Here is a 288,358-nt window from a genome sequence, read left to right on the forward strand (position 1 = left end):
GGCTGAACTGGAGAACTGAGTTATTTGAGAGCAGAGGTACCCTCGGGGTTTAAACTAGCATTCATGAAGCCCCAGCCCTGCAACTTCTTATGTCCTCAGGGCCTTCAGGGCTGATGCTCAGGGGTGCAGCACTGTGTCGCCTGTCCCCAGCATTTCTGCCAAGTGTGCCGGAGACTTCCTCGAAGACTGACAACTGTCCTGACCTGCCTTTCAGTGGCTCATTGGGAGTCTCGGCACTGTGAATATCAGTAAACAGGGACAGAAGCAAGCACGTATTTCTCAGTTTCCTCCTCAAGACTGATGGACGTTGCATATCTGAGTATTGTCTCTTCTTGTGGGATGTCCAAAATGGCATGACTGCACCCCTAGTTTGCAGCTCCAGTTACTGGCAGCATTTTGTGAGAGCTCACAGTGGGTCCTTCCTGCTTGAATGCAGCCATTTTATCATTCCAATTAGCTCAATTCCGTGTGCAAGAAATATGTGAAAATTCCTTTTTCCTAAAAGACCATAAATGTTTTCATATAATTTGACAATTCTAAGAAATTATTTCTTTTACTTTGCGGGATGAGGAAACAAAGTTTGGGAATATAACAGAGTCAACTTGGTTCAGTGAACCAAAGCTTCAGCGAGATGGTTTTTCAGGGTGACTAGTTTTACAGTCCTGGTGGAATTTCTCCTTTTAATTAAAACCAAGCAATTTTCAGAACATGTTACATGCATCTTGAATAAGAACTATTCTAGGAGCTTGCAAAACTAAATCTGAAATAGTTATCCTTAAGCCTAAATAGGTGATGCACTGCTACAGGAAGTCAAGAGAGGCGGTAAACCTTTCCATCGTGAATCTTAAGTGCCATATCCTTGTTCATCTTCTTTTAACTGATGGCAAAGACAGTTCTTGTGTTGTACACACCAGCACTTTCCAGCTGGTGCCATGCTGAATGACTACACCTTGAAGTGGAGAAAGGAATTCAGACCTAAAAAGGCTGCACTTCTTCCTGAGACACTGTCGTCACTCTGATATTATTATCATTTAGAATAAAAAAGCATGAGTAGAACAGTTGCTGTTTCCTTGCCGTTGTGATCCCCTATATATTCTCTGTTTTATACCTGTGCTAACACACCATCTTAGCATAGAAGGAGCTAGCAATTTGTACATTTATTAGTCACAGTCCTCAGCCTCATGGTTTTACTGGAGCCAAACCCATGAACTATTTCATGGTTAGCTTCATTCCCACATTTGAAGAACTGGATCCCATGGGAGTGTGACTCTAGAATCAATTATGAATGGTAACATTGCTGAATTTCCTAGTACTATTTGTTGCTTTAGTGATATGCTTTTTCTTCAGGATTGTCTAAATAAGGATAAAAGTGCATTTTTGAAAACATGTTCAATATGTTAGCTAAGAAGTTTTAGCATTTAGACCAGGCAGGGATAGCAGAACCTTGTGTCATTAGTTGGTTGACATAGAGTCTGATCTTAAAAATACATCTTCAAGTAAAGACCAGCCTCTAAGTATTGCAATGCCAATATATATTTAAAAGATCTTAAAAGAATTTTTTAGATTTTTAAAGAGACAGTATCTTCTTTTGTGATTCATAAAAGTAATATTTCTTGAAAGACACAGTAAAACCATCCATCCAGTCATTAAAAGAGACATGCTAGTTGCACTAGTTGCAAAACTGATAAGAAGTCATGGAGCTTGCAGTGAGTTATATATCCAACAGGAATAAACATATCAAGCTATGTCCTGTTACTGGACTCCAGGGTGAAAAAGGGAAAGAGAGGTGACATATTTTGGTTATATGCTACTCAAAGTTGACCTTTATTCCCATCACAGAAGGTAAGATCTATAGGACTCTCTTTCCAGTCTTGGATCGATAGATGATGTTACAAAAGTGTGCCATCTCACACTCATTTTGAACTTCATGGGATTTCCTGAAGGAAAACTTACCCTAATTTGTTCCAAGTTGCTCTGTTTTTTAAAAATGTTTTCTTCTGCATTTATTTTATGGCATTGCACTGAGCAAATATAATTCAACTCCTTCTCATTGTTTTGCTGATGAAAGATTGTTATTGAAATACAAACCATCTTTCTACAGTCAGTGGATGGTTAACAGTTTTAAAAAGGACTTATCCTGGAAATAGCTATAGTCAAAGACACAGGAATTGCTTTACTTAAGATGAAGTAGTTGCCTCATCCACCAGAAGCATGATATAATTAATAGACTGAATTTTTCATCTCTATCACATTGATAGTGAACTTGAAATGTAATCTTCCTGCATTTTGATTTTTTTCTATTTCGTTGTAGAAGTGATCACTCACTGCTAATAAGAGGCAAGCTCTTACCATGTATATTTCTAGTTATTGTGAGTTTATATTTCATTACCTGAGTATGAAAGCACTTTTAAAAGTTATTCTTATTTTTTAAGAATATCTGCCAGTAGTTTCTCACTCCTGTCCCAACTGTGGTAAGGATATGTACCTAAGTATGATTCTGGAGATACCTCCAGAGTTGGAAAGCCATGAGAACATCCAGGCATACCACATATGGCTGCGCTTGGACACCTGAGTGGGAGTGGAGGAAGAGAAAGGATAACACCCCCATGTTGTTTCATTACGTACGGATAGCCACAACTCACACTTACACATATGCTTTTGCCTTTAGCTTGGTAGTCTTCTTCCCCGTGCAGCTCCGTGTCACTCTGCATCACATACTATGAAAGCTGTTGAAAAGCATATAGGCTGTTACAACAGCAATGTTTCCCTACCTAAGTACCATCTGCTCATGAGCACTGGAAGTTGAATCCACCAGTTGAACTGCTTGGAGGTAGCAGAAACAAGATACAGAAACATGATCAGAGGGGACTGCTTGATGCTTCTGCTTCTTTCTCGTCCTTTGGTGAAACCATGCCATCCTCCTGGCCTAAGGAAAACAGGAGCCTGCCTGCTCTTGGTTGTTTTTTAAAAAAAAGTTTGGTCTTAGAAGTTGCTAGAATCAAAGCAAATGCCTGAGTATCTGTTGTTTCATTTTAAGAAAGAGTCTACCCTGCCTGTTTACTGGGGAGAGTTTGAAGACATAAAGTGGGTGTTTGATAGCGGCAGAGAGATCAATGAGACTTTGCCATACTTGTCAAATTCAAACAGAATGACCCTTAATGAGGTCTTTCCCTTCCCTTCCCTTCCCTTCCCTTCCCTTCCCTTCCCTTCCCTTCCTTCCCTTCCCTTGAAAGAAGGTTATCAGATCTTAGATGCTGATACCAATGCAGGTCCTTGTGCCTGCAGTTTCTTCTGAAGTTAGGTCAAGAAGAAAATGGAGAGTGTTTGCCACTCCTTTAGTATGTTCTGTGTGCATTGGCCCCATAGTTTAAGGGGAAAAAAAGCAGCTTGGATGTCAACAACAGAAGAACTTCACTTTGAAGAAGAGAAGAAAGCTGGCCCAGCCGGGCCATTCGCTTATGAAGGGAGGCTGCAGAAGAGAGGAGAGGAAGAAAATGAACTTGTTAGTGCAAAAGCCAGGCTTGACTCCGTGCCTTGCCAATACTTACCTCATTTCCCTTTATCCACTCCGCTTAGACAGGGTTAACATTTCTAACAGCAGTTGTTGCAGTGGGAGTAATTCACTGTAAGACCGCAGCTCATTATCTAACCTCTCCTTGTGGGAAGGATAAAATCCCTGTACTTCAGAAGGCCATAGTGCTGAGTGTAGTACACCGAGAGGCAATGCTGAGGTGCTCGTAGCTGTGAAGATCGTGGAAGCATCATGCCTGTGCTGCGTCTATGTGAGCTGGGCATGCTGGGAAGCTTTTCTTTTGGTACTTTCAAGGCTTGTTTTGCATTATTTATCATGGCTATCTGGGAGAATGCAACCCCTTGGGAGCAATGAAGGTGTCACATGCAGGACTCATGTCAAGCTACTATTAGGGACAATACTCAAGGGACAAGGTATTCTTAGTATGGTGAACTATGGACAAGGAGACTCGGTGTGAGTACAGATAACGCTCACAAATTTAAAAAAAGCTTTGAGCTTTCATTTCAACCAAGCAGTCTCCTGAGTGCTTATCAGCAGTAGAGTAGCTCTGAAATTTAGAGTAGAGAGCGAGCCTGTTACAATCCCAGCATATATACTTCTATTTCTAGTTTCTGGACTTCAAACATGCTGAAGCAGAACATAAAATAGAACATGACCAAGCTGTATTGAAAGTTGGATGTAATTGGGATTCTGCAGATAGCACAGCTGCCTCATGTAAATCCTTAGAGGTTGCTCCTTTCACAACATAGCCTGGAGAGGCTGACCAGGGGTTTCTCTTCAGGAGCTGCTAATTAAGACAGAGGAGTGGAGAAAGATTTAGTCCCTATTTCACACCATGTTTCAGAAGTGCAGCATTTTATCCTTCCACTTCACTTTCCTCATGATGTTGCTTTGGGTTTTCTTCTTGTCTGCGATCAGAGGAGGCTGTTTATTGCTTCTGTTTCAGTCTGGTCCTTAGGTGAAGTTGCTCCTGCTCTAAGAAGGAGTAAAGCCTGCCATTTCTTACTCTCTGGTCACCAGCTTACAGTGCTCAGTCTTTATAAAGCTGCTAGAATCAAAGGAAACACCAGAATATCTCTTGTTTCAGTGTAAGAAAGAGTCGACCCTGCCTAGCTGGTGGGAAAAGCTTGAAAACGTGAAGAAGGTGTGTATGGTAATGGCGCAAAGAGCAGAAAGACTCCCCAGGCTGTTTTTTGAACCTCACTTTTTTGGTGCTAACTTCAAGATTTTGACTGCTTGGCAGTAGTGCTATTGCCAGTATGCTAAATTTGAACACACACCCAAACACATGCATACATACACAGTTCTTTGGGGCTCAGTTACTCAGCCTCCTTCTTGGTGCACGGCTGTTCAGCAATCGTTCTGCTTGATTTAAACTCCAGCTTTTGCCTGGCAGACGCATGGTGATTGCTTCGCAGCAAGAGAAGTTAGTCCTGCCTGTGCAAAAACATGTATTGACTGGTGTTTTCTTAACTAACTGCTTCGTTCAGTTGTCTTTTCCTTGTGAGTCCCCATCAGATTTTCCCCTGTATCAGTGCATGAGCGCGAAAGGGCTTCCTGACACCCCCTGTGGCAGCTCCAGCTTTGTGGTCTAAAACAAGCAAGGCTGTGGCTCTGGCTGTCCCAGCTTTCCCTCTCAGTGCTGTGAGCTGGGTGTTTACTCCTCTGAGTAAACTGGTGATTCATATGAATGTGCTCAGCTATGTGGGAAGAGTCACAGAGGAGTAATACGAAAATGAAGGGTTTTTTCCCAAAGAATCGTTTGCAAGGTTTTACTTTGATTTCTTTGGAAATCTTTGATTTCCTTCTCCAAATCACAAACAGAAAGCCAGATGGGTTTGTTTATTTTTTTTTCCCCAGCTAAAAATTATGGTTTCGTGTGTAATTTCAGGTGAAAAGCCCCCTGCCAAGTTAAGAAAATAAAAAATGAGCTTTTAGACTGGCCCCTATTTTAGTATTTCTTTCCTTCACAGTCTCTCTGTTCCCCAGTGTCTCCAAGATCTTCCTCACCCCTCCATCTCTCTGCCTCTCCCAAAGTCCCTCACTTGCTTCCCATCTGCTTCTTCCCAGCTTTGAACATTTCACCCCACCTTGTGGTGTTTGCCTTGTTGCAGACCTTTCTTGATAGCTTCTCTGAGGATGTTTCTCAGCTTTCTTGAGACATCTCTGGATCTTTCTTTAGCTTGGGTTTTGATAACAGAGCAAGAAACTAGGTTGTCTTATGTGATCATATCTTCAAGTCACAAGGCTTGGGGGCTACAGTGGGCAGAGTCATTCAGACCTACCTTCCTCAGAAAACTCTTATTCAAAATTCGTGCTTTGCCTGTATCCTCCACAAGACCAGAGCCTCATGAGCAACACCCTACACAATGAACCCAACCAGCATGGGAAGGAGGTGGACAGCAGCACAGGGACAGAGCATCGTTCGGAATACATTACCTATATACATATCTGGACGAAGCATATGCGTGCTGGGAAAGGCTGTATTCCTCCTGGGCTGGCAGCGGCACGCTGCCCAAGTCCTCTGCCGGGGAGCCCATGGGGGATTGCCTGCTTCTTCCTCCTCGGCGTCAGGGAGCGTCTGCCACTCGCTTCAGCCCCTGGGGACTAGGGGATGCCACCCATCGTCGGCTGTGGGTGCTGTGGGTGCCGACTGTGAGCACGCTCAGGTGTGGGAGGGAGCCGCAGGGTGGCAATTGCCCATGTGGCACACGCACACAATCTGCCATTGCTTCCTCTTCTGCTCCCGTGATTTGTGGCCCAGCGAACGGCTCCAGCTTCACGCCCTGAGTTTTGTAAGGCATTATTTGATTTTGCAGGGGGAAGTATATAAATTACTTGCTGAGTTATGCACTTGGTAAGGCCTTCTCTTCTCTTTGAACAGCGTATTTATTTTGGACCACGTTTCCTTGGGCAGCAGGCACATGCAGAAGAGGGAAAGAAACATGATTCCTGGAAATATTTTAATGGGGTGATGTTAGCAGGGCTCTCAGGGAGGAGAGGCTGAGGCATGGGAGCTCTGGATCAGAAATCGCTGCTGGGGTTGTAATGGGGGAAGCTGAGCCTTGGGGTGGGAGGACAGGGAGTGCGGGGACCTCCAGAGAGGAAGGGCTGGACGATGGGGGCTCTGCAGTGGGAGCAAGACAGCTTGAGCTGAGGGCAAATTTGGGCTTAGCTGCTGGTACCACATGTGTTCCTGCAGTGAAGCAAGTTCAGGTGCACTGCATTTTCCTCTTCCTCTGGCTGAAGGTGAGTGCTTCTTGCACCACTGTATTTCTATGCCAGAAGGAGCAGTCCAGTTTGGTGAGCAGCCCAGTTTCCCTGCAGCAGGATGTGCTTAGGCTCAAGCCATAAGTGATTTTCTTTTTTAAAGTTATATAATGATCAGCATGAGCTGATACTCCTAAAATACAATAGCTCTTGTGTTATCAATAACATGGGAAAACTCAGTCAGAAGAGTTAAATGATACATACAAGGTGTATCTCTGGTGCCTAGTGCTGGGCTCGCACCCACACGCCTCTCTCCTTGGGCATTTTGAACATAAAACGGAAAACTGGGAGACAGAGCTCTTGCAAAATCACCTAACCACCGCCATACAGTCAGAGGGCTGCTGACCATAATGAAGGTCCTATACGGCGTCTGGATCCTGCATTTGTGCATTTTAACTTCATAATAATATATTGGAGAGGTGTATCGCTAATGCCTCAAAGAAGCCAAGAAAGTGCACAGCTTGCCACGTTGCAGGCCCAGTCCTCCTCCCGGGGACTTTCCCAGCAGATGTCACTGTTCACCCATCAAATAAAACCACTCCCAGGCAGTAAAGGGCCCTTGGAAAAAGCCACCGCAGGCTATTACTTAAAAATGAAATACACTGCCTCAGAAAAACATTTCCACTTGGGAATAAGAGTGAGAGCGGTTTATTTTTATAAAGGTGGCAGGGGACGGAAATTTGCTGTAAACCTGGACGAGAGCGTTACTGCAGGAGCTGTACCTGCAGCAGCCCCCCGGCCCCACACCGCCGTACCTGGCACACAGCTTTAGGGTGGGTGACAGGGGTGGATGGGCACCTCTGAGGGTGGAGGAGGCAAGCTTTAGCTGGTCTCACTAATGTTCCTGCACTGCAGGGTTTAGTAGGATTTAATCATGACTAATAATTTAGTGATTTAATCATGACATAATTTTGTGGGATTAAATCATGACTAGCCCTGCCCACGTTTTATTTATTCAATATATAGGTCCTTATGATGTTATATAGATACAAAATTCATATTAAATATCGGAGGAGCTGAACATTTTTTCCCTCAGTTCATAAATCAGCCATGAGCAATTTGAAACTAGGCAATTTCTACTAGAAGCAAGTTACATCCTTATTCCCTTGTAGAGAATTTCAGGGATACTCTTCAGTCTGGAGAAAGGCTATAGGAGGGCTTTGTTTTCCATGCGGTATGGCAAAGCTGTGCCTGGCATGCAACCGAAGTATCACTGCAGAGATATGCAGATACTACGATAAAGAAGCTCAGACACCAGAGTGACAGGCGAGCAGAAATGCTGCACTGCACGCAGGAGATGATGGGTAGCTGGGGATCTTGCTGGCCTTATGATGGGGATGTAAATGGGATAATGGGCGCGTTCAACGTGGGACATCAGAAATATCCACAACTGTATAGTTGCAAATTTCATCCTTGGTGATTTTGCATTTTAAAACAGGTGAGAAAGAGTGCATGAAGGGAAAAGTAATCATCTTACTGCTGGGATATCATTAGCCCATAACATGCTGACACAGGTAGGGGCACACAGCACAGACTGGGAAAGGGCAAAGCTGCACGCTACCCTGCTTATCTCAGCCCCTCGGCGTGCAGAGCACTCCTGACATTACAAAATGCCTTGAAGAAGGGCTTCTCCACCTCAAAACGTGTTCATTTTTTTCCATTCCAAAATCCTGGCTTTTCGTGCCAGCCTAACCTCACTTGTCTGCTCACCCCACTGACACACTTGTGCTTTCACAACCACAGCAGGCTCCAACCAAGAAGAAGTTTAGACTGTTTCCTCTGTTATCCTACGGGAAATCTGATGCTGAACCCCCCCTCTCGATCCGATCGAGTTTCCAGACTGAATTATTCATAGGCATTTAGCCTTGTGCCAGCATTGGCTTTTGGGGTGAGGCACTCCTCTGCCCTCTGGCAGGCATTTCCAGGAAAGCAATTGCATCCCCCTCTGCCTCTCCTCCCTGGGATAAAGAAGTCGTGCTCTCTGGGTCTCCACTTCTCGGGCTGGCTCCCCATCACTGGCCCTCCTGGCAGCCCTGAATGGGATCTGGGCGTTTCATGTTCCTCCTTGTGAAGGGGGGTGAGCAGAAGAGGGGTGCTGTGCTGGATGATGCTCACTGGCACCTTGTACATTACTTGGACCAGGCATTTTTTTATTCCTCTAAGGAGCTCATGATGGGAAAGTTTGAGCTGTTGCTGACGTCCGAAAGCAAGTGTCTGTGTTCAGACTGAAGGCCATTGCTAAGATACTCCCCGAGGTTGTCCCAAACCTGATTTCCGTGAGGAACCTCACTGGTGATTTCCTCTTAGCCTGAGAGCTCTCCTTATGGAGCCACTTCAGTTTCCCCTTGTCGTGGTTTAACCCCAGCTGGCAACTAAGCACCACACAGCTGCTCGCTCACTCCCCCTCAGTGGGATGGGGGAGAGAATTGGAAGAGTAAAAGTGAGAACACTCGTGGGCTGAGATAAAGACAGTTTAATAGGTAAAGCAAAAGCCATGCACACAAGCAAAGCAAATAAGGAATTAATTCACCACTTCCCATCGGCAGGCAGGTGTTCAGCCATCTCCAGGAAAGCAGGGCTCCATCACGCGTAATGGTTACTTGGGAAGACAAAACCATCACTCTGAAAGTCTTTTCCCTTCCTCCTTCTTCCCCCAGCTTTATATGCTGAGCATGATGTCATATGGTATGGAATATCCCTTTGGTCAGTTGGGGTCAGCTGTCCCGGCTGTGTCCCCTCCCAACTTCTTGTGCACCCCCAGCCTACTCGCTGGTGGGGTGGTGTGAGAGGCAGAAAAGGCCTTGACTCTGTGTAAGCACTGCTCAGCAATAACAAAAATATCTCTGCATTATCAACACTGTTTCCAGCGCAAATCCAAAACATAGCCCATACTAGCCACTATGAAGAAAATTAACTCTATCCCAGCCAAAACCAGCACATCCCTCCAAATTGTGCTTCATCTACTTGGCATGTCCTGACAGTAAACTTGAGTTCCGACATTATGAAACAGCAATGAGGGTGACTCTGTGTGGAAGACGGGATGTGCAAAACATACCATGGGTGGGTTGAACCCATTGCTGTTTTTTCTGTTTTCATGAAGCCTCAATATAAAAAAAAATTGGTTTAAGCAAAAGAGTCGCGGGTACCCAAACCCTGTAGAGCCTGTGTTCACCCACAGGGCTGGGTTCCTGCCACGGGCTCTGACCTTCCCTCTAACTAACTCATATGGGTTAGTGGGAAGAGTTTGTTAGAGGAAATATTTGAGGCAGATCATTTTGGGCCCGGGGAGGAGATGTCCATGAGACACTGCCGAAGGGGAAGGAGCTGAAGCGGGATGGGAGGCCAGGGCTGGGTCCATGCAAGGTGGTGAATGCTTGTCTGGCAGAGTTAGAGAACACATATTCTGTTCTTTGAATTTTGCTGTGACTGAAATACACTGCAGTGAATAGATCAGTTCCCGGAGAGCACCTTGTTTGGGAGAGAAATTTATCAGTGTTGGGGGTATAAATTAGGTGCGCTGCAGACCTGGAGTAAGAGGAGAGGGCAAGCTCAGCATCTGCACATCACGCTGGTGCAGTGTGTGCTCCTCAGCATCTGCACATCATGCTGGTGCAGTGTGTGCTCCTCCAGCAGTGCCGGGAAGAGTTTGGCTTCCCAAAGAGGCTGGACTGTGATTTGCTATTGGGTGCTGCGACCCTAACGTCACCCAAAATAGAGCATCACGGGCATTAGCAATGTTGTCAGATCGGGTTTAAATAGCATCGGACTAAAGTCATAGTATGGGCTTCAGCTCCAAAGTTTACTGATTTGTAGTTAGAAGTGTACATGTGGACACCTGGCCGTGAACCAGGTGTCCAAGCCCTCTTCTACTCAGCAGAGTTCAAGGGCTTCATTCAGGCCCCTCAGTAGAGGTATCTGAGATACCTTCACTGGCAGATATGGCACGGGACCAGTGGGAGACCCAGGTCCTTCTGGAGCGGCAGCTGAAGGCATCTCAAGTGGCCCTGGCTGGCATTGGCACTAACCCCACCCTAACTCACATTTAGGTACCTGGATGGAGGATTCTCACCCACAGTGTAATCAAAATACAGTGAAACAAGGCCATTGCTGCATCTTAAAAAAAACCTTTTCTGGATACCTACTCAATTAAAGCAAGTGGTGGTGGGTTGAACCATTCTGAAGTGCTGCAGGCTCTGTTAGTGGGTTAGACTGGAAGAAGTCTGTCAGCGCACGCCTGGGGCTCCTGTGCATCCTCATGCTTTTCCCTCAAAATGACCCAAGGGAAAGGTTTGGGGACTAGGAAATTGGTGTAAAAAAAATGTATTTAAGCTGTTATTGATGGAAAGCTTGTACTTTGCTAAATTATACTATTTCATGAAAAATGCCACCTCCTCACAGCAAAATGCAGATTTTTGTTGTCAAAAGGCAGGTTCTAAATAATGGTCACACACAGCCAGGGTGCAAGGACTTCTTCACGTGGGGCGCTGGGTTGTCTTGTGGGATCATCTTAGCTGGCTGCTCACACCATAGCAGAAGCAGAAACAAGAGGCTCTTGGATCAGCACTGTCGTGAAACGCAGCAATACTCACAGCAAAACTTTCAGAGAAAATCTCATGTTTTGTCTGTAAGTCGAACATTTCCATGGAAATACCCATAAAACCTTTTCGTTTCTTTACATTTTGATTGAGAAATGAGTTTGTTTTCTGGCCAGCCTTAGGGAGGACTATCCTGGGAGAGGCAAGGACTCCAGCTCAGGGGTGTTCAGCAAAGGGCAGAAGGCAGGAGCAATGGTGTGTTTCAGATGGCGGCGGTCATCGGCATCCAACCTGGAGTTACAGGGGGGGATTATGAACATCAGGCAGAGGGGGAAGCCCAGAGGTTGGCCTCGCAGGGGAGGCAAGACAGCATCTTTTAACAGGTGGCTCTAAGCAGAGCTAGAATGAACTAATGGGGGGAGAAATGGCCTTTGAGAGGCTTGGAAAAGTGAATGACAGGGTTCACAAAGAAACTTTCTGCGAGAATATGCACAATGTTTTTTTAAAGCTATAGATGTGAAGGAGACTGAGAAAATCAAGGGAAAGCTACCAAATGAAAGAAAAAATGGCTGAATTCTTCCTGCCATTCCTCTGTGGGATCATTAATAGGATTTCTCTCTTTTTCTTTACCACCTGTCTTGATGAAATATCTTTGAAGTACAGCTCAGACTACTACCGCCTCAGTCCAGTGGAAATTGCCCAATGTGTTCAGAAGTTGCTAAGAAAAAATGGACATACAGGCAGACCGTCTGATCGCATTAGGCTTGTTTCCTTCAGCGCACAGGCTCATAGCAAGCCTGTAATGTTCACGTGAATAGACGGCCCCTGCTGAGCCTTCCACTGGACTATGCCGTGCCTTGTGGATGCTAAGAAGTCAAACCAAGTCACAGTCTCTCGAAGTGATAGTTTAAAAGTCTTTTTTACAAAGGATGTGGAGAGACAGAGAAAGGTCATGCATTGTTCAGGGGCAGATTGAGGGAATTAATGTCCCTTGCTCTCCTGCAGTGACCGCTGCGTCACAGTACAAGAAGTATTTTGGTTGTGTGACACTCAGTTTTACAAACATGTGAACCTGTAAGTAGACCAAAATAATCAGAAATGGAAGCTTACCTAAAATACTTAAAAGTGCACAGTGTTGCTACTAAAAATTTGCTTTTAAAATTTTCATAGTAGTGACACACAAGTCTTGCCCAGCATTTAACACCTGCAGATAGTAACAGCTGCATAATCTCAGTAATTATGCAAACAACATTCTAATGAAGCAAACTCAATTTAACTTTCCCCCATCCTTTCCCCCAGCTAGAAACTCAGTGCTAATAAAAAAGCCTATCTGTGTTTATTTTAAAAAGGAGAAATGTTGGCAACACCGTTTAAACCAAATGAAGAAAATAGAACTGAAGATACAGCTCCATGGACTTAATGACCTTATACCCTTCCTTGGCGCTATTAAAGAACTGTGCAGTAAAAATCTGGGCTGACTTACTAAAAATGCGCGATTTATTAGTTTTTTCCATCCAGTGGAATCCACACTCGCACAGTTGTTCACCATTCCACGTGAAGAATTTGATTTCGAACCACAAAAGCTGGTTAATTCAATGCATGGCAGTAGAAAAAGTGGGAATTGGACCCTTTCAAAACTGCAATAACATGGAATTTGCCTGGAATCCACCTTCTTCCACAGACAAGGGCAAACTTTACTTTTCACTGTAGGCTCTGGAATGTAGTATATGTATCATGATACACATATGTCTCAGATATAAGAAGTTTCCTGGCAGAAAACCTAGGCTTAGTCTAATGCTTATGGGACTATTGAACCAAAAGGCTAAGCTGTTCTAGGTAACTCTTCTTCCAGAAAATGCTTTCTGATGTTCCTGCTAGTGAGGAACAACTTAACATAGGAAGTACCAGACCTGAGAAGAAACTTTAAGATAGAAAAGCTTAACATTTCACATTAGTTTCAAAACTTCTTAAATAGCCCATAGGGCAACATGTTCATGAAATTACTTCCGTAGCTTGGGTACACTCCAGCAGAACTCAGTGAACTTTAAGAAACTGGAAAGTCAGTTGTGCATGGTCCAAACCAGAGAAAGCTGCCTTGCATCTCTTTAAAGAGTAAAAATGACTTGCTTGACAGGTTTTGACTGCACACTGACTGTAACCACACGTGCCGTGGCCACGCGTGCAGACTGAGCGATGGTAGGAGGATGTTGTCCTGTGTCTTCCTCTCCCAACAGTTCCGTGCCCTGGAAGGAGCTGTATCAGAGAGGGGCTGCAGAGCCGTGTCGCTCCAGCATTTAACGCCGGTAACAGAAAAGAAAGGGAGGTTCGAGATGGTCACCTTTGGGCACCTTGACCCTGTGCTGTTACATCCCAATTTGCAACATGTGCAAAAAACACAGTGCTCGTTCTGAGGGTTACGCATGTTGAGTCAAATCTGCATTTTACTGGTAGGAGGGGAAATTCTAGATTAGATAATTCTTACCCTGCACATCCAAAAATAATATGGGAACTACTCGCCGATAGTGGCAAATTGCAGCTTCTTCTTATTTCTGCTTACAGCTTGAGCTTGGTGCTTTCCAGCCAGCATGTCCCAGGCTTTGTTTTCATTTATTTGCTTTGTTTTCTTTTGTTCACATAAGTGTAAGATTTCCCCTTTGCTTAGGACAGACTCTAAGCTCTCTGAATGGGTCCGTCTGATCCCATCCCTCCAAACCACTTTGTGCTTTGTCCTCCAGATTCTTTCACAATTGAGCAGAGTGGATGTTGATACACGCTGTGGGCCAGATTCTGTCATTTTTCTCAGTTGGAGGTAGTCACAATTCAAGTTTTGGTGACAGGGTGTTGCCTTAGAAATGCAGGGTTGCAATACGGACTTCCAGTATTTGTTGTTTCCCATTTAGAGCTCTTACCAGTAAAAAAAAATCACTCATAGGTCCTTGTTGTCAAACACCCTCTAAATCTATGTGATGATATTTTCATTTACTTTTTATTTACTAGTTAAAAATGCCACCTTCTGTGATTTATGTCTTGCAGTGTTCACCAGCAGCCTTTAAATATATCATAGCAAAGATTTACCAACATTTTCAAAAATTCCCTATTGGAAGCAAGGTTTTGTGTGAAAAATTAGGGATTACGCCAATCTCTGTCACATCAGGCAATAGCCTCTCACTAATAAATTTTGCACCCAGACATATTTACCACTTTTTTAGTTTGTAAATGATTATCATGCTTCTTAATGGGGCAGTGTTAATAATAATAAAAAAAGGAAAAATAGACATAAATAGCTTTCCAGAACATGACTAAATAGGACAGAATGCTTTGTTCCAGTATCCAGGGCTTTGTCAGCTATTACCAGGCAGTGAATGAACATTTATTCAGCTTTGAGAGGGCCACAAAAGATAAATGATTAAGACGACTTTTAATGATTACCTTCCAGTGTGCGAATGTCATAGCAGTGTAGCGTGCCCTCGGTGCAGTGCCCTCAATTTGAGCTGCTGCTTTTCCTCTGTCCATCCACATGTAATTTCTTTGCTCATTGCAGACCCCAGTATTAGCCAAGTTCAAAGGAGAGCAGCTATAATTTAAGACTCTTATGCTTTCATTTGTTAGTCATCAAGATGAAACGAAGCACGAGAAAAAAACTGCTCAGAGGACTGGCTCCAACTCGGCATGCCTTAAAATTAGGTGCCTGAGTGAGACAGACTCCATGGGCAGCGCCGCTGCCCTGCTAGACTGTTTCCGTCATCAATGGAGAGCGATAGGCAAACCCAAAAGGGAAATCAACCAACGTAAGGTCTGAATGGCTTTCAGAAGTGCCTCTCTGGTGGCTACAGTGGGACCTGGGCATGCTGTGTTTCCAGCAGGACTGTGCTAAGTGAGGTGAAACCATGCCTTGCTTGCTCTGGTTTTCAGGCTTGTTCCCTGTTCAGCCTTTTTTCCTCATTGTTGGTACTCCACCTGGCTTCAGCTAGGCTTTGCTGTTTAGAAAATTGTGCCAGTCTTTGCTAAATTTATACTAAGACCGAAGTCCTCAGTGCTTACTACATCTGAGAGGAGATTTTTTTTCCCCCGTTCCAGGGAAAGGTGCTGGGTTTTGTTCCATCTGCAGCTTCCCAGTGCAAAATCACATCTGAGCACATAGAGCAGAGGTAGTGCTCCTGAGGTCTTGTCTGGCAAGCTGGCTACAGCCAATGCACAGCATCCGATCACTTTTCCAGCTCATCCAGCTCTGCAGGTACTCATGCTTCCAGAGCGAAAAAGGAATCGGTGACAGTCTGTAGGGTTTAAGCCTTTCCATATAATTTCTCCAACTGGACATCCTTTCCAAAATGAAAGTATCATCAGCTCGTAATTGTTGTTGCATAAAGAAATGACAGGAAAAGAATTCACCTATATTTTTGAGTGTACTACATGAACCAAGAAGAACCATTATCCCACAGACTAATAAAAGATCTTTTTCAACTTCCATGTGTCCATGACAGAGGATGTGTAAATCTCAGCTATGGAGCTTGTGCTTCTTTATTGCCTAAATTGCAAGTGAATAAGTTGGTGCTGGAAGAGTAGCCACCTATGAAGTTGGATTAGTTGTAGGAGTATGGTTGTCTGTAGTAAGCTTGTTTCTAGAACAGGCAAGGTTTTTTTGGTTTGTATTTTTTTTTTTTTCTTTTCTTTTGTAATATAGCCAATTAGATTCTTTCAACTTTTACCTACTGGGTCTGGCTGGGATGAAGTTAGCTTTCTTCACACCAGCCTGTATGATGCTGGGATTTACATTTGTGGCTAAAACAGTACTGATAAGACACCAGGGTTTTGGCTACTGCTGAGCAGTGACTGCATAGCATCAAGGCTGCCTCTCCAACCCTCTCACCCAAAAAAGGCCAGTAGGCTGGGAGTGGGCAAGAGGCTGGGAGAGACAGCTGACCAAAGGTATATTGCATATCATATGACATTGTACTCAGCAATAAAAGCTGAGGCAAAGGGGGAGAATGAGGAGACACTGTGGCCATGACATTTGTCTTCTCAAGCAATTGCCACAGGTACAGGTACAGGCCCTGCTTCCTAAGGAGTGGCTGGACCCCTGCCTGCTAATGGGAAGTAGCAAATACATTCCTCTTTTTGTCTTGCTTCCGCGCACAGCTTTTGCTTTTCTTATTAAACTGTCTTTATCTCAACCCATGAGCTTTTCCATCTTATTTTCTCCCCCTGTCCTGCTGAGGAGGGGGAGTGAGAGAATGGCTGGGTGGGCATCTGGCAGCCAGCCAGGGTGAACCCACTACATCTTATCAGCACAGCATTCTGCCAACAACTTCAAAAGCTTCCAGCCTTTGTGTGACTTTCTGATTGGGTGTTTGAGATTTTAACCACTGTATTGCCAGTGATGAATTGAAAGGTTAAGTTTTACTGTAAACTATGCTGGCCCTCAGTAGGGGCCATGACAACAGTCTTGGGCCTTAAAAGGGATAGGGAAGAGAAAGCAAAACCAAAGGCAAATGCTGCTTGTGATTAAAAACAACAGGGAATCAATTCAGAAGAACTTTTTCTCCTTTAAACCAGTGTTAGTTACTCTGCTTCTCCATCTGTGCCAGACCCCCAGCTGAAGCTGCACAGCTCGAGGGCTGTTGGCTTGCTCATCTGCCCATGCCAGCATTTGGACAGCTGGTAGGTGCCACTGTGTCAGCACTATCCTCGACCAAAATACATACTCCTTACACAGGATCCAGAAAGCAGAGGAGAGCCTCCAGGAGAGGGCTGGGGGAATAGAGCCTCAAGCTGGGGTTTTTAATGACTCGGTCTATGAATAGCCTGAGAAACAAGATCATTAAACCTATTCTTGTAGGGATTTGCTGTTACATTTTTTTCCTTTCTTAGTTTTCACAGAACCTCAGTGACCCACCTGAAAATTTTCCTCCTCCAACAGCACTCATGTTTGACATCAGAAAGCTGGTCTTTTCCTTGTCCCTTTCCAGGACAAGGCCAGAGGTAGCTGGAATTGGGTGGGTGAACCTGTCCCGTCAGGTTTTCCTGTTGGGCATTTCAGATGTTAGGACAAGGAACACTCAGTAATGCTTAATGCGCTAAGAGACGCCATTCTTTTACATTACTCGTACAGACAGCAAGCTGTCCTTATTCATTGATCAGATTAATAAGGCTATTTAGGCATCTAAAGATACCACCAGGTGCCTTTGGGGATTTATCAAAATTCCTGAACAGGATGAGATCATGGGTGCCCTGCATCCAGACCGCTGCTGCAAGGAGCTGTACTACAGGAGCTGGTCCTGCAGGAGGGTCTTGCTCCGAGGGAACCGGAGGTGCCGGCAACCATTGCTGCTCGGCAGAGAGCAGCTCCCGGGCAGGAGGTGAGGTTGTTCAGCACTGCAGGCAAAAGCCACACGTCCAGGTGCTTGGCTCAGCTGAGGGCAGTGCTGTCTGCTGGCTGTGCCCTCACAGTGGGGACCTCTGCTTCACTATGTCCTTATTTGAGTGCCCTAAGTTTGGGGGTCCTGCCTGCCTCAAACACACACTGTAAACCTAGTCTGGCTCCGCAGCCTAGGGCGAGGGATTCAGTGTAAGGTGAGGGAATTCTGGTCCCTTTATTTTAATGAATTTTATGCATTTTAAGCTTTTAAGCAATGACTGTATAAAAAATACATATAGTTCTGGAGCAGGGATCTATCTATCCATCTATCTATCTATCTATCTATCCATCTATCTAGATAGTTCTGGAGCAGGCTTATGACTTTCATGTCCAAGATAAGCATCTAGCTGCTAGGACACAAAGTCAAACCCTCTTCTGTCATCTCTCTTCCTGAAGAATCTTTGCTAGGCAAAGCCGAGGCTGTGGAGAGGAAACCCTTCCTCGGCACCACTGCCCCAGAGGGACCATGCCAGGGGAATTAGGAGGTGAGAGGTGGGCTAGTTTTCCAAAGGAGGGAAAATAATAACCTGGGACCCCATCCCTTAGGGGGTTACTGATGTAATTACAATAAATTAGCAATATTTGTACACCTTTTGAAGCTATCTAAGTCTTGCATTCACTCGGTTAGCTACAAAAACTGCTTCAAGTGTAAAAACTGTGGACATAAAAAGAAGAAAGAAAATCAGAACAAATTCTCAGACTTATCAAGTACAATTTTAATTTTAACAAAATTCAACCAGTGAGAAAAAGTCATATAAAAGTATAAAGCTACGGAAGTTATAGGTCTAATTAGCTATTCATATACTCTCACCTTCATTAAGCTGACCTCAGATGGTACATTCTAGCTGCTATCTCAGAAGTACTACCTTTAGGGAAGTATTTTTTCTCCATGAAAGTACCAGTTTTCAGTGGGTTTTATATTTTTCTTCCACCGTTCTACTGACTGAAGTTTACGCTGTCAGCACTTTCCTTTATCTTCTGTTGTGTGCTTTTCTTCCTCATTATATGCTGAATATCCGTACTGTTTAATTTCTTATAATTGTACATAAATATATCGCCCTGGTAACTGTTCCGATACTTCAATGCTTCATTAATTTAACATGCATGAGGTTCTGTGATTTTTCAGGCTTTTAAAACTAGTGAAAATAAATATATGTGTTTTGTTCCTGGGGTTTATTTACCACATAGTCCTGTGATTTTTCCAGAAAACTTCCTATGCATCAGATGATACATGAAGTGTCACAAAAGTAGAAGGTGTGATTTACAGTAACTCAGTTACTCCCGTAGTCATAATGATGTACTGTCAGACTTACTGGTGAACTTGGCTTCTACAGCCTCTAAAGTCTAAATGCTCAGGTGCATATCTTGCTTGCTTAAGCTGAGAAAAAAGAGCTCCTATGTTAACTACAATTTCTTATTTTGACTGAGATTTTCATAATTTCCTTTGGACTCTGCAGTTTTACCCATCATGGTATCTGATAAATCTGATAAATCTGACTCTGCTAAACTGCAGAGGTTATAATCCTGTAAAACAGTGTGGCCTCAGCAAAAGCATGGTAGTGAAGGCTGGGAGAACTGGATGTTTCAGAAACAAAATGGAATTTTACTGTGTATGCTAAAAATAATGTAAGTGCATTGCCTGGGACAAGGACTCCCAGATAAGCTGAAGTAGCAAAGCAGAAATCTTCCTTTGGCGATCAGAGATGTGGAAGTGTTTGCAGGGAAAATTCTGGCGAGAGTAATTGCTGGTGATGATTTCTGTGGCCCCAGAGCTCCCTGATGCTTTCACGGTCTTTCACTGAGCTTCCCATAGGCAGAACATCCCACAAGATGGCCTTAAGCCTTCACGTATTATTCCTTACCTTATGTGGACCTGCTCTCTGTTTCTCAGCATCCCCTTCTCATCACACACTCTTTCATTTTGTCCCCTCGGATTTCCCCAGCTTTCAACTCAGAGACCTCAGGATCATTTTGCCAGCGGGGCAAAGCCAACATGTGCCAACCCAACTCAGTGGTGGTCCCCTCTGGTAAAGCAAGCTGCTTCCATTCACATTATATACTATTTGGCCCTGGGTTTTCCTTGAGCCGCATGGGGTACTCCTGTGGCTGTGCTTGTGTGGGTGTTGTGTCCTGTCCCGTCCCGTCCCCCCTTAAAGTGTCTGGGGAAGCAGAGGCCATGCTGAAGCCCAACAGAGTGATGCTTTTAGAGCATGAAACTGGTGCCTGTGTCGCAGGCTCTGGGGAACAGCACAAGAGTTTGCGGGCACAAAGGCAGCTGGGGTAGTGCAAGAGGGCTGCGTGGGCTGGAGAGAGCCAAACCTGGGTTGGCCTTGTCCTTTCTGTCTTTTTTCAGCAAAATCTGGGGTGCAGTATCCCTATGAGGTTACCATGGCTTTGTTTCAGGAGAAAATAATCAATTGACTCCAAAGGAAACCCCGGGAGCCAAATAATACTTGTGCATTTGCCTCCTTCTCTGACACTGGTAAAATGAACTTATTCATAATGATTTGATAGGCTGATATTCACTGAATTTCATGTAGCTGTACGTCAGGAAACTGAATCTCTAATTCCAATGAACTGTGAACTGGACCCCATATTACCAGTATGGAAACTGTAGTCATTGTAAATGCATGAGGGTGAGAGTTGCCATAAGAGGTTAGACCCAGTGCCCTTTGCATGCTCTTGCCAGTGGCCAGCAGCCGATGCCACGGACAGATATAGAGGATATATGTGGTATTACCTGGCGTACTTTTCCAGCTTCACTCTCTGTGGTTGAGCGATTTTCCTCAGTAAGTAGTTGCAGACAGACCATCATGTTTAATAGCCTTTGGTGGCATTTCATGAACTGATCTAATCCCCTTTTGAAATGATTGCTGTTTCTGCACTCCGCATTATCCTGTGTCACGGAGTTCAGCGATACAATTATGTGCTGGGTGAAAAAGTTCTTCCTATTCTTTGTTTAAACCTGGTACCAGACCATGTCACTCTTCCCAGATAAATAGCAAGTAGGGAACAGGCATCCCCTATTCGCTTTAGCAACAGCGCGTTGATTGTGGAGCCCTGTGTTATATACCCCTTCAATCACACCATTTCCAAAGTGAACTCCTAGTCTGTTTAGTCATTTCCTCATACGGAAGTCATATCATCCTGCTGTTCCACCGGCGCTGCTTCCAATTTTATTATATTCCTTTTGAGATGGCATGACCAGAGTGGTACTCAATATTCAATGAATATATGCTCTGGGGATTTATACAATAGCATAACAGTATTTTCTGCTGTTTTCTCTATTCTTGTGCTAGTAATTCCCAAAACACGTTTTTAACTACTGTTGAACACTGAGTAACTTCCAGAGAAATAACACATGGTTTCAAGATTTCTTTCCTGACTGATTATACCTTCTTTAGACTCCGTCAGATATAGTTTAAAGTTATGTTTTTTCCCCATGTGCATTACTTTGCAGTTACTGACACTGAAATTTGCCTGCCATTATCTCCATGTTGTGTAATCCCTCTGCAGCTGTGCACCATCAGCTTGACTTCAGCTTTTCCTCGCAGTTGGGTCTGGCTGCTCTGAATCACTCTGCACCCCCTGTGAACTTTGTCGCTTCAATTACCCCCCTTCCCCTTTCCAGGTCATACACAAATACGCTATTTAATACAGGTCTCTCAAATCCTTGCTGGATCCTGCTGGGAAATTCACTTCACTGTGAACTTGGACCATATCTGTGTCCTTTGTGTTGTATTTTCTCACTAGTTACTAATTCAGAAGAGTGTATTCCCACACATATCCTGACAACTCAGATGCTTAACAGTCTTTGTCAAGGAGCTTGTTCAAAGCCTTTTGAAAATCCAAACATGTACACCTCCAAGATACTATCCCTTTGCTTGCATACTAATGTCTCATTTCTTTGGTTTGAACTGAATATTTCTCATCTTATGCAAGCTCTAGAAGGATTCCTGCGTGCCTATGTAGGGTTTGAGGGCCGTTACTCATGTATAAATGCCAGAGAATATCATTGGCAAAGAGTAACTACAGCTATACGTCTATTTACTGAACAAGTTTAAGTTAACCCACATCAGTTGGCTTTGAATTTAGTTAATTACATCAACACAGGTTATTTGGCCAACGGGAGAGAGAGATATTCCACTTCACCTTCGCTGTCTGATAATGTGTGTTTTTATCAGAGAGGTAGCTTCTTGATGAAGAGCGCAAGGCAAAGGATATTTCCAAGCCCTCCTGTGTCATATTGCCACCGAACAATTCACTTAGTGACAAAGGCTGCACCCAAAGAAGTGGTACCTGGACCTTGAACTCTCTGTCAAAACAGAGAAATAAGCACCTCCAGCCCATGCCAAAGATGCCATTACGAGCAGACAAGACACAGTCCTTTCACTTAATAAAAGGGCAGATTGCAGGCTTTGGCAAACCTTGTAACAAAAGGCGATTATATTAATATTTCAGATTCATCTTTGTCATGCATGCATGAAGTAATTTAGAGTCCATATTAGGGACATTATGTGTCAGAATGATGTTTGCTTTGGAAACACCTTTGTGCCACACCTTTAAAACTCAAATGTCCCTCAGTCTGCCAGGAGCCAGACAGGAAGGCAATTGAAGATGACTGCTATTACAAAGACTTCTCACTTGTTCATTGCTTCACTGTTTTTCCTATTACACAAAAATATGATTTACTAAGAAGTAAATTCTATAATTTTATTTAAGGGCGATATGCACAAATCTTGGATGTGTGTTGAGGTAAATCCTAAATCAAAGCAATTATTAGGATGCATATTCATCTGAAGCAATAGAGCTTGCCCTTCTTTAAAAACAGAAGCCCTAACTTCATTTGAAACATGGCCACTCAGGATAGGGCTGGTTTTGGATCATATCTCCAGTTTTGTCTTTTATTGGTCACTTAACCAAACTGAATTGTTAGGTAGAGAGAGCAGGACAATCTTTAACTGCGTGGCTGTTTTGCTTAGTCATATAAGGCAGGTGATAGGCAGACCTGAGAAAAAGTCTGCGCCCGGTACAGTCAGCCTCAGCTCCAGGCTGCTCTCTGCATGAAAGCTGTGGGGTGGCAAGGAGAGAGGCAGAGGCACCGCCACAGCCTGCTCCAGTGAGGAGGTGACGTACCCTTGTTACTCTGTACCCCATTTTCCATTGCAATAGTGGACCAGGTGTTCAGGCTATCAGTTTGCTTTCCTAGTGTCACCCCCAAAAGGCTCTGTTAACTGAGACTGTGTCTTAGGGAGCTGCAGATGATAAAGCAATCATTCCCAGTTGTGGTCTCTGAAGTAACATGTTTAAACTTACATGATACTCATATAATAAAACTAGTTATGAATATAGGGAGAAGAACTGAACGTTAATACTTATCATAATATCATGAATAAGATTTATCAATGTTTCCTCAGGACATTGTAACAGACAAGCAACCTGAAGCCAGGAACATGACATTTAACTTCAGCTGTTGAAAAGTTTGTAGAACCACCTATGTAGAAGAAAAGGAAAGGAAAAAAGTGACTTTTTCGTCTCCTTACTAGACACAGAGCACCAAGTGGTGTCTAATGCCCAGGCACAGGCAACAAAGAGGGAGGTTTTGCAGGTGAGAAACAAGCAAGCTTTGAACATCCCAGCTGGGGCTGGCGTGGAGGAATGATCTGAGTGCTCCCCTCTGCCGCTCTGTTCACTGCCTCCCAGGGAGAGGGGAGGTGGGAGGATTGAGGAAAAGATGCAAGGGGAGGCAGAAACAATCTCAAAAGAAAAAAGAACTCAATTATTTGGGAGATACTATTGTTTAACCTAGAACAAAAAACGGTAGACGCTAGCTGCTATGGAGGAGGATCTTTATTGTTAAATATGCCCTTGTTAAGGCAATTTATTTTATCTTTTTATAACATTGTTCCATGATTGCATATTGCTGTTTTAAAGTAAACATTTTATTCTTAAATCCTGACTTGTGTGAAACCTTCCTCGGAGTGACTCAGCAGGCAGGAGGGCACTTCTCTGGAGGTCTGGCACAGGTAAACCCAGGGACTGGGAGCCCTGGCTAACCGTCCAGGTCCCTGCAGCATTGCTCCAAAACAAGGGTTGCTCCATACAAGTAGCATGGCTCTGGGTTAAAAGTTGGAGTCACAGTGGGCTGGAAAAGAAGAAATGTGTTTTACAAGGGAAAAATAGGAGGTTCTTTGGTAAGGAGGAAGATGCTTTAGCCCTGACGGTCTGCAGGGAGTTAGTACTGTACCAGCAGACTCTTGTGGACTTCAAAAACTGTCTCAAGATTGTGATCTGGTCAAAAACCCTTTGGAGGACTCTCTTCGCTGATTCCATGGGATATTTAGAAACAGAATCTCCTGTGCCAGACCTCTGAGTCTCAGGAATCAGAAAATGAAGCCTTCCATGTCTTCAGTAAGCATATCAGAAATAATGTAAACTGCCAGCAAAGCCTCTCCTTCTCTCAAGAATTTTAGAAATAGGTGACATGGAGAAACTCGCCCTTTGTATTAGTTCATTATTACATGTATTTTGGGCCACAGGAATTGCCTATATAAAGTCATTAATTGCCAGTTGAGTCATAAATATTAGTCTGGGACACATTCAGCTCACAGTGGAATTTTGAACTTATTGCCAGCTGCAAAATGCACCACTCCTGATGATACAGCCAACCTCCACCTGTACTTGCTCCTATGGTTCTTACTGCTCTTCATGTGTAAAGATTATTTTTATCACCAGGATATGTTTATGTTTCAAAGCATTTGAAGAGATTGGTTTCATGGAGATTAGCATTATTATTAGAATGGGGCTTATTTTACTAATCTCTATTATGCAACTGTTCATTCTTGATTATTAATAATCATTTCCTTTTGATAGAAACACTTCCACAGCAACCAATTATAGTGCTTTGTGCAAACACAGGATTATGAATTCCAGTGGGGAATAAACAACAAGAGCAGTGGAATTTTAAAAACAAAGAGCTTGTTTTCATGCAAATGCCTCAGTGCTAAAAAATGGGGAAAATTATATGCTGGAGAAGCAGAAGTTGCTTCCAATTAGAATGTTTTTCAACAATTTCCATAAAGTGCCTAAATTAAGAACTTAGCACTTGCTGGAGCAGTACATCTCATCTGGTGTTCTCCCTCCAGCAGCAGCCAATGTCAGAAACATGTAATCACAACCCGTACCCAGATCCAGTTTCCCCCAAAAGATTCACCGGATGTCAGGTCTGGTCCAGTCTGCCTGATTAGGCAGCACTCCATTCATTTCCATGCAGAGAGTTTTTTATTGAGCAGATATAGCTGAAAGAGGATGCCCTGACTTTGCGATTTGTTTCCTGGCTCTAACACTGCCTGTCTTCAGCAGTGCAGCGGGATCAAATGGTGGCTCTGTGCTGCAAATACTTACGTATGTGATTAATGCTGTACACTTGACTAGTGTTTTTGTGTCTAATGATAAGCAGAGGACAAGGAATTTGCAGAACCTGGTACATGGCTGCTCTTTGCTCTACAAAGGGTGGTCTATCTTTGAGAGGAGAACTTTGCAGTTTCTTTTAAACAGCTGATAAAACTTAGGCTTAAACTGGAATTCCACATATATTAGACATGTCAAAGTCTTCAGATTAGAATAAGACATATTTAAAAAATATTTTAAAACTGCTGATTTAATTTTTGTTTTATCAGTCAAGAAATTTCCTCTGCCTTGCGTTTAGCATTTGTAACTCCAATAGTGGGATTTTTTTCTGAACAAATACAGCCTTGTACCCCTCATCTACAATAATGATTGCTTCAAATAAAATTTACTTTCTATGTGTGAAAACAATTCCAAGGGTAAATAAAAGTCTGCTAGTGCATGCTGTAAATAAGCTTTATTTTGTTGATGTCGTATGTGATTATTTGGAAAAGACATTTTATTCCCTAAGAATCGGCTTGTGCTGTGAGGGACCCTGATCACCTGACAAAAGCAGACATGGAGTTACATCATGGTAGAAAAAAGAGAGTATAACTGTCTCATGGGCCCGTTTGAAAGACACAGACAGCAAAATCAGAGAACCTCCATCCTCCAAAGGTCAGCCGTGCTCCTGACGCCTGGAGAGCAAACAGACGCTCCTCTCCCGAGATTAATTTCCCTCAATTTCAAAAAACAATTTAGGGTGGTGAGGCAAAGCGAGGATGGCACAGCATATAGATGATTTCTTCTTTGGGCTGGATCTGTGCATTTCTTGTGTGGTCTAAAGCAAATGACTTAAAAAAAAAGACCAAAAACCCCACTCTGGCAGGAGTTGTGTGTTATGGGCTGTATGGGCTGCAAGTCCAAGGTCCCTGGAGGGATAAGCCGTGAGCCGCTTAGCCAGCCCCACGAGGGCTGTGTTACAGGAAAAGGTGGCTGTGAGGTGTGGCAGGCTGGCAAGGATGTGCCTGGGACCCGGTCAGCGCTGCTGGAGTGCCAGCCCTTTGCTGGGGTACGGCACAGCTCAGCGCACCTCTGGATGAGCCCGGAGAGACGAGCCCGAAGCAGTGCCTGGATGCTGCTGTGCCTCGAAGCACGGGTGCCGGGCCGAAAGCAGCGGCAGGAGCGTGCTCAGCTGGGGGGTGTACCAGGACTAAGACGCCCTGAGCTTTTAAACACTGTGCTGTTGTGCAGTTGTGAACTGAGCAAAAATCTCATGGGTCCCATTTATCCCAAGTGCAACATGGCTGAAGTCAGCATGCTTGACCTCATGGTTTGATGCCCCTCAAATAGCAATGTTACAGCTGCCTCTTAGCCGCCTGGATTTTATTAACCTTGTCAGTTTTGCTCAGCTATCCAGAGAGATTCAGGGAGCTTAAAAACCAGAACAACCACTCTGGCTATAAAATAACTGCGTCTTAACCTGCCAGCCCTGTCCCTACAGGGGCAGACTTGGAGTTTCACAGCTACCTCTGTCTCATCAAGGGACTCCAGTAGCAATAATGGAAATACATGGGTGCTTTCCCCCCAAAATCCCCCTGAAGGATTCCTTCACAATTGCTGTATTTTGTCCCATTTGATAGGCTCTGATTTTCTCTGCTAGGATGGCTCTGCCTTTCCCATGAGAGGGCATCTCATCCTGCTGTAGCTGAAGTCAAGGGCATTTTTGGCACTCGTTGCGATGGGAGCAGATGCAGACTCACACAGAGTTTTGTTTGGGGACCTTGTGGTTCAGCAGGGCTTGCCTTGGGTGCTGTGGCGCTTTCGCCTCCATGGAGTTGCTTTAGTGATGCAAATGGTCCCTTCCATTTCTTCTAGAGCAGCAGTGTCAGTAAGGTCAACTCTTGTTGTTCTGGGATGTCAGGGGAGAAAACGCTGACTTAGGAGCAGGACTGGTCCCCAGGCACAGATGCTTTAGTATGATTTGCAAGCCCAGCACACATCTGCAGGTTATGCCTTAGCAGCAAGCAGACAGTGTGGCAGAAGTATAAAGCCAAGGTTTTTTTTTTTTTAATTATTATTTTAAATTTTTTTTTCTTTCTTTTTTTTTTCTCTTCTTCCTATGAGTCTTTTAAAATAGGCTACTGCTTTTAAGCCGGAAATGGTTTGGATTCCTTCACTGGAATGCATTGCAGTGAATGTCTGTAGCTACTGAGCCGGCCAATGCTTTTTTCCACCTCTGCTTGCTGTTCTGCGGTGGCCCTGGCAGTCCTGTGTCAGGCTCTTCAAGAAACTCTTTTGCTTCCCCTCAAAGCAATTGCAGATTTTAACTTTTGTCTTTTATTCACTCATTGGAAAAACCCTTGACTGCCCTAAAGCTCTGCCACCTCTTGCTATTTCTGGAAGTTTCTAGCAGCTTGAATGTGGTGATGGCTTGAAGAGCATGCTCACAGGACTAAAAGCCACCACATCTTCTTCACAGAAAGCTTCTGTGGGAGCAGGGAAATATCTTATGTGCCAGGCATGAACCAGGCTCTCAGGAAACCCATAACTGCAGGGGAAGAGGATTCTATGAGTACAGTTTGACCATCCTGTCTTCACCTACACACACAGAGTCTAGTGGACACTGTTGTCTAGTGATGAGTAAATTGGTCACTGTCAGCCATAATGACACTAAATCTGTGTCTTTACTCAGGGATGTGGGGTTGGGGAATATTCTACCACAAAATATTTTTTATTTAGTAGCTGTTTGTGTTGTTTTTCAACACATTTTTGTTATAATAATTATGCTGCACTGTGGGCGATGATCATTTGAACTTGAAGTTTCAGCAGCAGGAAAGACATCACATACTGGAGCTGGTCAGGAAAGCTGAAACTACGAACAAAGAGTTTGATATTTTCCCACTACTGTAGCCTTTTTTTTTTCTGATTCTGCATTATTATTTAGTTCCTGCCCTTCCGACTCTTGCTGGGGATAAACCTACTGACCTCATCAGCGGGTGTATTTTTAGATGTATTGTTTCCAGCTAGAAAGTTGCATCGGAGAGGGCTGTTAGCATGTGTTACTTTGAATTTGTGCTTTTTGTGATTCAGAATAGAGTTAACTGCAGCCTTCAGCACCTTTGAAGGAGACGGCCTTGCTGCTTTTCTGTTGCTCTTTTATGGACTCCCTTGACAGGTCAAAGTTATTTCTGTCAACGAAATAATGTTGGGTTTGGCCACTTTTGATCTGTAACATATTCGATATCGTTAATAACACTGGTAAATAAACAAAATAGTTACCTTGGATTTGACTCCCTAAGAAACAGAAGGAAAGACTGTGTAGCATGGAAGTACACATTTAATAATTAGTATTTATTATGCAGCATCACAGAGCTATTCATCCTCAGAAGACAAACTGACACTGCTCACCTGTCTCATGGTTTACCTGTACACTTTCTTACTTGAGTGATAATGTTACAATACAAAAACGTGGATCAAAAGCTGTGATGCCAGCTCGTTCCTGGACCTCATTCTTCAAATCAAAATTAATTTTGAGATATGTATGTATAGGGAAAAAAAGGTGGAAAATGTTGAGAAACTATTACAGAGGGCTTGTTTGTTTAATACTCTTCTGCAACACGGTAGGACGGACGGCTGGCAGCTATCCGTACGCCATACTCTCCCCTTTTCTGCTGGCATTGCTGACCGTAGAAGTGTGCCCTTAATTTCCCACACAAATGCCACCAGGTGGCTGTATGTGTCAGCTGTGGGTTAGGAGATGTTTCGGGTGGAGGAGAGCTCTCGGCCACCAAGGCTGCCACTTTGAAAGGAATGAAGTCTGCACGCCAGGCTCCCCTCTGGTAATGTAATTGTGGCTGCAAAGTTAATGGGAACTAGGAGTAATTTGTTTTAAACCACCAGGAACAACGACAGGACAAAAATTGTGACAAAACCCAAAGAGAAGGACACAAAAATCAGTACCCATGATTTAGAAACTTAGGATGCTGTGGGATTCGGCCCTTTGTTGTAATTAACGTTTCTCTGATCTCTGTCCCAGGGTTATTTACTTCTGGTATTTTCAACAGTAAAATAGAGCATTTGTGTGGAATGGGGGCCACTTCAAAATAATGAGGGACAGCCCTCAAATAATTACATTGAATGACAAATTACAAAGTACCCTGGCTGATGGCTATGCGGACACATGTGGCCAAACACATCCCCCTCTTCCTCTTCAGGGCACAGTCCCCCTGAGCTGGGTGACCCCGTCGTCGAGGTTTCAGGTGTGTAATGTAATGAAAACACATGTGCTTTTGGCCTGTGCTGTCGGACACCCCTCTCCTCCAGCTTTCCCATGGTGTGCCAGGTTTAAAGGCAAGGCGATGGAGGATGTCTCAGCGGATGCGGTGCCACCTCCTGCTGGCCCAGCCCTGAGCTCTGGGAGCATCCCAACCCCATGCCTGCTGGAAAAAGCTGCTCCAGAGGCACAGCGGGGGGAAACTGGGTCTGTCTCAAACAGGGAGGCATGCCCTACATGTCTGGCCCAAGTACTAGCACCTGGCAGCCTTGAAAAGGAGGGAGTAAGTTCCCTGGGCCACCTCTGCCACCTCTGCCTTGTCAGAACTGACCTGCGCTCTGGCCAGGACACTCACAGGGCCACTGGGAAAAGCAGCATCATTTTCCGTGCAACTTCACCTCCTCATTGCCCCTGTCTGCTGCAGAAAGAAATTCCCTCGGCTGCTTTGTAAATGGTGTTATATATAGCCCAAATGCTTATTGCCTGTACCTATACGGATACCTATTGTGTAGCAAAAATAAACAGCGGAAGATAATTAATCCTGGAGCCCCAGTTCCCTCACGGAAAATCAATGAAGAGTTTTCCTTGCTATGTTTCCAGGTAAGAGAAGAGAGGACAATCTTCATTACAAGTGACAATCCCTTTCCCTGGAGCAGAAAGGTTTTCCTTTACATCTAGTGGAGAAAATATAGCGTTTTGCACCTGCCTGATGCTGTTGCTATGGCAATTGAACTTCGCATGTATATCAGCGGCAGCAAAGATGTACAGAGCAAACACAGCAGTGAGGGGGCTCTGCTGGGGGCTGCCAGGGGGCTCGAGACTTCGCCTCACTGTTTCCCCATCCGAAAGATGGGTCATTTAACTTCTTAAACAATTTTGGAGCGACCCTCAATTGAACAAATGATGCTGGTTGGGAATCTTCTTGCCAGCAGGTTGTGTTTGGGCTGCTTGCCCGTGCTTCTGGGTGCGCGGGTCTGCGGGAGCTGAGTGTGCCTTTGGGGCCCCGCCAGCCCAGGCTGCCCTGATGCCTTGTGCTGCAGCAGGGCTGCTCCTGTTTGCAGCCTGTCCCCTCTCGTGGCCAGAGGTATGGGTCACGGTTAGGCAGCTGTAGGCTTTTTAAAGCGCTCACCGTTTCCCTGAATTTGTTCGCTGGTGCCTAAACCTTCCCGAGGTACCCTTGTAGGTGGTCCGAATCCACCCCAAAGTGCCCAGGGGCCATGTGACCGTCAGTGCAGTAAGATGCAGGCAATCTACTCCCACCGCCTTGCTTCCAAATGTCCCAAGCAAATGCACATTTTGGCTGAGGACTTCCACGCCAGATTTAATTCCAGAATGACTTTTCATTGTTCAAACACAATTAACGAACTAGAGAGCGTGTGTGGTGTAATAAGCACCCAGACCTCCTTCTTGGCTCAGCTACTACTTTGTTATGAGAGCACCGCATACAGGGATATGACAGATTGACCTTAATCATTGATCGGTGCCCCATCTTGCCAGGCATTGCATACATCAAGAAAGAGACACTTGCCCTGGAGAGAAATCCCTGTTTATCAGTGTATCTCTGGCAACAGGAGAGGGCTATGATGCGGTGAGAGGTGCAGCTAACAACTACAGAGTGCTGTGCACCCACTGGAAGAAAGGAACTTTAGTTGTACAAAGTGTTATTCCTGTTAAAAGATAATTTTCTATGGAAAATAAACTGCCAGAGCTCAGAGAAATGTGGTAGGTGAGACATTTCATTAGGAGAGGATGACTGACTGAAATTAAATACCAATCAAGCAAGCTCTGAAGCAGCATGCCACAATCTTTAGCCTCTAGGACCTTGAAGAACTGGTTTTCTTACCATTTCTACTTCAGGAAATAAAAAAATAGATGATGGAAAAAGTCTTCTGCTTTAAACTTCTTACCCCCTAACTCTGCTAGCCTCTAATTACCTGGGGTGAGAGTCATCCCATTTAACGTCAGTGTCTACATCTCATTTAGCATATTCATTTCAGCTACTTTTTCCAGGTTCCCTTTGTAGTTGAGAGACACAGTCGTTCCTCTCATCTCGAGGCAGACATCTAACCTCTCTCTGACGAATGTGACAAGTGTCTGTTCCCCTCCCTCTTTCCCAAGTGGAGCTGGTGCCACGAGTGGGGGTGGGGACGGTCTGAACTGAGCATTTCTAAGCTTAGATGCGACAGGTCTCACCCTCCAGATCAGCAGAGAAGCAGCGTGGCAGACAGGCAGGCAAGGCTGAAACCCAGCCACGATCACTGTGGTTCCCTGAAGGGAGGTCAGGCTCGAATGCTTGGGGTAGCATAGCATGAGATAAACAAAAGGAATAAGTGGGGGCAGAGGGTGCTGAGCTCTGACTACCTGAGCAAGCTACCCCAGCTCCCCCATAACACAGGAGAAAATGTTCCTTTGGTTCTCCTCCTGCTGTGTTGGTCCTGTCTAGTAACACAGTCCTTTGTTGCACACTGTCTCTTTCTGTGGATCTCCACAAAAAAATTCTTGTAGTCTCTGATGGAGACTGTCACAGAGCAAATAATAAACTGGTCTGTCTGGGTAATTACAACAAAATGAGTCCTTCAAATGGCAGGAAGAAGGTAACATGCACAATGGCTGGAGGAAGAGTCTTCCCTGCTCACTTTTAGCTTTGTATTTCAATCAAGCAGGCCACACAGAAAATTTGAATTACCTCCCACAAAATGCTACGGGAGCCGGGTTGAACCAGAGGCTGGTATTAATAAAGGATCAGTCAAGAGTCTGGCTCCTAAGGGACCTCGGTGGGACTGCCACTTGTGAACCTTTGGTGCCCTGGCATCAGCGCACGCAGCAGGTGAGGATGGACAGGTGGACTTTATCACCAGTGCCTATTGAAGGGGGCAGACAGGCCAGTGAGATACGTGTAAAAGTGCATTGAGAGAGGGACGTGGATTTTTGACCCCCCACTCCTCCCCCTTTGGTAAGTGTAGCTTATGCTTCACCTTCCATCCATACATTGGTTTCCCTTCAAAATGAACATATTGTACTCTGCAGAGGCGGACAATTTCCTGAATTTCATTTCACTCCTTCAATCTGCTTAATGAATAACAATGAGTTTGAAGGTTTCACTGGATTCCAGCACTGAGCTGAAATTTGCATTAATAGGTTTTCAGACCTCGCTTGATTTTGGTTCTGCCTGGATCGCCTGCCTCTTGCCTCTCCTTGCATGGGTAACTTCTATGCTGCCAAACTCAACCAGCCCCTCCATTTTCCCCGAAAAGGCAGGAACAAATAGTTCAATACAAAGAGATTTATAATGCCGAAAGTTACTGCGTGGACAGATTTCACTCTTCTGGTAGTTAATATGACTCATTTCTGAATTGGATAATTGCTATAAGGTGGTGAATTCATCACTTCAAAACAAAAAGAGATGTGGGTGTGTTTATGTGTGTGTGCAGGGCATTAACGTGTACCAGCCATCAAAAAAGAGTATATCTTCAGTCTACTACTGACTTGACTCTTTTCCAAATTGAAGTGGAGACCCTCTGTTCTACAAATAGTTGAGGAGGCACTTAAAGCCCAGTCAAATGTTGGTGGTCTTTTGGAGCCTGTCCACCATTCGTCCTGGGCAGGTGAACTCTGTTAGCACTGGCCAGGAAAGGGTAAAGGTCCCTGCAGAAAGGACCCAAATACATGTGGCTAGATGCATGACTAGAGTGAAGACATGGTATTTGCAATGGAAAAGCCCACACTCTGGCAAGGCTAGTTGTGGTCATCCAGGCTGAATCTGCAGTGAAGATATATGATCAGGGTAAAGATGGAAATGGATTCTAAAATAATCCTTCTGCCCTCATAAGTGATTCTTACGATTTCTGGTTATCCTGACATTTAAATATGCTTAGACAATTTGATAAGTAAAAATACAGGTGTTCATAAACCTTTTTCTTTTATAGATTCTAGCAAATAGATGTTTAGAACTAAATTCTTATGCAAGTCAGGACCAGGCTGCTTCAGACCTTTCCAATAGCATGGACTGGCTACAGGACCAACTTAACCACTCATAAGGTGGCAATGGAAGGGAAGACTTCCATCCCGGGCATTTTCCATCAGGTGCAGGAAATGGGATTGTCTGAAGATTATGGGGGTGCTAGCCTGCCTTCACTGAAGACCCAAGCTTCTCCTAAGAGTTAATCTAAATCCTACAAATCACAAATGAATCCCACTGAACTGGAGTCCTTCAGAGAAAAAAATCCAATTTCTTGAGTCTTTCTCATATCCCAGAGAGACTGTAGAATTGGAAATTTTCAAAACTGGTCTGGACAAGACCTTGAACAATGTTTTGAAGTTAACCTTGTTTGGAGCAGCAGTTTGGACTAGATGACCTCTAGAAGTCCCCTTCAAGCTAAATTTCCCAGTTAATACATTTTTCTCTGCCGGAGATTCTGCCCAGACGGTTTCCATCTTTCCTGAAACACAGTGTACATACTCAGACATTGAACTACAGCTGGGCTTTGAACAAAAGTTATTTTGGATGCTTTATAATCCTGTTCATACACGTCAGTATTATCTTCACATAACAGTTCTGCCTCACATTCAGCCTATGATGGGTGCATTGCAACCCCTACATCTTTTCCTGCACAACTCCTACTGATTTTTTCCCCACCCAGTAGGTCTCTAGTTGATTATTTTCGTATACCTGAACTAACTTACATTTATCTCACTGAGTTTTGTGCTATTTTTTCAGCCTACATCTCCTGTTTGTCGAGATAATTTTGAATTCTAACCTTGTCTTTTGATGTACTTTCACATCAAAGTCCTCTCAAAGCTTGGTATTTACAGATTAAATAACCAGGAGGTTATTAAACACTTCCTGATCTCTCTCTCTGTTGCACCTACTTCTTACAAATAAGCCACAGAGGAAACATGAAAGACCAAAGGAAGATATTCTTTTGCTATTGGATACTACTTCTGAGCTACATTTTCACTGAGAAAAACAAAATCCTCACTTACGGCCACCCCCAAACAAAGGCACTGTCATGCTCCAGATCATGAGGCAGTTGAAATCCTACCAGGGTGAAGGGTCACATCCTGAACCAAGCCAGCTAACACACTTGAGACACGCATTCCCCTGCTGAAGGGCATGGTGCGGAAGGAGCGGCATGCCCACAGGGGTATAAGGCTGGCACTTGCGGCACAGTGCTGAGAAGTACGCATTAACATCTTCTGTCGAGCAGCTGCCTTCCTTCAGAGAGCCACGCTGTCTGCCTCCTCACGCTGCAGGGTGTCTCGGCTGTCTCTGTGTCTCAGGCCCATGGCTTATTGGCCTGAAGTTTTTATTTCACCTGCACAGAAGAGCATCTGCACAGCCATATCATATTAACCAATGTGTGGTTCACAGTCATAGGGGCTGTCTGTGCTAAGTCCCATTTTGATTGCTCTTCTGATGCTTCTAAGAGTAGCCTTGCTCTCCCTGTTTTTCAAATATTATGGAGCCCCCAAGACTATACGGCACATTTAGTAAGTGAACAGAATTTGTTCCACACTGATAGCACTCTCTGGGAATGTAGCTCTGAAGGTAAATGCTTTTGCCATGCGCAGATGTCAAGCCCATAAGGCTACCATGAGCCAGACGTGCAAATGTCACCAGTCTGTTAAACTGGGGGTGGGGGAAAGCTTACACGATTATCTCCAATTAGCTGGAAATGTAAGAAGTATTTCTTCATAAAGAACTTTCAGACTTTTAATCACCTCTCTTTGTTGGCTCCAGCTCTTCCCATCTGAATGGCTGGGCATAATGAGGTACAAAGTCCTGAAAGCAGATCTGTAACCTGAGCTTTGCAAGGACCCAAGGGCTGGACCACCTCTGCACAAAGCATTCCTTTCGAGAATACAAATAAATCTGCCATAGACTTGCATCGTGTCAGTGACTATAGACAGCTTTCTGTCCGTGCAGTCAACTCATTACCATGTGGAGTGAGGGGTCAGGAAGTAGCAGTTTACTTCCAGGATGATACTACTGGCCCTGAGCTAATTCCCTCAGTGCTGGTTGGGGGTTTCTGCACCAAAGTCCCAGTTTCAAGAAACTTCTTCATTGTTGCAGGCCCATGTAAGTTCATGGAGGTATCTTTGCACAGGTGCAGCATAAAAATGAGTATGTGTTGCTGGACATGGGATGGACTGTTGAGGAGAGCAGAATGGGTATTTCTGCCCCTTGGTGTTGCTTCTCCGTAAGCCAGATAAGCTACCTGTGGATAAGGCAAACCTAGCTGTACAAATAATGTTTTGTAATTAAACAATTAAATTAAATTGAAAATTTTGCTTACAGCACTTTGGTCCCACTGGCAGGGCGCCTATTCTCTTGCCATTTCTATCTTCTTCCAGAGCTGGATTGGAGGAAAGGCTAGGGAAGCAGTTTCTGCCAACACACCCTATCTGCAGAGGTCTGAAAGGGCAGCTCACATCAGAGGAGGTCCTGGTGTAGATTCAGAGCCAACTTTTCCTCTGGAGCAATGGACCTACTGCTTGCCCCCATGTCCTGTCTTGCCTCTGATCCTCTGCCAGGCTGTAGCTCTTCCAGCTACAGTCTTCCACTAGGCTCATTCCACTAGAGAATCACAGTTGAATCATTCCCGTTCTCACAGACTCTGTTGTATTAGTAGCAATAGGCCAAATTTCAAATATCTGTGTAATAGAAAGACATATAACTCCTACTTCTGCATTAGCTCAGTTCACTGTAGAAATCCAGTTTGTGTATCCAAGTATAGACTTAGATGTTCAAATAGCAGACTCCACAAAGCTTTTATGTGGAAACTGTGATCCATAAACCTACACGACTAATGTCAGGTGTATTTTTTACTCAGAAATCACATGTTTTCTCTCAGAGATAAGAGCTCTTTGAATAACTGATAGGGTAGACTTAAGACTCAGTGTTTAAATGAGGAGATGAAATGGACAAGTACAAATTCTGCTTTTCGTGGCTGAGCCAGCTGCAAGGCTTTTCCTGGATGGCTCTCAGGGTAAAGCCTCCAGAGGGTATCTCTGCACTGCTGAACTGGTGTGTACCAAACCCTGTGTCCATACCTGCATCCTTACTGAGAACTTTTGGGGGTAGATTTAGCTCTTCTAACATATTCATAATTGTAGGTGTCTTCATCTGAACTAATCACTCTGGGCTCCCTTTTATAATCAATGGAGTGAAATAGGCAATTTTAGGCTGTGACTCATCTGACATATCTTAACATCTACTTAAGGCTGAAGTGAATCATGCTCTAGAGCTGTTCATTTTCTTTTTTCTTTTTTTTCTCTCAAGGCAGCTAGGGATACTAAACTGGGCAGAGATATCTACACAGCTCCCTCCCCTTTTGCCCTAGCATACATCCAGATCACAAGAGCTCCTCTTAGCCTCTGAATACATAAGCTTTGCTTCAGCTTTTTCATACACCCAATTTGCGGTCTGGTCACTGCTTTGCCATGAATTACAGTATGTTCACTGGTGAAGTCCTTCAGGCGTGATCCCACAACGCTCTCTTCCTATCTGCCCATCATTCTGCAGAAGTTTCCTCCCTGTACTACCAGGGAGCTGAGCAGGACATCGTAATACCTCCTGTGCCTTGCGAATGTCTACAGCCTGCAAGAAGCATTTGTATTTGCCTAGGGCTGCCTTCTACTCCTACTTTGCTTCTACCTCCATGTTTTCATGGTGTCCGGCTGATACCTAGTTAGGTGGCAGTTAAGTACAGTCCCATCCTCAAGTTGAACAGGAGGAATACAGCAAACACTGTAGTTTCGAGAGAAGGAGCCATATTTCAAAGTCACATTCTGCATGAGACCGATCCCAAGTGAGCCCTGCAGAACGCAGGAGGAGCATTCTTGTGGAGAGCTCATTTATTGGCACCTGCAAGAGAGAACAAGAGAGGCCTGTGTGTGCCATCAGTGTTCCCAGCACAAGCTGAGAATCCCATTTTCTTGAACCTCACTAGAATTTCAAGTATATCTGCAATGCTGATTACCCATAGATATATTACTTCCATAATGCCATTGCCAAATTCCGCTAGCAGGGCCTCAACTGGTAGCTTGCATCACTACATCAGTTATCCAGGTACCAAAGGCTAACTGGGTTCCAGATAGCAGTAATCACTTGTTGTTGCATTGATATGGCATTGGGGTGATAGCTGCCTGGGGCAAGCTCATGATACAGACCCGCAGGAATTTGTTCCCTCCTGCAGAAATTCTGGAGCCAGACTAAGACCCCATTGTGGTGTGTGAATTTGCTTGCTCCAGAAGAGCTGCTTTGCAGGTGGGGTAAAGAGGCAATCACAGCATACATCATGCTGTGCAAATATGTGATACCCTCTGCTCTTGGAGATCCCTGAGGATCCCTGCAAGTCCTAAAGTGTTTCTTTCCCCATCAGCCTCTCTGCATGAGGGCTTCAGCTGCAACTAGGAAGCTGGGTTGTTTCACCCTGCTATGAGATGCCTAACTGAGCGGTGCAGAGGGCTGTCGAACCATCACTCTAATGTGAGGCAACAATTTCCATCTTTCAGAGCTGCAGAGAGCAGAAGGCAGTATCCATTGCTGCTGTGCCAACTGCTGAGCAAAGAGATCATCCCTCATGCCTAGAAAGGCTCTGCTTTTATATCCACTGTGCAAGGGTGCCTGCGGTAGCTCCCCGGACTGCACACCGATCCCACAAACTGGAATGTGGAGGGATCTGTCCTGAGCAATACATTGACTCAGTCTGGATGGAAAAGGGACAATCACACAGGCTGAGCCAGAGAAATGCTGTGCTGACAGACACCCTCTCTTCCCCAAATGGCAAAATTGGAAGATGCAGGAAAGCGTGGGGTGGGATGCCCCTTCCAAGAGATGTCCAAGGGACTTAGGATCACAAGGTTCATTTACCTGACTGGGATTTTTCACTCTAATATCATGTAGGAGCTTTTGACATCTGGCATCCTCTTCTAATCCTCCAGTCACTTCCCATATTTCTTGCTCCTTGTTTTGTTGTTGTTTTTTTTAAAAAGATGGAAGCAGCTATGGTCTAAAACACTTTTGGAGAAAAGGGAAGAAATAAAAGCAGGGGGACGGATTGCAATCTATTGCTAGTCTCAGAAAAAAAACAGCAGTTCTATTACTGAAAAGGAATCTGTAGTGCAATATTAAAAGATAAATTTCTTTGAGAAAGAAATTACTCTAAGAGGGATGAGTATTGTATTGCATATGTGAGATTGGTGTTCATCCAGGAGAAAAAAGGACCTTTTATAAGGTCATATGAAACATTTTCAGCAGTAGAAAATGTTACCCATTTACATTCCACAGTTTTTTCTTCTTTTAAATATTTTTTAGTGCAGAGAATAGTTTCAGGCTAAGAGAACTCATTCACTAGAATTACTTTTCTCTTTGGTTTGCATACTATGTATAGGCAAAGGTGTAGTTCTGCTATCTGCTAAATCTGAGCAGTATTTAATGACAAAAGCAGCCCAGCTGAAACAGTCTCCTTTGTGGAGGAAGAGATAATTCAGTGAAAAAGTGGCAGAGCTCTAACAAAAGGCTCAGTCCTGAGAGATGCTTAGCAGTCTGGCACTGATCCACCATGGCCCTCAGTTTGAAAACTGCGGACCTAAGTGTGTCTGTACTGTCAAGCACTTGCTTAGGCACAATGCAAGAGCAAGACACCCCAGATCCTGCAGGATACAGGCCCAAATGAGAAGAAATAACCTGAGCATGGCTTCTGGGCATGACAGAGGTTTATGAAATGCTAAGACAGCTGGTGAGGTAAAAAAGTTGACCTCAAGAAGTACCCAATTTATGTGCAATTGGTGTGTGAGCCAGACAGTTTTTTAATAGATAATAACTGGTGAGGTAGCTCTATTCCAACCAGCTGGTATCCTGTTCTTCATCTTTAGATATAGGCTGGAAGCAATTAAAGTTAATCCTATTATACATGCTACATGGAAGATTTGGGAGCCAAAAAGATTGCTTGGCACTTGCTGTAAATTCTCTTTCTCTTTTTCGGGGGAGGAGAGTGAGGATATTCCTTATCTTCTTTTAAACATTAACACCCTGAAGTTTTCATATTCTTGCAGATTCTGGAATTTTTCTTTCTGACTTCAGTGTATTAGACACTATGTCTTGAATTCCCTGCCAGATTTTAAAATGATGACAATAACGACAACAATGATATTTGAAATCCAATAGTTTATTTTTTCAAGGATACTTCTCACTGTCTATTTCTGGAACTTTTAAATTCTCTGATTTTTTAAATTAATTCCTATCTTGGTAAAACCACAATGATAACCACAAAGAATTCTAAGACTACCCGATATCCACAGAAGTCTATCTGAATTTTCCAATTTCATTGGCCATTTAAGTAAGCTGCTTTCAGTGACCATTGACTACTTATTGCTTTACGAACATTAAAAAATGACCATTTTGGGTCAGACCTTCATGGACAGCAATTATTCCTCAAGCATGGCTAATCCTGCATGCCTTGGGAGGAGGAACAGGACATATTGGACATTTTATCTGATCTGCAGCCACTCATAGCTGAGGGGCTTCCCACAGGGATGCTTCCTGGCATGGTTTCTTGGCAACCAGCCCTCTGAGGAGGACATGGCTCAGGACTGCCCTAAGCCTAGCAATCCTCCAAAAAACTTGTACCAGAAGTTTTCTGGAGGACTCTTCCATCTAATTTATCTTCGAAAGGTAGTATCCTTTCCAAAATGAAAGCCAGGCGTCATTGCATGATGTGGATCAGAACAGATGCGCGTTTCTTTGGGGCAGTCACGCTGGAGAAAAATGGACAGGATTAAATTGGGGTTTTGTTTCTTGCTACACATCTGCCTATCAGCCAATGAGTCATAAGCTGGTCAAAAGCTGAGGGGATGTGGTGGCTGGAGCTGCTTTTGAGACAGCCTTTTCTCATGCTCAGGATCGACAAAAGCAGCCAATGATTGTCTCTGTGCTGAGCCGTGAGCATGCACACCGGTGTCCTGCACCCCTCTTCCCCCAGGAGCTGGAGCAATAGCTCCTGGCCAGCTCCATGCCTGGCGCTGCACGCGCAGGAGGACGCGTTGGCTGCCGAAACGTCGTTTTCCTGATGTTGTCAGGCTCTTTGGGGGAAGGCAGGGGGCACATGGAAATATCCCGTGATCTGTGGGGCTGCCAGCTGGACCACTGTGAATAGAGGCTGATATTGTCCCATGAGCACAGACAGAAAGAGGCCGTCCTTCCTTCTGTGGGAAACAGCAAAACGATAATTCTCTTGTTTCCTAATAAGGAGATTTTACAGAGAATTTTAGTTTAGCCAATTTTTGTCGCACATTGCTATTTAATTGTTTTCATCTCTTAATTAAGTTCATCTGCCAGGATTTACCCAGAGAACTGTATCTAAGAGCTCTTTTGCTGACTGCAAACACTTGTCTTTGAGAACATTTTTTCCTAAATTTTTGGGTTTGCTCTGTTTGGATTTATTGATCAGCGTTGTCAAAGATTTAGGACAGGACTTCTGGTTCATTTAAGGAAGGCTTTGAAATATGTAACTGGCAAAGTTTAAGTTTGGATAATGATATTAGAAGTTCCCACATACTCCTCCCCCTCCAAAACCCGAAAAGCACAACAACAACAGATCAGAGGTGGATATAGATTTGCTGAGCTTCACAATAGCTACCTTAGTGAACCTGAACCCAAATTCCATAACTTGAGTTGATTCATCGTCTCGCAACAGAGTCATACAAAACTTGGCTTTGTGTGGTTGCAAGGGAAAATTCCACAGCTTTGACATCTCTCTGATTTTGTTGTGCTTACACAGTTAATTTTTAAAAGGCAAAACAGATGCTACTTTGAGAAAATCTATGTAAAGAAATTAAAGGAAAAAAAAATGATTGCTGACTGAACTAGAACAAAAGGAACGGTATACAGAAACAATTTTTTGGACTTTTTATATGCTTCAAGTATATAACAGCTTACATTGCATTCATGAGAAGAAATCTAGAAATAAGAATGATCCCTTACACCAGTAAATCTTTTTTTTTCTTTTCAGAAAAGTTTTGAGAAACCACGTTGGTAACTTTAATTTCAAGTGGTTGCTCTTTCTTAGATTTTGGAAAAGAGAGTCTTCTATGTAAAAAAAATGCCAAATTTGGCCACAAATTATATTTAGTGTTTAAATATATACTGTTGTGAGATACAGCACATGCGCTCCTGCCCTTGTATTTCAGCATTCATACTGATCACCTCATTTTCTTTTGCCTGGGTCATGAAGAATTATCTGCACCTGTCTGGCTTCAGGAGAACTGCTGTCATTATTTATAAAATCTCTGCATCTTCCTTATATTTATCTCTACAAATTATAGGTAATGGAAACTCAACATGATGGATAACAAGGCAATTGCTACAATGCAATTTCTCAGTGCATGTCTGTCAGGAGCAGCCTACTCCTGGAACACTGGGTCCAAATTTCCATTAAACGCTTCCAACAGATAGGTGAATGGTTCCACTCATTCGGGGTAGCAAAACGTCTCTAATCCTGAACAGCTGGGAGACAACTCCCCAGCAATCCTAACTAAATCTTCCCCAAATCACAAGAAACGGTCAATCTCTCACTGTGGTCAGATCTTGAAGCACCTAACCAGGAGACTGAAGCTCTCCAAGGTTCACCGTGTCTGTGGAGCAAGAGCACGGCCACGGAGACGGATCGCTGCGTGCATTTTCCAGCCATGTTGTGCTGGAGAAGCCTCTTCACCTCCCTGTGCATCTGCTTAGCCTTACAAATCCTGTGGGAATTGTGGACATAAGGACTGTCTATGTATTTGTACAGTGCTTGGTGAAATGGGTGGTCCTTTTTAATGTTAAATGTAGTGGACAACAGGGTTGGGAGAGAATAAAGAAAAGAAGATGCTAGTAGATGATGGCTAAGGAGGTGTTCAATTCCCATCTGGACATTACCAGCTAACCCATATAAAGTGAAATGGCTTTTTTAATATGTACATAAATTCGTAGGCAATCAGTCAAGCAAGTGGCCTCATAAAGACAAAGGGCCAAGTGCAGTCCTGCAGTAAGCAGGCATGTTGGCAGCAGGAAAAAAATAAGAAAAGAAAAAGGGAGATGTATCCATTTACACAGACTGTATTTGCTTTGAATAAACGAGGTTGCTAGTCTGTGGCAAATGACACTGTCCTTGTACCTAAAGCAACCACAGTCCCAATCAGTCTATGAAGACAACTCCAGAAAATGAAAAAAGCAAGTGTCAGACATAGTCTTTTAAGGAGATTATTTTTCCAATCGATCTTTTACGTAGAGGGAAACTGATTCTGTCCCATCTCAATCTTAGAGTTTGTTACAAGCTTTGCCATTTTTCTGGTCTTCACTGAACAGAATAATAGTTTGCTTTTTGCTTCACCTTGGAGCGAAACACTGAAACTTAGAATTATTGCCACCAAACAGATGGGGATATTTCTCATGAAGATGAAAAAGCGGAGACCTAATAAATGAAGAACATTTGAGAAGAGAAGGTTAAAGCAGGCTCTGCTGCACTGTGTTTGGCATTACTATTTTAGCAACGTAGGTGGTTTTACAAACTAATATTTTTTTATGTTTCAACTGCTGCAAAGCCTCTGAAGAGAAGGGTGGATGGTGTTCATTGTTCACCACAAAGGACCTACCTGACGTGGGTGCAGTCTGGTTACAAACCTGGCCATACTCCAGCATTTCAGGTCTCCCGCAGCTCTGTCTTGGCCAAAGGGGAGCAGTACTGCCAGGTTTTCTCTGTGGTTTCAGCATCCCTCTTCCTTGGGGGTCTGTCCCTGCTGGGACTAGCTGGTCCATCCCAGTAACTGTCCTGAGACTGGGAGGCAGCCAGCTCAGGGGTCTGGTCTCTGGCTTGGCTTTCCCCCTTCTCTCTGTACACTGAGATGCTGGTGGATAACGTCACCAGTGACCTTGCGTTTGTGGTCAAGGGCTGCAACTGGTGCAAGTGTGTGAAAATCAGGATGAGGGGTAGAGAGGTGGGGTCCCAGGACAGCCTGTGTAGTGTAGCTGCACCAGGGTACTCTGGATATACCCTGGGTGCCTGCTTAGCTGTTCCCACCTAACTTCCTCGCGTGATGTATCTTCTCTTATGGAAATGAATAATCTGACTCTCTGTGGTGACACAGTCTCTGCTACATGAATTAGCCATTTTTTGTTCAGTGTCTTTTTGGCTGAGCAAAGAGTCTCAACAGAGGAAACTGAATTATTGTTTTGTGTGTGTGGTGTTTTTTTTTTTTTAAAGCTGAAAGCATATTTTATCCCTTCAATTTCTAGTCAGCTGAAAGTTTTCTTTCAAAATTAATGTATGGACAATGTTGTTCCCTGAGACCAAACATGAAGAATTTGAGACCCAGCAGAGAGTTTATCATAAAGTCAGCAGCCTGTGAAAGCCAATGTTCCTAATAGAAATTTATAGATTTTAAATCCAGAAAGGACATTGTGAATGCGCAATATGACCTCTTGTATAACATAATCCATAGACTTTTACTTAAAAATTCTCACCCACCTTAGCTAAACCCAATCATTTTGAAACGATAGCTGGTCTCACTTCAACAATTCAAGATTTAAAGACATACTGTGGTATTTGTTTTTTTTTCCAATGAGTAATTACTTTCACTGTTACAATATTTTGCCCACTTCTATCATGAGTTTGTCATAACTGTAATACACATCTGTCTGCTCTGGAAAGAGTCTTCTCACATCCAAGCTCTTCTCGCAACTGATCAGCTCATACCCATAAACAAATAATTTCCTCCTCTTATCCTGCAGACTAACCAGAATGAGCTCCCTCATGTTTGATGGAAGAGCTAGATTTTACAGACCTTGAATCACGCTTGTTGCTGTGTAGTGGGGGTTTTTTATTGTTTAGCTGGTGTGTCAGCATCTTGTTCACTTGCAGAGAAAGTGTTCTTTCCTCTTTTGGTTCAAATGGTTGAAAAGCATGTAGAGCATGTTTTGTGGGCCCATCCATCCTTGAGAATACTGATGTTGGCTAGCAGATCTGCTTCTTTTCACCAAGGACTTTCTATTTTTGCCTGCACAGGAGTGAGTCCTTCAATCAGTGAAAATTTGGGGTGGGTAAATAATAAAGCAAAGACATGCAGGGCCACACGCAAGGGAGGGCCTTTCCTTTATGGTCACTAGAACTATCTGTAACCTAAAAGAGTTATTTGGGTTTGCATGGTGCCTTTTTTTTTTAGAGATCTTCATGTCCTGGTCTCACAAGCAGGTAAAAGTTGTCATTGGATTTGGAGGGAAGAATTCATTGATTGTTTCACTGTATTTTGGAGCTTGTATGCCAAATTTAAGTGGAAGAACTTGAAGGGACTCCACATTATCTGCCTCTGTAATCGAAAGCAACAGAAGACATAGACTGGCTTCTTTATGGATGTACATTACTTTTGGCAAATGACAGAGTTGTAGAGCTACTTGCCACAGAATGGATGGACTGAAATGAAAACACCATTCTCCAGCTAGGAAAAGTCATATCGACTAGCTTATCTGAGATTTGCTATATAAAACTGATTTGAACAAAAGAATAGATTTAAGCAGCTTCAGATTTTGTGGATATTTAGATCAAATTTGGAATTTGCAGTTGAGGCCTCTCACTAATGACAAAGAAGGTTGCAGAAATGTTTGATTCTCAGCACAGGCTTATGTGTTACAGTCATGAGAATAAACATGTTTCAGAGGATGCCTGTTGCAATGGTGCTGAGAGTGGATTTCTGTGTAAACAGTAACTAACCCTTTCTAAAAGGAAAGCAGCGGCAGCATTTGTTTGTGTCCATCTATTGAAACATATCCTGAAAAGAAAAATTCAGCAAGGTGCAAGCACTTGTCATTCTGTGTTATATCCTATCCCACGTTTCCAGGTGGTTACACTAGAAAAGCAAATTAGGGAAGACAGTCCAGTGCTGATGAGCTTGGAATGAAGAGGAGCAGAAAGCACAGTCCTGTCAGCGCTTTGTGGAAACCAGCAGAAACTTTGAGCAGTCGAGAGTTTTCCCTTTAGTGGTTGATCAAGAGGCATTCTTCCCATTATTTCTGTAGCTTTTCTACTCTCTTGCCCTTCCTCTGTCTCCTTGCTAGTCTTTGAAACTAGTTACTGGTGTGTGGGGAAAGGGTAGCCCCCAGTCATTGGCAGATTAATCTGCATTGTCTCTGAGCATACTTCACCCTTCTGAAGGAGCAGGCTTCCTCTCGCTTTTCTTTTTAGACTTTGGTGATACATTTTGTTATGACTGTATGTATCATTTTATACTGCTAATGAGTGACAACCAAATGTCACTTAGCTCTACAGCAGCTTTACAGAATGTCATGTTTTTATACTAGATTGTCATATCCTTATTGGGGATGAGCAGACTATTACTTCACTAGAAATCTCAGTGACTTCATTTGGACCACTGGTAGAGCGGCTCCACTGAGAGCTCAGCCTCCTCCTTGCTCCCAGTAAGGCAGTTTATAGAATGAATGCTTTGATCTCCAGCATCTCACCCTTGGTAAAACAGCAATGTCACCAACGCTAGCAGGATGAGGGTTTAAGCTTTTGTTGGAGTGTTAAGCAGGCCATTGTTTCACATTTCCTACTTGGTTCCTTTAAAAATTCCATTTGATCTAACTCCACTGCGAGTAGGCCAGAAATAAAGCAATTCCTTGGGGCATGAATGCTATTCAGACAAAATAATACGAATATTTGTCTGCTTTTCCTCCCTGGTATCCAGCATCTTTGCCAGCTTTTTTTTCCTCAAAGAGGAAATAACCCATTTCTGGAATTCAAATTTTCCTGACTTCTTGGAAACAGGGAGTATCAAGCGTTCTGAGTAATGTTTCCCTTTGAAACCTTCTTAAAATAGTCTTTAAAATATCTGCCACTTTTGAAAGGTTTAAGTTCCCTGAGGGTGTAATTCTGCTGACACTGGTGGCATCTGCCAGCAGAAACTCTGGTTCTGCAATTTCTTCTGTGAGCTGCATTGCCCTTTGCCTGATAAGGAAAGCTGCATGAAGTAGGTTCAAACCCAGCCATGAGTGTCTTTTGCTGTGCTTTTCTCAGGCTGTGCCCAGCATTCAGGCAGATCTGATGCTGGTCTGACAGGGGTTGAACTACTCTGGTTAGTGGGGTCATCACTCACAGAGGAGGGAGAGGGTATCCCTCAAAAATATTGGGTATGGAAAAAGACAATCCATTTGATCATTTTCATATGGAACCAGTCCTCCCAAGAAAACGACTATAAATCAAAAAGCAAAGCTCTCTCACGTTACCAGAAGAGAGGTAAAAGGCTCATAATTCTTACTGAACAAATCACATGCAAGTGAGTCATTCATAATTGCTTTATAAAAATAGTGAATAAATGCTGTCTTATTCTGTACTGGATTAAGCACGTGTATAACTTTAGTCAAAAGAACTTGTCTTGTGAGCATAAAGTTGCAGGAATAAGGCTCAGTAAGAACAGCACCTTGTGGAAAATATGAATCCCATAGCCAAAAATGTCTTTGGGAGGTGCAGTTCTCTTTTAAAGCATATATGCTGCAGGAATATTTGCTTCTGTGCAGAGAAAGAGCTCATACTTGCCTATCTTTCTGTAAATGAAACTGGCTCCCAACAAAGCATGGTAGAGGCAGGGATTTCATCTATCTAAAAATTGATTTCTTCATATATTTATTGTTTATCTACCTGGATACTAGATGGGAAAGATGGGTCAATTGTGTTTTCTCTTTGACTAGTTACATCTTTGCTCATAATACTTTTTTCTCCCTGCAGTGAAGATATCAGCTAAACCCTGAATACAAAATAAAACCGAGCCAAACACTTGGATACAGTACATTAGAAGGGGAAAACCTCTGCCATGCTGAAGTTTCACAATCATCTCATTTTTTTAAGGTAAGTAAGTGCTATCAATTTTCTGCCAGGGCAGTTTACCACCTCTAAAGCAAATTCAGTCCAAGGAACAATTTTCTTTTACACACACACATGTAAAAGTCAACATGAATGTACGATTTTGGCTTGAAAAATAGTTTCTTTGACAGGTATTGCCTGAGAGTGCCAAGCAGTCTTCAGTCCACCCACCTACAGCTCTCCTACTGACAGGTGAGCAAATTCAGCACTCCCCCAATCAATATTTCAAGAGACTGCATGCGAAAAGAAAGCCTCAGAAAGCTCTTGCAAAGTGGAGCATGGGCTGTTAACTTGGAGGCTTAACAAGTCCATAGGCGCAGTCCCGATGATGAGGGCTGCCTCTCAGCCCTGCCTCGGAAAGGCTGAATAGTGTTGTATCACCTATGTCTCATTCGGTTGATGGGTTCCCCCCTCTGGAGCCCTGCAGGTGGAGGTCTGCCTGATGCATTTATGCCCTCCAGCCCTGTTGGCTCTTGGGATCCCTGTCGGGATCCAAACTTGGACATGTACGTTTATGTGCCCACACGCAGGTGCCTCCTGCAAGGGTGGCAGCTCAGCGCCTCTTGTTGTCAACAGAGATCTCCTCATGGCAGTCTGAGGGCTGTCCAGCGCACCCTAAAAGAGATGTCTACATCTGGTCAGTGCAACTGCTCTTCAGACCTATATGAAAACACCTAAATTTAGGTGTGTTAATCTGCGAGGTACGTACTGGCTGTGGTGGCACTGGTAGAGGGCAGGCTGCTGCCATGGCTCCTGCTCCCAGTGCAGGGACACCAGGGCTGTCCCTTCCCGCAAAAGCTGGTGCAGGTCTGTGTCCCACCAGAGGGAAGGAGATATTTGAGCAGTCTGTGCTCCCGTGCTGCTGGTGTCTACCACCCCAAAATGCCTCTGAGTACTTTTCCAACATAATTTTGGACATCAAGAGGATACTCAAAGCTATTTCTTACAAGTAGGCAGGCAGAAGAGTGCAGACGCCTCGTCATTGCTCTTAGGATGAGAAGCAAATGATAAGTGAATGCAATATTCAAAATACTAGGGGTTCATACATTTAAGGGTATTAAATGTATGTTTCTGTCAATCATTTGCTCAAGAACGTTAGGCCCAGGGCTAGCTCACCTAGCTCTTGGGGATATCCAAAATGAGTGAACCTACTAGGCCAGATCTGGTAAAACAAATCGCTTTTCCAGGCCTGGTAAGTGTATTTAGGACCATGACAGCACTGGTACCAGGCAGAAATTCAAGTTCCTTGCCTGCCACCAGCACTGTCATAACATGGTCTCGCTGGTCTTCTGTGTGTCCCTCGGCTGCTACACCATGTCCTAAGAAGGTGTGGGCAATCCCCTTCTGCTCTGGGGCTCAAAGAAAACTCCAGCAGACTTGTGGGGACTAATTGGAGGAGCAATTAATCGTGTTTGTTGCCAAGGGAAATGTTGTGCACGGCAGCCCCCCGGAAGGGCTGTGCTGTGCTCCTGGAGCCCGTGCATCTGGCTGAGTGGGATGGTGCCCTTCTCCCAGTTTGCTCCTGCTGACAGGATCGAGCTGGGATCTGGGCCTTCTTCTGGCGTTGGGCACCATGGCAGCTCTGATTAATGCTGTTGTCACCTCCTGCATTGATTCTTTCAGCTCTTCTCGTCCCCTTTTCCTGCTTGGCCTACTTCAGGAGATGGCTGCTCAGCAAGAAAGCCGCCATCTCTCACACGAAAAACGTGACCTACCCAGCCATGCTCTGCTCCACAGAGTGACACATTTTACACCTGATCTGTGGTGGGGTAGACTTGCATGCAGCGTTTTGCCATGTTTCACCCTAGGACTCCGCAGGGCTGTTTTACCGCTCTGCTGGGCACCCACCCCATGTGGCTCATGGGTGGTTCACCCACCGCAGGCACCACGAGTAGTCAGTGCTCACCTCCAGAAATGCTGCTCACTACTTTCTAAAAACAGCTATTTCCTTAAATAACGTAGACTGAATAGTAAAGCCACCATGCCCTTTCAGCACAGGGTACAACAGGGATCCATGTTCCTGGTGCAGCGCTGTACAGCTCCAAGAAGTTGGACAGAAGGAGGTGAGGGGTGTGAATAGGCTGAGAGGAGGGGAGTCACCACTCATCCACCCCCCTTCAGCGCCCAAAGCGGCGAAGGTCCAGCTCTGCCTTTGGTTATGGACGTTACTAAATGGGGATGCAGTGGTAAATTATTCGGAAACTGTGATATGTGTTTGCATGTTGTTAAGTGTCTTTTTTATAAATGGTCCAAGACCACCTCCTGACATCATTGCCTGCTGCAGTAGGAAGACGACGAACGTGGTCGAGCAGCTAACAGCCTCAGGCAGAGCTGAGTCAGGCCCAGCATGCTGCCCCGTTCTCCCCTGCCTAGGGAGAAGACATTTCCACACGTGATCTCCTCTCTGTCCTGAGGCCTGCAGCACAGGCTGGTGGCAGGACGATGCCAGCCCACAACTCGTCCAAACATGCTGTCGTGGTTTAACCCCAGCCAGCAGCTAAGCACCACGCAGCTGCTCCCTCACTCCCCCTGCCCCGCTCGCAGTGGGATGGGGAGGAGGATCAGGAAAGAAGGTAAAACTCGTGGGTTGAGATAAGAATGGTTTAATAACTAAAGTAAAATATAATACTAACAATAATAATAATGAAATATTATAATAATAATAATAATAGTAAAGAAAAGGAATATAACAAAAAAAAAGAGAGAAATAAAACCCAAGAAAAGACAAGTGGTGCACAATGCAATTGCTCACCACCCACTGACCGATGCCCCAGCAGCTATCTGCTCCTCCGGCCAACTCCCCCCTGGTTTATATACTGGGCATGATGTTCCATGGTATGGAACACCCCTTTGGCTAGTTCAGGTCAGCTGTCCTGGCCGTGCTCCCTCCCAGCTTCTTGCACACCTGCTTGCTGGCAGAGCATGGGAAACTGAAAAATCCTTAACTTAGGATAAGTGCTACTTAGCAACAACTAAAACATCAGCATGTTATCAACAGTATTCTCACACTAAATCCAAAACATAGCACTGTACCAGCTACTAAGAAGAAAGTTAACTCTATCCCAGCCAAAACCAGAACACATGCACTGCTGGCACATGATAAATATGGCACACAAGTGTCCTAAGCTGTACTGGGTAACAAGACCAAATGCGCTAACGAGAGAACAAACCCAAGTATCAACAACAGGCACAGTCTGAGTACACGTTCCATCCCTACGAGTTTTACCAGTGTACGTGTACTCCCCTGTAAAATTGTCGTCTTTGTTGGTCCAGGAACAAAAGAAAGAGAAATTCTTACAGTCGCCCAAACATGCCCATTTGATTAAAGGTATAACATGGTTTTAGTATAAACTCTGGCCTTAAAGTAAAAGAGCGATTTTTCACCACTGGATGGCAGAATCTTCCTCTGGTCTAACAATCTAATAGCAGAACAATTTGCTAAAATTGAAGCAAAATTGGAACTGTCATAATCAATCCGGCGTCTGATCAAAGTGGAAGGATCTACTGGAAATGCAATTGCAGAGGCAAAAGTTATGTTTTTTAGAAACTCCTTTCTGACTATAACATCTGACCTTTTAATATCTGTCCTGTTCACATCAATTCCAGGGCACTTCTTCTGCAGATTTGTCAGCGTCCCCCAACATTGCCCACCTTGTCAATGTGATGCTTACCTCTATACTGAGTATTTTCTCTCTTGAATCCCATATTGTGTCACAACTAAATGTCTGAATTACAGAAATCACCACACACTTGGGAGATGTGTTTAGAAAGATGCTGTAGTTGGAAATATTATAACCTCTTAAAAATACAAACATAATAGTAGGTACAAGTGCTAAAGCTCAAGTAATATAGTGATTGGACCAGCAATGGCAATATTTTAAAAGAAAAAATATATATTGAATTTCTGTTGAGAAGATGTGGTATTTTTAAATCATTGTTGGAACTTTTCAGGAGTTACTTTTAAATAGGGAAAAATGAATGTCTAAATCCACCATTTCTTCTTTTACTTACAGTATACATTGAGCAGCTTCATTGGACTGTGCCTGAGCAAAAGGAGAATAAGGAAATGAGCTAAGACTTCACCATTGCCGAGTGGGAAGACAAACTTTGCCCTTAACCTTAGAGGGTTTAGTATTAGTTTCTATCACGCAGAGACTATTAGTTTCTATTAGCAGAGACCATTAATTAATTCTGAGTATTGTTAAGAATCTAAAACTGATTCTTTTCTAAGACCTGCTTCCATGGGATTGTATATTCATGTGAAGATTTTCACAGAGGTTTGAGTAACATTCAAAATGAAGCAAATCTTGTAACACTTGGCAATCATTATTTTAAAAGGACATTTTTTAAATGTTCAAATGAAAAACTTTCCCCAAATGGTTAGCCTTTATATAGAAAACAAAAAGTTTGTGGATAGATCAGAAAGGATAAAAATCAAAGTGTGACATAACCTAAGTTGTTTCAGTGCATGAAACTTCCACTTCTTCATATCTTTGACTTCTGCAGCATCCTGTGCCAATGAGTTCAATGACTTCATTACATACTTTTTACAGAGTATTTCTTTAGAAGTCTTTGTTCATGTTATTTTTACCCCCTTCTTTCCAGGTCATTTATGAATGTCTAAGCTACACCTTTTTGTTGAAGGGATTTTAGCTTAAAAGAGCCAAAATAGCATTTAGACTGATGATAGGAACTGAAATGTGCTTTTGAGTCGCTTTCTCAGCAACAAAATATATAGGCTATTCCAGAAAAAGTAAAAGAGACAGTAAGCAGGGGAGTATGAATGCGAACAAAACAAAAGCCACGTCAACGTCTCCAGAGGGGTGGGGGATGCCGCTTATGTTGCAATGAACTGGGGATCTTCCCACGTCTCGGCAGGTGCCATGCTGGAGCAGTGTTTCAGCAGGCAGCGGCAGCTGACATGGGCAAACACCAGAGAGGGGCTGGGAAGCTGCCTCTCCTCCCCCCTCTGGCAATTACCGCTTGGCTCAAGATTACAGCTCACCTTGATTAAAACAGCCCCTGTGGATCACCTAGGATCTGCCCCACTGCCCCTCGGTGCGGAGCAGCTCTCCTGGTGTGTTCTCCAAAGAGCATCTTAACCCTGAAAACTGCAGAGCTGCATTTCCTCTGCGCAGTGCTTGTCAAGGCGTGCCGGAGGGTAAGAGGGCCTTGAGAACATCTGGATTATAATCAAACAGGAATTTACAGTAACTAGACCCTAAGTGGCTTGAACAACAAATTTACTGCTGATAAAGCCAGATGAGTTTACCAAGATAATCCTCTGTGTTTTCTTTTGTACTGAATAAAATGTAGCATTGGAATTTACATTGGGGGAGCACTGGGAAAGCTTCTTTTTCACTTGAGGGCTAATTGCAGGTCCAATAAAAGACTTTATCCACACCATGACGTTACCTGGCAGCGTTTCCATTTGCCTGCGTGCTGGGCTCATTGGAGAGATGTAGGATTCTAGCTGCCAATTAAGAAATGCAAAACCAGATTCGGGGCAAATAAACCATCAGTCATGATGTTTTAAAATATCCTATTAAAGGTACAGTGAAAGTACACAGTTTGCAGCACGGCCAGAAGTTTATTTTTCTAAAGGCCTCCTCATTCAGCAGAGGCACATCAGGATAAATTCCCAAGTCACCTGGACTCAAGCCTTGCATGCCACTGATATTCCTAATCTGCTAACAGGGTAGGACATTGATGTTACAGCTGAGTTAAACACACCTGGGACTGCTCTCTTGCATCAGGCCAGCAGGTCTGGGGCCACCCTCACCATATTTTTCAGTCTCTCTTCCCTTTGGGGGCAGGACTGGGGCAGCCAGCCTGTGCACTCAGAGCGGCTGCTGGAAGCGGGTTTCCCTGACCATGACCTGACTGACATGGAAGAGTCTCTGCTGCTCTCCATGTGAGAACCTGCAAAGGGCAGGCCATGCCTCTTCTGTTCCCTATTCGCTCACAGAAACCACTGTCTGCTCACTCCTTGGCCTTTTATTTTTCTTTCTTTGGGTGCTCACCTCTCCCAGGGATGGTGCAGAGCATCATCTACATGGGTGGGAATTCCTTGAGGTCTCCTCTTAAGACTCACATCTACAGTAGTATTAATGCTGATGTCTTACACCTGCCACATCTCTGTTGTGTTGCAGTTAGATGTAATTTTTGATGAATGGCAGGTAATGTTTTTCCTCCTTTAATGCATGGGGCACTGCTAATGGGGGGGCTCCTAATGCACCTGCTAACAGAATATGAGACTTCGGGTGGCTCATTTTGAGGGCAGGCCTTGTGTTGATGCCACACAGCCCTCAGCTGCCATGTCCTCATCCACTGCACGGCGGATTCGCTTTGGAAGGAAACGATGGACTAATTTGGCATGTCAAAGCTAATGTTGCGAAATCCTTGGCTATATCAATGTTTCAAAGCACAGTCATAAATGTCAGCAACTTCAGTGATGGAATGAGTTACAGCAAAATTATGGCTTAACCTGTCATGAAGAGTAGCCTCCGAAAAATTAGTAATCCTGCCTGTGTTTTGCCATGTATGTCTTTGGCTGAGGTCACATTGAGAAGTCACCGCTGAGTGTTTAACAGAAAAAATGGTATACAACCTGGTTCTTACAAATTAATCCTTAATTTTTGCTTGTACTTGGAACATTCATTTATTTTTCCCATTTGCTGTCTTTCCTTCTGCAAGGTTATCCCTGCTATATGAATGTCCCTGTGACATGCTGCTGTCTTTCAGCATTAATGTCACAGATACAGGGCTTTGTCTTGCTGCGACTCTGTTCCTTTCTGTAAAACAGCCCAGCTAACCATGGAAGACCACGTGAAAAGCCCTTGGTCCTCCCTTTATCAGCATCACCCAATCCATTAATGACATGCTAATTGAAAAGTCTTCACTTATGGCCTAACCCTGCTCAGTAAGGTCAGGATTAAATTTAAGGGTATCCTTAACTGAGCTCCTCAGTGCTAATTCCTTTCTTCTGGCAAAAGGACTTGTGAGAGGGGATTCAAGCTTGATGTCTTGGATGTGGGGAAAAAGACCCAGTGCTTATGTCCAACAGGTTTTTCCTCTGACAGTTCAAGTCTTTCTCAAGTCCCTTCTGAAGGCTTAAGGGGCCCCTTTGTTCGTGTGCCGGCTCTCTGCGTGGATGCAAACCATCACCTCAGGACATTAAATTGTCTGGTTTGCCAAGGTGGAAATCTGCTTCTGTGTGGTGGGGTGACCCTGGCTGGATGCCAGGTGCCCACCAAAGCCACTCTATCACTCCCCTCCTCAACTGGACAGGAGAGAGAAAATAAAATGAAAGGCTCATAGGTCGAGATAAGGACAGGGAGATCACTCAGCAATTACCGTCAGGGGCAAAACAGACTCGACTTGGGGAAAAATTAGTTTAATTTATTACTAGTCAAATTAGAACAGGATAATGAGAAATAAAACCAAATCTTAAAAACACCTTCCCCCCACCCCTCCCTTCTTCCTGGGCTTAACTTTACTCCTGAACATTCTACCTCCCCCCTTCCCCGAGCAGCGCAGGGGGATGGGGAAGGGGTGTTTTGGTCAGTTCATCACATGCTGTCTCTGCCGCTCCTTCCTCCTCAGGGGGAGGACTCCTCACACTCTTCCCCTGCTCCAGCGTGGGGTCCCTCCCACGGGAGACAGTCCTTCACGAACTTCTCCGACATGAGTCCTTCCCACGGGCTGCAGTTCTTCACGAACTGCTCCAGTGTGGGTCCCTTCCATGGGGTGCAGTCCTTCAGGAACAGACTGCTCCAGCGTGGGTCCCCCACGGGGTCACAAGCCCTGCCAGCAAACCTGCTCCAGCGTGGGCTCCTCTCTCCACGGGGCCACAGGTCCTGCCAGGAGCCTGCTCCAGCATGGGCTTCCCACAGGGTCACAGCCTCCTTCGGGCCTCCACCTGCTCCGGCATGGGGTCCTCCATGGGCTGCAGGTGGATATCTGCTCCACCGTGGACCTCCATGGGCTGCAGGGGGACAGCCTGCCTCACCATGGTCTTCACCACAGGCTGCAGGGGAATCTCTGCTCTGATGCCTGGAGCACCTCCTCCCCCTCCTTCTTCACTGACCTTGGTGTCTGCGGAGTTGTTTCTCTCAGATATTCTCTCACATATCCTCTCTCTCGCTGCAACTGCTACTCCCCTATAACTTCTTTTCCCTTTCTTAAATATGTTATCCCAGCGGCGGTACCACTGTTGCTGATGGGCTCGGCCTTGGCCAGCGGCGGGTCCGTCCTGGAACCCGCTGGTGTTGACTTTATCGGACATAGGGGAAGCTTCTAGCAGCTTCTCACAGAAGCCACCCCTGTAGCCCCCCGCTACCAAAACCTTGCCATGCAAATCCAATACATTCTGCTTCAGAAAGTGGGGTATGATTTGTGGGGGAATTCAGGAATGAATGGGAGGTGCCATCTTTGTGACTCACTCTCTCAGGCAAGATACAAAGTAGGGTAAAGATTATATAGCAGCAACAGGGAATAAATAGGTATCTGTTTCGCATAGCTCTTATCCAGGGAGACAGGGCTAGAGCAAACATATTCAGTGATAAGCCTCCTTTTTTGCCTCATTGCTGGATGTAAAAATCACTGCTCTAAGCTTGAGCAGGCAGGATTTGACACACAGCAAGAAGTCTGCTGGTGAAGTTTGGCCACAATAAATGAGGAGACAGGTACATGGATCAAAGTGGGTTTGTGCTGAGAGGAGCACCTGCAGTTCTTGTGGAAGAAAACTACAGGGAGGTCTCCACAAATCCAACTTTTTTTTTTTATTGTAAGAAAATAGAAAACCCGCATGGTGGGGAAGTGAAACTCCCCAGGTCTCCCCAGAAATGGTGGCTCACACTCCTCCAGCGTTTCTTATTCCCTTGATGGTCTTTGGAGGGTAATGAGGTGATCTGTGGAGGACTCCTTCAGCTATTAGTCTTCCCGGGACTGAGTGGTACTGCAGAGAATTAAAGCTCCCAGAAGACAATGGCCATTCCCACGGCCTCAATACGTTTTATTTCTGTAAGTGGAAGAAAGGCTCCAGTAGAATTATTCACCCTCCCCCCGCCCCCCGTAACTTCCTTCATCACTGCTCTATAAATTAAAGCTTGCAAGGATTTTTCTCTTGAGCAGCCTCTCAGGGCAAGTGCAAAACTCATTAAATGAAAACAAATGTTCAATCCTTCCCTGTTATTTCCCTCCCCAGTTGGCCTGTTAAAAAAAAAAAAAATCATAAAACTGAAATAGAAAAAGGTAGGAGTTTCCTGTTTTGCTAACTAAAGACAAAGACCAAGCTGAGACCTGGTGCAAGTGGTGGGACCATCCATCCTTCAACTGGGACTGACCAAGAAAGGAGAAGCAGTCTCAGAAGTGGGTGCGGGGATGCTGAGCCCCAGGGATAGCTGGTGGACAACAGGGAACGAGGCATGTGTCTCCTTTTTGGAGCACAGCCCCAGGCCACCTCTGGGTGCAGGCCTGCGTGCAGGCAGTGTGTCCACCAACAGTTTGAGGAAAGGCTCGAGTTGGCCGTTTACTGAAGGTAGATGCACTCAGGTTGGCTCCATCCATGGTGCAATGAAGAGAAATGCCATGGAGATAAGTCGGCTTCCTGGAAACATGGGGTGAGTTTGCCTCCATGGCGATTAGATGGAGGTGTGAGCAGTGAAACTGCATAAGGGCTTTGGAGGGGGTAAAATGGCCATGTGATGGCAAACAGAGCTCTCCACTCGAGCTCTGGCATTCAAGTTGTGAAAACACAGTGCCATTGAACAAAATACACTGGAAAACGCAGTTTTCTAGAAACCTTAGGGGGACTATGCTGGGGCCCATGGGTGCCTGAAACAGCGGTGTTTCTGAACGGTAACTTGCCAGCAGTGTGCTGAATGGGTTTTGTAGGAACACCAGAGTCCACGTGGCAGTTTTCCTTTGCCCCCATGTGAACTAACATCTTCATAACTCTCTGTCAGTGAATTGTATTAGCTGCAGTTCAGAGTAATCAATCTCTCTTGGGAAGTTACCATTTGACTTTCGCACTTGCCCTTACTAAGTAATACTATAAATCTTTGAAACTTCTGGCTGCCTTTGATCTAGCTCTAGTCTGTTGAATACTTGGTGACTGGAGTGGAGGAAGGAGGGAGAAAAGTACCTCTTTGCTGTGCTAAAGTAATTCAGAGTGCTGAAAAAAGAGAGATGGATATGACTCATCTTCCTAATGAAATGAGCTCAGTTTGCATCGTTACAATTTGTGTTATCACACTTCAGAGCTGGGGAGGAATGATTTTTCTTAAGTGTATGTTGTTTGTGAAAGTGAAAAGATATGTTTAGTTGTATCTTAAAATGACTCTTTAGAATAAGATCCTGTAAATAGCAGAACTCACAGGTTGTTTGTAAATGGCACTTTGATGCACTATAAAACAAAATATTTGAACAAGACAGATTTGGGGGGGATATACTGTTTGCAGGTGGAGTACCCAGGGCAGAATGCAGGGAACCAGGTGCTAGAGAAGAGTGGGCTACACTTGCAGCACAAAACCCCCAAGTCATAAGCCTAAGCGGTGGCAACCCAGAAAAAGCTTTGGACTTCCCAAGGGTGGGATTTATCTCATTAAGTTCAGATCTTGCACAGTCATCTAGAGTGCCTTTAGCGGCTAACGAACAGACTCAGCTCATTGCACGTCTACCAAAATGTGAAGCTGACCTTTCTTTTCGTTCCTACTTACCTGAGTGCTGCTGTTTGCGTGGTTCCTTCACACAGGCCAAGGGGCACTTTCCCGTCCCCTCCACATTCGTTACCTACGTTCTTGTGACATTGTGAAGTGGGAGGACAGACCCAAATCCCACACCAGGCTTAGCATGGGCTGTAAGGAGCACTTATAACAGACATCATCTGGTGGGCAGTTCTCTTGTGGTGGATCAGGCATTACTAAGGGGTATTAGGTGCAGGACAGCAAGATGTGCTGTGGGAGGTGCTTTACTGAGGGCAGCTTAATCTGTTGAAGCTACATTGGCCTTATTACACCACGGCAATGTCACAGAGACCACTTTGCTCTGAAATGTGTTCAGAAAAATGAGAGTGATAGCCATGCCAAGCAATACATAACGAAAAAAAAGAGGGGACTGTAGTCAATATTTGCAAGGCTGTCAGACACCTCCCTCAGCAATCTTATCTATTAACATGATTACTATTGATAATGCACCCTTCAGTTCCGAGCTTCCTTAATTTGAGCATTCGTGGCAATCAGGTACCAGCTGAAAGGCTTCAGATTTTTTTTTTTTCTGAATATTAGTAGACAAAATTATTGTCAATGAGGAGAAATCTTTGAAAAATGCCTTCCTCCGGGAATTTAATTTTGGCATCCTTTTTTTTAATACTTGGTACTCTGTGAATGTCTGCAACAAGAGCAGAAATGGGAGAAAAATGTGTCCTTGAGTGCACGTTCGGTGCTCAAATTCAGCTGCAGCACCAGATTTGAATGAGACAGCAAAGTAGGACAATCACCTTTTACTCCTGAATGCTCTTGAGGTCAAAAGGGAGAAAATGCACCATTCAGCTATAGAGATTTCCAGTTTCTGAGGCAATCACTTATTTTTGCTGTTATCAGCTACTTGTACTACCGTATGTTATAAAAAATTACTCCCCCACCCTTTATATCCTTGTATTGTGCTTATTTATGCAATTCTGCTGAGGCACTTATGAAACAACTAGAGGAAGTTTGAAACTAAGCTTCCTATAATACTACACATGGCCGACGTGTGAGTGTATGTGTTTGTGTGAATACATATATATTTCTCTGGAGCTTGGTATAGTCAGGCATCCCTGGATACATTTATATATGCCCTAAGTTGAATAGTGTATCTTACTATAAAAAAAGGCAACCTTGTGGGTTTATATATCTCTCTCTCTCTCCACACACACAGAAAAATAGAAATAAGCTTGTGTGAAAGGGACAGAAAGACAATATTTAATCTTGGATTTGAAATTAAATCATGTATCAAGGGCTCTGCTTCACACATGCAATGCATTGGTGGGATCCTTACCTCAGGCACTCTTACATGGACTCAAGCCTTCTGCAACTTGAGATGCTCGGAGGGAGACTGCGTGCCCAGTCTACCCCCGTAGTCACAGACATGTCCATGAAGATGTGTTAGGCAGTGTAGCCTTCTGGCTACCTGCACCTAAAATGTACGTTGTACATAGGTCTGTAAGTACCCCAGAAGGAAGAAGGGATGTATGCCTTGTGACTAGTTTTCCAGTCTCCTTATGGGAAACATTATTTCCAGCTTAAAATACACTAGGGTTTAGTGGCCTTGAATTTCTTTTGGAAAGAGGAAGGCTTTTGATCTTCAGAAAGAAGGGTTGACTGGAAAACAAGTTTAGTTTGCATTTTTTTGGGGAAAAAAATTGACATTTTTATTATGTGCCAGGGCAACACTAACCCCTTCCCATTTTTTGCGAGCAGTAGGGAAAGCATATTTTGTGAAACACACTTTAACAGTGTTTAAGCTTTGATGTGTGTGAGACCCAGCACACTGAAAAAATGTGTTTGGTGAAAACAACGGGCAAGAAAGCCAGGTGCCAGACTACTGAGAGTAGAGCAATGAAGGCATTTTTCTCTCCTGTAACAAAATCAGAGGTGTAAGCTACAACACGTACTGCCTGCTTTCCTCCAATATGTGGGACTCACCTCTGGGGCTGCTCACCTGGGTGCAACACAGGACGTTTGGGGAGGGAAAGCGTTGCAACGATAGTTATGAAAAAGTGAAGGAAAGTCAAAGAGCAGGCGTTGCGGTGCACTTTCTATCTGCCTACTTTGGCTAGTTCACTCTGCCATTAGGAAGCGGTCCTCGCTTCCCGCATTTGCAGCAGAGCACTCCCCCAGTGTAAAACAAGCCAGGAGACGCAACCTCCAGCCCGGCTAGCAGGATCAGCTCACCAGCCAGTGCCGGTGTATGAAGATAAAATGCCAGGAGGAGGTTGCATGAGAAATACTAATTCCCACTAATGGTTGAGAGCAGAGGCACAAGCATCAGTTTGTTTTGATGCGTTTTCTTCAGTGGTGAAGCAGGTCATCTTGGATCTGCTCCAGACAGCTTATTCTTGGCTTGTAATAGAGTGAATAAATATCACTCCTTGCTTGTAAGGCCAGGTCCAAGTAGGTGACTTTCCCCTGGGGAAGCTCTGTCAACCCCTTTTCAGCTCTACCATGTCCCTATAATTAGACTGAGTGCGTTACATAGTAATAACCCTCTTCAGTACTTTGAAAATCTATATTAGAGCCAGCAAACAGGGGCTCGCATGGCAGGATGGATGGATGGACAGCCTGGGTCTGGTGACAGCAGCAACATCAACAGCGGCAGGGTATCATCTCTTGCCAAAGGCTGCGGCAGGCCGAAAACAAGAATGAGTTCAAGGAAGCTTAAAAAACACATCCCTGGAGGTGGTTGTTGCAGCTCGAGTCCTTACGTCTGTAGCCACGGGCCGTGTAACCGAGCTGTGGGAGCGATCACCCCCTGAGGGAGCTGCCGCTCACCTGCTCGCCCGGGGCGGCTGCTCCCTTACGCCTGCGCTGGGGCTGCCTCTGTCTCCAAACGTCTCTCCTGCGTAAATGATCACAGAGACCATATTGATACCTATGCATTTTGCTACAAAACTCCATATGGGTAAAGCAGGAGAGCTCCTCCTGTGGTGATGTAGCGGTGCCAGTAGAAAAAAGTACTCGTGCTGGAAGATGGGGTTTTTTGGCTAAAAAAACCCTAAGCTGCTGTTGGATGGAGGGATGTACAGCAGCAACACTACTATATTGCTGCTCTGGCTTACCTGTGTTGGCCACAGGAAAAGTACATCACACCTCCTCTGCAACCATTAGCTGCGCTGGTGAAGCTTTCATGTGCCAGGCACTGGGGAAAAACTGTGAAGGCCCCTAATTGCAGAGCTGTCAGACCCCCTGGGTGACCACTGTGTGCTTGCATTGCCTGGGCTGGGACCAAGCAAAGCCACGAGGAAAGAGCTGCTGCCACTGCTCATGGCTGCATGAACTCCGCTGCCTGCTACCTGTCGCCACAGCAAGGGCAGCTGCAGCCATCGCGGTCTCACCTTAATTAGAGCCTCTTGTGCACATATTCCTGGGAGAGTAGTTGCAAAGCTGATTATGTTTCGAAATTAGCCCCGTGGAGAAGGAGGGGGCACTTCAGTTCTCCTTTCATCATTTGTTCCCCTCTTTGTGTTAACCACAACCAAAAAGAAAAAGAAAAAAGCAAGGTAGAAACAATAAGCAAAATGAACAAACCTAAAATCCATCCTTTGCTCTCAAAACAGTTCTGCACCATGAATGCAAAAAAGCCACGAAAAAGCCCAAGGCTGCAGGTGAAGGTCCTCGCTCTGAGGGCGTTGCAGCCACGCGCACGCCCTGCGAGAGGGAGGAACTGCTCATGTCACTTGTGTGGTGACAGCGAGCGCGGCGCCGCAGCACATTTGCTGAAGGAGTAACGCTCTCGCTGTTGTATTTTTATGAGGCAATGAAGCACTTCCCAAGAGGGTAAGCTGTGGGGTCAAAGCCCACTTTGTGGCTTCTGGCTGGAGAGCTGTGTTCTTGCTGGTATTAACTACAACCAAGCGGGACCAGCGTAAGGTATGGCAGCCATTACACTGGGGCACATGCAGCTACCTCAAAACCAACAGGCATTTCTGACTGTCTTTTTTTCCAAGCCTGTCGCAGGCGTGTGATATACGCGAGAGTTCAGACGCTTCAGGATAGACACGCTGACCTCTGCAATTCCCGAGCGCAGCCAAATTGCTCTGGGCTGTTGGGCCTTGCATTATCAACTTTTCAAATGAATGGAAAAATCTTTAGAAAATACAGAGTTTTCCTCAAAGCCTCACTTTATCCCTCTACAAGATCGGTGGAGATTTCCTCTATAATGAAGGGAGAAGTGTCTGCCTCTTTCCAGTATCTATACCGCCTGACAACAGCCAAAGACTCCTCTGTTGGAAATAGTTGCGTGGAGCAATTCGCACATCCAAGCGTGGGCGGGAGCCAAACCGCTGCTGTGGTGGTCTCCTGGGCGCGCAGCATTTTCCTTGAGAGCCTTTCAAGGACTCTTGATAGCCCCCTGGTGCAGAGCCTGAAAGCACCTCACAGCCAGCCCAAGGGACGTCCTCCAGCCTCAGAGTGAAGCCTGTGACCATCTCATTTCCCAAATGAGGAAACCCTCTCCAGGAAAACCTCTGAGCTCACTGTGGGGAGTAATACTCGTCATGTAGACCTTGCTACAAAGGATGAAGAACTCTGTATGGAACTGGGAACGGTGCACTTGTAATAAGAAACCCTGGTCCTATTGAGTGAGTGCCTTGGGTCTGCTCTTAGTTGCTCAGCCAGGAGGTCCAGCCAGCAGAGTGCTGGAGGCTGGACATTTGCAGCCCCTCAGGAAACTCCCAGGGCTGAGAAGCAATGATGTGCTGACCATCCGCACTCGCCCCTCGACAGCAGGCTGCTTTCTCATGTCTCTTCTTGTCCGCCTTAAAGATTATGGCACAACGAAAGCTGCAGTGAATTAAAATCTATCTAACAGAGCTTGGTCTGCAAACAGGGCAGGCTGGGGAGGTCTGGCTGGTCCCCAGAGCATCACATGATATTCGGGTCCAGTTTTAATTATTTTCAATCTGCAAGAGCAAGTGTCTCTGGTTTAACCATGTAAAAAGCCTCTGAATTACGTGTGCAAACCGAATAGGTACCAAAAGGAATTCCTGCCGGGCTTTTACATGAAAGCTTTCTGCTGCTCATTGCTAAAGGCAATCATCTCTCCATCTTTGCAGAACTTGTAACCTCAAAGCTCAAAAAAAAAATCTCTTCGTCATATTTTTGTCCCTGAAAGAGTTTGTTAGTGAAATCCAGTATCCTGCTTCTTACATTTTACCAGCAAAAGTCTGTGATTTCAGACCACAGCTGGTAGCCCCTGTACTTCTCTGGGCTCAGCCCCTTTCTTCTCCTGTCTTTTGTGTATGTGTTTCTTCCAGTTTACCAGCTCCATCAAACAAATAGATGGCTGTTATGATTATGCTCCATGCTGAGTTAAATGCTACTAACGGTGTTAAAGGATTGCTATAGAACAAAATGCCCCCTGGGTGAAAATGCAGTAGTTAAATGCAGAAAACGTGGGTCTCTCCACGCAGTCAAAACATGATTTAAAGCAGCCGGGTTTCAAAAGTGCTTTAGTTGGGCAAACATAATGCATACTTTTGTTATCAAAATATATATCTAGATCAATACTGCTCTTTGAAATCACACAGGGTCTCTGCTGGAAGATGGCTGTAATGAAAATTACTCTGTCTAGGATTTCACATTGGGCTTTGTTTGCTCTCTAACTGAGGGAGAGGTTAGAGAAATGCTGATGCTGAGGGTACTGGGCTGCCTCTGAAAGTCGTTCAGCTTTTCTTTTGTGTTTGCTGGTCCAGGGATACAAGGCAATGGAAGTCAGGCATAGCATTTGCTTCAGGTCCTGCTAGGTCTCAAGACACAGGATTATAAAGTCAAGATGTTATTGAGCCCTAAAAGCAGGTTGTTTTTGAAAATAACATCTATTAATTATGATTTTCTTCTCTCCTTGGGATACTTGCACTTGGATTTGTGGTACCATGATACCAACTTTTCAGAACGAAAAAAAATGGAAGGAAGTGTTCAACAGTGCTTTAACACTGTAAACTTTTAAGATCTTATTTTTTGGGGGGGAAGGGTTCTTCTGACAGATGTGCATGGTTTGCAAAAATCTAGTAGGAACATGTGGATATTGGAAAAAACCCATGCCATTTCCAGCTGTTAATGTCCCATCTGCCTCCCTAAGGCTCCAAGCCCTCTGCAGTTTCTTATCTCCTCTCAGCCTTGATGTGGCTTTTTATATTATTGCCCCTGCAGGGATGAAAACAAGCCCCACTGATAAATAACTGTATGGTACCACAAAAATGCAGCTTCTGGACCAACCTCCCCATCTGTACCTTGGGCCAAGGGCCAGGTGCTGGGAGATGGGACAGTTCCCTGAAGGACTCCGATTTATTGGTTTTCTGTACACCTGCGTGCAAGCGGTTGCAGGATTTCTTTGCCACGGTGATGCAAGTGCTCACGTTGTCAAATAATTTGAAGGATGGATAATAACTTCCTAACTGCATTTTTAAGGGAAGTGCATATGTTTCGCAACGCCTGCTAACAAGCTGTAGAGGAGTAGCATGGAAATCAGCATCCCCCTGCCCCCGCTGAGCCTAGCAAATGCTATTCAGAGCAGTTTGTTTTAATTTTAGTGGAGAGAATTGCTTTAAAAGCTTATACTCTCTATAGTATTATGAAACATATGCCCTGAAAGGCATGTTATTTAATCTGTTTTTTTGTTTGTGCACAATTTAATGCCGAAGGAGAAAAAAAGGAAAAAAGGAAACGCAGAGGTTTTCTACTGTCCTCTCCTTAGCAGCTTTTTGAGGAGGGTTGAGATGCAAAAGCAAAGGACACGGTATTGCTGCTGCGGTAGAGATGGCAATGGGGGGATGCACTTTGGACGAGCAGGGATGGAATGTGAAGGTGAGGAGCCGAGCTCCGCCCGGCTCCGCGTGCAGAAGGGGAATTTGTGCTGCCAGTTAACACAAACAACAAAGAGGTCATGCTTTTTGGCGTTTCACAAGCACTCCAGCCTTTTCGGGGTATGGCAACAACCTTATAGGGAAACTGCTATCTGGTACCAGTGACAGGAGCAGTACGGGTAGAGCTGGGTCTCCTCACACCTGAGTGATGCGCTCAGTCCAAAACCTCAACCAGAAAGTTGTGAAACCTGGAAAAAATCTGCTTTTTTAGCCCAAACTAAAGCGCAGGATTGTTTCTATTCCTAACCTACCTGCAGAATAAATGACTCAATAAGCCCTTTCTGTACCACTTCATGAAAACAAATCCAGGACAATTTCTGCCAGAAAGAGAGGCTCATTTGGGGGGAGGTGAGGTGCTGGCCTACAGAAAGCACAGCTTCCTTTCTTGGCTCAGCTGCAGGCTTTCTGCCTGGCGTATGGCTTCGGGCCTCATCCTGACTTCTCCCACGGGCTGAACTGAAACAGTCACATTTGCACAGGGCGCTGGGGAGCACCCTCAGCCCTGCGTTCAGACATGCCTGCTGAAACATTGCCAGGGTGATGTTTCGGGGTTTAAAAAACCCTTGCTCTCAGGAAGGGCAGCTCCATTTTTCCCACCTTTTGCCAGAAAAAAGACAGCGATTCCCAGAATGGCTCTGATGGGACCCCGAGTGATTCCTGGCACCGAGGCAGCCCTGCCTGGGGGCCGTGGGGTCCCTGCTCTCGCTGGAGCAGGCAGCTGGGTGGATGCTGCAGCGAAGCCAAATCCCTTGGAAAGCTTCAGAAATACTGTAAGCAACAGACAGGGTTAATTTTCCTCTTTCTCCTCACTGTGCTTTCCACTAGACTTTTTCCAAAGGCAGAGCGTAAAATTTTGCACAGTCCGTATTGATACCAAGGATGTATCTGATCGCTGTCTCTAGATGCACCTAATCCCTCCAGTAATCTTTATAGCTAGATGAAGACGAATTAAGTCTGGACGCAAAAAGAAAATACATTAAAGAAAGGCTGAGAAAGTTGGAATTGTTTAGCCTGGAGAAGAGAAGGCTCCGGGGAGACCTTATTGCAGCCTTTCAGTACTTAAAGGGGGTTTATAAGAAAGATAGGGACAGACTTTTTAGTAGGGCCTGTAGCAATAGGACAAGGCGTAATGGTTTTAAATGAAAAGAGGATAGATTCAGGCCAAATATAAGGCAGAAATTTTTTACAGTGATGGTGGTGAGGCACTGGAACAGGTTGCCCAGAGAGGTGGTAGATGCCCCATCCCTGGAAACATTTAAGGTCAGGTTGGATGGGGCTCTGAGCAACCTGATCTAGTTGAAGATGTCCCTGCTCATTGCAGGGGGGTTGAACTACATGGCCTTTAAAGGTCCTTTCCAACCCAAACCATTCGCTGTGATTCTATGATTCTATGATTCAGGAAAGAAAATACATCAAAGCCCTGTTGGTGGAGGTATTTTCCCAGGTGAGAGTGGGAGGGTGTGGGCATGAAGGAAGGTGAAGAGAGAAAAGGCTGTATGCATTTTCTTGACAAGTATTGTACAGAAAAATTTCCCATGCCATCATTGGTCTCCTCAGCAGCCGGCTCTTTGCCAAGGCTCGACCCAAGCCTCCAGGGCAGGACTAACCTGGGTGCGTAACCCAGAGAGCCAGCAGGTTCCCCACCGCTGGCCTTAACTTCATCCAAGCCAAGTAGTCCTCCATCTTAAAAGAGCACAGAAAAATGAGACCCCAAACTTCTGCTGACCCCCAGGCCTTTGTGGCAAGTTTGTGGTGGTGCAAGCAGGCATAGGCCCAGGCCCTTGGACATTGCTGGTCACCGCAGGACTTTCCCTCGGGTGCAGAGCAGACACCCTCCCAGGTTTCCTAATGCAGGCTGTGCTTTTGCACTGGGACAACCTGGTGCATCCCCTGCCCTTCCAGGCTCTGCAAAGCCCTGACACATCTCAGGCTGCTCCTCGTGTGGAAAAAAAGCAATACAATGTGATACTCAGCTGGTGTAGATGTTTTTTTGAGGCACTTCAGGTTCAGGAGAAGGGGAGGAAAGAGACTTCTCAGTCTGGGCGTGGGACTCCCAGCACCCGTCACCCTGCAGCTGCCCGGGGCGGGTGCAGACCCTGCCCTTTCCCCAGGAAGGAGATATTTTTGGTGAGGTTTCTCAAAGGCTGTGCAGTTCCTCTGCTCTTATGGCCCACGGTGGCTTTGCAGGGGGCAAGGACAAGGGGCTTCGCCTCCCTCCCACAGCCCCGGAGCTACCTCCAGCTCCCCGTGGGACTGGAACACTTCTCAGCCCATCCCAGCACCTCACCCTCCCGGCAAGGGGAATTCCTGGCTGTATTGTGTCACCAGCATACTGTAAAAAAAAAAAAAAAAGGCAAAAAGCAGTGTTTCCTACCGATTTCCCCAGCTGCATGACGTAGTTGTGATCAAAATACCCCAGGCAGCATTTTCAGAGCTTCAAGTAAGCGCGTACGCTAATTAAAGGATTTTTCTTGGCACAAAGGACCCTGCTCTGGCGGTGGCTGAAGGAAATAGGACAAACCCAGACATCAGGAGTGGCAGCGCTTCAGCTCAAGCCTCCTAAATCCTTTATCGGTTGTCACTCGGATGATTCACCGGCCACAAGTGACCATACTCTGAAAAACCCTTCTTGTCAAAATTACTGATAGCAAAATACCTCTTTAATCTACTCAGCATCAGGTGATCCTGGCCTTTGTCATGCTGCCAGGGCATCCCCAAATAGTGATGCTGCCCAGGAGGATGAGAGGTGCATAAGAATAATGGCAGCTCTGGTAAGGGAATGCAAAAAAGATCCCAAATTTTAGTAAATATTTCCCCAGAGATGCAGAGTGCTATCCGGAGGGATGGGAATTTCCCTGTGGAGCAAGGCTCGGACTACAGCTTCCTACTGTGAGAGGACATAATAAAACAGGGCTCTAATTTTTTGAGAGCATGATGAAGGACCCATTCCTCAGGCAGAGGTTTTCCTTCAATAACTGAGCCTGAGAACAGACCCAAAACAAAACAAAAAAGGGAAAAAGAAGGGAGCAGCCAGACTTAAAAGCAATATTGGGGTAGGCTGTGTTGCAGTCACGCACAGCCATGTTCTGGGTTCTTGATCTACATCCCGAGTGTTTTATGGCCAGTAACTCCAGAAGTACCACAGCTAGAAAATAATAATAACAATAATAAAAAAGAGCACAGAAATCAGCTAGCACCTTCCTAAATCAATACAGATGACAGCGATCAAATTATGGGAAAGAGAAAGTATTTGATTTTGCCTTAATTGCTTTTTGATATTTTTTAGGGAAACAAATGCTTTAAAAACTTGATGGTCTTTTACTGAGTAGATGAATAAATAAAAAGAAACCTGGCTTGTTCCTAGATAAACAGGCTGCGTTCCAGAATTAATCAATGCACTTGAGGAGAGGCAAATTAAAGTGCTGGTAGTTTAATAACAAAAGTCATACAGCTTTTTATGAGTTGTGGAAGAAACTTGTGGAGTGCCCCCAAGTGAAGGCAGCCTGTGGAGTAACAGGAAAATGAGGGGTTGAGCTTTTCCCAGCTACCGCTAGCCTTAGCTGCATCGTTTAAGCAATGTCCATTCTCAGGCTGGTGGAAAGTGACAAATGGTTGTGCAAACAGGGTGAAAACAGGGGTATTAAAAAGAGGTGGGGGTGAGTGTCTGGAGCTGCCTGTCTCCGCAGATGCTGAGCGTAAAAACTTCAATTTTAGGGTAGTCTCAATCTGCATGTGTAGTCAGCCTTTCTTTTTTTTATTTGTGCCAAATCCCAAGGTGACTGTCAGTGGCGGGTCCAGGATCTGCTTTGATACCAACCTTGTCACCTTCTTGGAGCAAGCATGTGTGGAAGAAACACGAAGGGGCCGGTGGCGGGTGCTTCCCGGAGGGGAACTTCTGACTGCAGAGGTGGTTGGGGCTTTTTGGCGGTGGGGTGGGAGGCGGCACGACAGCCAGGAGAGCTGCTTTGTGCCCGCTGGGTTTCATTTCACAGTTTGAACAGGAGCTGTCAGTTGATTTTCCTCCCGGGCCAATGGCCGAAACAAGCAGGGAGCCTCCGTCCTGGTAGTCTGATAGATGATCAGTTCAGTCTGTAATTCTTACATGGCCCTTGAGGCAATTTGCTCTGGCCTGTGAATACAAGATACAGCCACAGTTGGTGCCAAAATGAGATGTCAAGTTGCTCTGCCCTTTTGAGTGAGGTGAGAAACACGCCTCGGACATTATCGCATTCATCTCAGAGGCCTGCCTGCAAATGCCCTGGGTTTTCCTACAAGGGAATAAACCTGACGGCTGTTTGTTGAGCAGACTCTCAAACACGGGCATGCCCAGCTCCTCTACACGTACGCAGGGCTTTGATCTGCGCACTGGGAATTTGCAGGAGGAAGCTGGCAGCTGCCTCCTTATGGGTGACCTCCCGTCCCAGCCAGCAGCCCAGCGAGCCCACAGCAGCGTCTGCGGCACAAGCACATCTCGTGCCCTGCTGGGTCCTGGTGCATCCTGCTGCATCCCGCTGCATCCTGCTGCATCCTGCCATGTCCCACTGCATCCCGCTGCCCTGTCACCGAAGGAGAGCTCATTTACTCTTTCCAGCTGTGCTGGTCCAGGGGAAACATACTGCCTTCGTGACCAGCCTTCCCTGGCTCATATAGAGATGGCACCTAAATGCAAGCGGTGTGGTTTATTCAGTTTATGCCCTTTGACTGAACATGTGCCACTGAGAAATTTAGGCCAGGGAGGTGGCTTGCTCCCCAGCCAGTCTATAAACACATCTCCATTTTGGTTGCAAAGGACCGGAGGGAGGGACGCTGAATGCCAACGTTTATGGAGCCACATGTGTTATCAAGGAGAGGAAAAGAAAGAAAACGCCTTACTAAAACTAAGCAGCATTGTGGCATCTTTTTATTTTTTAATGCTAGAAACAAAATTAGTTCCCCCCACTATTACTCTTTCTCTGCTGGCTTGTGTGTTGTTTCTTTATTGGGTCTAAAGCCCGGCTGCTGACCCTGCACTGCCTGGGAAAAGCTCTAGAAAAGACCAGCCCTGCATGGGAAACTGTTAATCACAGGAGGGAGGGAGGTGAGGGAGCAGACAAGTTTGCCTTTGTGCGATGGTTTGTTTTGGAGGTTTGTCACAGCCTGACACACACGAGCTCCCGCTGTGCGCAGGCACCACCCAGCCCCCATTGAACTCCGGCGCCCTGCAGGGACCCCGGGGACCCTCGGTGCCTTCGGGCTGGGGACAGCTTTCCCAGAAACCCACCCCCTTGAAAACTGGGGGGAAAAAGTAGTGATTAGGTACAGGGTTAGCTAGCAGTGTGCGTGCTTTTTTGGGAGGCATGAAAAACAATTTTCAATATAATAGGGGCATTTTTCCGGATTAACAGTGGTTTAAAAATATCCTGACCTTTTAAAATGTCTTCATAAACCTGTCTCAAACAGGTTTCTTAAGGATAAGCCTCACATGAATCTGAAGCAAATATAATTGAAAATAGTCCAGATTTTAGTTCACACTTTCTTTTTTAGTTTTGTAAGGAGCAAAATGTGGTTTTCCTACTTGGAGACCCTTGAAGCTGAGCTTTCATCTCAAGGCACCTTGTTACAGGTTTAAAATCTCCACATTGCTTTCAAATAAATGATACAGTTTTTGCTTTTAATTAACTTTTTTTTTCCTCCCTCTGTGCAGAAGCACTTTCTGTTTGTAGGTAACAAGTAGCTGAAAACAAAGGCCAGTGCCGACAATAGCGGGATACAAGGGCTTTTTTGGACTTCAAGCAGTTGATTAAAAAAAAAAAGAAGTCCACACTGTGGTAATACAGCCACTTATATTTCTCCTTGTTTTTTTTTTCCCTGCTCCCAGCAAACAACAGAAAATGTAAATTGCTTCTCTCTTCAGACAACACTAAATATACCTCTAAGAAGTGTTCAAGAGCCTATTATTTAAACCTGAAGAAGTCTGCATGCTTCCTTCTGCTTGCTTTGAAAAATAAAAGTTTCCTCCTCTTCAAAACCCAGCCAGTGGGCTCCGATGGCTCCCGAGAGCAGAGCTGCCCCTGGCCCGGCCCGGCCAGAGGCGGTGACCTCTGAGCTGCGCTGGAGGTGCCCACTGCAGACCCCGTCCTTGAGGATGGACGAGGATGATGATGAGCTGAATAGCTGTCCCCAGCACAGGGCTGCTGGGCAGGAGGAACCCCGCACTCAGAGAGCAGCGATGGAGGAGAGAAGGGGACAAGCTGAATTTTAATTTTTTTTTAAGCAGCATTTCCCTCCATCCCGTGGTGCCAGGGGATGGAAAATGCTGGTGGTGCACCTATGTGTAAAATTATTTATGTGGTGAAGCACCTCCTGGTGCACACAGCCTTAGGAGGACTCGTGTCCCAGAACTGTGCCTTGTCAGCTGCCCTCCCGCTTACAAAAACGTGATATTTTGTATTTTATTTTTATAATGGACCTCTGGGACAAAGAACGAACCCCGGCTGCAGTACGTGAGATGAAATTGCGGTAGTGCTACGCAGAGAGGTAAAATTGGCTGGAGCAAGATCCCAGTGAATGGTTATATCAGACTGAGAGGAGAACAGGGAGCTGGGAGGCGGAGAAGGGTCCATGGGTGCTGGTTTGGAAATGAGTACGGAAATGTGTTTCCTCTGCTTGCGCTGCCGCCCCTGGAGGGGGATGCGGAGGGGCTAGAGGTGCCCCATGCAATCGGGAAGGTGCAGATCTGCCAGAGGCTGGGAGAGGGCTGGGAGAGGGCTGGGACCCTCCCCCCCGCCACTGTCACCCCTTTTCTGTGGGGGCAGGTGGGGGCAGAGGTGTCCACTGAAACCTCTCAGTATTTGATGTGTCCCCAAAACCTCATGATAGGAGACATCGCTTGACTTCAGTCCCGGGTGAGCAGGAGCCATCTGGCAAGGGGGTGGTCGCTGGTGGGCTACAACAGCAGCCAACTGAATGCAATAAAACCCCATGGGGTATTGCTTTAGAAAAGCCGGCATCTCTCTCTCTCTCTCTAGCACTGAATAATCCAAAAACCTGGCTTTCTTGCGCTGTGGGCCTTGGGCTGCCACTTCAAGCAACACTCAATGGGCAGAAAATGCTGCCGCCTGGATTTGACAGTTGCACACATCATCAGTACGTTGGGATATAAATGAATTAATTCACTTTTAAGCTTCAAAATTCAGACAACTTCAGATGAACTGCAGCTCTCGGTACCTTCGTTGATCTTGATTATTTCCATAAGCAACCAGGGGAGAGGAGCCTTTGCCTGCAATGCCTCCCGTGGTATCATCATTTGCCCTTGGTTTCCAGATGACGCCAACTCAAACTTTCTATTTCCATCATCTTACGTGGAGCTGAAGATTGAATTTCTTTCAGCTATAATGGTTTTATTGAGTTCTTGGGGGTTTAGCAAAACAAATCAGCTACGAAGTTAATTGTGTCTGCAAAATGACAGGGATCTTACAAACTGTGAACACCCAGCCCACTCCAGATAAAATTGGTTCATGTAGCTCTAACAGTACACACAGCTGATTGAAAGAGTTTGTCAGAAAGTTGGGTTTTTAGTAAATATAACCCCCACATTTTCATCAGCAATTTGATTAAAAAAAAAAAGAGCTTTGCATTTTTGGGTTTTTACGGTGAAAAGCTCAATATCCCCCCTTCTCGCTCCCAAGTTTTGGAGCATTTGCACGTAAAGAATAGGACAAGAGCAGCGTCAGAGGTCGCTGAACCCCTTCAGCGGGCAGTTGTGCAGGATGCGAAGGACGTATCCGCCAAGACGCTACTTAAACCAGAGGCATCTCTGCTGTTTTCATTAACAAAAGGGCCCTGGAGGCCACACTCATCTTTTGTTTCCAGGCATGTAAGTGGTGAGCAATATCTCTGCCGTGGTTTGGGTTTCTGAAAGTCCCAGTGGCTCTTTGTGGCCTCCATGTTTTGGGGAGGAAAGCGGGGAAGGGCGGAAAGGCGGGAACTGCATCCATGCAAGCCTGTCCGCAGGGATGGTTCGGTGACTTCATGCACGTAAAACGGGCCATCTGGGAATAAACTGGAGACTTTAAAACCTACAGGTTTTGAAAAACGCGATGAACAAGCACAAGCAATATACCAATGGGAATTTCGGGCCAGGAACTACTAACCTTAGCTAACAACAGTGCAGTGCCTGGTTTTAGCACCTGAAGGGCTGTGGGGCCGGAGTGAGAGGCCCCTTGCTCCAGCTCCGAGTCAACACTGCCTCTGGAAACCCGCACCCTGCCCCAGCTTGGGGCAACTGCCCAGATAATAAAGAGGAGTTAAAGTCCCGGGACATCTCCCTGCAGAGGGAACCAGGCACTCCACCTGGTTTGAGCAGCTTTTATTTGCCTTGTACCAGCTCTTCGTTGACACCTTTTCCAGTCTCTCAAAAGGCTCTTTCAAGCGTTTTGTGTTCACTAAGAGACTATTTCCATGCATGTGCTATGCATGCTGCAGCAACACCAATGACCACGCTGAATGTTGGAGTCTTTAATCCACTTTTAACAAGGTTCTTGTTTAGTCATACCTCTCACGAGGCTACCTCGCAGGCGGGCGTTATGCAAGACAAGCTGACGAAACAGGACTTTGAGAGCTGACCCAGCTAAAGCCCTTCCAGCAGCAGAGCTGGCTGCAGGACCTGGCTGTCTTTGCCCGCCCTGGCTAGGATATGCTAAACCTCCTCTTGGAAGGATTTATGTAGTGCTGCACTTCATGTATCAAGGGAGACGTTATTGCACAGAGCAAACAGCCAGACTTAAAACCACATGGAAGCTGCTGCTCAAAATAAAGATAATTCCTCATGCAGCTATATAGAAAAACCTTCCTTAAAAGTTAGTCCTTTCTTTTAACTGCTCATTTTCCATGTAAATTAAACACTGTCCATGTGGCACAGTTACCATTTTCAATAGTGGCTTCTAAGTCTAGATTTGGGGATTTGGAGGTGACCAGCCCCCGGGAAACCCCAGGAAATTCTGAAGCACATAAAGCACCGGAGATCCCTCCGAATGTGTGGTGCACTACAGGGTTTCACAGCCAGGACAGCTGGAAAACACTCGTCTTGATCTGGGTGTCCAGAACTAGAGACATTTGTAAATCTTTCCCTATCATGAACCTCTTAAGTCAGGGCAAAAGCATTTTGCTGTTGTTTATTTTAACTGAAGATACATGGGCTGTTACCGTGCAGTGTCCCCTTCAGTGTGAAGGAGCCTCAGCGAGTGGCACACGTGGTGACTGATGGAGCTACTGCTAATGGCGAAGGTGCCCGTCACCCCCGGTGCAGCGGCCTTGGGTGCGGGTGCTTCAAGGGGTCGCTTCTGATGGCAACATCGGCCTCCCCATAGCGTCTTCAACTGCAGGAAGCGCAGCCATCCCAGGGGCTTTCCGATGGCCAGGATTCATACTGGAAAGCATGGGAGAAAAACATGGAGGCATTTATGCAATGGCGCAGGAGATTCCTGATGGAGAAGGAAGAGTTTCCCTGCCACGTTATCTGTTGCTTCTCTTAGAGGTTGCTAACAGCCCAAAGTTGTCCTGGACACTGCAAACAACTGTGCGGCCTCAGTCTAGTGAGCAGTGGAGCGCTGCTTGTGTCCTGTGTGCATGGGACGACACCGGGGTCTACCCTGTTCTGGCTCCCACTCTGATTTTTGACACAGGGAGGATCCTTGGGACTGGTAGTGGGACCTGCCCTGGTCACAGGTACCAGCTAAGGAGTGCTTCTGACCGGCGCATAGCCAGCACGGTCATGTTTGCAAAGCAAGCGCCAACCTACCTTCATGTGAGTCAGTACAGCTGCGTTGCTTGATGTCAGCCGGGCATCAGTCCCTGTTATCTGTGCTCAGCTGCAGACAACAAGCCACATTCAGTCATGGTGTAGCTCTAGTGAAGTTTAAGGTCGGTGCAAGTAAGCCCGCCAGCAGGCAGAGAGGGAGATGTGCAGAACCACTTTGCAAAACCGAAGTGGCTGGAAAGCTCTGAAGGTCCCCTCCTCTCTCTACCTACCTTGGGACTTCCAAATAGCATCTAGCAGCGCCTTTCCTTCCCCACTTTGCTACATCTGCATAACCCTGTCTCTAGCAGCTTCCACAGTGTCTTTGATGCATATCTGCTACTGCTCCCTCACAGCACATGGCCTATTGTATCATCAGCATCATTTTTCTGAACTGCCACGTGCACTCAGTTACAAAACACACTGCTGAATTTAATGCTGGACTGAATAATGCCCGAGGTGCTGAGCAGTCTGGATCAAGAACTAGCTGCTACAAAAACATCTGGCTATTTATTTTTTTTTAGTTCAGGTTTTGATGCAGATTTTATGATTAGGGCAGGAATTGTCACTCCCAGATGACTCAACCATATGCAGTTCTGACGGAGTTTATTTTAAGCTGAATATCTCCACATACTGCAACCAGTATTCATGCAAAACCCTTTTAGGTAACACCTGTGATGGACAAACCTCCTCAAATCCTCCGTATCTGCTGTATGTGGATCGGGTGATCTGCCTACAGCATTTAGGCTGTATAAGCCTTGAGTGGAGCCAAATGTGAGCATGACGCTTAGAAAGCTGGCCCAAGACATAATGAAGCGGCACTCGTTGATTAAGTGGGTAGGGCCTGCAGGAGATGTACTGGGAGCAAGCGCAGACTGTGGCCCGAGGCAGTATCGGGTGTGAATAAATGATGAGTCAAGGTTCAATGCAAGGTAGTTGAGAGAGTCACATAATGGAAGCAAGAGCAGTCTCTGGTTGAATAATTTGAAAGGGCCTGAGGAAATTTTACTAGTTAAACGATGGGCTCTCCCCATCAAGGAAGCACTTAAATCAATACAGGGTGCCACTGGATTTGGCCACAGTGAGAAGTCAGCACTGTCATCAGCTTTCCAGTTCATGAAAAGCACAGAAGATCATTTAATGGCCATCAGGGGGTAGGGCCGTGGTTCCACAGCCGACGCAGGAGGATGGCAAACAGGTGCACGACTGTCTGAGCACACAGAGCGGTGATGTGTAGCTGGAAAATCTTGGAAAAAATACTGGAGCGTTGTTTTGTTCCTGTTTTGACATTTATATGCCCGGTTCCAGTGCACTGGCATATATGGGAGATACAATGTCAGATTAGAGTGCTAACCTGATAGAAGAGTTCTGGCTGTTACTCAAAGACCTTTACACATCCAAGAGAAATTTATAAAATGGATAAATCACTAATTATCACATAAATAGGAGTAAGAAATATGGAATGCTGTGATGCTTAAGTCACAGCTCTCTTCTTCTCAGTCATTAATTTCAGCCAGACTGCTTCAGCCGGCAACCTCAAGCAGATGTAGCAGTGCTTGCAGAGTTCAGTGCAAGCATTTGAAAGAGTGTACAGGGAGCTGTTGTTGGTAATAGACTGAAACTGGGCATTGTTTTAATCGCCTTGTGGAATCTTTTAATAAACAGTTGCATGCTTTTTGAGCATTGGCCTCATGAATTTAAAGCTTTGTTTTGCCTGATATGACAACTGCTCACCTGCACCGACAAGAGTAACTTAAAAAGTTTATTTCTGTTTTACTGAAATCAATGTATACAGCTTCAAAAAGCTATTAGTATTTGTTTAGTTAAAATGCTTCAAATATTAATAGCAGCTTCAAAATGTTGACAAGCCCTAAAGCCCAGCAAGTAACATGCTTTGATGTGTTTGTCTTCTGGCAGCTGAAGAGAGAACTGATTTGAAATGAAAAGAATCAGCTTGCTTAATATTTTCTTTCCAAATGTGAAATCTGTTAGTTTTTTTTCTCCAAACTGTGGTTTAAATTACATTTTATTTATATTATTTTACAATTTATCTCCCAAAAGAAAATGGAGACATCTTGCTTACTGACATCCTACTGACCTGGTTCAGTGCCCCTAGGTATCTCGCTGTGTAGTTTTGGCACACAGAGGCCTCAGTGTGGCACATCTTCCTATCTATCTGCAAGCACGCAAGCAATCCTGCTGAGGTCACTGCTCCATTAAGGTCAGAGGGATTATTTGGTTTATTTAAGATTAAACTCATACATGTTTGCAGGACTGCCGCCATAATAAAGATATTTTATCTTTTAGTACGAAGGGAGCATTTACACTTCAGGCATTTCAAAATATATCTCTAAGGATTTTTTTTTTTTGAAACACTGAAAACACAAATCTTGTATCACAAAGGCACAGCTAGCGAGGAATTTAGGTTCTTTTTGATGAGAATATCATCAAATACAGCTCTGAGCCAAAGCCCAGTGATGTTCCAGCCCTTTCTGCTGCCAGCACCAGGCAAGTCCCGTGAAGGCCTGCGGGACACGAAATGTGCTGTGGAAAGATGCAGAGGGGTCAATAAGCTCGAGACAACCTCACCTGCCTGCTGGGGCTGCTGCAGTAACTGAGAGAGGGCACACACACGTGACATCCATGGCAAGCTCCTGCTACAACCCCACAACACTCTTAGACTGAATTTAACGTCTTGCAAACCTATGAACTCTGCCCACCTGGTATCCGATAATGTGTCCTTCTGTGAGATCCTGTTTTACAAGCAGAGGAAGGTTTCTAACCAGATGGCAACATTTACACATTTCAAAGTGTCATTCGATTTCCCCTCTGACATTAAAAGACACTGCAGCTCCACGCAGGCGAGTTATTTACAATGGTAATCTCTGCACAGTTTGTGTTAAATACAGCCAGCTACCCTTGCAAAAAATTACCTGCAAAGTCATCCCAACAGAGTTACTATCAAGATCGAAAAGGCTGGTAGCGCAAGTAAAGATGTCTAAACTCAGAGTTGTCTCACCCGACTAGAGACACTTGCAAAGGAGGTTTCTCCACCTGAGCCAAGTCCCACAGGTTCCCTTTCTGGAGAGCAGAAACAAGTGCTCCGAGGGCGTGGGACTCTGCCCTGCTTTAGAGGTGTGTGTCAGGACGCACACCCCAGCGGCTGCCGGCTTGCGTTGGCACCCACAGGGCAGATGCCCACCTACCTTCATGGAAACTGAGTGCCCACCCTTACTGCCCCATTTCTATCATAATTAGTATAAAGCAGAGAAATGTCAAGATATTTTCAGCCAGTAAGAAATGAGCCAATAGGTGTGCTTTCCTCCGCTAAAATCTACACACATAAACCCAAGTTCCCCTTTAACCAGAGGCTAAAAGGAAGTTGTGCTTCAGGTGCATTTTTTTTTTAATCAATCTCATGCTTAAAGCTGTTCACAGGAGACTGAAAGAGTCCCTGAGCGTCTTTGCCCTGTCCCTAGTCAATTCTAATCCCCAAATGCAGTTTAGCTACATGTAGGTGTGTCATGTTTCATGAGGGTAACATATTTACAGGCTGACAGCTCTTATTTAGCTTGCTTTCATCTCTTCCTTTCATTGGCATTTTACAGTTTCATATTATCAATTCTGTCTTTGGGAAGGAGGCCAGTGTACAAACCTTTGAAAAAAAAGATCCCGAGTGGATTAGCAAGTGACACATGGGAGGCACTGTGGCTTAACGGGTTGAGGCAATCCATGCAGGAGGCAGGTCGCCTGGCACAGACCGTGGCACGAACAAGTTCTGGCCTTACGCAACTGGCGGCAAGCAAGGCAAAGGCCGTCTGAAAATCTGTGATGAGGAAACGAAGAAGTGCAGCAGCTAGTGCATACATGGTCATGGTGACTAGATATGAAAGAACCAAGCAGCCTGCCAAGGCTAAACCCCCCCCGGGATCCGGCAGGCCGGCACAGCGCAGTCGCACACCCACGTACCAGTGGCAGTTTGTGATGTACAAACCACATAAGGTCGGCTCAGGCATAACCTCAGAAAGCAGTGCAGCTCCCTACTTTCGGGACTGGAGCTAGCCTGTCTTAGACCAGGCTCAAGTACCTCTGCATAGCACTGCACCCTCGCAGCTGGTCATGCCCCTTCCTGATCACCAAGGACTTGATTTAACCTGGCTGAAACAACAGTGAAGGTGCCTAACAAAACTCCACCCTGCCTGTCCTCCACCCCCCACTAGCAAGCAGGACTGACTTCTTCAGCAAAACCAGCCTCCTCGTGGTAGTGCCCCAGCACAGAAGATCACAGACCCTCTCAGCGCAAGCTCTACAGCAGACACAATGCACCAGCTCTTTGCCACCAAATCACTCCTCGCAAACAAGCAGCAGCTTTTCATCAGAAGTTGAACAGCCTGATGTAAGGCCATGCGGCCAAATGCTAGCTACTCCAAGCGAAGGGCTGAATTACTATTAATGCCAGACTGGGAAGTCACTTTGCAATATGGATGGTCATTTATTTATTGTTTTATCATGACACGTAAAATGCTATGGCTGCAATACCAAAATATGGTGTCACTTAAAAAATACCGGTATTATTAATGCGGTGGTAAGATACTGTTAACATTTACAGAGAGGTGTATTGTAATTTGATAGTCTTGCCTAATGGTTGCTCCAGTGACAAAACACCCTGGCAAGCAGATGATGGATGGAATACAGTGCCTATTTATTACCATGTTTTTTCTGCCTTGATTACTGAATGGTCTATAATGATATCAATAATTCTTACTGAATCTAATCCTTTTGAATATGGTAGATAGGTCCTTTGCTTTTACAGTATGTGTCAGAATAGAAGAGAAGCATCTGAAAAATAAAGAGACGGCATTTCCTTACAAAATGAGATGAAAAAATAAAACAATATAAATGGAACTTTCAAGTGTTTCTTTTTATATTTAAAGCTCTCATTTCAATATACTGTATTTAAACATTCTTAAATAATCATTCTGTACCTTTGATTTTCTGTTTCATCTTTGGAAACAAATAGAGTAATCTCACCATAAATGTGTGCAAATAGAAAATATATAAATATATTTAAGGCCCATGTCATAAAAAGGTGGTCTCGGAATTGTCACTTTTACAATGATCAGCTGGGGTCCCTTTCATTTTGTCCTGAAAGTTATTTGAGCTGTGTTCTTTTAAGCCTTTGAAGTCCACATGCAAAGAAGAGCCAAGCACACACATACTGTCCTGTGTTTCATTTTGTAAACTGCTTGATGACACCTGTAGAACAGTCCCAATGCGACTGAACAGCGGAGTTGATGTGATCCACTTCAACAAACTGAAGTCTGCTTGGTCAATTGCTGAGCTCCACGGGAACGCTGTTCCCACAGGCAACGACTCCATCTCCGAAGTGCTGTGTCCAACTTCATGAAATCCCATGGACCTTTCCAGACTACTTGCTGATGAGGGGACCTCGTTTTCCCCATACAACACAGCACCCTGGGGAGAGGCAGCCACAGTCTGATCTGTTGTATGTTCTGCCTTTGTGTGCTCTTGGAAAAGTGACTCACTTGTTTGAGGAGATGTTGGCAAAGGTGTGCTTTGGTTATAAGCCTTATAACAATCACTAGCATTTGAGCCAAGGCTTGGTGAGAAGCTGCCTGCAAAGGGTTGTGTCTGACGTATTGTTTCCTTTACATTCAACTTGGTCAGAAGCTGGGTCCGAATCTCTGGGGATAGTTTACTCAGCTGGCGTCCAAGCTGAAGCTGGGTGGGGAATAGTGTTCCCTGAAGGGTTCTGTACAGAAATCTGCAAGAGGAGAATGCACACATGAAAAGAACTGAAAGAAGGACGTACCCAAGATATTAGTAAGACAAAATATCCAAGACAGAAGTACAACACAGAAAAGTAAGAGAGTTTTATGTGCCTTTCTTATGTTTGACACAAGAAAGCTTGCAGATTAAAAGCTCTGAATGCTGTGCTAATATTTTGACTAATAACAAGCAGTGTCATAAATCTGCGCCTTTAGCCAGTGATCCACCTTGTGATTACACACGGTCTTTCATCTTTCCTGACGAGGAATCAAAGGCAATGGGATCAGTCTGCAGAGCAGGCCTCCTACATCCATAAGTAGGCAAGTAAGTCCACAACATACTATCAGAATTTCTGTACTGTGCATGTTATGGGAGGATGGGTTGAATCTGGAAGCATCACAGGAAACCTCACAGGGTAGCAAATCTCTGCATGGCCAGGAGGTTCAACCAACAGTCTACAGTTATCCCACTCCTGTGGTCTATGGCCAGGACCTGTGGTCTGTTCCTGTGGTCAGGAGCACAGAAGAGGTTAGACAACCTGACTTCATATAATCAGCCGCTGAAAAAAATTGACTTGGCTGGTAAGGCAAAAAGAAAGAGGGGGAGTGGAAAAAGAAACGTTTCTTGCCCTCCCAACCATATGCATAAAGTGCTTTCATATATGAGAAAAGATATGAGAGAAGATACAATACCTGGGCAGCAATGCAACGACTGGTGATATAATGCAAGTGAAATAGAACATAGGTTCTCCCATCAGCCTTTCCATAGTCCAGTAGGGATTGGATGGAGGATGGCATACTGGGCAGGAAGCATTGTAAACCAGAGCCACAAAGAAAAATAAAAGGATACTGAAGATGCAAGACGACCAGTGGAGGAAAGTCTAGAACAAAAAACCAACAAAAGAATAATGATTCTTTATATTCTCAGAAATTTGCTGTGATTCTGAATTAAAACTTCTTAATTTCTGGAGTCAAATCCATGCACAGCAAAGAGTTTAGAGCCTTGTATTTTCAAAAATTCTTATTATAGATACAATACTACAAAGCTGTTAGCAGATCACAGTTTAAAACCTTTTTCATGTTTGCTTAAAATGCTTGCTAAAAATAGAATGTGCTGAGGGAACGAAACGACCATCTTCTGTTTTTGAAGTATGGCACTAAGAAAAGAATTACATATATGCCAGCTAGTTGCTATGTAGGCTGTGGGTACCTTACCCAAGTTTTGGTTTCAATAGCCAAATGTAGTATGATGGTGAAAAGAGCTATTGTGGTGATGGGAGTTCCCCAGGAGAAGATATCCACCTCCGAATCATAGTAAGTCTGTAAAGAAGGAGACAGAATTTAGCCCAAGCTGTGTTGCCAGTTCTCCTCAAAATGCTTGAAATAGAACGACTTAAACCAAACACTTACGAAATAGGGGATGAAGAAGCAAACCAGGCTTTGATACATAGCATCAATCATGTTCATCCAAAACATGTGGGGTTGGTACTCCTGTGGCATAAAAAAAATTAAGAAAATCAGAGCCTAATGAAAATGCTATTTGCTGGGATAGGTGTTTTGAGGGGGATATTCCAATGGGCACTTTTAAGGGCTTGTGCAAATAGCTTCACAACTTTGGCCAATCAGTTAAATACCCTCAGGGATGAAGTATGAAGAGTCTACCTTCAAGTCACTCTGTTCTGGGAGGAGACTCTTCTTTTTTTTTTCCCTGGCAGAGGGTGTAATTTGAATCTGACACTCAGGCCAGCAAACATTTATGAAGGTGCCCAACTTTATGCACTACAGTTAGACCACTGATTTCAGGAGAAGTTCTCTGGGTGTAAGCACGTGAGTAAATGGGGTTTATATCACGTACATACAAGCACAGGGTATTTATTCACAAGAGAGAAAATAGAAAATGCACACATACTTAGACAAGAACATCCACAACAATGATTTTTAGCAGTAATTCATGCAGCAATGTATGCTATATTATAAATACATATGTAAAACATACGCTGTTATAAATACGTATATAAAACATATATATACATATATCTGTGTGCGCACACAAAATTGCTTGCTAAGAAACAATATTAAACTAACATTTTGGTTTAAAGAAATATACAGTTGCAGGGGTATGGATGGTCATGTAAAAGACCTAGACATAGGGAATAATAGTTTGTAAATGGCAAAATATTTATTTAATTTTGGGATATAGGCTACATCTCCAACCACTGCGTTCATCAGGGCTCCTTCCCTCTATGGAGAATATCACTGCAGCCTAAAAATGGGAACTGAAAGATGCTTAGAAAGAATTACGGTGTTCTTTGGCCTACTGAAATAACATGTGGTTAAGCACTGGAACAGTTTGCTCAGAGGGACTGTGGAATCTCCATTGCTGGAGACATTTAAAACCGGACTAGATAAAGACCCGAGCAACCTCATCTAGCTTTGAAGCTGTTTTGACCAGAGGTCTGGATCTGATGGCCTCCAGATAATTCTACAGGGTTTGAATTGGTGATATCTTTTTGAAAGAGATCCTACCTGAAGCAGGATTTTTGGCAAGTTTTTAAAATGCCTTTTTTTGCCTAGTGAGAATATGCTCATTAGATTTCAAACAAACTTAGAACGGTCCCTGGGCTTGCCTATGAGAAATAACCGTACTGTGAACCTGGGAGACTTCCCCTCAGTTTGCCAGCTGAAGACAGGCAGACACAACTCCCCAACAAGCTTAAGCCATTACAAGATTTCTATCACCTTAAAAATGTGCAAGAAAGGAAGGTATTAATGTTACAGATCTTTAAAGTGCAATGCACTGGAACAGAAGAAATGTAGAGAATGGAAAACAACAGCTGGGTGAAAAAGAGAGAATTTGGACTGAAGCACTAAAAATAAGTTACACTAAAATTCTCCTTTCATCTTTCCAGGACAGTGTCTAGCAATGTCACTAGATGTGTGGGGTACCAAATGCAGCTGTACAGTTAGAGGCAAAAAACACTCACTGTCTCCTCTCAGAGGGCACAATGTCAGATACTTTTAAGAAAGGCTTTTGCCTTGGAAGCAATGTCTCAATATGGATAGTTTTGCCAAGCAGAAAGATTTTCCCACTGTAGCTGTAATTACCAGAAATGGTTTGGCTCGAATCCCTCCTGCAATTCCTTCTGTTTTCGTTGTACAATTCAAGCAGATGGGGACAAGGTGTTTTCAACAGACATTTCAGCTGAATCTGTCATCTGCTGGTGACTACTCCCCTCAGAGTCTAAGTCTATCAACCTCCGTGCTTACTCCTAAAGCCATCTTTCTCTTCTGACTGTTTGTAAAGGGCTGGGGCCTGAAGTTTTGAGTAAGTACTGTGACGTTATTCTGTGAAAGTCCACACTAGTCTACAAGGTATAATCCGCTTTACTTTTGTGGTTATTTGTGAGCCTGGACCATGAGGGAGGTGTTCAGCTTAGGCTGACTGTCATGGTTTAACCCCAGCCAGCAGCTAAGCACCACGCAGCTGCTCCCTCACTCCCCCTGCCCGCTCCCAGTGGGACTGGGAGGAAGATCGGAAAAAAAAAAGTAAAACTCGTGGGTTGAGATAAGAACAGTTTAATAACTAAAGTAAAATATAATACTAACAATAATAATAACAAAATATAATAATAATAATATGTAATGAAAAGGAATATAACAAAAGAAAAGGAGAGGGGGGGAAAAAGAAAAAAAAAGACAAAAACAGTGATGCACAATGCAATTGCTCACCACCCACTGACCAATGCCAGAGCCCCGATCCGCCCCCCCGGCCAACTCCCCTCAGTTTATATACTGGGCATGACATTCCATCATATAGAATATCCCTTTGGCTAGTTCAGGTCAGCTGCCCCGGCTGTGCTCCCTCCCAGCTTCTTGCACACCTGCTTGCTGGCAGAGCATGGGAAACTGAAAAGTCCTTAACTTAAGATAAGCACTACTTAGCAACAACTAACATATCAGTGTGTTATCAACATCATCCTCACACTAAATCCAAAACATAGCACTGTACCAGCTACTAAGAAGAAAATTAACTCCATCCTAGCTGAAACCAGGACACTGACTTAAAGCATCCGGCTTCTCTCCTGTTACATATTTCAAAATATAGCTGTTTTGTTTGTTTGTTTGTTTGTTTTAAATGTACTTTTGGCATTTAGATACTTTGACTCAGATGAGAAATATAACGAAATAATAATAGTGACTTCTCAGACTGTTTTTATCAGTCATCCGCCCTTTGGGAGCAGGGTTCGTTTTCAGCTGAAACTAAAGATGTTTAGGAAAAAAATTACAAAAAGCAAGACGTTTTTACCTCCATATTTTGGCCACTTTTATAAAGCTGAGGTACAGCAATTAACACTTCAGCTGGCACGTCCTTATCCAGCACACCAGTAATCAGTTGTGGAAGAGAAGAGAAGAGTAAATTAAAGAAGATGAGATACCACTGATCAACCATCGATGAGCCAGAGAACCCGCAGTAGAACTGGTACCAGAAGAGAAGGGCCACAAACATCTGAAACAGAACGAGCAATGCTGTAAATATGAGAAGATAAGCAGAATCATCATCCCATTGTGTTCTGAAACCATTCTGATTGCAGTTCTGCAAGGACTTATCTATGAACACTAAACACGTGAGCAATCCTTCTAAGGATACCTAGTCTTTAACTCGCTGTTCCTGATGCCTGAACCACTTAGCTAAGCTGCAAACATTTGGCACGCCTGCAAGTCTTTGTGCTGCTGGAACCTCAGATCTCAGGTGTCAGGGATGACTTCACACAAAATTAACTTTCAGTTCAAGTGAAACTCTGAGGTGCAATTTAACTAACCGTAAAAAGCTCTCCCAGCCAACGCTGACCTCTAGGTATATCAGTACTGATCTGATAGCACTTACATTACTATCATAAGAATAAGCATTTCCACAATAATATCCTCTGCTGGCTTGACATGTTTTGGAAGGCTCTGCTGGTCTACAACAGGTAAATGCAGAGCTTTTTTGCAAGACCAACATGAGACTAGCAGCAGCAAGGGAGGTGAAACTGTAAGGTCTAGCAAAGTTGTCTTAACTATTCTATCTCCGTGCTTTGAAATTCAGCAAATCAGCAGTGCTGTAAAGATTCCTCAGTGTCTCCCTTACTCTTCAGCTGTATAAAGAAATCAGCTGCATACACAACTGCAGTGGGATTGTTCATGTAGTTGGGTTGGAATCACCCAAAAAGGGACAAACCACACAACTCATTTCTTCTACAATCTCTGCAGCATGGAGAATCCACAGGTTTTTAGGGCTCAGGAGAGGTGTTGATCTCACCTGGTGAGGGGGGATTTGAGGCCTAGAAAAAGACGGGCAGCTTCCTAGGAAGGAAATAAATCCCCACTCTTGGTCCCCCTAAAACTGCAATTTTTATTATTCTTTGTCAAGTGATTAACACTAAACGGAAGGCAACCAGAAAAACCTTGGCAACTGTCTCTCGAGGGTTTTCCCCATTTTAACCATGAAGAAGGGAAATGTCATGATCTCTCCTTTGACTTCCTCTTCTTTTTGTATTCTGTTCTCAAAAGCTTTCAGCCAGCTGGACTATATTAACCCTTCATCATTTTTAGATATACAGAGGAAAATATAGATCTGTTCTATCTGTACACCAAAATGTGGTTGAAATTTAAACATAGGAGAAAGAAAAAAGCTATGGTCTGCTTAGGCAGTGAAAACTGCTATAAGGAGAGTAAGCCTATCCTGTGAAGGGCAATTGCCACAGAATGAGGGTCAGTCTGCTGTATGTAAATGTATATATATATATAGTATATATATGTTCAGGCAATGTTTGCATACTATGTTGAAGTGGCTTGTATATCCGCACCAACATACGTCTCACTGTGAGCCCATACTATAAACTAACCTATTAAAAGTTAAATGGCAGTATTTTTTTAAGGATCACCTCTAGAAATGTTTCTGTAAATACATTTATGGAAAAATATCTTCCTCTGGCCAAAACAAGACCGAGTTACCAGAGCTTACCCTCTTCAGTACAGTTGGCTGGGAAATGGCAATTTAATTTCAAAATTGAACAGATTTTGAAATTTATTTCCTTTCCACACCCAAAACCCAAGAAAACTTCCTGAGTCTTTTCTCAAAACGGTAGTGCAATAAATATGTGAATTTAGATACTTTTCTCTCACTCATTTGAAATAAACAAAATCCAGCTAATCCTGGACCTAAGAAATTTTCCTCTCTAGAGCCTTGCTAAAATTAACCTGTCTTGGAAACAGTTTGGCTCTGACAAAAATGGGTAGTTTGATGAAAATACAGTCAGCTGAAAATTTTCCTACCACCTCTACTACAGGTCTCAGTAGTGCTGTCAAAGAAAGCTGTACAAATAGATGATATTTCAGTAACCAAGCTTAAATCAGATTCTTTTCCCCTGAAATTTTATTTTGGATTAAACAAGTGTTTAATTTAATTTCATATATAATGTTTCCTCCTGCTTCTGTGCATTACCCCCCTGAAAAAGTCAAAACAAATTTACATAAAAATTGAATTAGATTTTAAATAAAAAAGGTTTCCTTTTTTCCCCCCAGATGAGACTGTTTTACGAATGTGGCCCCAAACAATTTCTCGGTGAATGAAGTATATGTCAAAAAATGTCCAGTGTTGTGTTGCAGAGATAATGTATAAAGGGGAAGAAGCAGTGCATGCTTGTACAGTTAGAATTTTGTTTACATGAAATCCCTTTTCATCAAGCTCAGATATTTCCAGTCACGCTATGTTTTAGTTTGTATTTTACTTGCATTTTTATTATCTCCACCAAGCCAAACATCTTCTTGGATAAGTCATCTGAGTTTCCAAATGGCTTTTGCAGAAATTTGGAGTTTAAACTTTGAGTTAGATAGGTTCTAGCGGAGAATGGAAAATTTTGTAATATGAGCAAATGGGGAAAAAAACACTTGAGGAAACAGAAAACTTGCAGAACGTTTGCAGTGTAGCTATCTTGACTCTCTGTGGAGAATCATCCAGAATAGTCTCCTTGCAAAAGGATCAGGTGCTCACATCTTTCATTTTTGAATATTCTTTCCTTAAGGGCAGGCACTGTGTCAGACATATTCATGTCTATATGCTGGATACCCCACTACAGTTTTAGAGTCAGTAGCAACAAGTAATGCTCAGAAAGCTCTCAAGGCTGCCAAAGCAGAGCCAACACAAAGAGATTTCTTCAGTTATATTCTAGCCTTGAGGCAGCAGCTTCTGAAAATGTCTTACTAAAAATGGCATGATAAACAATACTCGTAATCAAGGGGAGTTGTATCAAAGGAAATGGAAGAATTTACAAGAGCTGAACAAAAATGTAGATGTATAAACAGCATCTCTGGCTGCTGATTGCTGGAATGTCTTATGTGTATTACTTCTTTTTTTCTTATTTTAATGTAAGATGGCTCTGCATACAGTTCTTGGAAGTTCAGATTCGACACTGTCAAGCCAAAGGGTATCCTGGAAACATACAGCACTGGGGGTGGGAGTACAGATGTTCAGCATCATTCAGGATCAAGCCTTAAAACTCAGGCATTTGAACACCAGCACATGTTTCACTGTTGTGCTTCCACACGTGGCTCTCCACTCAGTGCAGCATTATTTAAATCTGCTTGCTATTTCAGATTCAGGCAGCAGTTCAGACCATCCAAGTCCCTTCTTTCTTTTGTGTCTGGAAGGGTGCTTGCATGCAGTTTCTGATCAGACCACAGAAGGTACTTTAACACGCTTGTGTTAACACAAAGACGCTTTATTAATTCTTTAGCTCCCTTAGGTATCCCCATGATGATCAAAATTTTGAGCAAATGATGGTCTTCTCCTGAGAAAATACCTACCTTCAGACTGAGATCAGATGGGGATTAGTCAGGCCAAGAGAAATTTGCATTAAAAAGTTGCCACTGATTAAAAAAATTGAGGATTAGATTGAATTTGGAAAACAACTTTTACAAAATTGAGAGCTACTTTTTTTCTGATATTGAGGATAAAATCCAGTCTCCTGCTCACAGTTCACACATTGCCCTCTGGAGCAAAGAGAGGTCTGAGAGCTCTGGCTCTCCTCTTTTTCCTGCTTCTTCATATCCCTTGTTCCCAAGGTGATTTGTAGCTGTTGCAAGTGAGCAGATCTGTGTCCTGCCAGTGACTCCCACCCAGCTGATGGAATTCTTGGTTGTCTTGTTAGGCAGTTTTCAATCAATCATCTTTGTACTCCAGGATCAATGCAAAGGGCCTTTGTTAGGGCCAAGGAGTCGAGCTGCTACTGGCTCAGTGCCCAGTACTGGACTAACTCCCATTTCATACACCAGGGAGGAAACGCAGACCTGTAGTCTGTTCTTTACCACGGTGTGCTTCCTTTCTAATGAACTCCTTTGGTTAGTAGGGAGTAAGATAAATCAAGAAAAAAACCTTCCCAATCTCTGCATCTGAGACACAGAGAGGACTCAAATTATCTCAGTTCACTAGGGAATAAGTACAGTGATTCATAAGCAATGATGAGATAGGGTCAGGAGAAAACATGCTCAACTGCTACTTTGGACCAATGCTGGATGGCTTTGGCATTAAAGACTCCTGTGTCTAGCCAGCTAAATTCTGCAAAACTGCTCTATAAAGAAACTTTTCTTAAGCAGTGCTTGTTATTTCTGTTACCTAATTTGCACATCCAGCAGCACACTGTAGCTGTTATGGAGAGGGTCCTGTATTTCTGCAAATGGCAGCCAGCTGTCTTTCAACTCTGCAAATTTCTTTGCAGCTTATTTATAAACCATTTGAAGGCTGACCTAATGCTCACTTAGCACAAAATAAACCCTGGAAACATGTGGTGGCATAAAGCTGCCAAGTCAAACACTTACGGCATTTTTGTAGAAGAAATACAGCACCATGTTGGCGAGTCGGGAATAACACCAGTGGCCATGAACAAGCAAGAGCTTCTCCAAATGCCGGAACCTTGGGATTGCAAAGTCGCTTGCCATCACCGCCTTTAATGAAAGAAAAGTTGGAATCATTATTGTAAAGCGTCACTTTCAACACCAACAGTGAATCTAGTCATCTTCTCAACTCATACAGTCAATGGAAATTGTACTGATGAAGAACGAAATCCATTACAGTGCATCTGAAATGCAGCTATTGCTGCATTGATTTGGAATACCCGGCAGCAAACCCGGCAGCTTGGCAGAACATGCAAGGTGACCCGGTCCTCACCCAAAGGAGATTACAGGCTACGTCTCAGATGGTGCCAAGCAGCAGCAAAAAGCGAGAGGTGGGAGAATGGCTGGCAATGGCAGTTGCATGAGCATGAAGGCTCACAGCCCGCGTGTGAACATCTTGGTGGCTGTAACATCTTTCTCTGTAAAAACTACAGGGTACTTACAGGGCAAAATGAATTTCCAGAGAATAAAATAAGAAAAGCACAATTAAGTGGTTGCATCACAATTATTGGACTTTGAAAGACAAAACAATAAAAATATTAGTTTTAATTAAATTTGCAATCCTGGCTTATAAAGTTTACTCAGCTGTCCTGAGATATCAGTATTTTGAGGGACTTTTAAAATCACATGTTTTCTAGAACTGTCTATGAAAAAAATCACACTAGATGAGACTCCTCTGGGACTGTGCAGACTGCCAAATCACATTGACAAAATGAATCACCCCGTTTCTCTCTACTTCTGACTAAAATTCAGGGTACTGTACATCTAGATGAGACCTTCTTGTAAATGATGGTGTTATCACAGTTGTTTCACTATTTTCCTTATCCCCAGGATCACACTAAGATTTTATTTAATATTATTTTACATTTCATTTTCTATTTTGGTATCACCTTTCTTCTCACAGTTCAGTAAAAACATGAGGAAAGGTGAAAACCTCCAAAGGAACAATGTCTTCCTCACACTCTGCAGGGTATATTTTGGCTGTATTTTTAAATGAGAGACATCTTTCCTTTTAATTTTTCCTAATTCCCTTTCTTGGTAAATTATCAAAAGGGCTCAGTGTGCCGAAGTAAGTGCTTGTAGAAGCTATTAAAATAAACTCTAAAACAGTATGCAAGAGAAGGTGTAATAATGCATTGTAATTTAAGCTGTAGATGTATATAAGCACTGGGACATTTTTTAATATGTTGACACATCCTGGGATTTCTCAGGTACTGAGATACACTTGTTATAACCTCCCTGCACAGAACAGTCTGATTTGTCTTGCAGACATACAGCTGTCTTGCAGTTTGAGGACAATAGAGCTGTGCTATGTCTGCTTCCTTGTCCTCCACCCCATCTCAGCCTATTCCAATGTCAAAACAAAACCGCTAGCTTCTTTTCAGTTGTGCTTCTAACATAGTACTTCACCACACATTGTGATAAGTGTCGGGGTTTTTTTCTTTTTTATTCCATTTTGATTACAGTGAGGAACATAGTGAGGAAGACAGTGTTATCCAATTACATTTGCATGTTTATTTCGTCTCAAAATATCCCCTTGATTTTCACATTTTTATTTTTTCTTCCAGCTTTTTCACAGGAAAAAGTGATTCATGCTCCATGTGCTTCCATAGAATGTGGAAAGAAAATAAATCAGAGAGCACTGCTGTTTTAGACATCTAAATGCTCAACGCCTTCTGAGTACCTGCATGTGTAAGATTCTGACACTTGTTTATAGTAAAGAGGCCTGCATGGTTCCTTAGGACCTTGCAGTAAAGGAAGGGATCTGTAAACATTTTCCACTCTGCTGAACTTTCATTTAGAAAAAAACAGGTAGTTTAATGGGTTAATGAGCAAATAGCTTTCAGATTTGAATACACTGCAAAAGCCAGGAGCATTTGAGGACTGGTTATTGTAAGTGTATGAGCTCAACTGAAAGTGGCATAATTGGGAGAGGACTAAAAAAAAAGCTATGAGCGCTATATGTCTGCATTAGGGAAAAAAGTGATCTGAATTAATACATAGGTGATAGGAGCTGATAAGTTCATAAGAGATGATAAGACCCAAGGAGTTTGGGGCAGACTTTTTTGAATTGATACGCTTGGAGGGGACCCCACAAAAACAGTCTCCTCTGGGCTCTCTGGAGCCCGGACTGCCTGCAGAAGTTATGCAAAGCTCTCAGAGCCTGGTGAAGGCTGTGGAACAACAAATACATTTGGTATCAGCTTAATCCAAGACTTCCTTTTCTCCTGCCCTCTCCGGCCATCAAAGTCAGACTCATAGGCTCTATGGCTGGGATGCCATAGGCACAATGAATATCTGAATATTTTTGTGGTAGCTTCTTTCCAGCTTAATTTACAGCTGCTAACATGTTTGGAGAAGCATTTTTAATGGATTGCAGGCCTGCAGTCTGTCTGTTTGAAGAGCGCTGATGGACATCCATTTGCCCTGGAGACCACTTTGACTGAACCCACTGGATGACTACAAGAAGGAGAACAAGTGTAATAGCTCTGCTGGGTCAGGCTGAAGCCCGTCTTCCCTAGTATCCAGCTTCCAACAACAGCCAAGAGAGGATGCCTTTGGAAGAGTATATGAATAAATAAGAAAAACATCTACTGACTTTTTCCCAGAGTACTGTCCTAGCTTCTGGTGATCTGCATGTCAGAAAATGCACAAAGCTGACATCCAAGTTCATAGCTCAGTTAAATTTTTGTTTCATAAATTTGTGTGTTGACCCAAATAAATTACGGCATTCATGAAATCCCATGGAATAAAATTCTATAGCCAACTTGTGCACTGTGTGAAGGAGGCCCTTCCTCCCTTTTGAGCAAAACATCCAGCCACCGTTGCAAAGAATGCAATGTGGGTCAGAGAGCCACCCGCCAGTAACTAAGTTAAGGAGCATGCTCATCTCTGTGTCTGACTGCCATGTCTGGTGCTAACACTGCAACTGAACCGCCCTAGCAGCAGAGGAGGCAGAGGTAATAGGTAATACAGTAGGTAATACATCCTGTACATATACATCCTCTCTTCTGGGGATGGGAGAAGTGCCTCTTATACAGTGGTAAACACAGTAATCACAGGCTGAACACATCCAAAAGACTACAGGGCAAGTCCCCATATCTTGCTGTTCCCTGTGGCAGGAAAGGGGGAGAAAATGAAGACTTGGAATAGTGCGTAGGGAGCAGTGGTTCTGCAAAGGGCTGCAATCTTCTCTTTCTTCACTGTTCTGCTGTCTGAATAGGCTGAGTGAGCGAGATGTGTGGGTGGCTGGGCTAAGGGTCACCACCACACCATGCAAATAAACTGCATCAGCTGGATGGGCTTGTGCAGCTGCTCCACAGGAGAAGTATACCAAAGCAATACAGGAGAGAGGAGAATAGAAGCCAGAATAAGGTGAACCTTTATTTCCTAAATAATGCATAGCTGAGCTTTTTTTGTCCTTTAAATAAGTATTTAATAAATGATTTCTTAAAAGATATTGCTTAGAGGGACCTGATCAGTTGAATTTTCTGAGAAGGTAGCATGTTTAAACTCACCACAGATCTGAGAACAAACACAAGCTCAAACTCAAGCTGAAAGCATCCTTATGATGTGCAACTGGCACTCCTGAGAACAACTTGCTGCTTCTCCTTTATTTGTGCTGGCTATCCAAAGACAGCTTGGTCAAGCTGACATATGGGAAGTGCCTATTTCACCCTTTCATGGGAGTGCTTTTCAGTGAACGAGCAACATCATTACCTGCATGCCTTCTTGACCAGAGATCCCCACGCCAACATCTGCCACCTGGATCATGCTGACATCATTAGCACCATCACCTAAAGATGACAAGATACAGTTTTGTTGTCACTAGTAGACCAGGAACAGTTAGCAGCAGCAAAGCAAAGGAAAACCAGTTGTTACTGAGTGTTGGCTGAGTTTATTAAGGGAGATGTGTACTGAGTGTTGGCTGAGTATAGTAAGGGAGATGTGGGGTAGGAAAGGATCCATCTTTGGAATATAAAGTTCAACGCTTGGCAAAGCTGCCAAGACATTCTGATCTTTGTAGACTTTTTTTATCATGGAAAAGTGAAAATAAACCAAATCCCTCTCTTTTTAGTAAGACCTAAAATTCAAGTATCTGGCCTGAATGGCACAAATACTAAAACACTGGAAGGCTGAAAATGAGCTTCCCAATACTTCTGTTTCCTGATTAACTGTCTGCCTGCAATCAGGTATGACTAAGAATGAAATGTGCATGGAGGCCTAAAGCCAATGAGAATGTCTACACAGTAAAAAGTACAATAAAGTTAAAAAGTAGATGAATTCTTGACTTGGGTTGACCAGTGCGAGATCTTTAATACACCCATCACAGGTAGATTTAACTGCAATGGTTGCACAGTCACCATCTCCTGCTCTGCTTCCCGTCATGATACCACAAGTGATAGGTGCCATAGAAAGGATACCAGAATGGGACATGTATCTACTTCTTAACCTCTTAAATTTACAGCCAGTGTGCTAGTGGAAAATGAAACTGTATTAGCTGATGACAAGACACTTGGTTTTAAACTTCAGTGGCCGAGACATACATTCACATCTCACTCCAGTTTCCCTGCTGTTGGCACATATGAGAGTGGTATCTGCTCACCTGACAAAGCTGATGTTTTTTGACTGTGCAACGCAACCCCAAGTTAGCTCATGTTGGTTAAAAGGGAGGACGTATACAGCTAGGCTTTTAAGCCAGAGCAGGAGCTTGAGTTCAACTCACAGGCTCAAGATGCTCAGAACGAATGAAAACACAAGCTGCCCAGTCTCCACTAGTGTTTTTAAGCATTATGGATAATTCAAGTTAACCAGCCAGACATTTTTGACAACATATGCAAATGATCATGTCCACAGTCAGTCAGCCAAAGATATAAATTCAGTATGAGGAGGGCATATTTGAGCTAGATATAATATAGTGAGCGTGAGGATTATTATAATCAGCACACATTTGGTGTTGTGAATGTCACAGGAGTCTGGCAATTATTAGATGCACGTAGAGTTTCTCATGGGTAGGTCCAACTCACATGTGTTGCTGCTATGATTAACCAAGACAGGTAGATGAAAGCTAGTGTGTTTGTGACAATATATGCTGCAATCATATCTTCTAATGCAACACGAGCCTAAACTTGAGATAGGGAAAGAAGAGCTGGTTGACTTTTCTTATGTAAAAATCATGCAAACATGGAAGATGCTGCCAGATTTAAAATAGGGTGACCGACAAAATCTCCCCTTCACCAACTGAGTGATTAGCTGGGAATAAGTGTAAGTGCTGGCATGATGCCAGTCATAAATCCATTCTCTATACTGACAAGGCCAACTCATATCCTGTCCTGTATGGCCGACTTGTGATGAAAAACGCAGAACCTTGAGTTTAAACATGATTGGATGAAACAACACTGAGCACAATGTTGTTCTGTGTAATACAGTGATTGCAAAATGGTGTTCTGCACAGCATCAGCTAACCCAATTCTTCACAGCTGTGTTCAGACATGCCAAAACCTCATAGCATACCTGGGTCCCGATTACCTAACTTCTGCAGGAAGAAATCCCAAATACTACTCCAGAGTTCTAACTTGGTTTTGAGTAAGTATGTTAGAGTAAATACGTTAGAGTTGTCCGACACATTTTCAGAAAAAACTGGAAGGCTGTTTGAGTTGTGAGGCAGCTGGATGGGTCCTATTGCAAGTGAAAAAAAAAAATTCTCAAGGCACAGCATACATCAAAGCAGGCTAGTTTAAACTGAGATATTTACCTATTGCCAAGGTCATTGCTTTGAGTTTGTCTCTGACTAGTTTCACTACCATGCTCTTTTGGAGTGGGGTAGAGCGACAACACAGTACTGAACGGCATCGCTTGGCTAGCGCAAGAAATTTATCTTCTAGTGTAGGCTCCAGGGCATAAGCTAGAGTCCTTCCATCAATCACTAGGCCCAAGCTGGAAAGCACAGGGGAAGAGGGTGGATAGAGAGGGGTGAACCCAACAGTCATGTTTCCAGTAGCTTCGTCTATTGTGTTGTTTGAAAATTTAGACTCTACGCATTGTAGACACTGTTCCAGCAAGACAGCACATGTCTCCTGAAAAAAAATTCAAAATAAATACGCTTGAGAGAAAAGAACATGTATTCAAATGTTTGTGTTTGCTGTATATTTAGGCATAAGGAATAAGGGGAATGTGTTATATTTGCTGCACTGTTAAAGTTTTAATTTCTAATAATCTTCTTTTCTATTCGCTCTAAACACACTTAATTCTTGCAGAAGATATGACAGCAATGAGGACTCGAAAGGCTTAAAATCTAATTCCTCTTTAACATGCAGTATTGTATGCTAAACTAATTTCTTTTAGCTCCTTCTCAGAATAACAGTGCTGGGAAATGATATAATCAGTATCAGTACCAAGTTAAGTATGGTGATGAACACCATGTACACGCCTACAACTCAGATCAAATAGTTACGCATTGTTAAAGGCCAATTAAAGGTTATTTAAGCTGAATTCTCTCTCCTAGCCATACTCAACTAAAAGATGTTATTGAGAACATATGAACTTTTAAAATGAAATGCTATTGGTCTTACAGCAAAGTATGACAAAAAAGAAAGATCATGGAAAATCAATTTACCAGTTCAGCTGATACACTCAAGAACGGAAAATGCTGTTATCTTTTCTTCCTTTTCAAAAGAAATTGGAGCTGGATACTGCTGGCCTACCTCTCCTCTGCTGATCTGAAGTCCAATTTTATCACCCCATTAAAGGACTATAGCACTATCAGTCTGGTTCCTTGTATGTTAGACCGTATCAGTAAACTCTTTGTGACTGTCTGCTTGCAACAAGTTGAGCACAGGAAAGATCAGTAATTCAGAAGAATTAGAAAAGGTCTGTTAGGAAGCAAGGCATTACTGTAGATGTGGTTTTCTGACTCTCAGTGTTAGCATCGAAAATTAAGTATTGCTTCTATCTCCAGAGAAAAAGCCACCTGAGAAAACATGAATAACTGAGTTATCCAAATACTACATTTCAGTGGTGTAAAATAAAGCACAAATTCTCAATAGGTAACCAATTGTTTTCTTTCTCAACACATGTTTAATAACAGGTTGCTTTTGGAGACCCATTAGTGCCAATAAGCAAAACTAGAGAAGTTTTGAGAATGCATACCAAAGAAAGGCATTTATGCTGCTATGGCATATTTTCATTCATGGTGGAGCCCACTACACAGAGTTACATGTCTTCAGTAAGTTTATGATACATGACACTATGACTTAGAAGCATGATTCACTGAAAAATAATCACAGACATGTCCTACCTGAAAATTATGGAGGAAGCAGGAAAAGAAGAAAAAGAGGGAAAGGGGAAAAAAGCCATCAAACTTTTAATTGTACAAGTTGAAAATAAAGCAAAGCTAGTTCACAAGTAAACTTGTGTATTGGATCTGCTTACTGGTGATTCAGCATTCAAAGTGATAATTTCTTCATCGTGATCTAGTAGCTTGCAGGCATATGCAATATTAACAGCTGTTTCTTGCTTGTCTCCAGTAAGAACCCAAATCTGCAACCCAGCTTTGCGCAAGTTTGCAATCGTTTCTGGAACACCATCCTGTAAACGGTCTTCAATGCCAGTTGCACCTAAGCACACAGAGAAAGCAAAATATTGCACATTAAATAAACACTTAGGGTTCACCTCAAATTGTAAGTTTGGATTTTTCAAAAAAAACCAGCCATCACTTTTATTGGGAAATAGCTAAACTACCAATGGTTGCAAGATTCGGGCAGCTTTTTTTGGGCATCGAGAAAGAGGAGCAGAAAGTAGCTGGGGTAATCATCTGCATCAACAGTCAACAACAAATCCAGAATTCAAAACTTCAAAAGCAATCTGATGCCACTTCTAGTCTCAGAGGTTCACAAGGCTGATATATCTTTTCTTACTGTCTCTCTGCTCTGTATCTTCACCATTTCTTCTGAATGTTGCTAGAGAATATATTGTTGCTTCTAGGAGACGATTTCTGTTCTTAAGGGTCTTAACTGCCCTTCCTCAACCGGAAGAGCCTGGGTCACTAGAGATTTCTCCCTTTTGAAGGGGGAATGACAGCAGGAGTGCAGCTTGGCAACAGCACATTAGGCTGCAGACATAAACCTTTTCCTGCCTAGTTGCTGCTCTTTGCTCTTGCAGAAAGACACTGGTTGCCAAATGAGATATAGCAGAGAATAAATCATAAATCTGTTGACCATGATGTGAAAGTAAAATGTGGCTTTTTCATGCTTCCAATGTATCTTTCTACCTGTTTATAAGAGACTGATTTATCTTTCCTATGCTTTCATAAATCAATTGACAGAGACAAGATTTTCAAATGCTGTAGCAAAAGCCACTCAGGACCAAGTTCAGTGTCACCACTGATAGATCAGTGCTCCACTGAGTTTCAGAGAGGCTTCAATATGAGGAAATGTAAGTCCTTACTACTAGAGAATGAGGAGGTGACAGACATGCAAGTTACCTGGAATAACAGGAAAAGCAAAGTAAACCTTTTTTAGCTATTTTTTATTCCTATGGTTGTTCCTTGAAAAAAACATTTTAGCAACAGAAGTCCACCTGAAGTCTGAGCACCAGTCATGTAGGTGGAAACACATTCTTAGGGCAATGTTGGGAAAGCTATTATTATCCAAACAGTGTACAAAGGAAAAGACTCCTTTTCCAGACTCACTTTTTTATTCCTACAACCTAATCATAACTGATCATTGCAAGATACAAACCACAGTATGAGGTTCTTGGGGAATGACTGAATGGGTAGTTTACTTCTGGCTAGAGCTCACTTACTTGTCTGGCAGTTCAATTTCACCTTCCCCCCCCCCCGAGTGCAGCCAGAGCCAACAGGCACAACCATGGTGGGATCCTCCTGATTAATGTGGTCCGAATTAGTCACCTCACGTTCCCCTTTAAGTCAGAGGAGAGAAACAGACACTTCAAGGGCATGATTCATTGTCCTGGTTTCAGCTAGGATAGAGTTAATTTTCTTCGTAGTAGCTGGTATAGTGCTATGTTTTGGATTTAGTGTGAGAATAATGTTGATAACACACTGATGTTTTAGTTGTTGCTAAGTAGCGCTTATCTTAAGTCAAGGATTTTTCAGTTTCCCATGCTCTGCCAGCAAGCAGGTGTGCAAGAAGCTGGGAGGGAGCACGGCCAGGACAGCTGACCTGAACTAGCCAAAGGGGTATTCCATACCATGGAACGTCATGCCCAGTATATAAAGAGGGGGGAGTTGGCCGGGAGGGGCGGATCGCTGCTCAGGCATCGGTCAGTGGGTGGTGAGCAATTGCATTGTGCATCACTTGTCTTTTCTTGGGTGTTATTTCTTTGTTTTTGTTATATTCTTTTTCATTACAATTATTATTATTATTATTATTATTAGTAGTAGTAGTAGTGTATTATATTTTACTTTAGTTATTAAACTGTTCTTATCTCAACCCACGAGTTTTACTTTTTTTCCTCCTCCCCACCCCACTGGGAGGGGGGAGGGGGAAGCGGCTGCGTGGTGCTGAGTTGCTGGCTGGGGTTAAACCACGGCACTCATCTAATCCTAAAGTGGGTATGTATGTAAGACAGACCAAACGAATTGCACTTTCTTTTTTGTCTTTCCATTGGTTACATGGGGAGCCTCAGAGATCTGTAGTAGATACGTCAGAAGTTGGGTGAGGTGGATCTCGTCTCCCAGAGACAGGCATGTTGGCAATTAGTGAAGGCTGTTATCTCCAACAGCGTTATGGCTGTCCCAGTTTCTTTGCCAGAGAAAGCAGTTGGATGCTTGGAGTAATAGTGAATATATATATACATTTTAGAATCTCAGTGCTTTCAACATCTCAACTCAGCAGAGGAAGAGTATGACTTAGTTCTTGGAATACATTTTACATACACTGATTTTAACTGCATCATTATGAAGTACTGCAATCCCCTTCCAGAGAATACACGGGCCCTGAGTGCATGAGCTGAACCTGATGTATATGAGAGTTGATGCCTCTCACAAATGCAGTTTATGAGCTTTGCTTTATGAGCGTCTCTGGTGCCCCTGGAGTCATGGAAGTCTCTGACATGTTGAAGTGGCACTAAGCTAATGAAATTCTGTAGACAGTTTGGGCCAAGTCCTCCTCCTGTTTAGAGCAGCAGTTCCCATTTATGATATTGAGTGAAATTCATCCCTGGTATTACTCCACTGATTTCACTAGTGATAAAACGATGGCAGAAGCAAGGAAAACAGGGTATGTCTGTTATGTTAATTATATCCCATTCCTTTGTGGTGCTGCACATGACAGCCATGACAAAGTCCAAAAGAAGCCAATTTCTGTACTGTCAGAAACCATTTAAGGGAAAGAACGGATTTCATAGCCAAGCTTTCAGATTTTTTAACACATTTTGATTTCATGTCCAGCTCTCATTTCATTACCTAGCAGATGCAGATTCTTCTCTATCCGTAGTGCTGACTGAAACAGAAGTTCTTCACGATTTTCAATAGAGGATTCTGCTTCTAAATGACTTTTTAACCAACAGGCATACTCTTCCTTGCTGAGAACCTATTAAAAAGAGTATGTGAGGGCACAGTCAATGTGATGCAGAAGCATTCATACTTTACGGAATAAAATGAAAAAGAAGTTATGAATCAAGAACAATAAATTAATAAATGCCTTCAGTAATCTTTGTCAAGACTCTCCTTAAAAGCAAACTAAGAGTCTGCATTTACTTACCCTTTTTGCAATACAGAGGGTCCGCAGCCCGTCTACAGCATACAGATTAAGGTAATTCTGGGTTTTGCTTTGGATTTTTTTTTGATGTTTGCCCCGAGGGTCATCTAGATAAGAATAAAAAAAGAAATTAGTGATTGAAAAATAACGGCAGCTGAATGGCCTCAGAGAATAAAAACTTGTCTACAGTACTCACTGTACCGGCACTTTATAACTGATACTTTTAAAGAGCGGCTGACGTCTCCTGGGAAACTCAAGTAAAAGATTCCATTTAGAAAAAAAAAATCTTGTCTTTTTGTTCTACCTTTTCTGTCTTCTCTCTTCAAAAGTCATTGTGAATGTGTGTTAGAAAGACCTTCTTTTTCTTACTCCTTAAGTATTTGTTTGGCCTGAATACTTTAAGAAATCATGACAATCTTCACAGCCAACAATAATGTCAGAAAGAGAAGTATGATTTCAAATACACTACTAGCAACTGCTTCTCCACATCTCATCATGTGCAGAAAAATGACACAACTTAAAAACAGCACTTAGTTTTCCACCAAGGTTAGTATCTCAAAAGAACCAGAAACAGTGCTCTGTTTTGTATACCTACGTGTATGAAGGTACTGCTGTTACTGCTGTACTGATACTACCTATCGGACTGAGTCAATGCAAGAAGTTCTGGGCATGACTGTGATTTCATTTAGAAGAGAGTTTACACTTGTGTAGACCTCACAGCTAGCTTCTACCTTGAATGCAGCAGCACAACTTCCACTTAGCTTTACTCTTCACTTAAAGCCATGTGTAAGAACTTAAAATCAGGACTGAGCATCTGCTCCTTTTCTCTCTTTAGCTGGGATTGGTTCAATGTGCCCACACTGTGATCAAAAAAGGGTAATGAATATGATGGTAACACATTTTGTTCCATCTCATTACCTGAAATGATGTCTTCAAAAGTTAAAAACAGGTGATATGCATCTTTTTTATCATCTAGGATGAAGACAGGTTCATGTACAATGTACTGTAGTAGCAATCTTAGATAATATGAATTGCAGGGTTAGTACTAAAGTAAATGTACAAGCTGGTAAGTTTTTAGATTGGAACCATTGAGTGAGAATGACTGGTACCTTATGGCAGGTTTTCCTATTCCCTGATGTCATCTAATCTTTTCCTAAAGTCTGCATGTTTTTTGGGGGTGTAGAATCATTTCAGGATTATAATTTTGTAATTGGAGCTGTTCCTTAATGCAATATTTGTGTTACTGGTACTTATACAGTAACCAGTCACAGAGTCAGGTGAACGCCACTCATCACCAGAAGTCTCAGCACCTGAAGAGACCTAGTGCATATGACCTCAGTTCACCACTGGATGTGCTCACCTCCCTCAACTGACCATACTGAGAATCTACAGGCACTATACCCTTATATTAAGCACTTAATACAGGTATGTAAATTAGATGACACAAATATCTTACTGTTTACAGTTTTCAGTGCCCATTTTCCCAGTGTGCATTCATACGCAATTTGATCTTGCTATGTGTGACCATGTATATACATGTCTATCTGTCTGTCTATAAACTTACATAGCATTCAGTACTTTCATATTTATACAGCAGCACAGTGTCTCACCGGGTGTTCAGAGGCTCCAGCACAAACACATACAAGTACTGCTGTTGTAGGAAGGAAGGAGCTGGGAGCTTGGAATCCCAATATTCTGTTTTTTGTTCCCGTTATCTCAACCATGTATCAGCACATTTTACTCACTGTATAGCTATTTTCTCACCTTTAAAGACTGTCCTACCCTCTCTAGGTCTGTAAAGCTGGGAGTGTACATACCCAGCTGTCCCTAAAGGACTCCATGAAGATTGTGGTATTTCATGCACACCTTCACTTCAGTTCCATCTCTGATTAAGGTCGTGTGGTTAATACTGGTAGGAATATTCTGGTGGGCCTGTCCATTTATCTATTAATGCTACCTATGCTATCACTATTGATTTTCTCAAAGGGACAATACAGATATATTATTCCGGAAGAACATTCCTACAAATATTATTTGTAATTGGAAAGCCCTTTCTTACACTATAGCTTGTGGCTCTGACACACACACCACCAGGTTCCTTCAGAAGCTATTAAAACAGCTCACAACTAGATACAGCTGCAACATAAAATGGAAATATGCATATACTGAACTGGCAGCCTAACACAGTTTCATTTAGCTTCTTTTCTATTTGTGCATGATAATCTTTTTGGCATATGTGACTTGGCTGTGTAACATAAGAATTTTTTTTTCTGGGAGAAGTACTGCAGCAAACCTTCTTGGAGGCTTCTTGTATTAGTGAGTCAGCTTTTTTAACTTTAAAAGAATAAAGTAGGCAAGCATTCTTCCTAATTCATTGTGATACATTACTATTCTAGAAAGAAATGCCATGTTTTTTGCATATCCCTCATGATATTGTCTTATGGGAGTGGCTATTTCAATCACTCACTGATTTCAAATGGTGCAAACTTGAATAGGTGCTTAAACACATCAAAAGTTGTTTCTATCCCTTTAAGGTTAAGTGTTGTTAATCACTTCAGATCTGTCTGAATACCATGGGCGCTAATGCAGTGATCATAATGTCAAATGCTTATACCACCTTCAATGAACAAAGACAGTAATTCTCTACAAGTAGAGATGTGCACACCATTTTCTGTGCGAATTCTCAATTCCAGTGCGGAAGACTGCATCTCCCTCCTCCACCAGCATACTAACGACAGTTAAACCCCCTCCTGGCTCTTCATGTGCCTCATCAGTCCTACCCTGAGATTCATCTTGTGCTCAGAAGTTAGAAGGGGGAAGGAATCTCTTGCAGACGAAACCCAGTTGTGGAGATTCTTTTTAGCTGGGATGCAGTGTCTATGCTGAGCAGTGTGAAAACATGTCAATGAAAAGCAGCAAATAAGTCTTCACCAGAAGAATGATGGAGAGCTAGTGGCATGCTGCTTGCTTCATTTCCTCCCATAATCGCAAGCTGCAGAAAGCCAGCCCAGTCATTGTTTTCTCAATGACTTATGTTCACAGTTCCTGTGTGAGTTGGGTATTGACTCAAACAGTAACTTTCTTATTTATGAACATGGTGACTGTTGAGATAAAGTAAAAACAATACACTCTTGGGAATCATTTCAAGGCTTTTGGAAATATCTGTACGCTATCAGAAAACGTCAGGTTTCACAGTCTCAACTAGATATACAGGCAGAAAAAATGGAGTCAATTCAGAAACTTTTTAAGTTTCGAAGCTTATGGTGATTTCTGATTGTCTATAAGACACAAATGAAGCTACAACATAATACATTTGCTTCTGGCTGTTCCTCATGTCATATTTCAAAATGCTCTTCCTCCCAAACAAACAGGACCTTTGTGTCTGATAGGACGCAGTCATGCAATGTGATGTTAGAGTTGGGAGATGAGGGACACGGTGTTGCCTTGGTCTTTCAATCTAAGAGCACAAGTACCACAAAGTCTCAAGATGCACGCTTGACTGGTGTACAATTTACATCTCCCTGAGGCACCAAGATAGCAAAAAGCGAGCACTGGGATTAGCTGTCATGTCAATTCACTTATTGGTCAATTCCTTGAAACGATAAATGCCTGAATTCTCATAGCATTACATCTCCTCTCACACTCATGTTCCACCATCATCAGAGAACAGGATGAAACCACCGACAGATCCCACAATATAGATAATAGCCACAGCATAAATCTTCTGAGGCTCCCTCTACCTGGGGAATACCTCCCGGTAACAGGAAAAAGATGCTGTTCCCTCAGGAAATGACAACGTATCCACTGACATTAGGATACTGCAGGCAGAGACTGCAAATTCAGTTCCAAGAGTGAAGCTGCTCAAGAGAAATGTCAAACGTTTTTCAGACAGGTTTGCTGAAACATACAGAATTACTGAAGCCAGCAGTGGCTTAGAGGGCTAGAAAACAAGGGAAACTGCTTATGAGGTTCTAGTAGCTTCACTTTACATTGCTTGCAAAAGCAAAATATACTAAAACTCATAGTTCAATTTGGGCTAAAAAACTAAAAAAAAAAAAAGGCACAATTTCAAAGCCACATTCAATTTGCTTGCCTGTAAAGACGGTGGAATGGCTGTATTTGCCCAGCTACAGAATCTGCTCACTGCTAGCACCGATCCCCAGGAACTTCGCTCCCCCTTCTCTGATATACAACACCTTTGGTAATGCTGCCGTTTGGTTTCTAACTGGCCTTGTTGGTTTTACCCAGGTGGGTCCTAGATCTGCCTGAAATTTGCCTGAAAATTCCTTGATCCATTGAGTCTGCTGTGAACAGACACAGCAGCTGCCAACATAGTCTGTTATATGGTGACAAAATATTTGAGACTTGGCATAAAATAATCTTTTCTTTTCTTTTTAGTGCTCAGTTCTCATTCTGAGAACTCATTTCCAAACATTATTTTCTAGGTATGTTATTAGAAATTCTCAGTACTACAAACTCTCTGTTAGTACTTCGGAGGGAAACAAGTTTCCACAGATGCTCTATGTACCTTCTGTGATATCAGATCTTTACTACAAAATTATTCATGAATACTTTGTTGTTAGTTAAGGACAAGTTGTTCTTAATTTTTTTGGCTCAGCTTTGATTTATATGGCTGTAAACAGAAAACGAATGCCAACATTTTTCTGTATTTCATTAAACTAAAATTACATACTATAAGTCTTTCACAATTGTTTACTCCAACTAATGTCAAAGTAACCACAAAGTCAATGCATTAGTGAAACATGGGAACTACCTCTAGCACTTTCGGGCTCTGTCCATTCATACTGGGGTAACCTTTAAACACTGGATTAAATTCAGTGTTGAAAATACAGTAAATTAGATGCAAACTGATTCATGCAAACTGAATCCCATGTGTCTCCTCTAACTTCTGAAAGCTTACAGGGTTCTTCTTGAATCCAACTGATTACAATTAGCAGCTATTTAAAGTTGTCCCTGTTTCATGCGACATCTGGGTGCTGGAGAAGTTCTCCATGCTTTAGGGAAGTACTCCATGTTCACAGCTACATGTCTGTTCCCTGCTAGTCAACTACGTATCTGAAGCCAAGATTTCTTGTCTGAACAGCATCTCTCCTTCTTTTGCCACAACCTTTCTGTTTTGATGGCTGATTGATTCACAGTGCCCTTTAGCGTCATAGTCAAACCAACATAAATGCGTTGATTTATGCAAACATATTGCAGCAAAAGGACGTAAAGATTCACGAATGAAACAGAGAGGGGAACTGCAATAGGAAGTGCTTGGGTTTCATATAAAATACGCAAATAGCCAAGCACTGCCAGGCAGGTTTTCCTGAAGAAATGTAAATTGCTTTGGCAGAGTTTCAAGAAATTCCTTCAAAATAAAGTTTGCTAGTAGAAGATCTTGTACAGAAATTAATTTAACTCATTCTTGTAAGGTGAGGAACCAGTAATTCGTTACAGAAAATCTGCTATAATAACAAAGTATTATAAAAGAAGAGACAGCTGCCATTCTACCATTCCTTATATTCACAACAAAAGCAGGCAGGTCTACTTGCTAGAGAAGGCAATAATGTATGATGAGTTTTTCAGCAGTTAACCAGAACTGCCTGCCTCCCACCCCTACTCCCACAAAGCTAAGTAAGAGGTGTACCTGAAGAGCAGGGTAGAAGAAGATCCATAATAACTGAATCCGCTCCTTTAGTGTAAACATTTATTTCATCTGTGAGAGGATGTCTGACGACTACTGACATCCTCTTCCTGACGGAATCAAAGCCCAATGTATGTAATACTTCAAAGCTTAATGTTCCCAGGTGAGGTAGCTCCACTGATACCTGGTCAGACAGCCTTCCAACCAGAGAACAGTTATATGCCCTTGCTGCATAGACGAGAGCAGCTTCATCTGGAGACTCTGCTTCATAACGGAGTTCTCCTTCCTCAGGTCCACTCCCCACAGCTGTCCGGCCTTGCTGGGAGCTGTAGCCGTTGTTATTTATCTGCGCAGAGTATGCCAGCTTCTCTTCCAGTTTTAATAAAGTGCTATCCGTAGATGTAGATGAAAGCACACTTAAACCAAATCTGTGCATTGATTTGCTTGTAGCTAGACTAGATGAACTGCTGCTGTTAGATCCAGAGGTCAAGCGACTTGGAGTGAATCTTCGTATGAAGTCTTCTATGGTTTTTACTGGGGATTTTAATTCAAATCGATCTCTAACCTTGAGAAGTAAAAAACAAACCAATGAACAAAAACTGAAGAAAAGCCATACAAGAATTCTGACACTGATATTCAGTCTAAGCAGCTCCAACTAAAGAGGAGAATTTCTTTGAGAACAAAAAGTAATGGCATTTGTATTTTGAGAAAGTAAATGGACAAAACTGACTCAACAGCAAAAAACTTACTAGAACTTCAGAATTGTGCCTCTGTGTGAAAGCACGTATGTTTGTAGCAAAAACATTTTTTCTTCTTTCACCTCCTCAGATATGACTAATGGATAGACTATCAATGTTGCACCACCACCAGTAGTGCATACTAAAACCTATCATTAATAGGAAACATCGGCATTCTTTGTGCATATTTAGTGAAGGTAGTAAAAAAAAAGTTAATGAAAGAGTTTTCTATTGAGAATGTAGTATCAGAAGAGTTTTATGAGAATATGCCAGTCAACAACATTCTCAATAAGAACATGTTGAAATAAATAATTTCCGCTGTCTTCTCTTTCAGCATCAAAGCATTTTGCTTCAGTTTTATCACTCATCTCCGTTTACTTAAATCTTTTTTACAGATACAATGTTATTAATAGTAATAGCATATTCACAGTAATATATATTAAATTATTGTATAATGGTGTAGCATTCCTGAAACAGCAGAACTGAGCATTCTCCAAATGTTTCCCTGGCACAAAACTATGTCATTTTGCAGGCTAGTTCACTTTTTATTCCAATCTGGAACAGAAACAACTCTCAGAATTTTCTCCAGAATGGAAATTCCAGCTACTGGCTAGCTTTAATACTGCATTCCATTATATTTTTGTCTTGCAGATCATCTTGTGATTGCGTTTTTGAAATTCTCATGCATCAATGACACTGGTTTAGGCTGATTTAAGCAGTAATGACCATTATTTCTCATAATGAGCTTAAGATGCATCTTCTACATAATTTGAAAATTTTAAGTGATGCTTTTCAAGTATATTCTCTTTTTAAACTTTTAAAAAATGTTTCAGTCTTTTCTTAATTTAATCCATATGTACAAAATATTCACAAACAGCTTATATTCTTTTCTGGGAAGTCTTGCACATTTACAAATTAGTTTCCACACATACTTCCACACATATTTACATTTATTAAATGAATAAGTTACAGTACAAGAAATCGGGAAAGTTTCAGAAGTATCTTGAAATTGTTGATGAAAGCATATCTTACCTTGAAGGTAAGTGAAATAGCTGACATACTCCATTTAACTAATGCTTAACTAAACCCGTTCAATCACATAGCAGTTCTAAGAGTTGTCTCACAACTAGTTCTAGTTGTTTCTCACTAGAACAGGAGGTTTTCATTTCCTCAATTTACAAGATAAATTAGTATCAATGCAAAAGAGGCTTAAACTCTCTTTTGCTGTTTCTTTAACCCACCTTCTGTCGGGGCTGATTTGGTGCAGTAACCACCACTGTATTACATATAGTCAAAGCGATGAAGAAGTCAAAAATGTCACATAGTTCTGGACTCAGATGAGATAATGGCTGTTCGTGGCTCCTCATGACCTCCAGATGCTTTGCACATTCATTCACCTTTTCTAACAAGTTCGGGTCAGGTGTGATGTCCTTCTCCTAGTAATAAATAGCAGTGATTAGTATCTGTGATTCTGCAAATTTCCAAAGCAGCAACAAGCAATCAAAGCATCCAAAGCAGTGTCAATATCAAGAGTTTTACGGTGGCCTTACACCACAGAGTGGAGGTGGAGAGGACTGTAAGACACCCGTTCTAGACAATAAACAGTTAACAATGAGCCTACAGATAGAAATGGAAATGTGAGTAATTGTTATCAACTTTTTCACTACAGATAATTATAGTGGCAATATTCATCTTCTTCGGGGGTAGTGGATAGGAGAAGAGTTACATACTAATATTCCTCCCTCTCTCCTGTCTAATTCAAGATATTTACTATCTATTACGAAAGGGTGGTACACTACAGAGATCAAAAGAGTGGAAAAATTAGACAGCAATGACATTCAAAGCTCGGCCTTACATCAGCACAATAAAATGAAACCGTCTTGGATTGTTTGTTAGAGAACAACCACCATCCACACATTGCCACCATTTGCCACACCAACCACATGGTAATTCATGTGGTTTTTTACATTGAAACACAAAGCACTTTCCACTCTGTTTCATCAGTACTTTCCACTTACTTAACCTATTTCTTGTCAGAGCAAACTCTGGTATTTCTTAAGATAGGAGGATGCAAGGATACAAAAGATTAAAAGATAAACTGATCTAAGGCTCTTTCTTCAGTAGAATTTTATCTGCTGATGCTCAGCAGCTGATGAATCTGAGCAACCACAGAACCCCGTGTGTGAAAACTGCAGCTTGGAATTGCACCAAAAAAGCTTACTCTTGACCGAAATCAAGAAGTTCCACCAGCGCAAACAGCATCTTTCTGTGTCTATATTTGCAATTTGTTTTAAGGGTGAATTTGTGTCAACAGTGCAACAATGCAAAATCCCTAGATAGACAAGACTTGGCTTCTCTGCTCTCTTATTACCATTCAGCTCATGTAAAACTTCCATGGAATTACAATAGTATAAAATAAATTAAACAAAGCAAAGTTGTAAGGACATAAATTCACCAACATTTTGAAATGTAAAGGTTTTTATTTTTTTAAAATACTACACATGCAATCCCCTGACAACCCTGAATCAGACTAAAAATTATGCTATGGTGTATGTCAACAGTGTCTAAGAATTGGAATACACAGTGTCCAGCCCAGCACTTACTAGTTTTAAAATCCTCTGACAAAAGAGAAGAGGCATATGCAGAGTAATTAGAATCCTTGACCTCAAACCTTATGCTACTCTCAGCTTCTGTAGATAAAGGGAAGGCATACATTTTCTTTTCAAAATCAAGGTATAACTAAAACAAAGGTTTCAGATTGTCTTTACCTTTAGCTTGTTCCCACAGAGAAGGTATTTAGATAAGATCTATGCCAACACTTGATTGCTTTTGTACAAACAGCTGTGACTACAGAAGAAAAAATGCCAAAATGAAGTCTATAAGAGGTACACAATGTGCTACAGATTTCTTTACCTTTCCCTTTTCAGGACGTTGGTTCTAGTAAAAGATACAGGACAGTGTGCATTTAGTTCTCATGACTTACCATTGGGCTACTGAATGCAGTGTGCTTCGAGAGTATGCTTGCTCTTTTTGCTTCAGCTCTGCTACCTGTGCGCCGGTGGGTTTTGGTGCTCTGGCTTCTGTGGATTACTTTGATGCTCTGATGGCTGCAGATACTATCACGCTGGGATAGAGTTCCTCCTTTTGGGGCTGCCTCGTCCTCCTCAGAATCAGGTTCTTGGTACATCGCTAAGCGTTTGGCTATCAGCAAAAATACAGAAGGAGAAATGTTGCATATGTTAAACGTGGCTGAGAAAGAGGGAGAGGGACACGATGACTTTGTTCAAGTGATCTGGTTTTAATATTATACTGTGCTTTCATGGTAATAATGAATGATTCCATTATCAGGAGATAACAAAGTCTAGTCTTAATTGAATGGTAGTATCTAACGGAGGATGCAGATAACATAATTAGAAATGTAATGCAATACACTGCCTCCCTCATCATCGCACTCTCTCTGAAAGGCAGTTAGACTCTGCAGTAACTCACTGCATTCCTGAAGACTATTCCACAGCTCAGCCTGATGAAATCAACCAAATAATTTGGTCTTCACTTGCAGTCTGAGAACGAAATAAACAATCCAGAAAGCTTTCTTGTCCTTTCCAACAGAATACAGAAATTTCACAGAAAGCATTTTCCAGCAAAAATGTCACAACTACCCAGTACCAGTTAACTGACATCTGAAATGTCTTCAGAACAACACACCTACAGAGCACTACTGCCCTTATTTTATATAGAGAGATGAGGTACATATACAGTGTAAAAGCCTCGCTCAAGGTCAGGGCCATCTGCTGCAGAGTGGAGACATGAACCCAGATTCTTGACTCCTAGTCTAGTGCTAAAACCACCCTGGAGTCCGTCCCCTCCTCTCTGGACAGCATGATAGGCAGGACAATGCAGCATGCAGTATCAAAACCAGGGTTCCCTCACCTGCTGCAATACTTGTTTCTATCACTATTTGCTGCAGTGAGCAATACCTAGTTTACAGAATGAAAGAGTTTTTCCAAATTATATATTTTAGATGAATGCTTCCCCAGTCAAGAATCCAGCTACAACAATTAATGTTAGAAACCAGTCCTGGCAGTTTGATATACAGAAGTTAGAAAGGAAACAGAAAGAAGAGGTGTGAAACAGCCGTGGAATCCAGCCCCTCTAATGACAGGCTCTGTTTAGCTCTAACTGATGTATAACATATTTTTCCATTCCTAAAGACCATGGGCATTTAATAATCTGGGTTATTCATTAGGCAGGTACATGCCATGCTAACAGGAATCTATTTATTCCTTCATTAGGTATTCATTGAAAGGCTTTTCATTATACTCTCAAAATAATCCACACTATCCAGATATACAGTACAAGTTACATACTTGGTGGCTCGGCTTTGTTTCGGTTCTCTGGTGTAACAAATTAGATTTTCCTAATGTCAAATGATAAATCACTAGCATGTAAGTTAATTATTCAGGCATTTAACAACAACAAAAAAAAAAAAAAGAAAAAAGATTTTTCTTCCAAAATACTTCCTGAGAAAAATCTTGCGTTACATATAGTTAGTTTGGCATGGGATCACTTTTAACGTAGCTAGCTTTATGATCAAAGAAAAACCCATTCTCGCCATCCGCTGCAATTTTCAAACATGTTTTAGCTGTCAGAAAGCAGTCGGAGGAGTTGAAATCAGACCACACACAGTACATGGTGATAGGTCTATCAGTACAGTATCGTACATCAGAGGTTTTTTCAACTCCATTTGGAACATGTACAGGCTCTGTCTGAAATGTGGGAGCTGGGAGAGCTTCCCAGTCCTGGCTGTGAATGCACACCTGGTCGTTGCTCTAACTGCATGCCCAGGTATGCAACACCCTGTGCTGCACTCTGGCTCTTGCTGCAAGAAAATTCAGGCCATGGAGGTAGAAAGGGCCATAGTGCGTTTGGAGACATGGAGCAGAGACTGCAGGGCACACTGCAGATGCCTTCTGCCCCATAGCTCGAATACAGACCTGCAGCCCAGGCCCTGAGGCTGATGTAGACTAACTGCGGATGACTGAGGAGTTTCCTTCATTAGCATTATTTGGTGTGATTCATGCTCCTCTGTGTTATGTAGTCGGAAAGAGGTTGAGCAATGGCATGTTCAGCGCTGTGAGGGCAGCTGTTCCTTGAGCCACACAGCTGCGAACAGAACAGCACAGCACCGTTGCCTTCTCCTTTCAGTGTCTACCTTGTCCTTTGATTCATATGACAGAACCTAGAAGACAGCTCAAAAAATTAGGGAGGTCACTGGTCTCCTTCGCCCTTCTGTTGCATGGCAATGAGTTGCAAGGAAATAAAGTTCACTTCACCTGCACAGGTCTGCTTCCTGCAACTTGTTGCACATGCTTTGGGACAGCACAGTTCTAACCTGTCCCATCACTCTTGCCCACTAATTCCCACTTTCTTCTGCTCTCTAAGTCTCTATGCATTTTCCCAGTGGAAATGCAGATCCCTATACTGTGAATTTAATTCAGCTGATCATAGGTTTGTCTATATCAGAAGGAGTCTACACTGAGGGCCCAAAGTGATCTGCAGCGTGTTGTAAGCACTGATCCAGGCCCTCGATCAAGATGTGAATCAGGCTGCTCACTGTTCCCCCCCCCAGCATCCCCGTTTCCTTCCGAAGGAAACCCAGGCATGAGAGGAACGAAGGAGCCATGTGGACATCACAGTGTGTCACTTTAAGAGGATGTCTCAAGTACCAGAATGGAGCAGCACACTGAGGGACTTCTGTCCTTCTCTGCACTGGGGAGGTATGATGGAGTGCACATCCTGGGATGAGGCCTCTGGAGGGCAGGGCCCACCAGCCTTACAGTGCAAACTCTGCCTTAATTATCTTCTGCAGGCTCCTAGTTACACGCTGCAAACCCAAGGCTGAAAAACCATTGCTCAAGATGACACACCAGTAAGGTTTTCTGCACTTTACTGAAGTTTAAGACTTAAATCAATCATAAGAAGCATATTTTTGTGCCTCATCTTCACTAAGGCTCTTAGCAGCAAACCCAGTCTCAAGGAGAGTTGGCGCGACATGTGGACACAGCCTCTCTCAGGAAAAGCATAAGAAAAGCTTGGATTTGCCATAGGGATAATCTTCCTCACTGTGGATGCTGGGCATTTGAATCGTAGACTGACAGAACGCTGTACTTCTTCTCGTAACAAGTAATATTCCTTGACAGGGAAAGGACTGGCTACAATTATTCTTTTCAGCTTTGCAAAATGTGCTACTCAGTTGGTCCAACTCCCTTCTGAGCAGAGTTTTTTTAAAAAGGACACATTTTTTTTAATAATCATACCTAATTTAAGCTTCTGCTCTGAAAATACATCTTGAAATACAGGACTCCAAAGACCCTGAACTGATTATCATTTTATTCCATGTACAAAAACTCTATGGTTAAGCAGAGAATGCATTTCATGCACAATACACAGTTATGCTTGCATACCATATCTCTGTATTCTTCATTGCTCTTTCTTCTTTCTTACATTACATCTAAAAATATTTTCTTTATTCAACATAGCAAAAGCTGTTTCCTAATGCAGCACTCAGCTTATTCTTTAGTATTATACCAATAGCACAGTCCTTTCTAGACTATGTAATTTTAGCTATCTCTTGCTCTCTATACAAGTTTTCATTGTAGCACATTCATTTAATTGTTCCTGCCACTGAGAAAAAGGAGAAAAAGGCAAAGTAGATACAAGACTAGAATCTCATTTAACCAAGTCAAATGTAATTCTTTTTATACAAACGGTGTTATTTCAGTTTATACCAAGGTAAGCTTGATAATAAAAAACAGGCCTTAGCACCTTTCAACATTTTCACAAGTGCAGTCTTACATATTATGTAGCAAGAATTAAGAATTTTGAAGAAATAATGAAACCCAGTTCAATTGTCATGTTATGGCTAAGGTTCACATTGCTTCAGCTGTGCAAAGCGTGCTGCTTTGGGAACACGCTGTTCTCTCCACCCACTCAGCCCTCTCTGATTCAGACCCTTTTCCTGTGAACATTATAACCTGAAAGACATTGTTGTGGGATGCTTTCCAGTTTCAGCACTGAAAATTGATGGCCTTGATCTTTTGTCTGATAGAGAGTTTTTTATTAATGGCAAAGACACAAACAACTTCGAGAAACACAGCAATGCAATTCATGAAAGTCAAATTTCACTACCCTCTAGTTCATTTTATATTTACGGCACAAAGAAGAAACAATAATTAATACTTATTCCATGAAAGCTCTTCCATCTTTCAGAAGACAACAGTAAGCTATAAATAAAACTCCTGTAGTAGCTGCTTAGTATTTGAAGAGACATTCTTTTATTTTAAAAAACCTTTTATTTCATTATTTTTTGGTTTTGCTTGTTTTTGTTTTACCTTCCATGCTATTGATGTTCTACGATGAGGCATCCATTTTGCAGGTTGATGGAGACACTGTTGCCACACACCTGGATGTTCCACTAACTACAAAAGTAGGATCAGGAAACTAAAGAACTTCCCTTCAAGCAGAATAGAACTGCAGACCCCTTAAACTAGAATAATTCAGCTGTCAGTGTGTGAGCCCTGATTTCACCATGGGATAATTCCATTTTGCCCCAAACCATTGAATAAAGCTGTTACTGAACTATCACGAAGTAAAACTAGATGTGCAGTACTTACTTAGTCACACCGCCACACCACCTTATTTCCTTATTATTTTATGAGTGCAAGCTTATTTCACTTCGAAGTGCACTCTAGTGTCTACGTAAAGAGTCAGTCAAGCAGCTAGCATGCTATAAATTTGTACAAGTGTGCTAACATAATCTTAACTTAATTTACTTTGCAAGAACTTCCCCATAAGGACAAGTCTTGAGATTAGAAAACACCAAGATTTTCCTTCCTCTCCCCCCTTGGCATCCCCAGGGGCTTACAATGAATACCCTTAAGTCCTTCATTAAGAACTCTTTACTCCACTTAGAAATGGAGATCATTCCTACTTTTCTGGAGTTTTTCCAGAGCAATTGTGAGTGTAGGTATATGCTCAGAAAAAAGTATTACCTGTCTCTAAATATGAGTTATTCTGTCTTCTATAGGATTTAAAATGGGGCACTCCCAATGTACTAAGTTCTACATCTGCTGGCACTGGTTCTCTCCTCAGTCACTAATTAAAATTTTTCAAAAAGCAGTAACAAATGTAAAGAGAAGCTACACAAGCTACACAGAGTGCCTGAAGCACCCAGTTCTGCTAAAGGTTTTGATCTTTCCGGGGAAGGCCTAAAGGACTGTCCTGACTCCTGAAGATTGTCAAATTGTAAAGGTGGCAGATGAGAAGTCCCTTTGGAAGAAACAGCGGCATTTATGGAAAAGGTTTTATTGATTTTCATGCCTTTTTTTTTTTTAGTAAATCCAGTTCTCCAATGTAGCTGGAATGTGCAGTCTATGTTCTCTTGACTACATACAAAAAGAGTAAGAAAGTTCCACTGCAAAGCAGCCTCCCAAACTAAGAAAGAGATTTTTTTAATATAATGCACTTTCCTATGAAAAAGTAGTTGCTGGCCAATCTTCAGCAAGAAAAAACAGAAATTCCTTCTTTCTCAGATTTAGCGATTACGAAACTTTGCTAGGCAAGAGAAAATCACTGAGGTTTTCATCTGCCTTCACCCCCATAAACTTCTCTTATTCTTATGTTGTCTAGAATTTTTTTCACAGACATTGGAAGGAAAGGGGAGAAATGCAAAGAATGAAAAATTCAGATTTTTCAGATTTGTGGGGTTGCATTCATGGAGATTCAACTTGTGTTTTGTCAAAAGTTCCATACAATGGGTGGCTAAAACTAGAAAAACAGAGATCACACCCTATAGGCAAGAGTGCGATTAATTCAGCATTTGGAAAACAACTAGGACAAATGTCAGGCCAAGAGTATCTGGTTGTAGCTAAATCATATAACGACTTTCAGAAACACGGTCAGCTTTGGTCACCTACTACCTCTGGGTTTAGCACATAGCCTTGGGGCACGGCCAGTTCCAAGAATTGTTAGAAGCCGGCTACTAGCCTGAAGGGAAGAGCTATGGTATGGCAATGTAATTTTACATATAAGGAAACAATTCCTTTTTTTTTTGGTGCTAACATTCTTTTGGGCTAGGAAGAAGTACTGATTGGAAGAATAATTCTGGGATTTAACCAGAGTATAGTGCCAATGGGTATTTCATAAATGCCCAGGACATTTATGAATGGGACAATCATTCTTCCATTTGGAGTGGTCCATGACATACCCTGCTCCTGAATTAACACTCTGCGAATCAAGAACCTTTGAAGGAGACAACAGAACAGATTTAAGAACACAGGTCACAGATGTGAGGTGGGAATTCTCTTCACCTGTATTTAGAATGCTAAACCACAGAGAAATAGGCACACATTAGACAACAAATGTAGATGTCTAAAACAGGTCTGATGAATTACATCCCACAAATGCTTAACTTTCTCCAGTAACTGTAAAGCCACTAGATGACTATCTTCCATACAAATATCTAAAATTAGGTAACAAGAATCCCATCCTGATCAACATAGTCTCCACAGGGCCCAAACAGGCAGCGTGAATTCCCGTAGTTTGATCCCAATTAGTGCATAATCTATCACCAAAATATTATAGGTGACCTCAATAATGATGAATATTTGCTAGAGCTTGCATCATGGAACTGTTGCTGAGCACGCTCGCACTTTCCTTCACAGCCTTCACAAGCGTTCCTGGATTCCTCTTCGGTGCTAAGCTCTTGCATAGCAGTACCCATGAGTAATACTTTGTACTACCTCCAGTTGGCCAAGAGATTCTGTCCCACGCTGGTGCAATTTATTGGCCTCTATTATTCATGTTTTTGCCACCTCTTGTCTAGACTAAAACAATGCAATACTCCTGGGCGTAGTGCCATCAGCCTCATAAGAAACTTAGAGCTAATAGAGAATTCTGGAGGAAAATGTTTTCTCCAGCAAATTCAGGAAAACTGCCCCTTACTCCCTATACTACCTAAAAAAAAGTATTAAGTCTTGTTCAGGGTTTCAGTTTTTATTTTAGAAGCATTTAATTGCTTCAACCCTGCATAAGGTCCACATAAGCCTCTGTGATGAAAACCATGATTTACATGTCCACGTCTGATGCAAAACAGAACTCTCCCTCATAATCATAAAGCTCACCTTTCGCATGGGGAATTTACATGGCTTTGTGGAACAAATTTCCAAGGAAAATAAGGGCACTCGCACCACTCAAGAAAAAGACATGCCCCTGAAATATGCCAAACCTAACACAGCGTAGCGTATGCCTTTTAAGTAGCCCCCAAACCCAAACAAATTGTGCACTGCACGCTTAGGGAGAGGAAGAAGGGGAAAGACCAAGCTACACATGAGGAAAGTAACACATATTGCTTAATGCACTAGTGGAAGGAACTCCGATATGATGATGACAAATGCAGTATAACAACCCCTGTAGAACAGAAAAGAATGGGATAACTGCTCATAACTGTGAACACACTTTAGGGAGAAAAGCTTATAATGCAGCATAGAGAAAATTTATGAAGGCTATGCACAATCTGTTGATTGAGTAATTAACAGATATGCAGCAGTCCTAGATTATGCAGAAAAAATGCTTCAACAGAAAATTAAAGTTCCAAAGTGAGGAAATTTCAGACCTCAATCTGCCACTGTAGGCATAACCTTCCCCCTCTGTGTGTGTGCATGGCTGAGCCCCAGGATATAGGGCCTCTACATGACTTCAGAGGAAAATTTGCCAGAACTTCTTAGCATGGGAAAAAAGTGTGTTACATCTTAGCCTTGTTCTTGGATATGGCTGAATGGAGCTGTTCTGACTGAAATTTCTCCCCCAGAATTCATGCCTGAGGCAAACATCTGGCATGGAAAACTTGAACCAAATAGTTAAAGTTTTGTAAAACTATCCATAACTGAAAACAGAATCTTATCATGAGAAGGGTCAAGCAACTGGAATAACAGGCACTGCTACCCAGCCACAGTAGAATAACAAACTTAGGCCAAAGAGTTCAGAACAAGGATATTTCCATCCTGCGCTATCTGCTTTTACAGTAGAAAATGACCTGTTATCTTCAGCTTTTGAATCTTGACCCGTGTACAATTTTAAACTCATTTCTTCATCTAAAGTGCTGCTCAGAGTTTGATTCTGAGTAACAAACCACTATGCCTGAAAAACTACTCAGATAAGCGCAGAAAGACACAGATAATGTTTGAAATAGATAAGAAAAGGCAGATGCATTTTACTTGGTTTTCTTGCATACATGGCAGCCTCAGATCACTTGCCAAGTGAAAGATTTTAGAATTTTCTAATTCATGAAATCTTCAGCAAAACCTGAGGTGCAGAGCAGGACGGCATCAATTATAACATATACCCCAAAACCTCCGAGGGGAATTCAGATACTCTGGTATAAGACATAGAAAAGTGGCTGACAAATCATTTGCAAGTAAGCACACAGCAATGAAATGTTGTTGATGCACTCCCTAAAACCCGAAAGAGCTGTGACAGACATTTTACCACATCTAAACAAGAAGGTTTGAGCAGCAGAAAATATAAGAGATGGTTAGAAAATCAGATGGGAGAATAGAGCTAACAAAAGATTTGAATGAAGAATAGTTTTTATTGTGTTATTAATCCTGTTTATAGGAAACAAAATCAATAGAAATTATCACCATTTATATGGAATGACAGAGAAAGACCTATTTTCTGTAGGGGAGGAAAAAAAAGAATAAAATACTGTGTATAAAATATTGTGTATAAATTCTGTGTCAATTTAAAAATCATATTTGTCAGAAATTTTACACTGACTGGAGTTACAAGAAAGCCCAAACATAGCCATACGTGAGAATGACTGAAAAAAGAATCAGTTTATGTATTTATTTGACACCTGTTTGTAGTGAAATTCACTCTGCTTTCATTAACATTTATATTGTAATCTGAAATGAGAAGAGGAAAGCATGCACAAACTTAAGATTTCTGTTAAATACATTACATTTGAAGAAAAAAGATCTGAAACTCAATACTCAAATTCAGGAGCCTGAGTTCAGCCTACATATTAGCTGATGATACCAAGATCATAAAAATACCCTTTCTGCACTGTTTTAGTTGGCAGTACCATCATCATTCCTGCAAGGAACAGAGTACACTCTGAAATTAGTATAAACAAGCAAACGACCAATGGCAAGGAAGAAGAAAAAAAGAATGAATAATCAGAGTGTCACAAGCAGAATTAGTAGTCCAGAAACATACTCTTAATTCTAATTCTTCTCTCTTTCTTACCTATAGTACAGAGGTAGGAAGTCACAACCTCTCCCTGTTTAAGTTCTTCTTTCTGTAACACTGGATAATAACACTACCCAAACACCTAATTTCTTGAAAAAGAGTGCTTTAAATGTAAGGTCTCAGTACTACTTTAAAGTAGGAGAGAAAAGAACAGTCCTTGCATAATCGAAAACTTCAAAATACCTTTTTCCAATTCGGAATATTATGAACTCTCTAAAGCATGTTTTAGATTTTCCAGTCTGTTTTGATTATTTCTCTTATTCTTATAAGAGAATATATAATTATATATATAAAAAAATATATATAATTATCTTATTTGTAAGCTGAACTTTTGTAATAGTTTTTGAGAAAACTTTCTAATCAGTGATCTTTATATGTTATGTAGATTAAGAAACTTATTTTTTGCAAATAGGAATGCAATACTGCAGCTATCAATATTTTCCTGCATACAGACAGAGTACAATTTGAAGAGTTAAGATCTGTTACGTCAAAAATGATAACAACAAAATGTTAGAGGAAAATAACACAACTTACAAACAAATCACAAAACAGGAAATCACTTCATAATTTTAAAAGGGTGATGAGATGACACAGGGACGACAACCCTCACATTCCCTTGTGACAAAGAGTGACTTTTTAGTGTTTCAAGAACCTGATACTTGGGGACATTCTCTCAACTGCAGTGTTCGCACAGCAGTGAAGATACTTTACACAGACACCTGTCACACAGGAGCGCTGAAAAGAATCTGACAAAGGTAACACAAAATATGCTATTAGATCAGATTATGTTTCTTGTTAATATGAAAACTAGCATCTTTGTTTACATTTATTTCTCAGCACAAAAGGATAATCTCATTTCAGGTACTCAATCAGACACTAATCTGGCTGTATGCTTAAAACTGATATTTTACATAGTATACTTCAAATACACCAAACAATTGTGATACCAGTAGCACTATTCAATCTGCTTAAATTAGTCATGTGCTCAAGTGCTTTACCATATCGGGAGCTAAAGCCAGAAGCTTTAACTGTCTTGACAACATACTATAGATGTTACAGAACATTTTGGTAAGATTGTCATTGCTAGCTGAACACAGCCATCAAATTATACTAAAACAGCTATTACCGAGTTTGCTGAGTGGATACATGCAATTTCTTTTGTTTTTCTTTTTGATTTAAGATTACAGTAATTCTTATATCTACTTCAGATTGCCCAAAGTACAACTGTTAGATAGAAAACAAGACCATGAGCTCACCGTTATCATCATGGGAATACTCTATTCCAGAAACAGTGCATCTTCGGAACACCATCTTGTTTTCAGTAAGTGTCCCAGTCTTGTCTGAAAAGATAAACTGCACCTGACCTAAGTCTTCTGTGATATTTAAAGCTCGACACTGCAGCTGAGAGTCTGTTTCTTCATCATATAAATCTTTATCTTGATGAATAAAGTATACTTGGCAGATTTTAACTATTTCAATGGATACATACAAAGATATTGGAATCATAACCTAGAATACACAAAAAGAAAGAGAATTAGGAGAAAACAGAAGCAAGGATATAATGAATTAGTAAAATCTAGTTAACTTGGTACTAGACTAGAACATAAAGAGGTTAGGTACTTTAAGCATCTACTGTAAAGTTTGTTTACTGTGTTAGATGAGGAAAATGTATGGTGAATCGCAGAGGTGAAATGCATTATTATGTCTAGAAGGGTGATTATCAAAACTTGGACAGAAGCAAATCTTTTTTAGGCTAGTACGGTGAGCTTGAAACTAGCTGGGAAAAGAAAAGGAAAAAAACCAACTCAAAACAGACAGTACAGTCAGAATCCTGTAAATGTGAAAGAATGGGATAAATTTATTCTGCATAAATAATAGGCTGTTTACAAATTCACTTTGCAGGAATATGAGAAACAAAATGAGAACTGTTAACCTCTCCACAGGAACAATCTTTTTGGCCTTGGCTTTTGCAGTGCAGATTATGTGAATGAAGAACACATTTTATAATTGCTGAAGAAAGAGATGTGAGAAGAAGTTTCTCCAGAAAAGATTTTAAACTGTTTCTTGAGGATAGTCAAAACTCCATGAAATACCTAATTTGTACCTGAGTTTTTCTCTGCAGATGTTTTTCAGGACAGAAATTCCTGACTGCATACATTATTTAGCTTGATGAATTAGATATGAGGGATAAATTATAGCATGTATGTAAGTGGCAAATGCGGTTATTTAAACAAAAACTACAGTTAAAGGTTGGTGTTTAAAGAATTCTGTGGTGAATTTTTTTAACCAGTATTATAACCCAATACCTTACAGTAAAAAGTAATTTAACATCCTTTTTCATTCCTTTTTATAAAGGAGTTGCTGCCTCCAGTAATGCAACCTCCTCTAGTGTCCCACTGGGCATACTTCCACATGTCCCAGTGACATGAGTCTCTGTTACCTCTCTTAACTTACCGCCACCTTCACCATTCAATACATTTCTCTTCAAGACCAAAAAACTTCTAACAGAGTTTGTTATCTAGCTGAGAGATGGAGCTGTTAAGAGCAGTATCTTTGGAAAGCAGTTAAAAAAGTATACAACTTACGTTCCTACCAGGACACTGTACCCAAAGTGGCACCCACAGTCTTTGAGGTGTTGTTCCACAGTGGGTGAACATGAAGCATAAAGCTTGTTTTCTCCCAGCAGGGCCCACTGCAACCTATCTCTTCCTACTTGTTTAACATAAAATAAAATACCTGAGTCTTTTGGGGAAGGTTCTCAGATGATTATCTTCTCCAACACCAAGGGAGCTCTGACAGCTTACTGCGTGCATCAGTTGGTTTATTTTTCAGAGAAGTTATCATCTTTTTGCCACTGGGTAGACCACTTCTTTTATTTAATTTAGCTTTCTGGTTATATATTATCACATTCCCTATAGTTAAAATTTAATTTTAAAGTGACTAAATGTACTTCTTTTTAGTGCTTCATTAGCTTCTTACATGCCTTAGTGGTAGAAGGGGTACTACACATACTGCACATTTATAGCTTTATTACAGCAAGCTATGAACAGAGGTGACAGCACGTACAACTCGATTACCTGGAAAACTATGATCACTGTCAGAAATAAATATACTGAAGCTAAAACAGGAGACAAATATTTGCCATCAGGCCCTGGAACATCAAAAATTGGTTTCTTCTTCTCACCATATTGCCATACCCATAGGCCATGACCTGCAGAAGAGTTAAAAGAGAGAAAAATGCAAATTAACTCCAAGCAAAAGTGCTTATGGTATGAATTTGTTCTTAGAGCTGAGTTACGTGGGAAAGTGGTATTTGTTTTCAATTATTCTGCATGACTTTTGAAAAAGGCCCCAAACCCATGTTTTTTTCTGCCTTGGCATTTGGGGTGTGAGAAAGGGGTTTGTCTGGCCTTAAGGACAGCATGCAAGAGTTATTTCACATAACTTTATCCAAATTAAGAGAGCTGACTAGTCTAAACTAGTAGTTTAGGCTCTTTCTGTAATCAGCAGAGAAAACCAGACTTCTTCAGAAAGTGATTAATTTCAGTGATATTTGATGTGTTAAAATGAAAGAACTCCATTGACTGCACTAGGTATATCACTAGCCAGCTATCACTAAACTAGTTTCACCTGGATAAACTCAGAAGAGACTTTAATCTTACTGTGTAAATCGTACCCACCACATCTACAGAACTAATGAAATGACAGTATCAGCAGAGTCAACAGCACGGAAGCTGAGAAACTAAGAACAGAAGAAATTCTAAGCCTTGCTCAAAACGTTTTTTCTATTGATTGTGCTGATAACTAAATAAAGATAAGGTGGTTATTATTATTATGGGAAAATGACATTCTTGTTAAAGAGACAGAAAGTTGCCTTTTTAAGCACAGTGCTAGGATTTGCAGTCCTAAAAGACCTAAAATGGTATGCCTGATGTTTTTAAGGTTAAAAAAAAGGAAGAATTCCCCCACGATAAGAAGCATTCAGACTATCTTCACTATATGTCAGAAATTAGAAAAAAAGGACAAAGGTCTACTTTAAAAGTAGTCTTTTGTAAGCCACATCTAACAAGGTCCTTTACATCTTGATACATAAACCCAGCATTGAACTCTTGAAAAATAAAACCAATACTCATGCCAAGTGAGCAAATTATTTTGTCCCTGTACTACCAATATGAGCATATCACCATACTGATGTCTTTATTGATGTCTATATTTTGATTCTTGAGAGCAAAAATTGGAAGGCCCACACTGAGAATGACCTACATCAAGACTTGCTTCATAAATATCCTGACTCAGATTTTCGAAAGAATTAGTTAAGTGTTGTACCTCCAACTTATACTCTCTCGACAGAAGGTACAAAAACTGCCTGACTCTTACAGAACACGGCTTTGCACGCCTCGAAGTACCAGGCACCTCTGGTTTCCAAGGGCTCAAGCAAATTTCTTCCCAGCTGCTCCCGGTTGTTACCACCTCCAGCAGTTTGCTCGGGCCCTCTGCTGGTGGTTTCTAGCCTTGGAGGGAAGGCGATCCGTGTCACCTACTGTGTGCCACCTCCTCCCGTTCAGGTCGTGCACCGCAGGAGTTTCAGCCGAGCTGAAGCCGGTGCAGCGCGCACCCCGCTGCCGCGGCTCTGGGGGCAACACCTCGGATGCAGTGGCAGAGGGGACAGCCGCAGGCAGTGACTCCTTGCAATTAAGCCCGCCGCGGCACTTCGGCCCTGAGGACTGGGCTCCCCAACACTGAGACACTACCAGAGAGCATCATGAACTCAGTGGAAACAAATATGCTGGCTGATTCACAGCTGGAAATGCTCATCTTTAAGCAGCATTTAACAATACCTGGAAAACGGCACACAGAGACCTATTAAAATGGCATAAGATTGTTATTAAACTACACCATGGTTGTTAGGAAACATTCTGGTGTTTATGCCTTATGACTCACACACAAACATTACAGAACACACAAACATTAAGGATATGGAATTCATATGCCATATATAAATAATCATTTTGGGTGCCAAACGTAAAACTCAATTCTTTCTCACAAATGAATAGAAAAAAGGCCTGAAGAGCATCAACCTGAACCTCAGCACTTCCTTAAACAATCCATGAAGTCTAGAGAGTCTTCTACTTGGATTTATGCAGATTTAGACTTTTATTTATTTCTTCTATGTTAAAGCTGAAACCTTAGGGACAGTGTGTCAATGTTGTGCACTGTGCCCTTGATTTAAGAAATAGTACTGGGGAATAGCACTGTGCTAATTATGTTTATTCTCTTGCTCATAAATTACTTTGTTGACTGATTCATGGCATGTTACACTCTACTGTCTGTAATTTTGAGAGGACTACATATAAAGTGGCTTCTTTGGGACTTGACATTTTTGGATGCTATCAAGGGTAGTAGAATCTAAGCCATCAGATCTCTGGTACTAATAGCATATATTTGATTGACACTAAGAAGCTACTTAGATGAGCTTATCTAGCAAGACATCTTGATTTCAAAGAAGAAAACACAACAAAAATTAGACAGTATGGAGGCAGCTTTATGGATTTCATGTTTTGGCACATACATATGTTTTTGATAAAGCTAAGCGCCTGAACCCAAGAGAGTCTGATACTTAAGTTTCTACTTTTAAAGAGCACTTACCGATGGCAGAAAACAGACACATGATTAGAAGTATGAGGACACACCAAAGGACATCGGCGTTCATCTGTCTTTCAAGCTTACTGCGTTTGTAACGGGGTCCATTATTATTTAACAAAGCTTTGGTCTCATGCCCTGCAGAAGCAATTACATCAAATGATGTCATATGGATTTTTGTTATTATTTTAAGGAAACTATAAAAAGGCAGTATGCCTCATCAGACAGAAAAACAGCTCTTACCTGCATAGATTACTATTCCTGCAACCTCTTCTGTATTTCTAATGGTACATCCACGTAACAAAAGATTTTCTTTGAACAGTCCATCCTTTTTTCCACTTTTATGTACACTGCAGAAAATTTAAAAACAGAACAAAGCACAGCATGTCAAAACATTAAGCTTGTTAAATCATACTACTCTGTAACATAACAAGCCCAGGAAACATCTTCAAAGTTTAAGAAGTTTTGTCAACCTGATGGTGAAATATTTCCTTAGTTCTTCCTCCTGGGAAGATTCTCTGCCAGACTTTGAAAACTGAGAATACCTACCCAAGAATTCCAGACATGCAGCAGCCCAGCTGGAGCAGTACCAGTTGCTGTTGGATATACAAATGTACCGGACAAACGCTCACTAGAGATATGCAGGCCAAATCTACAGCATGCGTGCAGCCTATCTAATGCTTTGAAAATGCATTGGACTTTCTGTGCATGTGCAAATTGACTGTGCAATCACAGTTAATCCAGTCCACCTAAGAGAAGCTGTGTAGTGCATATGATTAACCCACTATTCACATGTTCTTATCAAAGAAATCCTGGAAGAAATATGGTGAACTTGGGAAAGGACTGTGCTTCAGAAGCAGTGATACTAAGGAAGATGTGCCAGGAAAAAGGAAGGAAAAAAATTCCATGTGTTCATCAGTGAGAACAAGAGAAATTCCTTTCAGAAGTGTCTCACTGTCTCTCTAAGAAAGACGAAATGGCCGGCGCCCTGATGATTCTTGTTGACTAGCACCAAAACACATGAAAAAAATGGAATAAAGTAACGTTTCCACTACAACTTATTGTCTGCTGTGTATGGACTGACTCAAATTTCAGCTGACAGAGAAATACAGAAAACAGTCTTATGAGAATTAATAGTTACCAGGGAAATGCTGAACAATAATAACAACAATTAAAAAATAGCATTAGACTGTTTTATTAGGTAAAAAAGACACACCAAATAATCATTTCAAACCTTTTCTAAATGAGTAAAACTTAATCAATTGCAGTATCCCAATGCCTTAGAGAAGATTAAAGCAAAGTCTGAAATGTTTAAATATTCTGCCTTCACTTTCAGAGCATCAAAACCATCACACTTCCAAAGTCTAAAAAACGGACTGCAATAAAAAACTAGTAAAAGCTGGGAGTTCAAGAGACATCCTGGGAAAGCACATGTGCTATACTAAAATTAACATTGTGCTGTTGCAATGTTGACTTTTATGGCTACCTGGATTTGAGCATTTAAAATCCTGCGTCCCCCGAAATCTGCAAACTGGCTTAAAATTGTGCCTTTATAAAAAGGTGGAGTTCTTTTTATTTGCTTCCTATTTTCTAAGCCTTCACACCTGGGTTATGTCTTCATGCTTTTCTCTGACTGTTAGAATCTTTTCTTTTTCTAAATGAGGACCAAAATTCTAATTTTAGCATAAGCTTTTAGGATCTCAGGCCTGAAGAACTATATCAAATATCCTGAGATCTGCAAGAAGAAAAGGTTCACATTAGTGAATCTTTTGTACTCTTCCCCAGTCTAGTAGGACTACTTGCAGATTATGCTGTTATGCTGGTTATGCTGTGTAGCCTCTAGTCAATGCTTAGTGAGTAGAACATACCCATAAATAATATATATATATATTCATATGTACATATATATACACAGACACATATACACAGTCCTTTTTAGTTCAGTATAATATATTATACCCACTCCCTGCTCAAAAATATAAATTAAAAGCATTGGTGTTTCAACAGGTATGCTTAGCTTTTCATTGTAGGGATGGAGAAAAAGTGGTGCGTTTGACAGCTGAGGTAGCTGCAGCAGTGATAACATCTGACTACAGACCAGAAATAAATGGAGAAGGAAAGAAGTAGACAACAACAAGTTTGCGATTCTGACACAAAAATGAAGTTGGTTTTTTCATCAGGAGAGAACTTCCCCTGCTCAGTCCATCCTCCCTGCCAGCCTCAGATACAAGAACAGAGGTTTTGCTTCTGTCCTCTGCAGCAAACCTCCTTAACCCACTGCCTCACCTTTTGCCAAAGGAGCTTCAAAAACTGGGGGCTGCCCAACAGCCCTCTTGCAGTATGCCAATAAGTGTAAGCACTGATTGCCAGCTGGAGAATTACCCAAATTTGGCTGGGCTTACACTATGGGAAATAATTTCTTAATGATTCCATACTGTAGAAATTACACTACTACCAGGATTCTGCCATTCCTCTGCTTTTTAAGGCTGAATTCTACATTAGCCTTTCTCATAAATCATGAGGATGTTAGTTTGAATTTCCAATAAAGTCTCCAAACGATAGTTATGATTTCTGTTAATAAATGGGACTTTTCAAAGATAAACCTACTTAAGTAAGTAATTGCTCTGGCTTATGATTTTATAGCCTTCATCAATTTTTAACACTTCACAGTAACAGTGGACTGTGACAGGTATATTGACATGGCAACCTTTATATACAATTACTTGTGTATTTGTTCTATACAATTACATATTTGTTCTTACTATCTTAGCTTATACAAGTGCTCCAAAGCTATGGTGCAACATCTGAAGTTAACCTATATGTGCCAAGACCCCAATCTACTGCCCTCACCCGCAGGCTGAGCCTTCTCACCACAACTCATCCTTACATGTGTTTGGTACTGCTTTTCACTTTTCCATATCCAAATGAAGTCAATCAACTCACCTGTTGCTCACCAGACCTTTAGAAAACATGGATGAAATAAGAATCTGGGAGAAAGAAGCTGGCAGGGGCTGGAGGAAACTCACTGTTTCCTTCTTGTCTGCACTCACTCCCAGTGCCTTACTAACAGAACATACATATAAGGCAACTGGGCACTGATGATAAAAAGAAGAAAAAATTACGGACATAAAGGTCTGGATTAAAAAATAATGAAAACTAGAGTTAGATAAAACTGCTCACTTTGATAACAAACCTGCCAAGGCTATAACTTTATGTTCGGGTGGAAAGATGGCTTAGATCCCATTTCTAGCCCTGCAGAGTTATAAACCTTAAGCTTGTTACAGAGGCTGAATAGTCTGTTTTTCCCCTTTCTGGATTCAGGCCAGTATAACTTTGGAGGTAAAGAAGGAAACTTTTCTCTGTCAGTATTTAAAACAGTGGCCGGCTGAAGCCAGTCAGACGCCTGGAACGCGAAGGCGAGCCCACGAGGAAATGCACTGGCAAGTGCAGGTGCAACGCCCTTTTTCTCTGCAATTTCTCACACAGATGACACCGCAAATATGCAGTATCTAAACATCTAAAATACATATGCACCACGAATTAGGAGAAATGGGCAGACCAGATGCAGTTAGCTACTACTCCACTACAGCACTCTGAAAGTGTTTGTGTAAAAATAAGCCTCCTGGTTTAATACAGCAACGCAAAAATAAGTCCGATGGTAGCTCACTTCAGCCTTCTATTATATTTTTCCTTGTTACATGTTTACCAGCATTAAATAACAAGGTGATGTATCAAAACTGTATTCAAAAGAGTATTTTCTTTAACTCTCTGGTTTCTCAAGTGTCTTACAAAACAAATGGTAGAGCTGGCATTGCTTTCCAAGGCTTGACACTCCCAAAGAAAATATTCAACAATCTTAAACATAGTCTCAGTGCACATCATCAGTCAGAATCTTCCCGACTCTCAATTCTGATGAAACTTAGTCTAGGCTTTTTTTTTCCAGGAGAGGTGGTGTCACTATAGCACATTAAAGAGACATCACTGTATAGATTTATACTTTTTTCCCCTTAAAAAAATTGTAACGTGATTTTTATATTAATTTGGTTTTGTTATCTTATGACAAGCTTTGAAATAGAAATACACTCATGTATTCATATTATAATTCCTTGCTGTACTTATTTTGGTATGATCAGATAAAGTTTTCTGTTCTTGTCTAATAATAAAATTTTTAGTTTCAGAGAAAAGCTGAAAAGCCAGAATGCCAACAACTACTACTCCTTTTCCCTTGCCCATATACACACAAAAAGCTAGAAGCAAGATTTTAAAGCCAATTTTGTTATTTTTGGAACTTGGCATGGGATTTTTGAATGTTTGCCATGCATACTGTACATAATCTGGTTAGACCCATACAGGCTGGGGGCATGTTAGGTTTTATTCTATTCTTCTTACACCGAAGACTTCTTATAGGGGAAATACAAATGAGGAAATACGCTTGGGTTATCTGAGGGTGCAGAAACTGCAAAACCGTATTAAAGCAAGCACCTGAGTAGAACCACTAGTCTGCCTGTCCGTCTGCACACCCAGAGTGTGTTCAATGCAGATTGTGCCAATATAACTGAAGAAGTCACATGTAGTAATGTGCACGCCACACTTCTGCAGATATAGGATAGGGCCAGGCCCGTCTCAATGTACTTTGCAATATTTTTGTCATTTTTTATTATTATGTCTCCTTTTACCCTGGGCTGTCTGTGCTACATTGGTTACCTATAGTGATCACATTTCAGAATAACTGTGGGGCACAGACTTTTTACACGTTTACAACACACACATGCACACAAATATTTCTATTGCTCAAAAGATTTGTCAGCACAGACATTAGAACCAAAGGAGCTCTTCATATTTCAAACAGAAAAAAATATTCTTAATCAAAACTGGAAACCTACTATGTGGTCAAAACTTCAAGCAAACTTTGATAGTAACGTCTCAGCACAGCTTTTACATATGGATCTCTTGAAAGTCTATTATTTCATAGCATCCCTATTTAAATATCTCAGTAACATTTCTTTTCAGTTGCACTATTATGAGCTGGGAGCTATCTGAACCTTTCTTTCAAGCAGTGACTACTGGTAAGATTTTGAACAGGAGTTAGGATCTGAGTTTGACATGGCAATGACATTTTTCAATTCAGATGTGCTAATTACTATTCATCTTGCTAATGTATGATTTTAAATAGATCCATGATTTCATGATACTAATGAAGGAAATCTAAAAAGAGGGGAAAAAAGCCTTCTCTCGTGATAAGTTAGGAGACTGAGAGTTTATTTGTTGAGGGGTTGGTCCCCACTCTTTACTTCAAACGCCCCATGGTCCTTTCGTTGTAAATATCTTGCAGCATAGCTGCTGAGACCTAGAAATCACCTGATGCTTTCTGCCAGATTCAAAACTGATGTCTTGGCTTTTTGCTGTGTCAAAATATATTCACATCATTTGTGAAACATTAAAATATAAAGAAGATTAAATAGAATCAATATTGAACAACAGTCTTCCAAAAGGTACTGCCATGTTTTCTGCTACATAATTCAAACGGTTCTGTAACTTACATGCTACAGACATTTTCCACATGGAGTACCTAAGTAAATATATAATGAAAGACAAATTTATGCATATCTTCTACAGTATTCAACCTCTGCTCAGTATTTTGGGGACTAAGATTCACACACATGAAGTGTGCTAGAAAAGCTGCCAAACTTCCCATTTCCATATCTGGAAATGTCATTTCTGCAGTAGAGTAGGCTCTCTGTTAATGTAGACAGTTACACACCCTCATAAAGTAATGTCTAATACTAAACTTTTATCTTTAAATGAACTGTAGGGCTTTGTGCTGCTAAATAAGGGAACACATTTTCCCACACTACAACTTGATGTAGTTTCAAAAAAACTGTCCTGATTTACACCAGTTGCCAGTACATCCTACACAATCTGTGACATCTGAGAGTAGTAACTGAGATGGTAAATAGCATCACTATAAAAAACTCCCCAAGCTCCAGCAATTTACCTTGTGCCATTTACGCAATTCAATACTGCTTATCACTCCTAATCAATATGGGTGATAAATCATTGTATTCTAAACAGAATTAGTATCTGTTTAGCTCTCTTCATTAAAATTTAGATAAAAATTAAATATCCTGGGCTCTCACCCTCCATGTGATTACAGACTGTAGGAAAATAAGTCATGCAAGAGTGCATCTCCTAAGTCACTACTATCGGCATGCCTACACACTACAGTCCTGTCTATGTTACAAGCAAAGTGCTTTACACATACTAAAACATTCGCTTCTGCGCAGGACTGATTGGCCAGAGATGAGCACCCTGTTAATGCAGGTGCATTAACACCTAAACAAACACCTAAGCATTCTAAACAAATGTTTGTTTAGAATTAAGTCAAGTGGCCATAGGTGATTCTGTGTGGTAATGTACAAGCACACCCATCGTGTGAGCCAATTGTTTTATTTTGTCTGAATGAGAGGAAAGGAATACTGCCATAGCTGTAGAAGTTTCGCCTTCTGATTTTCCTCAATGATACTTCTATTAAAAGAAACATCAAACAGACCCATCTTCATAAAAGCAGTGTACAACAGATTGTGTTTGTTTGTTGGCTCTCTTGGACTGGTTTTCTATTTCCTCCCATTTCCAGATGGGCTTTTTGGATCCATGGAGGGAAGGAAAGGGAGAAGAGTGTCTGTGACCACACTGCTTCATGCAGTCATTTCTGGAGTGTAAACTGATCAAGCTAACAACTAAATCCATCCTAAGGAATGGAAACGTGAGGCTCCCATCTCACCCTGAAGTGAGGATCCTCTAAAAGAGCCTTAAATATGCACCCCTATTTAGATGTAATGATGATGCAACCTACAGAACACAGCCCAAAACAAACCAGCATTATTCTATTCCATATTAGAGAAAAGGAGTGTATACTGAAGGATATTGTATGAAATACTCACATGTAACCTCGAAACCTACTTAAGTCATTGTTTGGCTTCTCGCATTCAATGACACTGGTGAACTTCAAGGGGTCAAATTCTGAGTCCTGGAATAATAAAAGTGTTAATTACTTAGGGCAAAGACTTGCATATTATAGCCAAAATAGCCTTCTTTTCTAGCTTTCATAATATGTTCAAGTCCAGTTTTTTTCAAAGGCAATCAATTGAATGACACTGACCACTGGCACTGAAAATGAAAGGGACCTGGGCACCAAAATTCCTTAGATACCTTCCAAAATCTCCCTTATAAGGATGACTTTTTTGTTCTGCAAGTGAAAGAATGTGAGTTTCTAAAAGCATTAGATAAAAGATGCCGAGCCCAGAAGTCAAATGAATTTGGTCTGGAGTGGAAAAATGAAATTTATCTAGGAAGGCTCAAAATATTCAATAGTATCACTATACTTCATGTTCAGTGAAGCTACTGAAAATCTAGGACAACATAAGTCAATATACTGCCAATTATGAAAAAGCTAATATGAGCTTTTGAAATATTAGCAAGACTTCTTAATTGCTTTATGCCAACACAGATAAATTAACCTACTACAGTAAATTACACACATATAGCAGGACAACTTTTCCCTAATCAACACTTAAAAACCTTCTTGATTCTCTAGCTCATTAGTCTGAAGCTGGTATTTTTGCTGACTATATATGTTTACCTGTAGTTAGCACCTTGTTGTGTCTGAGGAAAAACATCCTATCACAGCATTATTACTTGATTTTGTTAAATAAAAATCAAGGTTCTCCCTTCTTTGCCAGACCAAACAAACTATGCAGTGAAATCAGAGATACCTGGTCCTGGTGCTGCCGAGAAGGCTGTTTGTCTCCGTCAATGAGGACCACCTTTAGAAAACTGGTTTGCACACCATTTGAATGAAAGGACCAATTGTGAATTATCATATCATTAAGTTTTCAACAGTGATAACACTGCAAATGTTATGTTTTATAATGGTTTTGCTGAGTAGCTGTAGACCCCAACCACTACTTTTTAGAACACACTATGGGAATAGCTGACTGCGAATCAGTAATGAAAGGACACAATCTTACTGCCAGCTTCTCTGAAACACACAGGTGTCTCTTTTTTATATTGACTCTACTCAGAAGAGGTGAAAGAAACTAGATTTTAAATAAGAGATAAAAGAAACCAGAGGATATGTCAGCATCACCATCAACGCTCTCCTTCATTTTTCTACCAGTTACCCCTGGAAGAAAGACAGACTTACAGTATATAGGAGACAATTCAAACCACCCATGCCTGACACTTTTGGAAACCTTTCCTGTACTTTCAAGAAACAAAAGATAAAGAGAACTGTGAAGATGGGCTGTCACTTAGAGACAGCTACAGCCCACTGAAGGAAAGAATCACTTTTATATGCAGAATTCAGCTTGTAAACAAGGGGGGGAAAAGGAGTAAAACAAAGGACAGCTCTGAGCAAAGAAGAAGATTGCTATGCTGAGAATCAGACTCCCTAAATTATGTCAAAGTTGGCAGTCGAGTACCTGAGCCTTAGCAAGAAATCCGGATGATCTTCTCAGCACCAAATACTGTTGGTATTTAAGCTCATTAGATATTTCTCCTGGTCAGCCTTAAATTTCTCTAGGTGACTGAAGTTTGATGCTGGGAATGCTCTGAAGTGCCTAGTTCTACAGAGGCAGCTAAGACATCATTAGGCTGTAGAATGGGGCAGATATTGCAAAGCCACACGTTCATCCCCTTTTACCCTCGTTCCTCAGCTGCCCACTTCAGACAGGGACAGACACCAGCAGTCACAAGGAAGGAATCACTGGCTACAACAGCCATCATGAAGCTTTCAGGCCTTGACACCTGAAATCTGTTAGTACAGCTCCTAAATTATACACACTCTGCCTGTGTTCTTGCCTCCAGCACTCAAAGGTTCATGTTACAGAGACACTATACTAGCAGCCAGTGCTACCTGGCACCTGGCTTTACTTCAGCTTGTTGGAGAAGGTGAAGTTCTCCCAAGTCATACCAAAGCTTGTTGTGCTGGGAAAGCCCGTGTTGTCTATGTAACACCTGCTCTGCTGCCCCAGAACGTGATCTTTTGCTTCCTTGCCCCAGTATGTTCCTTGGCAGGAAAAAAATAAAAAAGATCAGGAAAAATAATCTACAAACATTGCTCAAGGTGTTTCAATAATACACTGTCTGTCTGTCTAAAGATTGTGTTAAAGAAGAGTCATCACTGTAGCTTAAATTGCATTTGTAAATTGGAGGGAAAAGACTGGAAAGTGAAACATTTTTTGTCTTTTTATTATAACATACTATATATAATACAGTTAATTTAGCACAAATTTTCATTCAGTGGTCTTAAAAAAAGAAAAGAAAGAAATCTCAACATCTTTGATGAATGCCCCTGAGGGAATCCTAGAGATATCTAATAATAAAACCCAACGTAATCAAATGCAGGTTTGCTATGGCTGCTGAACTCAGAAGAGAGTATGGTTTCAGTGCTGTACAGACACATTAACTTCCAGAGCAATTGAAGTTTGCAGACTGAATTCCCTTTCTGCTAAGAAAGCCTGCCAGCAAAGCCAGCGACTTTACAAATAAGAAGAAAAAATGTACTTAAAATCTAGAGCTAAAGTCTTCACAAAAAAGAAAGATCTTGTCAAGATCAGAGAGGACTAAACCTACCCGACTTCCCCATCGCTACCATGCAACACAGTCTTTCTCCCTCCTTTGTTTGTTGGATTCTTTTCATTTATGACTCAGTTTTGGAACTAAAAGTCCTTTATCATTAAATCTAACTGTCTGTGTATTTGTGTTCTGTTACAATTAACTTGAAATATGTGATTAATAGTCTTTAACCAGATAATATCTGGGAGGAGAGAAAATCCAATTAGAATAGTAGTTTATGTAAGGAAACAAAGCTGCTGAATTCTGATTTATGGCAAAAACTCTCTGGTTTATTAAAAATCAAATAGCTCCATCTCTTCCCCGTGAAATGGAAGGGTAGATATACACTGTATATTACAGCTGATGACACTGTTTAGATGTGAAAATGCCTTTTGGTAAATGAATGAACAAATACGTTAAACACTGCCTCCATGTGACTGCTTTCAGTGGTTATAAAGAAGCACAAAGTTAACATAAGATTTCACAATGATCAAAGTTTTGTTCCTTTTTATGCTGATACTCACACTTCAGCAGCAAATGAAACATAAACTGTGATGACGTTCTCATGTATTAACAGCTAAGAGAAGCTGCAGCTAGACAGAAGCTAAATCCAGAAGTGTTGCTTTTACAGTGTACAAATCATGATTTGTGCTGTTTTCTGGGTAAAAGTCCATGAAAAAATTAAATTCTCTACCACTACCTTTAATTTTTCTCTTACAGTGAATTTCTGCATCACTGTTAAGACACAGAAAACAAGATCAAAATATGGTCAAAAATAGCGCTTCCCCAGACCTTTGTGCAGCAGTTATCTGATGTGTCTGATTTTCAGTGTCTTACGTCCCACTTACAGAACTGCTGGGCATTAAAGTTGTCCCAGCCTCAAGAGGGACGAAAAGCTCCATGCCTAGACAGACCGCAATCTGAATTGAGGCTTTTCAGTGCCTAATTTCCCTGAAAACTTGACTTACTTGGTGTTCTCATGGTCACCCAGTGCACATCAACAAGGCCAGGTCACTCAGAAAAAGCAGCTGCAGGCATTTTTTTTCTTTTCTGAAGGTATGTATCATATTTATTATACGGTACCTCTGTACACAGTGTCCCAAACTTGCACCTTGTGCACCACTGATTTGAGCAACTGACTTTATGGTTGACAGAAACCTGGGAGGGATTCACTGATTGCAAATAAGCTCCCCAGAGTATTTCACAAAACTGTTGGATGGCAAAGGCCAGGGCTAAATTCTGTTCACATCAGTCATGTAATTCTGTTAAACAACCTGTTCTCCTTTTGCTACAATGTACATTTTACTTGCCATCACTAATTCTAAGGATAAGTCCCTGTAAAATAAAGTAAGGCAAAATATCTTGGTTACGCTTAAGGCAGATGTCTTACTACCAGGTAGTGCTTGATTTGGAGCACAGACTGGTCACTAAGACGTTACAGAGAAACTGTGCTTGAAAGGATACGTGAAGGTCACTTGGAGAAACAAGAAATCTAGAAGAAGGGCCAGAAATTATTATACTAGTTTCAGTGAGTGCCGACTTTGAAAAAAGTCAATCTGAGCACCACGTATGTCAAAGTCTAAGCAAAGTCAAGCACAGTCAATTATTTTAACAGAAAAAAAGAAACAGCAACCAGAACTCAAAAGTTTTTACTCCTGCATTAACACTCTAAGGCTGCACACAATCATATTCCCAGTTGTGCTTCTCTCCCTCCAGGCCAATCAATCTCGAATTCTCTTTGAAACAGTGAAAGAGCAACAGTATGAGAGATGGACGATATTTAGGAGTCAAGAAACGCAGATTTGGCTTCCATGAAGCTGAAAAGGGAACTGAATCCTTGTTTCCCTTTGTCTTGAGCAAATGGGACTAGTGTATAACCCTCTGCCCATGCTAGTCACACTATCTTAGCACTTGCAGGCTCTAAAAAATTAGTACTTCCATTCTTTTCATAGAATCATAGAATGGCTTGGGTTGGAAGGGACCTTAAAGATCATCTAGTTCCAAACCCCTGCCATGGGCAGGGACACCTTCTGCTAGATCAGGTTGCTCAAAGCCCCATCCAACCTGGCCTTTTCCAAATGTTAGGTATTGCCCCTGCTTTTTGACACAGTGAGCATGGCTATAAGCACCATCTATGCGGGCGCCAATTTGGTTCTCTGCTAGCCTTTCAGACGGATGCTGTTCTTCCTGTTTGGGTTTGAATTTCACATCACCATCATGATATCACAGCAATGTCACTCTACAACAGGGCTCCAAAGCTGTACTGTCTGCACAATGGCAACAGGATGCAAGTTACTTCAAAGAGTAAAAACACAAAATATGTCTGGTTGCCTTTGCTCTGGAGAATGTAGGGAATGGTTGGATGGTTGGTAAACACTGTCTGAAAAACTGAATGACCACAGGCCTGCACACAGGGGATGAGAAGGTAAAACTGGTGGCACGCCTTGTCCAGTGCTGTGTGGCCTAGCAAGACACCAGGAACCTGCTGCTGTGACCACCACGGCACAACACAATTCTTTTTCTGTGGGTAAGTCATAACAACATCTTGAAAGATGTGAAATGGAGGTTTCAGCCATTTCTTCCCATACAGTGTGAGAGTTTCAGAAACACAGAAATCAATAAATGCATCATTTTGTCAACCATGAATGCATAGAAACATTCAGGTATATCCCCACATTGGGGTTGTTCATATCCTGCATTCAGAAGCCTTCAGTGACTAAATGTTATCCACTTCACTCTAGTGGTAAGAATTCTTTCTTACCAATATAATTTTAAAAACAGGTCTTGAAGGTTTCTGCATGTATGAAATGATGCACAAGACACATCGGAGGAGTGAAGACCACTTCTTGCTTCACTCTTCTGCCATATTATGTCATATCAAAATGAAAAAAAAAACCCACCAAGAGGAAAAAAAAGAAAGGATTTAATTCAATAATAAGAAACCGATTTTCCTCAAATACCTGACTTCACATTTTGATTTTGCCAAAATAGCCTTAGTTCACTGCCTTCCTCTGAAAAAATTGCTGACTTATTAGGAACTCACAGGTATTTCTGAAAGCTTGAAACTTGTCAAAAGGACACACAGTGATACTTATATTAGGTATTTTATGTACTCAGGGATTCCACAGAATATATTTCATTTCTTCAGGAGTCTTCTTGCTAGGAAAATCTTTAACATCCTATCCATAAATCCTACTTCCAATTTCTTAAAACTTAGGGAAATTCATTCTTACTCTAAATGCAGCAATGGGAAGGCTTATTTTCCTTACGTAAGCAGACTTAGATTGCAAAAACCTGCTAAACATTGATTCCTTCAAAGCTGAATTTCAAATTAAAGTTTAATTGCAGATGTAAAGGGGTTTGTGACTAGGCTTTAACAATGCTCTACCTATTAAACCTGATAAAGAGCTGCATTTAAAACAATAATCGGGCTGTGTCTCTGGGGGGAAGCACAAACGTACACAGGAGAAGAAAATACAATGAAAGGTGTTTTCTTTGCAATTGTCCTTAAAATAAACCACTGTCCCTTATCTCTCAGGTGACTATTGATGTATCACCCTCTGAAAAACATTCTAAAAAGGCAAAGTGTTGAGGGGAAGTAAATGTTACAATGCCTCTACAGAGTGGGATACCAACAGGTAGAGAGATGAAGGAACTATAGAGATCTGTCACAAAAAAAGGAGACTGAATTTAGCTCTCTCCAACAAGACTTTGGAGCTTCACGTGTAAGATAATTCTGAATCTCTACAGTGAAATGCCAACCTTTCTGACTCTGCTGGCAACCTCACGAAACTGTCATAGCTCAAGAAGCAAAGCATGCCGCTCTGCCCGATGAGTTCGTTTGACAATTACACAGTGTTCAAACAACATATTCCCCTTCATTAAAAGCGTGTTGTAAGGGTGATTTAATGGCCTGCTGCTAGTGATATTAATAATGCATAGTTATTAAAATGTTTTCCTTTATTCATCTGCCCTACTTTACTGCTGCAGAAACCTGAGTTTGATGTTCAGTCCTTCCTTCCAATAGGACAGCATGAGTACCCCAGGATGCCCTTGGGTGACAGTGACAGTTACCCGCTTATCACATTGTGTTTACTGGCTATGCCAGGGATCTTATCCAGACTTCTCCCTGCAGTACAATTGCTGGATGAGGGCTCTGGGATTTGTTTTGGCGTGTGTGTCTGGAGGAAACAAAAAGGGAGAAATGGAGTCATGGGGACAACTCAAAGGAAATATTTAACAGACAAAAATCTGCCTCAGCCAGAAAAATAGCTTTCCAGTTTAAAAGCTTTTAAGTGCAATAAGAATGCATCCTCCTAATGCATCAGTCCATCCTATTATTGCTTTATATAGCAGTACCCTGCACTTACCATATAAAATTAATCTGACCTTTTATTAATGTGCAACTGGAATTACATATTGATTTTATGTATCCAAAGCATGCAGACTGTTTATATACTAAAGAAGTGAAATGTTTTAATGTCTAAACTGCATTAGTCTCTCTGGCAGAATTTATCTGTGCCACTAATTCACAAGAAAAGGAAGAAACAGTTTGATCTGTGCTATTTAGGAACTAAACAGATCCAGCTGTACATCAGAATTCAATAGCTTTGTTTTCCACACTGACAACTACTACTCTATTGGATTTTTTTCAGTACTGTTTGTTTAAATGGAACAGAGATGTTCAGTGCTCAGAAACACTGGAACAGCTGATCAAGCCAAATACATGTTAGGGTGCTGATCTTCCTTTGGTTGACCTAAGTAAAAGTTTTCCCCTTTGTAGAAAATAATATGAGGGAACAGCACAATATCCAGCCTGCAGGAAAAGAAATGTGTTGCTTGCAAGGCCTAGGAAGACCAATAATTCTGTGAGAGCCAGCTGAAGAAACTGCTGTTAGTCAATCATGGGACAAAAGTACCAAAAAAAATGTCAACCATGCTGAAAATACACACATGCACGTTCTAATGTCCCTTGGGATGATGGCCATCCTTAGCAACACACTGAAAATTACAATGGTGTGAATGAATTTGTTCATGGACCATAGTAGCACTGGAGAGTGGTAAGGGAACAGAGTATGTCAAGGCTCAAATATGGACCCAGACCTGGACAATTAAGAAAGTGGTACCTGCCTGTTCCAAAAGCTAGCCACTGAAATAAATGAATGGGTTCATAGTCTGTAATAACCAACCTCAGCATTAGCTCAGTGCTTCAACTAAACCACAAACCAAGCCTCTCAAGGGCTCGCAAAACTCTGCGTACAATCCACACTGCTCCTCCAGAGGCTTTTTGCTTCATGTTCACAGACACCCAGTAAGATGTAACCCTTCCCACTCTCCAGTGCTTTCCCTTTCTGGAGAGATTTCTAGCAGTCTTCCTGCTGCATTTCGTAACTGCTGGAAGAAAACTTCACTTGATTAGTGGCAGAAGCATTGCACAGTCATTTTAATTTAGTAGCACAACAGCTCAGGTCAGCTTCCGAATATACCTTGGCCTACTCCTGCTCTAGTCTGGGCTGCTGGCCAGTCTGACTTCTTGTGGGATGAAGTTCTGCCAGAAGAAATGGGAATGGGAAGGACTAAGACCCTTCAACCAGACGAGGGAAATGCCAAGCACCTCTCTTACATCATTCCACAAATAAAAACCAGAACATCACAGTCCTGACAGGAGAGCGAGTGGCTGGTAATGAAGGGTTTTCCTTATGAATGGTAAAACCTAACAGTAGCAGCTGTAGTGTCAGGATGCAGTTAAACACACCAAAGCTTGATGAGCCCATCTCAACCTGAAGACAGGGAATCTGGATAAAAGCAGCTTTACCTTGCAAGGCATTATGTTTAAGAAATGTTTCTAGGATGTGAGGGAAACCTGTAACATACAGCAACCGCCCAAGGAACTGAGAGACTCCAGCCCCTGCCAGCTGCAGGAGAGCACAGAGGGAAAGAAGCAGTCCTAATGAAAAGACACCTTTTATTCCAAATATCACAAGGCAGCATTCATATCAGCACTATCACAGGTTTGTCAGCCTTTCCACGAGCATCTCCAGTGTGAGAAGGCTATATAACCAAGTAAAAACTCCCTAAACTGGATGCTGGCACATCATCTTTGCTTGGAATTTTATCTTGTATCAACATACGCCATCACATGCCTGCCCGACTAATGTTTCTAAGGCAAACACGGCATTCAGAGTGCAGCTTCTCTGCTTAACCCCAGCTGTTCTTCCCTCATAGCCCTGTGTAGAGGGTGGAGAGGGTGGAGGGGCAGCTGTGAACATTAGCAGTCAATCTGAGGGCAGCAGGGCTGTGGCTGGCATGTACAGTACACGTGGGAAGTTGGGATGGCTGCAGAACACTTTGGCTAATAGCTTCGCTCTCTGGTCTGTCTATTCTCATCTACTATCTATTTTACTGAACAAGTTCCTTTTCAATCAACACGCTAAAGACTCCAGTAGCAAAGTGAAAAACACCTTTTCAAAAACTCAAGGAATTCGAGGGTGACCTTTTTCAGACACCAGCTGATTGCACAGATTTTATGAAAAGAAATTCACGATGGCCTTGCCAGTTCCGAAACCGGAGAGCAGAGCTGAGAAATGAGCTGAGGGGGACGAACATGTATCGCTGGGGCAGGGACTGAGGTTCGCTTCCCTGTTCAGCACTCTAGCTAGCCTCATGCTTCAGGCATGCACAATGGTTACAAAGTTCCTGCATAGTCTTGTCTTCAGTAATCTGTGTGCTTCGTTCAGTTAAGTGTGGAATTAAACATACATGAATATGACCTGTTGAATCAGAGCACAGCAGAACAGCAGAGTCTATTACCCTTGTGCAGGCTTCCCTCATCAGCTATCTTATCCTCTGGGCAGATGTCATCTACTTGGACTTCTGCAAGGCCTTTGATATGCTCCTCCACAACATTCTTGATGCTAAATCGGAGAGATGTGGGTTTGATGGATGGACTGTTAGATGGATAAGGAATTGGCTGGATGGCCGTGTCCGAAGAGTTACAGTCAATGGTTCGATGTCAAAGTGGAAACCAGTCATGAGTGGTGTCCCTCAAGGGTCTGTACTGGGACCAGTAGACAGTGGGACTGAGTGCACGCTCAGCAAGTTTGCAGATGACACCAAGCTGAGTGGTGCAGTTGATAACGCTTGAGGGAAGGGATGCCATCCAGAGGGACCTTGGCAGGCTTGAGGAATGAACCCATGTGAACTTCATGAAGTTCAACAAGGCCAAGTGCAAGATCCTGCACTTGGGTCGGGGCAATCCCCAATATCAATACAGACTGGGATGAATGGATTGAGAGCAGCCCTGTAGACTAGGACTTGGGGATTCCCATGGATGAAAAATTGGATATGTGCCAGCAATATGCACTTGCAGCCCAGAAAGCCAACCATATCCTGGGCTGCATAAAAAGCAGCATGGCCAGCAGCAGGTCGAGGGAGTTGATTCTGCCCCTCTATTCCACTCTGGTGAGATCCCACCTGGAGTACTGCATCCAGCTCTGGGGTCCCTGGTACAAGAAAGACATGGACCTGGTTAAAGCGGGTCCAGAGGAGGGCCACAAAAATGATCTGAGGGCTGGAACACCTCTTCTATGAAGAAAGGTTGAGAGAGTTGGGGTTCAGCCTGGAGAAGAGAAGGCTCCAGGGATACCTTATTGAGGCCTTTCAATATATAAAGGGGGCTTATAAGAAAGACGGAGAGAGACACTTTACCAAGGCCTGCTGTGACAGGACAAGGGGCAACAGTTTTAAACTGAGAGTAGATTTAGATTGGATATAAGGATTAATTTTTTACTATGAGGGTGGTAAGACACTGAAACAGGTTGCCCAGAGACATTGTGGATGCCCCGTCACTGAAGTGTTCAGAGTCAGGTTGGATGGGGCTTTGAGCAACCTGATCTAATGAAAGATGTCCCTGCCTACGGCAGGGGTGTTGGATTAGATGGTCTTTAAAGGTTCCTTTCCAACCCAAACTATTCTATGATTATATGACTCTTATGCAAATATTCACTGTTATAAGCATTCAATAAATGTGAGATGTGGAAGTGCAATCAAAGAGAACAAATGTCAGGAATAAGACCAACAGGGAGAACATCAATTAATAAAATAGTTTGTGTAATTTTTCTTCCATGTCATTATCAGTTATCTACCTTAATCAAAGACGGGTGAAACAGCTTCCTGTGGAGCACCAGGAGATACTCTATTGCTTTTTGTTTCTTAATAGCTGACATGACCCACCTCCATGTAGTCAACAGCAGGACAAAGTCATTTTTATCCCTTCCTGTTACACTGCAACAGCCTGTAAGTCAGATCCCTGTGATCTCAGCCATACAGGCCACATTGCTATTCAGGTATATGAGTATACTTAGCCATCTGGGGTATGGTTTTGAATCTGGTATTTAATCAAGTCAGGCCAAAAGTATAATAAGCAAACAAGCTTGGAAAAGTTAAGTAGAGGCTGGTAAATGCTTATGACAACTTATATGCGCTTTCTAATCATGTTGCTTGTTAAACATCAAATTCTCTTTCTCTTAGAAGCCAAAAGGCTAAGTGTTCCCTGCTTTGATGTAAACCAGTCCATTACTGTGTCATTAAAAAAGCTGAATTAGTGTATTAGCACTGCTGTCTATAAATCTCCATGCACTACCGATGTTTTTAATCCAAACCAAATGGAAGTATAAGCACTATAGTTCTGTGTGGAGAACAGTATCTTCTCCAGTCACGTACCTACAGGACAATCGTAACTTTCTCTCTCATAAGCACATACACGTATGTAAAGTGTCTGACCATCACAGAGTCATAGCAGAGCTTGAAAGCATGAACCTGAGTATAACCGATGAATGGAAATTTTCATGAGTTTATTGAAGCAAACTTTTGAGACGTACAGCCAGCCACTTCCCAAGTAAGTGACATTTTAATGCAAATTTCTACTGGCCTCCGTGGCCTTATCAGTACTAAAATGTGTAAAAGACTTGGAGGGTAGCAGGTGGAGAAAAGAGAAGTGGAATGAGGTTTCACATCCTGGATGCTGAGATAAATACAGGAGTTCCTCATTCTGTTGCTCTGCCTTTTCTGGCAGAAAAGCAGACCCCTTCTCCACCTCAGTGCTTCCAAAGGAAAGTGAGACCATACCATCATAGCTGGGGTTACACGTGGCTTAATACTGTGAACCCTCCTGCTCTGGAAAAGAAGGCCTTTTCATCCTTTCCTAACCACTGATACTGCCAACTGGGGTTGTGGTATCAGAGACAAGTGTAGTGTGACATGTTTCCAGCTCAAAAATCCTGGTCCTAAAATCAGGAGTTCTCAGCATTATATTACAAAATCTCATTTCTCAGAACAGATACTCCAGATATGTCCTGTTCCCAGCTGACAGGCCAATGTATGCCTAAGGAATAAACAGTTCCAGAAATAAACTTTTGTTCAGTAAAACTGAATTAGGCTAGGAGATCAGAAAAGTCATGATCAAAAACCAAAAAAAAATTAATTGGAAAATCTCTCCTTAACTTGCTTTAAATGTACATGTTTACTTCTCTATAAAAGGAAAGCAGTATAGCATTTTACTTTCTCTACGGACTTGAAATGCTCTCTTGTTTTCTAATGCTTTTTCAGAGAAACAGCAGAACGGAGACATGCTGGACTATCGATACAGAGAATGAAATGTCCTGCCTCTCTGGAGATCAGATGCAGCATGAGCACTGGCATAATACATTTCCTTACATGGGTTTACCACTGTTCCACCGGTGCTGGAAGGATTACCCTAGGGATGGGAGCTCCTTCGCAGCCAAGACATTCAAACTTAGATTCATCAATTTAGCCCCTTTAACCTATATTTAAACACAAAAACAAACAGCCAATGCCAATGATAAAAGTCAAGTACTCTGCACTCTTCAGAACTGGACTCTTCCTCCACTTCCCCCCCTCTGCTTAGATTAAGACATCCAAAATTTGCTCTTACAGTTATTCAAATTCTTTGTCCCTCTAATGAAGCTCTCTCGACAGTCAAACTTGCGGCCTGGACACCTGCACAACGGAAACTAGAAAGAGACTATAACCTTGCTCAAAGCTGACCAAGGAGGAAGTGAACCATCATTCTTGAGTTTTTTATTTCCCCATACCTCCCAGTGTGAGATTGCTGACTAAATGCCATAGTAAAATGGTAGAGTGAAAAATGTTCTTAGCCTTCCTTTAGGACTTTTAGCTCGCACAAGAGTTTGCCACAGCACTGACTTGCGTCCTGCTCTGCACCAGGCCATTCTGCACGCAGCTGCTATACGTTTGTTTCTCTGTTAGAGAGACAGTGGTTGCTTCCTCTGTAACTAGACATGTCCACAGTTTCCACACAAGTCATCTCTGAACATGGTACTATCCAAAAAAAGATACAACAATATAGGTGTAGGGCTTTTCATAGCAATTCAACCCTCATCAAAGAAGTCTACTGAACATTCAAGGCATGACCTCGGACAAAGGTCTTCACGGGGTGTGACATGCTCACATTTTGCACCGACAAACACAGGTCTTCTTAGAAGACTTGTTTCACTAAAATCTTCAGCTAGACTGTAAAACTAAAAAAATAGTTTTTAATTTAATATTCTGGTAGTGCATAGGGAAAAACATTGTTTTCTTTTGCTTGTTTGGTTATTTTTTTTAACTCTCTTTTCCCTCAGGGAAATCTAATTTTGGCAACATGTGTGGGATGGAGCACTAATCTGCTGTTTTAACATGTGTGTATCTGGAATTTTCGAGCCACTTTTCCTAGCCTTGTGAACCTTCTCAAAATACTGCAAAAAAGAAAGGCACAAGGGATAACCCCCAAAACGTTCTAGAGAGACATTCACTGTTCTTGTGGCCTGATTCTACCCTGTTAAAGTACTTACAGTCTAAACAACACTGAGTATGTTGACTAGTTCACATGTACTTGATTATAATAGTGTACTATTCCCACTAATTTCAGGTGGATGATAGCCTGAGGGTAGTAGTGGGACAAGGAGCGACAGGGAGAGTATAGCTATGCCCATTCTTGTGTTGCTTTAGAAGAGTCAATCAGACTCTTTGAGATAAGAAGCTGATATCAGCAGGTGAGTTGAAAACTAGTCCACCTGGGAGTTGTGCGGGTTTAACTTCAGCTATTCTCTCAAACTGGGATACTTTAACCAATGCAGACGGCTACACAAGAAATCTTAGCTCAGTTTAGGTTAAACCAAAATTTGAAAATTGCTTTCTTTCCTTTTTTTTTTTAATTTTTTTGAGGGAGAAAAACTGAATGCAAAAGGAACATCTACACTGAGATACCAAGGCTGCCCTGTGTGTTGTTTTCATGCAATTAGCATGAGTTGCCCTTCCCAACATACCTCATACATAGAGCAGCCTGCAGCCACCAACAGTCAGGCTTACAGTGCAGCCCTTCTAGAAAGCAGTCTTGTCTTCTCTTCCGGACCAGTTTCTGCCTAGGACTCACAGGGAAAGAAAGAGATGGTATAAATGGCTTAATGCTTGGAACAGGGAGCTGTGGGACTGTTCCTCTAAGTCCAGCTGTACCCTGTATGCTTCCAGCACTGTGCAAGAACAGGTAGAGCTGGAATGAAAGCTGGATCTGACAATTCAGCCCAGCTTCCAGGCTGGGACAGATGAGCAAACGTGCCTGCAGTAAGCATAGGCTCTGAGTTTATACATATTCCAGAAGGGTTCACATACTGACTTGTGAGGAAATTAGACTGATGAGTTATTTTGGTGCTAGTCTACATTCAAATGAACCCTCCCAAACAGGCAGACACCAAATTCAGATGTGCTTTTTAGACAAAGTAAATAGGCAGCCCCAAAGTAATTTGCAAGACTTACCTAAACCTGTTTAATCATGCTAGTACAAGCTTGTTTTGAACAAAGGTCTACTCTTAGGAGAAAATGAGAGGGAAAAAAAATCCATCCCCTATCCCCACCAGCTCACAGAGGGATATACGCACCTTCTCACAGGGGATGGCAGCTGCTAGATTTAGCTTAGCTTTCAGCTGAACTGAAGCTTTCCACATAAACATCCAGGACATGGCCAGTGGTTAATAAACCATAAGCTGCTCCAGAATCCACAGTGGGTCTTTGTGGATTTTGTTAAAAGGCATACTGAGTAAAAACAGTGGAGTATTTTGTTTGTTTCGTACTACAAGGCAGCAAGAAAATGTAAATGTTTTTCATGAGTCTAGATTCATACTATCAAAATATCCTAAATCAAGTTTATGAAACCTGAAAGGGAGTTTTGAGCTTTTGCAGCCCAAGCTGTATCTGCTTATCCGCTCTCTGAAGAGCGGCTGACACGATGTCTCAGATGGACGGAAAACATTCCATAAGCAACTGCGGAGGGTGTGGTGGCACAGCAGCCTGCAGAGTAGCACAGAAAACACATTGATTCCTCCTGCCTACTGTGTCTTCTATCAGATCTAGTGCACCAGAAATGGCTGCTGTGACTCAGCAGCAGTGAGGGTGGGTTAGAAATTAGAAGGAAACTGGTGGAATACCAAGAAACACTCGTTTTTTCCAAGCGATGCTTACTGGTCACGGCTAACACCATTAGATCACTCACAGTGGGATTTAGCACAGTGCTTTCTCCCAGCTGCGCTCGCCAGCGTGTCATGCTGCACACATGGATCTGATCCGCGTTTCAGTGTGAAGACAGTCCACTATCCTTTTCACTTTAAAGACAGAGCATACAGAAGTACATTTCTGACTATTTTAAACATTTCTAGCACATCCTGTTGCTGTAGTAGCTGGATAACAAGACCACAGTATTTCAAGTCTCAGAGGAAAAAATGTTAAGGCCTTTGAAAAATCTCCTGTTTCCTTTTTTCTTTTTTAACCTACTCACTGAGAGATTTATTTTTTTCTTGACTAACTGTTGTGAGTGTACAACAACAAGGTATACATTAAAACTGGTATCTTCAGATGTACAAGCCACAGAGGAATATATCAGTGACTTCTCACAGTTTGTCTATTGATAGGTTGTAGAATCATATACAGAAAGTAAAGGTTTGTGTCAGATCACATTCGTTAACAAACATGCAAAGCTAAGAAGCAGTATGTTCCCAGTCTACTATAAATTACTCAGACAAATGAAAGCAGCACTAAAATAAGCAATATTTCTGGTCACTTGCACTATAAAGGAAGACAGTTTCTTGGAATTCACAAGCAGAGAGGTCCAATCCAAGCCCACAAATGCTGATCTTGGATCTTCTGAGCATATGTTTAGAGTATAATAATGCCTGCAAAGCACTGGAAACAAGGATACAGAACTGCTTCTATAATTGCTTATTGCTGCTTCAAGAGTTGGGCTAAAAAGAGATCAGAGTGGTACTTTTCTGAGCAAAGGTTTGGAAGAGGGAAACTGTAAGACCTTTTACTCTCTGAGACTATGGACCTTACATGCTGTTAATGCTGAAGAGAGATGCACACAGATCCTTCAGGGCATGCTGGCAGAACAGCTGCCTTTCCAGAGGACAGCTCTACCCAACGTAACAGGCTTGCTGGCCTCTGGAGAGGGCATTTGGAGAGAACGCTGCGGTTGCAAGAGAACTGCCCAGCTCACACCCTACTTCTGCAACTCCAAATTGGCAATCAGGCTCTCTACAGCAAGCAGCTCGGCGCAGACCTGTGGCACTGTAAATTGCATGGATGGGCACAGGGCAGGGACAGAATAAGAAAAGCATAAAAGTGGCTTAAAAGAACTGTTCCTACCCCCACTCCTTTCCCATGCCCAGCAGAGTGATGGGTAGAAATCGCTATCCTTCATCGACCTGCTTCACAGGCACATGCTCAGAAGTTATCAGTTCATGTAAGAAACACAGAAATGCCAAGCTTTGTAACACAGCTTCTTTTAAATGCTTGAGATACTGCTACAGAGACATTATTCAAAGACAGCTATGGGCAGCTGATATTTTAAGAAGCTTCCAAAAAATCTGTGTTTCTTGTCCTATGATAAGCCACATGACCAGCCACGTCATTCTGTAAGGGGGGTGGGGGAAGAGTTTAGCAGTGTGGGAAAGAGAGGGTCAGGACTACATAATCTATTTGTTTGTTTTCCTGCTTGAACAACAGGGCTGCAGAATGACACAGAACCAAACAGCTATAAACATAACTGAGAGTTGTTCTGCTGAGTACAATGGTAACGTAAAAATGTAAAAGCATTCTTGTCCAATGCATGAACAGGTTGTGATGCAGATCCTATAAGAGATTTGGGAACGAACTTCTCTGAGGTTTGGTAAAAGGATGGTCAGCATTTGGTGCAAGAAAATTTTGGTCTTCCAAAGTATTTTATGAGATGTAACAATAAGCTCTCTCCAGTTGTGGCAACTTAAGACATACCCAGATAGGAACTGAACTTCACTCCAAAAAACGGGCATCACCTCGCTGTTCCATGCTACTTGGCTGTGGGCCTACTATTCATCCAACACTTCCCAAGCAGCTCCCTCTATCCCACTGCTGAGTGTCTCTCAGCAGGGCAACACCTTCAAGAACTAGTAAGAATCTATCCCTACTAGTATGGGGTGAGGAAGCTAATGCTGCTGCATGAATTAACAGTGTGCTCAGACAGGTTTTGGCCAAGACTTTAATGAGGATGACAAGTATTCTGCTGCATAACTTATGGGATGCTGTTACAGAGAGGCTCTGTGATGCTGCAGCTGCTGAGGACTTGGTACTTGCAGGTGTGCACTTTGCCTACAACTTAGTTGACGCAGGAACCCAGGCTTGGATATTTCCTGCTTTCTCAGCTATTTTAAGAGAGGGGAGGTAGTCACATGTGGTTTTCTTACAAGCTCTCTTTCAATACTTGACTTCTTCGGGCCCAGACCTGTTTTCATTGGAATGAATGAGCTTTCTGTCATTGACCCCAGTTTAACCCCTGACAATTTATTATGGACCTCACTGCTATTGTAGCTAGGCATCTTGTGATCTACAATTTATTTTTAAAAATTATTTATCCACATATTTGGGAGCACACTTCTGAAATAGAAAGTTCCATAATCATCTTACAACACAGAGAACTAAGACACGGAAGGAGGATGGGCTGGAAATGCAAAGTGCGTTAGGTGTATACAAAGCTGACTCTAAGTATCTATATGATAACCGATTTCCTCAGTAAAGCAGGGTATGCTGAGCAAGCCACGCCACGTATACCCTGATGTGCTGAGTTGCTTGACCCACAAACCTAGCTTTGCTTCCCTAGGCAGGCATTGTTTCCTCAGCTTTCTTCCCTAACAGGGCCCAATTCAGCCTCCAATAACTTTTAACCTGTTTGGGGAGGAAATGGCACTGACACTCCCACACAACAGTCTAAAGGTTATAGGTCTTGCCAAACTGTACAAAACCCAGACTTGAAGTCTTTAGCTGCCTGGTTTGGATCAGCAATTTAAACCTCAATGAGTATGCCAAACACGAGATTGCAGGGGCACTCCCTCCTGGTTTTCCTGCTGTATTAATGCATGCATGTGTTCGCTGGTTGAAGACAGAAGAGTGACTCCACAACTGATGGCTCAGGCACACATCTAGGCATCACAGCTCCCAGGAGCAGGGGATTGTGTAGGGTCAGACGGTCCCCTCTCAGCCCACAAGCTTCCAGGAATCACACTCGTAGTGCTGAATCGCGACTCTGCCACCACGAAGCCAGGGATCCTGACGCAGTATAAGGGACTCCTCTGGGCAGCAAGGCTCTTGAAAGCCAGTCTTGTGATGATCTGTACTTGGACACATCAGTTCCTTTCACTGTATTTACCAGCACCTCCTGCTGCGTGTCAGATGGTCTTGGATCACAGAAATCCAACCATCTGCTGTGGATGAGTGGAGGAACTGGTACTTTCCCGGGTCTTCCTTTGAGATAGAGGTGGGACGTGCCCTTAGCTTGTAACTGTACCCACAAACACGAAAGCATCCCTGTATTCAGTAGTCTATATGCAATCTATAGGTTTTGTCCTACATAACGTGCCTGAGGTCATGCAGGAAGTCTATGCTGGCAGAGAACTGGGATACATCATCTGAGTGCCTCCCTGGAGCTCTACCCACTGGGAGAAATTTCCTCTCAGTGGGAACAGGATGGGACGTTTGAGCAGCAATTCAATTAGCTTCTTTGAAACAATCAGAGTTTTTGAAACATCTGGCCTGTGGTTGATTAAGCTTCTTGCCGTGGCAGTAGCTGTCGTGTCATGTCTAAATTCTATGTGGAAATCACTGATGATTAAACAAGTCTTTATCTCACATTTTTACAAGCTATTCAGAGAAAGGCTCTATCTACCATAAAGAATTATTTGGAAGCCGCATTGATTTTTATCCTATCGGTTGGATTGCAACTTCATTAATGCTGATCTACCTCAGCACAACTATAGGCTTTGATGACAATGGTAAGGGCAGCAGCTCCCATTGTTCGCAAAATCTCTCAAATGAAAAGAGCTACTAGGAAAAAAGATGCAGCTGAGTTCTAGAAAATAATTTATTTTTTTCCTGACAAAATACAGGAAACTGGGGTTAGCTGGCAAGAAGGATGGGAGAGGAGGGCATACAAATAAATACTACTTCAATAAGATTATTAAAGCAAGTAAAACTTCAGGTAATTTCCTCTAATCCTGCTGACAGTAAATGATGTGGATTTTGTTTTGTTTCAAAATAGTGCTGTTGAGGAGAGATAAGCACAGTGAGAGAACAGTAAAACAGTTTTTCAGCACAGACACCTCCAGAATGCATGTACGCTGTCCCTTTAAATCTTACAAGCTTTAATGCTCCAAGTGCTGGAGGGGTATTCTGCAACATGGAGTTTCAGGCAAAATTCCTAATTGAAACTGATCTCGTTTGCAGGCAGGAAAAGCAGTTGTTTATATTTAAATATCTTCTCACTGGGTAGTTAAAATGTGTTTTCAAAAATCAAGCTACAATAGAAGCCATTAAAAACCCCCAACATTTTCCAACCGCACACAATTGCCCCAAATAATTCCTATTCAAATTCATGGAAAAACTATGGTAAAACTTCTGATACTATGATGAGGTCAGCTGTTGGCGAGTGCTAGTATTTTAATGACAACCATAACGGTAATTCATTAGCACTACTAGAACAAGCAGATTTAGCTGGTGTGGAGTGGATTGGTGAACAGTTTACCTACCTGAAACAAATTCTTATCTTAATTAGAGTTAGGAATAGTGACTTACCAGCTCTAAGAACCTCCTCACCACCTGTCTTTGTTTTAAGTTAGTTTCACCATCCAGGTTAGCTGTTTCTATATGGCACAGCCCATCGGGATCACTTGAGGAGAGCAGCAATATGTCAGCAGGTATAATTTCATTACAGCGAAGCTGCACAAAGTCTCCAACTTTCACTTCTTTCCAGTATCTGCTTATATATTTCTTCTCATTTCTGGAAAAAAAAGACATTTACAGGACATACATTAAAAAAAATGCACAGACTGGGGTGCTTCCGATAAGATCTGGTTTGATTTGTAACAGGAGCACAGTGCCTTTGGAAGGTCCTCAGGTACTCTCAAGTTACACTGGGAAAAGGCAATGCAGAGTACCAGGCCGCTTCCCACTGACTCAGAGCCAGGTCCGAGTTCCCAAGACACTCTTAAGGCCCAGAGGACAACATGTTGATGTTAGACCTGGCTAAGCAGGGTAAGCAGGAGCTTCACACACTCTCCTTTCCCTCCCTCCATGCTCCGAGCCATCTGTCTGACCCCATGAAGGGGAGCGGGCCGCTGTCTGTACCGGGTGAAAAAGAGTCACTTTCAGGGCAAGGGGGGAACTGAAACAGGCTTGGGCGCAGGACACCTGCTTGGCACAGCTCCTGAACGTCCTCCATCACGTACCACCCTCTGATGCACCTTCAGATAGCTTCCCCTTGTTCCCTCTTTCCAACAGGGACAAACTTTGTATAGTGCTGCATGTGATATTTGGATGAAGGAGCCAAAAATCCCTACCTGAAAGGAATTTCCACTATTCGTCACTAAACCTAGAATTACAAGGACATGTCATGTGGAAAAACACAGTCCCAACTGCTCTACTGGGAAAGGACACTGTCATTTCTTTTAAATATTTCTGCAGTATTTCTGTTCTAGCCATAGCGCTGTCTGTTACATAGCTAATTTCTGCTTAGTTACGCTGAACCTTTTATTTTGGAGTGTAATTTCTTTGTCAATTCCAAGACTTACCCACCTGAAACAGTGATGTGTACGTTGTTCACTTAGATACAACCACTAAACCTTGCTAGTTTTAAAGGTCATGCTAGTTTGCTATTTTTTTACTTTTTAATTTTTCTTGAGAGCAAGAGGAAAAAGGAACAGGTGATTGCTTAATTAATTCTAGCTAAAATTCAAGGGTTTAGTTTCATGACACGCACACACTCATGTGCTTTCTTGGCATTCGTGTAAATTGCTTTCTTCTGTTGTGTTTTTGAAAGAAATTAATTTCAAAACAGCCACAATACTAACTTGATAAAATACCTCCTGAAAATGGGAAGCTGCTATTCTGACACCTTTCTAAGCTGTCAGAAGGCCTTTTGCCATGTGAACACCTAGATGGCTGTCAGCGCTGGCACTGTCACTGTCAACAGAGACAGTCTCCTGTGACAGCACTTTAACTGGCAGAATGGGATTCTGATGGGGGGTGGGGAGTGGTGGCAGCTATTTTATGTTCTTTAAAGTATATTATTTTAAAATACATCACTTTCAGTAGTAACGTGAATAGATTTGTAACCAAGTGGAAACATGCAAGTCCTGCCAATATTGTTACTTTGGAGTTACTGATAGCCATGCCTAATTCATCCTTGTCATGCCTTCACTGGTGTTACAGGAATTAGTAACTTAATTGGCTTTTATTCATGTATTTAGCCTAAATCCTGAACAGTAATGTGTCAGGTAGCACAACAAGGATGTATCAAATCAGGTTTTACCTCCCAGAATTTCTTCATTGTTCTTTCCTAACATCCAGTTTATAAAGGGAGGAATGAAAATTATGGCTGTGATTTCTATTTTGCTAAAGCCTGAAAAGGATTAATAAAAGCCAAGTGTAAAACACGATAGTCTAACAAGGGCAGGTAATATACATACTAGGTGCTGAAATTACCCATTCCCATCACACTCAGGCCGAAACCAACTGTCGCGGTTTAACCCCAGCCAGCAACTAAGCACCATGCAGCCGCTCGCTCACTCCCCTCCCACCCCTGGGATGGGGGAGAGAATCAGAAAAAAAACCCTCGTGAGTTGAGATAAAGACAGTTTAATAGGACAGAAAGGAAGGAAAAACAATGATAATGATAATAATAATATGACAATAGTAATACTAAAAGAATTAAACTATACAAAGCAAGTGGTGCACAATGCAATTGCTCATCACTCGTTGACTGATGCCCAGTTAGTTCCCGAGCCGCGATCCGCCCCTCCCAGCCAACTCCCTCAATTTATACACTGGGCATGATGTCATATGGTATGGAATAGCTCTTTGGCCAGTTTGGGTCAGCTGTCCTGGCTGTGTCCCCTCTCAACTTCTTGTGCCCCTCCAGCCTTCTTGCTGGCTGGGCATGAGAAGCTGAAAAATCCTTGACTTAGTATAAACACTACTTAGCAACAACTAAAAAGATCAGTGTGTTATCAACATTATTTTCCTACTAAATCCAAAACACTGCACTATACCAGCTACTAGGAAGAAAATTAACTCTGTCCTAGCCGAAACCAGGACACCAACACTTAACTTTTCCTGCTAATGAGTATGAATTGCTTTGAAACCCAGTGTGCCATAACGTAGTACAAATCACCGCACCGCAGATCTGAAGGGTTTGTTAGCCATACAATCTGTAACTCCAAATCCCTTCACATGTGGCCGTTGCTCTTCATCCTTTTTAATTTAACTGTGAAACTGGGTGATGTTCAAATGCATGTACAGTGAGTAGCAGTATAGAAGTATGATCAGTCTAAAAATAGCAAGTAGTCCCATACTATGCTATAAGCACTACAATTTTTTATTTAACTTCTATTGTTTGAAAAGCATTGCTATTTTAGCATTTCCTCATCTCTCACATGCTTAGCAACTGCCACAACTGTATACACTGTGGCAGGAAGGGTGGATATCGAGCAACACAAGGCCAAATGGCTCTGCTGGCATAAATGAAGTTGTTCAGCCTGAAGAAAAGGCTGCAGGGAGACCTTACTGAGGCCTTTCAGTATATAAAGGGGGCTTATAAGAAAGACAGAGAGACACTTTTTACCAGGGCCTGTAGTGACATGACAAGGGTAATGGTTTTAAACTGAAAGAGGGTAGATGTAGATGAGACATAAGGAAGAAATTTTTTATGATGAGGGTAGTGGGACACTGGAACAGGTTGCCCAGAGAAGTTCTGAATGCCCCATCATTGGAAGTGTTCAAGGTCAGGTTGGATGGGGCTTTGAGTAACCTGATCTAGTGAAGGATGTCCCAGCCCATGGCAGGGGGATTGGACCAGGTGATCTTTAAAGGTCCCTCCCAACCCAAAACGTTCTGTGATTCAGTGAATCTATGAATGCAAGACCTCCTGCACATGCACCAGGGCCCCAGGGCAGAGCCCCCTTCATCAGACACATGGGAACAAATTGGCCCAGTATTCCACTTGATCAGCTCTCTGCTAACAAGGGCCAGTAGTGGATGGAAAATTACTTCCTAATCCTCTTCAGCCAGGGTTGCTCTATGTCCTCTAACACAGCTCTGAACTCAGACTTGTCTCATTGCAGCCAGTGAGTAGTCACTGCGAGTGTTCTCTGCAGAGTATGGCACGATACTGTCTTCAGATGGGGCAGTTCAGATACTAGATGCACTATAAATACATCAGTCCTTTAGGAGCATTCCTTTAACATGCTCAGCCTACTCTTCTGAACACGCAGGTTAGCTCACCTCGAGACAACTGTCATACCTCTAGCCAGTACAAACACACCAAGTGACCCCGTTGATACGGTTACAATTTTGCCATTGACTTCTGCAGAGACAGGTCTTTGTCACCCAAGTTTTATATCACCTACTAAATGTTTATTCTTGCTGTTATATTGTGCCAGTAAATTGCAGAAGTTATATGATATAGAGAGGAATGCCAGACTTCTTATAAGAGAAAGGCTGTCTTCAAAATTTAAGTTCTCCTTTGTGTTTGTAAGGTGTGGCATACAAGAATGCTTGATTTTAAGTTTATTTGAAGTTCAGGGATTTAAGCAGTTTTGCCTCAGTGTGTCCTCACAGACGTTATTCTTCCAGTCCCTCTTCAGAATGGGCCCCTTCCACGTCTCTAATGATGTACATTGCATTGGCCTGCTGTGATAGAAAACCTGAATTAAACACAGTATATCCATGGGTGGGCATATGTGCATCATTACGTGTTTGGTGGTGTTTTCAAACAGTTCAGTACACTTTTCAACTTCAGAGCAAACATAACATTTAAGCAGATGCTTCAGCTGAGCTCTTCACAGTAATGGCCAGGCTTGGAGGACACCAACAGTTCAACACACAGGACTGGAATGAATACCAGATCCCAGGGACCACCTCTTTGCACTTGCAGGCATTTAGGTAATGGAGACCACATCCTATGCACTCTTACAGAACATCAACAAAATACAGCAATATGGGTACTTGTTACTCACATGGTGGATGAAAAGCTGGACATGACCCAGCAACGTGTCCTCGCAGCCCAGAAAGCCAACTGTAGCCTGGGGTGAATAAAAAGAAGTGTGGCAAGCAGGTCGAGGGAGTTGATTCTGCCCCTCTACTCTGCTCTGGTGGGACCCCACCTAGAGTACTGCATCCAGCTCTGGAGTCCTCAGCACAGGAAAGACACGGACCTGTTAGAGCGGGTCCAGAGGAGGGCCACAAAAAATGATCAGAGGGCTGGAACACCTCTCCTATGAAGAAAGGCTGAGAGAGTTGGGGTTGTTCAGCCTGGAGAAGAGAAGGCTGCAGGGAGACCTTATTGCAGCTTTCAATACTTAAAGGGGGCTTATAAGAAAGATGGGGACACACTTTTTGGTAGGGCCTGTTGCGATAGGACAAAGGGATAATGGCTTTAAACTGAAAGAGGGTAGATTTAGACTAGATATAAGGAAGCAATTTTTCACAATGAGGGTGGTGAAACACTGGAACAGGTTGCCCAGAGAGGTGGCAGATGCCCCATCCCTGGAAACATTCAAGGTCAGGCTGGACGGGGCTCTGAGCAACCTGATGTAGTTGAAGATGTCCCTGGTCATTGCAGGGGGCTTGGATTAGATGACCTTTAAAGGTCCCTTCCAACCCAAACCATTCTGTGATTCTATGATTGTATGACACTCATCCAACAGCCACCACGATTTTTCCTTGCAGAGTCCTGTCTGTCCACTTACCTTGTAGGTGCTTCTGAAAGGCCTTCCTGTCTCTGGTCCTTAATGTCCTAAAATCATCTGCAAATTTGGCTGTCTTTCCTTTCATAATTACCCAGCCAAGAAATCAATGTTTCAAACACAGATGCCTTGGTCTATTTATCTGAAACTTTGCCATTTATTCTTGCTTTGTCCTGACTCCATTGCTACTGCGTGGTCGATGACAGTCCTCTGCAGTCTCAGCACAAGGCTTCAGGCACTGCTTGCAAGGGACTCTTCAACAAAAGCTTTCAGCAAGTTTAAGTAAACATCATCCGACCTCCTGGAATATTTTGTTGAAAGGCTCAAAGAATTCTGGCAGGAACACAGGACTGGGAGGCAGCATCTCAGTTAGTGGGTCCATCCCCTTCGCATGGTCGCAGGAAACCCTGACATGGATGTTTAGGCCAGAAGCTAACACCTCACAACTCTAGTTCTGCCCTCAATTATCACCAGCCTGAAGATACATTTTAGTACCTATAATAAACTTAAGGTTGATGCTGCAAGAAACCAAAGCTGCAAACCACGATGAACCACAGGAAAAGGTCAGAGATACTAATTCTTATCTTTCAAACCTGGAGAGTTAGATAAAAGTCTTCCAAATCAATATGCTGTCACGAACTACTGCCATTCTGCAAAAGGAATACATAGATACTGTTGTTACTGTCTAGTTAAATCACCATGATGAACTATTAATTTCAGACAGCTATGCCCAGCTACTGTAATGTGTTGTGTTGGGCTCACATATTAAAAATGTCCATCCTCCTGCACACAAGCTAATCTTTATCGACACATTTGCATGCAAAGCATGTATCTTTCAGCTGTGGTTTAAACCCATAGTCACGTAAATCTTCATGCTCCTCTCTGCCACAATCAGAAGCAGAACTTGCCAGTGCTTTCACTTTTCTAAGCATATCTTTACAGGTAGACATTGATTGAAATCTAAAGATGGATGGCTAAGAAGTCAGCCGGCGCAGCTGCATTGACATCAACACTGTTGTTAGCCAACAGCAAATGTGGCCCTGGCAGGAGTCAAACTCCTCTAGAGGTTAATGTTCTTTTGCAACAATGAAGTGCGATTATCCCAGCATATCCGCTTTCAAACATACAAGGGAAAGTCTGCAACATCCTTTCAAGTGTATGAACATACAGAAAATTACTTTAATTGCTATCAAATATTTGTATTAGTCTACCTACTGCATATATTTGGCCTATGCTCTGTTTTGAAGCAGAATAGCCTGCAGGTTTGTGCCAAATTTGAGATTGGCTTTGGTTAACAGCAAAAACTAAACAAAATGAAAAATATTGATGTTTTTTTTCTTTAAATGTCTGTTTTAAATTTAGAAACACAGAAACTCAGAAATTACATTTTCTTTTCCTATTAACCATGCTCTTCCCTCTTCTGGTCTCCTTTGCAGCATGAGCTGATAAACATCATGCCATAATTTTGCTTTTCTGGCCCTGTAGACATCAGTTTGTATCTACAAAAGGCTGAAGATTTCAAACTGTCTCTATTTAAACATTACAAAAATAACTGCTTCCTTCTTTTGAATAGCTTTTAACTGTTTTGGTATAATAAGGAATTATTCAAAATGACTTAAAGGGAAGTAACAAAACTACACACACATAAAATTTAAGAGGAATCTTCCCTCTTCTCTCTTTGTTTTTTTAAAGCCCGGGGAAAGTATCACAAGCAATACTTGGTAAGGAAATGTGAAGGCCATGCAGCTGTAATCTGTTCCACTTGTGCAAGGCCTGCATCCTAGAAATTTTATACATTAAATCAAGAAGATGGGACTACTAAGTAATAATTTCTTACTTCCTATACTTCTCCACTGACAAAAATTAGTTAATGAGTGGGAACGGCTGACGCAGATTTGCTCCACCAATTCCAGTGAGTGGTTGGGTCACCTGTGCTTCTGTGTAACACTGCCCTAGCTTGGTCCCAACATAGGCTCCTATATTCATTTCAGCAGGGCTTCTAAAATACATTTAGCAAAAGACAGAGGATGTTCTCTGGTACCTTTTGGAGTGTTCAGTCTGTTCAGTCTGGCTTACACAGCATATCACTTCCTACACAGGTTGCGGCTGCAACCCAGAGGTTTTTAAACCTCTCAAAACATCCAAATGAAATGTTGTTTCCCAGTCCAAGCCCATCCGCTGACTGGCTTTTGAAGTAACAATCATCTTCACTTCAAAAGAAATCAGACTCCTTTGCCTTCCCTGCCAGCTGAGGTTGGTCATTGAACCAGTAGGCTTTAAAAGAAACACAGCAAGAAATTAAGTCTGTGGAAGAGGAAAAGCCCTCCACAAAAGACAGGTGAAAGAGTTGTTGTGTATGTACAAGGCATACTTTGGAGCTGTTCTTGGTGTCAGCCAGGTCCTTCCTTTCCATTTCAGGAGGCAGAAATAGAGTGGGGTATTGCAAAAGAATGTATCAGGTACATCTCTGCTCCCAGTGACTTAAAACATGTTCAAATCAGTTGGCTACAAGTGCCATGACAAGTCTGCCGGTTAGGATCAAGCTAACTAAAAAAACTTGAGGCTAATTGGCAGGGCCCAAGCAGAACAGCAGCTCCTGAAGGAGAACCTCAAACTGTAATGCAAACACAGAACTGTCACATTAGGCCAAACTATCCTTAGGGAGGCTCCAGCATCTAGCTGTTTCTCAACAGGTCCTTCATGCTCATACAGTTTTCCCAAATTGTCTGTTCTTTCCCTCGCCTGGGCTGGAGTGCTCGCCTTCAATCCTCCACCACTCCTCCTGACACTCCTGAAGATGTGGAGAGTGTTCACACTAACTGAGCCCATAGCACTCTATTAACACTTCGGTGGCAAGTAGAGATTTTGCATAACACATCACAGGCTACAAAAGCAGAGCTGGTGGACAGCACTGAAATATGTGCTCAAAACTGCTGTGTTATAACCAGTACCAATTACGATTTGAAAACTGCAGGTGTAGCAGATCTCAGTGTTTAAAAACAAGAGTTATCTACGAGACCAAGGCATATATGTGGTGCGTTGACCCTGGCTGGATGCCAGGTGCCCACCAAAGCTGCTCTATCACTCCCCTCCTCAGGTGGACAGGGGAGAGAAAATATAACAAAAGGCTCATGGGTCGAGATAAGGACAGGGAGATCACTCACCAATTACTGTCACGGGCAAAACAGACTTGACTTGGAAAAAAAAATTGATTTATTACCAGTCAAATCAGAGTAGGATAATGAGAAATAAAACCATATCTTAAAAACACCTTCCCCCCACCCCTCCCTTCTTCCCGGCTTAACTTTACTCCTGAATTCTCTACCTCCTCCCCCCGAACGGTGCAGGGGGACGGGAATGGGGGTTGCGGTCAGTTCATCACACGTTGTCTCTGCCGCTCCTTCCTCCCCAGGGGGAGGACTCCTCACACTCTTCCCCTGCTTCAGCGTGGGGACCCTCCCATGGGAGACAGTCCTTCATGAACTTCTCCAACATGAGTCCTTCCCATGGGCTGCAGTTCTTCACAAACTGCTCCAGTGTGGGTCCCTTCCACGGGGTGCAGTCCTTCACGAACAGACTGCTCCAGCATGGGTCCCCTGCGGGGTCACAAGCCCTGCCAGCAAACCTGCTTCAGCGTGGGCTTCTCTTTCCACGGGGCCACAGGTCCTGCCAGGAGCCTGCTCCAGCGTGGGCTTCCCATGGGGCCACAGGCTCCTTTGGGCCTCCACCTGCTCCAGTGTGGGGTCCTCCACGGGCTGCAGGTGGAGATCTGCTCCACCGTGGACCTCCATGGGCTGCAGGGGGACAGCCTGCCTCACCAGGGTCTTCACCACAGGCTGCAGGGGAATCTCTGCTCTGGTGCTTGGAGCACCTCCTCCCCCTCCTTCTTCACTCATTTTGGTGTCTGCAGAGTTGTTTCTCTCATATATTCTCACTCCTGTCTCTTGGCTGCTGTTGCACAGCAGTTTTTCCCCCTTCTTAAATATGTTATCCCAGAGGCGCTACCACCGTCGCTGATGGGCTTGGCCTTGGCCAGCGGTGGGTCTGTCTTGGAGCCGGCTGGCATTGGCTTTATCGGACATAGGGGGAGCTTCTGGCATCTTCTTACAGAAGCCACCCCTGTAGCCCTTCTGCTACCAAAACCTTGCCACGCAAACCCAATACAATATATTACACAAAGTCTGATCACGCTAAGTATCTATGGAAACATGTTGAGAACCATTTGGGTACAATTACAATGTTGTGGCAGAATGAAGGAAAAACATGTAGCATAAGTTAATGCCAAAGGAGGTTACATAATGCCCAGAATATGTCTCCATTCCACCACAAACGATAACATCTGTTTCTATGAAAATAAATCATGAAGAGGCTCTGAATCTGATATTAATCAGACAAAACAGATTAACAGAGTGTGTTCTTGAGAAACGTTGAAGAGAACAAAATCTCTCCATGACCGAAGTTTCTAAATAGACCCCTTAATCTTCACATTATTTTAAGGGCACTTAAAAGTCTTTTTGTTTTCATGGACTTCAAATATTCTTTTTTTCTTTTTTGGAGGATTAGCAAGTGCAAATGTATGTTACAGTTGGTAGAAGTAAATGTGTGTGTATAGCAATGACAAGGCATAAAGATGCCTTTTATTAAATTCACACTTTCTGAAAACTGCTAATCTTTCTGTTACAAGTCAAACTTGCTATGAAAAAAAACGTACCTAGGAAACCTCAGTGATTCAGGTTTATAATGTGGAAGTAATAATTTAACTTCTCTTGGCAATACTATCTCCATTATACCTCATGTTGAAAGAAACCTCACTATTTTTCACTATAAGGAAACACTTGCTACCTGGAATAAAAGATTTTTCAGCCAAGAAACTTGTTGTGATAACAACATGAAACATAAAAGCAGAACATGTAGTGAAACTTTACACAAACTGAAGAAAGAAAAAGCTGTCTTCTAGAACTTGATCTTAAAACTCCAAGACTGTTTCAGAGAGACATTTAGTATTAATTTTTTTTAAGTGGTGTGATTCTCAACACTCCTATGTTTACTGCCAGAAATGCTAATAAACTGCTGTAACTCTTCCAGTAAACAGATATATTGGGAAAGAAGACTATCAGTCGCTTATACTTAGCAGGATGGATAGGTAATGGTTAGTATTGAGGCTTCCTAAATGGATATCACACAAGGAGGTGGAAGAAGTAGAAGAACGGCCTGGATGTAATTTGCATCCAGTCCTACAGACATTAAAACCCACGAGTCAGTCACCTCCATACTAAAGCCACAAAGCTTTTGATAGCTTGAGATATGAGAACTTCTCTCCTGAACAAAGTAATGCAACAAGTGCTCGTCTTCATATGTCTTCTTCTGAGCATCACCAAACACAACCCTTGCACTTCACAACACTGCTTACTGGTACCTAGAGCAAAAAAACACAGATGCAAAGGAGACAGCTACCACAGCAGAGGGCCCACAGCCAGGTAAGGTTCTCATCCTGAATTTCAGAGCCATCACAGATATTAAGATTGAATATTTACATTGCAGTGCTGCTCCAAGCCACTGCAAAAAGATTGAGCTGAGCTTGGTGTTCTGCAAACATGGAAGGAGAAACAATCCCCTGCCTGAAGGGAACCCACCCAAATAATAGATACCTAATGACACAAATCTCCTGTATCTGTGCCTGCTTCCTAAACAATTAAAGAAAAAGCAGGAACTCTTCCAAGGGAGATCTCAGGTGCCAAATTTTGTTAAGACATGAGCTCTATGTAGAAGCCTTCCAGAAAACTGTCTGAGTGCCTAAAATTCAGGTGCGAGCCAGACGCATAAATCCAGTGGACTAAATCCTCCATTTGGTGCTCTCCTATTGCATTTAAGCAAGTACAATCAGGTGACCATTCCAAGGGAGCTCTTCATATCTTAATGGTATGTCTTAAAAGGTAAATTTAGCATGGCTCTGCAGAGTTAGTGAGGAAAATCCCATTCTTTAACAGATTCAGACACTTCAATGGAAATTTTTTTCCTTCTTATTCCTCTGGTTCTACACACCTGCCTCATTTGATCTCAGGACCACCTGACCCAGGCCATAAAAATGCATTAATATATTCACTACATATACACAAAAAGCCATTTGTAAAGAACTACTGAAGAAAGATGCTTCCCAAGTGCAACAGCTTTTATTTGAAAAATCATTCCAGTTCTTTTAGCTAAACATGTAACAGTTGAAAGAATTTTTATCAGGAAAGGTATTTACTGCTAATTATGTGCACAGCCCTGATGGAGTTGTTCACTGATACTCAGTTTGGGAGACTATTTTTCTCCACATAACTGTGCCATAGAAACATGTCTCCTCTAAAGCTTTAAAGCTCACGTTATCTAATCACTGTACAAAAGCACTCTAGAAGTTAACATAGTTCAGCTATTTTATGTTAACAAGACAATTAGTGAAAAGAATGTTAATAATTCACCACTTTCACATTTAACAGGCAAAATCAATGTCTCAGACTGAAGTGTTCGATCTTCTCCAGTTCCTCCTGAAAATTACAAAGTTTTAAATTTTCCTTCCATTTCTGTTCTTGTCTGGGTAACATCCATCCATGACATCCATCTCATCTGGATGTTCTCATCTGTTCTCATCTGGACAATCTAAAGTTCAGGTTGAGGACAGGAAAAATATTTACCTATCTGAATACCAGCTGAGATCTCAATGGGTCCCAGGGTGCAATGCTCACGTTCAGAACAACTGAGATGATGCTTTGCATGTTGTCTCTAAATTTCTTCTGGTTGCAATTCCAGAAAATAGCTTTAGCCCATACACCAGACTTTTCTACTTCCAGTGCCACACAAAATTAAAATGCTTAAAGAACTGGTAATGATTTTTAAAAAAGTAGAAAAAAACATTTTGGCTGTAATGTTATTGGAAGAATCTTGCAGAAGAAAACAAAGTTGGATGCCACTATAAATTTGCAGAACACGTGAACAGTTCTTTTACTCTGAAACTAAGCTACGAAACTGTAATATGTGGGTTACTGATTTGCAAGGATATTGGAAGCATGTTTCATTGTATTCATTTGTCAATTCTTATGAATTTTATTTAACTCTAGAGTTACTAAGGAATTACTTTCTTCTCTGAGGACGTGCATTCAATGGAGATTGCATAAACAGGGAAACCTCAAACTCAGGCACACTCAGGCACACCTCTGTTGACACTGAAAGGTACAAAGGGAGATTTAAGGTCCTATCCTGGATAAAACTGTGGTCTATCTCCACATTTATTCAGTTAGATGCCTGCACCAAACACCCACAGGCTGGTACAGCAAAGTGGGCAGTTTTACCTGGCAATCATGGATGCCTACTGGCTGGCAGGCAAAGCAAACTGGACACATCTGTGTGCTTTTGTGATGGTGATGGAAGAAAGGTTTGGCAGGATTTGTATGCAAACATTGACCTTACCTTGAATGCCAACTTGCGAATAAGAGGCCCCAGAATATTCAAGTCAGCCAAAATGTGTATCACAGTAGCATCTGGCAAACTTCTGTTGATCAGATGCTGTATGCTGCTTTTAGAGCCCTGTCACTGGTATGACTGGCTGCTCTGTGCCCTCATACAAATTTCCAGTGGGGTGAGACAATGCTTTACTTGTAAGCCACTGCTTGTGCCCCATCACACTTATGTCTTCCTAACTGGCTATGGCTCAGCAGAAAGGAGGTCAGCAATTTTGGGGTAACTGGGTTCTCAGAAGTTTCTTCCTAATCTGGAAGAACAGAAGGGTCAGCTAAGGACGTGAAATATGAACATAAAGAGATTTTTATTTAAAGCCTTTTTTTGTATTTACTATTATTATCTCTTCTTTGTTGCTATTTCTCCATGCAGCTTCTTAAACACAAGAGCTATGAGACTTCTCAGAAGAGACATCTCTATCACAGTAACTGAACCAAACACGGAGGAGCTGGAGGTTGCTGCAGTGCTCTCACTAGTGCTTGTACTGGTAGCCAGAGTGGAAGAACTGCCCGACATTTTTAATTTAGATCTACAAAGTCACTTTGTGAGAAGCAGTATCAGTATAAATCCCTGGGGAGCCCCTGATCCGAAGCATAAACATCTATCTCCAGCATCAGTACATTCCCAAGAGTGAAGGAGCGGTAAAAGGCATTACAACTCAGAAGAATCCTAATTCTTCCATGTAGCTGGCAGGAGAATAGGCCTTAACTTGTACTTCAGGCTGATCTGAAAAGCACAGCTGAAGTTTTAAACATAGTGACTTGTCTTAGGCTGTATGTAGCCAATTTCTCTATATTTAGCTGCTCTCACAGGTTATGTAGCCTGTCTTTACGTTTCTGGATCACTGCTTGCCCCAACAAGACAAGAATATTAATGCAAGGAAAAGCAAACAGCCTCAGGCTATATCTTAGTACTAAGAGATGTTTAAATTGCTATATTGTTCTCAAAACAACATAAAAATCTGAAAATCTCTAAAATTCTGGTATAAAATAATAACAAGGTGTTTCCCAAGAATGCTTTCTTAATGAAGATGGATAGGGCCACATCTAAACTGGGACCTGGGAGCACTTCCTAATATTCCTGACTGAGTACACACACAAGGTGTGCGTAAGCCTCAATTTGCTATGCTCTAGGTCCTGATGCAGTTTGAATTCAGCCTTATATAAGGCTGTTTTACATAAATTCACAGAATATAAAAATGTTCCTCACTTCCATCAGAGAAGAATGAGAAGACCAAACTCCATGCAAATCATATGCAGTGATATGAATCTTTGAAGGTTTGAGTCAAAACAAGTATGTCTATGGATGCAAATTTTATATTCAAAATTCTTGGTGAAAGTAAATAATAGAGATCCATATTCAAGAAGTGAGAACCACAAAATGCAAAATTCTACTATTTAAAGGAAATGCAGGATGCCTTTAGTAACATCTGAGTAGTTCACATTCAACAACGTGACTACTGTTGGTACCTACACATAAAAAATTCAGGATAAGAATTCATTTAATACTTTCAATGTTAATTTGACTACCCTGAGAGCCCCTGTTTTCACACTATCTGTTGCTTCCCCTGAATTAAAGATGTTGGTCTTCATCTCATTAATATTCAAAACTTACTGGAGCCAGTCAATGAGGGCAGTTGAATGTGAAATACCAAGCTAGAATAATACTCTTGTTTTCACAGAGATAAATGCACTCCTTTCCTGTCCTACTGATCTACAATCAAAATGACTATGAATTATAATCAGCCCAATGAAATTACGAGATACAGTCAGCTAATGCAGCCAGTACATCTCAACCTGTTAACACAGTTATTCAAAGACCTTGTAATTAAAGAGCTCTGGAGGGAAGCAAGTCATCTTTGCCACTTGTCCACAAGTACTGAACTATCATCAATAAAAAGGGCAATTTATAAAGAATGACACACTATCAATATAAATTTTGATAGCCTGTTTACTAGACAATACATTTTCACAACAAAGTATATCTTTCCATAATAATTTCCATAATAATTATTCACACTTTTTAAAAATCATTGAGGCAGTTATAACCTGAATATTTTCAAGAGCTTGTTGGTTGTCAGATGTGTACATATTTGTACATATTTAAACAAAAACATGCACACTTACAAATTTAAACTCTTCTTCACAATTGCCCTATTATAAAGGAATAGTGTCATTTGCTTCATGGAAACTTTTTTAATTCATTTTGAAGAATTTAAAATCTAAGTGGGCCAACTAATAGGAATGGATATTGTGTTTTGATTTTTTTTACATGAAAGGGTTACCTCATCAAGCTCAAGCTTTCTTGGTAACTACTAAATAAATTATTTGCAAATATTATTCTCACAATTAGAAAAAAATGTTCACGCATGATTTTCACTTATTGTTCACTGAACTCCAAAACCAGGCTACAATCTTGGCCCACATTCAGTAAGGTACCTAAATATATGTCTAAACTCAGGCGGAAAAGCACTCTTTCTGGCCAAACTCCAGAAAGAAAACTTCTCTGTAGTTCGCATTCATACCTTCCTTGGGGGAAAAATGATAAAACATTGAAATTCAATACCCTAGAAAAAAATAAATTTCAAGGTCTTTACTGCAGCTGAAAGAAGAAAGTGACTGGCTGCAAACAACTCCACTTTTGAAACGCCCCAAAACTGAGCTTAGAGCAAGCAATTACAAAGAGACCATTTATTGAAAGGGTTTGAATCATGGAGGGCGAACAAACAGCCTAAAAGAGCTTGTGAGATCTGAAACACCTCAGCAGGTGGCAGGCCACCCTGGTCGTGGGCAGAAAAAGCAGCACTCAGCAGGCTGGCATATACTGAGACTACAACATTTCTGTCACAACCTCTAGGCAGAAGCTAGCTTAGAAAGGCAGGAACATCAGTTTTAAAACTGAACTTCAATTTGAATCTCTCAATGTGCTATTCCAAATTAAACCAATCTAGTCCTGCAGATAAAAGTTGCAGACCTAACAAAAGAATTTTTTACCCTGACCCCTTCTCCCACAAGTCTGTAAGAAATTAAAAAAGAAATTAAAAAATGTAAATCAGAGCTTTTTAGAGAGCACACAGGTCTTCAAATTAGCTGAATTTTAACACATTCAAAGTCCAATTCTTAAACTTCCTTTGCAGACTTTTCTCTCTCCCTTGTACATCACCATCTTCATCTCTATTACTCAAACCCATAACTGAGGGTTATTTTTCACTCCTTCTCTCCCCATCATAAAAAACCACCACATCTTAAATGTGTGCCTTTCTTTCTCTCCCTAATGCCAAACTCTTATCAAGACACTCATTTCCAGTCTTGCCTCCGTCCTTTTTCCACACTGGTTTTGCTACAATCACTTTCCTTCTCTGTCCTCAGCAATTAATGACTTTGAACCCAATGGCTCCTCTTTGTTACATCCAGTTAAAAGCTAAATCCTCTCCAAAGCACCTTCCTCCTCCTTATCTAGCTTTTGCTACACCTCTGTAGATGGTGATCTTTTTTGTTGGCACCTCATGATTGATTATGTACCTTTTTTCAGTACTCCTCTAATGGATAAAACACTTTTCCAGACATTAAATGGATTGTATTTAGTTCCATAACTGTGAGGTTAACTAAGGAGAATTCTTTGTAAGGAAGACACCTCAGCTTGCAAAACTCCTAAAACTGAAAGTCACGGTTGCAATCCCCCTGTGATATGGGTCTTACTCATCAAAGGAAAATAATCTTTTATTTGCAGGCACTAATTTAGACCAAGCTGCTTTGTAAACGCATAGTACCAATTCTGAAAATGCTTTCCTGACTATCCTCAAAACAATCCATTTCTTCTGTAAACATATGTCAAGAGTTACTCATGTCACCAGGACAGAAATTCAGTCTAGACGCCTTCCAACATACAGCAGGTAGCTCCATCAGCACGCTGCCAGCTTGTGTGCCGCCTACAGCTTGGTCTGTCTATGGAGACAAAAGCCATACACCACTGGCACTTTCAGAAACCCCTGACCCACTCTGCTAGTTGAGCTGTGGTATTAGAGCAAGACAGTGGTGTGAGAAAGATGTATAAATTCTTCAGGGTTAAACTAAATATTGTAATTTTTTTTTTTAGCATAATCCAAACAAATATGTTTCCTTGACATTTTTAAACTTATATTCATTTATTCCGCATAAAAATAAGCAGAATGTTTTATGGAGGACAGGAAGGCATCTTCAGTCATTTTTTGTTTAAAATTAGGAAAAAAATCGCTATTGGCCCAAAACTTTGTTTGAGAACTCTATGTACAAAACTTTATTTTCCTTCATCTTTTCAAACAATAGGACACAGCAGAAACAGTGACATGATCTTAATCTGAGAGGCAATGCTGTAGGCAGCTCCAAATTCTTCCTGGGACTACAGAGCATGCCTTCAAAAAATCCAACCTGATAAATTTAAAAAATAAATGGAAACCACTGTGTTATGCAAGGGTAAAAGTGTCACATATATATTAATTTCTAACATACAGTTTACTATGAGATATTAATGATGTGGATATTTAGTCTCTGGAGACTGTCAAATGAACCATGAGAAAGGGTGGCATTCTCTAGCAAACAGGTTTCTACAGCCTATGCTACTGCCCATATGCTACTCCATCACAGCTGGCAACCCAGTGGAGAAGACCAGGCCACTGTTTGTAACACACGGTTCATCCGCCTTAGTCTGAGGCAGGACCAAATGAGACTCCCGCAAGAAACTCCATTTGGCACTTTGTGCAATGGAGCTACATTTGGGAAAAGTACCTGTGGAATCATACCAGCTTAGTTACAATGCAACTAATTTTTAATTCAGACTAAAAGAGGGCTTCTAACCTTAAGCATTTGCCAGTCTATAAATTCATTTTTGACAAGGAATATGAAAAATTTCTCTCCTTCCTTACCATCTTTATATCAGTAAGCAGATCCCTTCCAGGCTGGGTCTACATCCTTTTAGGAGAACCCTGATTTTACACATATATCTCAGACACTGATGAAGGGACAGACAGCAGAAGAGTCTGCTGGATGGGGACAGAGAGATGAGAAGAAGTACATAAGATGTGGGAAGAGGTACATGAGATACATACATACAGAAGAGGAAAGTGTGAGGTATACATGGAGGCAAGCCTGTAAAGAAGATTGAAAGCAGAGAAAGGGAACTAAAGGCCATTTGAAAACATAGAGCAAGGGCTGTTAAGGAAAACTTCCTTTAACTTAAGCAAGAGAGCAGAAGTTCTGTTTTTGGAAAAATTCAGTTCGGAATTTGAAAATGGGGAGAAACTAAGGCTGGCTGGTAATAAAAGGTTGTTGCTTCTGTGACTCTGCTTTTGCTGGGGACTCCTAAGCTTTATTGCTAAGACTGCAAAACAGGGCAGTACTGTGCAGCTCTGTCTTCTGGATCTGCCACATGAGTTTTGAGACCCTGCCAGTTTGTGGGTCACAATGGTCTTTGGAGGTGTAGACTGCGAAATAAATTCACATGCTGAATATATGTTGAGGGCTGCGCTCTTCAAGTGACTTTCAGCAAAGCAGACAGGAGACATTAAAGAGAATCTCAATGGACTATTCACATTCCGTTTCATACACGAGGCATACTAGTTTTCAGAGAGAGGCTACAGCAAAATGTTGTATTTTATTGTCAGTGTTGCAAAAATCCACCTCAGAGCAGCTAGACTTGCTCAGTTTCTCCCAAGAAACCTAGGGAGGGAAAATAAATTTCCTTATTTGTGTCTTTCACAGCCAGCCTTAGTTCACTTGGTAAAGCATCTTGAGTTCTGTACATTTAACGACATATAAAACTAAAGGAACCAGTAATATTTTTGTATGTACGATATGTGCAATATATCCTATTACACTTTGTTATCAATCACACTTTGCTTCCATGTCAGTTCATTTGGGAAACATTACAGAAACTGTATAGATGCATTTCTCCTGGTTTGATTAGAATTCATTTGAACTTTTTTTTTTTTTTAAATCAATCTGGAAACTGAGGATGGTGAGACTGAAAAGTGTTGAAGGATAAAGGTAAAATGATATAATCCATAGATTGGGATTTTATGATTAGTACAGTTTATCAATAGACTCTTTCTGTTTCTTACTAGAGTGAATTTTATGTAAAGAAATCCAGCAATTGAAAACTGAAGAGCAGACTGTATCATTCTAGCTGGTCAACGCAGGTACAGTAGTCTTTGTGTCTCCTTCAACCCTTAACAGAGAGGTAAGTGAAGCACAGCAGCAGATGGGAAAGCAGGAATCCAGCAGGATCCCAATTTTCAGTGAAAATATTTTATCTTTTCACATGCACATACTGATAGCTATCTTTGAGTCAGAAAGCCTCAAATGATTTAATCTTGCAGTGGACTGAATATTCTGCACTCAGTTTAACAACTTTAAACTTCAACATTGAGCTCAGCAGAGCTCTGTCTGCTGACAGCCATCACTAAAGTTATCCAATATTTAGCTGGACTCAGGTGCTTGGGGCTCCAGCTGGACTCATTATTTCCCCAGCAAAACATTACAAGACATTTCAAGCCATGGAAGCCCGGATTGGACTTCAAAACCGGTTTATATCAAGTGATTATTTACTTGAGCTAGCATGCACAGTACAGCTTCAAAATGAAAGGTTTTAAATATGGGTGTGGGAGTCAGGCAATCTTAGGTTTACCACAGACTGTGAATCTGTCCAGCAAGGCACTGAAACTGAGAGAGCCTTAGCCAAATTCCAGCATCTACCAGCTACAAATTTACACAAATGCTAAGTGTCAAACTAGTGACAGACTGCTGGTTAGAACTGACCGGTGAGCCTAAACCAAGGCAAGTTGTGTTTGGCATGAGGTCAACACCATCATCATCTGAAATCCAGAGAAAATGAACAAAGATGACTCCTTGTTTTCTAAAAGGAAAAAAGTATGATACAGTAGAAAACAATCAAAGTTGCCAGATCATAAAACACTGAAATAAAGTATTTTAAAATCATGTAATCTCACTTTCAAGAAATCTGCAGAAGTAGGTAGTTGGTTTGCGTATTCTCCCCAAGTGTCAGACCTCCTTATCTCAAAAAAGCTAGGACATTTTAATGATGTTGCTGTGATTTTGCTTTCAATGGAAACTTGTCTTAAGGCCTCAGAATAGACAGAATGTCTGTATTTCAACAGAAGATGGAATACCATCTCTAAGTATCACTAAATCTGTTATTCCTGGTCTAACATAACCTATTGCATATAGATGAGAAAATACAAAAAAGTGTTCCTCTAAGGTTAATCAATTACTTTGAGCAAATCCAAGAAATTAGCCAAAGTTAAAGTCCAATAATAATGTCTACAATCTATGGAGGTGAATTCTCCCATTCCTTTACAGTAAAAGCCTATGGCTCCTTTTTATACAAAGACATGCACTCCTTTCTTCAAGCAGAATTACATGCTTTTATATTTTTCTAAAATAGCTTAGTGGAAAAATGAGAAAAGATATAACTGTCTGGGGACCGTGACTATTTTAACTGCTCATGTGCCTCATTCAACTCTATGCCTAAGATAGATCGCTTACCAAGGTCACTGTATATGTCTTTGTATGGAGGAATAACTCTCAGTAAAGAAAACTACTGATTGTATTGTACTGATTATTATTTGATAATATTTAGCCAGTTTTTAACTGAAAAAAAAATTCTGTTGCAGTCTATGAGAAACTCTGGAGTTTATGGAAATATGTGGACTATTATGGTGGTTTCTTAATTGAAGTGGCACGATGAGAGACATGAGTCTGGATTTTGTCACCAGTGTGACGGGATTATACAGATATACTCAAAATCCTCACTTTTTTTTTTTTTAACTTTAAAAAAGAAGTGGGTACTATGAGTTTCAAAACTTGCAATCATATTTTTAGGGTGATGGCATAATATGTGAAGAAATACATTAAGCGCCAGAGTGAATAACGACAAAAGAATCACAGACCTCTCAAAGAGTTACGTGTCAAAATTCTCACTGATGACAATTGCAGATTTTTGGCTGGCCTCTCTGGCAATAAACAGCTGCAGAAAAACACCTACAAGGACGTAATTCTAAATGTGATTGCATTTCCAAAAGCTTGAAAGTACAAGAAGAAAAGAGAGTACATAATGTACATATACAGTACAGTCTGACTGTAAGTGCTGTCATCAATATAGTATTTCACGAAAGCTTTCTGGAAATGTTACTTTTAATAGTATCAGGTGTAAAGGGCAGTGTAATATGGCTTATAAATTAATGGAAGGGCTGTTGACATAGGTTAATAATAAACGACAGCATATGGAGTAGCAAGAGAGAGTCACAGAGGAGCGCTTGATTAACTCCAGTTTTAGTCACCATCAAAGCTAATGATCTGTAGGCAGTGGTATGCACCATGGTAAACTAGACACATCAAATACATAGAGTACAGGACCTACTGAGGTAAGTTATCTCCTATCATCTGCTTTATTACACAGGCATAGCCATGTTAAATTAAACTGATGGTTTTATTAGCACTAGGCTGTATTCAGTCAGTTTTTAAGACAGCTCCTCATTTCAGAGAGAGATTTCTAATTCAGTGCTTGCGGAAAGATGCAAGATACTCAGCTTAAGTATAAGATTTCTTATCACTGTAAGCAGCACTAAAGAACCCCTCTCCTGAAAACCCTCTGGAAATTATGTGTATGAAGAAGAAACGAAGTGAGCAACTAAATACAACACATAAGCATGGGCTTGTAGAGTGTGGGTGGAAGAGGGCTGTGATATCCTCTGGTCAAGTCACAGGTCTAGATGACATAGAGATTAGGACGTGAGAACACGCTGAAGCATGAGTCCCACTCATGCTAGATGAGGGTGTGGATGGCAATGTTATCTTGAAACACAACAGTTGAAGGTAGCACAATTTGTAGCTATACACAGAGATGATCCCATCATCTAGCAGGGATTTCTACTCCTCTTACCACTCTGCAGTTTGAAATACTGCCAGGGACCTCAACAGTGGAATGAAAGGGATGAGAATCTGGGCAGAGTTCAGAGAACACAAACATGGAAAGGCCTTTATGAGGAAATACAAAAATAACTAAGTATGTTGTACCGTGCATTCAAATCATCTGCAGAGATGTGATAACCTTACAAATACTGGGAGCTGTCATGTGAAAGAGGGAAAGCATATTTAGTGTGGTACAAAGGGGCACAGACAGAGCAAAAGAATGAAAATCCATCAGGTGTTTTACATCTGGGCAGCAAATACACTAACACAGACTACTACACTGGGACTACTAGACCAGGACTACTGTTGTGCCCAAGCAGCACAACATCCACACATGCTGATAGAAATTTGTATTTTATTCACGCTTGAGGAACGGAAAGCCTGGATAGCCCCATGGCTCATCCCGAGCACTAGCACAGCAGAGGCAGTGGTACGTCATGTTTTCCCTGTGCTGCTCTAGGAAGACACTGCAATGGCTTCGCCTGTTCTGAGTAGTGCTGGGCCAAGTTGAATGGTTACCCTCTGCAGCTCACCGCAGACTGCTCACTATTGCCTTCCTGTAATAGGTGACTGATCACTCCAATTGCTGGCACAACTGCCGGTGTGGCTGCTTCTTAGGTCAGGTCAGTTAAAAAAAAAAAAAAAAGAATCCCACTATTAGAAGTGCTGGAGCTCATCTGGATCATTTTGACTCAACTGAGCCAGGAAAAGACCTTAAAAGCAGTTAAGCTGAGCAGCTGAGGGGGTGGAAGAGGGTCCTGGGGGTAACCACATCTGCAGGGCTCAGCTGCAGCTAGAACAGGATATGTAACCACACTGCTATCGTCTGCTCTATGTCAGAGAGGATGTTTCTGCTGGAGAAAAGCAGTTCTTTCTCCAAGCCTGTTCAAGCCCTCTTGGCTGAGAAAGCATCACAGTTGCCAATAATTGTGGTGGCCTGTCCACTGCCCACTAAGCTAGGACCACAAACTATCTGACACTTCAATCGCTATCAGCAAATATGAAATGTTCCTTATTGTTACTAGTCCGCACAGGATTAAAAAAAAAAAATTAAAAAAATCAATCAACCTCAAATAAGAAACTCTACCATGTTTATGATCCCCTGCCTCATCCAGTATTTTACCTTAACCGAATATGAAATGAGGAAAACAAAAACAACCTCCCTGACCCCTTCACACTCTCCAAGACTTATTTTTCTGGGGGTTTACTTGGCATGTAGCTTAAAAATGAGGTATTAAACAGAACTGCTGAGTGAAGATGTCTGTCATGGACAAGCGTCCCGTGAAACTGCTAGCACAAACCCAAACCTGACCAGAGTGCCTCCCACTATACCTACTGTCTCTGAGACCCATGACCTGTCAGCGATCCAGCTTTGTCCCTAATGCGCTGCAATACCTTCAGAATGGTCTGTTAGGAGGACAGACGAGTTTAATGAGTAGTTCCATTCTGGGAGACTGCCCCTGCCAGTATATTCTGGGTTGTGTGGTTCATTTCTTAAACTATAATATTCCCTAGGAAAAAGAAGGACAATTCTTGGCTGCAGGGTGGATACCAAAAGGTGGTTTTCCTAAATAATAAATTAGGTCAGTCTTTAAATAAGTCATCTCCTTCTCCCTGGATAAATATTTACTCCTTCCAAACTAATATTAGGTTTATGTGTCTCCCAACAACTTTGTTCTGTTCTGGTTTTCATTAGGAGTTCTGGAGTCAGCCACGACAGAAATCTACTAGATAGCTTCAGGGGATTAAAAAAATAGAAACACCAAAAGAACAAAAAAACCCCCTTGGGCTTCTAGTTTTCAATAGAACCAGCCTCTGTTAACTCAGTAGCTAGGCACAGCACACATTTTAAGGTAAGTTTTTTCCTCAACAAAAATAACCACTGGAACAAACTAAAAACAAGAATCTCCAAATGGAACTTAACCCCTGGAAGCCAGGAGTTTGCATTTTCAAAAACAACTGACAATTAATTAGAAATTGAATATTAGAGAAGCCTTATCCTTCCAAAGCGCAGGGCTCCAAAAGGCTGCTGTGTCAAAGGCAAGGAGAGAATTGCCTTTTTCAGAAGCTTGATGTTTTTCTGGTTTACAACAATTTTTGTTTCAAACTGTTGTTCCCTAATGATTATAGAATTTAAAAGTGTTTCATCCAGAATGAAGAACAGCTTCAAGGTTTTCAGTGATCAAATTGTAGGAAAAAAAGATCATTTTGTGTCCATCAAAAAGCTTTTGGTTTCATTTTGAGCTTTTAAAATGATCTAAAGGTAAATCAAAGAAACGTTCCTTTTCACCTACCTCTGCTTGGTTTTCTTGGCATACAAAACAAAGCCCAGAGAGTGGCTCGATTGCTTCCATGAGAGCAAACATGAGAGGAGGAGAATGGCTATTTAACCACGACGGAAATCCTTGGACAAGATCAAGCAGGTATAAAACTGTCCATGAAAAACTAAGGCTAGAAAGAATGGGATTTCTAAGGACCGGAGAAAGATACAGTAGGGCACCCTTCTCATAGCAGTAGTCTGGACAAGCAGCGTAGGCATTTAAGGCAGAGTGTGGTGCACACATGAAGGAGGCTATTCTACAGGTAGCAGGGACAGGGCATCATGAGCCAGTTCCACCTCAGCCACGCAGTAACATAGTTTCTGAAAACGAAGACCCTGACATGATAGTGAACCCTATGCAGCCCTGTGCTTCTACTGGCAGGCAAGTTTCTGTCCCCACTGAGCTCAGTAAGGCATTGACACCTATGTCTTTCCAGTGTGTAAGCAAGCGTCCTTATTTTCAATATGCTGAGCACCAGCAATTTGAAAATGCACCATCATACAGTCAGCTAAAACAGCACATAGGAGCTTATCATCAGGCATTGCTGTAATTCACAGCTCCCCCCTCTAAAGAAGAAAGGCTAACAACAACCAGAGGAATGGAAATTTGTTCTTTTACCCTTGAATTTTAGGACAAACAAGAGAATTTTCTAATCTCTATATATTCTTTCTTAATATTGGCAACTGTAAGAGCAAATAGGCCTGGTATCAGTAAGCAGGCCTTACATGCAACAAAAGCCAAGCAACAGCAATGTAAGCCAGGTTAAGTTCTCAGTGGCTTTTATGATGAGAGTTTTGAATGTAGGGTCTCTTGTTCTGGACCAAGTACAAAGCTGTACTTGTTTATCCTTTCTGCCATAGAGTGTGTGCTTAGCTGAAGCAGAACAATCAGCTTGAAGAAACATTCCTAAAAAAAAAATAAATGGGTTTCATTTTTTTATTATTCAAAAAAGGGGAGAAAAACAAACATGAAATTTCAGTATACGCCCGAGAGTTTTTTTCCAAGAACACTTGTATTTGTTATTAGATCAGTAAGTATGCTTTGCTGGCCACATCAAAGCTCTTTAATTTATCTGTGATCAACCTGGGGTAAGCTTGTAAGAAAATACCTTTTTTTTTCCATCAGCTAAAAAGAGTAAGCAGGAAAAAAAAATCCTAGACATCAAACTAATCAAATTATACATGGTTTTGGTCTCTAGTAGCTCCTTAAAAGTGATTTTGGAGAACAAAGCGGTCTGCTTTAAAATTACTTACAATTAGAAATATTTGCCATTTTTTTTCCTTTCAGGAAAGTCCCAGTGCTTTATCCCAAACTCACTGAAGTCACTGAGGTTTTCTGCAGTGATTTCCGTGTGCTTTGGAACAGGTCTCTGATGCATTCAGATTTCTGCCAAGTAAAAGGCTTTGAACTAACCCCTACACTCGTATGCTAGGATGGGTGGGAATGGGTTTGATTCTCACTGTGCTCAGAATATCTTGCACAGTGTTTCACACTGCAAATTTCCCCCTATATTAATAGCTGATTTGAATGAAAACTAAAGGCAAAATATAGTCCTTAGCGAGTAGTGAAAAACAGAATACTGTGCTAAAGTAATAAAGCAACATGCAATCCATGGTCTGAAAATAGGACAAATAGATTCATTTTATTTACTCTAACTGTCCACATTACTTCTGATTCTTACACTTCTACCGTGCAAAAAGAGGGAACTAATTTTGCATCCATTAGAAGTAATGGGACTTGTGCTATTTAGTCCAAATAGGAGAAGACCCTAGATTCTTTTGATGCTATTCATAATTTGGGTTGTCAAGAATGGATTAACATTTAAATGAAGAACTTTGGTTTGTAAACTGAATAGATACTGTACAACTACGTGGAAAGAAAATCTAACCAAATCTTGAGCTTGTGGTATACCGTGAATGACAGGGATGATACTGGGTTTCTACACCAGGGGTCAATTTAATTAATTAAGAAAGAGAAGGATGAGAAATGACCTGATCAAAATTTGTTAACAGCTACTCAGGGCAAGGTTTTCTGAGAGAGGTGATCAGGCACGGAAAGAACAAGATTCACTGGCTAAGATCTAAATCTAAACAAAGTTCAGAGAGAAAATGATGTGCAATTTTTTCATTGTACCATCAGGACGATTTCAAAAGGGATGTGGTGTATTTGCATTCAGATGAAATCTTTAAGGCAAGATTTTGTGCATCGAACAGCAACATCATGCAGAAATCTTTTAAAGAAGTTGCATCCTGTGCCATGAAGACACCATAATTCTCAGACAACAATTATCTTGGTATCACTAACTGTAATCTATTTTCCATGGTGCAATGCCTTTAAATTTTTTAGGCTTTGATCAAAGCATAAGTTTTTGTACCTGGAGTGCCCATCAATGCTAGCAACACTGCTCCCCGGCATGGAGGTCCTGAAATTACAGGTAAATGACCTTATTTCTAGTGACAGATCAGAAATAGGAAGCTGCTAATCTGCAGGAGAATGTCTTTCAAAATTCAGCTTCCTCATACCTTTTTTCCCCTCTTAATTAGCAAAGTGATATCGAAATTAGGCGTTTGCACATTGTGATTCTTAGAATTACTGGGATGCCTCTGCAATCTGAAAGGTTAGAACAGCTTTCTTTCAAAACACCTGCCATGTTATTACTGGAAATAGTACTTTTTACAGCAATTCACGCCCTAATCACTTCCCATCTGAGGAATGTCTGACTATCACTGTTATTCCTCAAAAGCTGTAATGAGACTGAAGCACAGTGTGAAAACAAAACTTCTACAGATAGTTGGAACACTTCCATTTTCTGTTTGTTTGTTTGGCTTCTTCTTTTTTCCCCCCAAGAGAAAGCAATTAAGTACTCTTTGGAGGAAAGAGGCTTTACTCATCATCCTTACCTGTTGAGTAAGGATCTCTCTATTTGAGGCATGCTGCACAGCCCTCCTTGAAGAAAACATGCACCTCAGCCCTTCCTACAAGTCTGCGCAGGTTGTATTTATAGAATAAACTTACAGTTTCTCACCCTGAAGAAACACCAAAAACCTCTTTTGTTCATCATTGCACAGTCTGGAAATAAACAATGGGGTGACAGTAGTAAGTGTGATAACAGAACGATTGAGCACATTTTTTTTTTTTAGTAGAGTGCACTAAATTAGATTTTGTCCACTTGTTATATTTGTAATGTTCCAAAATTGCACAAAAAGGTGCTAGGGCAACAACACAGCTGAGATGGATCAAAACAGCTGAACTGGACAGGTTCAAATAAGCAGACTGTCTTGTAGTCTTTGCAGTTCGAAGCAGGCTTCAGTTCCAAACACCAGACGTCAGAAAATTTACCATTCCCCTTTGCATACATGATAGCAGAGGTTTGTCTTATTTTTTACATGCAAGCATTCTTCTAGTGAAGTACAGATCCAGCATTTAAAGCCTACTGACAATAAGCTTGTTTTTACCTTTCACAGAACCTATGCGTAATGCCTCCCGCATCTCCTAGGATTTGTAGATGCAGGTGGAAAACTACTGCTGGGTGCACTTCAGGAGAAAATGTCCAAGAGCACATAGGCAGACTGTCCAAGAGCTGGGGAAGGGAACAGACTCCAACACTGCTGAGTCCCAGCATTCACTCCTATACCTGAATTGCTACAGTTCAAAGCTCTTCTATAGGCCTGGTAGGAAAGATGTCCTTCATTTTTAAAGTTTAAATCTTGTGTATGTGGCTCATTTTTCTGTGTCAGTGAATAATATGAATATTCCTTTCTGAAAAATAAAACTGCTCCTTCTTTCCCCATTTTATTTATAAACTTGCCCTCGTCCCCCCTGTGTTCTCCCCCCTGCCATGAAGACCAAAAGAGAAGGAGAAAACTGAAGGTTTGGAAAGAGGCAAAAAGACAGAATCTAGAGAAAGTCACACTGGATGTAAATTTTCCATTTCTATATTTCTTCACAAAGCAATATGTCTCTATCAGCGCTTCAGCAATCTCTCCCTTCTACATAAAGCAGAACATTTGCATTCCTCGAAATGGCCTAATGTTTACAAAATTATTATAGAGGTATATATGACAGCAGGGGCAATGGGCAGACTCTTAGAAGTACGTGACATTTTCAGACATTTCCCCATTTTATGGAGGATACCATTCTGCAGAGATGTCAATGCTACTGAAAATGGAAAAACATTTAAAATGCCTATATATCTGATAGGGGAAAGCCTCCTGTAGCATCATCAAAGTCTTTGCCAGAAAGACTTTAGCACTCACTGTTTATAAATTTCAACTTCTTAATTACGGATGACCATAAATAGCATTTTGGTATCCCAGTTTATATAAGAAAACCTGAGTACTATTCAGGAAATGTAAGAAGGTCTCCCAAGTCATTTTTTAAAAGGATACCATAAAGGATTAACCTAACATTTTTCTTTTGGCAGTAGATCTGAGTGGACTCAGATACGCCCACAGCTTTTGAAAGCCTGCGTTTGTCGGGTGAGAGTGGTGGCAGAGGTACATGGGCAGAAAGGCTCCATCCGCTAGCAATACGAGGTTGACATTAGAGGGCTCCCTTGGCACCATGCTGGCGCAGGGCTGGGGATGGCCTGGGTCTGGACTTCTGGCTTGCTGCTGGGTTTGCTAGCTTCAATCACACTTGACAGGGAAAGCAAAGTTTCTCCAGTGAGAAATGAAGCATGACAATTGTTAGAAAAACAGCAGGTGCACGAACAAAATCACAGGAGTTTTGACAAAATTTGGCCTGTAATGGAGCACGGGATTTGGTGCTGATAAGCAGCTTAGTGATACACTCAGGACGATGAGAAGAACTGCTTCTGAGAGAGCACATCCCTGGCTTGTATAAAGCAAGAGAACAGCAGTAATTAGGCCTAAACTCGATAACTTTTAGGCTAAAATTTGTAACAAAGTTTGACATTTACAACAAAGCCAAACAACCAGGTGATGGGTCTGTTAGTATGATTCAATTTTCTTATCATCGGTACAAATGTAAAATACTTTCCTGTTAAGACCACCTTTACCCACATCTACATCCACCCTCCTGGTGAGACAAGATTTTCATCTCACCTTATTTCAGCTGTCCAGATATGAGGGATCTCATCTGCTCTACTTGCCTACATATCTCCACAGCAGATGGCAAGGGGGGCGAGGGCACTTCTGGTGGGTGATTCTTCCCAGCAGAAGATGGATGGGACCAACAGCTCTCTGGAGATGCCCGTCTTTCTGCTCAGGCTAGTGAGGAGGTCTAAGAGTTTGGTGGGACTGAATGCCTAATATCCAAATAGCTGAAGTCAAGCAAGAAAAATCTCATGCTGCTCTAAATGGTTTCAGAGAACAAAAAGCAACTTCAGCAGTTTAAAGGAAGTTTGGCTGGTGGACAGAGAGGGTAATTAATGCCTTACTCTCACCCTTTCTGGGAATCCCAGCTTTCCCTCTGATCAGATATTCATGTGGAAGTGCTTTATTTTGCTGCATAGAATCACAGAATCACAGAATGGTTTAGGCTAGAAGGAATCTTCAAGGATTATCTAGTCCAACCCCTCAGCCATGGGCAGGGACATCTTTCATTAGATCAGGTCGCTCAAAGCCCCATCCAACCTGACCTTGAACACTTCCAGGGATGGGGCATCCACAGCTTCTCTGGGCAACCTGTTCCAGTGTCTCACCACCCTCATCATAAAAAATTTCTTCTTAATGTGCAATCTAAATCTTTGAGTTTAAAACTGTTGCATAGTCCAGTCCTAGGGAAGGTAAGTGAACACAGAATTGGGCTTAATGTTTCCCTTGCTTATCAGCACTTCCTCCAAACAAGTTTTCCAAAAACACACCCCCCCATTTTTAGTCTGATGACGTAAGTGATCCTCAAGTCTAGGTGTTTGCAGAACTCATTACCTGCAGTAAAAACCTGTAAGACTGTTGCATGAGAAAAGTTTCTCACCTTCGGAATTCTTTTCAGAGTAAACCTGCTAGAGACAGTTTCAGTATTACCCTTTTTTGCTTTGAAGTCTTTTTTTATTTGACCTTTGGAACAAATATTTCACAGGATTATTTGTAGCTAAGGAACATGATGGAGAACCTGAAATATTCTCTCTTTCTGCCCATAATTTGTTACTGTACACACATTTTTATTCTGCGTTGTTCCTTTCCTTCTAAATTCTTCCACCTCTACCAGCTGGCAACTGTTATTGTGCAGTAACATTTTTTCAGTAAAGAGGCATTTCTGAAAGTGGTTATTTCTGTACATAGCACCTCCAGATGTTTTGCTTTGTCTTAACTAAATGCCCACTTTTTTTCTGGGGTGCTTGACAATGCCCCTTTAAAATCTTTTTTATTTCAGAGTCTCCCTGAGAATCGTGGGATAAGTAGAGTAATTATAATCCATTTACCACAGTAGTGTTGGGACTAGTCAGGTCCTTACAGATGGTAGATACAGACTTCTTTGTAACTGGGACTGTAGTTTTCCCATAACCTATTTGTTACTCCATTTAAAGAGATTTTGAAATCAGATCACTAATAACCCAAAAATCCAACGGAAAAAATAAAAAATTAAGCTTTTCCACATAAGATAGCTGCTTTGAAAATCCCTGAAATGAGAAAATCAAGACACTGAACTCCCAATCAGTTTTAAGGGGAATCAAATGACAACAAAGACCTCTTTTAGAAGCCCCAGTTCAATCCTCAAAAACCCTGTGAGATAAATCATGCTGTTCCCATTTTGTAGACTATGACTTTCACACACAGAAGGGGTTATGAAACTTGCTCAAAATCCCATTGAAGACCCTAGTGGAGATCTGCTGACTCCCCATAAGTGTGTTTAAGATTCAACACCATCCTCTTTCCCAAAATGCTTGAAGGCCTTTCAGCAATTCAACAAGACGCTAGACCAAACAAGAAAAGGAAAAAGGGAGGAGGAAGGAACATGACTCTAGCGTAGATGGGATATTTAACAGTGCTGTGAATGAACAGGAAGGATACGGTAAGCACATCTTCATTCACTGACACCCTTAAAGCCCTGACTTGGGGAGGATATAGCTTGCCTTGGGACTGCCGACCTTCTCTTACAGGTGATGTTCCCATCTTGCTGCAGGGAGAGTTCATGTGCTTGTGAAGCAAAATTAGTCTGTCATGATATAGAAAACTGTCCATCAAAAAAAGAAATCAAGGGCTAGGTGTAAATCAAAACCATCACAGAGCCATAGTCTACTCCCAGGGCTCATTTCAAGGCCCAGTTATAAGCACTAACAGTTCATTTTTCTGACATTAGAGGTCAGAACCACATTTGTCTTTTGCCTTATTTTTTAATTTATCTCAACATTGGTCTTATCTTAAGCGGCCTTCTAATAATCAAATCTTGAGTATTTTTCTCCAACTGTCTCTCCCATAGCTGACCTCTACAGTACTAACTAAAAAGCCATCAGTTTGTCAATCTTGCAGACACAATGTTTTGTCCACAGCAGCTGGTAAGAAGCACTCTTTTTCTGAAAACATGCAAGCAGAAAATAAACTCAAGAATGCTGATGCAAAAAATAACTTGTTTTGGCAAGTTCAAGTATTTTGTGTGTGTATATCTGCAAGGTGTTGGTAGCAAAGCTAATTTCTACTTCATCCTAAATATTATAGAAGAATAACCAAAACAAAACACAAAACCCCCAAATACCAGTGCTTGCCAAGTGGGAAAAAAACCCAAAACACACTGGTAGAAGAAAAATATTTACTTCCCAGCATCTAAATTGTTATGGGCATTAGAGAGCATTTAGGAAAAAACCTTTTAAAAAACCAGTGAAGTGTAATTTTAATAACTTGAAACAGGAGACAGACCCAGTGCTACTGATGCATGAAGTCTGGCTCTGTTCTCCCCTCTCCTAGCAGGCTGAATTAAGGACTGCTTGTACCACCCTTGCAGCCTGATCTTTTTGTCAACCATCAGCCCTCTCTGTGCCAGAGGAGTTCAAAGCACAACTTCAGAAGTAAAGCACCTCTCCTGGAAATGTAAAACCAGGACCAAAAGTTTGAGCTGGCCAAAGCATAATCCCAGGTCATGGTGAAAAGACTGGATTTCCACTTTCTTGACTATTGTGCATTGCCTGCTTTTAGTACCATGAAAACACTGTGGTTATTTTGGCCATCAGTTTCTGGACTCTTTGGAGGCCTGCGGAAAAAGACCTACCTCTGCTTTTGTAACGGCTACCCATTTGGTGGCTATTCGCTGTATATCATTCAGAGGTTTCTTGATAAGCAGCACAGCTATGCAAAATAGACAGCTGTCCCAGCATACAAACTGTTACCTTGCTAACTGTGAAGTCACACTTTCTCTTGACAAGACAGCAAAACTGTCACCCTGGCCATTTTCTCCTTGTACCCACCCTTCGCTTGTAAAGCAAACTGACTGATGTTTACAAAATGCCCTCTGCTTCCTTACAGAGAAACAGCTATGACTCCACTTGTACACATTTTAAGACTTATTAAGCTCCCAATCATCTTTTTAATACTTTCCCAGTCCAAGGACTGAACATTTGATGGTGCTGTCTACAGCTGTAAACATTTTAACCTCAATATTTCTTCTTGATTAGAACGTGTATGTAAATCAGGATCACAGAGTCCTCCGAGGTGCAAAATAATCTTGAAACTCAAGTTGGAGACATTTGAACCAACTGCCGTACAGCCAGCTTTCCTCTCAAAGCAGTATGACCGTAACGAAGCATTACGTGCCTCACGCAGACTAGCTACAAGCCTTGCTGAGCAGCTCAGAGACACTAATCTGCGTAATGCTGCATTGGGCTCTGCCCATACCAACACACCAGCCTGTCGCAGTGCCAACACAGACCTCCTTGCTGGGCGGCATAAATGTGCCTTTGAATTCCCTACACAAATCACCAAGGATTGCCCTTATGACAGGGACAGATGCAGACAGACATCAAGTATGAAAGCCAGTGAAGTTTACGGCCATGGGAGGTGATCCCGTACATCATACAGAGGGCGTCAGATTGACCAAAGGAAGGTCTGACTTGCAAAAAGGCTCTTATTTTAGAAAGCCAGGGGAAAACTCATGGCTCAAAGAGAGTTCTCCTGCTGACTTCAAGCAGGGTAAACATTACTCTGGAACATGAACTGCCTACACTGCTGTGGCACCGACAGGTTACTTTTTTGAAGCTTCGCAAAACTCCTAAGAATGTTGTGCTCCCTTCCTAAGAATTCAAAAGCAGATTTTTCACTTCATTTAAGTTCTCAGTAAAACTGGATTCAGATGGCAGAAATATGGCAGAAGGACAACAACTTGCACTTGTTTACATCTGCTTCACTTGAATATCTTAAGCCTATATCCAGCTTGTTTAATTTCCTTTTCAACCCTGAATCATGAGTCTTCTGGTAATTTGATCTGTGCTGATGTGGTAAATCCCACCTATTATATACACGTCTCTTAAAAAAAAAAAGTGTTTTGACAGGGTTCTATTTTTTACAATTTACTTCCTCATCCAAAGTTATTAACAAAACACTGCTGCATTAACTGCCAGTAATGAGAATCATGGTTTACCATCCATTTGGTCACAGTTAAACTGAAATAACTCCCCAAAATTAAGCGTAGTCATGCAATTTCCATCTGCATTTACTGAACATTCTTACTAGCTTTTTTCAGTCTAAGGACAATAAATTAGAGCAGGGTGCACGGTCCCAAACTCCCACCAGCTGTGCCCCATCCACAAACAGAAAACTGTTAGTCATGTGAACTTGGCCGCGTTCGAGCCGACAAGCCCTGCTAAGAGACAGCACAGCAGCAATGGCCCATATTGCTTCCAGAGCAGCAAGCACCTCTGCATGGTGCTCTGAAGGTGTTTAGATACACCAGCTGGGACAGCCTTGCTTCATGCTGAATGGGTGCCATATAAACACACTTTTTGCAGCTGAGAGTTTTAAGGACTGGCATTCATGTAACCAACTGCGTAGTAAGTCCCACTTAAAAAAAAAAAAAAAATTCTCTTTTTCTGTGCTTTGCCTCTTATTTGAGTTATACTTGAGCAAAAAGATGAACAGACTAAGCTTTGTAAATACACGGCGCATAGTTTCTCACTGTGTACTGCATACCACCTTAGAGCTCCCACGAAATATGTACAGGTGTGTAGCACAGTAATAAAAGTTACAGGGAACACTGACTGGGGACCCTTCCTTTGCAAACGATATTTTCATATTGTGTATGACCTCTGTGGAACGAACTGCTGTGGAATCTAACTGGAACTAATGAGTTACAAAAGCAGGTCAGAAAAGAGTTAGACATGGATGAGGAGACATCCCACAGAAGTGTTGGACATCTGGATGTATATTCAGTAACTGGAAAAGTAAGAACTCTGTTCCCAAATGATCAGCAATCGGGTCTGCATCTCGTTTGAACACTGCTCGACTAGCTGGGGCAATGCACCATTGGTCTTAACTACTGTAGATGTGGTTGTGTTTCTAAACTTTCTTCCAGTGGTAAAGAGTAAAGAACACGTATGATATTTTTCTTGTTTAAAACTTTTGGTAGGGTGCAGCACCATCAACTCAGGTATACTTTCTGTAAATGTGAATAGTGGTTAAAAAACAAAACAAAAAAACAAACCAAAAAACCTTTCTAGAAGTTGCCAGTTAGGACAGCTGAAGGCAATATTATTACGACTAAGAGGCTGGATTCACTGCACAAACCAGCTATTTCTAGTGATAAAGCATAAAGGTTAAACAACTGAGGACAAGATTGCCAGATGTAAAATGGAAAGTTTCCAATTTAGGAGCAGCAGAGGAAGAACATGAATTAATATGCAAGGACCAAATTAGCATTATAAAAATCCTGCAAGCCAAACCAAATACCATTGAAAATAAACTCAGGAACTCTCCTCCTCTTCTGCTCCCTGCATTCCAAGGAGGATTGAATTTAGAATAACCATGGGGAATTTTAGAGAAATCTTACACTAAAATGCTGAACAAAGGCTTTAAAAGGTAGAGATACTGTATGTGTTTCAAAGACACTATTTCTGTCTTTATCATGCTACATTCTTCTTCAGTGTTTCTGTTTGAAAAAGGAATAAATATTTTGGACTTAAGTTTTCTCATGAGTTTTATCTTTAGTGAGATTGGTAATGATCAGACTGATTCTTTAACAGTTTTGAAACTAGGGCAATAACTGATAATTTCTACCTGGCTTATTAACTGGAAGAAAAACCAAGCACAAAAAAAACCCCAAATAAAAACCGTATCAACAACAAAACACTTGGCAAATACACAAAATCCACTGGTTGTTGACTTTTCATCCTAGACTACAATTCAGTGCTAGCTTTGTTAGCTCTACATATAGTGATACACTGTCAGGCTGGGGATCCTATGCTGCAATATTCTTCGGCAGATGGGTCTTACTGGTTTTACACACATTTTTCTGGCATGAGCTGGCAGATGTCCCACTCCAGGAAGAAAAGCTATTTCACTGCTAATAAGTCAAGTTTATTATATAACATGGTAGGACTTAAAAAATGGAGTCCGCTGTGGTATTCCTCAAATTGAAGGGATATCATGGATTGTTCAGTCCATGACAAGGGCTATTACGGACTTTAAATTGGACTCTTGGAAAATGGGTGCAGCAGACTGAACATCAGCACTACTAGACTGATGGTTGGCTCAGCTGTGGTACAGCTTTTCTGTTGAACTTGCATTTTGGAAAGCTCCCACAGGATCTGACAGAAATAGGAGCTCCCACACACAGCCATGATCCCGTCACAAAAAGCAGACAGGCACAGGGAACTGCACCAAAAATAAATGAGAGAGATATGTAAGAAAAACCCGATAGGAGACAGTACATTTAAGCCTGAACGATCAGGAAGAGCAGAGTGTCAAATGCTGCAATCAGATGAACAGAATTTAGGACTTTCAAGATAGCAAACAGTGGCGTGACATCTTATGGTGCTGCACCTCTTATACAGCTACATGGTACGTCTGCATGTGCCTATGCTCCCATACGGACAGGCACTAGAATTCCAGCATAGAATTGGCAACCAAGGGTAAATCAGTGATACTCAAAATCAGCAGAATAATTTCACCATTGATCTCTCTGATTCAATCCCTGATCACCTAGCAATCTTGCTTGCAGGTTTTAACATCTGATCCTACTGGACTTAAACATAAGCCCAATAGCCATATGTGGTATTTGTGAGATGCCTGACAGCGAAGCCCCTCTTTCACTCTTGTAACAGCCACGATTATGTCAAGCACACAACTGCCCTCTGCATTTTAAGAGACACAGCTTGCAAAGTGGTTTTAGTTGACCTAATATTTAGGTACATCCAGACAAACAGAAAAAAGCAGAATTAGGATCCTCCTACCTTATGTTTCAACACTCCTCCCCAAAAGCTGCATCTGAGGTTAAAGAGCAAATAACATCCCAAAATACCAAGATTCCTCACATTATGTGGGCAGCCTGAAAAACTCCACAGAAATGCAAATCTAATCAGTTATTCACAGAGGAAAATTATTTATTGATAACAACTCATCTCTTACATTGTTTCTCAGCACTGAGATAAATGAAATAAATACATTTCACAAGTATGAACAATATGTTAATGGCTAATGCTGAAGGCAGAATGTGGCAGGAGATGAAACAGTGGATACTGGGTTATCCCCTTCACCTGACAGGTAAACATACTTACACCTGTGATTCTCAAAGTGTAGTTCTTAAATAAATCATTAAATATACTGAGCAGGACAGGCTACTCTTCTACAGTCCAAAAATCACAAGGAGTATCAACAGGAATTAAAATCCATCCCCTCTGAGTTTACTAACGGGATTCATCTTACCTGAACTTAGCTGTATAAGCAAGTCATCTAGTTCAGCTTCAGCTGTATCATCACTGGAGAGAGGTAAGGACCTCCTGATTCAAACTAACCTAAGGTAAGTGTCTCAAATAAACTGGAAGGATTTCCCCCTCCCCCCCGAACTATTCAATGCTCTCTGCTGATTGTGGCACAAGTGTAGATGACTTGGTCAGACTGGACACATACCTTTTAGCTAAAAGCAACGTGAAATAAATCTCACCTCATGTCCCAGAAAGAACCTGACAAACTCCTTCAGGAAACACCCTTGTCAGGTCAGAGAGAACCTAATTAGCACTTGAGAGGACTTTCTGCCAGCCAGCTACAATCAGCGGCTCTCTGCTGTTTACAGGGAAGACAACTAATGGCATATGCAGAAGAGTTAAGATGCAAATCAGCCTGTCTATCAGGAGACAGGCACCGCTATCCAAGCATCTCTGATAAAATATGAACATATGATAGTGAAGGAAGGAAGATCAAAATGCTCTCAAGTGTGCAGATAAAAACAATACATGTCTTTATTCTGGTAAACTGTATAAGACCAAGCTTTTGCTTCACAGCTTTGCAGGTGTACACCAGAGGAAAGTATAGCAAGGGTAAGCTGAAAATGAGAACATGGGAATTCTAAAAAGGGAGAAAAAGAAAATATAGAAAGCATCTGAACTCCCAAATACAAGTGTGGGCCCACACAAAAATAATGCACTACAACTGCAAGATCAGACTTAGGTGGATTAGATTTGATTTCTTATAATCTACTTTTGCCCAAAATAGATTACGTCTTTCTAATGAACTTAATGAACTCCTACATCTTTAATGGTTTGGCTGCTAAATCTGCCTGCTAGAATTTGTTCACTGGCATCTCTTCTGAGGCATCTTACTCCCTGTCTGGATTTTGAGAGATCCTGAACATGTTCACAGTTGTATTTAGGTGACTGCTGTTCAGCACTTCCTGTGTTGGCCTCAGTATTTTGGGAGATTTCACAGCAACTTGCCCAACAACTTGTTAGTGAACAAACAAAATCAGCTAACATAGCCAAAACAGGCATATTCAGCTTGTTACTGGAAGGCAGGAAGGTAAACAGACAAGGGGCAAGCATATAGGTGTATGGTTGTGCAACCTAGAAAAAGCCTAGCAAGCATAAGATAACATACAAAGGTAAAAGAGCTATGGTTACAAATGCTGTCACTTCATAATGGACTTTCTTTCTCTCCAAAAGGTCAAAACTAAAACCTCCATTGAAACTACAGAAATACCAAATATTCTGCAATAGTGCTCACACCCTCAATGTTAATACAATAGCAGCACAGATACATAAGAACTGGAGTGCAGTTGTCAGTCAAACTTTTAAACTCTTCCTTGAAGTAGGTCAGTATTTCCAGGCAACCAGAACATAAAAACAAAACAAGTGACCTCCATGTCTGTTATAACAAATCTCCAGCAGAGTCTGGGTTTATGAAATGACTGGGCATGATGCAAATGTTGGCTGCTGCACTGGAGAGACTGGCCTGTTTGTCACTCTAGAGAAATTGTGCTCAAACAAGAATAAATTTGTAACAAAATAGCAGAGGAGATGGCAGATGTTTCCCACCCCTAAAATGCATGCCTTGCCCCTGAAAACACACGCCTTGCCAGTTCAAGACTGTCCTTTGACCAACATGGCCTTAAAGATGTAGGCTGACCATGGCAGAGATCTTCACCTGCAACAGTCTCAAAACAGAATAAAACATTGCTCCTGTTGGAGCAAAAAACTAGGTGGTAGTTTGCCAGCTCATAAGGGTTAGATATCCTCAGCAGTCACACGACAGTACACCCTATTAGCGGGGTGGCTAGCAGCTTTCTATGGACAGGCTGTGTACCTATATCCTAGAAACAGCAAAAGAGAGAAAGTTGTTCCTCTCAGCTCACATCTTGCAGGCACTGTAAGCTCTTAGTTTGAACCCCCCTCATTCCCACTTCCTGGACGCACAGCAAAGATTAAACCAACTCATTCAGAAACATGCAGGTCATCTTCCTCAAACTAAATCTGAGGCTTGCTTTATCAAATCTTTCAGAATCAAAGAAATATTTGTATATGTACATTTCCTCAGCTGAGCTCAATATTAAGGCCACTCAAGCTCCTGGGACAGGATGTCACTGTCACGTCCTTTGCACCTCCTCTCCCCTCCACACCACCACAAGCACCTACCTAGGAAAAGCTGTAAGCTAGCATCTTTCACACATTTGCGTTGTGGCTGGATTTTGGGTGTGGGTTAACTTTTGTGCTTGACATACATCAGAGGAAGCCGCTGCCCATACCTATGCAAATTTATCAGTAAGAAGTCAGTGTCCTGGCTTTTAGCATCGAGTCAGCTCCACACTTTATGATTAAGCCATTCACTGAAATGCACTCTCCCTGGCCCAGTGTGTGGAGACTCCCACTGTCTTTCTTCCACATCCTGGTGAGACAAGGTGAGGCAGAGTGTACTGCTTCAGGGTAGCAGCAGGGTTAGTGTTTCTGCTGTGGATGTCTTCTGTGTACAAACATGACTGGCCACTAACATAGTTGCATTAGTGCCAACTCCCAAGTGAAAACACTGAGGCTGAAGGTAAACCGTGGAAACTGGTTCGCCTCCCCAACTATGTGAAGCGAAACAAATTGTTCTGCTTTTCATGAACTTAATTGCTCTCAATATATGTGGTTGCTAAAACCAAGCCTGCACAGCGTAAATCCTGCAAATTGGGCATAACTCTGAAGCCATGCATTTGGCTTGCCAGCTGCATTGCCCTTACTGTATATATACACAAAAGCTCCACACACCCAAAAGGCCTAGTGTTGCAGGGGGAGACAAGAGGCACCTTTTAGACTGCTCTTGGGCAGAGCGACTACCTTGCAAATGGGGAGCATGCTGGATTGCATGGCAAGGGGACATTTGGCACTCGGACTTCTCCTGCTGCTGCGTCAAGGTAGGCAGCCTGTCCATCCATAAGGGTTGTGTAAGCCTGGATGAGGCATCTGAGTAAGTCCTGCCCAGTGGCAGGGACCCTCCTTCTTTCTCTATTTTCATCTTCCTTATCAGACAAGATTAGTCAGAAGGAGGAGGAAAAATCACAAGAAGCTGTTTAAATATTCTTCATTCCCTGGAGTCCTCCAACACTCCCATAGTAAAATTAAGGCCTCCCAGGCAGAGCTTGAGAGCACTACTCTAATAAGTACTTCTGGAGGACTGGTCTGCTAGCGGGAGGAATGCCCTGGCTTAGTTATGCCACGCTAGCTAATAAGCAATTTCATAAAACATTGATCTATAGCATGGTTGTCAGGGTTTTCAATTCTGGTTTTCAGTTCTGCTGACTAGATGACACATGGAAGGTGGAATCTGGAATCACAGTATCAGGCAGAGTTGAACAATACATGCAATTCTTTCCTCTTGTATAGTTTCTTTGGAAATGTACTCTGACAGAATCAAGTAGGTTTGTTATTCTTTCAGCCACCTCTAGCAATAACCATGGTCTCAAGATAATACTGACACACGAGAGCAAGTAGATCTGTGCGCAAGGTGGCCACCTATACTTCTGGGCTGCGGTCTGCTTAGCACAAGCTATGGCGTCTCTCCAGAGTGCAGCACGTATCTGCAAAAATTAATTTGGGGACATCACTAGGTCTTTCAGTGCAGATTAACAGCATCTTCTTTGGCAGTTAGCCAGAGGCATGTGAAACAGCCTACAACTGCTCTCATGACATCCTATACAAATGAAAGAACTTAGTATAGAGGCAAGCATTTTTCTTTTCCAGTAGTGAAGCTCAGGCACTTAGAAAATTTGCCCTACACTGAATAGCAAATAAACTGCATACATATAGTTGGACAGACAGATGGGTTCTCCTGTGCATTGCAGCTGGCTCCATCTCGGAAGACGAGCACAGACATCCGTTGCTAGTAGGATAAACTCTACTGCAGAATGAAATTGTTCCCTATCAGTCTAACAGAAGAGCCTCTACGACATCTCCCAGTGAGTTTACTCACTGCCAGCCCAGCCCAAACTGAAGTGAAGGAGAAAGACACTGTAAGATGAACAGAGCTGCACCTCTCTGAAACTCAAGGGAACACTGACTTCACCAACAGATTCAGACTGCTACTTTCTGCTTTCAGCTTTCTGGGTACCAAGCTCACTCACAGAGGAAACTGAGTAATCCCAGGTAGTTTCCTTTTGAATCACATCTAGTGACATTTGTGTTCTGGAAGGGATGAGACAAGGTTATTTCTTCTGGTGAGAAATGTCTTACCCTGCCAGCACATTTTGGGACAAGAAGCTACTCTGGTCTATTCGGGTAGTAGTGAGAGATAATCATAACCCAACTCCCCAGAGACTGGTGTTGCCAGCAAAATAAGGCACCTAAGAAGTGAAGTGGTTGCAGGGCAAGTCATCATGTGGCTATTTTAGAGGCCATGAGCGGGATCTGCTGTGCCCTTGTGAGGATTTGGTAACACTGCTCTATCTTCTTTCTCCAAGGCTGGAATTGCTTTCAGTGGCAGGTTGACAGAGGGGAGGAAGAAGGGAGTGTATTTTGGAAACTGTATGAAACACATTGCCCACATCAAACTCTCTTCTCTCCTCCTCTTGAGTTTTGCAGAAAGAAATTAACATTTAATGTAAAACAGCCTGCTTTGATAGCTGCCTGAGTGCCCCATTAAACATTTTCCACACCTCAGGGGAGACAAATATCCAGTCATAAATTCCAATTTGTCATGGATTTTCTAAGTCACAGGTTGACAGAAGAAGCAGTTATCACTCTCTGATCAGTATGCAGAGACCATTACACTCTTTAGCAATACTCTTCAATGGACACAGCAAGAATTAGAGAGTAGATTTAAAAAGCAAAGCCCTTTGGTTTTGAACATAAGGCTCCTAGAAAAATTTTAGCAGAGATTACTTCACCAACACAGCACTGAGTTAGTAACAAAATGTAATTCCCTGCTGGACAAGTGCCATTATTTGTTGTGATTGTAGTTATCACTATTCATCTTCTATTTACATACCATGTAAATGTACACCATACTTTCTAACAGCACACTGAAAACAAAGCCCCTGCTTAGAAGAGTTTTAACACTTCTGCTCCAGTGACAAATTTAGTTCTATCAAATATTTAACAGCGGCAGCAATGTGTGCATCCTGGAATGATTTGGACCAAACATTTACACGTGCGATCCACAACTCCAGCCAGAGCTGGTGAGCACTGGAGGACAGTAACTGCAAAGAAAAAAAACACCCTCCCATCCTCCAAGTCCAAGATAATAATGCAGAAAAGTAACTATCCAAACAAGTTTTCACCATTAAGATTGAGAATTTGTAATCTCCAGTCTTCAACCTCCATCCCTGGGTGACGGAAATGAGGAAGAGGAACAAAGAGAGGAGTTTAAGATGATCACAGGTTTGCAAAGGTTATGCACACAAAACAATTTTCTGCAGGCTGGGCTCTAAGGCCTTTGTAACTTCCCTCCATTTAAACCAACTAAGAAAGAGTTTTGGCTGTGCTCCAGCATTCCTAACTTAAGCACCTGCACGGAATCTAAATTCTAGATGACCTGTGAAACTGTCCTCCTAAAGTAAGGGCCTAATTTCCTCTGTATTGCCAAACAGGAGAGGTGCCCTTAAAGGCCTCCAGAGAGAGGCCCTATTAACTTCTCTTGGCTAAGAAACCTTCCCGCTTTGCCTGTCAAGACCCTGGCTGCTCTTACAGGCAGACCTGCAAACTCCATCACAGAGCAACACAAGTCTGCAATTCTCCAGCGTGTTTCATTCCTCGACATATGCTGCCAATTCAAACTCAACAGCTTCTTTCAATTTATTCAAAGAATCAGGTCTTTTCCCTTTCCACCATCTGACTCTAGAAAGCAGTATCTTTTGAGGGACTCTCCAAAACATCCAGAGTTTCTAAATGAAAGCTGTCCTCTTTCTGCGAAAACAAGCTGCATCTCTCTTCAACTTTTTACTTTAGGTTGCATCATCCTTTGCTGTTCTATCGTCTGATAAGTGTTGCCAACTATGAGCCACTGAGTCATTGATTCAGCAGTGCCTGTATGAGAATGGGTCATCTGAGTCCACACCACTGGGCAGGCGGGAGGAAGAAGGCCTAGTCTGCATACCAGCTGTCAGGCAGTCAGCATAGCAGGAGAATAGTATTTTCCCCCACATCAGATTACTGACATGATCTGCCTGCGTAGGCTGTTCCAGAGGACCTCACAGTGGACACTGCTTGCATGCTGTCGAACCTCCTCATGAGCTGGCCTGAGTAGCAGTAGGCTCTGCCTACCCCCACTTTCTCTCTGTCCTGTACAACTTGCATCATTATTTGCTGCTTGTATCTAACAGGGGACGGGTACTTCAGCAGCAAGGAAAGCAGCACAAGGAGGATATATGACAGAATACACAGGATCCGACTTGAATCTTTACTTGGTCACTAAACAGTATATAACATGAGATAGAGGTCTTTTCTCTGCCACTGTGAAGCAAAAGTCCCTGTCTCAAGTTGCTGACTGTCATTTGCTGTAGTCTGTGTTTGAATGCTGTAGTCCCTGTTTGAGGTGGCTCTCTTGCACCTGTGTGGGAGGCTAGCAGGAAAGGAAGCCCATCACTGCACAGAGGACGCCCTGGCACTCAAACACATCCCGTCTCTCAGGCGGCCTCTTTCAGAACTACGAAGTACTGACCAGCAAGAGGAGTCGCTGCTCTTTGGCAGCCCTAAGGGAGCACACAACTGCAGCTTATGTTCATTAACCTGCCCTACCTACAGTAGCATCTCTACCGAGGACAGCATTTGCATCAAAGTCTGCCTCCACAGCCCCACAAGGAAGTGGCAGAGTGGGGAGGGGAGAGAGAGAGAGTCTGGCTTGGTCAAAAGGTGGTAAAACTGATAAAGTGATGAGCATAAAACGGATGCGGGGAGAAAAGCTGTCATTTATTACTTCCTTACGTGACATTTATACGTCAACATTTTTCCAGAAACAAAGATACTAAGGAAACAAAGTAAAAGTCACGTCCAAACGCTTGTGTTTCTCCCGGCATGACACCTTTCTGAGAAAACAGCTTTTCTGAACTGACGCCCAGCAACTTTCATGACCTTGATACAAATCTCTTAATCTTGGTTCCCTGTCACTCGAGTTAGTGAGAATCTTAGGTTTTATCTCTAAAAATAGCAAGTTTCTAGTCCCATCTTGCTCACTGGGGCTGGAGGATGTTCAAAAAGGTGACTTGGTGAAGTTTAAAAAAGGCTAAAAAAGAAGAAAAAGTGGGCAGATTAAAAACATACAAGCAAATTATTTTAACCTCCTGTTTTGTTTTTAGTTTTTAATTGTGGGAAGGAAGCTTTTCCTAGGGACTGCTGGAAGGTGGAAATAGGTGAGCTGCTACTGGCGACCAGGCTTCTGCAGTGGGCTGTAAGGACGCATTGTTCAGCTCTGCTCCCAGCCAGAAAGCTGTGCCTGAATAGGTGACGGAGCTCCTAAGCTTCTACATTCACTGCCCCACAGGGACTAGGCCCACATGTGCCTTTGATGGAAATGCAAAGGCAAACTACTCCCAAATTAATCTGTGTGTCACTGAACAGTAATCTAAACTCTGCAGTAAAAGGAACAATTCTGACTTTTACTCTGGAACGGCACAAGCATTACAAAGGGCAATGCACTTAGCTGGGACTCCCAAAAGAGCACAAGTGATATTAACACCAAAGGTACACCTTTTCTCATAGTCATGTGTACTTTTTTGGCAGCAGAGAGGGATATGGAAAATTGCAGGGGGGAGAAACATTCCAGAATTAATATCCCAGTACTGGTATTCGTTAATATTTTGAACAGCTTCTGCAACAGGTACTTCTTCTTTCTTTTCAACCTAGGAGACAGGAGAGCTTATTTCTAAACTGATTTTGTTTGGTAAAGGCTAGATTAACCGTCCTCATTAGCACTATTTTACTTTACTGCAAGAATAGTCCCTTACTAGCCCTCCTGCCACCCATCTCCCTCAATGCCAGAAGTGTTCAGAGTTAAGGACAACTACAGGCAAGCAAGGTGCTAGGCACAGCCTTAGGTTAGCGATACCTATGTGTGTGATTTGGCTACGTTATTTTAGGTTTAGTTTACAGAAATAAGGCCATTTTACTTGTGTTCCCATGCATGCATATCTACTGGTGGGGGAATATCCCAGGGTGAGATTTCGTGTGTGATACGAGTTTGTGAAGTAACAAGCTGAGTCTGCTGATGTTGAAAATACAGCCTATTCTGAGTTCCTTTTAGCATTTTATTTTTTTTTTCCACATGCCTTTCTTGCAATAGGAGAATTGCTCTCTGCCTCGGTGCTTACGTCAGCCCAGAGGACCCCTCCCAGACAGCCTGTGGAATCAGTGTAAGCTTCTTGGCACGTGTTTCGTTTCTGTTAGACTTAGAAGCATCAGAAACAGAACTAAAACCTGCTCTCTCGGAAAATATATTCTTCTTTCAGTGCCCAGAAAACCTTAGCCTTAGGTACTACGAGATGACTATCTGGTACTGAGAGAAAAACAAAACAAAAATTTGGTAAAGCTGGATTCTGAGCACATAAATGTTGGTGCAAAAGATATTTCAGTCTGATTTATGGATACCAAGGTTGTGCTCTAAATGTATAGCCCAGATAGTTTTTAAAAAAAAAAAATTCTGAAGGAAATAAATGACCTAATGCTCCATCCACGAGCACTGGGAAATAGCAAAGTCACAGGGAATGATGACACTTGAGACGATAAATAAAAAGCATTCACTTAAATGTTCAATGGAAAGACTGCCTCATTCTTTAGAAAAGCAAACATAGCTTAGGCTGGCGAATTCGCATGTCATGAAACCTCACAGACCTAACTCAAATGCAGAAGCCTCCGGCCTCTATCCTTCCTTCACTCAGGAAGAATTAATAGCAGACTACTTGCGTGAGGTCTCATATTGCTAAAACCAAATTAATGCCTGAAACTATACACTGGTGTAATTTACCACTCGCACTGGGAAGTGTTCGCATAAAGGCTTGCAAGTCAAACACTGCTTGTGATGCTTACATTCACTTTGCCATGCACTGTCCTTCCTTTAAAGCATAAAACACTAACAAGCCTGGAGCGTATGTGTAGACCCATAAAAAATGTTGCTTACTCATAAATCAGTGATTTACTGCAGGACCCCACCGATCACAGTGGATTTGCTTTCACCTGAAGGTACAGGACTGTAGGAACTCCCACAGTTCTGAGTAAAGAGATGGGAGACACCAGTTCCAGGGGCAACTGGAAGTTTCTTTGCGCTTGGAGTGGAAACGAAAGCCCTCTACAACCTACCTGCTCGCTGCCCTGCTTCCACACCTCCGCTCGCCCGAGTCTCTGTGCCCGGCGGGCCCTACCGCCGGCTGCCACCACAGCGCTCCCCGTCCCTGGCACCCACCTGCCCCGCCTCACCTGCTGTACACCAGGCACTCCATGTGGTTGATCTCCTTGTCGGAGCGGTAGCGGCTGTAATCCTCCCACAGGTCCTTGATGGCAGTGACCGCCAAGATGAAGAGCACGGGGGCCAAGGCCAGCTCCGGCTGGAAGGCGTTGACGGCCGGCACGAAGTTGAGGAGCGCGATGAACACAAAGTAGACGTTGGCCAGGCGGTGGAACTGCTCGAAGAGGTTCTTGGGCAGGAAGGAGAGCGCCGTGTACTTGGTGGTCTTGAGGCGGTTGCTGGCCAGGACCGTCCCCTTGGACTTCTCTGCCTCGGCCTCAGGTAACAGCAAGTTGGAGCGCACCAGCCGCGTCTTACTCTCCTTCTTCTTCCTCCGCCTCCTCTTCCTCTGCCTTTCCTTCCCCTCCGGCAGCACCTGGGGCGCTCCCTCTCCTCCTGCCGTGCCCTGGGACATCGCTGCCGCCCTCCCAGCCGCCCTGGCCCGGGCAGCGCGGGCAGCTCCCACCGCCAGGCACGGCCCTAAGTTATCATCCTCCGCCGCCCGCCACGGCTCTCCTTTCCTCTTCCCCTCCGGGGGGGGAGGAGGGCTCTCTCAAACCCTCTCTTAACCGCTTAGGTCCAACCGAGACCTCGCTCGCTTTCTCCTCCTCCTCCTCCTCGGCCGGGGAGGGGACGTGGGCAGGCGACGAGCCGAGCCCTCCTCCCGCGGGCCTCGCCCCGTCCCGCTGGCGGGCCGGGCCCCGGGCCGGCCCAGGGCGCGGGGGATGCGCCGGCCGCCGTCCCGTACGCCATGGCGCGGCCGCTGGCGGGGCGCGGGGGCGGGGGCGGCGGGGGCCGCGAGCGGGAAACGGGGAGCGGCGCTTCCGCGCGCAGCCTGCCCCAACGGCCGCGCCGCCGCCCCGCTCCCCCCGGCGGGCAGCCGGCGCCCTCGGGTACGGGCCCCCCGCCCCGGGATACGGACCCGCGGGTGACACTTTATCGGCTGCTTTTGACTTCCCGTTACATGTGGGGAGGAGGAGGAGGTTTGGGTGTAGAAAGAAAAAAATTCCACTGAAGTGTTCGCAGCTCCGCACCGGCCTTTATCCAAGGTCCCCAAGCAGCGGCCGGCGGGAGTTTTTACCAGCTGACTCATGTCAAAATACTCCACTTTCTGACTGAAACCGTGTGCCACGATTGTGGCCGCCTCTGCGCTCAGCATGGGCGATACAGCGTGACGTCTCCTGGCTCCCTGCTCCTGTCTGGTGCGCCAGTTCAGTCGGTGGCGGACGCGGCGCTTGGGGCAACCCCAAAGGTGGCAACCAAAAATGAGGTTTCTGATGGAAAGCGTTAGGTGCCGCCAGCCCTACGCACGTCCAGGCGGCGGTATGCTATAACGTGTGTTCGGTTTTATGTAGATTTTTCTATTCCCTTGTGGTAGGTCTTTCCAGTGAGGGATGGAAAATGCCTACCTCTCGCTCAGAGGTTTGCGCTCCGCGCTTTCTGGAGAGAAGTGCAGTTGCCGGTGAAGACAGAAAGCCCAATAGATAGACTTGAAATACAGAAGACAGAATAATCCAGATCAAAAGAGCTAGTCTAAAGTCACAAGCAAATAAATGTATGCAGATGTTTAAAGAAAAAATAATATGAGAATAATGAAGATTATTGCTACTGGGCATGACATGAGACTGTGCAGCATCACTTTAGCTTGGGGTTTAAGAGCAGACCCTTTCAATATGGGATTCCTCAAGCAGCATAAAAGGCTGCCACAGGTCACTCCAGGCTGTGTCTAAACTGCAGCACAGATGCATTTAGTGGTGTGACCCTTGGTCCTGATCCTGTGATATCCCAAGGTGGGATCATATTGAGTACAATAGCAAGCCCCTGATACTTGTTAGCGGGTTTCTTGTTATCATGGAAAATAGGCATAAAGTATACACATCTAGTCTTGATACGAGGTCAGAACAGGACTGGGTCATCTTCTGGGGAGAGTACCTGGGTCCCACAGTTCAGATGCTGCCATGACAAAATCCCTGAAAACCCAAGAAGTGAAAGCCATTACCTCTGAGTCTCACAGCCTGTAGTTATAATGTGGTGCTGTGTCTTCATCCTGCCTTCCCCCATTTGCAATATGTTTGTAGTTGCTTTTAAAAGTGTGTAGATAATTATGAACCCCTTTCAGACCCTAGGTGAGTGCTAGTTCAGCACATGGCCTGATATTGGTACTGTGTGAAGCCACAAACCCTTTACCAATCCTGCTGTCAACTCTTTTGATGCTACTGCAAACTTAGCAGGGATTTCCTGGGTTTCCCAGCTCTTGGAATATGGAAACAACAAGGCTTTACTTTGTGCAAGGAGAAAAGGGAGAATTGGCCTAGGTTTCTTTGCTAGGTCTGCTCCTTTGTTGATAAGGGAAGTACAAAAATGTTATCCCACACAGAAAAAGGAGACAAATTAAAAAAACTTCCCAATTTTAATTTTCTGTGTTTGTTTTTTGCCTTGGTTAACCAGCTCCCGACTTGCTTACACTTGGGGTTAACTTCAAGGGTAAGCTGGAATGAACAAAAATCCTTTTCCTGGCTTCAGAAATGCCAAAATGGGATAAGGAGGACACAGTATCACTCTGCAATGTTCCCAGACACCAAGCTTCACCCACCCAAGGGCTCCTTGCAGGCAGCTGCGGATACTCCAAAAAGCGGGTTGCTGGATTTTTTGCCACTTGCCTGCTGGCTTCTGCAACCCACTGTTTTGTGGGGCTCTGGTTCACCCCTGGCCCCCAGGAGTTCAAGCACCGTTCAGGCTTCATCTTTTCTCTGGACAGCCCTCTAGCTTGTTTACGCAACGGTTGGTGGTTAGAGGAGAAGCAGCAGTAATCTTTGCTCTTTTCTGATGTCAAAGCGCATCGCCTCTCAGAGCAAACTGTTCATATCTTTTATCGGTGCCAGGAGACTCACGAGCGGCTCAAGTACGGCATGTCTGAGCAGAAAGATGGTGCAGACACTAATGCTGCGGGTCGCGTGAGCCCGTGCTGGGAGGGGAAGCGAGCCAGTTGCTGAGCCACTGAGAAACAGGTGACTCCACCACACGCTGATGCCATATAAGAAATGGTATGTAGATCAGGTTTTGCACTGCGTGTTCAGCAAACAGTAACTGAAAGTGAATTAAGGATTGGATATGTAGTAACGTTAAACTTTCAATCACAGTGCTCAAGGCAAGGTAAGAAAAGACAAAGGCTCACATAACCCTTAAGCTACTTGTTTAAGGTTTAAGGAAAACGCCTGTGTATTGGCAAGTTTGGAGAGCCTAACCTGGGATGAATTGTGCTTACACTTAGTGATATTGGCTGAACCTGTGACACCAGATATCCCAAAATTGTCAGTTACAACCCCACGATTATGAGAAATCGTCTATAAGTCAGTGGGCTATATTTTAAAACCTGTTTTACTTGCAGTCTGTTTTGGAGTGCTCAGGGTTCATATTAACAAGCTTTCTTCCACAAAGGAGTAACAGGAGAGAAACTTAGTTTAAAGATATTAAACAGAAGCTGAAAGTTCTTACGAAATCCCCAGCTCACATAGCTGAGTTTTACAAATAGATACAGCAGCAGAAAGATAACAAACGGTTGGGTGTGAGCCTCTGAAGACTCTTGTGTTTGTTTGCTAAATCCTTAATTCCAAAACAGTTTAAAGCCTTTGTATTTGAGTGCACCAGAGTCAAGGGCCACCCTTGCAAAGCTTCACTATAAAAAAGGAGTATAAAGTATGCAACACCCCACTGGTCAAAAGCTGAAAAACTCTTGTTCTCATATGGACTGGGACTTTCTCTGTTGCTAGTAAACTGCTTTTTTATTAATATAGGCAAGCTAGAGTGTCGCAAGGCAGTGAAAATTTTTCCATTGACTATAACAACCTCTCAGTCACACGAGGAATCCAGAGTCCTGAATATTTATATTAAAACCTGAGGACATATAATCCATGATAAATAAAAACAAGAGTTAGCCTTATTTTAAAAAGCCTGTAAAATCTAGTGTTTGCCAGGCTTTGCTAGCCAAAGATTTTGACAATGTAGATGCTCCCAAGAATTTAGTCTTTCCTTTCCCTTTCTAAGTAAAACTGTGCACATAAGGTTTGAGAAAGCATAAATGTTTGTATCTGAACTCATATCTGAGCCCTCCCTGCCCACACAGTCCAAGTGTGCGAGGTTGCAAAGAAGAGGCAGGCAGCAAATTCAGCTTCCAACTGGTACAAAACACACATGCACAAGGCTGGCCCTAGCTTTTGGATTGCAAAATAACAAGTAGGTTGCTTTTGTTGTTAACTGCACTACACCTGCATCTCCTTTTTATGGGGTCTTCTGGAGGAAAGGGGGTGAAGTAGATATTGGCTTTAAATCAGTCCAGATGACGCATGGTCCCTACAAGGTATCACCCTCTAGAAATGTGAGCTAACTGGAAAAGCCTGAGGAGCCAAGAGCCGAGCACTAGATTTACTGGATAACCTGAACTAAAATGTAGGCCCTTTACTATTTTTCAGGAGTTGGAGTAAAGCACTAAAACTGGGGAATGTCTGAGGATTATTCTGTGCTCCATTTGAGCAATCCCTGCCATCCATTGATGTCTCCTTCCTGTGCAGAGCTCTTCCTTTGTTGTCACATGGCTGCTTCTGACCGTCCTCCATCTCACTGGCCAAACCACTCTGCATTTTGCTGGGTATCTGCTCTCTGATTTCTCCTGCCATTAACCTGAATCCAGCCTCCTATCTCTTGAATTTCAAGCTCTCCCCAGAGCCTTTCCCAATGTCTGATTCTTTTCTTCAACTGTACAGATTTTCTTCAGATCAAGGACTAAAGTTGAAAAAGAGAGAGGTTCTAAGCATCAGTTATGCTGATAATATGCCTAATGAGCTCATCTTTGATAGCCTAGGCCATTAAAAGCTGAGTCTTTAGGTATGACACTGCTTTTAAGGCTAGAAGGAGCTACGGGATTGTCCGGCCCAAGATACTCTATTAACTTGACCTTTTAGATGCCACACACTCTACAGCTTGAAATCATTATTGAGTTCTTATTATGTGAGCAGGCTGGTTGCTTAGAGATGAGATATACCCATTTTTTTCATCCTCTCACAGTCGTCAACTCTGATTACATTTGAAGTATTTTCTATGGTTTGGGGTTTTGTGGGTATGTATGTGAGCATCATAACATCGACCAAAAAATGCCTTTGGCCTGATGGTTGTGTGGAACAGTTTGAAAATGGCATCCACCTGAACCCTAAGGATGGAAAACCCCATAGGCAAGGAGAAAGGATCCCAAATACATTACTGATATAATAACTCATGATTTGACTTGTCATGGTTTTTGAATGCTTGGAGTTACCATTATTCCATTTTAACAATTAACTTCTTCCTATCATAAGAAGGTGAAGCAAATCTAATTTTAACACATTGTCTAATTTACTAGGCCACTTTTGTAATATTTATATGATCCTAAAATAAAGATTTCTCATGTTGGATATTGCCAGAAACATCTATCAAATTACCCCTGATTCTCATAAAGAATCACCTTTGTTCCAAAGGACTTATTTTAATATTAATATGCTTAATATTATGGAACTACCCAGAGGCCTCAGTCAGAATCTAGGACTTTAGGAACTATAAAAATAGCTGTAAAGACATGGTACCACACATCAGACAAAATCTGTTCTGCCCTTTGCAGATGAGACATATCCCATCTGGCTCTCCATAAAGGGGACAGGCATACATGTTTTGAACTAGCAGAAAGAAGGCAAGAGGCTTTCAGTGCGAACAGCCTGCTAAAAATGCCAGAATTGGATGAGGAGAGACAACAGCCAAAATGGCATCATTCCTCATTTCCTTCTATTCTGCAGGAGATACATAGACACACACAGATGCGCATGCACACACAGAGGCACATATGTGTATGTACCACAAGCAGCCTCCAAATCCCGTTCCTGAGTTCCTTAGTTTCTCTTTTTCAGAGAGGGGAGATTTGGGTCTTAAGGTGAGCAGGAGCCATGTGTGAAAGACAAAAAGGGATGTTCAGTGTTGCAGCATTAAGGGAAGTGGATCTTGTGCAGGGCTTGAGCAGCCCTGCTAGACCTTTTCAGTGCAATGGTAAGACATTATTGAGGAACAGCTTCTGCCCTTCAGAAGTGAGAGCAATGTTACGGGGACCTAGCAAGTCTCTCACATTCTGCATGCGTTTCACTGAAATGTTTTTCCTGTCTACCGTGCCCTGAGGGCACCTGCATCTCGCATCCTGCCAGCTACGTGTTGCAGGATCTCCTGCTCCACCACGCCATGAGCCCGACCCAGCTGTTCGGCCTGATCTGTGATTCACAAAAAGGCTATGTCTGGCACATGGGGTCCTGGAGTGCGAAGGAGGCTACAGCACTGTGGAATATGTACCTTTGATCGGTGTCTTGTGTGGAAAGAAGCGTGCCCAGAAAGCAGAGGGGTGCCACGTCTTTTCCTCCACCAGCTGAACGGCCACGTCCCCTCTATGACCCTGTTTGCATGCACGCCCCTGGCAAATCAGCCGGCTGGCCCCTGTGGAGCCACAGGGACTGGTGACAAAGGATTTGAAAATCTGTACTACTGTATAATAAACTAGGTAAGAAACTAGTCAAGGTGTAGCAGAGGCTGGAAAGTAAAGAAATAAAGCATTCAGGCAGCTGTAGTTAGCTTATAGGCATGATACTTGTGGAAAATAACACTCTGCAGATACTTAATGACCAGTAATATTTGAGTTGTAAGGACTAACCATATAGAGTCATTGATCAAACATTTAGAGCTTTCAAATCTGGAACTTTGCTCTAATGATCTCAAATAACTGAAAAAGTGCCATCACAGTTGGTGGAGAGAGACCAGCACTTCTAGGGCACCAAGAACATCCTGAAGTGGGTCAGTAGGTAAACAGGTCAGGTGAAGCCCATGCTCAAAAGCACTTACCACTTTCCATTGACTGTAGAAGAAGTCATAAGTGACTAGTGCAGAGGAAGGTGTTTCCCTGGTGGTGTCCAAAGCTGGGTGAGGTGAATTTCCCCCTTAATGTCTTGCCCAAGCCAGTCCAGAGTACGGAACAACCAGCTCTCCACTGTGAAAGACAAGGTTAAACCGGATGGGGCACACACAATAGGAGATGCATGCAGGAGAAGTCCCAGCCATGTCATGATCCTGTGGCCACTCAGCTGGGCCTGGCACACCTGCCAAAAAATATAATACACAGTGGCAAGTTGCCCCCTTCTGCAGTGGGAAAGCAGAGACAGCTCCTTACCCACTTAACCTCCCCACTTACAGAAATACTTTTTTTTGTATTAGTCCTTAATGTCCAAGGTGTTTACTGGGGAACATCCATAAGCATTGCTTCAGTCCATCAGCTAACATACCAATTCACAGGGATACTGCAGAAGAGGAAATGCAGGAAAATCTATGTAATTAACTGCAGGAGTAAAAGCAGACAGATGCTATTTATAGAAACTTCAGTTTGGGAGGACACGAAAGTTAATATCCTTACTGCGGCGCTGCCAACTCCTCCTATTTTATGGTGAGGCTCACAATATTTGTTGCTGTTCTTAAAACTCCATATCCTTGTATAATGGGATCTTGCAACAATCTTGGCTCACTAAGGCAAGAACCGTGGTTGGAAAAAGCTTGAAAGCAGGAACCCCAGAAGCAGAAAATAAATAGGAGAATATAAAAAGACATAAGTTTATGTTTTTGAAACACTGTGATTCTTAAAGCAATTCTCTGAGCTTTTTTAATCCTGGTAATTTTTAACACCAAGCACTTGGCAATGATTCTACTTGTATAGAAGCTGCTGTAGGATTTCCTGTGCACATGGGAGTCAAAACCTCAGTTTCACATCTCTCTAAAAAGAAAATACTGTCTCAGGATATTGTTCCTGAATGTCAAATTGAGTGTCTCCTCAAATTAAGAGATATTTAATGACCCATCATGCTTACATTTTGCTATATCTAGGTTTCTTAAAAACTTCTCCCAAAAAGGCTAATTAGAGCTGCTTGAATGAGTTTTTACAAGGATTTGTCTGAGGGGAGCTATGCCTTCACTGGAGAATTAACAAAGGGAAGTTGGGGCTCTTCTGCTATTTGGTCGTTAGTCAGGATTGCTTGAAGAGAAAGTTGTGCAAACCAATATTGCCATATGGTTTGTTTGCTGGCTAGTCACTACGGTCAGATTCGCCTTTGGATTTTGTGACTCTGAAGGGCGAAAACAAGACTCCCATTCAGCTCGGATGCCGGGTACGCAGAGAAAAGAGGTGGTTGCAGGCTCTTTCTCCTTCTGGGAAGGCGACTGCCGCTTTCAGTCTGCTTGCAGGTCTAGGGCAACGCTGATTGATTGTCTCCTGCCTAGTGCTGACTCAGAATGGCCAGGCTTAGTACAAAATGGTGTAAATGGGCTGTAAACAACAAGATTTGAAAAGAAAAGGAAGAAAAAACCTCAACAGCAGGAGAGTGAAAGGGTGACTTTCCCGCCTTTGGGGAACTCATCTGTAAGTAGAACTGATCAGAAAAAATTCTGGTTCATTGAGCCTGACTGCTTTGTCTGAAACCTAATAGCCTGAAGAGCTTTTGCTGAAATTAAGGCAGCATTCTCTGTGGTACCTGCTGGGTTTGTCAGGAGACTCGTGATGCTGCTTATGGGGAGGTTTGCCCAGTCTGCTCTTCCACTTGCCCCGGTGGCAAGGGGTGCCCTAAGGTCTGGGATCCCTGACTCGGCAGCATTTATCCCTGATAGCTGGGGCCCTTCTAGCTGCTCAGGCAGCTTGCAGGCTTCTTAAAGTGTCTGCTCCTATTAGCAGAGAAACTGTCAAATTCAGTATTTTAGTAACTTGCATCCTGAAAAATACTTCAAGTGGTTTGGGACCAATTCAGACTATCTACAAAATAATATAACAAAAAGTAGAAACTTCCTTGTAATAGAGCAACACAAGCTCCTGACTACTTCTGCTTTTAATACCTATGCCCAAATTCAGTGCTGAATGCCAAGATCCAACCATACAGTTGTTTGCTACTCCCTTAAAAATTCCAAGCACAGACTGCTAAAAGACTACATACTTTAAGAACACTGTGATATATGCCAAACTTATTGTCTGTGTTTATATTATATGCCACTGACCATAAGAAATAAGTCATACTTTTGGCCTACTAAAGCTAATGAACTTCAGTGGAGACCTGCTTTTAATAACAATATCTAACCAAGTGTTTCTGCAATGCTAAATAGACCTGATCTGGCTTCTACTGAAGTCAGTTCAAGAGATCTCATGAATTCCCTGGAATTTCCCAACAGTTTAGAAACCTATAAAGATTCAGAGACACTCATTATTTGTTTTTTTCTGGTGTAATAGTGAAATTGGTATTCTCTAGGTACAGTGATTCATCTTACTGTTCTGTAGACCTCTCTATTGTGTAGCAAGCAATAGCTAGTCAAGGTTGTATGGCAGTGGAGTGTATGTAAGCATCAGATACAGCTAGGTACCAGTGGGGAATGTATGTCACAGAAACAGCTGAAAGATGATTTCTAATTCAGCATTCACTAATGCAATACATAGAAGCTTGTACGTCAAAGACTGTATATTAAAATGGGAGGGGAGGCTTTTTATAATCGACTAGCTTTTCCTGTGTTTGGAAAAACAGAAAATGAGTGCTAGCATTCTTCTGATCTGGAAGTAACTCTCAGTGGTGGAAAAAATTGGTATTTCTTTCGCCCTGTTGTCCAGAAGCTGAAACTTCCAACCAGTTCCCCATGAACAGTACTTCCATGTGCTATGCTGGCTTATTGGCTCAGGAAATTGCTGCTTCTGCTTTGTCAGCAGTGTCAGTGATCCATGTTTCTTTCCTTACTCCAGTCTTCCCTGCTGGCCTTAATTTAAACAGGTTTTTATTGTCTGTGTTTTTATATTATCAGGTAACACTGCTAATCCCTGCATGACTGAGTGTGACCATAAATAGGCTATATATACTATACAGCACCCACCATATGTACACAATACAAACATACATGCATGCACCCATTGTGTGTATACACATAGTCTGTGCATACACACTGGATCTATTTCTGCATAGTATATAGAGATGTAGTACAGTGTGTAGTAATGATATTGTAATCTGAGAGATTTCGGTAGGGCATTGCTTGCCTCTATTAAATCAATTACATTAATTAAGCCACCGCAATAATTTCACACTGCAACTCAAGCTCCTGTATGTCTTGCAAGAAGAGCACTGGACCTGAGATAACTAATCTTTTAAATAAATAATACATGGGAAACCAGAAGGAATGCCAGTGAAAGGGTGGTGTATCAACAGTATTTAGAAAAAATCTGAAGAGCAGCCAGAGTAATAAATTTAAAGGGTGGAGGAGAACTGCAATGGCAACACAATGTTTTGATCAAAATAAAGCAATTTTTACATGTAATGAATTACTAGCCCATGATTTTTAAAGACCCATGCATTCAACACCACAGGCTGCCTTTCAAGTTTACAAGCTAATATATCTTCACATTAAGAAAGGATATATCTTATAATTCTCTTTCAACAAAACACTAGACATCTAACACAGCAATGAAAAACAGAGACTTATTTTTTAAACAAAAAAAATCTCCAAGTTTATATGGCTGGAATTAGAAGTCCAGCCAGTAAACCGCGGTGAGTACTGTTTATTCTTAATATGTTGATTTTCTTTCCGCTATTACTCACTCTCTGCTTGGTTCAACATGAAAACCTCTCTACTCTTCTGCTCCCTGACCCTTCTTGCCTGGTCCTCTGACTCCCTCTCTCCTAGCACAGACCTTGGCCAGATCAGCATGACAAACTGTTGCAAGGTATGTACATCAATCAGGGGAGTGCTGAAGTGTGATCTGCAACCAGCATAGCTGTGCCAGCAGAAACCCCTAGTATGGATTAAGACATATCAGCAAAAGTGCTCTTTTACAGGATGACTTTTTTTTTTTTTCTCAAGAGGGCTGCAACAAGCTCTATCAGCAGAAGTGGAGTTTTCCCAGTCTAACCTGCAACTGGAGTATGAACACTTTGCTGGAGTGTAGCCTATCAATACACCACCTCATACAGCACTCATAGCATAAATTTGGCTTTCTGCACTCCAGAGGTCAATGTTAATAAGAACAACTCCTAAACTCATACCATAGCCTTGGCTCTCTCTCTGCCCACTTCCTCACTCATTGTCCTGCTTTGCCCTGTGTCATTCCTCTCAAACATATCCAAGATCGTGTATTTTACCTCATCACCATTTATTCTGTGTAGTCTGATCTTTACTGTCACATTCTCCACACACTTTCTACTACCTCATGCCTGCCCTCAGAAAATTATCTTCCTGTTACCTAGATATGAGCATTTTTGTATCAGACTGCTAATGCAAGGCATATAAAAATGAATCTTTTTGTTCCCTACGCCCCTCTAATGTACAGAAGAAAAATAGTACATTTGGGTCTTTTTTATTTGCCATCTGGTATTTGGAGTGTTGGGACTCATTTTCAGGCAGTCAGGACTAAATTTCTGCTTTAGTTTTTATATTAAAACTGAGATTCTCAAATAATAACACAATCTGAGTATCTGGGGGTTTAAGGATTATTATTTTTTATCACCTACCTTTTGCTGAACAAACCAGTTCGAATCCTATAATACTTCTTTGTTCTCTGCCTAAAACCAGTGAAAACCACCTAACCCCTCCCCAGCTCCAAAGTTCAGGCTACGTTGATGAGGGGAGAGGGTGGCAAGAGGAAGCACCCAGACCTGAGCTGTGGTTCCACCGCCGGTGGCTATTTATACCGAAATGATCAACAACTTACTTAGGCAATGCCATCGGACCTGAATAGTCACCCTTCAACTTCAGTGCTAAGTCTCCATTCACCACAGGGCAGCTAATTTGGGAAGGAAAAGATGTCTCACCCTATCAAAGGGACAGAGGAGCTTCTGGTTCTGCTGTGCATGCAGAGTGACCCTGGGGGGTTACACTTGTGCTGGTATACTGAGGAATTCACATCACTCCTGAGTAAATATCTAAGAACCCAGAAAGTAAAGGATGCTTCAAGAAGGGGGTTCAGCTATTTCCATGACACAGTGGTCACTGATTGCAGGGGCTGAGATCTTGCCTTTTAGCAAGTGTGCATGAAGCATTGAGGTTCCTCTGGCAGACTGAGAACTTACATGAGAATATGTTATTTAACTATCAAATGACTCACTTTGACTGATAAAACAGATGGAGCCACTATGCAGATAGTACGGAGTTCAGTCAAATTGTTCCCCCCCACCTCAAGCTTCTCTGTGGGTAAGGGCCCCATATGCAATCCTTGGGGCAGAACTCTGTCGTCTTTGACTCCTCCATGCTTAAAAGCAAAGCAGAAACAAACCTTGGGCACAAGCACCAGCATATAATCGCCTGGAATGCTTAATTTTTAGCTTAGTTTTTGGTCCCCAATATTGTTTTGGTCTGTGCCACCTACCAGTCTTTCAGGCAATATCTGGCCAATGGTTTGGAGCATAATATGTACCAGGTATTTGGGAAGGGATTATGAAGGAGACAGCTTAGCTCTTCAAATGTGAACAGTACCATCCTAATAGCCTGCAGAGATCAGGCCCTGGCCCACTTGATTTATTATTATACAAGCAGCCTCTGAGGCTGAAATTTTGTCCTTTCACACTTCCATTTAACCCATGATTTTTATCTCTTCCCTTTATATTCTCTTCTCCACCTGACCAGCTTTCTTTGTCCCCACAGTGAACCAAGAAAGTAATTTTTCTTACCTGCAGACAACATTCACCCTACTTCCCATGTCCATGCAACACACAGCAAAATTAGGTAGTGCGCTAGCCCCTGGCAGATGTGTGCTCCTCAAAGGGTAAAGAAAGCTCAGGAAGCACTGGCTGATGTCTTGTTGGACAAACCAGTTCTTGAACCTCCTTGCAGATGGAATATTCTCTGCAGCTCATTGACCATCACATGAAAAAGCCACTGCTGTGCTTCATTTTCACATCATCAACAAATTGATGGCACAGCTGGGAACTCTCATAATCTCTCTGCTCCAGATGTTTCTCTCCACTTTCTTCCCACTTTATAAAACCCTCTTCTTTTTTTTCTCCTAGTGGTGGTTTTAATCACCTTACAGAAAACATTAGGTGGGATTTGTTGATTGCCTCGCAAATTAGGGAGTCCAAAAGACCCCAAGAGAGGGTCAAAATAAAGCTCTGAGTTGGTATTTAATTAGCATTTATCAACAAACAGATTTTAAAGCAAATATTAGTACAAGCTTACTAATAAAGGGAAGTGTTTGTGTAATGTCACTCCCACTCATTTTCACCTTGAGATATTTTATGGGTTGATGACCTGGAAAAGTGAACAAGCGGTGAGTACTGTACGGACTGTGGGCAGTAAGAAAAACTGTTTGTCTAAATTCAGTGTTGTGACAACTTCATGAAAGAGACATCAGGCCCTGGTGTCCTTGGAGTGTAGGTGGGCGGGTGAGTCACTTATTGCTGTCCTGACATGCCATAAGTAGGTGGCTGTACTCCGTTGTCAGAGCATGGTCCTTCAATTTTTATTCAGTGAGAGACATCACCATTTAAAAATGGATTTATTTTGGCTCACACTTGAATACCCTGTGTCATTTTTCATTCTGAGCAGTGAGCCGCTTAAAAACAATACACTTTAGACTTGTCTGCTGCCATTTACCAGTCCCATAGTCTCAAACCACTTCGTCTGCTTCACCACAGTGCAAGGTGTCCGAATGCAGACGTAATGGCTGGAAGCAAAACTGCAGCCAAAAGCTACCTTGGAAAAGCGCTGTGCTATAAATGTCTTTTATCACTGGTCATGCTACCTATGACAGAAGCCATACATAGGAAAAGGCGTAGGAAAAATGTGTAAGCAGCATGATGGGTAATGCACTTATCTTATTCCAGACATCATTTCCTCAGAAGACTGGAAAAATGTGCAGATGCAAGAAATCTGGTATTGCTGCTATCTAAATGGGACTTTAACACTGGGTTCCCTGAAATGCTTTTGGTTAATTGTGAAAATCTGTCAGAATTATTGGCACATAATATTGAAGAGAAACTTTGGAGTTTATAGTTGCCTCCAGTGAACTGCTGCAGAGCCCGTAGTCTTTTGCTAAGGAGCAAATACTGCCCACTAACAAGCATGTGGCTGAGGGGGCCATTACAGAGCTATTCCAGAAGCGTTCATTAACTGAAGGTCTTCCATTACCATTACTAAAAATGAAACATTCATCCACACTAACATATATTTTTGCTACATACCCAAATTCTTAATTTTGTGACAGGCTGGACAAAGCTCCTGAAACCTTAGGAGAAAGTCCTAGAAATGTCTGAATCATTAATGTCCAAACCAGCCAGCCACAATATGACAATTTGAAGGACCTGTAGTCAAGCTGAAGGATACTTGTTCAAAACTGTCATTGCTCTTTCTGAGAGTCGTCCCTTCTCACTCTCCTATGCTCTTAGGAAACTGGGCACGGACCCCAAAAGCAGCACCAATTCTGCAGCCCTAGCAAGTTTCAGATTCAGAAACTGGTTATCTGGCTTTGGGTTGATTTTTTTCCTCTTCTTGGAGAAGGAAGAGCTTGTATTAAATTTACTTTTTCCTCCCTATTGTGTTCAATAGAGAACTTTCCTTGGATATGCCCAGGCACAGACCCGTTTTTGTATTTCAGCCAGCACAGCCTGGTCTAAGAGCTGCTTGGCCTTGATCCAAAACGGAAGGGCCTTTCCCTGTTCCCTAGATATCCAGCTCCACTGCACTGGTATCCTGGCCCCCAAGGGCTGCAGGCATGGCCACTAGCTCCGAACACATTCGGTCTTCCCCAAGCAGTCTTTTTTTCTCTTCCATTTCTTCCTCCCAGCTCCCTTGTTTTACCATCTACCACAATCGCTTCACTCATCCTCACCAATCCAACCCAAGCCATGAGGCAGTTTGCTTCTCCCTGAAGGCTGCAAGGATCCTCCTTTTCTCTCTCACGATCCCTGTTTCTCTTCAACTCAGTGAGTTCACTTTGTTCCCCCTCTCTTGAAGAAAAAGTCCCCAACAGCTTGTACCTATATACGTCTTCTTCCTAAAGCAGCTAGTTCAGCTAACAGCCTTAAAAACCACAGTTGGATGGTTCTGTCTTTAAGAGAAATGGGCAAATTTGAGTTTGGTACAAGTAGTAACAACATCATTAATGCTAATAGATTTATACCAGGGACAAAATTAGTCTAAATTGTCTGTTTTCCATTGAAAATAATTATCCAGAATAGAAGATGTGCACTCTGTCCAGCCACACAGTTCATTTGTCCTCATTGCCTGTGTCTGTCATGGCAGGCTGTTCTTTTTAAAGATTTCAGTAATAAAAAAATGTTTTCATTTCTACTAATACACCATTGTTTGCAAGTTTGGACAATTCAGCATACTTTTGATAGGTTTTTGAGGATTAGCTCTTGCATACTGCATGCTTATTTTAGTACAAGAAAGACTGCTTATGCATATTTGTTAAGTTATAGTTGAATTTGCTGCTAGAAATGAATCCCTACAAATACACATTATTTTGAAAACCAATAATGTAGAGAATAATAATTTATAGTGAATATTTAAAGTTTCGCTCCAGTTTTCTGTCAAAGGCTAAAAGGGAACATAGATGGCGTTTGGAATAGAATTAGCAAATGACGTTAGACTAAGAAGTGGAAGTGCAGCTTCCTTATCTTTTTAGCATCCAGCGTGGCAGATCTCATAATAAAAATGCCTCATTTTCTGAGATTTCTTTTCCAACATTTCCTTCACTTGAAAAAATGGAGGTGATTTTTAAAAATCAATTTAGTGACCAGGTGAGTTATATGCATGCAGAATTAGAAAAATGAAATCCTTGCTCAATTTATAGGCTGCCTCACTTTCACGAACAAGCTTTGCAAGCTACCTGCCTGTCTCAAGGGCAGCAGGATATAGCATGGCCTTTGCCGACAAAGGGAGTCTTCTGGGTCGTGGTTGAATAATTCCAGTCAAGGAAGTTTCCAGTAAGTCTGCTTTTAACCTGTGTCGGCTCTGTAGGTCAAATGGGGACTCTGGCTTTCAGGCTCTGAACCTAACCCCACCCGTGCACCACAGTGGACAAGGTTTTGTAGAACAATTTATTAGATCACATGTTGCACAAAGGGTCCTTAATCTTCTTCGGTGCCTCTAGTTTGTATTTCAGTACCCCATAACACCAACCTGAGAGGTTAATATAAAAACATAGTTACTGCTAGAGCACGTAGGCGTTCATGCTCATACACGGCTTTCATCTGTGACATTTGTGCTGCTCCTTCCTCCCCCAGCCTCTTGTCCCTGTTCCTTTGCTGTAGGTCACCTGCCCCAAAGCAGAGATGGCTGAGCAGTGTGTGTGAGCTTCAGTGTGAAGCCTGGTCGTGTCACTCAGCCCCCCACCCAGCAGCTGCCTTTGTCTTGATACATCAGGGGAGCCCTTGGTGCTTTATTCTGCTAACCAGCCTCTGCAGAGGAGTGAGAACAATGTGGGGTGGGAACACCCCAGGTAGCTACATCTGGCTGCTACATGAGCTGGTACCTAAGCCCTATGAAATAGTTTTCAGCTGTGTTTGTACCACATCTTGACTGGAGGCAGCATGTGGAGCAGAAGAGCTTCAGAGCTTCAGGCAGCTACAACAGCAAATCAGTTTCTGGTGCATGCAAGCCGGTGGTTTGTCACCTGTAAGCATAAGGAGAAAACAGACAGGAGAGCACAGAAGCCAGCTGAGCGCCCAGCAGAAGTCCAGAGAGAATCACAACTAACACAGTGGTCCAGAGAAATCACCACAAATACTTCAGGCAAAAAGGTTCTGCTTTTTTTCCCCTTTTGTACCTCTTGCGTGCACATGGACCACTGGCTTCAAAATAGTACTAGTAATAATGTAATGGACGTGGCAATTTAGTGAGCAACAGTGAGAACAGAGAAATGTACAGCAGTGGTGGTCCAAACAGAGATAGGGAAAAAAACATTCAGAAAACTACTTTTGTAGAGAAATGCCACCAGGAGACATGTATGTACGAATCTAATCCACTGACAAGAGTGGACAGAGCTAACGATTCCTCCAGTACATCACCCAGGATCTGCTTTGATAATGCAGGAATATAGCCGTTTTTGTGCAAGATGTTGGCTGCGATGTGGAAGCATACAAAGGAGAACAAAACATTTAAAATTCAAGGCTGTGTAAGAGGCAGTGTAGCTTGAATGGCCTCATTTGGAGCAGATTCCCATAATGAGGTTTGGGAGGAAAAGCTGTCAGACAGCTAATAACTACTTATAACCTTGTGTTGATCTGAATGTCTTTAGATTGGTATAAACAGCAGAATATTGACCACATCAGTTTTAAAATAAGTCTGACAGGACATTATTAGAATTCCCCCTTCCTTCAAATATTTAATATCCACACCTGAAACACTAGAAGGAAAAAGTGCCATTCAAGGAACAAACTGTTGCACGTAGGAAGCCCTCAAGCTCTCATATTCTCGCTGGGCACGGCTAGGGCAAAGAAATTAGCATTTGTGTTTTCTTCTACTGTGCCTGTAATTCCTCCTGCCCAAGGTACGGAGGCTGTGCTGCAATACACCTCCGCTTCTGTCAGACACCTCTACCAAAGTCAGCGGATGCTGACACAAGCTATTTTGTTATCATTACAGTCCATATAGCTTTGCCAGCTTGGCAATAGTCTGCGATTTAGAACGATAAGTAGGCCAGAGTGCCTGGATATTTACAGCCTCAGCACAGTAGCTATTTTCCTTTAATTACAAAATCGCTATGGCTACATTAAATGCCAGATGCTTCTTGTTACCTTCCAGTTCCAGTTCACTTCAGTTAATGGCTTGACTAGCATATCTTGACTGAAGCACCTTTTTCCTTATGCCCTTTCTTTTCCCAGCTTAAGTATTTCCTTGCAGTGGTTGTCTGTTTGTAATCCAGGCCAATGCAAAACGAATAAAGCAGAATGGAGGCACAGTGGGCTTCTATATAAGGGGGCATTAGTTATATCCAAGGGGCTTTCCAAACAGAAAAGGTCACTTCCCTTCTCTTGGTGGCCATCATCTGCTGGGAGGCAGGCGCTCACTTCAGTTCATTCACAGTCTTATCAAACTGAGTTGTATTTTTTTAAATTTTGGAGCGTGGTGATAGCGAGCATGACACCTGCATACAGGGGTGGAAAGCAGGAGGGGAGGCCAGCTGCTGTGTTCTTCTTGCCCTTCTGTGCTCCTTGGCGGGTGAATATTAAGGGTTGTAAACATAGACTACGTGGATGGTTTCTGGAGGGAAAAAAAACCCAAACCACACCCCTAAAGCAACCAAACAAAAAAAAAGCCACAACAGAAAGTAACTTCTCCAAGTCAGTGCAAGCTAATTTAAGCCCCACTGTGAGCAGGCACGGCTTCACGGAGAAGGACCTGTGGTGAGCGTTTCTGTCTCGTAGCTATTTCCCTGGCTCACAGTCCATAACTGTATGCTGTTGTGATTGAAGCCAGGAAAAAAAAACTCTTTCCTGTCTGGTTTTTACATTATGTGAATCTCAGTGGCAACCCAGAACTAACCTCATGGGCCCCTGGGGAGGTCAGGCTGACGAGGTCAGAGAATGATGAGCATTCATGTTTGCTATAATTGTGATTTATTTCCCATGTAAAATTCACTCATCTCAATAAAGATGCATGGACTATTGTTGGGCCTACATAAACTGTTTCATACTCATCAATAAAATGGTTTTGGGTGCATGTTGGGGATGTAGCTTCTCTGGAACTAGTTCAGTATTTAACTCCTGCTAATGTACACTATGAGATTGTGTCTAATTCAATTTGCAAAAACATAAAGTGCCATTTAAGGGGAACTCATATATGGTTAGATGAATGTGTAACCCAGATGCCTGTGTAATTCCTTTCGATGTCATTAATTTGATTTGCTGAATTGTTATTTACAGACTCTAGTTCCATCTAAAACAGAATAAACCTCAGAGAAGGGACAACAGTAAGTTCTTTTAGGAGTTTGTTGTTTTTCTGTGCAGTAGCACTGAAGAATACTGATGTCTCTTCATATCTTGTCTTCAGCCTTGTAACTTCATTAATATCATTACACAGAAATATCACAGCACTGACAAATGAAAAACAAAACAAAAACAAGAATACCCAGAGAGATTACTGAGATTGGGTTTGTTCACTTAGGTATCACTGTAGTCCAATGAGTGTCGGAATCAGTAATAGTGAAGTCAAGAGAATTTAGGTCTCAATGTATCACAAGTGTAACAGAAAAGTAGTGTACTGCTATCATAGCTTGGCCTTCTGACAGTCCATTTTTAATTATTTTGTGTAACTCTCTGCATGTGTAATCATCCAAGTTGCCGCAAGATCAAGCAGACAGCAGAACCCAGCCCAACCTTTTATGCAGTCAGTCAATTTGATATATAGAACAAGGGTGCCATTTTTACATTCTCAAACTGCAGAGCTCACCTCAATTTTGAAAACTTTCTCCAGTATGTTGCTTTCTGTATTTTATTCCCCTGGAGGCAATGTAGCTTTAACCCTCCCAGCCTGACTGGATCCCATTCAGCTGGATTAATCTCAAATCTGACTGTTATTAATGAACTTGAACTTGGAAAGCAGTTTAGTCACAAAATGGGCTCAGGCAGCAGCAAACTCACCCTCATGTGCAGCAAACAAGTCAAATGAGCAGAGAAAAAATGCTGAGGGTGCACTTGGGTTAGTTATAAACACTGATGCATTGAAATTATAGAAACGCTTCTCGGAGATTCTGGGGCAATTTCTGCTCTCACGTTCAATGGTGTCTACTATCACTGGAAAAGGTGGTGTTAAAATGCATTCATAGAGCAAAACAGTTGGTCCTGAGGAAATGGCACCCACACAGGGCACATTGCAGGGAATTTTTACTTTGGACTAGTTCTAGTTTTGTCCCATGGTCTAAATGCCCATTAGAGGCCATAGCGGTGTGACAAGAAAAGCATAGTTGGTGGGGATGGCCAGGAGATTAGCTCCAAAAGCACACTTTGGATCTGAAGTGCTGATGTAGGTGCAACCCTGAGGCCCAGTGAGCAAGGTGCTGCCTAGAAATTAAATCTTTACATGGGAAGCTCAGCTGTAGCACTGGAGTTTCCCAGGAATTAAGAGCGGGACAGATGCATTGGTTTGAAGTCAAGATGTAAATAACAGGCACGAAAAGCAGCCAAAGAATGTGCAAGAGAACAGAAGATGGTAACAAAACAAGTCTTAGCTGAAAAGGGGGTAGGTTACTCAGAAATAATTAAAAATGTGTGGGAAAAGCTAAATGCAAAGGAAATATTTTCCTGAACATTGAATATTTTTTTTCCTCAAAAAGGGGTGCTGTTTTAGAAAAATCCTGCAAAAAGAAATTAAATGGGAAAGGCTCCACCTACCCTTCATAAACATACAGCACCTGTTCTTTACATAGGATGCCTGAGTGCAGAATTTGTGAACATAGATTATGTTGTACATTTTTCGTCTGGTTTGCCCCTCATTAAGAGGTAAGCACTGGGGAAAGAAATGAGTCTTATCTGGTTTGCTACCCGCCTAACCATTATCAGCTGGCATCAGGTAAAGAAATGAGCCTGAAAGAGTGAAGGATAGATGCAGATGCTGGAATCCAGCGAGGTCAAAGGAGTCACACGGATGAAAGGAATGAGAAATTTTCTTAGCACTTGTTTTCAAATGAGCAGCTCTAGCAGCAGAACAAGCAGCGAAGCGTGCTTCACCTAGGGACTTGTGTCTCGTGGCTGGATTCTCAGGTGTCTAATAAAGTAGAAGCAGTGATCTGAGTTTTTTTCTCTCAGGTGGGCTATTCATAATGTTTCTCTATCCTGTGCGATTTCTTGTGATTGATGGGCTGAGCTAATGCTAGGGGCCTCCCCTCAATGGGTGTGTTTTTAATGATCTCTCCCTTTATTTCGTAGCCTATTCCCATAAAACTGGTTGGGTCTTAATATCACTGTGTTTTTGATCTTCATATCAAATTTGATTGAAATTAACTAAGTGGTTCAAGAATTGGGAGGGGGTGGTGGTGGTAAGGAACAAGGGGATACACAGGACCAAACACTCAGATACAACAAGATTGCAGAAGTCTTGTGTCCTTTAGAAACCAGGCTGGAAAAAAATAGATAGGAACAAGCTGTGAAAGAACATTATTTCTAGATTCTTGGCATTTTTCTCTTTCATTTTATTTCAGTTACTAGAGGTTCAATGAAAAATTAAGAGTAGCGCCTAAAAAAAGTGCAGCTGCTGTGTGTCATCAAATTTGAGTGTTTTGCATTAAGTTGTTTGTTCTGGAGTTTGATAAAGAAGCTGAGTTTAACTGCCTCTTCCTTTGGAATCCTCACAGAAATCTGAAGATGCATCTTTTAAGGATATGTTTTGAACAAAAGGAGAAGGAGGCTGCCGTCATGGTATTGGGAACTGAAGAAGAAAATACCTGCCTGACTGAGCTGCCCTTTTAATCCAGAGTGGTGTGAGACAAACGCACTGAATCAAAGCCCAGGCTCCAGATGCCATGTACAGTTGGAGACGGCTTCCTGCCAACGAGTTTCCAAAGCAAACAAGGAAGAGCAAATTTGTGTAGCTTGAAGTGAAGCCACACAGGGAGGCAGTGAACAGGGTGGTTCCCTTCAGCGTGGAAGGGAATGTTAAGTGCTTTCATACAATGTTGTTTTAGCCAGAACAGGGCCTGAAAGAAAGAATATAATTTTCAACTCTGATCTTAAGCTCTCTGAGCTTAACCAAGTCGGTAGTTCAATAGCGTTTTGGCTGGGTGATATGTTTGTGCCTTCCTTTAAGGCATGTCTCCATGAGAGAGCGGTTTCCGATATTGATAACCAAGCTAGCACTGAAATAGATCAGAAGTAAACTCTAGATCAAACTAGCTGGGGCCAAACAGACTCAAATGCATTTGGCAATAAACTGTCAATGGCAAGATCTGCAGATCCATGCAGTTGGCCGTATCAGGTGATAAAAGAAGATAACTTTTGATGTCCAGGTAAGTGTATGGAGATTGCATGTAGAAAAACTCTGGAAATAGGGTGAGTGGAAATACCTGTTGGTGTAAGATGCTTTCCACGGCTAGTATAGTGAAGGAATGATGGTGTTGAAAATAAACACCATCTAAGAGAAGACTGTCTGTCGTTCAGCCTGCTTGCCCTGTGTGCTTATCAACTTCAGGAGCTGTCTTTCATGAATGCTAAAAATGGTTCCTGCCTTGTTGCCTTCTTCAGTGATAGGATTGCCAGCTGCTCTCTTACTCTGGCTGCCACAGAAGCACCTGGCTCTGGTTCAGAGCTTGGAAACCGCAGTCCTTGTTGTTTGTGGATTTACTGCTGAGGGGTCTGGTTACAAAGAAAAATAAATGAATATATCAGCTCTACAGCAGTCCGTCTGGGAAATTTCTAAATGGGATTGCACCTTCACAGGAATAACTGGAGGATCGCAGAATGAAAATGATGGCTTCAGTTTGTTACAGCAGAGGTCTGAGTAGCAGGGAAACTTAGTATGGGGTAACGATTTGATATCTGAGACTGATTCATTCAGAGACCATAGCTCCGTTCTGTACCCTCCTCCGCCTGGTTATCCATTGAGCTAAAAAAAATAAAATAAACCACAGAAACTTAATGAGAAACAAATGTTGCTGCTAAGTTAGTCTGCAGTGGGAAGCCAAACTGTAGAAAACACTTCGTTACTGTTTCAGTCACATTTTTTTAATGATAGATAAATAATTCTGAGTTCTCTGCTAGTCCAGAAGTTTGGCAACATCATCACAGCACTGAGCTGTGTCCCACATGCAGACTTGAGTGAGAAAACATGCAACTGAAGGCAACAGCATGGTCTCTGGGATCAGAGTGAGATCCTTCCAGTGGCAGACACAAGCATCTTTGAACACATAGTGGAAAGGATGCATGCTACTTATCGCACATAGTAGCATCGCTCCTGCAAACCGGGTACATATGGCTCTCCAATAATTGTTTACTGTGACTGCATGGGAAAAGGGGGGATCCAGAAAAGTGCCAAAATGATGTGGTCTCTTTCCCTGTGTTGGGTACCTGTGCTCCCCACAGAAGTGTGCAGGATGAATCTTGGGGATCGAAAAAACTACCACATGACATGAGGTGCCTCTTAAAGCCAGGCAATAAGGGACACCTCCTCTGGGGTTTTGGCAGCTCTCTTGAATCCCCACAAGGATTCAAGTGTCAGCTGCTGAGTAAAATAGCCAGTGCCATTTGACTGGGGCCTGGAGGGGGATTACTGAGCTGCCCAACATGGCTCTGGAGAAAAGGGTCGGAGCATTTTAAATTGTGTTGAGCCCCAGCTTTCGGTTCATGATCTTTTCCTTACGTAAAAAGCACCAAAACAGCAAACCTGCTCCAAATTAATGTTTTAATTTTTTTCTTTTGTTTTGGCTAGACTTGCCATATAGGTTCTAATCATGCACACGATAAAAACAATGCCCACTAATTCTTCCTGGTGCATATACATATGTACATGTATTACCAGTACTTATATATCTAAGTCGTCAGCACTGTTTGAGAAAACAAATATTTTTGAAATCAATAGTTAGTGCATCAATTTGCCATTCTGCCTGTGTGGGCATTGGTTCTTTACTTTGTTAAAAATCAAAGAATAGCACACCATTATCTTTAAACTACAGACATTGCTCATGTTTTTATTCCCAGTCTTCTCTTAATGCAGCACAGTATATAAAGTTTTAACTTGTGCACATTGGTGCCACCTGATCTCCAAAATGTCTGTATGGTTTATTTCTATGGCTCTGTCTGCTTAGAGATTGCTTTTTTATGGTGCAGCATTTTAGAGTGGGTTCTGTTACAATTCAGGATGAACCCGTTTTAGACAGTGTGTATATATATATGTATATATAAAAAATATATTATGTATATGTGTGTCTGTATGTGTGTGTGTGTGTATTTAAAACAGAGCCCTCAGTTTCCAAGAGTGGAAATATAACCCGAGCACTGCAAGTTTAGATTCATTATATTTCTTCCAACACAATTATCTGAAGATGCAGAGACCTGTTATAGTAAAAAACCAGCCACATAACATTTTAGGAGCCTAGTAGGTTAAAGTATATTTCTGATTAATTTGTCACTTAAGCAGCCCTGACTGTTTACTGTGAATTGGGGATTTAATAGGAGCTCCCAGCTGAAATGAATGGTGTTTGCTTGGCTGAGCATCTTAGTCAGCTTTGAAAATTTTTAAACGTGGATGTATCCCTGATGACCTTTTGGGATCTCCAAGGAACAAACCCAACTGTCCTTGCAAGGCATCCCTGCTCAGGGGAAGGCAGACAGGTGATGGCACCTGGTGATCAAAGATGCCAAAGTCATCAGGGAGCTCTACAGATACCACTTTGGGAGCTCATTCACAGATACAGCCTGGAGCAGATTGCAAGTCAGTGCCATCTGTGTAATCCCAGAGATGTAAGCAAAGCTGAAGCCAGCTAGATGAGAACATCTAGCTTTTCTAATACATCACAGCCTTAACCACAATATGGAAGTTTGTGCAAGTCTGTCCTTGCCAGATTGTCAACCTCAAGTGACAGCTGTCCAAGCAAAGGCTTGCAGCACTGTCTGACGTGCTGCAAAGAATCCCATACTTCTGTATCCACCTTCACCAGCCAACAAAGGAGCAGGAGTCCAAAACCCAGATTTCTTTTAAAAGAAAAATAAAAATCCCAGCAGATCCAGAACCTCAACATCCAGGCACAGACTAATGGCAGAATCAGGGGAGAGGAGGGGAAAAAAGGGAACTGATGCCATCGTTCTCACTACCTCCATGTCCAGCTGCTCCAGGTAGCAGTCCTTGCTCGGCTGTCACTCATCATTCAGCAGCAGCAGGCTGCGTTGGACTGAAGCCTTCCCTACCGTCCCTGTTCAGCACTGCCGTGGCGTTGCCCCTAGGAGGAAGTGGTCCTGCTGGGTGAGCTATCTCAGAAGAAGCACTGGGGCCCTTGCCTTGCTCTTCGCTGTGTACTGCCTCAGACAGGCCACACAAAACCTAAACTGAGCAGTCTTTCCCCTAAACCAGTAAGACACTTTCTGGAGGGATCACCAGAATGATCTCTCTCCCAGAACAGAGCTAGCACATTAACATCTTGGCTGTTCACAAGTACGTTTGAAAGAGTTTTGCTAAAAACCATGATCACCCGTGTTTCACTGACAGAAGGTACTGAGTCAGAGAGAAGCTAGGACTTGTCCTATGTTGCACACTGATAAAGCCAAGGACAGAACCCAGACCTCTCCCTTCAAGATCCAAACCTGTGCTTCACCCACTGAAGACCCCACTGTCTCCATGAGGCTATGGTCCACTCTGGGTACTGAAGAGCTGGTTATACTGGAACACATCTGCATTTTTCAGATTTTTCTGCTCCCTGAAAAAAAGTAACAGCACACAGGCTCCACAGTGGCCTCCTAAAACAGCTCTGTAGGGTAAGCACTGTAGCTGATATTACATGCATTTTGACCCCATGACCCTCTGTGTTTCTTCAGCCTCTTCTTTGGATTCTGGGTGGTGAAGGAGCTGAGAGAAGGAAGTTTACACAGCCCAGAACTGTATAAAAATATCTGTTCAAGCCTGTAGTGAGAGCATCTGGGCTAGGCAGAAATGTGAAGGCAAGCCTGACAGCAAGTGTACACTGTATAGTGCCACACGGAGAAGAGCAGCCAAGATTACCCAAATGATGCCTCTCTGACATAGCACAGCACCACGCAAAAACCTTACTCACTTCATGCTAGCTCTGTTGTACCTAAGGATCTCTGTGCTGAACTTCACCGTGCAACGTAAGTGTGTGCAGAGCCACCAGCTGCCCCTGGTACGCCCACAGCGCCCATCCACACATACATGCTCACCTGCAGCTAAGTACCATCATTCATCATAGCCAAACTGTATGACTTGTTCTGGGAGTGCAGGCATAAGTCCAGGCACTGCTTACGCTTGGGTGGTTTACTCTGTCGTGAGGACAAAGGCAGCCCTTGCTTGGAGCGCATCTAGTCTTTCTCAGGAGGAGAGGAAATTCACCCTGCAATTCACTGGGAAAAAGCATCTCAGCTGATGCAGGAAAGAGGGATGCAACTCCTTAAGTCTTCCTGGGCAAAGGAAGCACCAGTGACGATGCCATAAACAGTGCAGGAAGGCTGTAGGTTGCTCAGTAAACTTGGATTATTTCTGCACTCACCCACACTTTCAAATCACTGGTGTCCCTGGGGCTCTGAGGTCCCCTGATGTTTACAACAGTTTGGTTGTAAAGCACCAAATCCTTTTCTCCTTCAAATTGTTACGAGCTGCAACCTCTTAGAAATAAATAGCTCCTTCAGAGAAGGGTTTCAATGGAGAAGCATGTTTTACACTCATTTTCATCAGTACATGCCTATCAGGACTACTGAATAAAAACCTCAATGTTTTCTCAAGTTGTTCTCTTAGAAAGCTTCATGCTGAGAAAATCAGACCATATTTCTTCTTTGTTTACACTGATGGCACTGAATTTTCATGGAGGGGCAGCAAGTTAATTTGAGGAGAACTTTGCTTTTATGGGACAATAGGTCAGGATGTCACACAACACTCTTCCTCTGCAGCCCCATGACAACAACTGGATAGGAGGAGATAGCTCTGCCCGCCAGCCCTCCAGCTCCCAAATGGTTAGATGGCAAAGCGTGACTCCTTTTCAGCCTTTGAGTGGTTTGGAAGAGAAATTTCAGGCTTTTCATTCTGTCCATACTGAATGTAAAGAGTTGCACAACAAGCAGTGTCCTTCTGGAGAAGGAGCTGCAGAAGCAAACGGGCACCATGGTTAGGCTTTAAATGTCCTGGGTCATGTTATCTGTGCACGCTGCTGGCTCTTAGCAGTACACTGAGACAAGGGTTTCCTGCTGCACTGGGGAAGTGCCTGAGACACTTGCTGGGCATGTGCAGCCGTGGGGTGCTGCCAGGGTTGCTGGCATGTTCAAAGTGCTTCAGCTTGTGCTGAAACGCTGGCAGCAGCCATGGCCTTCCCTCCCGGGAGCTCGACCCAGCCCCTGTTTGTTTAAGCCTGGTTTGGGCTGAAATTTGGACCCCTGCCAGGCTGATAGCATTTCTTGAGACAGGGAAGTCGTCACTGATCATGCTAGTCTGCTCCTCAGGCTGTCAGGCATCTAACTGGTGAGGTTTGGTAGGGGTGGCTTTGGTGGGAGCACTGCATCTTGTTGCCCAGCAGGCAGAGGAAGCTTGTTCCTCGCTAAGCGCATGTTTTGGGCCTGAGCTGTGGCTGGGCAGTCCTCCAATGCATGGTCAGAAAATGTGGAGTTGACAGACTGTTGCTAGGCCCATGCTCTGGTGAGCGGGGTGGAGATGGTCACCTCTGACAGGTGGCCTCCGCTTGTTTTGCTGGGGACTGCTAAAGCTCACCCTGAGCTATGCAGCCCAGTGGCCACAGCACAAGGGAGGTAATAAATTGCTCTGGCAGCTGGAGGAAGAGTGGGCAGCACTTTGCGGGAGAAAAGCAAGCATTGCTCTCTGGACGCTTGCTCTGTTTCCTTTCCTTCGGCTGCGGGAATGCCATCCTGAGCAAGGGAGATGCAAACTGGTGCAGAAACAAGGGGCAATTTGCTTTCCCTTTAGCCTTTACAGCAGCAACTGTAAGCTAATTCACATCCTGTGCTGAACTCATGGGTGCATGAGAAGACTACAGCAGTATGGTCGCATGCCCATTGGCTTCCGTAGCTCTTGAAGTAGGCTACAGGCAAAGTGACTTTTGTGATCTGCACGGGTACGAAGCGCAGTGCTGCTGCATGCTGTTTTAATGTCCACCCTTCCTGCTACCTCTGTTCTCTCACTGCCTTCTGAGGAGGATGAGTGGACCTGTCCCACAACCTCATACATCAGAGGCACTGGAAGGGAACCTCACCCAGCGTGACGACAGGGATGCTGCCAGCTTCGTGTCCACAGTCATACCCCAGGCCACCTAAAACAAGGCTTCTTCTAAATCAGTGGGGAGAGATAAACACCTTTGGGAGTGGGGAATCTTCCCACCAGTCTTAGACATTGATTGCAGAGGAATCCTTCTCTGGCTATGCCTTGTCTCTCCCGCTGGCTGTGGAGGGACACCAGCCGACTGCTTTAGAGAAGGCAGCAACTTCTAGAAGGATAAATTCAGATGAAGCCAATCCCCTCCTGAGAGCATAAGCTCGCATAGCTGTTGTCTGGTCCTTATGTTTTAGTAAAGTCCTTCTCCCCTCTCTGGCTGAAGAGCACATGGCTCTCCTACTCTTTCTTGGTGGTTGCTCAAAGACTTTCCTCACACTGGGCAGCTGCTTGAAAATTCATCCAGGTGAGGGCAAGAAGGGGAGGTGCAAGGCTGGCTGAAAGGAGAGGGAAGGAGATGGTGCCCGGGAGAGTGGCACAGGAAGGTAGAGCAAGAGTCATTCTCCACAGAAATATTTATTTATCCTAAGTCGGTATGCAAACACAAGGCACAGCTGTTGGCTTTAATTACGGAGACTGTGACTTGGTAGCAGTCTCCATCCGTAACCCTCGAATAGAGTATTTTACAACCTTTTACTGTGTTACAGTCTCGTTAAGGATCTTTGAACTTTATTCCAGGGGAACTGGTTCAAAAGGCAGGCAGTTTAATCACAAACACTTTTTAAAGTTTAATCTGAACAATATCAATGCAAATATCCTACTAAGAAAAATTTCACGTGAGTCCCCAAGGTATTAATATACAAGTGCAAATGAAACCAGTAATAAGTATCAGGCGGACTTTATCTGGGTCTAGAGACTGCACTTGCAGTAAATAACAGATTGGATACAATTATCTACAGTTCAATGAACAGTTTCACTAGAAATGAAACAAAACCCCAATAAAGTAATCAGACCATAGAGTGACACAGTGTGAGCTGCTTAATTGTCAAGTGTTTTAGTCAGGATTTTAGGGCCTGAGCATTTATGATAATCAGCTCCATTAGAGCTGCTGCTTTTAATATTTTTCTGAAAAGCAACGAAGGAGTTGTTCCAGTCTACCAGGCACCTGATGCGGATTACTTATATACAGCCACAGATGATTTATTTAAAAGCATGTGTGAAAAGCCTCCATGGATTAAAATAAAAGTTGAAGAGGAACTAGAAGGTGCCTGCATAAGGGAGGGCTTGGCCAAGCAGGGGGTTGTGTTTTGGGGAAGCCGGATCTAGGAGCATTGCTCAGGGATGCTCTTGTTCTTTTTTACAGTGGGCTGATGCAGTCTCAGCGCTAACTGGTGCCTTCAGCTTTTTTGGCAGGCCCCAGCTTGCCTGTGCAGTGTGCTTTGCCGTGGTGCACCTTAGTGCAAGGAAACAGCCTGAGACCTCCATTTATCACGAGCAGGGAGCAGAAAGTGCTCGGGAGTGAATGTGGCGGCTGAGCAGTTTCTCACATGGATGGAACAACAGGGCTTTTAAATAGCACCCCCCCAATCCTCCCTGCCCCTCACTGCTGTGCCTCTGCACAGGTGAGGAACTGCCCTGCCTTCCTGCCCCACCACTTTCTCCACTTAATATGCCCTGCTCAAAGGGCACCAATTTTATTCAGATTTCCAGATAAACCCCCTCTTTCCTTATAAAACCTCTTTGCCTAAATTAAGGATGGTGCTGCATGAAAAAGGCAAGAAAAAAGGCATCTTGTAGAGGAACTAGGACCCAATGCAGAGTGCAGCAGACAAGAGCAAATCTGCTGCCAAACGTTTCTTGGTACCAGCCAAGTTCTTGCAAACCCTGACAAAATAAGCGCATGCCAGCCTGTGTATGGTTTGGTTTGTGAAAAGGAGGAGGGCTCCGATTCTGCACATGTTCATGTATGTGAGCAACTTCTTGCATCTGTGGAGTGCTGGTGAAACTACCTACAATAGTAAAATGCCTTTAATATGTAGGAACTGGACCTTTTTATAGCCAGATTGCCTTTGTTATCTGCTGGGAAATCTTCATGCATTAGTTTCTCCCTGGTCTCTCAGAAGAGGCTGCATAGCCACTCAAGCAATCTCTGCTGGCTTTCCTGCAGCTCTTCTTTGCTCTACTTTCATGTGCTAATGCACTATGGGGGATCGTGACAGGGGCCAAGGGATAAAGTTGCTCTTCATCAAATTCCACATCTGAGTTAAAATGAGCCTGCAGACCCTCGCATGGCACAGGTACCAGTCCTCTGTGGCAGCAGGAGGGTGGAGAGCTCTCCCCTCTCTCTGGACAGGCAGCCATGTGCTTCATTCCCCGCTGGACACCCTCCAGACCGAAGCCTGTCTCTCACCCTCGCTGAACCTCTCCATCCCTGCTGTTCTCAGCTGTCCCTGCAGCACGGATTTGCTTGCCTTTCTGAGAGGTCTGTGGTCACACAAGCGCAGCTCGGTGGCAGACTGGGGAGGTGTCCACAGCATGGCAAGGGTGATGGGGAGAGAGGTATTCAATGCATTATTGGCAAGATTTTATTGGTGAGACTAGTGTCATTTACGTGCAAAACAGAAAGTCCGCAACCAGGGCAGGGCAGACTCCACTATAGTTTTTATGTGAGCAAACACAGACATGGCAGGTGCCCTATAAGGCCCACAGTGACAGAAAATGCCTTTGAGGCGTGATTCAGCAGCCTGTAGAGCCTGATAACCCATAACCTCAAGTGCCCGTTGCCTGTAAAATGAGCCTGTGGTGACTGGGCTCAAGGGGCACCGCTCAGACCACGCTCCCAGCCCCGGGGCTGGGATGGCTCCCGCCTGGCCGTAGGCATCCACCAAAGCAGTGTGTTAGATGGGACCCAGCCCAGCCTGGGCATGGGGACTGCAGGGGACCTTGCTCCCGCTCACCTTCCTGGAGGGGCACAGGTGTGCCGCAGGGAGGGATGTTGTTGCTGTTCTCTCCTCATTCACACCTCTTGCTGCTCACTTTGTGACTGGATTTTTTGTATTTACTTTTCAAAATGACTGTTTCATTCACCCCCTGTTGCAGACAACTGGAAGCCGTGCATTTTTTTGCTGTGGGGCAGAGCTAGGCACTCCCGTGGTGCTAATCCAGGCCGTTCAAGTCTGGAGGCAAGTCAGGTCCTATAGCTGGGTCCACCCCAGCTGTTCAGAACGAGTCCTAGCGTTCAGTCCAGGTGGTTGGATTAAATTAGTGGATAATTTAATAGGAGTGCTAAATCCTTATGGTAACAAGTCATGCGCAGCTTTATCTTGTAATACTTTTACAGCAAGTTTAGAGCTCCTAAAAACAGTTATGTTGTTTCCACACCACTGTAATAAAATTTCTGCTCGCTATGGCTATTACAGGGCAGAATATTCAGGATTTCTTCCAGGTTGATCTCTGGGTTTGCGTATTTCAGCAAGTTATTGTAAGGGGTAGATTTACCAGGAAACCTGTTGGCTGGGTGATAGTGTGACCTGAGCATCCAGGGATGAACAAGCAAGCATAGAGTCCTGGGACTGGGAGAAACATAGTGTCCTACCTGTGATGAATGATAAAGCATCTGGGCAAATGGACCTTCATTTTTCTCTGAGATGAAAGAAAAAAAACCTACTCTGAAACACCCTTCCAGTAGGAGGATGATAGAATTTCTGATACAGCCTCCTTTTCCTTCTCTGCCAGCAGCTTCATTTAGATGGCTGCCCCTGTGATATGTCTGTTCTAATGATCAGGCACTTACAGGCTAAGTTGTGCAGATTTTTACATTTCAGACTTTTAATGCATCCAGAAATGTAATAGAAAATTGTTCTTTTTAATGCCCTGTCTCAGGTAGAAGTGGAGAAAACCTGAAATTAATTCTTAAACTCTAATTTTATGGCTTAGCATAGCCCAGATGAACCATCCATCTCTGACCATATTATGTAAAATGCTTAGGTCTCCCAGGACAACTCAAGTCCCCACACCCTGTCAGTTCTCATGTGCTTAAGAAATACATTAAGCTGAGTGTTTCACCAATATTTGTGGCAGATATACTTCTACGCATTGAACTCTGTGTGAGTGTGTGGGTGATGCCACTCATTGATTCATAAAGATCAGCTGAGGTAACTGTTCTCCAGTTATCAGTCTTACCCCTGGTAATCTTCAGCTGCTCCTCTCTTGTTATGTAGAATCAGTGAAGATCATTCCTTTTTCTGTATATTCTTTTCATGGCTGTAACTGTGGAAACTTATTTTTTTGTAAGGGTTTTTTTCTTACATCCATAGGAGTGCATAGTGAGACCATGTGAGATCAACTACATCTTGTTCAAAACCCTTAATTTGAAGAGAACCATGTAGTCCTACATATCTACCTTTGCACTAGGTTGCATCCTAATATTTTACCCAAGCGTTGTCCTTAAGCAAGCACTGCCCTCAAGGCAGGGATATAAGCAACTTGATCCGTTTGATCTACAAATCAAAGATGTTTCGTGCAAGGAGATGTTATGTGCAAAGCACTTTTTTTCTTAGAGATGTTGTGTATTCTCTCATTGCCTAACGATACATTAACAATATAGTCAGAACTGAAACAATATGGGTAAATGCTTTCTTTAAAAATACAGAGGAGCCATTAGCAATGATGTGGGTGTTTTGTAATGCTCTCATATTTATTTCCAGCATTAGTCATGAACACTGCTCAGAAATCTGCGTATCTTTATGCCTTACTATGACATGATGCCAAAGTATCAACATTTCTAGAAATTTAAGAGAACAACTAAGTCTTGGGGAGAGACTTGCTTCATGTGTGCTTGCCTTGCTTAGAGAATTAGATGGGTTATTCACCTCATGCAGTGAGGCCCAAATCTTCCCTCTGCAACTGTCTGATTCAGTGGGAGTCTTGCCTGGGGAAGGGCTTCTGAGTTTTTCTGGTCAGAAGGAAGTTATTCCTTTTATTGGATCAGAAAAGCATGCAGTTCTGTGTGCAGCAATTAAATATCCCTCTCACTGTGCAAGAGACAAAGCATCACTTTAGATTAGTTCTCTTTTAGATGTTTTTCTCTCTGCCATTAGAGTAATTTAACCTTATCCCTGCCTCAGAATCCTGATTTGCTCTATGCCAGGGTAGCGGATATGTGTGTACTTACTGAATATGTGTCATATGCTATCCTGCCACAGAGCATTAGTGAGCAATGCTTTTACATAGACTGCAGGCCCCATTTTGCTATCAAAAGGCAAAACGTGTATGTAGGAGGAGGGAAAAGATATATGAATTACGAAAATTTTGTATCTCTGAAATGTGGTTTTACAGCTGTCAGAGTACATGTAATGTTTGCAGCCTATTATTGCCATATACGAAGTGGTTCCGTAGCCTGAGGAAGAACAGACTTGAGCTGCAGAAAAGGCACCCACGTTTGTATTCATGCCCTTTCTACACCAGCACTGCACTTCAGAGAGCAGAGAAATTTCAGAGGATGGGTAGAAGAGGATGAATACAGCTTCCCAGCATGTTGTGGAAACAAGGTGAATGGTGCCAGTCAAATTAACCAGGCCCAAACTAACTTAGACTCGAGAAAAATGTCTGGATGTATCGCTCTGTATTTTGAAGGCCTTCTAAAGGAGACCAAACACTGGTCCATTGGTCTTGTTATGGATCCTGACAATCGCAAAGTCTGGTTTTCCCTTGTCTGACAGACACATGAAGGTGAGATTGGAAAGAAGAGGATGTATCAATTTCAAAACAAAGGAATTTTTTGTCCAGTAGCTCTCATGTCTAAATAAGGTGGTCATTACCAAATGTCTTGAAAAATTTTGGGATATTCTCATCAGCTGTTCACCTGCTGACAGCCTTACATGTAAGGTCATAGTGAACTCGTGTTTCTTGCTTTCTATTTTAAGTCACCATATATGAATCTTGAATTTTAGATTTCAGACTCACAGTTCCCATTGTGATGGTTTGTTATGAACTAAAGGTCATTTCATCAGTGACTTTTAGTCTTGAAAATAATCTTTCTGTTTTGAGAACACTCCTGGTTCCACTGGTTTTCCCATTTTGATGCAGAATGATCTTGTTACAGCTGGAGTTGATGGTAAGCCATACGAAGTCTCTCTCAAACCAGTGGACACCTTCTGCACAGGAGAAAGAAGAAACTCTCTGTAATTCAGTAAGTGCTAACCTCACATTGCATATGTTGACAGTTCCTGACTACTTGAGGGTTAAGGAATCAATTGCTACAGAAAATTGTTGACAATTTAAGCTAATGAACAAATTTAAGGTCATGATCCCTTCAGCTGCACTACTTGGGGAACGAATTTTACTGAATGCATAATTCTCTCAGCTTCACTGAGGAAGTGACATAGAAATTGGATTGCCATCCATCACCAGAAGAGAAGAGAAACATAGGCTACATGTAACCACAATCACTGGTGTCAAAGAGACCTAGGAAAGTTTCACCCCAGCCTCTCAGTAGGTTTCTGGTAAAAGAAAATGTGAAACAGAAGAGTAGGTAATGACAGTATCAGCCTTAAAGAAATAGTTCTTGCCAAGAACCAAGGTTTCATTTTAGTTGTGAATCTGACCCAAACTCCATCCTATCTATACACAAAAGATCCTCCCTTGAGTCAAGTTATGCTTCAATCTATGCAGCATGCAAGGCTTTCAGGGAGAGTCAGTGACACTCAACTTTCAGTCTTGCAGCTAACCCAGCTGCCTTGCAATTGGGCATGTGGCAACTTGAGCTGGGCTTAGTAGTACGCATCTTCCCATCTGTCCTAGGTTGTCCCACTTAGATGTAATGAAGCCATATTGTAAAGCAGAAGTTTTCCATCTGTGATCAAGGTATCTCTGTGAACCTGCAAACTGCTTCTTAAAGGATCTGTCAAAGCAGACTAAGCCAGCCTACTGTCAGTATGCTTACATTCAATTTACAAGACTCTGAAACCTCCCACCTGAAAACATTTAAGTGTCCACAAATCAAACTTGAAAACTTTCATTATAAACAAATTACCATCTTTATGCCCTTGTACTCCCTCAGTCATGTTTAGTAGCCCCCTCAGCAACAACACCTGCTCCTTATTTTCTTTAGCCTAGAATGGCATGAGCTCAAACTCAGAGTGTAGTGCACACATTACACATCAGAATCACAGCAAGAGGCAGAAATGGACAAAAAAATGTTTGTCAGTGCAAAAATAAATGACACATCTACATGGAGGCAGAGAATCCAGGTAGATCAAATCAACCTCTTCCTCAAACAGTCTTGAAATCTGTCAAAATAGGATGCATACAATAAAGATAAAATCAAATGCTTTCTTTCTTCCTGTTGTGGCTGCCTGTTGTTTCTGCAATTCAGAGTTAACATCCAAACTACAGAAAGTTGCTTGTGGTTCTCCAGAGGTGTAATTGCTAGTAGTCTCCACATACCCTTGCAGTAACTAGTTGAAAACCATGGATCTGGGGCCTTCTAATGAAGCCTCTAGGTATTTTATTGCAGCCTACAATGCTTTTATTAAAAAACATCATTTCAAACTGATTTCCACAGTGGGTTTTTTTCCTTGCAGAGTGTAGGTTTGCTTGTTTTTCTGGGAGAGGATATTTCCATCTACTGATGATAATTGCCAGGCATTACTAGGCAGCTGCAGTATCTGGCTTCAGAGGCCGCTGACTTCTGGGGTGGGGATGCCTCCTGTTTTATATATGTGTACATACATATGTATGTATATATGCGTATTTCAACAGTGTGAGGATGTGGTTTGATGATGTGTTAAAACCCAAACGCTTCTAGTACTTGGTGAAAAATGCCTTGAACCTACAATACGAAATGCCAGTTGTGTATAAACTTTCTGCCAGTTTCAAATCAAAGCATTTTGATGGATTAACTTTCTGTCAGTAGACTTCATACTGGATCAGTATTGCCTATTCAAATCCAAACATCCAGTTATTGCAACAGCTTTTGCCGTTCTTTCTTGCTCCTGCTCATTGCCACCCAGGATCATGCCCTCCAGTTGTTGCAGGTTTTGAGCCCTTTCCACTTGCTTTTTGCTGTTTGCCTCCACTGGGCTTTCGTTAGCTACGGCTGTCTGCATGGAACCTTGCTTTGCCGCGGGTGTCTGCAACGCGCCTTTCCTTGGTTGCCTTTCTTTGAATGAGACCTCCTGTCTTGTATTAGACTTCTGCACCGCTAAAAGACTTTGGATTTTCCAAAGTACCTAGTGCAACAGCACCTTATTGCCAATGCAAGCCATCCCATGCCATATATACAACATTCTTATCTTCCTGGTCAGTCTTGCCCAATGCAGTCCAGACTGGATAGAGATAGAGGTATTTATTAGTATTAGTCCTGCCAGGGCTCTGGGTAGGAAGGCTGTTTTGCAGCAAGACGCCACTTTCTGAACCCTTGTTGCAGAGATGCTTCAGCAGGGGCAGTGAGGGAACAGCACAGAGACAAGGCCAGCTCTCCTTAGAGGACTTACAAGAGGGCTGAGGTTAGTGGCCAGTCCGGTATCAGGGCAGGGAAAGCTTGCCTGTACTACAGCAAGCCTGACTGCAGCCTGAAAGATGAGGAGAGGCCAGTTCCTGAGCACAGAGGTGGTTCAGGAACAGAGCCAGTCCACCTGATCCCCCAAAAAGGGGAAATCCAAGGATAAGGACCAGAGCCCTGAGGGAGAGAAGGCCCTTGAGGAGAATGGTTGGGTGTCTCCTTAGTGCCCAGGTGTCCACAGGAAGGTCCTAAAACTGAGGACAGAGCCACCAGCCCAGGTAAGAGGCTCATTTCCCATGTTTTCTCCACCTTCTTTTGAAGATTTTGTTTCAAGTACAGCGTAGCACTGATACCTCTGCTACTTTTTCAACTGCTCCTGTCTACACAGCTTCTGATCTCTGACCAGAGCCAGGAAGTTCACAACAAAACTCTTCTGCCCCAAAACATGTACACCTGTACCTCCTTGCCTGTCTGGAGGGTTTGCCTGGGCCCATTCCAGCTGCTGATCCCAAACATCTCCTGGGAAAGTCTGCCTGGCCCTCTAGCCTCAGGTTCCTGGGAAATCCAGCTGCTCCCTGGTCCCAGAGATGTTCCTTTGGCTGGTGTTGCAAGAGGCACGTAGCATTAATTAAAACACCTGAATGCAGACATACGTGTGCGTGTGTACACATACAGGCACAGCAACGATGATGGTTTGACCAGAAGAAGGCTTTGATGAAGTGAAACTAGACTGGGCCTCTACTTAACACTTCCTGATCCTCACCAGTCATTCACCCAGCCTCAGTTTGTGTATCACAGGTCACACAATTGCATTGCAGCTCAGCACGGTGCTGTATTGCTCCCTGTACTGGCCCTGAGATGGACAGACTTCCCTGTTAAGGTCTCCTCCTGCCCAGCTGTCCAGAGCCTTGGTCCCAGGAGAGCCAGTCTGGAGATCAGCTCTGCCCGTGCTGGGAACCAGACTGCCCTAAAGCATCCAGAGGCAGCTGGTGCATATCGTCCCTGCCTGTCTCTCACACGTGCCCTGGTGGTGAATCAGAGGTGTAGTGCAGTGAGACCTTTGCAGAAAGACAGCTGCCAACAGAGCTAGCCCAGGCAGCAGAGAGATGCTAGCAGCAATCGTCCTGAAATAGCCCATGAGAGGAGCACCGCTGGGGGGAGGATGGTGGCTGCTTTCATTTTCTTGCTTGAGGAGAATAGAAACCTGTGGTTGAAACCAGACAGCAAGGCCCAGGTGTGCACCTCATCCTGGAGGCTGGCTGCTCTGTGGTGGCCCAGCAGTAAGTTTACTGGGGGAAGCGGGAGCTGCCTGATTGGCGACGGGGAGCATGTTCTGGGTGAATGCTATTCGCAGCTTGGAGCAGAGGTTTCTGCTCTTGCTGTTGTATGCCATACTTGTGAAGTGGGATGGGCATTGGAAGATACTTCAGGTGGTGGAGGCGTAGCACTGTGCATAGGAAAGTCAGCCCCTGTCTCTTCAGCACCTGATATCCCTCATACCTTTAATCATCCGCTCCAGCCACAGTTTCTAGACCAAGTCAGTAATGCAGCACCAAGTATACCACAGACCATATCTTGGAGTAATGGAAGTGAGATGATTCAAGAAGCACTGTAAGGTAACCAGAAGGATTTCTAGTCCTAGCTGCTAAACTGTCTCCCTCCCTTCTCCCCCACTGCTCTCTGTTCCCCATGTTTTCCAGGTGCAAAGTTCTTTCTTTTTTTTTCCCATGGTTTGCACTTTCTTTTCATTAAATCCTTGTAATCTCTGCTTGTACTTAAACACTGTTGAGATGATTATTTCTGAGGATTGGATATCAAGGATTGCAGAAAGCCTGAAACAAAAGAAGGTGCATCGGAACATAGCAAGAAATGCAGGATATGCAGAAAGAGTGTTACTGCTTCCTTCTCATTTCTGCACAGTTCAGAGTTATAACCAGCAGCCCCAATGAGTGTCCCATAAAGTAATTAGCCGGGACTTCCCCAAACCTCAGTGGTGCATGCTGGTACAGAGATAGCTGGTCCTACCTATCAAAGTCCCACCAGCTGTCTTTTCCTGGTGTCATAGATATTGTTCAGGACTATTGTTCAGGTGGAGGGGATCCAGGTAAGACAGTGGGGATTAAATTCCTGTCTGACCCTCCATCTTGTCTGATGATCAAGTACACACTCAGAACCACACAGACGCTGCAAAAGTCACTGTAACAGAAGGGTTGTGGCAGTGTATGAGGTTGCAGGGGAGCAGGCTAGATGCAGTGTGGGACAGCAAGTGGCACAGCTCTGCCTCACACTGGTTTAAAATGACAAGGTTGCATGATCTCGCTAATTTGGCAGTGACCTTTTGCAAACCAGCCACATCACTGCAGCTTGAGCCAGCTCTCGTGAGGGATCCAGTAACATACAGCTCTGGCACTAGGGCTGCTGTGGCCTGAGTCATGGGACCTGCAGAATTAGATCTGCAATTTATTGGAGTTTTGTGTGTGTGGAATGCCTGAATGGTAATACGAACATCTCTTTTTTCCTTTCAGAAATAGGATTTTTCCCCAGTTGCATCCCTTACCATTCTGCTGTCTTGTTAGTGTTAAATGTGCTTCTTATTTGTTATTGAATGGAGTGATGCTGCTGTAATTTATCCCTAATCCACACAAGTTTTCTGGAGTAGAGACACACCCTTCCTATGTATTTATTACCTAATTGCACAGAGAATTGTGAACAACTACATATCTGAATATGACACAGCTCACCTGTTTCCTCAGCCTCAGAGGGGTTCATTGTCATCCCTAACTCTTCCCTGATCCTGAGTTTTAACTTTCAGCCAAGCTCAAAGAAAATATCATGCAAAATCCCGCTTTTACTCACCATTGCTTGCGACAGCATCAGGTACTACACCAGGAATGTCTGTTGCTTCTCTGTTTCTTGAGGTGGAGATGAATCACCACCTAGACAGGTCTATTGGCTAAAGGGGCAGCAGGACCCTGCCTGTGCTTTTCCAAAGAGGGGACTTCCCAGTTACAGGCACAATAACCATCTGTGGCCATTACAGTCCTACAGAAAGGATGGGCAACTAGTTTCTTGCTGTTCATCTCCATATTCTCTTCCTGTGCTCTTTGCCAGCTGATTTCTCTACCTGTTTTTTTGCCACTGTTACCTAAATTTAAAGTAAATTATCTCCTGTCCCTGCCGGGTGTAGATTAGGTACCATTTGGAGAAGATATCTTTGGAGTTGTACAGGTGATCTATCACTTATTCCGCAGCATTCAACACTCTATGGAATAGGGCATAAAGGTTCGTCTTTCCTGTAAGTACTGAAGTTACAAATATTGAATGAATAGACAATTGGACTTCCGGGATATGTTACAATCAGTGTCCTGTTCTTTCTGCATTAACACCCCTCCATCTTCCTCAGGTCCTGAATAAACCCCTGTTTCTGCAACTATAGGAATGAAGGGGAAAAAATTTCTAAGATGCATTTATTCCTCTCAGAAGGATAGGAGGAAGCAGGCCTATTGCAAACTGTTTTCATCTTGTCTACGTCACTAAAAGATACAAATAAACTGGAGCTTTGCTCTCCATCACTTGCCTTCCTTTCTCTGGATGACACTGTTCATTTCTTGAGATCTGCTTGTCCTCTGTAGCAGTTTTTCCTTCAAATGGGTTTATAGTACTAAATGAATGGTTGGGGCAATGGCTTACAGCTGGGTCATAAGACAAGGACGTTTAAGGGGTCATGCCCAGTATCTGAGGTAGAAGGCAAATATAAGGCCCAACTAAAATTGAGATCGCCTAGCAACAAAGTATGGTGATAGCTGGCATAGTCTGTTTTTCAAGTTAGAAATCCTGGTCTGTAATTCACTGAACAGTCCTAAGAAGTTTCATGAAGATGAAAATAATAGAATTATAGAGGAAGTCTTCAAAACACACAAAATGTGATAAAGGGGATTTTCCTGCCTGGAAGTTAAGCTAATGAGTTTGAATTTGGACAATTTGTATTTCATAGTGACATCTAATTCTGCATCAGGATCCCACTGCCTGTCTTGTGAGGTCAACAGAAACCTATTTTGTGAACCTGTATCCCTATGGGTCTGTCTGAAGGCTCCAGCTGAACATGGCAGAACTGCCCCTCCTGGGCTGGAGGGTTTGTGCCACAGTCAGATACATTTCAAATACACCTCAGCTGAATCCCACTGGTTCAGAAGTCCCCTCAAGTAATATTTCTATTAAGAGGAAACAACTACGTGAAGCTCAAGCTCCTTTATCTATAGCTCAATTTCTTACCCTTCAACTCTGACTCAAGAGGGGACAGTTAACCAGGTGGCTTTTGTGAGGACAGGGGGAAGGAGGAGCTACTCAGAATATTCAAAGCTCTCCAATGGGGATGTGAAGTATTAGGGGAAAAAAGCCAGAGAAGCACCAGATAGGATGGGGATGGTTTGATAGGCATATCAGCAGCTTTCCTGCGACAGCATGACATTTTATGAAAAAGAAAAAAAAAACCCCTTATGACTCCCCTACCACCACCCCACCAGCAATAAACTAGACCTCATAGATGAAGTGCTGGTAATGTTCCTCTCCTCCTTCTACATATAGTCCAAAATCACAACTGGATGTTTCTATTTATGGAATTCCAGTATTACACACACAAAAAAAGAATAAGTAGAAAAGTAGAAGAAAGATGGACAGAGGACAAGAGTTCAGGTTATTCAGTAGGGTGATCCAGGTTGCCAAGACAAAACAGAGATATTTGTTGACATTTTGTCCCTAAAACCCTGTCCTTTCTACTCATTCTTATCCTGGCTATAACTAATAGTTGTCTGTCTAGAGATCTCTTGGGACGTAGTCACATTATTATTTTGCTGTAAAACACCCCTGGGATATAGAATGGGTATTCAAGAACTGCTTAGGTTGTGGGAAGATTTCTTCAAAGAGTTCTTTGGAAATTGAGGAACGTCCTACCTAACTGCAGCTGTGAAGGACTTTTAACCATGATAGCAAGGTTGTAACTACCCATGCAAGAAATCAACCAATTTAAGGAATCTTGTAGAAACACAAGGAATTGGTATTGGTCATGTTGCTTTTTGAAGCCCTCTTCTGTCAGTCATTTCAGAGGGAATCTGGGACTAGCTGTCCTTATTTCCATGCCTAAAATTAGATGGAGTAAGCTCCCTTTGGGTACTGTGTGGTTGATTCAATGCTAAATCAGTTTTTCTGGACTGACTTTGTTTTCCTCCTCCAGGACCAAGCCCACTGTTACTGCCTTTGCCCTTTCCTCCCCCTGTGTACCCTGCGTGGGGATAGGTGCGCATGTTTTATTCATATCCTGGTGTTATCCTTCTGCCAGTACCATTCCTCCCTTTTGTTTTTTTCTCCTGCCCTCAAGTCAGTGTGCAATATCAAGTGCGTCTGTTGTTTATTGATTTATGCAGTGCTCTGAGTCTACTCTACAGAAGCCTTTTACAAGCAGGGAACACTTCATTTATAACTAAAATACTGGGACCTCTCAGCTGGAACGCAACAGCCATATAACAACGCCGGTAATGCAACTCAACAGCTCTCAGAGAGAAACTGAAGAATACCATATCTAATTGAAGCAACAAGGGATTGTTAACTACTGTGGGAAGGATGTAATTGCTTATGCTGGAAACTGGCCAAGACACTAGGGTTAACATTTCTACTCTTACAAAACACACACTGGGACCTTTAAATGGCTACCGCTAATTATAATTACCCCAAATAACACTGCTTAAACCACCTTTTACTATCACATCACATCATCAACCTTATTATTATTATTAATGCATCCTTCAGACTACTTTTTTGCAGTCTGCTACACAACAAAGTAATTCACAGAATGCTAATAAAGCTGTACCCAAACTGCTTTAAATCAGTGGATTGGGCCATGAAAAAGGTCCAAAACGAATACAACTCCCAGTTTCAGGTGAGTTTTATTTGTGTGTCCTGGTTTCGGCTGGGACAGAGTTAACTCTCTTCTTAGTAGCTGGTACAGTGCTGTGTTTTGGATTTAGTGTGAGAATGATGTTGATAACACACTGATGTTTTAGTTGTTGCTAAGTAGCGCTTATCTTAAGCCAAGGATTTTTCGGTTTGCCATGCTCTGCCAGCAAGCAGGTGTGCAAGAAGCTGGGAGGGAGCACAGCCGGGGCAGCTGACCTGAACTAGCCAAAGGGGTATTCCATACCATGGAACGTCATGCCCAGTATATAAACAGGGGGGAGTTGGCCGGGAGGCGTGGATCGCTGCTCAGGCATTGGTCAGTGGGTGGTGAGCAATTGCATTGTGCATCACTGTTTTTTTTTTTCTTTTTTTCCCCCCTCTCCTTTTCTTTTGTTATATTCCTTTTCATTACTATTATTATATTTCATTATTATTATTGTTAGTATTATATATTACTTTAGTTATTAAACTGTTCTTATTTCAACCCATGAATTCTACCTTCTTTCCCAATTCTCCTCCGCATCCCACTGGGAGCAGGGGGAGGGGGACGGGGAGTGAGGGAGCGGCTGTGTGGTGCTTGGCTGCTGACTGGGGTTAAACCACAACATTGTGGCAAAATTTAAAACTGACAGAAAATATAACTTGAAAAGAAAAATAGTGCAAATGGGTAGGTGGATTTGGCTTGTGAATTTAGCTCTACTGTCCTGAGTCTGTAAAAAAAGAAAACAGATACAAATCTCTCCTCTACTATGTTGTACAGTGGCTGAAAAGATTTCTGTAAACTTTGGGGGATAAGGTGGCGTAGCTTGTGTCCATCTGAATTTTATCCATTAATTCCTTCCTACTCACATATGAAGAAATGTATCTGTGTTTACCCCAGGGAGGCTCATTGCCAGAGAAGACTTTGCACCTTAACATTTGAGCTTCACGAATGCATTTAGACTTACATGACCAAAATGGTTGCAGTTTCATTAACTACCAGTCAGGTTCAACTGAGGAAAATTTGACTCATAACATCTAAGTTTGAAAGATAATCACTAATGGCACACAGCAGATGCCTTTAAATGTGTTTTCTTTTTCTACTTTTCCATTAACCATTTAATGGTGTATTGCATACCTTTAGATTTAAGTAAAAAAATACAGCTCTTCAGGTCTAAAATCTCTATCAGTTATTTTAAATAACAGCCTATGCAGGAAGTAGTTGCCCAGAAGCATAAGAAATGCAGACAGACACGTGTTCAAGCATATACCGTCACCATATTCAAATCCACGGCTCACACGATTTTTACCAAAGCTTCAGTGGTTGATACCTTTGGCAGCGGGCTCCAGAGCTGGTGAGGTGGGGCTTCTGCCAGACCCAGGGATGGAAGGGCAAATCCCACCGTCCTGTTGTGCTGCAGAGCCCTCGCCATCCCTCGCACAATACCAATTCCAGCTTTTAAAGCTTTTCAAACAGCCAGGAGGGGGGCACCCCCAAGTAACATCATTTTGGCCAGAGACAGTGCTTCAGAGCCTGTCAGCGGATCGCATGGCAGCCGGTGCAGAGCAGAGGGACAACTGTAGATGTCCACAGTTAGTGACACTGCTCTGGGTGTGGTCTCTTAAACTTGGATTTCATGTCTGGGCTCGTTTGGGGCTTCTGTGAAAAAGATGTTCAACATCAAGCACACAAATATGCATATTGGCTTTAATGGGACCGCTCCCATGCCTGAAGTTTAGTGTGTCTGTAACTACTTGAAGGAATGAGGCTGTAAGTTTTAATTTTACAAGGATGTCAGTAAAGGCTTCTGCTAAACCAGCAGGCGGGAGGGAAGTCAGGGTGCTGACAGCCCTTCCAGTGACTCACTGCAGCATCTTTAACAAGTCGCTTCCCCCCCAGCCCAGTCCCTGTCCGTAGAAGGAGCATAATAGAGATTCACACTCTCACACTTGGAAAGCAACACTCAAAAAGAGTTACCAGCTTGTTTTCCTGAGGACACTGTCACAGCAAATCGGGTGATCTAATAGCAAGGGTTCTAACAAATTAGATTATCTCTCCCTACAAGTGTTACCTCTCTCATATCTTTAACTGATCATGTCTACGACAATACTAGAAATACTCAAAAGAGATTATCCTGAGATCTGGGGAAAATTTAGCCACCATCCCACCCTCTTGCTCCGTTGTTCTCAAGGTACCAGCCAGAAACATCAATGTGTGCAAGTAGCATCTTCCCACTGAACAGGTCTAAGCCTATGGTATTATCTCATGTACTCACAGACTTTCTAAGACATGGGTTTGCTTTATGTGTGTGTTTTATAAATTATTTCCTTCATTTCTGCAGAGCTAAGACAGCTCTGTGATGAATAATAGTCCTGTATTTGCAGAATTTATATTACTAGTAGTTAGAAGGATGGATGTTCCAGTCTGCTGAAGATTTTGAAATCTGATTTGCTTCTGAAGAGGAATGAACTTGAATGTTTTAAGGCTTCACAAAGAAGGACTTTGGAAAAAATCCTTTAGATAAATACAGAGAGTTCAACAGAGTGCAATATTTTATGTCAGTCCTTACTCGTTTTTCTATATTAAAATATATAATAAAAGGTAAACATAATTGGAGAGGAAATTCATTTGTGCAGTTAATGAGGCATTTTTATTTATGAACACAATAAACTAATAACATAAAGTGTTGCATAGTCCGAGAACGTGTGGACCCATCAAAATTTCTTTATCCAGTTCTCTTGGGAAAGGTGCTTAAGCCAATAAATAATCTCAGCCTCAAACACACAGATATCCACAAGCCTGCCTCAACTTGCGGAGGTGAGAGGCTGTTAAAACCCTGTTCTTTTAACTGTTAAGCTGAGCTTGACTTGGAATTCCCTGAGGTGCCACAAACATGCAAACCCCACCTTTTCAGGCTGGGTTTCAGGCCGAGTAGATAGCTGGTAGCTCTCCCAGTACTGGCACACCGCCGGGGCATGCTGCAGGCTGACGGGGACAGTGGGGCAGCAGCAGTGCCTGGCTGAGTGTGACAGCGGGAGGGTGCTCTTGGTGACTGTGGAGGTTGTTGTCACGCCTACCGCAAAACAGCTGACTTCTGTGGTACGTGACCATGTGAAAGATGCATCGGGGAAGCCATGTGGCTGACACTTTGAAATGCATGTAACATATCCAGGAAAAGGGTGAGGTTTTGGAGGAATACAGATGTTGGGCTACCAATTTGTGCTGCCGCATGAGGGTAAAATAATTTCGGAGGGAGCTGTGAAGTTCAGTGCTCTGTGCCGATGTGGAGCTCCCCAGGGAAGAGCTGAAGTTCCTCTGGCACTGACTCACGCTGCCCTGGCTGATGCAGCTTGTTTCTCAGCTAACACGCTAGTGATTTAATATTGTTTTTAAGTTGGATTTGTTGGGTATTAGGAACTTATAGGACTAATTAGGAATTAGGCTATAATAATAAATGTCTTTAGAAAACATGCTGCCAAGCTTCTATTATTTCTACTGCACCACTTGGGATTAGGGTGCTTTAATAGCTACTCACTGAGAAGAGTAGATTAGGAAGCTTCATCTGAGTGCATGAAGTCCCTAGGAAGCAGGTTGTGGTCCTAGTAAATATCAACCATTTCACACTAAGTTAATGCTGAGAGGTTAATTCCCTACTGTTCAGTATATGTTTTATTTTATGTAAATAACTATCTAGAAAATATCAGAAATAATTTGCTCCATAATACAACATTAGAAGGCATTGGGCAATCCTGAGACACCTACTGCAACAAGAAAAAGGAATAAGAAACAAAATTAAGACAACCTATACGATATAAGTCACACAATATGAAGTGTACAGTGTCTCTGTGTATAAACTAAGATATTTAATTACTGCCTGAGTAGATTACACTCAACTACAAAAATCATAAATACTTGTGGAGATAAATCCTGGATTACTTCTGTGCAATAACAGCTACAGAAATAAGAGGATGAAAATTTGTCATCTGAGGTGGCTTTTTGTTATTCTAAATGAATCATTAACCTGACACCTTCCACCAATAGAAAATGTAAATGTTCAGAAGACTCTAATTTTTAAAAAGCTGTTTACAGCATTAAAGTCCTTTCAGTCTCCAGGGGGGGTTTGTCATCATTTTGAAGTGCCGGACAGAGGGTACATACTCAAGAAGCGTGCAGAGCCAGGAGGGAGTATCACAGATACCTTTCCTCCCAGGAGGATGTTGCTTCAAGCCGAGGAATCCCAATAACCAAATTAATATAATCCAACCATTCCAAAACCACAAGATTTGCAGGGATTTCTCCCCCCTTCCCCACCCCATTTTCGTGTTTGAAGTTTTGCCAGCAGGATCTTTACATATCCAGATAATTCCTGGTGCGGAGGTAATTTGGGTAGTGGGATAAATGATTTGTCTGTGTAAAGAAATGCATGTCTTGCAATGAGCTAACTATTTTCTCAGCAAAGGCTCACATAGAGGCAATTTCTTTACCGTGAGGAAAAGTACATTTTGACTAGATAGCTTTATTGCTGCATAACTGGGAGGGGGACAAAGCACCGTAGGTCTGTTTGACATGTGTAGTGGAAATCAGCCCCATGGGTGAGGGCAGAAGGTGTGACGCTTTGAAGTGCTGACTTTGACTGCATCTGGGTACGTACTCCCTGTGCCTCAGCGTCACCACAATTTCTCAGCAGAAGAGCCAGCTTCGGCCACTTCTCCCTGTATACGCTGTTGCCTTTTCTTGCAGGGGAGACACAGCTGAAGTTGCATTCCTTTAATCTACTGACTGCCATGTTACTACATATATTGTAAATCTCTCATCCATATCTTGTCCGGAGGCTTTCTTCTCTCACTTTTCCTTTGCGGAAGAGTGATCTTCATGCTTCTGCTGCTGCCTCCTGCACTCCGTGGCTGGGCTTAGATCTTAAGGTTTTTGGATATGAACTGTATTTCTTCCAGGCTTTCATCTGGAAATCACCCAGCAAACTTCTTTTTGCTAACCTGTTTTCAGCTGTTATTCATTCACATTTCCATTTTGCTGCTCCAAATGACTTTGGAGATCAACACCTAGTCTGTAACATTTCCTCAATGTCTGCTATTAAAGAATTGGAAAGCAAAGATTACAGACCTCTTTAAAACAAGTAGGTCCGTGGAGCATTCAGTCAATGTCTCAGCATGGCAAAATCAGCTGCAAATGCCTTTTGCTTGCAACTCCACTGTTTGCAAATGGTGCTGGCGCCTGCGGCTCGTTGGCAGCCTAGTGACCCAAGAGAGCCCAGAGATCTCCTGTTCCACAAAGCCAAGGCTCAAGACGCTGTGTGGGGAGCTAGCAAGAAAGATTATGCTTTGCAAAGAGTCTGGATGGGACCCTGCGGTGGCTCTGACAGATACTTGGTTTTGGTGGTGTCCGTGAAGGGGAGCAGAAGTTACCTGGGCAGGGCAGCATATACCCGCTGCCTGACTGGAGACACGGGAGAGGTGAGGGTGTGGACTTTTCCCTTTGCCATCACCACGGGTTGTCTCGTGGGTCACGGATGAGGACGTGGGAAAGGACAACACTGGATGCCTGCAGCTTTATTCCCACAGCTACTCAAGAAAATGGGAAGTGGTCATTGGGCCAAAAGGCTCTCCAGTTGTTTCCCTTCATGTTAGGGGGAAGACAACCACTACACAGAAAAGGGCTGGATAGGAGCTCTGCTCCTCTAAGTCCCTCCAGTGAATTCTCCTCTGTACCTTTGCCTCATGAATAAGTTGATGTTGCAAGAAAACCCATCTGTCTGTGTCATCGGTTTCTTAACCAAGCAGAAAACATATTCCAAATTCAGCTACTGTTGTGTTTATACAACAATAATATGGATCATGGTTATATTTTTATATCTGAGGGTAAGGCAGAGCATGCCGATTAGCTCATGCTATGTTTGGGTTGGGATATGCAAACATCTTTTGGGCAAAAATCCTGCAAAATTCCTTGGCATGGAAATTCCAGTGCTCTCAGTGAAACGTAGGTGCCAGGTAGAGTGGATCTTGCTTTCTTCAGACAGTTAGACAGGGCAGATGCAACACGTTCATATCGATAAGTCCGGGTAGTTTCTGCACAGCTATGTCAAGAATGACTTCTGTTTTTCATAGCAGTTTTATTCCAGCTAGTGGCTGTCACCAATAAGGGACAGTAATTTTTGCCTAAATTGCTCCTGTTTGGTTACATAGCTTGGATTACAACTACACACGTAACGTTTTTTCTTTTTTTTATAGATCTAGCAGGAAGTCTGCCCACTTACACTTTAGAGATATTGACAGTGTCTTTTTCATCAAATCGTAGATTCAAGATCAGAAGGTACCAGTACAATAATCTAGACTGGCTTTTTGTATAACACAAGTCAAAGAAACTCAGATACTCTTTCCTTATGAGCCTCCAAGCATCTGTTGTATCCGCAAGATATTTTTTAGAAACAAATTAAATTAAGGATCACACATGAGGAAGAATCCATCAGAGCACTTGTTAATTTGTTCCATAGTTAATTCTCCTAATGCTTAAAAATGTGCCTTATTTACAGCTTGAATTTATCTAGCTCCTGGATATCAGCATGTTTTTTAACTCCTGGAGTGTAGGGTAGTTGTCTACAGGAAATCTTTTTCCTATATGGGTTCTTGTAAATCATGATCAAGACCTTTTGGTCCCTTAAATAAAGTCAATAAATAGAGCTCTTCGAGCATCTCACTAAGTTTTATAGACAACAAATTGCTTTTGTGGCTCTCTTCTGAGCCTTTTCCCATTTTTCAACATCGTCCTCCCAATGCATCTGTCAAGCCTAGACACACTGGCTACATCTAGAATAGTAAATTAAACAGGAAACATTTCTGGGCACTTGAACTTGATTACCCCTGGTGTTAAATTGTTAGCACAGGCTCTGGTGTGGTTTTGGCCTGGATCAATGAGACAGATCTGCTCAGGCCAGACAATGTCTGAGCACAGTTTGGAGTTAGCACAAGCCAACAGCCATTCCCAACAGGCAGCTCATCTGCAGCCACTGTGGTTTAGAAATTAAGATCGTTTACGGGCATGGATATGGACCATTTCATGCCAGCCATCATCAGTGCTAGCGGGTAGCACAGGGTGCTTGTAATTTACTGGCAGAGACACAGGCAGGCGGTAGTCTGGGGTGGCCTTACAATGCTGTATTTCGAGAGGGGAACACCACCTTCTTGTTCCTTTTTGTTATCCAATGTTCACGCCTCCAGATCTACATTCCTCACCACCCTGCTGCCCTTGAAGCTTGTAGTGATTTTATTATCTACCATGTTCCCCAAAATATTATTGTTGTCAAGGGATCCCAGGATATTGCATATTTTTTTTTTACAATAGGAGGGTAGCAGGGATAAAATTTGTATTTCTAAAAGCATGTTTTTGAATTTGACTATATATGATATTTATCTGAGCACCCTTTATGAATGTGGGTGAGCTTTCCCACATAAACATTCTGCTCTCATCATGATATATCACTTCACCATTTTTACTAGAAATTATTTTAGAATTCCTTCCAGAAAGTAGTACTAATAAAAAAGATAATGAATAGTGTTGTGCCAAGAAAAGATCTTTCTGGGAACTCCTAGGAATCCTAAAATTTTGGTAGGGGAATGTTTTGCCCTTTGCCATTAATGTTTGGGACATATCAGATACCTTACTGGTAACCCATTCCTTTGGCTACACTGATTTCATATAGCCTCGTCGTTTTAAACCGGGGTGTTGTACACTTCCTCCACAAAGGCCTCAAAAAAGTCTTTTTGGTCAATCTGGCAGTGGGAAGGAGAGAAAATAAAACCTTTCACAGAGGACAGTAAGTAAGGGCGATGGAGATAAGCGGAATCCAGCCAGCTCTGGATTTCAGCCCTCTGGAGACCTTCTCTGTCACTGGGAGAAAAGTATGTGAATTGAAAATCCTCCTACATTTGTAAAGAGGCATTTTAGTGATAATGCAAACATGTTTGGCTCTCTCCCAGTTGCAGAAAAATTGGATTCCCAGCCTGAAGTAGAACTGGTTTTTTCTGTGGTAATTTCAAGATCCAAGCTACATTTTCATCATTCATCATCACATGGAAGGTGCTTGTGTGTCAGCTTCACACTATCACATAGCCGATTAAGTCAAATGCATATTTCACATCATTTCCTGATAGTTTTCAAGCGAGGAGTTAGGATCTTCTGAGGTTCTTAATGGCTGAAAATTTGCTCACCTCAAAGATGAATTAGCTCAGCAATGGGTTTCTGCATCTCTGCTAATGCCAGACCACAGAATGATCTGTGGGATCAAGATCAAGAGGGGTATGTTTGTGGACAAAGTTGGTGGTTTAAATTAAACTATTTTTACTTTACAGTTGGATTACAATAAGCTAATGCTTTTGGTCAGCTGACAGGTGGCAAGTTTTTAAGATGCACTAATTTGATTGATTGCAGACTTATCACCATACCATAAGGCATCTTGGTGCAATGTCTCAGTCCATATCTAATCTAGATTGTTGTCTACTTCAGAGGATAGTCAGGTCTTAATCATGATTTCAGTGAGGTTTTAAAAAAAATATTTCAGCAATAGCATTAATGCTATGGTTGTGCTACTCAGTTGTTTCGCAGGTGTTAGGTCATGACCACTTGGGGTGCATATAGAGGGGAAGGGTTCAAAACACAAGGCAGCAAAGTGTTAAAAAGAGGATGGTTAAGTGACAGCGGTGCAGCACCTCCAGTGTAGGGGATCAGAGATCGTTACATTTCTTTTGTTGCTGGGAGAAGCCCCGTTCCTCCATGATGGGGAGGGATTACACCTGCGATCACTGAGGAGGGATGGTCTGCTGAGCTGCAGCAGATACAGGGACATTGTAGGAAATGTCAACAAGACTTCCAAAGCGGGGGGCTCTGGTGCTAGTCTGAGAGATCCTGAGCTCAGCTGGATTTTAGAAGCCTTGTCATAGATACCAAATATGTCTTTCTGCTTGGCAAATTATTTCTTCCACAGGTACCAAAAAGAAAGAATGAAACCACGTCTGCAAATAAGTTTACAAATGCCAGAAAGCACCTGAAATTCTGACACACCTGCATCAGAGCTCACCTCCAGGTCTCCTTATCTCACCCTGCAGGACTTTTCTGTCCTCTTCCTCATTCCACTTCTTTCTTTTTCTCCCCTCAGCTTGGCAGGCTTTTGATACCAAAGGTTGCTGGGTTTTTTTGCTTTCTTTTCCCTTTCCCCTCCTGTCCTGCCTGCTCTCTCCTCCTCTTCCCCTCTCCCTAAAAGGCTGCAGAAAAGCACTGCAGCGGAGGTAGTGTGGTTTAAAGGTATAGAGCCCCAGTGAAAGAGCTGGAAATTTATGCTCTGAAATTTGTGAGAATCCTTTGTACGTCCTGCCCTTTGCACCTCCGGTAAGCGAGGGGTGTTTCTTATGGCCGCACAGCTTGGCTGTGTCCCAAGGACAGAACAAGGAGCCAAGTTAGAGTTCTTCAAGAGATCATTTTCAGGCTGGTGGAGGGTTCCCGCAGAAGGGATCAAACTAGGCCAGGTTTTAAAGTTACTTTTGGGTGACTAGGGAGTCAGGCAGACTCTGGGAAATTTGCAGAAGAAATTGGCATTGCTAGGTGTGCTGAGCTTTTACAAATCTGGAAGTTTTACCTAAACTGATTCATCTCTTCTGCTTTTGTGGCCGACCTTATCTATGGTCTACTGGTACTTCTTATCAATAGTGGAGTACCTCAGGATTTAGTGTGCATATCTGCAAACACTCAGGAGGGCACCCAAAACCCCATCTGAGAACTTCTAAAATACGACTGTGTTTCACTGTCTGCAAAGTTGCAACCCCCTCCAGCTGAAATCAGGGGAAGTTATGCTCACACCATGTCAGCAGGTGTTGGCCTTTTCTTGATACTACTGGTGTTTTTCCTATTCAGGGAGCGGGAAGAGGAAACTGCATTGTCACAGTGAAGGGCGATTTACCACTCCGGTTGCCCAACGAGTGATCCGCCCCTGTGGATCGCTTGGATTGCACCCCTGAGCGGCGTGCAGCTCTGCAGTGCCAGTGCTGCTCCTGAAAAAGCGAAGCCTGCGGGTGGTTATGATGGGGACGTGGAGTCATTTTAACAATTAAATAGCACCATCTGCAGGCTCCGCACGCCCCACGGTCCTGCACCAGCACCGCAAGTGTGCAAATGCCTCAATCCTCCACGCCTGTGGACCCTGCCTTTGGCCGCTGCCTACGACAGCGCGTGCAACGTGTCTGCTGATCCACTGGCCCTCCTGATGGTGGTCCGGGTGGATGTGCCGGCGTGAGCAGCTGTGGGCGCAGGCACGGTGCGTTTTGGGCTGCACTGGCAGGTACTGGTCTGTGCAGGCAGTGAACATGGCCTTGGAGCAGTAACCTCCAGGTAGGCTGAGCCAGGAGGGTGTTTGACTAAGACCTCACAGACAAAGTACAGTTCAGGGTGTCATTTTTGCAGGAGAAATCTTCATCTTTGGTTATAGCTGCTTACTGGCAAACATCAGCAAGGGCTTTTTCAGCTTCCTTTGCCCACTAGTCCAGGGAGAGCAAGAGGACCCCGTTGTGCCATTGCAGCGCGGAGGCTGTCTGACCTGCCCCTTTGAGGAAAACCACCACCAGGAAAGATGTGTCTAGCGGGAAGTAGGGTTCACCCTGTGACTGTGAACATACTTGCTCTTAGACTCACTTTTCTGTTACAAGGGAACAAAAAAAAAGAAAAAACCCTGCTCCTGCAGTTCACAGGTGAGAGACAGACCCAGCAGGAAAGAGAGAAAGTGATTGAGACACAAACTGATGTTTTAACATTGATAACTTTCCCTTTAAATCACAGACTTTTTTTATTTTTAAGCCTTCTGCTGCTGGCACATTAAAACGTCTGCTGAATCCCTGACTACTCTTAAATCATCAGCACTAGGTTGTGAACATTTTTCTGCTGATACTTTTCTTTTACTAATAATATCTCTGCTCTCTTATAGGAATCCTGCTAAAAGAACCATGACTGATTTTTTTTTTTCCTCCTTTTTGAATGCTGAAGGTCTACCTCTTTATTTTCAATAAAGCATTTTTCTGAAATCCACCTGGGGAATTTTATCTGCTGCCAGCTGCATCTTTCCAACAAACAGGCAGAATGAAGGCAAGTTTAGTACATCCTTTGGTTATACCAATTGTTCCCTAAAAAAAAAACCAACAAACCCAACAAAACCAAACACTTTAAAGAAGTTGAGCACTTTAGAAAAAGCTGGATGAAATGAACCTCTGTGGAAGAAAAGAAACACCTATGGCTCCAGGTGAAAGATGCTTTGCACTTGGCCTCTGCCGTGCTGTGCCCCCTCACCGGCACCTTGGCTTGTGCCCAGAGCAGCGACCATCTTCTCCCGTGTTTGTGTGGGGGTGTTTTGGCCAGATCACAGCTGGAGTTCACTGGTGTTGCTGGGAGCCTTCTCCAGATGTTCATGGCAGGCCTGCAGCAGAGCTGGCAGTGGGATCTTTGTCCCTTGTAGGCTGGCCCAGTGGCCACCATCACCCAGCCTGCCCTCCTGCCCCCTCCGGCCACCCAGGACTCCCACAAGGGACCCCGGCTTACAGCAGTGCTGCTGCCTGCAGTGAGGGCAGCTCTGATGCTCTATGCCCAGATCTCTACACCGTCATTGTCCCAGTGACACCACCTTGTGATCAAGGTCACAACAGTCTGAGTCTTCCCTATGAGGACCTTAACAATGCCTGCTTCGAGGGATGTATAGATAGCATGATGTATAGTGGGTGTCTTGCTGCCAGGAGAGACAACTGAACATTAGCTGCTGTCTTGAGAGTGCCCTGTGGCTTCAGGCACTCCCAGGATTTCCCAGCTCAGCTACATGTGACTGCAACCCTTTTGTTCAAATCAATACCTAAGCCACAAAATCATCCTTCTCTAGTATGCTGGGAGTCGTATGCTCTGAGGATGCATTACTGTCCAAGCCTGTGACCTTGTACAGTCAGGCAAATCAGAATTATTACTGTATGTAATGAAAATATCTCAGAGCAAGCTCTGTCTCTGATGACCTTCTTGCATGAAAACTAAATGAAGGATTTGTAGCAAAAGCTGAAAAATAATTATTTGAACACAATATTGGCATCCCAGTTTGGCTGAAGAGCGAAGGAATTATTAAGGTACTGTACAGGGCTCTGGCGTGACCTTATGTGGGACACAGGATGCAGCCATGGCCACCAAGGTTCAAGTAAGAGGAACTCCAAGAGAAAGAGGGATGCCACGCTGGTGCTGGAAACGCTGCCATGCTGGTAAGGGGAGGCTTAAAAGAGCAGACCAGAAGAATCTAGCCTGTGTGCCTTCACCATACAAAAAGGAAGAGAGAGGACCAAAACCCCTAATCACTCCTAAGATGGGTTCTGGAAGGAGTTGCATGACAGGTACCTGAGAGAGCACAAGTGAGACTTGATATTTGGTCTTTTCTAGCCACGTTCAGTCATTGCACTGGCCAACGTGTACTGCAGCCAATGCTTTTCACTAAGGGTTGGACTAAATGCTGTATAACTAAAGAGCTGGTGCCCAGGCGTGCATGCCACCTCTCCCTCTTGCTGGGTGAAAGCTGGTCAACAAGTGTACAAATGCTGAGGAGTGGCAAATCTTGCCCACGACACAGCGGCCGTGTCCTCATCCAGGGATGGCTGTTTGCTTGACTGCCTGGTGGGAGCGCAGCGCTGTTTCCAAGAGCCCCGTGGAGCTGTGGGCAGCTCTCACCCTCAGCTGCCTGTGATTTCGGATCATGAGTATGATGGCAGCTGTAGATTAGCATACTGTGTACAGTCACCTGGTAGCAATCTCTTCCACAGGTTTTTACAGCCTAAATGTACTAGGCAAGGGGGAATAACCTGGATTTTACTCTGCTGGATGTGGTGTGATTACACCAGGGATTCAAATGTTTCTTAGTTACTATCCAGCAGCTCCTGCAGAAATTGCAGTTCTCCCCTGGGCAGCTGTCTGCCCTTATTGGCAGGCAGGGATTCCTCCAGCCTCGTATTCCCCGTCACATTGAGCTCTCCAGTCTTCGCTGTTTGAAGCCAGGATGGATTCATGGGGGACTATCCTTCTGGAGACCATCACCAGCTTCACGGAGCTGGAGTGGGGACACTGCAGCAAGCTCTGAGCCGGCAAGGCTGTTTCCCTGGGGAAATAGCTGTGGCTCCTGCTGCCCTCCTGCTGGATGCTGCTGCTCAGGGCAAGCATGGCATTACCTGCCGGCACCCTGTCCCATGAATTCGTGCTGTTAATGGGAAGTTTGCAAGCAGTGGCTTGATGTAGCCGGAGCATAGCAACCTATTCCCTCCTTCTCCTGCCTGGGATGCCTGGGCTTCCCTTGCCTGACTGAAAACTTCCAACTCGTTTCCCAGGGCAGTGCACGCCTGCGAGGGCTGCACTGGGAACTGCGCAGTCTGGGTACGCAAACGAGCCATTTGTGTTTCCTTCTTTGTTCGTCAGAAATGAGGATTTGCCCTCTGCGCACAGTACTGATCATCGTTTGAACTCTGCAGCAGATTCTTTCAGCCCATAATGGATTATGTTTTTTCTGGAGGGAGGGAGACATCCAAGACTTGGACGCTTCTGCTCGTGCACCAGGCTAGGCAGACACAAGCAAGCTCAGGTCCAGAAGGTGACAGCAATGGTAGAGTAGAGCTCCCAGCAGGTCTTAGTGGCTTGAATGTAGCTCTGCTTTAACCTGGCTTTCCATCTTCCGGAGCAGAGCTGGCTCAGGCCCAGACAGTTTGCAGACCACACAGCCAGCCTTGGTCCCTCTGCATCCATCTGTGACTATATATAGCCACTGAATAGAAACCTATGTGAATGGAGAGTCTAGTGCTCGGGTCACCACCCTCCCCATAATGAACATGTCTTACGGAAAGGTCTCACACTGGAAACAAACCTTGCTAATGAATCTAATCAACATTTCTAATCCAAGTCAACAAAGTATGCTTTATTTATAAAAAATTTGCATAACACTCAGTCTGTTTTTCAGTTAGAATCCTCCACGGTGTGCCCTAAATAGCTGAAGAGGAAAAGGTTTACTCCTCAAAAAGGAATATTTTGTTGCTTGCAACTTCATTAAATGTTGCTGAAAAAGATTGTTGCGCATTTTGAAGTAAAAATATCATGACCAGAATGTGATAGAAATGGAAACAGCATTGGGTTGCAGGAGGGTTAAACCAAGACGAGAGAATTGTGCAATATGCTGTTGCGGAGAACCAGCAAACTTTACTTTTAGTTCCAGCTTGCCAAATGATTAGAAGTGAAATAGAGCAGAGATTTTTCTAAAATGGACCTCAATTTATGCTGAATATTCAAAAGGCAGAGCTGTGAAATTCAAGCACCTCCAAAATGTATGGTTGGGTTCTTCCTTCAGAAATGCCTAATCGCAAATTCTTTTTCCTTTGTAGTTTATGGGCTGTGATGGTGCTTTAGACCTTGCCAAATATAATATTGCAGGAGTGTAGAATTACATGTTCTATGACTTGAAAGACCGAGAAGGCTGAAAATGTTAGCATTTATTTCCTGTTGCACCTGAAGGAATACAAGCCTCTGCATTCATGGAGCTGGAGCAGGAATAGGGAGGAACTCAAACCCCTAAACCCAACATGAGTTTGGGGAAAAAAAAAAAAATAAGAGGAGGCACCATTTCAGTGCTGTGCTTGTTTTTGCTACTCTTCAGAATTTCTTATTGACTGTGAGTCAGACAGAAGACAGGATTAAGGTACCTAAAACAGGGTCAATTTGCTCTGGGTCAGTCTCCCCTCCCTTAGCAGCTGCCCAGCTGTGGAAAGGTCTAAAGCTGATTCTAGCTTTGGGTCTGCACACACAGTGGGCTTTTCGAGTTGCAGGTTCGAGGTGCCCGCCAGCGCCAGTGAACGCCTGCTTCTGGATTTCACTCACCGGGAACGAGACACCAAGAAGTTAGAAATCGCAGCTCTTGCTTAGTGGATGCAGGAGTCTTAACTGGGTCTGGCCTTCAACTCTTGTTCTGGGATATGAAAGACCAGAACAAATAAAACGACAACAAAACAATTTATGCTTAAAGAGGAATTTAGCAGGTGTGGGAGACAGGTACCAGAAAATTCAGGCATGTGAGCTGAATGGTCTGTGAATAAATGTCATCCACGTTCTTCACTATATTTGGCATATTTAGCTGGTGTCAGAATATCAGGTAGTCTTTTTCTTACAGAATTAGGACAAATAGACCTCAATATCTACTGGGAATTAGCTGAAGTTAAGTCATGTTGCTTAATGCACAACAGGAAAGTTCAGTAGGATTTTAATGACAGGGTACTAGAAAAACCCATTTAGAAAAAAGAAAGGGACTGAGTTACAGACAAAAAGCAAAGAAGCCAGCCAGCAGCAGCAGAAGGCGGGATGCCAAGGCAAAACTACAGTGGCAGATATTAAGGTTACAAAAGGCAATAGTGATAAATCTGTTGTTGTAAGATATGTACGTACTGGAGAAGGGAACACATAAGTTGCTCTCCTGCCACCCATTTCTTTGTGAGTCACAAGAAGGAGTGCAGTACTTAAGGTCTAGATTCACAGAGGTATTTAAATTTGTAACTACTATTTGGGCAATGTTGTTTTTAAAGGGTTTAGGGCCCTTTGCAGAAGGCTGAAACCCGTCTACTTCTGAGGACACAGCCACATGCCAGGCTATGTAATCCACGTCCAATGAGCAAGTACAAAGGCTGGACACTGTATGTAAGTGTGAAGAAAGAAGTGACATTTCACACATGGAGTGTACGAGTCTGAAACTCCACTGAAGGCATGCAGTTTTAAGCACTCTGTGAGAGTATTGCTGTCTGAGGTGCAGTTTGCAAGGAGGTCACGGAGCCGTCAGTCCCCATTTGACAGCTTTGCTCACACACCTCGCTGGTGCCCACGTTGCTGTACACTGTCCCCTTTGCCTGCAGAGCAAGACCAAAGAGTCAGAAGGGGAGATGCATTTTTGCTGTCAGTACGGACACAACGGTGGCTCTGGTGTGATTAAGGACAGCTTTTCCTTGCCGGCAAAGACTCGGGTACGAATATTCACATTTTCATTAGAAGAGTAAAATAGAAGTATTGGACTCGAAAGGTTCCTGCATGAAGAGGCTTGAGATATGAGCATGACCCGTACAGAGAGACACACCATTTTGAGGAGGGAAGCTAGAACTAACAGACAGATGCTGCTGTGTGTTTCTAGCTGCTCCCTGAAGAAACGCTGGAGATGAGGATGAAGGACAGCAAGCGGGTAAGGATACCAGAATCTGAGAGACACCATCTGGAAGCTGGCAAAACAGCAGCCGCTTCTGAAAGGCGACTCCAAATTAGGCAAGACTGCCTGTATGACCAAAAAAAAAAAAAAAAAAAAAAGACATAAAAGAAGACATGGCTATCAGGCTGGACAGTTTGAGTCCCACCTAGGGAAGGCTGCTTTTCATTAGCTGCTACCGGTGACACAAATAGCAGCTTCATGGGAAGAATAAGACTGGAGGAGAGGGCTGCAGCTGACTTTCTTATGAGTCCTGTGAATACTGAATGCAAAAAAGGAACAAGCAGGATTTTGAAAACAAACTTTTGGCAGAAGAAATGTTAGATTCATGTGATTTGAGGCTTCTCCGAAAGAGGAGCTGGTGTGGGCTGGAGACACTCCAGTTTATCCAGAGGGTAAATAACCTTCTGCTAGCACGATTAGAGGGAAAGGCTTTAAAGTGAAGAAAGGGGAGGAAGATACATCCTCAAAAGACAAACGAGAAGAGGATAATAAAACACCAGAGCTAGTGTTACATACAGAAGGAAAGAAAATTTGCTCTTGAAAACAGTCTGTTTAGGGTCTCAGCTGTCCTCCTTCCAGAGAGGCCCAAGGGGATGCAGAGAGTCAGATAAGCAGATTACTGCAGAGAGCCAAGCCTTTTAGGTCCAAGCAAATGGTTCAGACTTGTCGTAGGTTGGTACTGAGAAAAAGTTTTTTCATCACGTCAGTGTAGTTTAGAAAGCATTCCTATAAACACCTTCTAACATATTATAACACAGACTAATTGGCTTGGTTCCTGTTCTCAGCAAAGTATTCAGGGACTGGAAGTTATGGATGGACATTTTATGCTGAGGGTAAGATGCTCCCTGGTCATACCTCTGGCACACTGTTAGGTTCATCTTGAGAGCTTGGACTTCTGCAGCATGGACCTTGGACAGGAGACTTCAGTCTCTTATCTTGGAAAGTTTTGTTTTCAGAAGATTTGCTGAAAATCTGCATTTCTCAAACACAACATTCTTTTCTACCAACATTTTTTTAAGGTGTAGACATCTTCCTTACACAAGAGAGACTGCAAAATGTCTCACAGAAGGGCTGAATGATAGAAATTCAAACCAGATGGAAATAAATCCCAGCTAGATCTCCAGCTCCCCTTTGTTTCTCAGAGGGTTCCTCCTGCCTTGCTGCACCTGCTGCTTGTGGACGGTCCTTGGAAAACAAGCTCTTACCCACTTAATGTGAGGCATTTCCTGGCCCATTTTGTGAGCCAGGAGACAATCCTGATACCCTCCAAGACTGCAAGTATGTTGTCCTGGTTTTGGCTGGGATAGAGTTAATTTTCCTCCTAGTACCTGGTATAGTGTTGTGTTTTGGATTTAGTAGGAGAATAATATTGATAACACACTGACATTTTCGGTTGTTGCTAAGTAGTATTTATATTAAGTCAAGGATTTTTCAGCTTCTCATGCCCAGCCAGCAAGAAGACTGGAGGGGCACAAGAAGATGGGAGAGGACACAGCCAGGACAGCTGACCCAAACTGGCCAAAGGAATATTCCATAACATATGACATCATACTCAGCATATAAAGTGGGGGCAGTTGGCCGGGAGAGGCAGATCACTGCTCGGGAACTGACTGGGCATCCGTTGGTGAGTGGTGAGCAATTGCATTGTGCATCACTTGTTTTGCATATTCTAATTCTTTTAGTATTATTATTGTCATTTTTTTAATTATTATTATTATTATTATTATTATTATCTTTCTTTTCTGTCCTATTAAACTGTCTTTATCTCAACCCACAAGTTTTACTTTTCTTTTTGATTCTTTTCCCCATCCCACTGGGTGGGGGGAGTGAGCGAGCGGCTGCGTGGTGCTTAGTTGCCAGCTGGGGTTAAACCATGATGCTTGAGATGTTGTTTAAAGCACAGATCAGTCTCATTTACCCCATCGGATGAGGTCCATTTATTCGATTTGGGGTCTTTCACGGTTAGCTATGTTTCATAATGAGGTAGCTGTATGGGAGGACAGATTCTAGTGCAGGTATACCAAACTGGGCTTGTTCTGGCAATGCTGTTGACGTTGGCAAGCAGAGGAGGAACCATTAAAATATTTGGGCAGTGCAGGCATGCTGCTCTGAGCCTGTTTCTGTAGCGCTCGTGGTACATTTAGCACAATTTGGGAAGCAGCGCACTAAAGGAATGTGAAACAAAATTCTGTGCGCAGCGAAGTCATGAATAGTTAATGCAGCTGGATAGAGAATGGTAATTCTGTTTCATGGAGGAGTTTGATATTTGCTTTCGTTCACATTTGGAATCAAAACTAAACATCCTGCAATTCTCCACGCAGTGTTACAAGGAGATGGGGTTCTGGCTGGGCCGCACGGCGAGCCGTTTGGGAAACATCAACCCTGATGATCCTGCTGCCAGGATCTGCAAGACTTCACATTCTGAGGACTGTCAACTTTCATTTTGCCTGGCTGCTTAAACATTAAAAAAACCCACAAGAATAGTCCATCTAGCCCAATATTCTGCCTTTTTTGTGGTCCACAGCAGATGCCTAGGAAGATAAGAACAAGGCAAATGTATCCTCAGTACTCTCCCAGGCTCCAATAATCTAAGGATTAGGAACTCTGTGAGCCAGAAGTGGCATTTTTGCTCCAAGTAGTCCTCAGTGCATTTGTCCTGATGCATTTAGCATCTGCGGCATCCTGTGGCAAGGATTTCCATAGCTGAACCACAGCTGGCGTGACCAACCATTTACCTCCGCTTGTCTTGAACCTGGTACTGCCTGCAATGCCAGAAGAGCAACTGTGCTGACGGGAGAGAAGATCTTCTGATATCTGACACGCATGCTGCAGAGGCCACCTCAGAGTTGGGTGTGTGTTCTCCTGTTTACATAGTTCAGGCAGTCTATGGTTTGCTTCTGAATATGAAAAGGAGAGTATTGTAATTTGACTCTACAAGCCATCGTTCAAGGAAAATTCAGAACATGTATTGTTTCTACTGCTTTTATATTCTCATGGTTCAGGCAACAAAAGTAAAACTATACTAAAGTGAAAGAGAAGAAAGGAAGAAACAAGAAAAGGAGTGTAAAGAAAGGAAAAGAAAAGAGAAAGAAAAGAGAAAGAAAAGAGAAAAGAGAAAAGGGAAAAGAGAAAAAAGAAGAGAAAAGAGAAAGAAAAGAGAAAAGGAAGGGAAGGGAAGGGAAGGGAAGGGAAGGGAAGGAAGGGAAGGGAAGGGAAGGGAAGGGAAGGGAAGGGAAGGGAAGGAAGGGAAGGGAAGGGAAGGGAAGGGAAGGAAGGGAAGGGAAGGGAAGGGAAGGGAAGGGAAGGGAAGGGAAGGGAAAAAACAGCCTATAGCAATCTACATTAAAAGTATTCAAACAACAATTTACATAAACATATCCTATTGACAGTATACATGGAACATTGAAGAGTTATCAGAATCTTTCAACTGATTTTTTAATTATTTTTTTATCAGGTCACTTATCAGTTCCTGTGCCACTAGAAGCTACACCAAAGATTTCTTTTCCCTGAATATAAACTTGTGCCCTTTGGTTAATGCACAGACAAGACTCCACAAGAAAACATGGGGGGAGGCTGGGTGAAATCCTGGCTCCACTGGAAGCATGGGGAATGGTCCAGGCTAGGCTGGTACGGAGGGGGAAGGTCAAGAGACCATCTCTTCCCTGTCACGGTTAACAGGAGGTCACTGTTGTTCCCTTGAGGCATTCCAAAATCATGATCTGCCCCTTCCAAAGTAATGGGACTGGCTCAATAAGTTTTTAAAAATCACTTTTTGTCTGTTGTTTTTTTTCCATGAGCAAGTGCTTTCTGGACTTCTGGGGTTTGCTTGCTTCACATTTTTGAGCTTTAATCTGCAGTTCCAAGGCCTAGAAAAGGACACCCTGTCCAAATAGCACCCAAGAGCCTCCACCTCTCTCTGGCAGATCAGTCCTTAAGATAAGCAGAGAATATTATAATGTTTATAATAAAGCTGAATTTTATCTCCATTGTGTGCTCTGTGTGTGCTCAGAAGGAGCAGATACGCATTCCCTTGGGCACATGGTCCAGGAGCGATGTTGGTTACCCTCTGGTTCACTGAGCCCAGTGTCCTGCAGCCAGGACACCACTGAGCCGTAGGCAGTGGGAGGGTGAGGCTCCGCTTGCACACGGAGGTCAGACATATGGACGCCTCTTCAATGCAACATGCAGAATCTGGATTTTGGGCAGAGGGCGTGCATGTCTCCAGAACAATGACACTTAACCTGCAGATCTCCAAAAACAAGATGTTGCAGCTATTTCTAATCCCCATTGTGCTCTTTTGAGAAATATCAGGAAGCAATTTTAACCACATGGAAAATGAGCCAGCATCTTACTGCAAAGTCCCATTACGAATCAGTAATCTACATCAGAAACAGCAGGGACATGCCAAAACCTTTCCTGAGAACACAAACAGAAAATTAGAACCAATGCTCTACCACTTTTTATCTTACCTCTTCACAACTGCTCCATTCTCCTACAATGGCTGGGTATAGAAAAATAAAAAGTTTGATTGCAGGAACAGCTTGGTGGAGTGGGAAGAGACGTTACTGAACTGCTTGTTAGTTGTTATTTTTTTGGCTGAAGTGGATGCAAAAGTTAATCTGCGGCAAAAGGTCTCACAGCAGGAGCATGTTTGTGAAAATCACTTGTACCAATTAATTACTGAAATTCTTGTTGCAGCATAATTTTTCTGCTCTAAGTGAAGGAAGAAAAAGAGTTCCTACATACACCACAGACTCATATGTATTTGGGAATGTGCTGGGTTTTGTCGCTGTTTTTAATAAAACTATAACCTGCTCACTGCTGCAAAATAAAACATATGTAATAAAAAAAGACAGTAATACAGGAAAATGTATTCTGGACAGTGAAATGGAGAGCTTGCTAATAACCATTACAAGGAAAAGCATGTCAATAAAATAGTTCATTACTTTACCTCTGAGTTGACCGGAAATCTTGATTAAATGACCATTTCCTATTTAAGCAAGGAAAGGAATAAATCAATACCGTTGGCTGAAATACACTTTCTTTATCAGAAAAGAAAAAATGTGTCAGATGTTATCTCTAAATACACTGCAGACAATGCCCATGCAGCCAGAGCAATAACCACAGCTGTAAAAAGAGACATCTTTTGCGATGAGTTATTTTTCCGGATGCCGATTGCTGTCTTCTTGAAGAGGCTAGATGGTTACACACACTGATTTAGGAGAGTTCATTAATGTACTGCCCTCATCCTTTTCTCTTGTCAGCTTCTCCCCCATCATCATTCTCTTTAAATTGAATGATACTCCAATGAACATACCCTCTGTGTGCTATAGTATGCATCTGTAATTTGAGTACATAGCCGGGGGGAATATCCTGGTGGGCTGAAAAGCCCTGCCATACTAGCCTTTTGACGAATGTTTCAGTAGTGTTGGCTTAGGATATAGATATGAAAGCATAACTCATTATTACTTGTGAAGCTGGGGAAACCATATTTTCAAGGATAGTTTCAGAGCTCCAAAATGTAGGGCTTTCCTTTTGCTTTGTCTTGGTTTTGGACGGGGAAACCAATGATGCTACTGCTTTTGTGTGAAACAGAAAAAGGTGGAAAATTTGGCTTAGTTACACTAGCTCTGCCATGTAGGCTGAAGGGGAGCTGGAAACTGGGGAGGCCCCAGTGGACAAGTGCCCAGGCAGGTGACCCAACTGGGGATCTCCAGTTCCTTGTCTTGGCAAGGTGGGCAGGAAGCAGAGGAACAAGCAAATAAGCTGGCATGACTCAGCACTGTGCCTTTCTGCTTGGCAAGAAATGTGCCAGCAGAGTCCTTGCTGGACTCTCTCAGACTTCAACCATCTTCTTGAAATGCTTTTGGGTGTTTAGGAGCCTCAGTTATTCCCTGCTCACAAGAGGGAGTCAGGTTTCCTTCAGCTAAGTGAGGTCAGCCCTGAGCTGCTCTTCAGAAGAAGCAGGAATAATGCAGCTGAGGAAGCATATATTAGAGACACATTAATGACATCATATAAAATAAATCAGTGGTGGAAAGGATGGTTTGCTGTATGTATTAGAAAAATTATAGGGAGTGCGTCTGAGATTTCAAAACAAAGTACTCTGTAAAGAAAGCAATCAATATATGATTTCATGGTGGCCTCTCACCTAAAAAACTGTAAATAGAAATATTGAAAGGGGAATGACAACGTGAGCTGGTGGAGCTAGCAGAACCTCAAGGATCAGCAGTGCTGTGGAAGGGCAAAGACTCTTCAGCAAAGCCCTCAAGTAATACCTGTGGGTTCCATGGAAGACAGCAGGATTTAGAAAATGTCGATGAGATTAAAAGGAAATGCTGAGCCACTTTCCTAAAGAGAAGAGGGTGTTGAAGGTTAAGCATATACCTGCAAGGTTTTGCTCGTCTGAGGCTTTAAATCTGTCCCCCATGTTGTTCGCTCTCCAAAGCCTGTAAACGTTACAGATCAAGAGAGTATTCACCAGTTCCTTTAGATGGATTAACTCAGGCTAAACTTCAAGGCTGATCCTTCATGATGACACAGGGATCTCTAGAGACCCTTGAATGCTTACACTATAGCAAACCTGCAATGACTATTTTTTTTTTTTTGTCATCTCCTTTTAAAACTCTGCCTCTTCTCATCTCTTCCCCACCAGGAGGATCCTCAAAGCACTGGCCTTTTAAAAGAGGGGCAGTTAATTATCAGTGGTCATTTAACCTCCCACTGAGTCCTTAGCTTAGCTTTTGTGTCTGTATGTTGTCTATAACTCAGTAATTTAATGAAAAAAATCAAAATAAATCATTACTAACACCAGTAACAGCAAAACCACTGCAGTGAAATCTTCATTAGTACTATTTCTCTAATAATCTCAAAGCACAGATACTTTAGGTGGAGAACGATCCTGCTTCCATGGAAATCAGTGGCAAGCCCACAGGCAGTTGCTAGTCTGATTTATGGAAACGGGATCCTACTTCTTCTAGGAACAAGTGGAGCACTGTTATCGGGGTACCTCCTGAAGGCAGGAAAGCTTGTTTCACAGCACATATCTGCTGGCAAATCTCAACCAAGAAAGCAGGTAAATTTCCATTTTTAGTGATCTTTTTGAATGTCTGTTGGCAGAAGGAGTGAATGGGGAAAATGTTTGTCCCACCTTCTTGTGTTATGCATCCTCGGTGGTTTTACTGCTTAGCTGCTATGTGGAAAAACCAGCTTGCTGAATCTCACCCATCTGTTGAGGTAAGGCTGCGGAAAGTTCCTGGTTTTGACAGGAGAGGCTGCCCAAAGCAGGAATGAGACCCAGAGATTCATACACAGCGCAGCACTGCAAATCTGCCCTTGTTAGGAAACCCGTGTTAATTCACGCTCCTTCCTCCTCTTCTGCTGTGTGTGGTGCTGAAAGTCCTTTCAGGGAGGAGCAGTGGATTGACCAGGATTAACTGGTATTTAAACTGTGTAAACTGAATGAGCAAAGGTGGGAGGAATTAAGATCACACACTCTCCGGCTCTAAAAGCTGCACTCTGTGTTGTGGCTTGGTTTGGAAATGCATTTTTCATATGTCTGATTAAAGAAATGTTCTATTAATTTCTGTTATTAGATGGAGAGGCTTGCATTATGCCACGATTACCAGGGAAAAAGACAGCTATAGTAGCTCAGAAAGGTATGCATCGTATTCATTAGAAATGTGGATTACAGAAATAATTAATCTCTTGGTTGTCCTTGCATTATGATTTACATTTTTTATTCCTTGTCAGTACATATATTTTTTAGCTTGAAAATTATGTCTTTGTGGAAGAATATGTCTACATTTTTAGGAAAGCAACCTCTGTTGCTGAGGAAAGTACCAGTAATTTTCTCCACTTTCATAATAATATTGAGAAAAAAAACAACTCTGAAAGCAGCACACTGTGTCAACTTACAAGTTTACTTAAAGGCTTATTTTTGTTTAAAAAGCAAATAAGTTGTAAAGTAACTTTGACAGAGCCCCTTTTCCCAAAAATCTTATTTTTCCAGAAAAGCTGATCAGCCCCTTCATCTCTGTAAACAAAATGAGGCCTCTCGGGAGCCTTTTTAGGCTTTTGAGATTCATTAGACACAGTTACCTAATAGCAGTACTGACGTGCTACAAGCCAATGCTGAAGTAGATAACTTGAAAGGCATGAAAGGAGAAAAAAATAAAAGCAAGAGTAAAATACATTAGAAATTATGAAGCAAAGCTCCAGGGAGGGGGTTGTAGCTTCACACTGGCTGGAGCTCCAGGGTACAGCCCTTACGGTTTTTCCCCTGTGGCAGGGTTACAGGCCACAGGGAAGGGAGATGGTGACAGACCGTCTGACTTGGCTCTGTTAGGGTTTTTGGTGGTCACTTGAGTTTCTCATACTCAGTGGCAGAGCCCACGGGCTGGATCACTTATCCTGGTCTGCGGCTGTGGACGTAAATTGGAGGCTGCGTGACCTGCTGTGGCACGTGCTCCCGATGCCCACCTTCCCAAGCGCCCTGGGAGAGGTGCCTCTGCAGACGGTCATGGGCTGAGGACACGTGCAGCTGGCGGGTTTACATCGGGTGACGTGGTGGTGAGGGGGCTGTAGTTTATGGATCCTGAAGGCAGACACTGTATGCCGCAGTCACGGGATCACAAGCAGAGCTTTCAGCCCTTCTCTTGGCCTCCTCCGAAATCAGGGGGGAGCAGCACGCACCCCTGGAAGGATTCACGGGTCCAGAGAGAGGCGCCGGGGACAGGCCAGGTGAATCCCTCTCTGTAAACACCCACTTTGCCGAGGCTATCCAGGATTTAGACCTTTAAGCACAAATCCCCAGTACCCGGGACCGGATCTGCCCTGGAGCTGATTTTATTGAATATTTCCCATCATGTTGTAAGGAAGTGAGAAAGAAAGGCAAGCTGGCAGACACCACCCCATTGCGGGGCGGCAGGGGGTAGGGGAAGGGGGATAGCAAACGCTCTGGAAGTTGGGACTGTACCTCAGAGTGCTCATGGCAAACGGAGCAATGCAACAAACGGGTGTGAAATACACGGGATGCTACTTGATAAGGAAAGGTGAAAAGTTCTGCACCTCCATAGGCATAATCAACTCCCTGCCAAAACAGAAGACAAAGCACAGCCAGCTACAGGAAAGGAAATGAGATTTCAGTGAAATGCTGCTACCTGGGCATGCTTCTCACCAGCATCACACTGCTGTGGAAAATGCAAACCTTCTTCTGGGCATATAAGCAGGCAATGCTATATGTAAAACAAGTGAGGTGATTTTTCCCTTGTTCCCGTCAGAAGAGCTGTTTCAGAAAGCAGATTGCCTCCTGTTTTTGTATGGCTTCTCAAGAAAACTGAGGGTAAAAATTAAAAATAATTTAGAGGAAGACAAGAGTGATAAGGTGAAAGAAGTGATGTATGTGGTGTGTGAAGAAAGACTGAAGGAACCTGAGTGCTTGTCAGTCTAAGGAAGCCTGAATGGGGAAGTCAAAACAGCCTCCAACTATGTGAATGTAGCTGCAAAAAACCAGAAAGAAATAACCGTGGACAGGACAAAAAATAATAGGGTTAAACATCGGTAGACGAGATATTGATTTAAAAAAAAAAAAAGTATTGTAACAGTCATGCTAAAGAGTATGCTTTTTAGGGAGATACAGACTGTCCATCTAAGGATGCCTTAAAACCCAAATTAAATAAAAGTCTGTCAGAAATGATATGGGGTGTCAGCATGAGATTAGGACAATGTTAGTGTTAACATGTTAGATGTGAGCAACTAGGTCATCAACTTCCGTGGCTTTTTGTATGGTCTGCAGAAAGATATAGGTTAGCCAGAACATCTAATTTGTACCTATAGCCCTCTATTAACTATATAATGAACTAGGTGAGACTAGGCTCCTTTCTCAGTCACTTGTATTATGTGCTTTAATTTAGGCACCAGAATGCCCCCAACAATAGCATAAAAACACTTTTTTACACTCCAGACTCGGTACTGTTTGTGCCCTGACCGGAGTGTCTGCATCAGGAAAACCTGCAGCATAAACCTGTTTCTTTAATCTGACGTAATAAGCAGAAGAAGAAACATAAAAGAGTGATGCTCAGGAAAGGGAATGCAAGTCGGAGTCCCCCAGGCTGGAAAGGGCTCTGGGGCTGGGAAGCAACCTGCATGTGGAGCCAGGCTGACCTGCCGCTTCCCCTGAAAGAGGGAATACAAAATAATCCCAGGGAATCTGGTAGAAGAATCACATTAAATTTAACTGAACCCGCCAAGAAATAATTCCAGTGCAGCATGTCTGCAGCCTCAGAGAACCCAGTTGCCTGTAAACCCCGATGCTTAATCTCTTTCTCACAGAAGAAATTAAATTCAGCTTAGCTTTAATTTCTGTAAAATGGAGAAATGATGATCTGCTTCTAGACAAGCCTTTTACTGGTATTTAGTTGTCAAAGCATTTTCTACCAAGGGGATCCCCCTCAACTCCAGCAGCCTTAGGCCACCAGTGGAGCCTCATCAACTCAAACCTCGTGGTAGATGAGTAAATCAGCAGTTTGCCTTGACGGGGCTCCTTCCTCCTTGCTTGGCAGGAAGAAAACATGGCAGTATAAATCAGGTTCTCCCAGTCTCTTCCCTGATAAAATCCTTGTCAGGACAGCATGATTCTCTGGTTCAAAGACCACATTTGTTTTCATGAACCTGTCTCATGACCAAGGCGGGACACAGCTAAGGTAGGACACAGTGGGAATGCATTTTAAATATAATGCAGGACGGACTGTGGACAGAGCTTCAGTTGTGTTCAGCTCAGCTCGTCCCTGTGCATGGCTGTCTCTCGTCTGCCTCAGCAGTTTCTCTCCACTGTGTACAATGTGGCTGCTAACTTCAATGATCCCCACCTCAGCCCTGTTAGCACTCACCATAAGAACAAGTGTTTTATTAAAAATTTCCTTCCTGGATAGCCTTTCTTCAGGTGCTTTCGCTATTGATCCAGTCAAACAGAGGAGATCAAAGAAGAGCAAAAGGACACCCAGTGCTTCTGTTTTTAAGACACTTTAGGTCTATTTTTGTAACTTTCAAAATTATTTTTATGAATCATCTGCTGAATTTGGTGTGAAAGCTTGTTCTCCTTTCTTCGACCTATGCTTGCCTGAAAACTCCGTTTAAAATGAGAATGGAGGGGAAAATGTACCAATTTTTCTTTGGGCACTTCAAAAAATCCTTTGAAAAAAGTGCCTGCCACAGGGGACCGGCTGTGGTGGCAGCATGAAATACACACAGCAGCATGGTTTACATCATTGGCGATTCGGGGCAGCCGCCTGGTTCACCTTTGGCCGATGATGATCCTGACTTGGCACCTGACCCACCCAAACCAGTGCACTGGTATTACAGGGTGTCATGGGCGCTGTGGTGAGCCACAACGTGATGTGCATGGGATGACAGCTGCCCTCCTCACCTCCGCTTGAACATAGCAGAGCTGCTTGTCTCCTGGTTTGGCCAAGGGGGCTTGGGACTTAACTCATGCCCCAGAGCTGGCCCTTCTGATGTGACATTATTTCTGTTGCAAAACACTACCGGAGTTTTTACAGCCTGGAAGATGTATTACCAAGAACCACTTGCTCTTGACAAGGCTTTGATTTGACCAATGTTTCTTTAAAAACCTGGCATGACGTCACCAACAGATGACCACAGGCTGGGTAACCAAGCAAGACAGGATCCAAGAGGTGGTTTCTAACCTGAGAAGTGCTACAGATTGTGTCAGCATTGACATTCACCATAGTATATATTATTTCCTGCTTTTTGCAGGGGGCAAAGGCAAGGGTGGGTGACAAATATTTATCAAATGGGCATCTGTTCCTTCAGAAGAGATCTTAAAGTGTAGGCTGTTCCTGACGTTTGTTGTTTTTGAATGAAGAGAAAACGTGCAGTAATCTTACGCTTGTTATAAGAACTTCTATTTCTTTTTCCATTTTAATTTTCTACTATTTCCTGCTATTTCATTCTGCTCCTACAAGTCAGATTGGTCTAACAATGTGTAATGCAACAGTAGCTCACTAATTTGCAGTAATGATTAGAAACTCTTTTGAAAATAATTAAATTTGCAAATTAACAAGTAGATAAGCAAATGGAAATGTGCAATCAGTCAAAAGGTGTGATCAGCTCATTTATGTTGTCATCCCTGATTTGCTATTTATGACAATGCTATGTTTTCTAGCTGTTGTACTAAGGCAATTCTTCATGGTATGCTAGCTCGCCCATGTGCTGTAGCTAGGAGGAATGATGCTATTAATAGGAGACTGCAGTACCTTCCATTAAATCTTAGCTGAGAGGTGGGGAGAGGCTGCCAACTTCTGTTGCAGATTATAAAGTGTGCAGTCTAGCAAGTGCATATTAGCTAGATGCAAGTGCAAATATATTGCTATCTACGCCAAGCCCATTAAAATGTACAGACATTTACTTTTTTGCCATTTCTGCTGCCGTAACAGAGAAATAAACATGAGTCATTTGGTGAAGCCATAGCAATGGTAAGGACTTCTATCCACACTGTCACCGTGATCTGTGGTAATAATCGTCGTTAAACAAACCTAATTGCAGATTTCCATCTTTGAACAACAGCGGCATCTTAAATATGCTTCAGCTAACATTATAAATGAAGGCAGAGCACAACCAAAATGGACTGCCTACACGGAGGGACATCTCCTTTCATGCAGAGAGACAGGCAGCACCGACAAGTCCCTGCGTGGCGGCAAGGCCTGCCAGACACAGCCGCCCAAGAGGTCGCAAAGCGGCGGTGCCAGACCACCACGGCAGCAGTCTCCCCCACCTCTCTGCTACCAGCCACGGGTGCCCTCCTGCCATGCCGGCTGCACAAGCTGCCTTCAGCCAGGGCATCGGCGTTCCCGGAGTCCGTTTCTCCAGCACTGGATTTGTATGGCTGTGGGGGCATTGCACCAAACGGGACTCGAACGGCAGCAGCCGCAGGGCCGGTCTCGTTTATCACAGATGCTTTCTGGAAGTGCTCAGGGACTCAGTGGTGCCCTGGCAACTCACCTTGCCATCATCTCCTTAAGGTCTGACCAGGCTTCGAAGGCAGTTAAATGGTTTCAAAATAGCCTATGGTAGCTGTTTTTTACTGAAACACAAAGGTGAGAGAATACATGGGACAAAAGATCTGTGAAAACTCCAGAGTTTGTTTATTTCTGGCTTTTGTTTTTGGGAGCAGCTCTGTTGTGCTAGGTGCTGCACAAACTCGTAGAAGACATAAAGCGTCTTTTGCAAATAACTTATATTTTCATACCATAAAAGTTGATTCAGGTAATCTGTAAAACACAGGTGCGTATTATCTAATATTTTTTTTCCTGACTGAAATATTAGATCTATTATTCAGAAAACAACCACAGTATTGGTTTATGGGTTAATCCATTACCAGGGTTGAAATGATTTGTTCCTTTAGCAACTACTGTCACTGTTTTTACCTGGGATGCTCTACTCCTTCTGAGATAATGGAGCTGACCTCGTAGGGCAACATGCCAAAAAAGTTTGTTCGTGTTTAAAGAAAATGCAAATAAATTAGTGCTAGCTTCCTTCTAGGGTTTGAAGATGGAGACAGACTGCCAGACAACGTAGAGTATAGAAATGTAGGACCATTGTTCACAGCTGTCATCCACTATAATTCTCAGCGTCACTACTCTACTGTCACACTACTCATCCCTGTGTACCATTCCCTGCCATGGAAAGATACCGCAGAAGCAACAGGTACTGGGCACCCTGCTCTGACTTTGAACTTCTCCCCGATTTGAGCAGGGGTTGGATCAGATGGCCTCCAGAAGCTCCTTCTAACCTAAATTATTCTATGATTTTGTGATTAATGGCCTCCCCTCTGCTTGGAAGGAGTAAGTCTGTAATCGCACGTGCAGACATCTAAGCCACTGCATTCAGCACTGGAGTCGGCTTTTGCAGCTGCACCTGTTGACTGCATTTATTTTTCACCGAGATCTTGCAGAGTTAAAAAGCTCACAACAATGCAGCTATCCTGAGTCCATCCATCGGAAAGCGGACAGGTCTCATTAATGAGAAGACATGAGTATTGGAAACTTCTAGCTGTTAACGTAATAAAACCTAGCATGACAGCTCCGCCCTTAGGACCAGCAAAGGGAGGATCTCTCTCCTACCTGCACTGCTGGGAGGTTCAGTTATTGACTGTGGGATGAGTCCCACTGAAGTTCTTGGTGAAAGGGTGTGCTGGAGAGCCCACTCAGAGGAGCCTCCAAACCCCTCTTCACTCTTGCAGTCAGGATAGGATTCAAACCAAGTTAACAGAGATGAAAACTTCCCTTTTTTAAAAAAATGGAGTTTGCTTCACAGAACTGCTGATTGCAACATTGTTTTAATACATTAATAAAACCTGTGCGACTTTGGGCTTGATCACTTTGCGGAGGAAGTGGAGGAAGCCTTTAAACCTCTGCCCCTACGTGGAAGAATTAAAAATTGTTGGGAACTCACGGCTCTGCAATGTTAAATACGGTTAGTATTTTGGTAGCTGCTTATTCCTAATCTTTGCCTATGAAAAAGGTTAATGGGATCATTGCAAGATCAAATGTTTATATGGCAGTGGATTAACCTTTACTACTAACTCAGTTTCTTGCAAATGTAATCTGTATTCAGTATGGATACCTGCTAACTACACTACAGCAATATGGACAACAGTTCAAGCCTTCATTAACTGGGTGCTAAATTACAGTGATAATGATGTAATTTTCAATCATTTCAATCCTTCTATATTGCTCATTACAGCACAAGCATAAATGACACATTCAAACTTCAAAAAACTTGAGTGAGAAATAAGAATTACCATTTAAACCCACTCTGTGAAGTTGACCTTGATGCAATTTTATTCTGCTTTGTGGTAAGAGTATTATAATTATCTGGGGAGGCAGAGATTTTCAGCTTAAAAATATGATTTAGATGTGGCACCTTTATTTCTTATCTAGACCGACCTCTCCAAAATGTATGCTACAAGGACAATGACTGATGGAGACTTTTCTACCTTTTTCCTGCTTCTGCCTGATTCTGAAGGATAAAGTGGTGGCTCTGTGCTTTATTACTGCTAAAATGTAGCTCTAGGATGGGATCAGCCACCAAGAGAAGGATCATCCCACATCTGAAGAGTATTCAACGTGGATGGGAAGCCTCCCATACTGCTCTGGCCTTTGCAGGGACACACAACCAGAGAACTCGGATGCAGTCGGCCCTCCTTTATATTTCACTAAACTCCAATTGCTGTGCTTGTTCCCTGCAGTTACCGGGAACGAAGAAGCTTGTACATGTTGATCAAGGCTTGAGGCTGCTCTTAGCTATGTCAGGTTTGTGAGATTACAATCTTTTAATTCTTTGTGCATGTGCTGCATCATTATGGATTGCTCTTTTAGAGCAAGAGTCCCAGAGTCAAAGGTTTTCTATAGGTTTTATATTTTCGTTAAAATGTACGCTTGCTGTAAAGTTGGGGAGCAGAAGAAGAACAGGGCAGATTTACATGAGAAATATTTAAAGAATAACCTTTCCAAGGGCTTTGTTCCACAGTGCCTCCACCCAGGCTCCATTTTGGGCAGCCATGCCCGAAGTATTAACCCAGCAGACAGTCCTGGAGACCAGATATTGCTGAAGATGTGGTGGAACTAGACAGGAGGAATCTGTTTCCTTGTCCGTTTGGAAGGAATTTCTGGTGAGGCTGAACTGAAATGTACAAGTCACAAATCAGCTTACAAACAACTTTGCAGTTAATTGCTAAATAGCATTATCCTGGGGTGAAGGTGGACTTATTGGTTAGCATCTGTTTACAGACTCTGGATTATCAGTGTTATGTTTTTAACTATTTCATATTGCAGGAAAAAAAATATTTCCTTCCTTTACATATATAACATGAAGGAGAAAACAAAAACAAAAACAAAACCAAAAACCAGAATAAGGATTTATTCACTTCTGAAAAAAATGACATGAGAAAGAAGACAATGGGGTAACAGTATTGAAAAAAGATGCTCATGAACATCAGAAATGCCATGTGGATTAACTCTATCAAACTCTTTGCCTAAGAATAGACACAGAAAAGTAAGTACAACACATGACATTTTAAAGCTTTTGTGCAACTTCAGTCAGGTACTATATTCTACAACTTCCAAAGTTATTCAAGAAGCCTTATTTCAGCTACATTTGTTCTTTTCCAAGTATTAGGACATATCTTTAGCAGATGAAAACTGCCACAGCATGAAGCACCTAGGGAGCACACCCAGGATGGTAAAGCGAGGAACCTTCATGTGAATTTATATAGTTCATCATTCTCAGCTCTGCATCTGATATCAGGGCAAATATTTAGCTTTGGGTTGTACTAACTTACAATACTGGGATTTCTCCAGAGGAAAGGTATTTCTTAGTGAAGATACCAAAATCAGTTCCTGAGGGAGCTTAAAGAGAACCTTGCCCTTGTGTTTCCTTAATGTGCTCAGAAGACTCTGCCTTTGCAAGACACTTATGACTTAGACTCTTTTTTGGCTGCAGACTAGTTGCAACCTTGAAAAGGTTGAGTTTCCACAGCAGAAGGCCCACTGAGGATTTTTCGTGCTGTTCAGGGGTAACACATGCCTCATTATCCCATAATAACCCAAGAAATGTTGTAAACTCTCTAGAGAACATATTTTCAATCTTTCAAGCAGAAGCTGGTAAGAAAGTTCATATTCCTTAGCTCCCAAAATTGTTTGTTTCCACTGTTTTGACCCTTGCAAAAGTATTGTCTTCTATATGGCCTTCATCATTATTGTAGAGTTCCATCACACCACAAAAATAGCTGGCTAAGGATGTCATTCTGAGGCTTTAAATAGCCTTGAACTTAACTTAGGCCTAAGCTAAGGATTACGTCAAAGGATTAGTCATTTTAACTGTGACTCCATGCTCTTTGAGGAGCTCTGAGGTACTTAAGGTGGCTGAGGAGATACGCTTTTTGTATGTCAAACTTCCTAATGAGTAAGGTTGTAGACCTAAACATGTTGCATTGCTAGCAGGGGGCAGGTCTCATCACCTGGTATGTATTGGCCAGCATCTGGTGATGGGTAAGGTCACATCATCATGGGGGTGGAAATAAGAGAGTGCTGTAGGCCTCAGCAGGTGACTGAGTGGGCACTGCTGTGTGAGCATACAGCAACGGGAAACCACCCAGGACACTAAAGGAGTACAGCCTGACTTGTGGTGTGCACTTATAAAGAGGAGCCTACACTGGGCTTGGGAATTCTTCAAAAAATGTTCTTCCACTCACCTGACTTACTCAGGTTTGGCTCAGGCAGCTACTCTTTATCCGTCCTTCATCTTGTCCAGCTACATAATTATCGTAGGACAGTTGTATTTGTAGCATTTGGTAAAGATAAACCTCTGAGTCATCATCATATTAGAGGGAGACAAGTATGTATTATTATTATGGTTGCTTTCAAGGGTTTGAGAATGACCAGAGGGATAAGTGGCCAGCCAACAAGTCTGGCTAGTCCCTGTCATCTACTAAGGCAGGTTTATAATCCTTCATTTAATATGGGTCTGTACTGGGAAGGCTACACAGAAAAGTTTCTTGAACGCTCTCCAAAGGATAGTCGTGGGCGCTTAACCGCAGAACAAAGACTTGGTCAGCAAGATATTCCCTCACCTTGATTTTAAAAACATATGTCAAATATTACTTCAGATTTCATTAACTTTTGTAGATATTAAATTACTCTGTATATAAGGAGATTTGCAGTGGGAAAGCAATCTATTTTAGCTGACTTTCTGATGTTGGAACATCTAATTCTAGAGCTCCTTCTTTCCTAACATGACCACAAAAGAAAGCTGGAAAACACAGAAGATACCAATACTGTAAGAAGAAATAGTCCTAGCATATCCCTCTTTCTCCTCTCTCCTTACTTACCAGTCTGTCTCACCACTTCTGATGGTATCCAGAACAGAGATGCACTGGATTTTCCTATCTGTCCAGGATGGGTGAAATCTGGTTAAATCTGTCCTCTTTTGTAATTTTTCTCACCCTTCTGATTTGGAAGAAGCAGTTTGCGACTGTTGCTAGCATCTTGCAAGAGAAATAAGAAGATTTATAACTATTAAGATACCAGCTGAGAATTCCTTCAGATAGTTCCCTGCTTTTTTTATTATCTAGATCTTGAGCATGACCTTTTTGGAGGAAAATAGCTGAAGAAGATCTTTCTCTAGCATTTCTTTCAGAAAGTTCTCTTTTTTTAAAAAAAATTTTTGTTTTATTTTTGCAAAAATATATCTTCCCTCTCCAAGATCTGCTGCAAACATTTTTAGTGGACTTAGGGTCAGATCTAGAAAGCATGAGTATTTAAGAGGATATAAAATCCCAGAACCTTTATAAGTAAAAATGGCTTGCTCCATAGCCACCTCAGAGCTACTGAAACTCATTGGACATCTCCCTCTTTGACTTCAAAGCCAAAGTCCCCCAGATTGGAGCATTTCAGATTTGAATATGCTCTCCTAGCTAGAATGCGTATGTTCATCTCTGCTGCCTAAACCCTACTAGGAGCCAGGCACTCAGCAGAGCGCAAGTCCTCTGTGGGACCTCGCATGGTACCACACGTGCACACACAAAATCTGGCCCTCCACAGAAAGCCTCAGTGGCTACTTTGCTTTTAAAAAGTGGGCAGAGGAAGAGGAGTCATTGCTTACCTTACATATGAGATATAGCCATTTCCCATTACAGCCCTTGCCCATTCCCAGCCTACAGGAGTCCTGACATGGTGCCCCAGCCAGGCCGGCTATAAGGTTTCCTAACCATGACCATTTCTTGTTTCTAGTTAGACCCTTACGGAGATGCTCATGCCTGCAGACAGTTCTGATACCTAAGGGACTCTAAGGTGGGATTGTATTAGAATTATAGTGGAGCTCAGAATTTAGCCCACAGGAATGAGACCTTGGTACATAAATTCCTTAGGTAACTGAAAATAGCCTGTGTTTGGGCAGCCTGTGTAAGGGGGACCATACAATATGCAAAGAAAAGGGATTCCTGATTCATATATCCTGATTTCCTTCACTCTCTACAAATGTGCTGGTGCATTTTCCTGCCAGATTAGTCATCAATACAAAAGTATTATATTCGAGGTCACACACACACAGCTTCACATGATGATGTGTGTAATCCTTTTATCATGGTATTTTACTAGGAAAATTAAAAAAGTGAGACGGCTGATGAGGTAAGCTTAATCGATTCTTAGACAGAAAGATCTGTTGATTAAGTTTATGTTGTTTCACAGTTGATGTGATATGCCAGGATAGCAGCATACTTCACTTAAAAAGTAATAGCAGTAACTAATGGTAAGTACTTATTATTATGGAAGGATCAAAACTAGGCTGCATGGTAGTCAGTAGATATGGGGAACTTCATTAGGAGGATAAAACATAACAATTTATGGGGAAAGATAGGAATAAATGAACCATTTCTTCACTAGTAATAGCCAAGCATAAGGAATGAGGGAATTCAACATTCACATGATTTCAGCAACAGTGGGTAATTCGTGGGATTGTAGGATCAGGTTGAAAATGAGCTAGGGGAGGTGACCTGGTCCAGCCTCCTGCTCAAAGCACGGTAAGCTATGGGATCAAACCAGGCTGCTCAGGGATTTATCCAGTTGGGTCTTGAAAACCTCCAGGGAGGGAGACTGCACAATCTTTCCGGACAACCAGCTCCACTGTCCGACTGTCCTCACAGGGGAAAAACTTCTCCTTACATGCAGTCTGAAACTCTCTCCTTTCACTTACGTACATTTGTATCTCATTCTCCCACCCTGCACCACTGTGAGGAGCCCAACTCCATCTCCTCAATGACCCCATGTAGGCACTGGGGGGCTGTTAGGTGCCCTTCAAGCCATCTCTTCTCCAGGCTGAACCAGCCCAGCTCCCCCTGCCTCTCCTCACACGCCAAGGGCTCCAGCTCCTACTACCTTGGGGGCCTTCCGAAAGCTCCCCCCAGTTTGTCCATTTCTTTCCTGCATTGCAGGGCCCAAAACTCGGTGCAGTATCTAGATATGGCTTGATGAGTGCCATATAGAGAGGGATGATCCTTTTCCTTGGTCTATGTGCCATGCCTCTCTTCATACACACAGGTGCTGTTGGCCACCTTTGCTGCCAGGGCACAGCACAGGCATACGTTCAGCTTGCTGCCTGCCACCATCCCAGGGCCTTTCCCACAGAGCTGCTCCCCAGCCCCTCCATCTTTTTCTGGAGAAAAAGCCTGGATGATGACTTTATATTAGGCCCCTACCTTGCAGATGTTTATCTTTTCCACTGTCTTGGGTGGAATAGAAACTGTCATCCTAACATACGTTCCTCATGAAAGGTTAATTTAGTACCCTTGACTTTACTGGGATGACTCATGAGTCACGAGTTACTCATGTGCATAAATGTTTTCAAGATCACGCCTGGAGCATGTACCTGGGTTTGGAGGACTTTTGATTGACAAATTTATTCTGTTCTCTTTTCTTTAAATATTCATTTGTTAACTTAAAAATCTACTTATTCATACATTACTCATTAAAATATGAATAAAGTTAGTTATAAAAAGTCTAACCTAAAAAAACCCCACTTGCTTTTTTCTCAATTCTTTTGCAAGCTCTTAGGAAAAGTGTTATTCCCATTATATTTGAGGGATGCTAATGATTAACAAAGTTCATTATTAGTGGTGTATGCTGATATTTTAGAACTTTGAAGATGAAAAATCTTGGCTTTTCGTCAAAATGATTAAACTGTTATCTCTGTCCACTTCAAAATCCTTTATAAAAGATCATTTATTAGTAATAAAGGATTAAGCTGCCTAGGCATGATGCAAGGACATCTTAATTTTCATTGCTTAATAAAGCAAAGTGTGAATTCTCAGATTTCTATTTTTCACCTTGTTTTTTATTCTTGAATTTCTATCAAGGTCTCTCTATAATTCACTTCAGCTGGTAGCTAATTCACCTCATTTATTGCACCTTCCCAAGTGCATCCTCCCACCAAGCACTGCAAAAACTTATTATGCTGGGTCATCTTTATGAAAACCTTTCCAAGTTTGATGATTTCTTGATTTATCGAAGCAAAATTTGCTGACAGAGAATGATTCCAGCTTTGAGATGAATTTACCCAGGGAATCTTTTGCATTAGTAAAGAAAAGTGATGGGACCTGTTTTTTTGCCAGATAGCTGCCTTTGACTGGAGATATACTTTACGTCTGAGAATGCAGTCTAAGTACAGGATGAGCTTCATTCTTGTTTGATGGCAAAAAAAGGACCATTTCCTTCCTTTTCTTCCCTCTTCCTCTTCTCAAAGAGTTTAACTGAAAATGATCAGCCTGAGGAAGGAAAGGGACTTTTACTGAATCACTGAGCATGAAAAAAATGCCCAGTTGTAGCTTATCAGAGAAGTTAGCCAGAGGTAGAAACCCTGCAGATATTGGAAGTTGCCCTTTCCTTCCTTCCTTCCTTCCTTCCTTCCTTCCTTCCTCCCTCCCTCCCTCCCTCCCTTCCCCTTTTTGTCCTTCTATTCCCGTACTACGCCAGTTTCTGAGCAATGCAAGTTGCTTCTCAGTCATGAATTGAAGTTCAAACAGTTTCAGAGCTGGAAAGGGTCATTATTTTGGTGCATCCTGTTCCAGAAAGCATAAGGGGAAGGAAAATGTTGGGAAGAGAAAGAAGAAAAGGAAAGAAAGTTCAAGGCAACGGAAAAATTTCTGAAAATAGAGAGAACTGAAATAAATTGTAAGATTTTTCTATGTGTTTTATAGAAGAGGTACAGAAAGTGACTGGTATGATTCTATGTCAATTAAATATAGTCATATAGTCTTACCCACGATTGGACAGTAAATGATAACTAATAATCTGTATTAGAATTAAAATCTAAATCTTTAGGCCTTTTCTTACAGGTAAAGTGAAGTGCATTGCAAAGAATGGTAGTGGTATGACTGCGAAGTCTATTTGTGGACCATGACTGCCCAGTTGGCTCTATAAGCACCTGCCTGTCAGTGACATTTTCACAGTGAGAACATAAATTACTAGCTACGATGTCCTACACTGGATACAATGTAGTTCACCAACACACTTCGGAGCACAGTGTCTGACATTTCTGCGTGTGGCAAAAAAATCAGTTATCGCCCTTCTCAATGCTCTTTTGTTTGGGGGGAGGGTTAACATGTTGTCAGGGTGTGAGCAGAGAAGATCCTCCCACTTGTAATCTTGATTATCAGTCTGAGATATAGATACCTCATTGTACAGACATGTTTCTTCTCCGGCTGTGCTTAAGCTGCAGACAGTGCAATGGGGCACCCATGGCAATGGCAGCACTAGAAAATAGGCTTTGCCTCCCTGTATGGAAAGCAAAGCCTTGGGGTTTCTGACTAGAGGAGAATAACAGTGCTATGTATAACTCTGGGGCTCCTGCCTTCTCCTTGGTGCTGTGGAAGGAAAGCTGAAACCTATGTGGAATTTCACACGGACTTTGCTGCTATTTGAGGTCTTTCTGTTGGAATTAAAAGCACGGTCATTAAAATTTCATGATGCACTTCCAAGAAAAATGTTCTCTGTTTAGTAAAATAATTAAAAGCCTGCGTGGTCTCTGCAGTAAGTGGCTATGGAGGGATGAATGAGAGTGCTGTAGAGGAAATGTGCTTGCTTTAATCAGCATTACATCAACCAAGTGGGATCCATGCAGGAGAACTGCTAAAAATCTATCATTCAACAGAGCTGCACCATTTCCAGACCCTTGGGGAGAGCTCAGTGCTACTTTGCATTTCAGACACACTGTGGTTGGGTCAGACCAGAGTAAATCTAAACCATATCCCTCCCCAGGGTACTTATATCATTCTAAATAAATAAAAACTTCCCACAACAGAGTATAATATATCAGAAAACCACCCCTCTGTCAGCCTTCAAGGTATTTCTGTCAGCCTCTGTGCTATTTTAAGCTCCTATATAGGTGGCAAATGCTCGGCTTGGCACTGAATCTCAGTGACACGAATGCAGCATTTCAGCAGCAAATGCTGGTGAACGGAAGGGCAAGGGAGCTACAGCACTCTCTTCTCCGTGTAGAGAAAGGGGTTTTTTTTAGATTCTTTATCCATCCACCCCTACAGCCCTCTCTGCTCCTTTGAATGCAGACAGGCTACTCTGGGTATAAGATTGTATGTAGTGGGCATTAAAATTATACTGATGGCTTCTAGGAGACTCAAGACAGCAACAGGTGCCACTGTGAGTAGTAACTTAGAAGTGTCTAAAAATGCATGAAAGTGGAAGAAGAGGTTTGTCATCCAACCCAAAGGCTCCCAGTAGCTCCTGAATATAATGCTGAGGCTGTCCGGATTATACTCTGGCGAACTGCAATATTCAGCTGCCTGCTTTCTAACTTTGCCTATTGCTATATTCAAATTAATGACAGACAATATGTTCCAGAGCTTATGCATCTAACTGCAGTCATTCACCACAAAAGCTGCTTCCAAACGTCCTATGGATGTTACTGTGACAGCACACAGCACGATGAATTTCTTGTGCAAAAGCCTTAAAACATGGGTGTGGAGAAGAGAAATACAGAAGGAGCCAAATTCCTAACGCATCTTGTTGGAAAAACAATTGCTTCTGAAAGCTGATCAGAAGCTGCTGTAAGAGGCATTTAACTTGCTTAACTTGCAGAAATCTACACCTTCTTTCTGCAGGATGTAAAACATTCTGCTCTTTTTATAAGCATGCCCTGCTTGATCTACAAATTGGACACGAACCTGCAAAGATCTTTGCTTCTGATTCAGCAATTGCTCTTAAGCAATCTAATGCTTTAATTTTGGTTCCACATATGAGCCGTCCCATTAAAGTCTCCATAATGTAAAACGAATCCTTAAGTGCAGAAGTGCTCGACACTGTCATAACCGGGCCCAGGAGGGTGATGTTTCAGATTCCAGGTAACAGGTTGGGAAAGGTTTCAGTGTGTGTTTTCTTGTGTGGTGGCACCTTTCTATTTATTATCTTGGGTGCCAAGGCATGCTCTCTTCTGCACTTTCCTCAGAACACTTTGCAAGGTTTACATTTTCCTGAGGGTTTTTTTTCTAGCCAGGTTCTCCTGGCACAGCCTACAATTTTTGTTTTGAGCTTAATAGAAAAATGCACAGTAATTGGACTGCAGCAGCATATGATGAAGATTTTAGGTCTGCTTCACCTCTCTGTCGCCAAGACCTCTGCGTGACCCGGCTTCCGCAATCTCTGCCTTCCATGCTGCTACCGGCTCTTGTGGGATGTTAATCACATATTGTTTCCCTGACTCTAATCAGAAGGATCTAAAAAGAATTACCTATTCCAGTCATTGCTGGAAACTGTGGGTATAATATGGTCTATACAATGACAGAAGTATTACTCTTAAAGAAAGCTCCATGGACAGACTCAGGGAGGGGATTTTCCATACAGATTTTATAGCAAAGTCTATGACATTTGTTGCATGGATCTTTGTGTGCAGTTTGACTGAAAGTGGTGGATATTTTCCAGAAAGTACATTGGTATAATATATGGAGCACTTATTTATTTTTAGCTATTGGGAACTTTAAATTAGACAACTATTTTCCATGCTGCCCCTGGCTATGTTCCCACTACTGGCATAAGGTATGATAGCAAAATGCCACCTCTCTTAGCTATAGAGGAGAGTTAGTTGCTTACATGCAGAGGAGAAGAATTCAACAGCTTTGGATGGAAAGGTCCTTATCCTTTTTTTCAATAGTGCCACTTTTAATGGCTTTGCAATTCTTCAAATAAATGAAGTTGTAAGACTCATTTCTAATCTCAAGAACACATATGCATTTTTCAAAACTTAGTTCTTAAGCAGGAATTTTACGATTTCACAGAATTACCCCATTCATCTTGATAGTCTAGTATCTGTGACCCAGGGTAACTGCTTTTCTGGCTCCTCTGAGGCACCTCAAGATCAGGCGGTATGTCTTTATTGTACCTGGGATATTCACATGACGTTACTCTGAGCCGCAGAGCTGTGCGTGCATTAGCCATGCTCGCCCAGAAGGCAAGCAACTAGAAAGAGAAGGATTTTAGATGGTTACTAGGTATATGATTCTATGTATACGATTGTAGAGAACTGATAAATATCCAGAGATTTTACAAGTATCAGCTAATTTTCTGAAGCATAAGCAGGTATCTTCACCCAGTTTCTTTGAACAATTTTCTTTACCTGACACCCTTTACTGGCCATAGTAGAGCTCCTTCCCTTAAAATGTATTCACAAAATTTGGTCTTTCTGGACAAACAGTTACTGTAGGCTGTCTCTTGAGGAAATAAAAATTTTAAAGTCAGTGATTTAAAAGCCCACAAACATTTGCTGGAGTTATGCCTTACTTCTAGCCATTCTCCTTATCTCACTGCCTGATTCTCCTGACAGCCCTCTTGTACTCTTGCAGTGAACACTCTTTTATGTAGATCAAAATACAGTATTCATAAATTACTCCAGAATAGTTCCATTGCTGTATGTGTTTTTCTGCCTGATGCAGGCAAAAGCTTTAAGATATACTCAAGACTGTGTCGTTCATGGCAGGAGCCTGGCTTATTATTCAGCCAGCGTGCTCTAGCCACAAGGTATTATTTCAGTCAGTGTTCCTAATCAGTGCAAAGTCTGAAATAAATTAACCAATCTAAACTCATTAAAGACACCAGTACCAACCTTAAGAATATTTATGAATTCTTAAGATCCTCTTCTTTCCTCCAGATTAAATGTTTTTTATTTGCAAGTGTTTTCTAAAATTATCTTTGGCACAGCTATTTGGTTTGCTTTTGGTATGAAACCTATTTTCTCTTGCCATCAAGGATAATCATGCAGGGAAGGGAATATGTTCCCTAATCACAATTTGTTATTCCTTTTTATTGTTAATCATACTTTTTTTAGCTTTTTAAGAAGTATCCCCAAGTAAAGTAAATGAGGCATTTATATCATGTAGTGCCCATCTCAGTGTGTGAGTAATGAATAAAGTGAACAGTGTGCAAAGACACCACAGGCTGATTGTTTTTACAGAATTTGGTGAATATTTGTGGAAATGGAGTTTATTAGCAAAAATCAGCCTAATTTGCCAGGTTCTATCACTGCAAAATAGGGCTACATTTACTGGAAAAAATTGTTCATAAAAATTCTTACTGCCTAAGTTCTGTTTCTCACACTCTGACTTAAAATAGGTTTACATTTGAAGATGACTGTGCTGGAAACCAAATTGCCTCAGGTTCTTTACAGAAAATACAAAAGACTCATGTAATATTTGTGTCAAATTTATCACCTTTCGGCTCTCCTGCCCAATCTGTATGGCACATCAAAAACGCTTATCACTGAGGGGTTTTAATGGCAAAATATTTTATAATTGCTAGTGACTCCAAAATAAAAAGTGCATGGAGGCTGATAATTCTTTCTTGCTCTGACCTTTCAGACTTTCATATTTGTCTTCACTTCTTATCAGAAAACCAGTAAACATCCGGAGTGTTTTCAAAACATGCCTTGTGCTGAAATGTCTTTTTTTAGATCAAAGAAGTCAGAGTCATAGATTTAAAACAATGTTTTCTTTTCTCTCTTTCTGTGCCCAGTTTGACCTCAGAATCTTCCCATTGAAAACTTTTCAAATTAAGACCTCTCTACCAAAGTTTTAGTTTACCTGAAAGAGCAAAAAGTACTTTGTCAGCAATGTCCTAGGTGTTTACAAAAACACCTCTGTAAAAGGGACAGTATCCTATAGTTTGTAGGTGAGACAGACACAATGATATATCTATGTTTAAGAGATAAAAATGAAAATTCAGAGGTCTGTGGTTTTTCTTTCTATAGCTTACCTCGGGTTACACATTAACGGTATTTTTTTAATACAATAAATTCATTCACAGGAAAGATGACAGGAAGCTAAGAAAAGCTCTCTTTTGTCTTTGTGTTAGCCATGTCTCCCTCTTCCTTGTGTCCATTGTTAATATGCGTGACAAATTACAAACTTCTCTTTCCCCCTGCCCCACCAAAAATCCCCCTACTTCAGAAATCCATTCACATTTGAACAGGAAGAGTAGTTTAAAGCATAGGAAAAAAACAGTTAGGTGATCTGAAACTTTCAGAGTATAAAGATATTTCCAGAGTATTTTAAAAAAAGTTTGCTAAGGTATTATGGAGACGAATAGAAATTTTGCTTCATTTTCCTACAGAATATAGATCATATTGAATGCTGCCATTCTTTAAAGAAAGACACAAACAAGAAGCAATTATGTGAAAGTAAAGTAAGTGTATGGTCAGAGTCAAATAGTTCAGTGATCTGGACATTAAAAATATCTATGTGCACATAAGCTTGACAACTTATCGGGGGACATCATTGACACACAACTCCCTGCATTTCAGGTACTATATAGCCATAGCTTCATCTCACTGACTCGAACGGCATTATTACATGAATACATCACCACCACTCAAGTGAAAGAACATTACTGATCCACATCATTTCTGTCCTTCATTACTCATTCTTAACCTAGGTCATTGAGGTGGCGTGATTACAGAATATTATGGTTCTAGGCTGACCTGTGGTGGCTCTTATAAATTACTGGTCTGGTTTTCTTAAGTTGATGGTTTGCTTTTTTTGTGAATTCTATTTCAAATGATTGGTTTAATCTAATTTTGTCATCATGGCAAACATTGTAGGTGATTACAGAGACATACTGTATCTAAAAGACCAAGAAAAAAACACCATTTAAAAAGAACCACTTTCCCTTTGATCAGCAACCCATAGAAACCTGCTGACTTCTTTCAGACATTATAGCTCTTTTAATTAACTTAGTTCTGGCTTTGCTATTATACAGAACTAAACCACTGCAAGAATGTTAAGGCGATAATAAACATCTCATTTAAATCCACTAAGCAGAGAAAAAAGTAATTTACAGCAAGATCTCTGTCCTTAGTTTACCCTTTTGTGTCAAACATTTGGAGAACATTTGGGAACTGACACAGTTTTTCTTAGGACAGAAAGGAGTCCCTCTGGAGGAAGCAGGCTTACTTATTGAGTGAGATGAGAAATATCAGTTCTTTGCTGCCTAAAATCTCTTTAAGAAGCTGGGATCGATATCAGCTCACAAGATTTCTTGCTTTTTCTTTTCCTTCTTTTAGTAAATTCAAACCTCAGATTTAGAATTATAGCAACTTTCTATTTTTTTGATTAATTTTTAAGGTTTTTCAGCATTTAAACCTCGATGCACAGATGACTTTTAATCTATGGATTCTCAAAAAGGAGGAAAATTTGCCTCAACTAAATTCCTTCTGACTGAAAAAACGGTATTATCTCTATCTACGGTACTGAGGAAAAAATGGTGTCATTATTTAAACAAGTTTGGTGTTTACCTTTTGGCAAAGAAGAAGGGAGGGGTTTAGAGAGGCCTTAGGAAAGAGCACGGAAAATAATCCAGAAATCTAGAAAGCATGCTTCCCACAGCAAGGGAATTAAGAAGTTAAATTTATTTATTTTTTAAAGAGTAGTTTGAGAGATGATTTGATCAAGTGCGGTAAGTACCTCCATGAAGAAGCAATTACTGGTGCTGTAGAGATCATCCATCCACTGAACCGATGGCAAGAGGCTGAAACTAATCAAGTTCCAAATGGAAAGAAATGGGAATTTCTGGCCGTGGTTGTACCAAAACACAAATGGAGGTGATAGAATCCAGGTTGCCTAATATCTGTAAAACACGAATAGATACAGTTCTCAAAATTATGCTCTAACTTTGTCAGATTTTGTGGCCATGATGCAGGCAAGTAGACAACTAGATGAGCCATTCATGTTCTGACAATACCTCCTACCGCAGGACTATCACTCCAATTCATTTTTTCATCTCACATAATAATATTTAAATTTAAACTGCACACTCAGAAGGAACTTGATAATCAAACATGACCTTTAAAATGCATTAGATGTTTTTTCTTTCATAACTTTATTTTGATATTTCAGTGGAATTTCTATGCCTTGGCAAGCTAAATTAAGCTTAATATTCTATCCTTAAACACTGATTTGTAATGAGGAAGTCCTACAGAGTGCACCTAGACTTAGCTGCAGGTGCGTACAGCAGCATCCCTCCCAAATCCCATCTTCCATTCATCCCAATCAAGGACCATTTTATGTCACATCACTTCACTTTGGCTGGCTAGCCTGGACCTAGGAGCTTGGAAACACTCTGAATGCTCTAGTTAGGGCATAGCCATTGCAATTAGAGAATGGAAAATTGCTCTGCGAGTGCACAAGTATACTTACACGGTGTCCGCTGTGTAGAAGAAGCTGGAGACTTCCTGAAAGAGAGGTGTTTTCCACTGAGGGACAAAGATCCTTTTGGGACTGATGCTGCTAGATGCTGGTTACAGAGAGACGTCTCTTTGGCAGGCACTAGGCAGTGCCCCTTTGGGGAAGCAGCGCGAGGGATAAGAAGGCAGCTTAGGACACAGCATTCGTTACACAGCTCTTTGAAAGCTTGAACACCTTCAAGATTTTCTGTAAACCCTTCTCTTGATTATGAATCATGCTAATCCACTCAGGGGACAACAGCAATCCTGTATGATTTGGGACTAGTCTCAGCTAACCAAAGTGGTTTCAATTTCATATTGAATCAGTCCAAAGAGGTCTGAAAAGACTTGCAACAAGATGTGCCATGTAAATTCCAACAATGAATAAATCAGAGGTAATTGTAAGCTGTTTCTGGATATTCTGTGAACAGGAAAAAGAGCTAAATTAATCAAGTGCACTATTCATTGCAACATTACTTTTTCAGTCTTAATCATGAAGCATTGTGCAAAGATGAACTGTCTGCTCTTAAACCTTCTCGTCCTTAACACAAGCAGTTTTCCAGGAATGGGGCAGGATGTTGCTCTACCCTCACCCCTCCACTGCAACCCTCAGTAATCTCATTGCAGAACTGTTGTGCTTTCTGATGCCGTGTTAAAAGCCTTCACTGTTGCTGGCCTAAAACTACTGCTGTACTTGGTACTTTCATCTCTTCCATCTCACTTGCCATAGCTTCAAACTACTTGCTGAGGTGGAGGATGAACTGAGTTAATCCAAGCTTCATGGTGAAACACATAGCTGGACTCTACTATTAAATTTATTTGGAGTTCTTTCTCTTGCTGCTTGCTGTTGTTTCAAAAAAAGGTGAAATTGTGATGTTGATGGTGATTATGGGCTCTTGTCTGAACAACGTGTTTTCCTGTTCAAAACTTAAAAGAAAGATAGCTGTTTTCAAAATTTTGATGAGGGTACCATGATTATTTCACTCCAGCAGCTTCATTCCATTGAAACAATGATGAAACTGTCAAAACATTGGCTTAGAGTCCTTCTTGCTTGTATACGTTCACTCACAAAGAATTTAATGCACAAAAGAATAAAGGAATGTGATTAACTGAGTGTCTTTGTGTGTCTGTAACCACTTACAATCATGAGAAAAACAGAGAAAAAAATAGATTCAATCCTATGTGCTTTGTAGGAGTTTGGTATTATACTGGACATCTGTTAATGTCTTCAGTTCTGTGACTCTGGACTAATACACCAGCTTTCAAATCCAAGTACCAACCTGTGCTTGCAAACTATTATTGAATGAATTGGCTATCTTCCTCCTTTTCATTTCAACGGATCATTTGATCCACCCAAACATGTTACAAACCCAAAAGTTTTTAGCTTATAAATTTGTTAGGAAAAAAAAGTTGTGCATGTCCTATTTCTGCATAGGCAGCTGGATTTGTACAATACTCCAGCATGCTTCATTGACTCCAATCCAGTTCATAGTCCATTGGTTATGAAATAAAACCAGAAGAAAATTGGCATTTACTGTCACCTTTTCTCTTCAGGGGCCAATGGGGTATCCTAAATATCTCCGAAGACCCAGTAACACCTTAAAAGGCCATTCATCACAGGTGTGAAATCACCAAAGGCTTTACACAGAAGACTTTAGTACCGTAAAGATTGTCTCTGCAGTATGTACTTTTTGCTCTTGATGATAAAAAAGAGCACTGGAAAGACTGTGGATTTTATGTGACGAAAGCAAGAACAGAAAGGAGGAGCAGTAGGTTGCCTCTCCTGCAACACTTAATGTTTGGTCTTGGTGGCCCAGCCATGTGGGATCATGGGAGAGAATTCTGGAGTTGGGGCTGTTTTGGCATCCTGAGAATGACAGCAATATTCTCTGGCTGTTAACAGATTAAAAGGGGAGAGGAAGAAAAAGAGCCTTTACTGAGAAGATGCAGCCAACAACAGGGAAGCCATTTCTATTCTATACACCTTGTTATTTAGAGCTTTGCTTCCAACTTGCTTCTGGCAACTACAAAATACATAATAAAATTAATAACAGTTCATTGCCACCAGCTGCTCACAAGAAACAGATGCAATTGTGGAGCCATTTAGTCAGCATTTCTTCCTTCCCAGTCATACCTCATCTTGAGCAGGGGATATTTGAATAATGAATTGTGTATTTGACTACAAAGTAGGACAGATATAAATCAAATTATTCTCCTTAACTATTGCATTTTACTAAGAAGTAGGTGCACAGTTAAGCACAGGAGATTTAGGAGAAGCACATTTGTGAGGAAAATTCAACTTTGGCTTCATTCAGTTGGGGCATTTCCTCTCAGTAGCATCCAGTGTGAGATACATGCCTGTGTGCACAGGGAGGACAGTCCCTTGCCCTGCCATGAATTGACTGCATTGGCACTCCATCTTGGGGATACTTCTGGATTTTGTTACCTTCCTAAATCTTTCCTTTTCTCTTTACAGTGGAGAGACAATAACACACCCATATCTGAGACCCCTTTGCCAAGACTTCCCTCTAGAAATTCTCATTTGAAATGTTGTAGATCCCCTTTCCTGAAACATGATGTAACCCTGGCATACTTCCACTGCAGAAACATTTTCATGTTCCTAAAAGAAAATCACATGAATTTCTAAGCCTATTAAAAACATGATTTATATGTGCCATATCATTCAGGGTAAAAAATTTTCCCTTGCCCAAAAGCATATAATTCCGTCTTAATGTAGGAGCCAGCGAACAAGGGACTTTTCCATTGACCATTGACCTTTGTATAAGGATAGCCAAAACAGCTTGGTAAACTAAGCCTTGGATAAACTCTTTGCAAGACTTTAGAACTCCCGCACGACACAACTGACAGAAATTTGATAGGTTATTCAGATAGTGAATTACATCTTAAATGAAAAACAGGCTGGAAGCATTCATCATTTAGAAGAAACTCATAAGCCCCAAAAGAGGAAAGAGAA

At 42.6% G+C, this 288,358-nt stretch overlaps 1 protein-coding gene across 1 annotated transcript; it reads right to left on the bottom strand.

Moving 5' to 3' along the window:
* Positions 1–79,608: 79,608 nt before the first annotated feature.
* Positions 79,609–197,908, bottom strand: ATP10A (ATPase phospholipid transporting 10A (putative)). Its single transcript, XM_050914159.1, has 21 exons — positions 197,466–197,908; positions 151,265–151,469; positions 131,422–131,507; positions 124,724–124,830; positions 124,487–124,618; positions 121,918–122,051; positions 120,097–120,349; positions 109,515–109,732; positions 107,773–107,967; positions 105,798–106,359; positions 100,151–100,254; positions 99,853–99,979; positions 96,858–97,042; positions 95,182–95,503; positions 93,147–93,223; positions 89,352–89,477; positions 84,802–85,002; positions 81,906–81,986; positions 81,711–81,815; positions 81,189–81,376; positions 79,609–80,491 (listed from the first exon to the last, which is right to left on the bottom strand). Exons 1-21 carry the CDS (start codon positions 197,906–197,908, stop codon positions 79,786–79,788), a joined length of 4,557 nt encoding a protein of 1,518 aa, XP_050770116.1. The 3' UTR covers positions 79,609–79,785.
* Positions 197,909–288,358: the final 90,450 nt, after the last annotated feature.

Source organism: Gymnogyps californianus, chromosome 1 (genome assembly GCF_018139145.2).
Source record: "Gymnogyps californianus isolate 813 chromosome 1, ASM1813914v2, whole genome shotgun sequence".
Classification (NCBI taxonomy): Eukaryota; Metazoa; Chordata; class Aves; order Accipitriformes; family Cathartidae; genus Gymnogyps; species Gymnogyps californianus.

Excerpts from the sequence above, each read along its gene's own strand:
- ATP10A (XM_050914159.1), bottom strand. The coding sequence starts at position 197,908 with ATGTCCCAGGGCACGGCAGGAGGAGAGGGAGCGCCCCAGGTGCTGCCG. Across the intron at positions 151,470-197,465 it reads GAGTGCCTGGTGTACAGCAG|AAATGAGAAGAAATATATAA; the intron begins GTGAGGCGGGGC and ends TTTTTTTTCCAG. Across the intron at positions 81,987-84,801 it reads AAAGTGGCCAAAATATGGAG|GAGTACCAACCCCACATGTT; the intron begins GTAAAAACGTCT and ends TTTATGCCACAG.